Consider the following 288,358-nt stretch of genomic DNA (forward strand, 5'->3'; position numbering starts at 1 on the left):
ACCTGGAGGTTACCGGACTGTGCAAGGAGGCCATCCCGCAGGTGGCGGTAAGACCTGCGTGTGACGATTCTCAGCTTTCCACCATGGGGCTACCAAGAAGAGGGATCAAGGAGTCAGCCTATTGTAGGCTCTCATCCATTCCTGGGTGACTGAAGTTGCAGCTGGCCTTGAACTACTGATGCACTCTCTTGAGTCTTGGAGAGTCTTGGGATCCTGTCTGATTCCTTGGCATTTGTGGTAGGACAAGGTACTCTGGTCAGTCTGGGTCACTGATGGAGTAATATCTCAGCATTCACTCTCTGCCCAAGTGTTGTTTGGCTCTTAGGAGGAGACTCAGTACCTGTCAAAGTTCCCCATGGGTGGTCTTCAGGGGTCCTCAAACAGCTCAGAACTGAGCCTGCAATTTTATGGTGCTGCCAGCAGGTGGCAGGTGAGCTGTCTGTGTTGTGGATGTGGGTGTGGATGTTTCATGTTCTAATTTCATAAGGTTTGCTTATATGTGTGTGGTACCTGCTGGCAGTCTGTGTCTGCAGAACCCACAGATAATCTGTACAGCTACCGAGTGTGTGATCTGAGAGGCACCCGGTGTCAGTGTGTGAGTGTAGTGTGCTCCTCCTCATGAGGAAGTGTAGAACAGTATCTGGGCGTGGTAGAGACCTGACTCTGTTGCCCCTTAGCTCTGAGACTTTCCTCTCCCTGGGCCTTCTCTGCTACAAGAATGCCAGAACCTGCTAAAGAACACCCAAGGGCTGCCAGGAGTGATCACTGAAGAAAACAGGGTTAGAGACAACCCCTAGCCTACTAAGGCTCCAGCTGAGGACGATTGGATCTCCACTTTGCAGGGAGGTCAGGCTCTAGTCCCTCTATCTTCTCCCCTTACTTTAGGCTTACCTCTGCTTTGCCTCTGCTATGGCTCTTACTTCAGCGTGATAGAGGAATGCTCATTTCTCAGGATGTCCACTCAGTGCTCTCTGAACCCCTTTAAGAGCTGTCTCTCTCCCCAGCTAAAGGTCCCAAGAGAGTTGACACCCAGACCCCAGTCTTGCCCTCAGGAGAAAGCTGAGGCACTGTGCAGGTGATGCAGAGACCAACAGAGCATGCATGGGTTTTTTGTCTGTCTGTTGGCCCAGCAGAGAACATTTTTCCAGAGAAACACACATGGGTCCAGGATCCCAGAAGACTAGAGAGGCAGATCGACAGATTCTGTAGCTCCTAAACTAGAATCCCTTAAGAAGTTCTGAGAACAGCCCTGGGAAGCATTGCTTGATCTGTCTGTTGGGTATAGCAAGGTATTCACAGCAGAGCCGTGAAGACTGGTCCCAGGGTGGGTGGGGTGGGACAGAAACTCATGTTACCAGTGGAATTGCATTTAGCCCTGAGAGTGTGGTCGGGACTGCTTGGGATGATCAGTACCTGACATGCACCTCATAATGCAGCAAGGGTCTGAGGACGGGGTCCCACAGGTAGAAGTCTGGACAGCCTGCATTGCCAGGCTTTCCTTGGCGGGAGCACTTCCTGCTTCATGGGCAGCGTGGGGCTGTGCAATGCGCTCCAGTTCTGTATGGCACATATGGGCAGACTGGGAGGTTTTTCTAGAGATTGCTGTAGTTATCTACTGAGAGATGGTCAGACTCTGTATTGATATAGAATGTGCCCTGTAGCCTTGTAGATCTGGCTGTGGACCAGAAAACCAGGCTTGGGCTTGTCTGAGCTCAGCCCATTGAGGCCTTTACAGTTCTGTGTCTTGGTGGGATCCAAGAGTGGACTGTGAGCAGCCTCTCTTTACTACCATGGGCCCCTTATCTAAGGGCAGCCCTGCCTAAGACACAGAACCTAATGCCGTCACTCACCAGGTTGCAGGTGGAAGGTTGGTGGGGCAGGAGCTGCCATTCTTGAAGGCATCTGCTGTGAGTGCTACCTTGCCCACATCCCTCACTGCCCCTGGCCTTTGAGAAGGGGACAAACAAAACCCAGATTGTCATCAGGTTTCTTCTCTCCTCCTGTAGCACGTAAGTTCCGGTGGCTCAGCAACCCTCCAGGATCAGTGATGGAGGAACCAGGGACCCATGCCTTTGAGGGCGGGGGTGACCTCTGCAGGTCTCTGGGTCAGACAGGACTGGCTACTGAGTGATGGTTAGACAGACTGGAAGTGAACATCACAGCAGCTAAGAGGCTGCTGTGTCTCTCTGTCTGCTTTCCTTGCTGGGAGGACTGGGAGGCTAGCCCATCAGTCAGACCACAAAAGGTCCTTAGGTGACTTCTGAAGACACAAAAGCATGAAGGTTCCAAAGTTCCTAGGGGTACTTTGAGTGGATGGCCATGGAAGCCCAGGTTTCCAAGGTGTTTCTAGGCTGGGTGCTCGGAGGAATTATGCAGAGCTGAGTGCATGGGTTCTTGTAATAACTATGTCTGCGTCCATCTGCCCATCTGTCCCTGAGGGGTCTGGGGATGGGGAGTCCTTCAGCTTAAGGCAGCAGGCCAGGGCTTCTTAGCCTGGGGGCCTAGGCGCTTCTAATCTGGGGCCAACAACTTTCTGAAGTAGACCTGATGCTTGTGCGGGTCTTGAATCTTCTTACTGTTGGGGAGTCAAGGAGATTTCCTCTTTATAGAGTTCAGCATACCCCAGATCCTGTGTTCCTGGCTTGGGCACCTACGTCCTCTGTACCTGTGCAGACCCCTTAGGGATGGTTGTACCTTCACTCTGAGAACATGGAGACATGTGTTCTGTGCCATGATGGGCTGGGTTGGGCAGGATCCTGCAGGGTTCTTGCTGGGTCTGATGCCCTGAAATTGTGGGCCCCATGCTCAGGTGTTAGGAGTCTAAGGTGGCAAGGACACCATGTGGTAGATGGACTAGAAAAGCCTCCACTTTTTTCCTCCCTCTCTTTTCCTTCCAGTCTTCCCAGCACTCAGCCTTTTCCACCAGTTACCTTGTTCACACCTACCTGCTTTGCATGGGGCCAGTTCTAGGCTGGATACCCCTGTGTTTCAGCAGCTCCTGTCCCAGGCTGTGCTCCCTCCAACCTCCTGGTCCTCTCTCACTTTCTCCCTCTTGCCCACTTCTGCCCCTCAGGCCAGATTGCAGCCATTTGCATCCTAGAAAATTCCCTTGCAAAAGGACCCCAGCACCCTGAGTGGACATGCACTTCTCAGTGTCTCTTTCTGGTGTTCCCTTACTTCCCTGTGAAGACTCTTCTGGGAATTGCCCCAAGCAGCCATGAACCCCTGGTCCCTGTCCCTGTTGGGTGTGAGAGGCTGCTTATCCTTTCTCTGCAGAGGCTCTTGCGTTGTGTTCAGGCGATGCTATTTCCTGCCTGAGTCTCCTTGACTGGGTCATCAGGAGCCTTTCACTCCTGATGGTCTGCTCAATCTCATGTTCTTGAATGCATGCAGGGGCCTTCTCAGGGCCCACTAATAACCAGGGCTCTCCTGAACTCCAGATGTGGGTGCCCAGCACCCCAGACAGCCCACACCTTCCTGTCTTTTCAGGTCCAGAACTGAGACCCCACTGCTCTTGCAGCTTCCCTTCCGACCTTAGCTTCTAGGTCAAGGCCCTTGGGCACCATCTCCCTGTCTCTTACAGTCACATCCGTCTTCCAGCTGGTGCCATTGGTGTGTCCCTTGCCTACTCCACTGCCCTCTCCTCTGTTGAAGCCTCCCCTTCCTCAGTTCTAGCCTCTGTCCAGAGTGCTTCTTGGAGATGGGACCAGTCATGTTGTACTTGGGTTTAGCATTCCCTGTAACAACCCACACAGTGAGAGAGAAACTATCGGGACTTTGGAGGCTGTGAGCTGTCATGCATGGTGTACTACCCCCAAATCCAGTGGCATGGATTTCCACAGCAGGTGTTTTGATGGGGCTCTGCAGGGATGGTTGCTCTCTGCTCTGAGGCCTCTGGGGTCTCTGGTGGGAAGACTTGTGTGGCCAAGAGTGATGCAGACAGCTAGAAGCTGGAGCCGTGCTGAGACTTATTTGCTCTGCATCTGGTACCTGGACTGGGAGGACTCACAGGCTGAGCTGAGCTAGGGCTGCCCCTTTGGTTGTCTCCCCATTCGCTATTTCCCAAGGCTCAGGCTTGCTCACACTTCTAAGCAGGCTGCTTGGAACTCCAAGGCTCCAAAGCACACAGTGCTATTTCCTGCTGCTTTGTTGGTACAGCAACCAAAATTTCCCTGATTCACAGGGAAGGCTTTAGGCCCAGCAGCAAGACTGTAAGGAGCCCAGGGCATGCCGAGGCACCTGGGAACCTTGGCTGAAGTGGTGCCTGTGGGACCTGCTATGGCTTCATCACCATTTACAGGAACTCCAGTGGTGTTTGGCTGTCTGGGGGTCTTGATGGGGCTTGTTTTCTCTGCCAGTTAAATTAAACAGGCAGGAAGAAGTTTGAGTGTGACATTGAGAAATGGAGGATCCAGCAAACGGAAGCGGAGAGATCAGCAGTTGAAGAAAGGCATCTGTTAGGGTGAGGGAGCACACGCACAGCAGACACAGAGAAAGACCCTCCGCAAAGCAGAGGGGAACTCAGGCTCGGAAGCCAAACTCTAGTCTTTTTTCAAGAACTAGGAGTTTAACCTTTGAAGGGTCTCCCTTCCCTAGGTCAGGGTTATTGAAGGACGTTAACATGGTCAATTAGCCTATAATTATTGTGTAACATGTCCTGATCCACCTTGAACTCCTTGGTGGGCCATCAGCAGGGGGTCCTATTGGTGGAAGGAAAAAAGCCCTTCAGGTCTCTGTTTTCAGCTATCAGGCTGTTGTCCTTAGGTCAGGAGGGTGAGCAAGAAGCCAGCTATCTTGGAAGTTTTCCACCTTTATCACCTGGCCATCCGCCCTCTCTCCGTCTGCCTACTGAGTTGGTTAAAAATATAGCAGGACCAATCTGAGGTGGCCTCCTGTGCCATGGAACCCTGACCTCTTCTGTTGGCCTCTTGGGCTTCTGCTGGCTATTGGCTGTGCAGAACTGGGGGCTTTTGTCCTGAACTCCATAGGTATGCTGTGACTTGACTTCTTCATTGCTGGTTTATCCCAAGGATGGGTCTTAACTAGGGAGCTAGGTAAGACTGTGCTCCAACATTGCAGGCCACTGTGTGCATTGCTTCCAGATCATCTCAGTGCAGGCCCAAGAGAGGGGCTGTGTTGTTCTTGTCAGGAGGCCATCCATGTTCCTATGTAGGAAGAGTGTCCTGTGGACTGGCCTGGTCTCTGGGAGATGCTGACTCCCTCCCTCCTTCCTGCCGTCCCTCTCTTCCTCTCTCCCTCTCTCCAAGCCTGAGTACCTACCTGCCTTACAGCCTGTGTACCTGCCTAGCCACCTGACCCTCAGCCTGCAGCCTTGCTACCCTATCTTGGAGCAGCATGTCTGAAGACTCTCACTCCAGACAGCCCCTCCTCTGCCTTCTCTGGCACCCACTTTAATACGTCCTTGCTATTCATCTCCCTCCACTAGAATGTGTTAAGCATCCAGATGTAGGCGGTGGTGTGTGGTCTGTCCTAGCCATTGTGGCCCTGTGGTTATCTAGTGACCTTGAGTGGTGGCGGGAAGGTGGCTTTATTTGGTGGAACTCTTAGAAGAGCTGCTGTAGCAGAGGACCTTGCAGCCAGTGTTTCTATGCACTTCAGCCCACACCAGGACCCCGAGAGTAAGCACTCAGGGTGTTAAAATTATCACGATGAAAGGGAAATGCTCTGTTGCCTGATCCAGGTCACACAACTCTTGAGTGATGTGGCTGTGGACCCAGCCCAGGCTGCCCGACTCTAGGACAGAACTGTCCCACCTGTGGAGATCTCAGAGCTTCTTGGTTAGCCTGTCTCAGAGGAGGATCCCTCCAGAGCCAGAGTGCTAATAGCTCTCCTCGAAGCCAAGCGCCCAGCAGCCAGTCACTGAGTCTTGATGCAGTATACACTCCCATCTTTGGATGGTGCATCCTGATCTTGTGAGAGATAATATGGGCATACGCCTGAGCTGCTGCCAGTGTGCTGCTGTGCAGAGCACAGTGGACAGCTGGAGTAGGGGCCTGCTCTGTCTACTGCCAGCTGCTGTGTGTACGCCAGGCTCCCCACACCAAGCTCTCACCTCATGGAGGTCCCCAACAGTTGTCACCTGACCTGGGTGCAGGCTCCGAGCATACTAGCTGCTCTGTTGCCATGGCTACATGATAGGCCTGGGAGGGCTAAGGACTGAATGAGAAGAGAAAGACTGGAGGCCCCAGATAGAGCATCCACCACCTTTCCCTGTACTTGGCAGGCACAGACAGCCCTACACAGGATGAGGCTGATCCTGCTTGGGCTAGCTACAAACAAACAGATTTAAAAAAACCCACATAACTAAATAGAAGTTGGCTATTCCATAAACTGGAGCAGTTGCCTTTGCAGGTAGACAGTTGCCAGGCTCCTCATCAGAAGAGAAATTCCTTGACAGAAAAAAGTGTAGTAGGATTTTCCCCTTCTTTTTCTTAAAGTAAACACACGCACGCACACACACACACACACACACACACACACACACCTTGATAAAGGGATTTTATTATGTCTTATGTGAAGTGGTTCCATGGTGTCAGAGAATGAAGAGGAAGAAGTTGTGTGTGCGCTTATAATGAGTTCTAGCTTTAGAAGCAATCAGTAATTGCACAGCTTAAATACTGACTAAGTTGGGTGTTTCCCAGTGTCCCTTGCTTCTGTTCTCTGTTGCTCATGGTGGGGGCAGGCAGCTGTGCTGTCTGTATCTTCAGCACACTTACTAGGGCTGCTCTATCCTAGGTAGCTGGGATCTGGATAGAGGACTCCAGGGCTCGTAGACTCCCATCCCCCTAGGCCTGGCCTTTACTTTCACCAAAGGACTGTGGGTCAACTTCTGCCTGGAATTGGCTTCTTGCCCAGCTCCTGCAGAGGGGCGGAGAGTGATGTCTAGATCTCTGGCACATATCCCAGTGTGCCTGGGAGCTGGATCCTACCAGAAGCTGAGGTGTGCCCAGTGCCCAGTGACAGGAGAGACATTGGTCTGTGCCAGCTACCTGCCCCTGAGCACTGTCAGGGTTTACCTTTCCACTGATAGGCCCAGCACAAGGTCCCAGCCCTGCTGTACCTGCCCAGTTCTGCCACTATGGGTCTACTTCCTGCTCTGCATCCCTCCGCCCAATGATGGTTGTCAAAGAAGGGGACAAAGATGCAGATGTTACCACTCCTTCCACAGTGACTCCGGTAGAGTGTATGGGGCTGCCTGCCAGACTGGCCCATCTTTTGATGCTCACCAAGGCAGTCTTCAGAGCAAGGGTACTTACTCAGTCCCCAGCCTTTGGGCTATGACATCGACTGGCTGATATGGAGCAAATCCTTTCCCCTGAAACAGCACCAGGAGGACCTTTGATCACAAGAGAGGAAGGGGTCCTGGTCTGTGGTGGGCTTGAATTTGCCCTCTCCACACTTGTGCGGAGCTTAGGGTCTATGGAGAGGATGGCTACCTGCAGTGAACCACCTCCTCCTCCAATATCAGGTCAGGGGTTGCTTTTGTTTAAGCTGTTTATCCAAAAGGGATGCCACTTATTAGTCAGTGAGACCTACAGAGGGACCATCCTACAAATAGGGATTGGGGCCAGGGTGGGCCAGGGCTTGTGTTGTCCCAGCACCTATAGCCAACCCATATGCCAAGTGGTGCTGGGCGGGGGGGTCACTGGTGGGATCCAGGTGCTATAGAGACAGACACCTCAACAAGAACATGCAGCTGTGGCGAGCATGCCTGGAAGCCTTCCAGCCAGCCCCCACTTGTCCCATCTACTGCTGCCCCTGTCTGCTACCATTGACAAATTAGAGCTGGCCAGAGCTGAGACCCCACCACAAGCTCCTCACTACCTTCCAGCCCATGGCTGGCTTCTCCAGAGCAGCCACCCGCCCTGTGCCATATTTAAGCCTAGTAATTGAATTGCAATTGATAGTACATGCCGGTTTAAGATCATGCTAATTGCTTCATTTCCCAGAACACTCTTAAAAAGAAAATGAATTTCCCTGTAATATTTGCAGTGGGGTGAAATGACCCTTGTGGAAATCAATCCTCACTCCATGATGAGCTATGAGTGGACGGGTGTGCTGGGGCAGGGGCCACCTGCACTCCTCCTTGCCTGCCTCGGCTTGAACCTAGCCATGATCCAGATAAGGGAGCAGACACATTTCCTTGTCTAAGGTCTCACAGTGGCCAGTGTGGCACCGAGGAGAAATGCGGAGACAGGCAATGGACACAGGGGTGAGCCCCACTTTTCCCTTCCCTGAAAGGCTGGAGAGGCACAGGACCTCTGGAACCCTCCTACTCCTTAAGGAGTGGAGGTGGCAGTGTGTGCCTGGCCATCAGCACAGCCCCTGGTGTGGTCCTTGGCAGTGTGAGTGAACCCCTCATGGATATTTCAGCTACTTCAGTGGACGAAGAGTTAAGATAAAGTTTGGCAGTGTGGAGGATGGGAGAGAGCAGATGACAAGTTGGCATGAGGAGCCCAGAATCCTCCTGGCACAGGTTTCTCTTCCACACACAGTTCTCTAGCTTTAAAGAACCACTCTGTGCCTGAGTAGAAGTAGGGTTACTACCCTCAACCCACCCACCCACTACCCACTCCTCACCCACTCACACCACCCACTCACGCCCTCACTCCCCCACACCTGCTCCTACCCCTGCCTACCTGTGCACCCCTACCTGATGGCTGCTCACCCTTCCATCTCTCACACACCTTCCCATTCCCCACCTCTTGGATTTTCTTGGTGGCACCAGTGCAGGCCATATTTATACACAGGGAGAAGGCAGAACCTTCTGTCAGGCAGCCTCTAGCTATGGGGGATGGCTCTATAGGTCACATGGACATGCTGTACCATGGAGAGCCTCTGGCTTTCCTGACAAGCCACCACCAAGGTGCTAAGTACACTCTCTTTTTGTCCTAGACTGCAGCTGGGCTGTGTAGGTCCTGGGATCTCTGCATGCGTAGTGGGAGCTTGTGGTTCTGGGTGAATACCTATGGGTCCGGGTTTGAGCAAGTGGACCCTGTCCTATCCACCCCTTCTGGCTCTCGGGCACTCCTAACAGGAAAGGGACCTTTTCCTGAACTCTAGCAGCTAGATAGCTCTGGGCTTGTTTATACTACCAACCCCAGTTCCTGTAGCCTCCCTGCTCCTAACAGGGTTCCTTCCTATTTCTACAGAGTGTCATGCTGGATTTGAAGCAGATCATCAAGGATTTGGCCCCAGTGACACCAGGACAAGATGTCATTGGTGGCTACTCATTTCACTTGAGCCACCTGCCAGCCAGAGAGCTGCTTGCCAGTCCTCAGTGCCCCCTTTCTCCTGGCTGTCGAGGAAGATCCTGGGCAAGGCCTCTTCCCTGTGTTCCCCGCAGATTTCCAAAGTCTTAGCTCCAGACATTGCTCCTTTGAGCTCGCCATCAGGGCTGGGAGATGCATGGTACCAAATGGCTTGTCTGCCCCAGAGGCCTCCCAGTCCCTGTAGTGGAAGGAGCCACCTAACAGTGGTGAGGATATCCATACCAGCAGTTGAGGGCAGGAAACTGTTCTGGGGAGAGAGTTAGGCAGGGCTGACCGTTTGCAGGGTTAGGCAGCCCAGGCAGGTGGAGAAAGAGCAGCTGGCCCATGCCCCAGCATGGTGGGTATGGCTCCCCTGTGCACTAGAGGACCCCATACCTCATTTAGCTTCTCGTGCCATTCCAGAGTTCAGCAACAAGAAGCCCACATGCCCCCAGACTTCAGAAGCAGTCCTGCTGCCAAGTCCTGCTGCCAAGCACTCACTTCCACACCCAGACGCACGAGCCCCACTTCAGCCCCCAGGAGATAGAGATGCTGATGCAGAGGGTGGTACGCCGCCATCCGCTGCTATTGGAGCTCTGTGGGGCACACCATCATGGAAGCTTCGGGTGTGGAAGAGGATCCTTCAGGCTGTGAACTCTGTGCTACTGCTGCACATGACCTGAGTGACCGCAAGTGAAGAGACCTTTGTGGTGCTGTGCACACTAAACCTATGAAGAGTTCTGTCCCTGGTCTTGTCCTCACTCCCATTGGACCATGGTAGCTGAGAACGTCTCGGTTTTTCTATTCTTCAACACAAAGGCCAAGCAGGGGAGCCCCAGCCAGGTAAGTAGGCCCTTCTGCCCATCCTGCCAACTGAGAGCCTCCTGTTGGACCCCAAGTTAGATTCTGTGAGGGAGTGGGAGACACTTCTCTGAGATGGGAAGCTCAGGAGCCACTTCTTGGCCTTAAACGTAGAGCCTACTCTAGTCTTGACAGTATAGCCAGGAGCCTTCAAGTCCCCAGAGGCCTCTCATGAATTCACTTGCAGGCAGGCCCTCAGTGCTCACAAATCTTCCCTCAGCAAGAACTTAGGAGTTCCCGCTGGAGTTCACCCCCTAGTTCATCTGTTGGGGTGAGGCCTAGCCTAGGCTTCCCTGAGCCCTGGTAGATTAGCCCACTCTCAAGATCTAACAACCCTAAACTCCCCTCAACAAAATTGATGCTAGTGGTCCCTGGTGTCCTGGGCTAACCTCTCTCAGAGAATGTAACTGGCTGGTGGTCCCTGGTGCCCTGGGATAGTCTCTCTCAGGGATTGTAACTGGCTGGTGGTCCCTGGTGCCCTGGGCTAACTTCTCTCAGGGAATGTAACTGGCTGGTGGTCCCTGGTGCCCTGGGCTAACCTCTCAGAGAATGTAACTGGCTGGTGGTCCCTGGTGCCCTGGGCTAACCTCTCTCAGGGAATGTAACTGGCTGGTGGTCCCTGGTGCCCTGGGCTAACCTCTCAGAGAATGTAACTGGCTGGTGGTCCCTGGTGCCCTGAGCTCCTCATGAGAATACTCTATTTATTGTGGATGGCTTCCTGCATTAGTTGACTTCCTGAATGAGAGTTGGAGGCAAGAAACAAGGAAGTGGTTCCAGAGCCCTGTGACAGGATGGGGACATCACATTGGAAGTCCAGAACCCTGTGCCAACCATACCCCTCAAGATTAGCGTGAGCCTGAATATAGGGTAGGACCAGGCTTTACAGACTGAAGATCAAGGTTGTGAGCTGGCAAACTGCCTGGGTTCTCTGGAAGGCCTGTTCCTTATGGTGGCCAAGCAGAGCATCTGCTATGTTCATGTGTCTGGGAAGAGGAGCACATGTGGCCCAAGTGATAAATATGTCTCTCAGAGCCACAATGCAGTTTTGGGGCCAGGGTGTCTCAGGGGCCTTTGAAGCTACCTGTGCCTGGGGATGAGTCAAAGCCCTGGCCGATCAGCTGTGACACAGTCATAACCCCACACAGATCCAGGACATGTATTACTCTTGCACATCCTACGTTGCCATGGGACAGGGCAGTGTGTGTCCACTAGTGTACTCCACGGCTACGTGGGAGGCTGCTGGCTGAGAACTGGGTCTCTAGCTGTCTCATATCTGCAGAGAAGCACTTAGCTTGAATGTAGGGTATGCCATAGACAGCTGAACTTACCCATCTGCCTGTGACCTGGGCAGCCTGTGTGCAGGGCCTTTGCAGCACCACCTTCTGTCTGTTCTGAGTGGGGCTGTCTCCAGGAAATGGGCAACAGAGTTGGCGCCAAGTGTCCCTAGAATCTGCCCAGAGAGGACAAGAGTCCAAATTCAAATGTAAGGTCCAGGTGACAGTCTCAGGGGTCTTCTGTGGTCTGAAATAGAGAAAGGACCTAGTTAGAGATATGGTTCCCCTGGTGTCGTCAGGCTGCTGTGGCCTTCCTATGTACAATGTAGCACTCACACCTGCTTAGCCTCAAATATTCACCTTTCTCCAGGACAGCTGCAGGTGCAGCCACTGCTGTGGGTCTGTGGCCCATACTAACAGGGCAGTCCTAGCGGGAACATACACACAGGGCTGTGGAAGCCCCATCCTTCCGTCCAGTCTTCTACATGTCTTCCATGTGGCAGGATAGCAGAGCTGAGATCGTTCAGATAGCTCTGTCTTCCTAATGCTGCAAGCCTTTCATGCAGTTCCTCATGTTGTGGTGATCCCCAATCATAACATTATTTTTGTTGCTACTTCATAACTGTAATTTTCTTACTGTTGTGAATCACAATGTAAATATTTTGGAGACAGAGTTGCCAAAGGTGTTGTGACCCCCACCCCAGGTTGAAAACTTCTGTCCTAGAGGAAGAGGGTTGGGATTGCTCCATGGACACTCCCCATGAAGGTTCTGCCTTATGCTTCTTGTCTGATAGGAAATTCCAGAAAGGGCCACTGGGAGGCATCCTCCAGGTCTGAGGCCATTCTAGTCTCATTTCTGGCTGGAATGGAGGTGTGGTGAAGTCAATGGTTAGGGGAGGATTGACCCATCTATGTTAAGCTGCTGAATATAGGACCCATGATCTTCCCGCCTAGGGATCCAGAGATGAGGCCCTGTTTCTCTGGTGAGAGCAAGGGTTCCCTCTAGAAGGGCAGAGCATGGCTCTCCTTTCTGAGAATCTGGCTCCCTGGCTCCAGATGCCCCTGACATGGAGATGGTACTGTACCACGAGTGATACCCCATGCTTAGAGAAAACACTGCTGTTCCCTCCTGCCTCAGTCTCTGAAGCCCTGGTCAGCTCGGGAGTGTGCCTTGGTGTGCCCAGCAGGTGGAGGGTTTTGGTGTAGGTGTCTAAAGGTCTTCCAAAGGGAGCACACTTTCCAAGGGACAGCTGCCCCTTAAGGATGTCGTCTTCTTGCCTTTGTACACACCTGCTTCTGAGCTCTGTTGAGAAATGAGGCTGCATGGATGCTCACCTGCTGCATACAAGTGATTCCTCCCTCCCTCTCCCTCCTTCCCTGTGCTTAAAACCCAGAGTACCACCCAGGTATCTTGCCTTGGCTCAACTTCTGCTTCTAATGTGGTGGAGGGCCTGGCCCTGACATCTCACCCCCCTCAATGAGCTATGCTTGCCCAGTGGGACCAGGACAACTTAACACCTAATCCTGATTATGTGGAATCTTCTGGTTCCCAGAGCTTGCCCCGGCCTCATCTGGTCCTGTAGGTGTGAAATCTCTAGGCTATGTTAACAACCATGTCTTTGCCTTGCCCTAAATCCCTGGTGCCCAGCTATCCCTGTGCTGTTAAAATGAGCTGGTCTAGACCCAGATGCTGTGTGGTTAGCACATGCTGATATCAAAGAGCTCCATGTGTAGAGACCATGCTTAAGAATAGAACTTCAGGGTATGGAGTTGGGGATTAGCTTCTTCATAGGGGGAAGCAGTTGCCCTGGAGATAGGCCACACAAGTGACAGAATAAACCTTTCCTCAAGCTCTGACTCCCCAGTTTGACTTCTTGGGCTGTTACCACTGTATATAGTTAGAGGCTCTACCAAGAAATTTTCTTTCCTGGAGAGAAACGTTTAGACACCTTGTCCTGCTGCCTCCATTGACTGCCTATATCAGGGAGCTCCTTGAATCCCTGAGTGACACCCATGTCCCACCCTTGCAACTTCTGCCCCTTGGCAATTCACATGGGATTGACTTTAAACACTGACAGCAGGTCTGGAGAGCCCACTGCCTACCACCAGGCCAGCCTAGTGCCCAGGCCCTGCCAGGGCTACTTTGGTGGTATCCTTCGGGCCAGAAAGCAGTTTACACTGTGAAGGTTTCTGTCGTCTAGTTCTGCAGGGTGTTACAATGGCACCACGGCTGCTCCTTGTATGTAGAGGCGGCTGGTGGACTGTGATCTGTCCAGGAAGGAGGCTCTGTCATGCCATGTATGGGATGGATGTGCCCACAGGGTCTTTACTAAGTCAGGCCACTGGTCTGAGCCCTGAGGATGAGTAGGGACCATGTAGTGTGGTCTTGGTGCCCACATGTTCTACACCAAGTCTTTTCATGTCTGAACATCCTTCTGCCTTTTCCCTTGGTTTCTTCATTCACTAGGTCTTTGAGGCAAGCGGTAGGGTATCTTCCTGGCTGGCATAGTGAAGGCTAGTCAGTAAGGTGTGGGGACTCATTTTCCTGTGGCCCTTGCTTTCTGCTCCTCCTTGAGCTGGCCCTTGGCTTCTCCCTCACCTCAGGAAGCCTCTGGCTTGGCTCCTACCTGTGAGGCTCCTGAGGTCCTCCCACTGAATGACAGTATGTGGCTCCGGGATTGCTCTGGGCTGGGAACTGCAAACAGCCTGTACTCAGGCAGTGATAACTTCTGGTGGGAAGAGCAAACCTCAGGCTGTTGTCACTAAACAGGACTCAGAAGAGACTTGAGTGTCACCTTTCTGCCTTCTGCTGACTCCCAGTCCTGTGACCTGCCTACCTGGCATAGGATGATGGTCTCATTCCTAAGAAGAAGGGCCCAGGGCCACTGTGCCCTCACCGTCTTTGTCAACCCTTTGTTTTCATGGGTCCTGACAGTCATGACTTGTCACTCCAGGAGTCTGGGCCAGCCAGGTGGATATCAGCTCAGTAAGGTAAGTAAGGTAGGACATGCTGAGCTGGCCTGGACAGAGATGCCTGAAGACAGTGTGTGTTCTATTGGAGGCCAGGTAAGAAGACAGACTATGCCAAGGCTGAGGGAGAATCTACCCAAATAAGCTGTGTGGGGTTGTGATGAGAGAGGAAATCGTCATATGCCCATTCCTCTTGGGGTCCCAGGAGCACAGGTCTGTATTGGGGTCCCTGGGAGCACAGGTCTGTATTGGGGCCCCCAGGAGCACAGGTCTGTGTTGGGGGCCCCCAGAAGCACAAGTCTTTATTGGGGTCCATGGGAACACAGGTCTGTATTGGGGACCCTGGGAGCAAAGGTCTGTACTGGGGGTCCGGGAGCACAGGTCTGTATTGGGGGGTCCCGGGAGCACAGGTCTGTATTGGGAGGTCCCGGGAGCACAGGTCCCATATTGGAAAGGGCCTTGGGTCATCTTGGGGAGTGAGAAGGGCTTTCCTGGGAAAGGAGTGGAGGTGAAGTGAGACGTGAGACAGAAAAGGCCCCCCACCCACAGCACTGCTTCAGATCCAGGTGGGGGTATACTCTCAAGTTGGGTTTGGAGACCATAGACCCAGACTTGTGCTGGCTAAGAGTTTGTGTGGCAACAGAGACTGGGTCATGGCTGTTTGCCCCCCATTACTGTCACTAGCTGTAAGACCTAAGGCCAGATTGTCCAAGCGTGGCTTTCAACAACTGGTGAGTGCTAGGTTAGGACAGCTTATCCAGGATTTTGTCTACAGATTGTGGAAGAGATAGACATGGGGCTAGGTCTCTGGTGTTCACTTAGGACTCCTTTTGCCCATGTATTTCCCCATATCCACCTTACATGGGAATGCTAACTGACCCAGGGCTTCTCCTAGGTGCCATTTCATTTCCATTGAAAGATGGGAACAGCTCCATGCTGTAGACCAGGCAAATAGAACTCAGCATTGGAGATGTTCTGTCCACATCACATACATCAGAAAGGGGCTGTTCTCCACCCAGAGACACCAGATTCCCCCATCCTTGGGTTCTAATTTCTGCCTTCCCTCTTAAGGCTAGGAATTGAAGACCTAGGAGGATTTCCCCTAGGGTGAACAGCTGCTAACCCAAAGACACCACAAAGGGCCTGATTGAACCAGTGTTGGCTAGTGGCCTTAGTTTGGTGGAGTGGATGGTCCATCAGCGGTCGTCTCCACATCTCATTTATAGTAGACTCTGTGCTGTTCCCAACCAAGAAAAGCTTGTGCCCCAGGTCATAGAGACAAACAGGTGGTTTGGGATCCAAGTCCACAGATTTTCACATTCAGGCCCTAGGGAAATGTGACCTCTCTGCCTGTTGGGACATCCCCTGGGATTCACAAACAGTGAATCAGATGCCAGGTGTACGGATGTATGAGTGTATGAGAAAGAAGCTTGATTGAAAAATAGATGGATGGATGGATGGATGAAGGGATGGAAAGGAATGTCAAGGATAGCCTTGTGGGAGGGCACAGAGATAGCTGAACCTATGTGTGTGGAAGCTAGAAGGATAGATGGATGGATGGATGGATGGATGGATGGATAGATGGATGTGTAGGTGGATGGGTGGGTAGGTGGGTGGATGGATGGATGGATGGATGGGTGGGTGGGTGAGTGGGTGGATGGAAGGAAGATGAATGGATGGAAGCCAGCAAACTGATGATGACCAAATGGATAGACAGATGGAAGAGTGAGTGAAAGTCTACAGAAAGATAGACAGGATAGCAGATAGATCTATGGACTGGGGGGGGGGTGAGCAAAAGGCAGCTGACTAAATGGTGTGACTCTAGAGTGACGGACGATGTTGGAGCGGCTGTGGTCTGGTCCTGGTGTGATGTGGGAGCGTCATATATCAATCTGTTGATTTCATTGGTTAAGCAATAAAGAAACTGCTTGGCTGGCCCTCACAGGTTAAAACATAGGTGGGAGGAGTAAACAGAACAGAACGCTGGGAGGAAGAGGAAGTGAGCTCAGAGATGCCAGGCTCCTCTCTCCGGGGCAGACACACGCGATGAAGCTCCAACCCAGGATGGACATAGGCTAGAATCTTTCCCGGTAAGACCGGTGCTACAGTTTATTAGAGATGGGTTGATCGGGATATCAGAATTAGCCAGTAAGGGCTAAAGCTAATGGGCCAAGCAGTGTTTAAATGAATACAGTTTGTGTGTTGTTATTTTGGGGCATAAGCTAGCCAGGAGGCCGGGGTGCTGGGGATGCAGCCCCGCCACTTTTATTACTACACTGGTGTTAGAGAAAACATTTCACTGTGGACTCCTAGCTTACAAATGCCCCTAACAACTGCAGTGCCAAGGTTCTTTGCATGATGCTATCACTAGGATTTCAGTGGTAGCCAACATAGCCTAATATTTCTGTATCCTTCTGTTAGCTAACCAGAAGGATAAGCACCCTCCACACACATACTGGCAACCTATGGCTTCCTATACAGACTGTGGATAGGCATGACCCATCTGAATCCCTGGACTTTTGTAGAGTCTTCTATGTGCCCATGCCCTTTTCCTCCCTACCTACATTTCCAACTTCAGCAGCCACATGCATGGGGACCTTTGGCCCCTCTCTTGATGCCAGTACCTATGCCTACTCTGTGTTCTGGAAGGACACAGAAACAGTGCCTGAACCCTCCACCCTTGAGCAGTAGCTGTTGGACTTGCACAGGAAGTAGGCACCCTCCTGGTCAGCTGGCCGCAGCAACAGAGCACACTGATGATGGCCCAGCAAAGCCAGTGACTGGCTGATGGCATTAAGGCCCTCAACCAGACTCTTGAGCACTTGGTGGCAGGATTCTAGCCCAGGAAGCCTCATTCTCAGTCCTGTTCAATGTCCCAGCTGGTGGAGCATCAGAGAGACCTACCCAAAACTCCCGGAGTACTAACCCAGGGCTGGAGGTCTCCTCGGGGATGGCCCTCATGGTAGAAGAGGAGATGTAGGTTGGGAGAGGGGGCTTCAGTCCTGCCTCCGTACCTGGCTGGAAAGAGATCACATGACTAGTAGGAAGTGGGGACATCTGGGATCCTAGAGGTTGGAAAGTTGAGAGTTGGCAGGAGACACCTCCCAATGATACCTTTTTGTCTTGGTCTTTCTGTGGGTTATGGCACCCTAAGGGAAAGGCTCAGCACAAGCCTGAAACACCAGGTGTACTTCAGGATGACCCCAATAGACGAGGCAGAAGAACAATCATTGGGAATCTGGCCTTCCACTATTCCAGACAACTAGCACCGATAGTCTGAGCCATTGTAGGGCATTCCCCTGCAGACCTTCGTGAATGTGGAATGGCCTTCCTTAAAGCCTCCATCCCATTTTCGAGTGAGCCAGGAGTCCTGGGTTCTTGTTCTGCCAGGCCTGGAGCCTTCCCTTCAGGGTTAGCCCTGTGATTACAGATGCCTGTGTGTACTGTGCTCCCAGGCCAGCGGGCTGTGGACTGCCATTTTGTACCTGTTGACTTTTCCCGCAAAAAAAGTATTCTTATGTGAGCACAAATCAAGGACAAGCAACAGCTGTGCTGTGGACAATAAATGAGCTCTTGGAGACTGGCCTCCTACCCTGGCTAATGGCTCTGCTCCCAGCCTTCCAGTGGAACAGCAAGGCATTCTGGTCTCGAGACCTTCCTTGTTTCCCCAGACTTCATGTCTCCTGTTCCTGCTGGCAGGGCACAGGCCACCAGAGGCCGTGGTTTGCCTGGGTCCCCAGGCTGATCCCTATGGAAGAGGTCAGAAGCCATACCGGCCTGGGTGGGACAGCATGGTGGGATGATATGTTGACACAGATGGAAACTTTCTCTTGATTCCCATGTCACGTGGGTAGGCGGTGCCCATGATTTTTTGTCTAAAAAAAATCTAGACTTGATAGCTGCACATTCTGCTGCCCTTGACAGAGTGCCTGGCTCTCCTGCCTCACCCCTGCCCGGAGGTGCATGTTTCTGTTCCTTCTGTAATTACAGTTCCTTCTCAGGAAGGCCATCCTTCTGTCCTGTCCTGTGAATCCCAGAGGTTCATCTCAGAGTCACCAGCTCTGAGAAGCCTCTGGGGACAGTCTTCATTTCAGATTCTGGTTCACTGAAAATATCAGCGTGGCTGACATTTGTCTCTCCTCGAAAGAATACTTTCTAGTGTTAGGGGTTTATCTTGGTCATACTCTGGTTCCAGCTGAACCCTTGATCCTATCAATACTGCATTTGGCTCCTGCTCACAAAGCTCCCACTACAGTTACATACTAAGCTGTGGCTCCAGCCAAACAATGAGCCACAACCCTGCTCACATACTGATCAGACAGTCCCCATTCCACTCCCACGCAACACTGGTCCTGGTCACACATTGAGCCCTGACCCTGCTCACACTAAGCCCTGATTCTGGCCATACAAAAGCCTGGCCTTAGACACATGGAGCCCCCCACACTGAGCTGGTCCTGCTGTCTATGGGAGCTGTCTCTTGTGCTGTGTCCTATAGGTGACCAGACCGAAAGCCCCTTCAGTGCTCATAGTATGTTGCAGAGAATGCATTCTAAGCAAGCAAGTACATCTGTGGTAAACACTCTGCTTAGCCAGTAAAACAGCCAACTGTGTTTGACAGAAAATTCAGTTTGTCTCAAGGCTGGCATGGTGGCCTTTACGTGAAAGAAACGTGAAGCCTGAGAGTCACAGCTGACAGTGAGCCCGAGCTTCAGGTGGCTTCAGCTGCCCCATCCACTGTGGTTTTTATTGGCCCAAGATATCCGTAGGACTGTCACCATCACACGGGTGTTGTGAGTAGCCGGAGGTGGGGATGGCATGAGGAAGGCATGCCCATTCCAGAAGGATGTCTGTTTGCCGCTCAATCCAATTGGCTGGAAACTGGATGCTCACACTTAAGTGCCATAGAAGCTGGGAAATAGTTCATATTTTTAGCCCCCAGTAGAGATTTTGTTACTAAAGGGAAAGAGACATGCTGGGCTAGGTGCCCAGCAATATGCCAAGCTTGGGGAGTTGACAGAGTTGGGCCCTGCGTGGTCTAGAGGGTTGGGTATGCCTCCCTGAAGACGAGATGGTTCAGCAAGGCCGGAACAGGAATTTTGGAGAAAGTGAGTGAATTCTGCAGATGATGGGTAAGGAGGAGGCAGAGACAACCTGGAAAAAGGAGAGAGCTGGGAGATGTGTTCTGGTGCTGAGGAGCAGGGCCTTAGCAGAGGCGGGATGGCTGCGGGGTCTGCCTGCCCTCTGGGTCAGGGCTCCTGCCAGCAGCTGCTGAGAGCCTGGACAGCACAAGAAGGAACAGGCACTGACCTGGCCTCCAACTTAGGGACATTTGTGGTGAGAAGACCAAGTGGGTGCAGGGATACTGTCCTCAGACTCAGATCTGGACTGGATGCTGTGCCTCCTGGGAGTGGGCAGGGCTGGGCCAGATTGCTGGGAAGAATAGGATATATATATATATATATATATATATATATATATATATATATATACACACACACACACACACACACACACACACACACACACACACACACGGGGGGGGGCAGATGACTAGAATCACCAACCTGAGTGTTTGACGGTGTTCTTAGAGAACATGAGATGGAATATCTTAGCTGCCTGATGGAGTTTTAGCTGAGGTAAACTGAGGCCTTAAGGGAGGAGGCCAGGTAAGCAATGCCCCATAAGTTAAGAGGGTCTGCCCAGCCTGAAGCTTGTTGAAGATTTCTTGGTACTGGGCCCTGAGGAGGGTGGGGGTATGGGCAGGGCTCTAAGCACCTGCCATGTAACACAGAAGTGGTCAGCAAAAGAGGGACAGTGTAGTAGCCCGAAGACATCTAGAGGCCTGCTGGGAGGTTTCTAGAGAGTTCCCTGCAGCCTCATTTCCTTGGGAAAGTCCCGTGGATCAAGGACAGAAAGGGTCCTAACTGGGCAGCTAGAGGAGTCCGTGAGCTCTGGACATTCTGTGCAGGGCCTAGCAAGGTCTGCAGCATAGAAGATCCCCATTGCCTCAGCAAGCATCCCTCCTGACAGACCAGAGGGACAAGGTGGCATCTAAAAGTGGGAGAGCTTTGATTTCTGGGTCCCAAGGCCACCCTTGCCTCCATGCCGCCTGGTCAGGTATGTGCAGTGCATCTATAGTCCTCATCCTTCTGACCCCAGTGAGTAGACTCCTCCATCCCTTGTCCCAGCTCACCAGGGAGGAGGAACTTGGGTGACCTGCCCAGGTACATGACATTAGCAAGCTTGCAGGACTGTACAGCAAACTGCTCAACACTGAGGAAGTAGCTTCCAAGCATTTGCAGCTGGACTAGTGGGCATGCTAGACCAGACCTTGCCTCCGTTCTTTCCTCTCTCCCTGTCAAAAGTGCTGATTGGAAGGTAGATCTGCAGGGGACTCTATGAGCCCCAAGTGACCCAGGCCACTGGATGGAGATAGGAAAACCTGTCAGCAAAAGCAAATGACCATTCAACCCCAGATGTCAGCCCCTGGGGTTAATCAGACACAGTTACATTTCTGTAAGATATTTTCAAGCAGAAACGAAATCAGAACAGTGGAGCAGCAGGTGATGCGAGCAGTAGCTGGGTATGTCTAGAAAGCCATCATGGCTTTGATGAATGGGTGGGATGTGGAGGATGTGAGGCAACTTGCTATTGATATACCAGGATGCCTATTACAAAGATACCGGGATTATCTGGCTTTGTGCAGATCCAGTTATCCTGTGGCTCTGAGTCTCTGTGAAGGTGGTGTATCATAGCAGGACATGTGAAAACAAAGCTACTAGCCTTATCAGGCAGGAAGCCAATAGGAAGAAGAGGGGTAACCCTTCTTTGGGTGCATATTTCCAGATATGTAAGAATCTCCCACTTGTCCTTGTATCCCCTGAAGCACCACCCTCAGGACCAAATTTGAGTCCTTGGGGATGCTCTCCATACTCAAACCATAGCAAGTGGACCAGCTGTGTGTGACGAAGCAAGAAGCAGGCCAGTGGGAAGGTGCCTAAAGAATTTACAACAGCTAGGCCTGGTGGACCAGTACTCTAACCTCAACTACTCTGGGGTGGGGGGTGAAGTTCACAGCAGCCTAGGCTGTGGAGTGAGCCTCTGTCTCAAGAAGTAAATCAGGCTTTGGATGTGGTTCCCGTGTCAGTGCACACAGTGTTCTAGGTTGCAACCCCAGAAGGGGCAGGAGACAGAAACTGGCAGAGGGTGCGGGAGTGAGTTAGGTGAGTTAGGAACCTGGTGTCTGCCTGATAGGAGCCCCCAGAGAAGAGTGGATGGAGGAAAAACTGTGGGTATAGTTGGGGTGTCAGATGTGATCCAGAACCTCAGGCACTGGGATGCTACACCAGATAGCCCCCAATGATCCCGAGCCCCCAAAGATGAAAAGGATGAGGAACAGTGTGAGCCAGGAAGAAGCTGCCTTGTGGAAGCCCTCACAGGAGTCCTGACCGCTTTAGAGTTGCACCCCCAAAGCTTATCTCCAAGAACAAAGACAAAAACAGACAGTCCAAGGAGAAAACTGAGTACTTACCATCAAGAGGCATTTTGAAAGGACCTTCCAAAATGTGAACTTCAGCATGAACGGAAGTTTCCCAATGGAAGAGTTGGGGTGCAGAAGAGAATACCCAGGGGTCTATGTGAAGTGACCCATGTGCCAAACCGTGAAAAGTTGGTGATGGCAAGAATGCTTGTGTGCGGGGTTTCCCACAGAACCGTGGTGGAATATTAATTGCAAAGACTTAAATACTCCAAGCTCCATGGATTTGAAGAGAAATTAAATATTAACATTAACATTTATTAATAAACTTGCATGATTTAAAAAAACTCCAAGGTTCCTTCTTCAGAATTCAGAACTATAAGAGCCAGTTAAGAGGATGAAAAGAGAGGCCACTGACTTGTTTTTTTTTTTTATGCACAAATCACATCTGGCAGAGAACTTGAGTCCAAATACGTACAGAATTCTCTAGATTCAATGGTAAGCTAAACAAACAAACACACAAAACAAACAGGACCTAGGTAAAAGCCTAATTAAGCACCTCACTGAAGAAGACAGAGCACATGCAGAGCTGGTCAGCACTGCCGATCAGCAGGAGACACAGAGGCTGCAGTGACCCTTGCTGTTCTAGCTGGAACAACCACGTGGTGCACAGGGCTGTGGTGAGATGGGGGGAATGGGGCACTCCTGGGGGACAAGATGGCAAGACACTTCGTAAAGCTGGGTGTTAGTTCCACAGGAAGCTGAATGTAACACCATACAAACCAGCACTTGCACTCCTGGGCATTCATCTGAGAGACGTAAGTTCTGATGATCACATGAACTCTTGCATACGGCATCCTTGTTTGTAATCGCCTCAAATCAGAAGCAAAGCAAACGTCTTTCCGTGGATGCACATGCGGGATGGAATGTCACTCTGGAGAAAGAAGAAGCTGCATGTCTCAAAAGCCTGCCATGTCTGACTCAAAGGGGCAGTTCAATTGTCAAGGTGGGAACGGGCCAGCTGCTTTGCCGTGTTTGGGAGGTGGGGTGTTGAAGAATATGGAGGGACTGCAGGAGGATGCCTCTGGTGCTGATGGAAACACGACACACCTGCATCTTGACTATGGACACACAAATCTATATAGGAAACAAAATATCATAGAAGCACACACAGGAAAGAGTATGGGAGAAGAAGCAGGGTGAAATAAACCTTAAGACAAAGCCAGATGCTGACAGAATGTCAGAACCCAGAACAGCCAAGACAGTAGCAGTGGAATCAGTGCAGTGAAGGAAGTGCAGAATTAAAAGACAGTGAAGACTGAAAAGGAAGATAAGATAGAAGAAGAGAACAAGCCTTTGTAGTAGTAAGCTGTCTGTCAGCTCTGTCCAGGCAGCAAAATAACTGCAGATAGATTTTTAAAATCCTAACCAACAGAGACCTGAGAGGAAAGTACAACTTTGCTGTTTGTGATCGGTAGGTACAACACAACGAAAGAACAGGAAAAGTTGGGAGTGAAAAAGTGAGAACAGCTGTGCAGGCCCAGTGCCAGGCGCAAAAAAGCCTGGGTGCAATGTTGGCTTCGAGCAGGCAGACCTGAGGAGCCTGCAAACTTCGCATCCTGCCAGCACTCCAAAGGTTACAGCACTTGGAGAGTTTGGGATTTGAGATTTTTAAATCAGGGAGGCTCAGCCTGTTTGCATAGCAAATGTACAGGGTACCTCAAAGTAAGTTAATAACTTTAAGTACTTATGCAGAGAGAGAGAGAGAGAGAGAGAGAGAGAGAGAGAGAGAGTCAAATGAGTATGCGAAGTAGACAGTTGTAAATGTGGAAGAACAGTTGACCGAAAGGAACTGGGAAGAGCTACAAAGGAGGGGGCCCACCCCAGTTTTCTCTTTATTCAAGATGATGTAGGCTGTGTCCAGCAAAACTTTTTCTTGAAAAGACTGTTAAGAGGCAAATGACTAGAAAGATTGATCAGGAGACTAGAGAGCACCTTGTAAGACAATAAGTGAATCCTAAGAATAATCAATCATACCAACAAATTGGAAAACTCGGGGAGGGAAGGATGGACAAGACCCTTTAAAAATGCAGCCTTCCAGCATTGCCTCAAGGCTAAGTAGCCTCAATAGTCGTGAACCCATTAAGGAAGGTGGACCAGTAGGAAACACGTTGCCCACCATGAACCTGGGTGTTCTAAAAAGTACATGCCTGGCCTTCAAGTGAGAGCGGCCAACATTGAGGATCTGTTTTAGAGCACAGGGAAAGAGGGCCATTCTTTAATGTATAGCAGGAAGTCAAAGTCGATGACACATGAGAAATGAAAAGCATAAGCCAGTCTGTTGCATGAACCCAAGTGAGGAGTCAGTGAACCGGAGCACAGTGGTGTCAGATAGCATCCTGTGTGAACTGTGTACCAGACAGAGTCACACCATGGTGACTTTACACTGGTTAGTATTCATTTAATCAATATAAAACCTAATCCCCCACGTTAACAGGATAAGCCTGGAGAGTCCATGACGGCCATTCCAATAACAGACTGAAAAAAGAAAACTGGGGAAACAAGAAAGTCTGGATTTCCTTTACTGATAAAAATGATCTTCCAAGCAAAGAAAAACCAGCCTACAATTCACAATCCCAGAGACCCTAGACAACAAAGAGGACCCTAAGAGACATCCATGGATCTAATCTACATGGGAAGTAGAAAAAGACAAGCTCTCCTGAGCAAATTGGGAGCATGGGGATCATGGGAAAGGACAGAAGAGGAGGGGCAGAAAGGGAGGAGAGCAGAGGAAAAATATATAGCTCAATAAAAATAATAAAAAACATTAAAACAAACAAGAATGATCTTCCAGACCCAAGCAGTAGTGAACGCCACCACCAAGCTGTGGATCCCAGCTAGCTCTGTAGGGAAGAAAAGACAAAGACTGCAAAGAGTCATTATTCACAGAACCCCTGGGTGTAGCAGGAAGCATAGACATTCTTTGTACCGTGACTCATGCTAAGACCAAAATCTGAGAATAAAATATATTGCTATATGGAGTTAATAAGCTGTTTGAAATACACCATTTCTAGCAGGAACAAAAGCAATGCATAACCACATAGAAGTATGAGGAAAGGTCTCTGAAGAAAACGACAGAATGTTATTAAAGGTGTTGAGAATGTAGGCCCGTGTGTAACATGATCACAAACAGTGGAGTCAGTGCTGTTAGCTGCCAGCTCTCCCCAGGTCCACTTCTAGGCTCAACACAACCCAAACAAGATTCCAGCAGCGATTTTCTTGGAGTGTGGCAAACCTAACATTATGAGTGAGTGAAGACTTAAAACAGCGTGGTGGGCATGCTGGCAAGAAGGAGAAGGGTGGAGAAGATGTCCTCTTAACCTTAAGACCTTTGACCTGCTGGTAGGGTGAGAACTGTCATTGTCACCTTTGCGTGGCTGTGGAGAGCACTGTGTGTACTGCCTGGCCTTGCAGAGTTTAGCCAGCATGGACCTGGATGTGATGCCTGGTCTCAGGAGACTGGGACCCTGTCTTGCAGTCCTGCAGTCCTGAGCAGGCTGACAGGTAACTGGCCTTGGCTCCTGGGAGATGGGCTGAGTGGTGAGGGTTTCTGGGAGCTGTCTGGCCCAGATACAGTGGAAGTAAAGGAATGGCCATTGGAGATACCCTGTCTGACTGGTACCAGTTTTGAGTAGTTTTGTCCAGCAGAAGTGGTAGTGAGAGCAGGACCCCTCATATCTATCCTTCAAGATGGTGTGCTCTTCTGAGAGCCGAGCTGGGGCTGTGTGAGGAGGCTCTGCTGGTAAGGGGCACTGGGTACTGATCAGGGTACTGTTCAAGAAGACCATTGGTGTAGGATTGCTGAGTACTGTTTAAGGGAGCTCTGCTGGCTCCTGACAGCCGGAGTTATGATCCCTGAACTTTGACCTGCCAGTAGGGCAAGAACCGTCATGGTCACCTTGTGAAGCTACTATGGAGAATGCTACATAGTGCTTGGCCTTGTGGAGTTTAGCCGGTTCTGGCCTCCTCTCTGCCCACCCTGAGCACAGCATTCTATAGTCAATACTTTATTCAACAAGCTCAACACGCCTCATACTTTTGTTGGACACCAGTCAGGTGTGGGGCTCTAGTCCATGGCAGCAGAGGGCTGAGGAGGGAGTTTGCCATTGGCTCTGGGAACCAGGAAGGTTTCCTGGTTGAAGCAACATCCCTGAGCTGCACTTGAGTGGCAGTGGCTTGGGAAGAAGGAGCCACACATGTGTGAAAACCAGGTGTGGGAAGGCGCTGTGGAGCTTGCCGAGTACTGGTCAGGGTCTGCTGGGGGGGGGGGCTGGGGTGCTGTGGGAGGAAGTCTGGGGTGCCGTGGGGAGGGAGTCTGGGGTGTCGTGGGGAGGGAGTCTGGGGTGCTGTGGGAAGAGTTTCTGGGGTGCTGTGGGGAGGGTGTTTCGGGTTCTGTGGGAAGGGTGTCTGGGTTACTGGTTGGAAAGGCCACTAGGGCTTTGACACCATGGATCAGGCCTCTCCCTGAAAGGGCCAGGCCTTCTGCCAAGAACACTTTGGTTGGAGGGTGTGGGATGAGACCTCCTTCTTCCTGACTTCCTTTCATGGCGATCTTAGGTCCTCCCTCTTATACCTCTGAGATCCAGGAGCGGCAGCTGGTGGTATCCTAGGCAGATGGCGTGCAGACAGGGCCCTGGGAGGGTTCGGAGCTGAGTAGGAACCTATGTGGGATAGGGTGGGAGGGTGTGTGTTGGGGGCTGATGAGGCTGCCTTTTAATTTGGAGGCTGAACAGGTCAAATAAACAGCAATTGGATTTTGCTGAGGCTGGGTGGTGCGTGGTGCTGGGTGGAAAGAACGCTGGAGAATCTCATTTTGGTGATCGGATTATTATAGATTCTCTCCCAGGCTGCGGAGAAATGTAAATGTGAATTGTGTTTCCAGACGCTGTGAACGGCAGCTTGTGGGGGGGTGGGTGGGCATGGGGTCTGGAGAGGTGACCTATCTGAATTCAGCTTTCTTAGGCTGGGGCCCTTTCCTGTCTTAAAGAGGCCCCCAGAGATGCCCACCTGATCCGCCACCCTCCCTGGGAGAATGCTGAGCAGAAAAATAACCCCAGGCAAACACTTGAACCAATCATCCTGTATTTAATGATATTAGAGTTCCAGGGCAGGGGAAATAGTGCCACCCCGTCTCAGTGAGTGTCCTCTGCAGCCCCGGGCTCGCACTTCAGACTGTATGTGACAAGGCTCATGCCTCTGTGTTCTGTCCTGCCCACTTCACCCCAGAGTTCTCTCAGCCTGCCCAGGGCTCCTTCTGTGTGAGCAGACCTGGGCTTGAGGCTGGCTGTTGTGTTTCATATTCCCATGACTGGATGAGGAACCCAGCCTGAGTGGTTCTGTACCACAGACAGGGAAGTCCTGGCAAAGTTGCCCCTGAAGCTGGGGGGTCAACAGGTTTAGTGTCTGGCATGCTGAGCCTGCAGCTGTTGCACAGGACAGCCAGCCTTTGCCTAAGCTTCGTGTCTGGCTTGCAGGCTCCTGACTGGTAGGTGAGTTGGGTAGTGACACTGATGTCAATAACAATAATGCCCCAGCCTCAGCCCTGAAACCCTTCTGCTCAGTGAGATGGGTAGCCCTCCCAGTGGAGTCCTGCTTTGTCCTACCTCCTGTCTTCTGTGCTGTATGAGCAGGGTCAGAAGTGTCTTTGAGGCCTCGTAGAAGCCAATGAGAAGTGGCCAAACAGATGCCTGTCTTGTGATCAGAAAGATGGAGGATAGGCCATGCGCCCGAATCAATTTGCAGGTGCCTCCAGGGTGGAAAGGTGAAGGTAGGCTCAGATACCCTCCCCAAAGCCTGAAGAGCAGCCACTCCTGTCATTGCTGAGTGTCACTACCACCGTGTTCTGTCCCCACAGTAGGATTCAGAAGGGATGACCTTGGGGACAGAGAGGCAGAGGCTGGTTTCTGAGACGATGAACTCTCATCTGGCCCCCCTCACCTCCTGGGGAAAAGGTACCGGCTGCAGTTAGGGTGGCAGTGGGCTTGTGTGTGATCTGTGTGGTGACCTGTGTGTCATGTGCACTTGTGTGTGTTTCCATGTTCATTCACATGTGCTTGTGGGAATACTGCAGCGAAGTATCTTTATGTATGCATGGGAACATAGGTGTTGTGTGTGGTCATGGATGTTTGCAGATTCATGTGTGCATGTATATGGGCTCCTTTCACCCACAAGGTAGGATTTAAACATGCATAAACAGGACCAGACAGGAGAGCAGATGGTTTCTCTAGGAGATGGCTGGGTCCTCAATAAACGATTGAGTAACTGAAAAGATAGAAAGGGTATGCTGGGCAGAAGGGTGGACTGCCTGAGGGCTAGGCCTCCAGGCCCTGAGCCATTGCCATCCCTAGAACTCATCAGCTTAGCCTCCTCTGGGGTCCCACCCTGCAGAGGACCTCTGAAATCCCTACCTGGAGACCTAGCCTTTCCAGCAGCAGGCACTGCTCAGATCCTGAACTGAGGAATGGGATGGGTAGATTGGAGGGATGGGCTGAGAGAGTGCTGGGGGAGGAAGGCAACCAGGAAGAGGGGAGAGGGTTCCCAGAAACTCCCTAGGCTGGCAAGATACACTTCAGGGATAGCTGTCCTGATAGCCCCAGACTGGGTGGAGAGCCTTCACCCAGCCCTCACTTGATCTGTCTTCATGCCTCTTTAGCCAAAGACTACCTCAGGTGGGAAGGCTGTGGCCCGGACAGCACAGGATTGCTATCTCAGGTAAACCCTGGGGTTGGGGTTGAGCCTGGAGTGGGAACTGCTTTCTTTAAAGCGGTAATGAGTGAAACTGGGGACCCAGTCAGGGTCTCTGCATGAGGGAGGCTGGGGGATGGGTGTGCGTAGGAAGGTCCTTTTCAAGGCAGAAACAATGCACTTTTGAAGTAGTAGGGAGTCTGGCTTATTTTGGCAGCTATATTCAAATTGCATGCAAATGACTCTTTTCTTGCTAGTACCTGTGTCTCAGAGCAACTGCAAGGGCCCCAGGCAGGCGACACCTTGCTCTTCTTCAGGGAGCAGTACCAGAGGCAGACACTGTATGAGGACTCCAGACGGGACCTCGCTTCTGATTACTCAGGATGGCTCAGGGGTGAGGTATGGTACTCAGAAATCGTGGGGAGTTGGAGCAGCTGCTGATGTTTACCTAGTAAGTGAGCAGTGTCCCCAAATCACGAGACTTGGCCAGTGAGCACACTGCTTATCCCTTCTTCATCTCTGCTATGAAATAAAACACCACAGAGGCCTTGAGATACATGGAAAGCCCTGCAGACTCCTGCTGGTGCTTGTAGTGAAAATGGTAGAATGGACCTGTTGGCAGCATTTCCAGTGTGGGCCGTCATGCTTAAAATGGCAGTGAGAGATGTTATTGTCAAAATGAAAGTAGTAGTGGCTGGTGATGGTGGTGATGATGCTTGGTGATAATCGTGTTGGTTGGTGATGATTGATGTTGGTAATGGTTCGTGATGATGGTGGTGATGGTGCTGCTGATGGTTGGTGATGATTGATGTTGGTTCATGATGATCGTGGTGATGTCTGGTGACAGTAGTGATGGTTGGTAATGATGATGGTTGGCGATGATTGATGGTGGTGATGATGATGGTTGGTGATGATTGATGGTGGTGATGGTTCATGATGGTGGTAGTGATGTTTGGGATGGTTGTTTTATTGGTGGTGATGATGGTGATGGTATTGATGATGGTGATCTTGGGTTAGTAGAAGGTCCCCCATACTAAGCACTGAGCGAATAGAAAACATCAACTCTCTGTCTTTGAACTGCTCATATCTTATTCAAAAGCTTCCCAAGGTAGGAACAAGGTCCCAGCTTGTCTCATTACCCAGCAGCCACTGGGGGCCTCTCTGCAGGATCCCTCTGGCTCCCCAAACAAACTGTTCTCAGCTCTGCTTGAACCTGTTCCACCTGCAGCGTCAAGCTCCTCAGAGTTGGTCACAGGCCACTTTCCTTTTCATCTCAGCTTAGGGCTGAGCTCAGAAGATATGCTCAGGACAGGGGCTGGTTTGTCCTCCCCTGAGCTCTCTTGGGCAGGGCTGGATAATGGAGGACACGAGACACAGAGCCTCAGTGCTATGAGTGTAAGACATTGCTCCCTTGCCCCTCCTTGAATGACACAGACCTGTAAATGTGACACTGAAGCTTGGGGGCGTCTGGGACATGTCTACTTGCACAGCTGTCTAGAGGCAGAGCCAGTGTTAGAGTCCTGGTCTTGCTGATACCTGCACTTTCCCTATAGACTTTTGCAGTTTTTATAAAGTGAGGACATTCTAGAAGGCTAGCTAGAAGGGAGGAGCCAGAGAACCCCTGGAAATACTCCAGAGCTGAAACAAGGCACCCCCACCCCACCCTTAAGTCATCTGAGCATAGAGGAGGTTGGAGCCCTCTGGAAGTGTTTCCGTATGTGGGTTCAGGGTCCAGTGACAGTCTGGGTGGCTGCTTCAGGCTGCAAGTGAGGCAATGGCAGGAGGCTGTGTGTGTGTGTGTGGGGGGGGGGGTGACTCCTGCCTGGAAGCCCAGCCCACAAGGCTCTGGGGAAGCCGCCTGCAGCCTCTAGTGCCTGGAAAACCCAACAGAATTCAGCCACAAAAGCCCTGCCTGCCACATACAGATATGGATCAGTCTCATTAAAAAGCCTTACGTCAGCCAGACTCCTGCCCCGCAGGCTTCCTGGCTGGCTGGAGCCTGTAGCCCCAGGACTGTCTGCCAAGACAGCCTAAATGCAACGCCAGGAATCGGCATGGAATCGACTGTCTTCTAGAAAAGGTGCAGCTCTACCCCTCAATCTACCTTTCATCCCTAGCTTGGATCTGAAGGGGTTCGAGGCAATCAAGTGGGGCAGCTAGAGCCCATTGTCTACCTCTCTCCCTTGCCAGCCTCCTGTGCCCTGAAATCTGTGACCATAGTGATACAGTCACTATGCACAGCCATGTGCCAGGTCCTGGCAGCAGGCAGACACTGCTCCTCAATCCCCAGGAAAGTCCTGACAGTGGACTAGGGAGACCATCATTGCTGTAGCTTGGTTAGAATGGGGTAAGGATTCTGGGAAGTTACTGATGCCCATGCCATTGAGGGTGGTCACATGACTGCTACAGTGATTCTGAATGAGGCAGAGAATGGAGAGCACCAATGCCCCAGATTGCCCAAAGAGTCCAGAGAATTGGTGACACCCTTCAGCCAAGAGAGCCATGGCCAGGAATTCCCATGTTATTGCCATTTTCAGCAGATGGGTGAGCTAGGAACCTCTGTTCTCTGGGCTTAAGGCATGATCTTTACTGTCTCCATTTTTGCAATGAGTCACTGCTACTGTTTATTTTGCTGCCAGTGTCCACGTAGCCACCTCACAGGAGCTGTTACCCTGTGGTGCTGGTGGACTGGTGTCTGGCTTCAGAGCTCTTTATGCTCGATGCTGAGTCTGGTTCCTCCTGGGCCCACTGCCTACCCAGTTCCTCCTCAAATGCTATGGCCTAGTTTGCTTCTGGTTGCTGTGACAAACACTGGCCACAGCCAACTTGGGGAGGAAAGGGTTTGTTTAATCTTCAAATGTATAGTTCATCATGAAGGAAGTCAGTGCAGGAACTCAAGCTAGGAACAAGAGAAAGGACCTGAAGCAGAAACCATGGAGGAAGCTTGCTCTTCATGGCTTGCTCAGCCTCCTTTATTATACCAAGCAGGACCACCTACCCAGGAGTGGCACCTCCCATATCAATCATTAATCAGGCAAATGCATCACAGACTTGCCCACAGGCCAATCTGGTGGGTACATATTTTCTCAGTTGAGGTTCTCCTTCCCTAGATAGCTCTAGTTTGTGTCAAGTTGATAAAAAACAAAACAAAATCCATCATATGCCCAAGTGTAAGCTGTAACTGGCTGAACCCTCTTTTGTGCCAGAGGATGGATGCTATTCCAGGATGAGGCATGGGGCAAGGGGCAGGAGGAGGCAGATACTGTTCTGGGATTCACCTTCCCTGGGCATCATCTTCACCCGATGGAGATCAGGTGTGTCAACACTGAGAATCATCCAGCCTCCTGGCCTCCCACATACCTTTTGAGGTGGGCTAAAGGCATAGAAAAGGCATAAGGTACTGGCTGAGGAGTGAGTTCAGGACTACGGGGGCACAGTAGGCCAGGGAGGGGACTAGTGCTGAGTGCCCATTGTGGTCAAGTCATCACGCACAGAAGAAAAATGGTTGCAGCTCCTACTGTGTTGCCTGGGAACTTACTCTGCGCTGCTTGGAGTCCAGCTCTGCTCACCAGTTTTATGCCATCTTGACACCAGCTATGGAGGACGGAATCTCAGTTGCCTCCTAAGATCAGATTGTAGTCAAGTCTGTAGAGCATTTTATTTATTTATTTATTATGTATACAATATTTAATCTGTGTGTGTTTGCAGACCAGAAGAGGACAGCAGACCTCGTTACAGATGGTTGTGAGCCACCATGTGGTTGCCGGGAATTGAACTCATGACCTTTGGAAGAGCAGGCAATGCTCTTAACCACTGAGCCATCTCTCCAGCCCTGTAGAGTATTTTTTAAAATTAGTGATTGATGTGGGAGGGTCCAGCACATTGTGGGTGAGGTCACCCTTGGGCTGGAGATTCTGGAAGAAAGGAGGCTGAGCAAGCCTTAAGTAAGCAGCTCCTGCCTCCAGGTTCCTGCCTTGTTTGAATTCCTGTCTCGAGTTCCTTCAGTGATGGACTATGATATAGAAGCATAAGCCAAATAAACCCTTTCCTCCCCAAGTTGCTTTGGTCATGGTGTTTTAACGCAATAATATCAGTCCAAGATACCAACCATGTAATTTACTTTGGCATTTGATCATCTGTGAACTATCCTGTCCTCCCCTGGAAGACAGTCCCCTTCACCGAATTGGGGAAATGATGGCATCTGCAGACAGCTACCAGAGTGCCTACCACATCTTCTTCCCATACTACCACCTCCAGTACCTCCCCAAACTTCAGCCAGGGCAGGGCTACAAACTTAAAGGTAGCCTCAAGCTGTTCATTCATCATTTTGGTCTGACCCTCCCGTCTCCCATGTGTTGCCAGTGCATTGTGGATCCAGGCCTGCTGGATCCACATGCCTTGTGCCTGTTTACCTCATGACAGAGAATGCAAACAAACATACAGAACAAAAAAAAAAACATTCACGTCAAACAAACCACCCTGACTGCAAATGTGATCTACAGTTAAAGAAGCAAATATGGTGCCAGCCCTGCCAAGACCCCAGGGAATGCAGGGTCCTTGGAAGAGCTAGGGCTAGTTCAGGGAGCAGTGGCTAGGACCTGGATGGTGCTCCTGTAAAGTAGAATTGCTTGGCAGTGCCCAACAATGGACAGGTGTGTACCATTCCCTATTTAAATTCTACACCTCCAGGGTCGCTGTTCCCAGCATACGTGTGTAATGTAAATGAGTGTGAGCAAGACCACACTCCAAATCTTTTCTCTCTACGTGCTCATTCTCAGCATCAAGAAGAACCAAGTCTTCTTCCATGCTTGCCACTATTTGTAGCCCTAGCCAAGGGGAGTCACAGGCTCAGGGTGAGGTCCTGGTCATGTGGTTCAGGAGGCAATATCTGGTCCTGCTTAGGGAAGGTGGGGGGCTGTGGAAGGACCTCACTTCAACACCAGCATCACTTGCTTTCTATGAGACTCCTGGCAATAGCATTCTGCTGCATGAAATGTCCTAAGACCCAAGCCAGGGCACTGGGATCAGGAACGTGTGTCTCTGGTTCAGCACCGTGGACAGCTCCCTCCTCAGTCTGTTGGCCTGGGAGCCTGAGAATTTTGCTTTTCTGGTTTAGACTTCAGGTTTAAATACTTCCATCAGTCTCTCCCCGTTAAGGAAGGGCAGTCACTTTGGGTGTTTTGGGGGTGTGTATGTGTGTGTGTGGGAGGGTAGTATTCTTCTCCTAATTGGTGTTAGCCTTCAGGTATTGCTGTGCAAGTACACCAGCTTTGGGAGCTGGCCTGTCATCACCTCCTGTGCCGTGTGTGTGTGTGTGTGTGTGTGTGTGTGTGTGTGTGTGTGCCTGTCATCACCTCCTGTGCCGTGTGTGTGTGTGTGTGTGTGTGTAGTATGAAGGGTATTATGGCCTCCCTTCTAGGTCTTTAAGTTTCCAGGACTGTGTCTTAGTATCCTCTGACCCCTGCACTTGTTGCCTGCTCTAGTAACTGGTGCCCATTGTCAGGAGCACACATGCAGGTGTTGAAGGGAAAGCAAATGCAAGTGTCTGACTAGGGATGGTCGGCTTCCACGAGGCCTCACTTGGAGCCCTGTCAGCCCATGCCATTTGGTGCTTCTGAGGGGCCTACGCCAACCAGAATCATGTGGCATTTGGGGCCTGAAACCTCAGCACACCCCAGAAACCCAGACTAGTAGCTGTTCTTGAGAAAACCTTTCTAGGACAGCGCATTTGGCTGGGAAAGTGTCTTATATGCCCACATCTGCATTTTCTTCCACATACTCCTGCTGATGGGGGAAGACAGATACGGAGATGGGCATGGCCAAGCATGCCTGGCAGTCTGTGGGTTTTGTTAATTCAGATCCCCTGGCATGATGACTTTAGCACATTCCAGGAGCTGCCGTGTATCTGTGGCTGTCCACTTTGTGGTTCATGGGGAGGGATGAAAATATCTGGACACATTGGGGGTTGTCTGGGATCAGCATCCAGCATCCATTCCTTTCAGTGGTGCTTGCTTCCTTCCCCATGACAGCCCAGGTCATCTTGCTACAGTGGCCTATGATCCCAAGTTGAGTTATCATGTTGAGTTCACAGCAGGTTTTGTGTGGTTCTCCTGCAGCTCTTTACTCTGAGACCTGGACTATTACTAGCCCGCCCTGATGTACTTAGGGTCACAAGCCACTATCCTGAAGGGAGGGAGGTGAAGCCCCTTGAGAAGGACAGTGGAGCATGGTGGCTGTGGTTCAACTCGTGGCACCACAGAATCATTCCTCTGTCCCCTAGGGTCACCATCCTCTGGGCTCCTTGTACTTACTCCAGCACTCTGCCCTGGACATCTTCCTTGGGAGTCTGGGAAATCTCTGAACCATCTTCAGCTCTCCAGCTTCCATTCTGCTGAGGAACCCCGTCCCTCTTCCTTGTCACAGTCTGTGTGTTAGTTAGGCTCTTGACCTCTCTGACCACAGTGGGAGACCTCTAGGCCCTGCCCATGCCTCTGCCTTTTCTCAGTTGATCCTGCTCGGCCTCTGCTACTCTATCACATGTTTCTCTCTCCCATGGCATAGCCTGGCAGAAGGGTATCAGGTGAGGGTGTGGGCACTGTAGTGTCTGCTCGGCTAGCTTGAAGCTTCCCTTTCTCAAGAGGGTTGCCAAGCTGTTCGGAGCCTGTGCCGATGCTGGGTTCAGGGAGTCAGCCTGCCACGTACTCAGGGGAGCAGATGCTGGTGCTGTGATGATGAATGAATGGAGGAGGAAGCCAGAGCTGTGCCCAGGAGGGGGGCAGGGAGCACACTGCAGGGCACATCAGAAGTTTGGCGGCTGATTCCTCAGATGGGGAGAGGTGGGATGGCGGACAGGGAGATCCAGCAGCTGCAGTATCAGCAGTGCTGCTAGAGAGGGGGACCTCACATAATGTGACAGAGGGCTGGGCTCATCCGTAGAGCTCAGAGACTGTGCCGGGGCCCTGTGGGGAAAGCCAGGTTTTGGTACCACAGCGGAGGTGAGAAAGACACTCTTCAGGATCCTCCTGGGTAAGGACTTTGAGACCAAAGGGTAGGAAGACTGCTGATACAATGTGGGAATCCTCATCTGTTTTTTATTTTTTTTCTTTTTTGTTTGTTTTTTGGGACAAGGTTTCTCTGTAGCTTGTAGAGGTCTGACCAGGCTGACCTCGAACTCAGAGAGATCCACCTGCCTCTGCCTCCCAAGTGCTGGGATTAAAGGCATGTGCCACCACTGCCCGACTAAGGTGGGGCTCTTTTTTTTTTTTTGCTGTTGTTGTTGTATTTGCTTATTTGTTTTTGATAAAGGCTAAAGTCATCTGGGAAGAGGAACCTTAACTGAGAAAGTGCCTTTGGCATCTTGGCTTGTAGGCAAGTCTATGAGGGCATTTTTAAAAATTGATGATTGATATGTTAGGGTCTAGGTCACAGTGGGTGGCGCCACCCATAGGCAGGTGGTCCTGGGTGCTATAGGAAAGCAGGCTGAGCATGGGGAACAAGCCACTAGCAGCATTCACCTCCTATCTCCAGGTTCTGGCCTTGAGTTCTTGCCCTGACTCCATAAAGGACTATACCCTTTAAGGTGAAATAAACCCTCTTCAAGTTGTTTTTGGTAATGATCTTGTCACAGCAACAGGAAGCAAACCTGACCCTTGGGTTTTGGAATCGTGCTAAAGTCACAGCTGACACATTCAGACTCAAGGTCACTGATGGCTAAGGGTGGCAAGAATAAACCATGCCCAGCTAGGCACTGGCAGCTCATGACTGCTGCTTCTACATTCTATTCAACATCTTTGCGAGGCTATGCATAGCATATATTTAACATATGACATGGAGGGGTGCTCTGGAACCTTCTGTTAACCATCTCCTGCCCCAAGTTCTGGAGTGTCCACCACCCACAGCTGTGAGCAGCCAGCCCTACCCTGCTTCCTGCTGCCTCAATTTCATGTCTATCATATCCTCGCTTTTATGTGGTTTTAAATAGTTTTGCATCATTTTGCACAGACAATGTTGGTAAAATGTGTTTACTGCAAAACAATATATTGTTTATCCTTGCTTCATGCCACAATATTTGCGTCTTCTGAGACTGGCTTTTTCAGATCCAGCTTTGTTTCCGGGCTGCAGCCATGTGCTGCGCGCAGCTAGCTTCAGATTCTCACTAGGCTTGGCATTACATAGTGTGAGCGTTTCCTAATTTGGACACGAGTTTTGCTGCCATGAACAGCACTGCCATGGGCCTTTGGCTGGCTGCTGGTGGGGTCAGAGGTCAAGAGTCATATTTGTAGATGTGTCCTCTCCTGTGCCATGGTTCTTGAGTTCATGGGTGGCTGGATTTCATCCAGGGAGGCTGGATGTCTTCAAGGTGGTCAGAGTTACCCCCACACCACCAAGTATATGAGCTCATCACTCTGCCCGGCTCCCACTCCTCCAATATTCCATATTGTCAGACGCCTTAATTTTTGCCAATCTGCTGGGTGTAAAATAGTATCTAATTGTAGTCTTAATTTGCATTTCCCTGATTACTAACGAGGCAAGAATTTTCATGTGTTTATATTTGTGTTTCCTTTGCCGTGGAAAGTCTGTTCATGCCTTTTGCCCATCTTTACGATTGGGTTGTTGGGTTTTTATGCCTTAATGGCTGAGGGATGTCTGCACACACATGGCAGGCCCCCATCTAGGGCCAAATCTCCTCCATGAGTTGACACAGGCTGTGAGGACTGCCTTTCTTTTGCCCTGCCTTCGGGTCTGCAGTTGATCTGGGATCCTGCTTCCTTTGCGAGGTACATCCAGGGCCTGAGAGCTTCCCAGCTTCATTTCTTCAAAAGACTTATTAGTCTTGTAATATTCTGTGTCTGACACCTCCTCCTCCCCTCAGGATCCTCCTGTGAGGAGGCATCTTCCACCTGCTGCCCCACCGCAACACCCTGAGGTCCCCTTACTCTTCTGTGTCACACAAGCCACTATATGACAAATACCAAGTTCCACATTTGTAGTTTCAGTGTGACAGCCTTGGGTATGCACAGTGGAATGGTTTGATTAGGCTAATTTGCACACCCACCCCCTCAGCCGATTGTGGCTTTTATGAGGAGGACTTTGCAATGCACCCTCCAGGTTGTTATCTTGCTGTGACAAAATGTCTGGCAAAGGCAACTTCGGGGGCGAGGGGCTTATCCCACTCACTAATGCAGGGTTCAGACCATCATGGTGAGCAGGAGCCCAAGGCAGCCGGTCACATCGTGTTCACAGTCAGGAAGCCGAGAGAGTCAGTGCTGGTGCTTAGCTTGCTTTCTCCTTTTTGTTCACTCTGGTACATCAACACGTGGAGTGTGCGTCCCAATATTCAGGTTTATTTTTGTTTGCACCATCCTTTCTCAGGTAAATGTTTCTGGAAACATCCTCATGGACATGCCCAGAGATGCGTTTCCATGGTGATCCTCAGCTAGTTGAGTTGGCAATGAGCATCACATGGGGACCAACTTTGAACAGAACTCTTGGCTCTAGTCCTCCTGACCAATCAAAACATCCCCCTCCTTGGCTGACCCACCCCCATCCTCCTCGGTCCCTCCCTGGTGGCTACCAGTTTCCTCTGCTTCTGCCAGGTCAATGGCTCCAGAATCCACATGCAAGGGAGTTGGAGCAGTTGTGCACTTCCCTTTCTGACCTTGGTTTATCTTGCTGAACATGATACCTGCTGTGCATCTTTGCAGCCGTGCAGGGGGTATTCTTCATTCTGGAAGCTGAGGGTATTGTACTGTGTGGACATAGCAGGGTTTCTTCATCATGTGTTTGGTGGGCCTGCAGTTTGATTCTGGTTAGGACTGGTGGGACTGGTGGGACAGACATGGGATGCAGGTGCTATTTCCTTTGCTCTACACCTAGTGGCAGCTTTGCCGAATGCATGGTTGTTTCATTTTAAGTATTTTGAGTGAATCTGTACTTTCTATTATATCTGCACTGATTTAATTTCCACCCTACACACATGAGGACCCTTCCTCATAGACCTGCCAGCATTTGTGTTTGTCTTTTTCATAGCAGCGATTCTAACGGGGTGACATGGCACTTCATTGTCATTTTGATGTACCTTTTGTCCCGTGCTGAGGATGAAGCCCCAAGGCTGACATACGCTCCATGGTCGCTGTAGCTGAGCCATGCCACCACACCAGCCTTACCAGGCTTACACTCTACTGATGGCCACTGAACTCTTTCCAGATGCCATTGGCTGTTTGTTTTTCTTCTTTTGAAAAAGGTCTGTTGGGATCATTTTCCCCATGTGTTAATCCATTACTGGATGGCTATATTATGGGTTTTTTTTTCCTACCCCACTGCCTTTTGCTTTGCTGTTTCTTATGCTGTGTGGAACTTTTTCTCCTTTGTCTGCTGTGGTGGTTTGAACAAGCATGGCCCCCATAGGCTCATATACTTGACGCTTAGGTATTAGGGAGGGACACCACTTAGAAGGATTGGGAGCTGTGTTCTTGTTGGGATAGGTGTGTCCTTGTCAGAGGAAGGATGTCACTGGAGGAGGGATTTGGAGTTTCAAAAGCCCAGGTCAGGCCCCATAGCTCTCTCTATGTCTGTGCCTCTGAAGTCCAAACTCTGCCTGCACCAGTGTCCTGGATTATGATCCAGCCCTCCCGTGTGTTTGTTTGGTTTTGTGTTTTTGAGACAGAGATCCATATAGCCCAGGCCAGCCTTAAACTCCAGATCCTCCTGCTTCCAATTCCCAAGTGCTTGCTCAGATCAGAGATGTAAGACACTACACCCAGCTCTCTCTCTTGCCTTCATATTTTCTTTCTGTTGTTTCATGATTTTAAGTTATACTGGTAAGTCTGTAGGCCATTTTGAATTGATTTTTATATTTGTGAGAATTTCATACATGTGTATAATGTCTTGTGTTTATTCACCCTTATTCCCTTCTCTTGTCTTCTCTCACTGATGCCCTCTTCTTCCCAGGTAGTCTACCATACACACACACACACACACACACACACACACACACACACACACAGAGAGAGAGAGAGAGAGAGAGAGAGAGACAGAGAGAGACAGAGAGACAGAGAAAGAGATAACGAGACAGAGACTTGGCGGTCTCATTTTATTCTTCAGCATATGGACAGTGTTATTTTCTAGGAGAGACTAAACATCTCTTATGGCCTCTTGGTCAAAGGCCAGTGTGTGATGTATATGTGTAGGTTCCATTCTGAGGTTTCTGTTCTACACCACAGGTCTGTATGTTTGTTCTTATGCTAGCGCTATGATGATTTGATTGTTACAGATTTGTGGTATGTCTGTGTACCATGTGTGAGCAGTGCCAGCCGAGGACAGAAGAGGGTGTTGGAGTTACCAATCATAGTGAGTCACTATCTGGATGCTGGGAATCGAACCCTTGTCATCTGCAAGAGCAGGGCAGTGCTCTTAACCTCTGAGTCATCTCCCCAGTACCGCCTTTTGTGTTTTTTACATCACTGTCTAACTGAACATGGAGTGCCTCAATTTTACTAGGTAGGCCAGCAGGCCAGTTTGACCCCAGGGATCCACCTGTCTCTACTCTTGCCAGTACTGGTTACAGAGACATACAACTGTGCCTGGCATTTTTGTTTGTCTGTTTTTGTTTTACTGTAGTGCTGGGGATCTGAACTCGGGTCCTCCTGTGTGTGCAGAAGGCTTTAGCTGACAGCTGTCTCTCTAGCTTCTATTTCTCTTCTTGGGCTGGTTTTGATGAGGCATATCTCCTAGGTGAGCCCACTGTGTCTGGTTTTCCATTAGAGCACATAAGGAAGCTGTTCTCCCTGGGACTCTGCCCCCACTCCCTCACTCGGGATCCTATTTATGTGTCCAGTATCTTCTTTCTGTTCTGCTTTTCCTACACGTTGTTTTTTCCGTATTTCTAAGGACTCATCTTGGGCTTTGCTACGTTCTGTGCTTATTTTGATTTTTTTTTTTTTGGTTGGTTCCTGAAACATCCTCTCCTCTCTTTCTGTCCTTGGGTGTGCTCTGTAATTTTTGCCTCTGATTTCTAAAATTGGCTGCCAAGCACGTGGACTTTAATAACAAAGGCTCGCTTATCCCAGGCCATCACCAGACTCACCAGCTGAGGATGATCTTGAACTCCTGATCCTTTTGCCTGCCCCGCCTAAATGCTGGGTTGACAGGCATGCACTACCACCTGACTGAAGCCTTACTGTTTTCTAGCAAATAATTGTGTTCATAATTTCCCCTCCAAAAAAAGTCTGTTTTTGTTGCATCTTTCAAGTTGTGAAAATACAGTATTTTTCATTATTGCTCTGTGTTAAAATGTTATTTATCATGATTTTCTTTGATCCATTTTAATTAAGAAGTAAATTATGAAATTTCTAACCGCACCGGGAGTTTTAATTTATTCTTTTTGTTGTTGTTGTTATGTTCTAACAGGTTCGTTTTGTTCAGAGAATTTCTTTGCTGAGAAAAGGATTCTTTGAAACTGTAAGACTTGCTTTATGGCCTAGAACTTTTCATTTCTGTAAATGCTCCCTGTGTACTTGAGAGAAACCTGCATTCCTTAATTGCTTCGTGGCAAGTACCATTGGTGTGCGTTAGATCTTGTCTGTTAGCATTTTCATTCCAGTTTCCCCAATTCTGCCCTTGTTTGGTCTGCTTGGCCCTACATAAAAGGAGAGTGGGTTTGGGAATTTCTCCCTGCAACTCTGTGAATGTTTGCTTTATCTATTTTATAGCACGTCTATAGGTTGTATACAAGTTGAGCATTGGCGGGTCGCGACCACCAACAGTGTGGAGCGTCCTTCCCTGTCCCACATGGTGCCTTTGTTTTAAAACCCATGTTGCTGCTGTTAGTGGAACTGTACCCGTTTTTTTTTTTTTTCTGATTAATGTTCTCTATTCTTTCATTTTCTGTCTTATGGTGTCTCTCTGCTTTATTTATTTATTTATTTTTAAATTTATTTATTTATTAAAGATTTCTGTCTCTTCCCCGCCACCGCCTCCCACCTCCCTTCCCCTCCCCCAATCAAGTCCCCCTCCCTCCTCAGCCTGAAGAGCAATCAGGGTTCCCTGCCTTTTGATATGTCTCTTGTAAACTGCTGAATTATAAAAATCTGATGTCTGGCAAGTTCAATCCATTATTGATATACTGGGGTTGTTTTCCCTCCATTTGCTCATCTGTAACTTGTTTTCTGAAATCTGCGATATTTTTTATTACTAGAGGTGGTTGTTCTTTGTACTGTGAAACGCTAGCTGGCCTGGCCCCTTTGGACAGACTCCGGCCCTAAGACTTCCTCTTCTGGAGCACCCACTGTTGGTGGCCAACAGTAGAACTTCCCAGAGGCTCCCAAATGGGAATTTGACTCTAGCCAGTCCTTCACAGACCTGGCTCAAGTCTTCCGACTATTCTAGTGCATTCTTTGTCTGATCAGGAGGGAATCCAGTCTCACTTGGATATTTAACTTCTGGGCTCCTGAGTCCACAAAGTCTTTAAGATTTTTGTTCATTATTTCCTGCTCTCTTTTAAAATCTGCATGTGCCTTTCTGCATTCACCTTTCCTCTTGACACATCACCAGGGCTCTCCAGAAACCAAGGCCATGGATGCAGGAGCCTGAGCACGCCAGCTCATACCAGCATTATTGTTTTTGTTGTTGATTTGCTTGGTGCCCCGGGGGATCAAACCCAGGACCTTAAGCATCCTAAGCAAGTGTTCTGTTTCGAAACCACACCCCACCCCTTTTTGATAGTGACTCATCAAGCTGCCCAGGCAGGCTTCAAACATGTAATCCTCCTGCCTCGGCCTCCAGAGAGCTGCGGGGAGGCCCAGCTCTCGTGCATTACTGTCTGACATCCCAGCTGGGTCTGTCTCAACTTCATCCCAGGTAGCCTGGTGGCAACAACGTCTTAATGCTACTAATTTTGTCGCTCTGCTCAGGAGAAGATCCAAGGTGACTTGCAGCACCCAGTCAGTGAGGCTGTGGTGGAGGCTCAACGGGGCCTTAAGCCACAGGCTCTGGCTCTGCCTTAGGAACCCATAGAATCCCCACAGGCCATTAGCTCTTTTCCATGCCTTCCTTCCTCTTTTCCTTTTGTCTAGCACTCTTGGAGGAGCCTCCTCCTACCCCACTGTTGATGACAGTTGAATTTTGGATACTATGGAACTGGTAGGGTTGATTTGCAGAGGTCTGATCCTGTTTGTCCATGGCCAGTGAGCAGGGGCCTGGGAGGCCCCAGAGGAGACACTGACTGAATTTAAGTATGGGTAAACAGGTATGCTATGGGGAGATAGGATCACAGTCACCTGTGTGGGGATTGTGTGCCATAGAAGACTGGTACCTCAGGGAGACTTCATCCATCCATCCATCCATCCATCCATCCTTCCATCCATCTAACTCTGGGTCTCCAGCATGAGGAGGTCTGGAGACATACTTAGCAGCTCAGGACATTTGTCATGGGCACAAGAAAGACTGCTTTCTCATATCCTAGTGGTTCAGGATGTAGAGGGCACCTAGGAAAGACAGCACAGGGATGTTGGGTATCCAGGGTAGGCTGGCAGGTCCCCTAGGGTGAGGGTCCCACTGTGGACCAGGTGTCCTGCAGTTTCTCCAGCCCTCACCTATTTCCACCATGTCCAGACAGGCCTGTTTGCCCTCCCAACCTCTGTTCTCAGCCTCCTCTCTGAACTTGCCCTGGGACTGGGCTTTGAGCTGCCTCTTGGCTGTGGTACATTCATTGGATGAGCGCTTTAAAAGGCTCCTTTTGGATTTCTGTCTTCATTATAGAGCTTATTGTGCAAAACAGAGACTAAGTGGGAGTGATTTCCAGACCTCTTTTGCACTTCTGCAGAGAGAGCTGCTGAGGGTAACAACAGCTGTGCCACATTGCCAGTGAATAGTTCTCTCACCCACTATCCCCAGGCCTATACCCTGGAGCTAGCTTCAGCTGTTACCCGACTTGAGCTGGGTGGCAGCACACTTGGTCACAGCCTCTTTTTTGCCATCACTGGTTCATTCTGTCCCAAGCTTTGGTCATTTCCATGCTACATGGGCTATGTTCTAGGTGCCCCTCACACTACCTACTGGAAGTCATGGTCTTGGAGAGAAGAGACAAAAGAGAGCTCATTGGCTCAGATCAAAGAGGATCGGGGGGTGCCAGGAAGGCAATGAGTCTGGAGAACATGGACCCTCAGGGAGTGGTGGAAAGTTCTATGCAGGGGCAGCATTGCTCTATCTGGGTACCCCAAGGGCTTCTGCAGGATAAAGAACGGGGTGAGGATAGATTACACAGCACATGCAAAGGCCTCGGGGCAGGACTGGAGATATGCATGGGGGAAAGCAGGCAGTCTGGCTGGCAAAGGTGGGTGACAGAGTGGCCTTTGAGGATTGCAGTGGGGTGAGAACCAAGAGCCACCCAACCTGACTCTGAGGGCCTGAATTGTTTTGCATGGTGGTGTTGGTGACAGCACTAAGGCCCCGACATTCGCGGGGTGCCAACTACTTCCCAGACTTCATTCACTTGCACTTCCCCCCCTCATCTGGAGTCACAGCCACACCATAGATGAAGAAGCTGAAGCTCATAGTAGATAGAGCTCCCTGTCCCAGATCACCCCTGCCAAGGTCCCTGGGAAGGGCTGAGTTGTCACCTTGTGGCTGTCAAGTCCCGTGGTTCTGCTCTCACCTCCACTGTCCCTGTCCCCAGGCCCGAACTCCTCAATTCTCCCAGGACCAGCCACGCAACCTGTCCTCAGTGGTGCTGAGCCCTGTTCCTTGGGATACTGTTTCCAAGGCCCGTGTTCCCATTCTACAATGTTCCCACAGGACTCGCCTATCTCGGTAATTACAGTGTTGGGAATCTACTTAGAAATGGGGCATTTTGGGCATTTTTTGACGTGAATACTTAAGAAACAATTCGTCCCACACCCATTCATCCAAATGGCTCCGATTTTGAATAATTCTTTTGAAATGGAGTCTAAATTTATATAAATAGATGTTCCTGAAGTGTCATGTGATCCAAATGCATTCCCGTGTCATGTGATCTGAATACATTTGCAAGGGGAAATAGCTCTTGGGGCGGGTGCAGGGCATGGAAAACTGGGTGGGGACAGGAGCAAAGAGGTCACGTGGCTCTCAAGAGGTCACTTGCACCAGCATCCATGGGTGTTGTACTCTGGCCCCAGCTTAAGGGTGCTTTGGAGAGTCATCGTTCTTCAGGGTGTACCCCATCCTGGACTGTGAAGACCAGCTGCTGAAATCCAGATGCAGCAGGTGTCCCTACAAGCGGGACTCTTGAGTCAGGCTCACCCTCAAAATGCCTACCCTGTCTGTTCAGGTTGTAACCTCCCTCCATGCTGGTGTTCCTATGTCCTTAAGTCCTCTGCCTCTTGGGTTTCTTCATGGCTGTTTTCTGTCTCCCGTTGTGGCTGTTCTTCCACCGCCTGGGGCTCAGCTGCCTGCTGGGTGTTAGAGCTAGCACCAGGTGAGTTGGAGGTGGTCACAGAGAGGGACCTCATTTGTGAGGGCTAACTATCTCTGTTGTCTGGCTTTTGCCAGGCCTGGCTGTTTCCTGTGCACCCCAGACCTATATATTGCTGGTCAGGTGGTCCTTGATACCACAGCCCTACCTCTGTCCTTCCTCACCTCACAGGAGTCTGCTAAGGCCTTGGGGCCTGTCTCAACAATAGGCAGGGCTAGACCAACCTTTGAATAGGGGCACTGACAGGCATGGAGTCCCTCCCTACCAAGGCCCTGAGGCTCCGATTGTCCTCTCCATAAGAGCTCCCTGGCTAAACTTCATCCTCTTCTTCCATAGTCCTGGGAGGGGGTGAGCCAGAAGGGAGCAGTAGAAATCTGTTCAGAAAACATTCCAGCTGGGGACTCCAATGGCTCCACAATCCAGAGCAGGGTTGGAGTGAGGTAGGGCTTTGAAGACTGAGCAGGAACCTTCCAGAAAGGAGCAAGGCATTAAGAGGTGGGAACTGGCCTTATCAGTCTCCCAGAAAATCTTGACTGTGCCCTGCAAGGTTCTGATCATGTTCCCTAAAGCCCCAACCATGCCATCCAAGGCCCTGACCATGCCCCACAAAGCCCCAATCATGCCATCCAAGGCCCTGACCATGCCCCACAAAGCCCCAACCATGCCCCCACAAGGCCCTGGCCACGCCCCTCCAAAGCCCCAACCATGTCATCCAAGGTCTTAACCATGCCCCCACAAGGCCCTGGCCACGCCCCTCCAAAGCCCCAACCATGCCATCCAAGGTCTTAACCATGCCCCACAAGGCTCTGGCCATGCCCCTCCAAAGCCCCAACCATGCCATCCAAGGTCTTAACCATGCCCCCACAAGGCTCTGGCCATGCCCCCCAAAGCCCCAACCATGCCCCCACAAGGCTCTGGCCATGCCCCCCCAAAGCCCCAACCATGCCATCCAAGGTCCTTAATCATGCCCCCACAAGGCCCTGGCCACGCCCCCCAAAGCCCCAACCATACCCCCCAAGCCCCTGACCCATGCTCCCCCAAAGCCCCAGCTATGTCCCTGAAGACTCTGACCATGTCCCCAAGGTGCTGGTCATATCCTCTCCAAGGCTTGACTATGCTCCCCAAAGGTCCTGACAATCCCCCCAGTTCTGACAGGGGCTGAGGAGCACCTGGGGATAGGGACCATCTCCTCTTGGGAGTGATCAGAAGCAGTCCTGTGTCTCTAAGATGGTCTCAGGGCTCTGTCCAGCTGGAGATTTAACTGAATAGTGACTGCACCATGACCCCTGACCCTACAGTTGACACTAATTGTCTCTAATCAAAAGAGTAATTGAGGCTAATCGGATCCCTTCTGCCAGCACCCTCCAGCCCATCTCTCAGGCTGTCACCTAAGAGTTATTAACTTCAGGCTCTAGGGGTCCATAGCTGGAGAGACCGGACACTCAGGGGGCTAGGAGCTCCTTCCGGGGGTGGCGATGGCTGAAGGGAGTGCCTGATACCCTCTCCTATCCTCTGCCTATTTCTGTCCCCTTAAGAACCCTTGGTGCTCCCTCCTGTGCTTTCAAGTGTTGCCTCACTCAGAAACATGGCTGGTCTCTGGCTCAGTTTGGGATGCAGTGAAACTTCTTTTCCCATACCTGAGCTCCTTTGGCCCAGAGACCAGAGGTGACTCCATTCTGAACTTCCTTCTGCCTTGTCCCTTCCTAGTGCTGCTTCTTTGCTGTCCCTGCTGGTCAGTGGGCAGTCTGCAGTGTGCCGGGTCACCTGGTGCCACCGTGAGGCATGTTCTGGGCCTTGATACTGGTTTACCAGGAATGGGTATCATGTGAAGATGGTGGTTAGCTGGGTACACCATCACACCCATGGCTCCCAGCGCAGTATGGCTAAAGCTGGGGCGTGTATCTGCACAGAACCTGTGTGTTGTCTAGGGGACTTGTGCGGGGCAGCAGTGTGACCACCTGGCAGTCTCTAGGGTATGACATGGACATCTTATGCTGTGGGCTTCCCTGGCTCTCTGAGAGGTGAGCTTCTCCCTGGTACATCATCTGCCAGGTCCCACGGATTCTCCTGTCCCCTTAGAGACTTAATCGCATGAAAGCTACACCTTCAGTCCTTTGCACTGTCTCCCTAGGTGCTGCGAGATTTGGTGGCATTCCAGAGGACCTTGAATCTCACCTCCTAAAGCAAGCTTTTTTTCAGCTCTGCTGCGGTTAGGAACGTGGTTTTTGCCTTTCGATCAGGGAGCTGGAAATACCAGCCCTTCACACAGCTGTAGTCTCTAGTCTGCAGGTGTGGGTGGGTGGAGTGGGGAATAGCAGGTGGTGCCCCACCCGATCTGGTCTAGCAGTGGGGAGGTATTGGTGTGGGCATAGGTCAGCTGCCGGAGCTCAGATCCTCCTGCTGGGCAACTCCCAGTCCTGCTGTGGTGGCTACAGGGGCCTGAGAGACTGGTGCAGTGGGGTGGGGGGGGCTGTTGAGCGTACATCAAAGGCCTGCCTCTCCTCTGCCATATGTTCCAGCCCATGCATCTGGCACCCCTGGGTCCTGCTGTCACCATGGAGCCCGCCTCTTCCCTTGAAGTTGGTGGAAAAGGCTCCAGTGATTGTTTGTGCATGGGTTGGAGAGGAGGCTGTGGGGTGGGCTGGGCATGGTGGGGGATGCAGCAGGAAAGGGGGGTGTGGGTCTTCTACTCTGCAGCAGTACATTCTCAGTTCCAGCCTGAAGCCTTTCAGCTGTCCCTGTGGCTTAGGATCCCTTTCTTGCTACCTTCACCTACCCTGTAAAGTCCAAAAAGGTGGAAAAGCAGCGTGGGCATAGAAGAATGGCAGGGGACAGGTCTGCCATGAAATGATAGATTGAAGCCCTTGCTGGCTAACTTTCCAAAGAGGTGGCACATGCCAGACTAGGCAGGATATGGCATGCACACTGACCAGATGACAAAGAACATGAGTCCAGGCCAAGGCAGTGCCTGCTTGGACTTTGGAGCTGGGCACAGTGAAGTCAGGCTGCAACTGGATGTATATACTGTCTAGTCTGTGAGCACTGGTCCCTCATAGCGCAGAAGTGCATACTCTCAAGGTCACAGAGGGACAGTGATGACAAGCAGGGGTTTCCTGTTTCCCTGATATGCTAAGGTGTAACCCTTTGCAGCTAGGAGATCCATGCAGTGCCCCCTGGATGCCATTTCAGCCTAGGGGACACAGCATTGAGAAGGGCTATACACCCATCTGGGCATATCCCAGCTTTAATGTGCCATCTTTCTGTAAGGGACATGAAGCCAGGTACTGGCCCTGTTGCCGGGTGTGATGGCTCTAGCTTCAACGTGACACAGCCTGGAACCATGAAGGATGAGGGTTTCAGTGCGAAATTGTCTCGAGTGGATTGGCATGTAGGCGTGCCTGTGGGGTGATTGTCTCAAGTTACTTGGTGTAGAAAGACTTGACCCACCGTGGGCTCCTCATTTCCTTGGCAGGGGCACCTGAATTGTGTGAGTAGAAAATGGAGCTGGGTGCAAGAAAGCGAGCAAGCATGCATGCATTCATTTCCCTCTGTTCTTGACTGTGGGTATGACAGGCCGGTTCGTGTCCGGCCACTGCTACGTCCATTGTTGTGCTGGATGATAAGGTGGAATTCTAAGCTGTGGAAACCCTCTTCTCCCCCAAGTGGCTCTTTGGTTAGGGCATTTTATCACAGCAACAGCATTGAAACTAGGGTGCCAGGCTCCTGGTACAGTCTGGCTCTGTAACGCCCCCAGGTGGCAATTTGGGCTACTTCATCTCTAAGCCATCACTTCAGCTGCCAATGGGATGCAGCAGGACCCTCTTCACACCTGTGTTTAGCCAGTGTCTGAGAAAAGGTGCTGTACTGCTTATGGTGTCCAGGCCAGGGAGCCAGCACTATGCAGCCAAGATATCCCGCTGGCCATGGGCACCATCCTGGGTCCTGATATAGAGCCTGCTCCTGCAAAGAGGCTGAGATTCATGGTGCCTCCTTCACTCAAGCTGGGATCTCTTCCAGGGCTGTCGGGTCTGTCTGATGCGCTTCCTAGTCTATCCCCACTTGAAGGTAACCTACCTGGACCAGCATGCCTTCACATCATCCGGGGACATAGAGTCATAGACAGCTCTGCCACACAGCTGCTGTGATACCTGCACACGGATCCTGAGCTCCACTATCTGGCCCTGGAGCACAGGTTAGCAGAATCGTAGCTAGATTAGACTATAAGCAGGACTGACTTAGAGGCTGGCGATGAGGTGCAATGACATTGAGGCAGATCGGGGACACAGAGCTGGTCCTCGAGCTTCCTTCCAAACTCCAGGCCAGCCCCATCTTCCCTAAGGGGACCTCCCAATTCCCCTGTCTCCACAGCTGATGGATGGCTGCCCATCTCTCCCAGCTTGTGTTAGTAGTAGCTGCTTGGGGAGTCACCCCACCATGGTCTGACTGGGGAGCTGCATGCTCCATCCTGGATATAGATGAAGCATGTGTTCCTCAGGCAACTTCCAGTCCGACTGTGGTCAGTCCCCAGATCAGCCAGTCTGATCCCACCCTGATCAGTCCCCGGTACAACCTAACTATCTTTCTCCTCCTGGAGATCCTTGCCCTTGAGCCGAGAGCTCATAGGCTTATAATGACCACAGTGACACAAATGAGAATATAGGTGAAGGCTGTTTGGTGTTTGCCAGACCTCTGACTGCAGACTCTGCCTGCCTTGGCTTGATTTAAGGATCAACTGTCCCTGTGGAGCCCAAGGCACCATCTTCAGATTTAGCAAAGACCCAAGTGCTAATAAGGCTTCCAACTAAGACCCCCATCTTGAGGGAGGAAGCTGGGTGCCCCACATGCCCAACGGATTCCAGCGCAGGCAGCTTCATGGGTCTCCTGCTTCTTACCCTTTGGACTTGGATGCAGGTCCAGTCCAGAATGGTTCCTAAAAAAACACTTATGATAGCCCTGGGCGTGGTCCTTTGGGGATGCTCTGTCCAACTCTGGTCTCCAGACAGGTCATCCTCAGTATGCTGCAGCCCAAACTGTCCAGAAGTGGTGGAATGGGAGCCTGCTGTAACCCAGGCCCTCATCTCAGGACCTCTGCTCATGTGGTTGGCTGTTGATGGCTCCCAGTTCCCAAGGTACAAGACCTAGAGACAGGATTTTAACACTGAAGCCCTGGCCTAGCTCAGTCTATGCAGTACCCAGGAGTGTGTGCTAGGAGTAGGGGGGTGTGGGACCAGCCACTCCATCTACAGGCCCCTTCTCCCTGTGGGAGTTGCAAGGCCTGGCTGCAATAAATAGAAAATTACAGTATCCGGGCAGTGATCAATGAAGTATTTTTCACAAGCACAAAAAAATGTAAAGGGCTAAATTGAGGTGCATAGCAAATCATGTTTTTAATGTTTTCTGAAAGCCGTGAAGTATCGACCCCACGGCTATCGATTTCTGTTTGAGAGGCCTGCAGTAGGAATCTTGGTCTCCATATGCCTCACATGCTGTTGTGTGTACACATGCCTGTGTGTGCAGCTTTGTGCACCTGTGTGGGCTGCCTGAAGCTGGGAGAGCCATGCTCGTTTATCTGCCTGATTCCCCAGTGTAGGGGTCTGGATGTCTACTCTCCATCCTAGACCTGGGCTTGTCACAGCTTGGGCCGTGAGTTAGCCACTGCAGGCAGAATTCTGTTCATGGAATGCTTAGTAGGTGTTCCTCACCAGTCGGAAAAGGGGGGGAGGGTACTGTGCCCCACCTTTAGTGAGGAAGCCACTCTGATGGTGCTTGCTCAGGAGATGGGTGATATACAGAGGGCAGGACAGCACCCAGGGTGGTCTGTGTAGAGTGCAGGACCTTTCCATCTTAGCCTGTGGGACCCTCTGCCACGGCGCTGTCAGGGACACTGTAACTTGATTGTAAATATTCAGCTTGGAGACCACAGCTTGCAGAAGCCGGAACAATCCAGAGTTTCAGTGTGCAGCCTTCTGGATTGAGCCGTACTGCTGAGTGATTATCAGCCTGTTCTCATTGGCCAGACTGCCCCCACCTTTAGGCCTGATTTCTGTGAGCAGGCACTGACCCAGGGTGGTTACTGAGTCCCATGCTCACTTATCAGAGCTCCTGGCCCAGGGTAGATGGAATTTGTACAGTGAGGGTAGAAACAGGCAAGAGACTGGGCAGTGCTGAGCCTGGAGGGTCTATAGCCTTGTGGCCCCTGAGTACGGGAGGCTGCATTCAGCATAGGCGTCTAGCTCTGCAACTTTGTCTGCTCTGTCTGCAGCTCCCCTGCCTGTGCACTGACACAGCCTACCTGCCCGTTGCTGGCACAAGCTCTGTTTTGGAGACGAGAGCTGGATTTGTCTACCCCTTGTTCCCACATGGCCTCTGCCATGTAGATGGTGGTATAGGAGAGACTGGAAGCTTTACAGGTGCTAGGAGGTGAACGTAGGCTCTTAGTAGAGGAATTGTCCCAAGCAAAGGCGCAGAGATGCCATGGAGTGAGCTCTTGGTGGACAGAGAGGCTGTGTTCCGAAGAGGCTGTTGTGCAGAAGGCTGGGGAACCTTTCAACTGGGTTGCGGGTACCCAGCAAGGGATGAGAGTAAAGGGCAGATGAACCAGGCTTGGAGGGGGCTCTGAGCAGTGGAACTGGCAGGATCCTTCCAGGCCTGGCCTCCTCAGAGTTGTGGGGGTGTTGGTGAATCCCTGGTGGGTGAGGTCATGGAGCCTGGGGGCTACAGTTGGGAATACCTGTATTTTTTCCTCCCAGCTTTGACTGCCTTGACTTGGCCTTTGGATTGCTCCCTACACCTCTGGGAACTGTTCCAGTCTGGCCAGTGACCCATATCCTCAACCAGAAGCAGACTCCAACCCCTCTGCTGACTGCCAAGCCCTGGGCCTCAAACCTTAACCACCTCATCTTAACTTTTGCCCTCCTGTCTATTCTATTCCCTACTCTGAATCTCCGGGTAGGGCAACAGCCAATCCCACCCCCAGGTCCCATCTCCAGCCCTTGGGACAGTACCCAGCTACATAGCAGCTCTGGACTGTCTTGGGGGAACTATGCCTTTGGGGAGACCTGGAGGATGGCTTACAGTCAGCCTGTCTGATGGCCTTGAAGCCCATTGGGGAGGGTGGGAAGAAGGGTTGAACTTCCTTCTTCTTCTGTGTAAGGTCTCAGTCCCCAAGGTCACCTAACACACTTCTGCCTACCCCATGACCTTTGTACTCCCCCAGGAGATGATCAGGTAGGAAATGTAGAGATCTGGACCAGGGCACTAGCTCCAAGCTCAGGGCAGATCTCCTCTGCACTGGGTGGTGGCTCTGGGCTCACCCACAGTTGCCTAGGCGACAGGGACACTTTGCTGATCTCTATAGAATATTGGTGTCAAGATCTGTAAAATGAGATTGTTCTTTCCTCAGGACAAGGAGGTGAGGTCACGGGGACACAACTCGGAGGCCCTGGGTGGGTGGCTCTTGCCTTGTCTTCCATACCCTTCCTTCCTCTACCATCCCTTTTTACTCCCCCCCTTTTGTTTCCCTGGGCATTTTCATAGTAATGCAGAAAGAGGAGATGGAGCCCTGTCTTCAGTGTGCCCCCCCCCCATAGATGCAAGGATGCTCAGGAGACAGGAGTATCACTAGTGTTTTCTGACAGAGGAAAAAAATTTAATTTTTTTTAATTTTTATTTTTTTTAAGCTGCAGCAACAGAGACTTCAGAGGGACACAAGGAGGAATCCCTGAGGTGAAGGCTGCAAAATGAATGTTCTGAAAATTGGGATGTACTAGGCAAGATTACCCACTCCCTGACTCTCTCCCCCGTTCAAAGCAAGCAATTTTGCTTCCGGGTGCTTCTCAGTAATTGCAATAATAAATTGAATAATTAAGCTAAATCCACAGAAGAGAATTAAATATTAATTTCTAATAAGCTCTTTGGAGGGTGTTGCCAGCCAAATGAGAATGTGTTCGCTCTTCTCTTCTGCAGACCCAATGTCTTTCCTCGCCAGTGGGGAGGGGCAGGACTGAATCATGCCCATCCTTACTCCAGGACAGTGGCAGTCAGGTGCACCGGCCTGGAGCCTGGCAGACTACCAGTGTCACACAGACATAGGGCCCTAGCAACAAAAACAGGTCCCTGCCCATTAGAATACATCTCCCTGGTGGCTGAGGCTCCCAGTAGGCTGGGTGCCCGATGCTATCAGGCAACATGATGAGGGAAACAAGATGCTGATATATCTGGGGGCACTGCAGTAATCAGAGAGACACTGGCCCCCAGAGCTCTGACAAGCCAGACTTGAGTTCTGTGTGGCATCTGTGGTCCAAGGAGATCTTAAACCTTGATGGGTTAGCCCGGGCAACCATAGACGGTTTGAACCCATTCCTACAAATGCAGAATTCAGGGCAGACACTGTGACCTGAGCACTTGTAATCCCTGATCCTGGTTACACACCGATCCCTGGCTCTGCTCACACACTGAGACGGGGTCCTGGTTAGTTGCTTGTCCGTGGATTAGCCCTGACCCTTGAGAGGTCACATGAGATGTTAGAAGGCTCAGACAAAAGATGAGGAGGTACAGGGGAGTTTCTCCCTCTACAGAAGAGAGGCCCTGAGGATATAGAGAGCTAGGCACTACCCCTGCGGTAGTGGTGGAACCCCGTAATGACAGCTGCAAAGGCTGGGACAAGAGCATGAAGGGATGGCATCTGCAGACCCAGGGAACAGTGGCGCCCTCAGATGACTCTGCTGTGTCCTACACAGCATGTGCTGGACTCTGGGATGGAGCCTGGCTTGGCACCTGGCAGTCTTGAGGCTGCTGGCTATTCTCTCTGATTCAACCCTTTTATTCGGTGTGGATGCCCGGTCATGCTGGCGTGGTGGGGCAGAGATGTAGGCTCTAAGAAACGCTGGGCAGAGCCTGGCCTGTGGAGTCCCCTGCCGTGGTGTTGAGCTTCACAAAACATGACCAGTGGCATCTGAATTTCAGAGAGAGGACAAGTCATCTAGTGTGGCATGTACCAGACAGCACTCAGGGTGTCTTATAGTCAACCAATGAATCATCTTTTTTATCAAAGTTTAGTCTGTTATCTTATATTTTGGGGGTCCCACCTAATGTAGGGCTTCCTGGGAGCAATCATTTGGAGGTCCCTCTTCTTATAGTCCCCTTTTCTCTGGTATTTGAAGATCTGAAGGCGCCAGGCAAGCAGAGAAGGCAGGGCTGGCATTGCCCCAGAGACCTGTTCTAGCTGGGGCAGGAGGAGCCAGGAGACATCCTTATGCAAATGAGGGAAAGGAATAAACAGGATCCTGTTTTCTGAGCTCTGGCTTCAGCTTGCTGGGAAACCCAGGTAAGGCCCTGGCACCTCTCTGAGACCGGTCACTCAGGAGAAAATAGGACACTTGGGCTGTATGTCCCTCCTACATCGCCATTCGTTCATTCTTTCATTCATGCATTCCACTATCATATAAAAAACTGACAGTCACAGACATTGTCCCAGATGCAGAGTCATCCAAGATGAGAGACTCCATGGTTCCAAGGTTCCCACCATGCAGCACTGATAATTATCTGGGACACTGGCTCCTTGCTCACTCTTGATACCCCTGCCCAAGCATACCTGTGTTGGCACCCACAGGTCCCACCTTGCCTCTGGTGGCCAAGTCTCAGCACCATGGATAGTGCCAGTGCTGTTCCCTGGGGAGATTCCAGGCTGGGACCCTGTTTGTTCACGCTCCATCTGCCCAGCACAGGGACATCTTTGGCCACCCTGAGGCCTTCTGTATAGCAAAAACAGAGAAGAGGCATTCTGATATGGAAGGACTGAGCGCCTGGGCCCTGGTCAGCTAGGAATGCAGGTGCCAGGTCTTCCACTGCCTGCTTGCTCATCTTCCCACTTGTGCTGGCTTCTGCCCCTAGGGCAGGAGGGAAAGAATAAAGTGGGCACAGTCCTGGGAGTGACAGGGAGGACAGCACCGTATGTACCCCACACCCCCCCCACCTCTGATAACTTGTTTCTGGATCATAAGGCCCTGGAGTCCTGCAGCTCCTTAGAAACTCTTACCCAAACACCCAGGACTTGCTTTTCTGTCTACCCCAGCCTTACCCTGACCCCTTCTCCACACATCACACCAGCATGGGCCCATCTGTTCCAGTCCAAAGGTCGTGTCAGCAGCCCTTTAAATTCCATATGGCTGAGGCCCTGAAGAAGCAAGGCGTAGAGCTCTGGGGCTGGGGGACGTGGGGATGAAGCTAGAGGTTGCTCTGGGTTCAGGTCTGGCCAGGGGACAGCCCGGGGGCTGGAGGAACTGAAAGCAGCAGTGATTGGGAGTGGAAAAGGCCATGCTTAGGTCTGAAGGGTGTGGGGAAGCCTTCTTTCTCCCCTTAAGCCATTTGCCATGACGGGTAGAGGCTGTGGTGGCTCTGCACAGGACCCATGGTGGCAGTTAGTCCCACGTCCCTAGCCAGGACACAGTGCAGCCCCACGGGAAGGACTGCTGAGTCATGCAGCATCCTCTGGGGTTACAAATCCAGCTTGGTGGTGTGAGCTGGACACTGGTCATGTACCATGGAGGATATTCAGGCTCAGGAGGAGCTAGCCTGGCCTCTGTAAAACAGTTAGGGACAGGATGAGCTTCCAAGCCAGGCTTCCTTGGTATGGTGGTTTGGATAAGAATGGCCCCCAAAGGCTCATATATTTAGATGCTTAGGGAGTAGTACTACTTGAAAGAAGTAAGAGGTGTGGCCTTGTTGGAGGAAGTGTGTCACTGGGGATGGGCTTTAAGGTTTCAGAAGCCCAAGCCAGGCCCAGAGGCTGTTTCTCTTCCTTCTCCTGTGGATTCAGATGTAAACTCTCAGCTCCTTCTCCTGCACCATGTCTGCCTGCTTGCCGCAGTGCTTCCTGCCATGATGATAATGGACTAAACTCTAAAATCATTAAGCTAGCCCCAATTAAATGCTTCCCTTGCCATGGTCATGGTGTCTCTTCACAGCAGTGGAACACTAAAACATCTGGGCTGCTCCATTGTCTTGCTTGGAGGTCCCCTGAATGTGGGTCCTGAGGGAGCAGGTGATAGGCAGGTCACTGAGCACCAGGTGGGCCCAGTTGGATGTAGGAGTCAAAGAGGAGGGAAGCTTATAGAATGGCTGGGAGGAACCTGGAAGGGTGTTAGGGTCCCTGTGTTCAGGCCTGAGTATGAAGGGAGTGGTGAGGAAGAGGTCATGGCCTTTGGAGGAGACCCATATCAGGTACTCCGGCACCGCGGTACTGCCACTGGGCATCTTACCACCTGACTCCATCTTATCCCTCTCTACTGTCACAGCAGCGCATATCATGGGACTCACTGGCCATCGTGATGCTCAGGCATCCCCTCCATGGTCATCCTCATTCAGGAGTAGGGTGGGGTCTCCACGTGCAGCTGAAATCCTGGTCACCTCCTAACAGACACCTCTCCAACTGTCCTACAGTCACACGGTCACTTCTGTAATGGTCATTCTGTGTTGTTCTGTGCCAGGCCTGGCCAGGGCCCCAGAATACAAAAGCTGATCATTGTGTCCACTTTAAAAAGGTAATTGTCCCACCTGATAAGGCCAATGCTCATCATAAACCACAGTGAGTGGATCAGGCCCTGCATCCAGACCAAAGTGAGTCTCCATCAGCTCTGGTTGGGAGTTTAAAAACCCGGATACTTGCTGGGCATTGACTAGAGGCTGCAGGGTGGGTTCTGCTGAGGGCTGCTTCCCCTTGTCTCCACACAGCAGGAAGAGGCCAGAAGCTCCCTGGATATAACCCCAATGCAAGTCCCACCTCCTGACTCATCAGCTCCCTGAGGTCCTGCCATTGATGCCTTCCCTTGGGGCTTAGGGTTCATCTTGGAATTTTGGGACTGAACATCTGTTCAAAGCCCAGCAGGGGTGGGAGCAAGGTTGGCTGGTGTTAAACAGAGACCCTTAGCGAGTGTCACATTAAGGAGGAAGGAGTATTAGAGAGCATTCCAGAGTCTGAGGGGATCAGAGAAACAGACATTCCAGTCAGAGAACACCCAGGGGAGGCTTAGGGGAGAGAGGTGATGTGACCGAGCCCCACGGAGGGCTCCTGGGTTGGGTGAGGTCAGATGATGGAAGAGTCTCCTTCAGAGGGACGGATTTTTGGAGGACAATTGGAGAATGGTCCATGGAGGGGACAGCATCTAATGGGGGCTGCACAGTGGGAGGGCTGACAAGTTTGTTGTTCTGAGGAAGCCTAGATTCATCCTGGGTTGGACATAGGGAAGGGCCTAGGTATCTCTATGCTTTAGAATGGACCTGGTGGGGGATGGTGGAGGATGAGGCTGGGCTACCACCGTTAGAGCCCTTGCTCTCTTCCTCCCTCGCAAGATGGTTCCTAGACAAGGACAGTTTGTAAAGGTTGGGGATAGGTGGCCCCTCTTGACCCTTTGTTATCTTCACAATGATTATTTGGGTTCCCAACACCTCCAGGCCCTGGTATGACTCCCTACTAGCCTGAGGTACCCCTCCCTTCCCCCTGCTGGGACACAGCTATCTCCAAGCTAGCAGTATGGGGAACTGCTCCTTTGAAGGTGAGAACTGCCCACCCCAACCCCACTGTGCCAGTGCAGGCAGCCTGGCCTGGCTCAGCTCTCAGTATCCAGCCACTTCACCCTTAATCTAGACCTGCTTCCCCTGGTGTTTGGGGCTCCAGGAACCAACTATTAGGTGAGTCAGCAATTCCTTTGGAATCTGTCCTTCTCCAAAGGCCCAGGGAGGCTTCATGGCCTTAGGGTGGCCCTAGGGACTTGTTCATTGCCCTGTCTCCAGCCACCTCTGCCTACAGCCAGGCAATAGCGTTGTAGCTCCACTAGGACTTTAGTTGAGGATTTTGAGAGGATAATATTGGTTGGGGCAGACACAGTGCATTCACTGCAAAGGGAGAAAGGAAGCATGGCAAGGAGCAGATGGGGACCACTCACACTCTGGTGAAGATTGCAGGGTTGGGGGCATGGACGGCACCATGTGGTGAGAGCCTCAGGAGCCAGCAGCCAGATGGGCAGGGCAGGAGCTGAAAGAAGGGTATGGGAGGCGGGCCCCACAGTCTGTTTCTGTGCCACTGACACAGAAGAGCTGGGAAAAGGCCAATGAGAGGGATGGATAAGAGGCCACTCCTCCCAGGGCCTGTTTCTTCATCCGAGAAATGGACCCCGGCTATCATGATGCCCTTTCTTAGTGTAGAGGGCAGTAAGGCCAGGCTGCCCCTCTACCTTGGGGGCAACCTCTAGGCCCAAGGAAACAGGAGGGCTGGACTGTTTCCTAGGAACTGGGCTTTGGGACCAGACGTGGCACTATTGATATGGGGGTTGAGAGAGAGTGTGTGTGTGTGTGTGTGTGTGTGTGTGTGTGTACATAATGGTGTGACTTCTGGTATTCGTATTCTGGAGCAGAAAACTGACCTGCCCACAGTGTGGCATTTGGTCTGGGTATCATTTTTCTTTGCTCTCATACACAAAGCTCCCCTGGGGTAGGACAGTCTAAGGATGTGGCCCTACTGTTCTATGGGCCTGCTGGCTTTGATGGGTGGGTCTGTTTTGAGGGTCCAGGAGAAGTCTCAGTCTCACAGGGGAATCTCTAGGGGTTGGGTCCAGCTCTCAGACCTTACCACCCTGAGGTTACCTTGGCAATCTGCCGAAGTGGGTTAAAGAACTGAGAAAGGGCAGCAGAATCTGCTGGACCTGTTGTGTTCCCACAGCTTCTTAAGGTTCTGTGTATAGCCCTGGAGCCTGCCGCTCCTTCTAGGCTGCAGTTCTGGCCCTCAGAGCACACCCCAGACAGTCTTCATGGTGATGCTCACACTCAGGGAGAGTGGTTGTCTCATCCTTTACCTCCCATCTCCCTCCCCTCTGCTGAAAGGATCCAAAACCCCAATGAAGGCTGCTCTGCCCCAGCTCTGAGCTTTGGAATCCTGAAGCTTCATACTGCCGAGTTTCTAGGCTGCTCCTCTCCCAAAGGTCCTGAGAAACTTGATGCCATGCAGTGGGGGCCAGGTGGGCGAACAGAAGACACCCCCAATCTTGAGATGTTGGCCACCTTCCCAGCTTCGTAGCAGCAATGAACACAGGCCCCAGGGTGTCCCGTGGAGGTGTCAAGAGCAAATTGGATTTTGCACCTCTTGGCTGCAGGTGTGAGGAGCTAGCTAGGGCAGCGAGGGCGGCTGGAGGATATGGCAGCCTCTGATGCTGAGCAGTGCAGAGGTGGACAGGGCTGCGATGCCCCTTGGAGGGAGGGGCAGGGACAGCCCGGAACTGGAGCTGCAACACAAAGTGAGTGACCACCGTTGGCTTTCTCTTCTGTGGCTCTCTCTGTCCTGGGTCTCCATGTGGGGGTTGCTGGGTTGGCACTTTATTCACAGGGAGGTGCAGGGAGGGCACGGCACTCTGAAGGCAGGCATCCCTGCAGGGGTGGCTATGGGCCCTGCTGATGGAAGCAGAATGGTGTGGATCTGGTTCTGCCTCTGCCAGAGTGTTTTGGGACCTTGGAGGGCCTGGGGTCTCTCCTCATGGTAGATTATTGGGGTCCCCCAGCCTTCCTACACCTGCTGAGGCTGGCTGCCCCGAGCCCGTGCCCTGTCAGCACTTCTGGGGCGACTTGGAGGAGCAGGTTTGCCGGGTAAGAAGTTCAGATGAGGGGCAGCAGGAGGGCAGGGCAGGACAGTGCTGACAAGCACAGCTGCTGCTGCCAGGCTAAGCCCAGCACCCCTCCCACTTCAGGCCTGAGGTGTCAGGAGTGTCAGGATGACCTTCAGGCTCCACTATCTGGAGCAGCAGGAGGCCCAGAGCAATGTGGCTGTCCAGGCATGCAGGAGGGAGCCTTACCTGGGGTCCCCATCTGGTGTGGGGACAGTCCAGGCTCAGGCTGACATGAGCGATGACCACAGAGGCTCCCTGAGGAATCATCGAAGCAGGCAGAAGTTTGGCCACCACCCCAGTCTTCTTGGAGGCGGAGACCAAGTGTGGGGTGGGCTTTCCTGTGCTGTACACACCGGGTCCAGAAGTGACAGGCCAGACAAGTGTGGTGGGAACCAAGAGTGGGTTGTGTGTCTTTTGGACCTGTGGGACCAGGGGAGTGGTGGTGGGAGGGAAGAGGGGTTGTGGAGGAGGAGGGATCTGGGAGGAGACTGGAGATGGGGAGAGCATGTGTTGGAACCTAGCAGGTTTATAAGAGATGCTTCCCTAGTGGGAGTCCCCCTGCAGAGCCTAGAGGTATCTGCAGCCTCCTGCTTGCTTCCCCTCTTCTCAAGGGACCCTCCTGCCCTCCTCTTTGACTGGCCATGGATGGTGTAGTGTTGTTCAGTCCTACTCCAGCCTGCCCACTTCTCACCAAGCTTTGTTTCCTCCCGGTGAGATGGGTGGTACCAGTGAGAGTGTTGTGACAGGGGTCTGCAGAGTGTACAGCTTGGATTCTGTCACCTGGACAGGCCTGGAACCTTTTATGATGCAGCAGTCCCAAGGACTCTGCCGCGGGACCCGCTGTCAAAAAGTTTCATAACTGACAGCTAGAGACACTCCAGTGCTTCTGGTGCAAGAGTCTCGCTGGCAAGGGCCCCAGCTGAGCCACCTGGGGTAAGGACCAAAGCAGCTGTAGGACCTGTACACCCCCAAGCTGACCCCAAGGGAACCAGGCAGCCAGATTCTCCTATCCAACTTACCCACCATATGCTCCGTTCGCCTTAGTCAGCCCGCAAGGTTCCAGAAAGATCTCTGCAGCCTGTATCTGCCATGTCCTTTCGCTAGTCAGTGGGTGAGGTGAGGGCCAGGTTGAAGATCTTGGATCTTGGAGTGAATCTTCTCTGCTCAGGAAGGTCGAGGGTGGTCAAGTAGGAATCAGACCTCATGGAAGCCAGATGGATGGATAGCTTGGCTTCCTCCAGGTCTCCGTGTGGTCAGATTTCTCTTTAGAGATAGTGGCTAAGAGACCCCATCCTGCTGAGGCAGACTGCTGCTGGGATCTGAGCATCCCGGTGAGGTACTGTGCCTGGGCAGAGCCATGGCTGATGCCACTGGGAGGGACACAGGGCAGGACTGGTCATGCTGAGCCCACTTCTATCCCAAGCAGCTCCTCTGCCCACTCTTTGCTCTCACCTCAAGAACCATCTACCCTGACTCAGTTACTTTCTCTACAGCTGCCTGGTTGAGGCTGGCTGCCAAGTGGAGCCTGTGGGTAGTCACTCTGCAGGTAGCTTCTCCATATTGGGCCAGGTTTCCTCACATCCTGGTGACTGGCATTCCAGACAGGGATGCCTGCTGACTCTGCATCCTTTCTGTGGCTGGGGATCAGAAGTCACCTGATTATTTGGAAGTGGCTCTGGGACAGGGAAGGACAGGGAAACCTCTGTTTACATGCCACCTCTGGGTGGGAGAGAGGTAAGAGAGTATAGTGGGGAAATTTGATCCTTGAAGTTCTGTCCCTGCATCCCCAGTGGGGATGTGATGGGAGCTCCTTCATGAATGCAAGTCCCAGGATACTGACACTGGGTCCAGGAGGCCTGAGTTCCATTTACTCATTTCCCATGGCTAGGCCTCTCACTCTGGTAGTCAGGGTTGTCCACATGTCACTGCCTGCATGGCCATCTACCTGTTATGTTCTCTTGGGTGGCCTTCTCAGCCCTAGCTCAGCAGCACTGTGACTGTGACCTTGAGTGGAAATGATCTTCTACCACACTGTCAGTCCTGGAGATGGAGAGGGTGGGAGGTGGGAGGGAAGGGGTCTGGTGTGCTCTAGCTGGAGAGGGAGCTCCCTCCCTCTGGCCTTCTCAGAGCTCTTCTCAGCTGAGAGACTATCCCAAGACCTGTAGGCTACCATCACATCATTTATCTTCTTGGCTCTAAGTGGTTTCTTGGTTGGAAACTAAGGAAGGATCTGGAATTTTAGGCCCATAAGTTTCTATAGGTGAGAAATGGCTACCTTCTCACAACATCTCATAAAATATCCATCAGCCTTGAAAAACTGCCACATGTCTGTCTTTCCATCCATCCACTTCCTCAACCCCACCTCTGTCTGTCTGTCTGTCTGTCTGCCTGCCTATCTATCTATCTATCTATCTATCTATCTATCTTCATCTTATCGACTGTTCTTCCCACCAATCCATTTACCTATCCACCATTCTGTTGTGGAATATTTAAATATGTAAAGATGTGTTACATTTGCTTATGCTGCAGAATATTACTCTAACTGTGTAAAGGTGTGATTCATTTGCTGCATTTGTTCAATTATGCAAAGATGTGTTACTTCTGTTTATGCTGCATTTGTTCAATTATGTAAAGATGTGTTGCATTTGTTTCACCTTGCCTGCTTAAGGCATCTGATTGGTCTAATAAAAAGCTGAACAGCCAATAGCTAGGCAGGAGAAGGATAGGTGGGACTGCCTGGCAGAGAGAATAAATAGGAGGAGGAATCTAGATTCCAGAGAGGAAGAGAGGGAAGAAGGAGGAGAGAACCTGGGCCAGAAATGAGCCTAAGCCAGGCTGAGCATTCAAAACTAATAAGACTTCGAGGCCAGCCTGGTCTACAAGAGCTAGTTCCAGGACAGGAACCAAAAGCTACGGAGAAACCCTGTCTCGAAAAATCAAAAAAAAAAAAAAAAAAACTAATAAGACGTCTCCGTGTCGTGATTTGGTAGCTGGCTGGTGGCCCGAAAGAAAAAACCTGGCCTCTCTCTCTCTCTCTCTCTCTCTCTCTCTCTCTCTCTCTCTCCATCCTATTATCTATTTCTTCTTCCCTTCCCCTCCATTTTTCTATATTCTATCCTTACCCTATTCCTTCCTTTACTTCTGTATCCATTCACCCACCATACCGCCCTCTGTTTTCATCCATCCTCTCTACATATTTATATCTCCCTCCTTGCCTTCCTTCACCATCTCTTCATCCATTTCTACCCCTCTCCCTTCACCCTTTCATCCATCTCTTCCTCCATCTATCTCTCCATCCCTCCACCATCTCTCCAGACATCTTGTCCTTCCATCTCTTCCTCCCTCCTCTCACGCACATCTCCATCTATTCCTCTTCATCCATTTCTCCATCCCCCCTCTAGCTCTCTCCTTCACCTTCTGAGCCCCCTCGCACACTTGGACTTGACTCAGGAAGTAAAGCAGGAGCCATGGCGTCAAAGCTCCAGTACCGAGGAAGATACATGGGAACAGAGAAGCCGTGTCTGCTGTGAGAGGTACAGTGTAGAGGAGAGAGAGAGACCTGTCACCTGGGTCAGGTGGCCATACTTCTGACTGGGGTCTATGAAGACTTCTAGATGGAGTGCCCAGCCGATGGGCAGGAACTCGGAGCAGCCAAGAAGCAGTCAGACCCGTGCCAACTTTTAGTATGATGCTTCCAATTCTCTCTTCAGCCAACTCCGCCTGCTTCCCCCTCAAATTGCCAATTTAAATACCTAAATTGTTTACTCGCTGAAATCAATCGACAAGGGACCAGCTTGTATTTGCGATTCAATTGACTATGATACACTGTATTACAGTTACAGCTCCAATGGATTTCTTTTTAATTTATTTTTCTCTTACTGTTCTCCTCCACCAGTAATTTTGAGACTAATTGTCCTCATGCTCGCCCTCATCAGCTTTGAGAAGGATAATGGATTGCCATAGCTGGGGGATGCCATGCTCAGTAGCTGCCAGTCACTTGCCAGACCCACAGCATCAACTCCCTGCTGTCTTTCTTCCTGAGTGACCTGCTGTATGCACCTGGAGGTGCCAGGAAGCTCCCGCTATCAGTGTGGGATCTGGGGCCAAGATGAGCAGAGTAAGTGGGGAGACGGGAGACCCTGCTTGTGGCTGAGAGGAGACTTCCACTAGGAAGACCAGCTGAAGCCTCCGTCAACTCTGAGCATCTGAGTGATGTCAGTGGTGCCACTGAACAAAACCTGGGCCTCAGTTTCTCTGCCTGTGAGTTGGGGCCCCTAAAGCTGTGGCATTCTGATCTGCTTAGAGCCTGCATGGGACTGCCATTCTTGAGCCTATGTATGTGCATATATACCTCTCATGGCTTGAGAGAGGTGGTTAGAGGACAGCTTGTGGTAGTCAATTGTCTCCTTCCATCATGTGGGTCTCAGGGGTTGAACTCAGTTGGTCAGACTTGCTTGTAGGTGCCGTTACCTGTTGAACCATCTTATCAGCCCTTACCATGAGTCCCCACAGATTAAATCATTGTTATAACAACAACAACAACAACAATAATAATGATAAGATGATCACCTGAATAGTCTTTATTGATGACTAGATGCCTGTACTCACATAGAGGAAGACTGGAAGGAGTCAAGAATCCCCTTTGACAGTTTCTTAAACTGAGGCACGGGGTCATTCTTACTTGCTCAGGGTCAACTGCTGCCTGATTGATCCCAGCATTCTGATCTCCGAGTCCCAAAGGCCCCATTTCCTTCTATCCTGTCCTGATAGGAGGATTTGCTGCTTCCCAAGCCCCAAGCCTATTTATGTGGCAGCCCCAGGAATAAATACATTTCTGTGTGAAATCTATGTGGCCCTGAGAACTCCATCTCTTGCACACTGAGCATTTTTTTCTCTTCCTATTTTGGGACATAGATCCCCAGGAGGCTGAGATGCCACCTCCACTACTGGGTGTCACATTTGTGATCAGAATCAATAGTGGGGTAAGAAGGGATGGAGCCAGGTGAGGGAGCTCCAGGGGGCCCAACGCTAAGGCCTGGCTCCAGGCTTATAGAACAAAGGAATGGGGGTGCGGAAATACCCAGCCTGTAGCCCTACCTCATACGGCCACCATAGGTCCGATGGTTAGGACAGTGAGCCACAGGAACCTGGAGGGGACAAGAGAAGTCCCATCCACAGGTACAGCGAATGTGGAACAGGCTCTCAGCCATTTGTTCTCGTTTTTGACCCTCAAATATGACAGCTATCAGAGACTCCGCCCTTGCTTTCTGAACTCAAGGCCACCTGTGCCACCTTCTGCCATGACATGTACACCAACCTCCCTCCCGTGCTTGACTGGCATCCACAGACCAGTTCATACCAGGCAGGGCCATGCCTGTCTTTTTATCTCCTTTAAGGTACAGTGTGGTGTCTTGCTGGAGGGCCAGCCTGGGGAAGGGACTTCAGACTCCTCTCTTGTCAAACAGGCTAAGCATGTCCTTCTGGGCTTTGAGTAGGTGATGGAGTGACTCTTGCAGGTGCCTGAAAACCATGACTTCGTGTGTCTTTCTAAAACAGTGGTATCTGTAATGACCTGGCTGGGTCACCCATGGGCTAGAAGCACTGTCCCGGGGGGACATTGTAGTGGTGGGACTCCATGCTAACCAGGCCTGGGACACTAGGCAGAGTCAGAAAGGCTTTGGACCTAGTGATCGGCCCACTTGGACTTGCTGAGACACTCCCCCCGCCCCCGCGCGCCGTACCTCTGGGCTGCTCTGCACCTAGCACTATTCCCTTTCTCCTTCTACCCCCTACTGAAGGGGGTGAGTGGCTCCCCAGGGTCCCACAGCACAGTAAGATGCCAGGGAGCTGGAACCCAATTACACATAGGTGTTATGTATGTGGCGTCCTCCGGATGCATTGATCCCTCAGGGTGACAGATCTGTTATGAATCGGGTAATAGACCAGCTTGTAAATGAAATATATTGGATTTTCAGGCTCCTGGCTTGTATTGGCTTGAGGGGAATGGGGCAGATTTATGAACCTCGGTGGGTGGCTGGGGCTCCGGCCCTTCACCATGTGGGTCACAGTGTGGGCTTATCCCCAGACCCTGGGGTCTGAGAATGGGAAGGTGACCTAGGAGGGAGGGAGGGACACCAAGGGGGCTTGAGAAGGCATTTTGAAGAGGCCAGAGGCCAATGTGGGAAAATATGGGGTCAGGAGCAGGATGTGGCATGTTGGTGGGCCTAGGCAGTGGCAAGGGTTCACTGCCATTGGTGACTTGGGCATTCTCCAGTGAGCTTCTGTAACCCGGAATCAGTACTTTCATCATCTTATTGCAGTGAGGATAAGACAGCCGTGGAAGTTAAGCTACTTTCTTCATGTGTCTGTCACTTGTCTGTTTGCTCTGATGAAATACCTGGCCGTGGAGGGGAGGGTTTAGTGTGGTTCAAGGTTTCATTGTGCAGCTGCTTGCTGGTTGCATTCTGTCAGTCATATCAGCGCTGGCGCTCAGCTTGCTTCTTCCTTCTTATCAGTCTGGAATCCTGGTCTATGGAGTTGTCCTGCTGTGTCTCCCACCTTTAGAGTGGGTCTTCTCACCTCAATTTACCCAGCTAGAAACCCCCTTGCAGATGCCTGAAGAGGTTTGTCAAGTTGACAGTCAACATTAACCCTCATCACACCTTCATGTCAACCACCCGGGAACAGATGCGGCTGCACAACCAGACAGGCTGACTTTGCAACCTTCTTGTCCCATGATACCCAGAGTGAACCTGTTTCCTAGGAGGGCTCTGTTTCACACACATACATGCACCAGCATGGGCCAGGGCCTACAGAGACAGGGAGCAGTGTAGTCAATGGTAGGACACAGTAATGAAGCTGGGGCCTCTAACACCAGAGCTAGGGCTGGAAGGATGTATCACTTATGCATGACACTTGACAAGGGTGTTCTGTGCATGCTCAGAGCCCACCAGGCCAAGCTCAAAAGCACCCAGTAAGGGTTGGCCATAATGCGTTGGAGGAGTCTCCCTCCCAAGATGGAGAACTAACTAAAGACAGGCAGGGACTCAGTGTACAGCCTATGATCAGAGCCTAGGTTTAGTGTGTTAGTAGGGTCAGGGACCAATCTGAAACAAGGCTTGTAAGCTAGGTTTTGTATAGGATGAGAAAGAGGGGACAAGAATTTAACATATGGTCATAGTAAGGGCTCAGTGTGTGAGCAAGAGTAGGGTTCAATGTGTAAGCAGGGTCAGGGCTCAGTGTGTGAGCAGGATCAAGGCTCAGTGTGTATCTGTGATCAAGGCTCAGAGCAGAGCAGGTAGACAACATGAACCGTCCTGGCCACAGGAACTCACTGCTGTCATTTCCCACCCACAAGCAAATCTGCAGCCAAGACTCTGGAGTGAGGTGTAGAAGCTCCTCGGCCCGAGAGGACTCTTTCTGTCCTCATCTTGCTGAGGATCCCTGGCTAAGAGGCTGGAAGCATCTCTGATAAGCTGGGTAACCAGGGCAGTTTCTGTCCATCCCTCCCCATCCACCAGACTTGGAGTCTGCACAGCGCTTGGCTGTTCCTGTGGCTCATGTAGTTTCAACCATTCTCAATGTCCTGCTACATCTGTGCAAAAAATATTTTTAATATTCAGCTTGAAACATGTCATCATCACCAATAACAGCCCACGGCCTTGGAGTCACATGCTGGTTCTGGGTCACCTTTTGGTGTAGATCAAGCCAGTGCATCTCAACAGATGGAGTAGGTACCGAGGACACTGGCTATGTGTCTCTTCCACAGTGTGGCCTTTGAGGAGAGGGCTGAACCACTGCATTAATTTTTCTCATTTCTGCTAGATGAATGGCCAGAATGTCCACCAATATCCTGACCTCACCCACTGTGTATTCATTTCTCATGGCTCTTGGGTGCAGAGAGGTCCAAAATGATTATTCAGGGCTGAGGAAGGCCTGGGGGTATCTGGAGGCCTCCAAAGCCCAGGAAAGTTTATTCCTACCTTTTCAGTTTGTGGGGCTGTCTTTAGGCCTTGGCTTGTAGTGACCCCCTCATCCTGCCTCTCTTTCTAGACCCATACAAGGTCCCCCATCCCTCCCGAGAGTGCTCCAGTGATGATAGCAAGGGACCCCAAGTGCAGGGCGATGGCCATGGTCATCTCTGTCCCCTTCTGCTGGGAGGAAGCATGCTCACCGCACCCACCGAAATGCAAGGACAGCAGCAGCTACCTGCACAGGGATCCTGCTTCAATTGCTTGTCATGGGTGTCACCAGTGTCCCTTCCTCAGCAAAGATGTGCAGTTCTGCCCTACTCCCCAGACACAGGAAGTGCTTTGTAAACACTCTTAGGGCATGGCTAGAGACAAGGTACACCTGAAGGGACACTGTACTGCTTATAGCCCTCCTGTGATGGAGAATATAGATTGGTTCTTTACATCTTAAGGGACACTGTACCGCTTATATCCCTCCTGTGATGTAGAATATAGATTTGTTCTTTACAGGATCTAGAGTCACCTTGACAAGACTCTGGGTGTGTCCATGAGGGAGGTTCTAGACTACTTAACTGAGGTGGGAAGACACAACCAGTTGTCCTGGGCACCGGCCCATGGGCTAAGATCCCACACTGAGTAAAAGGGGCAAAGCAAAGCCAGTGGTGGTGGTGCACTCCTTTAATTCCAGCACTCTGGAGGCAGAGGTAGATGGATCTCTGTGAGTATGAGACCAGCCTGGTCTATAGTGTGAGTTCCAGAACAGCCAGGGCTACACAGAGAAATCCTGTCTCGAAAACAACAACAACAACAACAACAACAAAAAAAACCGAAACAACAAAAACAGGACAAAGTGAACTCAACCCTTCTCTCTCTGCTGTCTTAAGTGAAGGTGCAATGTGGCACACTTCCACCACCATGTCTTTCCTGCCATGCTGGACTGTCCCCTCAAACTGGGAGTGCAAATAAATCCTTTTTTCTCACGGTGCTTCTGTCAAGTGTTTGATTAGAACAACAAGAAAAGTAACCAACACTTCTGATACTTTTCAGTCACTCATCAAACACCTACAAAGACTGGGAGAGCACGGAGGAGGTCTGACCCCAGGGTGCTCCACTAGCAGTGAGGAAGTTTGGCTGAGATTTGTGAATTGCCTCCCAGGAGTCTGGAGGCATAAGGTGAGGGTGAACCCCAACCTCCTCCAGCTACCTTCTTGTTCTCACTCTAGGCTGGAGCTTGATTCAAAGCAGGAAAGGACAGAATGCCAGGGCAGAGGGCTAAGGGCATCAGGGAAGGGGATGGGCTCGGCAAGGGATACTGAGAGCCCCCAGGGATGGGAATCCTAGAGACCTGTGGGGACCTGGGAACCTGGATGAGGGTCTCACAAGACACTTCTGGAAGTCCTCAGGTAGGGAGTAGTTGGAAGTACCGAAGGAAGAGGGGACCCAGGGTACTTCGGGTCTCTTGTAGACATTTGGTTGTGACAGGTCCCAGCCATGCCTTCCTATACCATCTCTTGTTCCAGTCCTCAACGAATAATCATGAGACTCCTCTTTCCCATGATCAGCTGGAGCCGTGAGTCCCTACCTCACAGTCTTTAGGTCATTTCTGGGCACCTGTGCCATGCCTAAACTGACTCCTGTGCAGGGACTGAGTAGCTGGTGCACTCTGCCCCACTGGCTCTGACATTTGCCCTCAGCTCAGCATCTAAGGGACTTCCTCCAGGACCCAGTCCCTCCTGGGACTGATGTAACTCCACTTGGCTACCAGTCAAATGCAATGACAAGACAGATGGCCGAGACACTCACTCATCTCAATCTCCCAGGCCTTGCAGACAGTGCTGACCTGTTCTTTGGGGGTGGAGAGCCTGGATCTCTACCTAAAATCCTTGCCCCATATGCCCCGCCCCACTAACCCTTCCATGTATGCTGTGTAGGGGAACTCTGTCCTTGCCTCCTGCTCCAAGACTTTTGTCCTTAGTATCCAGTTTTGGCATCTGGTAGATCTATAGCAATGGCCATTGGCCATTCAGTCTTCTGGGGGCACTTGTGGTGGGATCAGGTGTGAGGGTGGGATGGGGTAGGGGAGTATGACTCTGGTGTTGGGGCAGTGCTTTGGGCATTGATGAATACCCTCTACCTCATCAGCAAGAGATCACTTGCTCTCAGTTATCATTAATGGTAGGTTTATGGTACATGATTCTCCTGGGAGGACAATGGCCACCCACTGGGGAAGGTGCAGTATGGTTGGAAGAGACTCAAGAGACCCTAGTGAGTGTCTGTGGTGCTTTGAATAAGAATGGCCCCTATAGGATCAGATATTTGAATGATTAGGAAAGTAGCACTATTTGAAAGGTTTAGGAGGTATGGCTTTGTTGGAGGAAGTAGTCACTGGGAGTGGGCTTTGAGGTTTCAAAAGCCCAAGCCAGGCCCAGTGTTACTCTCTTCTTGCTCCTGTTGATCCAGATGTAGAACTCTCAGTTCCTTCTCCAGCACCATGTCTGCCTGAGTGCCACAATGCTTCCCACCATGCTGATAATGGACACTAAACCTCTGAAGCTGTAAGCTAGCCCTAATTAAATGCTTACCTTTGTAAGAGTTGTTGTGGTCATGGTGTCTCTTCACAGCAATAGAACATTGGCTAAGACAGTGTCTTTAGACGAATGCATAGAATTGTAGATATTGGACCATTGGGATCCACCAACTATTACCTTCATAGGAGCTGACCCCAAAGGCCTCACTGCTAGGCCAAAGACTAAGTTAGCTTTGTCCTGTGAAATCCTGCCATGTGCGGTGATGGGAAACCAGGTCCTTTAGCATGTGCTCTCTGACTGTTGGGTGACAGTTGTCAGATGATCCCCTATGGTGGGAAGGGGGACAGACCTGGGCAAGGGTGGGGCCAGGGTACTGGATGTGAAACTCATGGGCATCTGCCTGTGCACAGAGACCAAACTCTTCTCCCTCTGTTGCAGGCCTGAGAACTCTGAGGACAGGGTAAGTGGAAGGGTTACCTTAGCACCACCCTCTGACCCCTGCCCTCTGACTCTTAACATCTCATATGGCTTCCTTCCCCCATCAAAAAGTTTTAAAAAACCTTAGAGAGAAGTTCCCGTCTGTATCGGGCCGTCTTTCTCTAAATAGACCGAAACATGATGATTTCATGAACAAATCCAGCCATGCATTATACATTTTGAATTCTTAAGCTAACAAAGTGACTTTGGATCTATAAAAGGTGCCAGAAATAAGTATCCCATTTATTTTTGCCTTTGGAATGGTTCTTCTGTCCCTGCCTGCCCCCCAAGGCCCCGGCTCGTTTTGGCAGGCCCAGCCCAGCATGCTGCAGAGCTAAGGCACCCTCAGAACTGCAACCCCATCCCTGCCACCATCTACTTCCACAGAGTGTCTCACTGCTGGGATGTGAGGGTGAGGCCTGAGCCTGGCACATCCCTATCTGCCTCCCACGTTGGCCATTCACAGGTGCCTCACTGATTTCCGGAAGAGGCATAAGGGCAGTGTGAAGGCATGATGGGTGTCACTCCCAGGAATCCTGCCAGGATCTGCCCAGGCTCACACCCAGGGTCCCACCAGGGTTGGGGCAGAAATGGCTTAGTTTGAACCCTATGGCCTGGGTGAATGACCATGGAGGCTGAGATCCTATGCTTTGTCCCTTCTCTCCCTTCCACTGTCCTCCTGTGGCTCAGGCTAAGTCACAGAGGCCCTCACAACAGTGGGAGAACATGAGCTTCCAAGGGGCCTCTGCTGTTGTCCCCAACATGGCAGGGAGGGCCCATTGTGAGAGAGAGTGGGAAAGGCAGGGTCTATGTTCCCCAGTGGATGATGGAAGGTTGTGCAACTCCACATCTGGCCTTTCCTCAGGAAGAGGTTATGTCAGGTCCCCACATTTGGGGTTCAAGCTGAGGGAGAGACCCTTACTCCTCCAACAAGAGACATTGTCTTGCATCTGGCTGGAGATGGGGGTGAAGACATGAGCCCAAGGGACAAATGCTGACCTGTCACCTCCAGGGCTGTGTGTCTGCATCAGGACCTTCCTGGAAGGGGACAGAGCCTGAGGAGGAGGTTGGAATGGGGGTGGTCTTAGGGGCCTCTGGATGCACCAGTCTACGCCATGTGCAGAGTTTCCTGACAGTAGCTACAAGTGAATGATTGAAGAAAGGATTGGGCGCCATAGAATCAGCACTGTGGGACACCTTGCCTGGTGAGCAGATGGATGTGTGATGCATGCAGAGGGGCTCATGGGAAATGCTTCCTGTCTGCTCCCGGTTGAGGTAGCCAGTTGACCTCTTTCTAGCCTCTTACTGGCAGCTCCTGAGAGGCACTGGGGTAGCTGCCCAATGTCAGATGCTTTCTGGGTACCCAGCCTGGCTGTCCCATCCTTAGCTCAGTTTCTCCTGCTCACATGATGTTACTTGTTTATATAGAATGCTCCTCCCCATCCATCCCAGCACTCCTTGGCATCCACCCCAGTGCTCCTCCCCATCCACCCAGTGCTCCTCTCCACCTACCCCAATGCTCCTCCCCATCTGTCCCTCCCTCAGTGCTCCTTCCCATCCACCCAGTGCTCCTTCATATCCACACCACTGCTCCTCCCCATCAACCCTAGCGCTCCTCCCCATCCCCCTAGTGCTCCTTCCCATCCTCCCCAGAATTTTGGCTACAGAGCCCTGATCAAGGCCCTGGGAGACAGAAAAGCAGATGGAAGCTGGCTGGCAGAATGCAGAGGAAAGGACCTGAGGGGACAAAAAGCCCCAATGGGCCTTAGGCAAACCCTTGAGGCAGACCAGAGGAACAAGCACAATAAATGTCCCAGCTTCTTATCCTCTTGTAATCTCTTTCATCATGGCCTAGAAGGCGAAGGAACTGTTCTAATGAGGCCCTCCCCTGTGCAGGCTAGCTACTGTGTTGCTTCTGTTCCTTGAGACACTGCTTTCCCTTGAAATATTGTGCTTTGGAAGCTTTGAGTCTCCTTCCAGAAGTTTCCCTAAGGTCCCAGGCCCAAGAGGCCTCATAAAGGCCCTGGCCTCCTGGACCTTTCCCACAGTCCCGGGCCCCTGGAGCCAGTGCTTTCTCCAGAAGAACAATAGTCTCTCTAATCCTTATCCTGATCCCACAGTTTGTTACTGCTAGGTTATCTCTGGCATGTATTTCAGAGGGAGAGTTACACTCTTGGCAGCTGAGGAAGCTGTGGGGCCAGTAGGAACCACTGTTGTATGCAGAGGCAGAGGGCTGGCTTTCATGGGACCCTTGGATCCCGCAGCCCAATGTCTCCATCTGTAAAGAAGACACACATTGACAAGGGGTCCCTTATCTAGCCTTGAGTAGTTCAGTCCCCATCCAGATATGAATGCTCAGACCTGGAGCCTGAAGGGGGCTATGGAAGTTCTTGTTCATCTATTCATTTGAACGTTTTTCCTGAGGATCATCTCTGTAGCACAACATTCTAGGCCCCAGAGATTCTCTCTCCAAAGGAGAAGAGGGAAGATGGGATGGAGTCAGTGAGGCTTGGGAAGTGCACTGAGAACACAGAAGGGTTGCAGGCAGCTAGTGGGGAAAGCTGCTAGTGGGGTGCCTTTCTGAGGACGCAGAGACCTGAAACCAGGCATGGAAAGACCTAGTGGGCCAGGAATCTGCAGGCTCAGTGAGCAGCTGTGGTAAGAATAATGACTGTGAGGTGGTGATGGTGATCATGGTGGTAATATGGTATGGTGGTAGTAGAAATTATGGTTATAGCAACAATAGCTGCTAGTGTGATGGAGATGGATATGGTCAGAATAATGGATTATGGTAAAGATGATGACAATGGGGGAATAGTAAAGTGATAATGAAGACTGATAATAGTTGCGGATGTGGCTATGGTGATATCAGTAATGGTGGTGGTTGTGATTGTTATGGTGGTTGTGACGGGGTGATAGTTGTAATGGTAATGATGATGGTGATGACAGTTGTGGTTGTGATGATTGTAGCATCTGTGATGACAGTGATAGTGCTAGTGGTCATGATGGCAACTGTGGGGATGATGGCAATAGTGGTGATGATGGGGGCATGGTGGTAATGGTGACAATGGCGGTTGTTGGTAATGTTGGTGGTAGTGATGGTGACGGCATCAATTGTGATACTGGTGGTGATGAGGTCATGGTGATGGTAGTGGCAATTGTGGTAGCAATGACAATGATGATAATGAAAGTGATGGTTGGGATGCTGATACTGAGGATCATGAGAAGTTAGTAGTGACATGCTGGTAGTGGGGTCAGCCACTTGTGAGGTGATGGTATTGATGACGATGACTATGATGGTTGGATGCTGATCCAACGGTCATAAAGGCTGTTTTCCAGCCTCAAACCCACAGTGGCTCTTTGCCAAACATTGTTCCACTTGCTGACTTCTTAGGCCTCCTACTAGATGGAAGCTGGTGTCTACCCATCTTACCAAGTAGGAGACGATGGAGAACCGAAATGGGCCATCACTTGTTACTGATTCCTGTTGGAATGAATCAATTTGGTCACAGGGAGCCTTCCCTCCAAACACCTGCCCTTGCCCAAAGCTTCTGGTGAAAAATCAGATTTTCTTGCTTGTCTGTGCTGTACCCATGATGCTCACCACCACCAACTAGCCTGGGATTTCCTCATACACTTTGCAAAGGCATGGGCACCTTGGTCAGGTTTGCACTTCATCTGACCTCGGAATTAACCCCACCAGTAATTTGCTGATAGAATGCGTGCAGTGGCTCATGTGGCCTGAGCACTGGGGATGAGCAGAGACATTTCCAAGGGGATTACTGGAATGTGCTAAACCGGAGGCTTAAAGGTTACTTGTTCCTGAGCGATCTATGAACCGTTCTATGAAAAATTGTAACAGAAATAATTGAAGTGTCAGGAAGCACCAGAAGAGAAAATAAGAAATCCAATCAACAAATTCTCTTATCACTTACTATCAACCTGGTTTTATTGGAACTTTGACAAGACACCTGTATTTAAGTGTTGTTCTAGAAAGACAGGGGAGGGAAGAAGGGGGAAGTAACAGAAGGATGGATGTCACAGCTGGGACCTCCGTGAAACAAGCTTATCTTACTTTTGTGAATTCTGTGCTGGAGGTGAGCTATTCACAGTCAGGGCCATTGCAGCATCTCACGGGGTCTCCTTTGTCAGTGTAATTGGGAGGACTCAGGCCCTGGGAGTCTTCAGAACTTAGCTGTGGTTCAGAGAGGCAAAGTCACTCCCCTGTAGTCACACAGAAAAGGAAAACAAGGGCCAATCTTGGAACATCCAGTGCTAACTCTTCAGGGACCGATTTTCAGGGTAAGAACCCGTGAAAGACTAAGGTTGGAAGGGTGGGGTCAGATGTGGGACATAGAAGAGGATGTGTCAGCCTCTCATCTATAAGAGGGCAGCCAAGCATGCATCTCTGTCTCAGAGCTTGGTGGAAGGAGATCTGGAAATTGTAGGACAGGATAGCAACATATTGAAGGGCCACCAAATGGCATTGGTGCAGGTACAACCCGCACTAGAACCCAGAATCTATGGCTGGCTTGGCCTGGTTCTAGGATTGGGTGGGCAGGGATAAGTAGCCAGTAGTGTGTGACAAATACAACTGATTCTGACAGCTCCTGAGATCTCTAAATTCTTTCGGCCAAGGGGTCTCGCCAGCAGCTTCTGTGATGTGGGTGGCCATGACTAAGGATCGTCCTTGGTAGCTACACTCTTCTGACTTTAGAACCACCGAGGGAGAACCTAAGATAGCTTGCTAATGGGACTCTGTGGCCCCAGTCCTGCCAGTTGCTGGCCATGCCTGTCTTCAGAGACTTGAGTAGCGGGATAGATAGATAGATAGATAGATAGATAGATAGATAGATAGATGACTATCACGTGACATGATTTCCTCATTTTCCTGGGAGGGATCGAAAGCCAGGGGTGATGAGATTCTGCGTCCTTACTGGGAGGTTTCTGGGGACTAGACTTTATCTGGGGTGGGGTCACAGGAGTAGGAGGAAGAGGACTGGCTTTAGACTGCCTGTGTCTCTTGTCTGTGTCTGTCCCTCTGTCTTGTTTCCGTTGACAAGTGTATTCAAGGTTCCAGTTTCAACAGTGCTGCACCTGACCAACTAGGACCAGGACTGTGTGCTCCAGGCTTTCCTGGGGGTAAGGGTGGGGGCAGAGAGTGTTCATAGTAAGGTGCTCACCTTCCCAAGGGGACTTCAGGCTTCCCTTTTGTCTCTTGCTTCCTCTCCATTACTGATGACTGAATGTCGTACACTTTGGTTTCACCTAGAATGCTGTGTCTACCTTGATTGCTAGTGGGAAGTCCCTGACTTTTTCTTTCCACAAATACTAGATAACTGTGAAAGTGAACCCAGCAAATGAGCCACTGTGCTTCCTGTGGCTAGGCTTAGCCTCCACGACCTCCAGTCAAGGCCTGGAGGACCCCCTGAGAAACCAGGGTAAATGTGAGCAGAGCCCCTCTTTTGGATGATCCAGGATTATTGAAGGTCCCCAGTGACCCGGAGTAGGGGGCTGGGAACTCAACCCTGATGCTTCCACATGAGCAAATCCTCTCTTGAGTATCTCTTGAGCCATCAAACTCCAAGGTAAAGTAGTGACTTCTTTTGAGCCCAGGACGATAAGAGCGAAGATTGGCTGCAAGTCAGGGAAGGGGCCACGTGGCTGCTGGAGGCAGGGTAGCTGCCCTTCTCATCTGCTTTGGCATAGCAGGCTACAGCGTGTCTGGCCAGGGCTGGTCCTGTCCCTGTCTTTCAGCTCCAGATCTGTGTGCTGTACAGAGCCTGTGGTTCTGCGCTGTCGTGGACTGTTGAACTGAGCTGAGTCTCAGTTTCTCTGCCCCTGAAGCAAGGCAGATAGCCGGGGCAACCGAGTAACTTGGCCCAGGTGCGGTGGGTTAGCGCAGCCGGTGCCAATTCTGTCCACTTTCTTATAAGAACCCAGTGCGTGGGGTTTGCAGCTGAGGCTTCATCTGAAGGCATGGCCAGGTCAGGGATTTGGTTTGGTCCCAAGATCACTCATGGGTCTTGGTGTGCTCAGCCTTTGTCTCCGGGGCCTGATCTCAAGGCTTCTTTTGGACAATCAAGCTGGTTTTTTGAGATGTAAAAAAGAATGAGAAAGACAAGCAGGTCCCAGGCTGGAAACACAGACTTGGAGACCTCACAGTAATTCCGTTCATCTCTAGCCTATATCAAGAAAAGGGAAAGGCAAGGGCTTATATATATACCATCTCAGAGGTGTGCACCGCTCTGGCAGCACCTGCCAGGCAGAGCAGTTTTGAGGAATACTGGGTACTGAGCGACTCCACTACAGTCTTGTGCTGCTGTGCTCAGCAGGTGTGAGCCATCCCCCACTGCCTGCAGCTTCTTGCTACATCACAGCTCAATCCATTAGCACCGCTGCCTGTGCCTTCCCAGGCTCTCTCTGGGTGTCAGGGACACACTGATGAATGAGATGGGGTTCCTGATAACCCCGAGGATCCCACAATTAAAAGAGGGTGTGGATCAGCTTGGATGGGTCAGGAGGCAGCAGAGAGGGAGTGCCCAAGCAGCAGTGGGAAGAGCTCTAGAACCTGTGTCTGCCTCCCCAGGAGGCTGGCTTCCTGGCCAAGCCCCTCCAGTGTGGCCAGACTCAATCCGCCGATTAACCTCGTGTTCAGAACCACTGAGCCATGAATCGCGTGGGCAGGCGGGCGCATGTTGCCTTTAAACGAGCCTTATGTAACGAGGCTGTTGGGAACAGCGGACTCCAGCACAAGCCCTTCTTTTAAAATAGATCGCTTGTCTTTATATAGCCGAATGAGTCTTTGAGTCTCTCTTCTGGCTCTGCTGTCTTACAGCGGTGCTGATGTAGGTCAGATATTGCTTGGTGAGAATTAATTAATCTATAATTGTATCGAAGGAAAGCGAGAAAAACAAGCAAGCGTTCTACCTATCCATGGAGCCTAGGAATAAGCATTCCAGGCAGGGTCTGGGGAGGACTGGAGGCCACTTATTCTTTGTGGTTACTGCTGTCTACCTTGCTGCCCTTGCCTCTACCCACAGTCCTTAGCCCTTTGCAGAGTGCTGGCTTCGGCGTCAGGGATCATCTTCCATCCTGCTTTTGGGGTCCCCAGAGTCACTCTGGTCCCTAACCCTGCAGCCCAACCCAGCCACAGTGCGTGGTAAACACCTGGATGTTCTAGGTGGACTGTGACCTGAGGCCTGGCTCCTCTGCTCCCACTGAGCTGTCCCCTCCTCTTGCTTTGTGCCTTACCTCTTGCCCCTGAGTCTGCTGGCCTGGTGTGCTCTCTGTGGAATCCTGCTCCCAAAGTTTCCATAGATCACACCCTGGGTCATCCCCAACCTGTGTCCCATCACTCAGGTTTCCTGGTTACAGTCACATTTTGGTCCCCAGCAGAGCTGGGAGAAATTCCCAGTTTCTATCCTCCCAGATCCTGTGGAACTGGGCTCTCTGAGAATACTCGTGGCCCCTGTGGCTTATCCTGTGCTGTTGACCACAGCTCAGTGTCGTCCTCCCTTCCCCCTGGCCCATTTGAAGGCTGAAGTCCTTCAGATCACTGTTGCCTGAGCAGGACACGGTTTGGGGAAGCTGGCCCTGGCAGTTTCCTGTGCAGAGGCTCTGTAGTTGTTGTTCTACTTATGATGTCATATCCTAAGTGTCCGTAGTGAGAGACATCATCTAAGACCCCCTTTCTCATGTCCACCCAAGGGCCATTTTTCCTGAAACATGTCAATGAGACATGAGCTGTTAGCTGCAGAGAGGGTCTAGAACCTTCTGGACTTACTTAGAATGCAGGTGGATCTGGGTGGGACATGGGAATCTCTGAAGGGGAAAGGGGAAACAGAAGTATCTGTAAACATCCCCGGCCCAAGTCAGCATTTCTGGCCTGTCACCCTCCGGTCACCACCTGGTCCACCCAGGTCTTCTCTGCTGTGGGATACTGGAGCTCCACAGCTCCCACGGGAAGCAATCAGGCCCCGTTGTGGTTATGGGGTCCCTGGAAATGGAAGGGTTGGCTTTTAGTTTGTGGATGTACAATCCATTTCTTGTGACTTGACCTAACCAGTGCCTGCCTCACCCTTTCCAGCCAAGTGGTCCCTGAGGGGCCAGCAACTAACACTTCAATGACCCTGTGAATTCCCACCACAGCTTGGAGAAAGGTTGGTCTGTCAATCACCACCCTGGGCCTGAATGAGTGGACCATAGACACCCAGAAAGGTCCTTCCCTCCTCCCTTCTTCCCTCCCTCCCTCCCACCTTTCTTTCTTCATTCCCACCTTCCTCCCTTCCCCACCTCCCTCAATCCAAGCCAGGCAAGAATAGGGTCAACCTCTCTGCAGATTCACCCTTGGGAGGCTTAGGACAGAGGTTATTTCTCCTCCACATCTCTTCATTTTGAGTTTGGCTGTGGGTGTGAAACTGTGCTTGTAGAACTGGACTCCTGTGGGTAATCTAAGCTGTCCATCTGGGTGGTATCAGGGTGTGGCTGTACACCAGCCATGGGCTGCTGGCTGAGGGTTTCAGCCCCAAGCATCACCACAAGCAAGCACCATAGACTCACACCCATGGGAGGGTGGTTCCCACAACCCATGGGGTACCACTCTGCATCCTTGCTCTGGAACCTTGGGTCTGCCAAAACCAGAGGTCTGGTTTCTCTGGGACCCTGGGAATCCTGGGCAGGACTTTCTTACCCCTGCCTAGCTAAGCTTCTCGCAGAAACCTATACCCGAAGACTGGCTTCCTCTTTCAACAAGTGGGGAAACTGAGCCTGGGGAGCCACGCTGGTTCTGTGTGCAAAGGATTGAAACTTTCCTTGGGCAGTTTTAGCTTGGGTCCTCTGACCATACTGGCTTAGGTGAGTCTCAGGTGGGCTGAGGACCATGAGAAAATCTGGGGAACAGCCAATTGGGTCTCCCCTTTTTGTGTTGTGTAGACAGACCTGTTAGACACATGTCCCACAAGGGCTGAAAAGCTGTCACCTCACCCCTCAGAGGCTTAGTTTCCCAAGTCATAAAACAGCGTCATTGGGTGGGCTAGGCAAGGTCAGGGTGAGATTTGTGGGGATGGTTGCCATTGGGATACCCCACACCCCACATCTGTGTGCCCTTTCTCCCACAGCAGGGGGGCTGGTCAGGTCCTGCTCAGTTTCCTCAACAGCCTCCCCCAGCAGGAGTCTGCATGGCTCTGGGTTTGCTCCCTCCTGGCTGTTTTGTTCCTGTTCTCTGTCATACAAATGTCAAGAAAGAATTTCAATGAGGGGAAACTGCCTCAAAGGTTGTGTTTCTGGCAGGGTTTCAGATGCTGGTGATGGGGGGGGGGGGCTGTGGAGGGCCATCCTCACCAACAGCAAGGCTAAGTGGAGATGCATGATAGTGGGGGTGCAGTGTTGGGCACATGGGAGCACCACCTCTTGCTTCCCGGTTCTCACCGTAGCTTGAGAAGGGTCCAGCAGCAGCCGCTCACACCAAGACACAGAAATGGGATCTGACTCAGAGCCCTCAGATCCTCTCCTATCCCTTGTCTGTCTTTGACCCTTCCATATCCTTGGGCCTTCCTCAGGTGATGCTCTGTGTCTTCCATCAACCCACGTATCCCCACTAATGCTGAATTATCTGCTGGCTCCCCCAGCCCCGTCTTGATCCAGCAAACTTCACCCATTTGCATTCCCAGTCTCCACTGAGAGCTCCGGTTTGCTTAGGGTCAGTGGTCCAGGAATTTACCAGCAATGCCTTCCCGGTGAGCTGAGGGGTTCAAAGCCAGGAACGGGGAAGGGGCTGGGTTTTATCCTGAGAGCCCAGACAGGCAGTGAGGAGCTTGTTCTGGCTTCTGATAGCTCTTTGGGGGACTGTGATGAGGCTTGTGCAACAGACAGTAAACAGAGGGTGACCAGAATGGATGGCAGAGGGTATCCCAGCACCAATGGAGTGGGGTCCTGGCAGGAAAGGACCGTAGACTTGGGCAGTGGTTAGGTAGGGGGTGGACATTGGGTGGAGCCAGGCAGACAAGATGAAGATGAAAAGAGTCTGTGTGGGGACCCTCAACACACACACACACACACACACACACACACACACACACACACTTCTATTTTAGCAGTCACAGACATTTGGATTTGTACTCAGGAGACCAAGTCTGAAGATCCCAGGATAGACTGGAGGTCCTGAATCTGGGAGGGATTAGTGTAGATTTGCTCCCAAGTGGTTTCTGGGCTCCTGCCCCAGGGCTCACCCTCTTGAAAACCAATGGGACTGAGAACAGTTTGGCTTGAACCAAAAGCATGTAGCACACACCTTTCCGACTGCCTTCAGCGCCACCAGGGCTGGGGAAGGGGTGGGAGAGTGGGAGAGCAAGGGGTGGCAGTCGCATGAGTGGAGCGCGTGGCGGTAATTAATCACTTTTCAATTAGCATTCAGGAGCTGCTGTCTGAGGACTCAGAGCAGGCTGGCTCTGCATTACTGTGCCAGGCTCCGGATGCAATTTTATAAACGTTGTGAGCTGAAATAGCAGCATGAAGCTGAGCAGGCATCCCAAAGAGAGAGGCACGGAGCACAACAGCAGGGGAGGTAATGAAGCTAAGTCCTGGAGCAGAGCCCTGGGATGCCCTGATGCAGGGAGGACTAGCCCAGTGGCCTGGGAGGACTCTGGCATACAGCCAGCACAGCATCCATACGTGTTCCTGGTATGGTGGATGTTAACCAGGTGGGGATGGAGATTTTCTCAGGGCAGGTGAGGATTTCCAGGGGTGTTCTGAGGAGTAGGCTCTTCTCCTTCCTGGCCCTTGCCTATTGGCCGATCACCACTGTGGGTCTCCACCTATCTCTGTATTTCACTTTAGCCCAGGGAAGGGGCTGTGCTGAGCGCTCACCGCAGAAACACTGCAGGGATGGAACATCTTGGTTAGGAGTCTGATTGTGGAGTGCTGCCTGGAGTTGCTGGCTGTTCACATCTCACTGCATCCTTACCTTGTCCCTTGGCCTCTTGGCTGGTCCAGAAATGGGGCAGAGACCTCCCTGGGAATGATGGAGATCAAGCTGGCACCCTCCTAAAGGCATCAGTTAGAGAGACAGCTCCTTGTCTGGACCCATACCTCTCCTTGTCTCAGGAGGGGTTCCACAGTTGGTAGGCGCTATGGTTAGGCGACAGTGTCATCTGGGGTCAGGGCGTGCCAAGGATCCTCTCTGACACAAGAATCTCCTTTGTCAGGCAGCGTGTAAAAGACAGAGCAGTGGATAAACACCAAGTGACTGGAACAGGCCTCTCATCTTCTAACAACTCCAGGCAGACCTCATTTCTGTGGTGATGTTCTCCCACCTCTGTTGTGCTGGCCCAGGAGACAAGGCAATCTGGAAGTAGACGCCACTTTATAGTGAGGAAGAAGCAACTGGCAAGGGTCTTCTCGTGCTCTCCAGGCCCTATTGTTGAAAACTTTGTCCTCACTGGTTAGACATTTTGTAGCTGGAAGCCAAAGCTAGTCAAAGGGGTAGGGGGGAAGGATCTTGGGAGAGGCTAGGGTTAGATAGGTCAGCAGGGTGGAAACCACAGGTAGGACCCTGGTGGTTAAATAAGACAAGGATCAGATCATAGGAGACATGTGCTTGGGAGCTCTTTGTTTCTCTGTGGGACACCTGTGCTGCCGTGGGACTTAAGGCTATCAGCAGACATGACTCCTCAACTTTGGACAGGACTATCATCGGCCCAGATGACTGTCTTTTCTCTGTAGCCCACCCAAGTCATGGCAACACTTCTTCAGTGGTGGAGGAAGGGCTGGTGCAGAGCTTGCAGAAGCCAGGACCTATAGCATGGAAGTCCTGGATCTAGGCTCAAGAATGAGCATGGTGGCAGGGTAAGGGAGAGGACAGCTGGTATGCCATTGGATCCCCAGAATCCAGTTTCCAGAGGCCCCTACAGTGACCTCCCATTTCCAAGATACATGCTATTTGTGTATTCCTATGGTAGGGCTTGGCCTTTGGGTCTAATAGCTTATCCCATTGGGCTGCCATTCCCAACATGCCAACCATGGTCATGGTCATGGTTTTCACTAGAATGGGACCCCAAGCCAGACGTCTCTTCCCCCACTTCTGTCTCCAGCTCCAGTCTGACTTTTCCACACTAATTTCTTCATTACCAGGAATTAGTTTGCAAATAGCAGAGGAAACTTCAAGGTCTGTCTAAAGGAGGCTCATCAGGCCCCATAGAAATTCAGATCAGAAGCCACAGTGTCCCTGCGGCTCAACAGGCACCCACGCTCACATGCCGCTATTAATTCTTTTATAAATAACTTGATCTTCATCAGGCGCATATTATTTATAATAACCGTTGTATTATTTAAGATGTCAGTGGCGTCATGTTAATTACAGCTGCTGGGGCTGTCGGTGGCACAGAGGTTCAAGGTGATACGGGGGACCACAGCCCTTCCTTCATTCTCCAATCCTTCCGTGCCTGGTTCTGAGCTGGCAGGCCATGGACAGCCAGCTGACATCTACAGCAGGCGGTGGCCATTATGTGAGCCCCTCTCTGGGACCAGGGGCTAGCCTGAGGGCTATGAATCCTAAGATGCTGAAAAATGAAACCAGGTCTACTCAGGTTAGGAGGGGCCTCTTGCTAAAGGTGTGTGTGTGTGTGGGGAGAGCCAGTGCTTGTGGAGGGGACGGGTCCTCAGCCTCCAAGGTGACTCATTTTTTAGTTAAGAACCAGCAGACACCTTACTAGACCTGGAAGGAGGTGGGAGGTCCTTGGGCTTCCCACAGGGCAGGGAACCCTGACTGCTCTTCAGGCTGACGAGGGAGAGGGAGTTGATTGGGGGAGGGAAATGGGAGGCGGTGGCAGGGAGGAGGCAGAAATCTTTAATAAATAAATTAATTAATTAAAAAAATAACCTAGTAGCCGGGCGATGGTGGCGCACGCCTTTAATCCCAGCACTCGGGAGGCAGAGGTAGGCGGATCTCTGTGAGTTCGAGACCAGCCTGGTCTACAGAGCTAGTTCCAGGACAGGCTCCAAAGCCACAGAGAAACCCTGTCTCGAAAAACCAAAAAAAAAAAAAAAAAAAAAAAAAAAAAAAAAAAAAAAAAAAACCTAGAATGGAGTATAAAAAAAAGGAGAAGAAGAACCAGCAGAGGCTGTGGTGGACCAAGGCTTGCACGTGGGCTCTGTGCCTCTCCTCACATGCCTGCCCCAACCCCTGGTTTCTCTGTGGCTCTCTTCTTTCATGGAAGCCCCAGTGTTGTGAGGCAGGTCATTGTGCCAATCATGACACATGGCCTGTGGCTCATAGAACACAAACTTGCTTCTCAGTTGCGGGCTGGAGCGTGAGGTCACGGCATGGACGGGTCTGTCCTTCAGAAGGCTTGCTTTCTGCTGTTCAGACAGTGTGACCCCCCTCCCCCCTGCATTCTCGTATTTATTGGTGCTTATTTTCCTATCTCCTTTCTTATAAGGTCATCGGTTATATCTTCCCTTAAACACCCTGACTGCAAACATTGTCCCTCTCTGAGGTACTGGAGTTAGGACTTTAATATAAGGTGATAAAATCCAGTCCTGTCAACTCCCCAACAAGTCAGATTGCCTAATTTATAGCCACAGAGAAGTTGTAAGGAAACACACCATCAATTCTGGTAAGTTATTAGGGAAGATTCACCCATGCCAAAATTTGGGGAAATATTGTTGGCCTTTGAGCCTCAGTTTCCCCCACTATGCCACGAGCATGTGATTAGTTCTTTTGCCAGCTTGTTCTGGAGACAGAGGAGTAACTCTGTCATCAGACCACAGACATCACTGAGTAATGTGTGCAGGTGTCCCCACTCGTCTGTCTCCCCTTAAAATTGCTTCTTCTGCTGGGACATGGGACATGCAGGACCTGCTGGGGTGCTCAGACCACTGGGGTGAAAAGTCAGGTGTGGGTAAATGACATCTGAGTGCAGACAGGGTCCTTGTTCCAGAAGGCACGGGCAGGAAGCTGTGCTGGGTTTCCTGGAGGAGGTGCCTTTAGGACAGTTAGAAACACTTCCAAAACCCAGGCTTCTCCTTGAGGCTGCTGCACAGAGCTGGAGGCCAGTCCGTGGATTCAGAGTCAGCCCCACACAGCATGACCACAGGAGGTGGGTGGACCAGCTTCACCTGCTCCACTGAGGACTCTTGCTTCGTGGTGGTGGCTCCACTGAGTAACTTCTAGAAGGGTCTGAAGTAGCAGCTGGAGGTCTGTGCCACACCAAGCCGCTCCCTCCCCTCTCTTGCCTCCAGAGAAGCCTCACCTCACTGTCTCTAAGTAATTTGCATGGATTTGCATACATTGTTGCCTGGAGCCCTGTTTGTTTCTGAGAGGCATCTTTAATCATAAATGTAGTTACCCCCTCAGTCTTTTCTCTGCTGCCTTTGTCGTGACCCAGCCTACCCCCTTGTTGGATTTTTTTTCTGATTTCTCATAATCATGCCTCTGCGGAAGGTTGGGCTTCTATTTTTATTTTTCATTTCTCGCTTAGCAGCTTTCTTCTGTGGGAAGCTGGGGGCTCCCCAGCCTTTAGCGGAGCAGACTGGGGATGGTGACACTTGGATGTCCCCATTGCTGGCAGGCGTCTGTCACCCAGTAGGCAAGATGACTGCCCTGGACTTTTCTTGGCTTCCAACTAGGAAGAGACTATGAGAGAGTCCTGGGGATGCGGGCCAGCATGTGGCCTTTTGTCTTTGGTCCGAAGGGACTGATGGGAAAGTGCAGTATTAGATACTCCAGGGGACCCAGGTGGAATGCTGTCCAGGTCCGCGACTGTCCTTGCACTACCAGCAGAGGGAAGGGACTCTGTATGTCTACTGCCACCGAGGCTCCTGATGGCTGTGCTCCTACCTGCCTCGTGGATCTGATGCCACTTTACCACCATGTAGTGGTTACTAGACACCGGTGCCAGTTGGAGCTCCTCCTTCCGGCAGTCTCCTGGCATGGCCTGGCTCTCCCAGATCTTCTGTTACACTCAGACCTGGCCTGCAGTGTTGACCATGGAACACCTAGGGAAACGACATCCATGCCCTGGGCTTCTGTGTCCTCTGAACGCCAGGCTTGGCCAGGGCTCCAGGGTATGATTAAGACACCAAGTTTTTTGCCAGGAAGTGGTGATGCATGTCTTTAATTCCTGCACTCAGGAGGTTTCAGAAACTTCTGGAAAGGACTGGAGCCTCTCAGGGTCCAGAGATAATGGTTGAGCTGAGGGAGGTGGTAAAGCCCTTCCCTTAGAGGAAGAGGGCTGGCCCCTGCTGTCCCTGGCACAGGGAGGGTGGGATTCTGGCCTGGTGGTCATGCAAAATAAACACCCTGGAAGTGAGCATGCAGACTACAGTTCTTCTTTGGGAGGTCTGTGGCTGCTAGAGTGTGGTCATCGCTCAGTGAACACACCCATAGGCACCATTATCCTGGGCTCCTGATCCTATCCCTGACTTGACACAGAGTCATGACGAGAGCTCCCAAGTTCCTGTGTGTGGACATGAGACCAGAAGTCATGCCATTTGCTCAGGGGCCACTGGTTGGCAGCTATCATGGGAGGGCTTGCATTATATTCTTCTCCATGAGACACTCCCTGCAGCCCCTCCCCCACCCGCCACCCTGCAGCCTGCCCCCCCCCCCAGTACCTTATGAATCTCTCTTCCCAAGTTGACATTTGACCACTGAGAACCTTGGCTAATAGCAAGCCTTTACTCCCATTCCCTGTTGCATGGCTCTCAGGTTACTACCTGACCTGCTGCCCTTGCGTGTCTATTTGGTTAGTTGTTGAAGGAGGCTGCTTGTTCATCCTGACTATCCAGAACCGAAATAGCAACACAGAAACTGTATTAATTAAATCACTGCTTGACCCATTAGCTCTAGATTCTTATTGGCTGACTCTTACATATTAATTTAACCCATTTCAATTAATCTGTGTATCACCACATGGCTGTGGCTTACCGACTAAAGTTTTGTCTGGCTCTGGCAGGGCTACGTGGCTTCTCTCTGACTCTGCCTTCTCTCTCCCAGCATTCAGTTTAGTTTTCCCCGCCTAAGTCTGTTCTATCATATCAGGCCAAGCCAGTTTTCTTTATTCATTATCCAGTCGTATTCACAGCATACAAAGGGGAATCCCACATCAGTTAGTATAAGGATATTCCAGGCCGAAGTTAAAGTGGGAAATTCCTCTTTTTAAATGAGGAGTAGCCAACCATTCGGCACTGCAATGTGGTGCTACATCTACACATTAATAGTCAAGAACTGTAAGATCAAATATCTACTTATCATCTATCTAGATGTATGTGGTATGCATGTGCATGTATTTGCATGTGTTTGGGAATACATATGTGTATGGGTGCAAATGCACATGTGTGCACATGCATATAGAGCTCAGAGGTTAGTACCTGGTGTCTTTCTTGGTTGCTCTCTACCTTATATATTAAGGTGTGGCAAACAGCAGCTTGTCAATCTAGTCTCCCTAGCCAGTTTGCTCCAGAGAGCCCTTGTCTCTGCTCTCCAAGTGTTGGGATTACACACAGACTGTCATATCCACCCAGTGTTGATGTGGGTGCTAGGGATCCAAACCCTGTTCCTCACATCTGTGCACTTTTACCCACTAAGCTATCAGTTTATGGTTTTGTGTTGGACTGCACAGCTAACCTCCAGAAAGTTTAAAACTTTCTGAAATGCATATCCTGAGCAGGGCATGGATGGTGCACACAAATGCTTTCACTCGGGGAGCAGAGGCAGGAGGATTAAAGGACAGCTGGGGCTACCTAGTGAGAGGGACCTTGTCTCAACAAAGCAAAGACAAAGTGAAACCCAGAGCAAATGCACAGCTTCTGTTCACCTTGGTGATGCTCCCACACGCACAGTTTGGTGTGCCCGAGTTGTGGCTCACCATTGCCACCACCATTCACATGCCCAGCAAAAGCCCTTCCCACCCCTCTCTCCTCAGCCCTCCATTCCACTCTCTGCTACTGTGGGTTTGCTGCTCTAGGGACGCCATGAAAGGAACTGCCACGGGAGAAGTCCCACCCTGAGCAAGGAATCACACAACCCTTGGTTATTTCACCAAGCATGTGGTCCTCAGGGCTTCCCCTGTGGCTGTCCTTTCCCAGGCTGAATAGCACTCTGTTCAGAATGTGACTTTCCCATGCTCCTCCTGCTCGGGCTGTTGTGAGCAGTATTGTGTACATACATAGTCGAGACGCTCCGTTGAGCCCCTGATTTCAATGATTTCAGGTGAGCAGATAGGCAGAAGTTGAATTATTGGGACCAATGGTGGTTCTGGTCAATTTTCCAAAGAGCCACCAGGCCATTTTCCATACCAACTGCACTATTTTTCATCCTGCTGGCTAAGCATCAGGTTCCATTTCTCCATGTCCTCACCAACTCTGGTCACTTTCTGGCTGTGATAGTAGCTGTCCCTGGGGGTGTGTGGGTGTTCCAACATGATCTGATTTGCTTTTCATTATTGATGGGTGACTGTCTTTTCACATGCTGGTGGCTGTTTGTACCTTCTTTTTAAAACCATTGCTCAGGCCTTTAAATTGGTTATATATCCATTCGTTAAGTCCTATGGCTGTCCCCTGGCTCTACTTTCAAAGTAAGCCAAGGTTAGATGGATGTGGAGACCCTGGACATCTGGTGACAGTGGGCATGGTGGGCATGGGAAGCAGTGGGAGCCAATGACAGTGTCAAGGATAGGATGCCATGAGCTTGGTGACAGAGGAGGTCACTTGGGTGGGACAATGAAAGTGACACCATGGGCCGGACTGTGCCCTAGTTCATTGGCCAGAGTTTTCTGGACTCCTGGCTCCACAGGGGTTTGGTTTGTGAGTAGAGGAAGGATTAAGGGCCCTGCAGCTGTCATCAGGTCTGGGGACAGGATGACAGGCAGGGAGAAAGTGTTTATTGAGGACAGGCTTTAGAAGCTGATCCTTCTGGCTCAGAGGAAATTACAAGCTAGCCTATCAAGCACAGTACCCAACCAAGTCTGCGGCCGCGTCTGACATTCATCCGCCTGCATTTTGACATTAAGAAACAATCCTGCAGTTGGGATTTGCATAAATCTCTAGAGGGGAGGGGCCAGGGAGGGGGATTGAGCACCGAGGGGAGCTCTGGAAGAGGGGGCAGCTGTTTTAAAACCGCTGCTGGTGTCAGACAGAGGATGGAAAGGTCTCCTGCTAGCTGGGACCACTGTCATTTGAGACAGCACAGCTGGCCAGGGCAAGGGTCTCTGTGAGGCAGTGGGGATTAGGGAGAGTCTCCAGAGGGTAGGAATCAGAACTGAGAGCTTGACTGTCTTATTCTCCTTGTGAAGGTGACAGATTGGTCACCCGCTGTCCTAAGCAGGAAGACTCCTGTTACACTTGAAGCTTGTAGTTTGTGGCAGACCGGCCTGTGAGTGGTGCAGACTTAATCCTGTATAGGGCTCCTGGCATGATGGTAATGGGGTGGGATCAGTGCTCCTGTTCCACCCATGGCTTTTGTCTTATCTACTGTCCTGGTTCCCAGGCTGTGACCCCTGCCCTGGCCCTAGTGTGCCCCTGAGTATGCCTCCTTTCTTGGTGGAAGTGTTCCCTTGACCTCTGTGTCTCAGAGGTCTTTCCAGGCCCCTGGTCCTTAAAGGGACCCTTGGGGTCCTTTGGACCTAACTCTGTTCTCTAGTACTAAAGGGTAGGTCCTAGTCAGCTCCTTCCTCCACCTAGGTCCTGACTTATGCTCACTGTCTTAGCTGGGGCCATTTGAGGTCCTCAGTATGGAAATCTGAAGACTCAGTAGACTTTTAAGATAGTCATGCAAAGGCCAGGGTTAGTGAGGAGGAGGAGGAGGAGGAGGAGGAGGAGGAGGAGGAGGAGGAGGAGGAGGAGGAGAAGGAGGAGAAGGAGGAAATGAGGCTGTTTCTAAGGTGGGAGATGAAGTAGGGTGGAAGAGCAGAGGGATACAGGGCAGTCAGGGCAAGACGGGGCCAAGCAGTCCAGCCTCTCTGGTTTGGACAGATGCTGAAGCAGTGAGCAGAGTTCTCCTGGAGTCTACCTCCTGGGTGCTGGCTTACCTACAGCCACCACCAACACGTATCTTTGATTTCAGAAGCCGGCCAGGCTGGGGCTCTTGGAGTGTGTATGTGTGTCGGATCAGGAGTAGATCCTGGAGGGGCAGGGTGGTTGGAAGTGCATCTCGGTCACGTGGCAGCTCTTCTAAGGCAAAGCGTGGGCAGAGCTTGACTCCTCTCACCGTGGAGGGTGTGGCCTCAGGCGAGTGGAGCAGAGCAGAGGCACTGGGGTCTCTACTCCACCAGTGTGGGAGCCCTGTCTGTTTGCATTATGCCAGCCAGGTGCCCTCTCCACTTATGCCATCCTGAGCAGCATAGAGTTGCCACTTAATAAGCCAGAGGCAGAGGCTGTTATCGATCCAAAGGCCCTGGCTGCTCACAGCACAAAAAAGTCAATTTCTCCCTTGAGCTCCAAGGATAGCTATTGAATGCCTACTAAGAGCCTGTGTTGGAGGTCCTCACCCAGTGGGTGGTGAACTGTGCTGGGAGGAGCTAGGTCATCTGCCCGTGTTCTTCATTCACTGATCCTTTAACAGGGACATGCTGAGCTGGTGGCCTATGGACATCATCTCCTTCGGGCCTCACACTTGTCTCATGGGACTTAGGGAGCTTAAGGAATTTGCTTGAGTTCAGCCAGCATGAAGGAATGAAGGACTCACCCAGATTTCCCAACCCCAGAGCCCAGCCATGCTGGTGCCCTGCCTGTCTTCTGTTGAATCAAAAGAAGGCCAGATGCAAAGACACTTGTGGGGTCAGGGGCCTTGCTTTCTCTATGGCAACAGCAGCTCTGACGTGAGTATGGATGGACCAGGCTCTGTGCATTGACTTTGTCCCTGTGGTTATGTGTGTGCCTCACACCTAGTGGCAACACCATTTTCTTGTGAGGAGCAGGGTACTTTCATGGTCATGGCCAGGAAGGGATGGAGCTGAGAGAGCTGGGTGGACCAGCTTATGTCAGGAAGTTGACTTTTAGGCCTCAGAATAGGATCATGTCTCTGTTCACAGAATGTGGTATCCCTGGGATGCTGTGCAAGGTTGGGGAGGAGCAAGAGTGGGAGAGTCCTCTTTCTCTCTTTGGCTGTCCTGTAACCCAGAGCCCATGTCCCTTGGCCACTGCCCGTACTCTGGTGCCCAAGGCTTCCCCTTCTAAGGACATCCCAGGGGGAAGACAGGTCACATCCTCTGGCAACAGTTCTAAGGGCTTTTCTACTAGTTATACCTGCTTGTACAATGTCTGGCAGGATACTGGATGGTGGCAGGTCCCTTAGGTCACTCCAGCTGGAAAGAGTAGAGATCTTTTGAGAGCAGGGATTCAGAGGGGACCTGTGTGCACAGTTCTCCTTTTGGGTGCACTTGTACCCTTAGAGATCCTGGAACACAGGCTTCTTCGGGATGAGGGTCTGATGGGTCACACATGGCTGGCCTTGGGGAGTCCTGTGGTGGGGAGGGGACATGCCTCCTCCACTACAGTTCTCCTCACACTCTTCTTCATATGACATAGAACGTCCCCTCATCATCCACCCTTCATACTTCTAGCTACTCCCTCTCTGTTCATCCCTTCTTTCTTTACTCTTCCTACACACCCATCCAGCCACAACTATCCCTTCTCCCTCAGTCCCTCCATTCTTCCTTCTACTCGTCTATCCATTCACATCATCCATCCATCCATCCGTCCATCTATCCATCCATCCATCCGTCCATCTATCTATCCATCATTCTCCAGCTATCCCTCTTTCCTTCTATCCCTCCACTCCTTCCTCTATTCATACCATTATCCATCCATTCCATCTATCTGTCTGTCCATCTGTCCCTCCCTCCCTCCATCCATCCATCCATTCCATCATCCCCTCAGCTAGCCACCCAGCCATCCTTCCTTCTTCTGTTCACTGATCCATCCACCATCTATCACTTTTACTCTCTGTGCACACTCCCCACGTTGTCCTTATTGCATGCTCATGGGTAGAACAGCCGAACATCCATGTAGTCAGAATTTCATGATTGTCAGGTAGGAGGCAGACAGAAAAGCTGAAGGATGTATTCGCTGGTCAAAGTGACCAAGGTTATCAACTTCTCTGAATCTGTACTTGAGTCTTGGAGGAGAGGACAATGAGTGGGCTTAGGGCAGAGGCTGACTTTAGGGCTTGCAGAGTGCAAAAACCTTAGGCCTATAGCTGTGGGAGTGACCTGGCAACCTGATTCTGGGTCAGTGTCAGAGAACAAAGCCTTTTCTGGGGTTCTCTGGTCCAAAGGCTGCTTTAAGTTCAGGAGGTATGTGATTCAGTCTGTTACGGAAGGGTTAGCCATCCAGCAGCAAATGCCCAGTGTCCTTGAGGCCTCTGCTCCCCTTTGGGTCCCAGTCCATCTACAGCCATGTCCCCTCTCCCTCAGTCTTCCCACAGCCCACTGGCCAATGATACTGTCACCTTCAAACTCACTGGCTTGCTCTCTCCTGGATACCTGACTTTGACCATCATCTCCTTCCAAGACATCACTGTCACCACTCTGTGTCACTGTCACTGAGCCTCTGAGCTCACAGGAGCTCACTGCTGGCTGAAGACTGAACAAGAAGCTGGCACCAGAGACTACCCGGGTGGGGTGACAGGGAGAAATCCTAAGGTTTTCAGGAGTGAGCTCTGGTGACAAGGGTGGTCTGGGGTAGCGTTTGCACGTGATTCAAGGAGACCCCGTTTATATCTCAGGCAAGCAGCAGTTAACTTTTTAGTATCAGTGCATGGTAAATATTGCACAAAGTACACCTGGACTACACAGAAGTCCCCATGCATCTGCACATCAAGTTTAGTGGTCACCCTGTGTCAATATGACAGCGAAATGAGTTAGAGGTCCCAGAGTCACTGGCAGGAGACACTGCAGCCTGGACCAGAAGATGGGGTAGATACTGGCTTCCTGACCTCAGGGAAGTTCTCACAACTGCCCATCACTGGCTTGTCTTGGTGCTGGCCATGATTTAGGAAACTGCGACCTTGCCAGGCGATGGTGGCACATGCCTTTAATCCTAGCACTCGGGAGGCAGAGGCAGGCAGATCTCTGTGAGTTCGAGACCAGCCTGGTCTACAGAGCGAGTTCCAGGACAGGCTCCAAAGCCACAGAGAAACCCTGTCTCGAAAAACCAAAAAAAAAAAAAAAAAAAAAAAAGGAAATTGCGACCTGTGTGCTAGCTGACACAGGTGTTGGAGAGTCTGGCCTGTTGCTTGGTCCCAGACCTGGACACTTCAAAGCCTTGAATCCAGGCATCATTGACGAACTTCTGGAGTCCCAATCTGCAGGTTTCATTTTTTTTAAAAAATTAGTATAAGTTAATTTAAACTGACAACCATTATGATACCCACTATTAGAAATGGGTTTAAAGTATCCAGAAAACAATCACAGAATCCAGAGTCTTTCAGCTAGGAAAAAGGTTTTCCTTCTGCAGAAGGATGAGCCAAATCAAGCAGGAAAGCACACCCTCAGGACGGCGCAGGTGATAAACAAGCACAGCTTATGAGAAAAGGCTGCAACCCCATGCACACATCTGTATTTCAAATAGTACTGACCCGGGGGAATTTCGAGTTTCTGTCAAGTGGTTTCTTTACAATTACGTTAAAAATGGGGTTTTGTCTTATTTAACTTTTGGATAGGAAAGATAAGTATTTTATTTGCATTTTCCACATCCACTGTCTATCAGGTGGGGTTCATATAGAGTTGTTGCCCTGCATTGAGGCTGCACCCATGCAAGCGTACTGGGTGCACTGCTGTTTATCTGTGATGCCAGGATCTGAAGATGGATGCACTGATTGTCTGACATGAGGTTCTTCCTGGCAAAGATGGCCCTGGTGTGGGCATCTGTGGCCAGCAACGGTGGTTCTGACTATATAGCTGTGGAGTTCTTCCTGTGAAAGGCAGGGACCCAGAGGTCTTAATGCTGCATGTAATCTCTTGTTTCTTCTGTCTTCTTCTCTGTCTTCTTCTTCTGTCTTCTTCTTCTGTCTTCTTCTTCTTCTTCTTCTCCTTCTCCTCCTCCTCCTCCTCCTCCTTTTCCTCCTCCTCCTTCTGCTTCACCTCCTTCTTATGTATATGTATGCATGTGAGTATAGTGTGTGCACACATATGCCTGGAAGTGTGTATGTGGCTTTGTGTGCACAGGCCCGAGGAGGAGAATGTCAGATGTCCTGCCATGTCTATTTCATTCTTTTGACATAAAGTCTCTCACAGAACCTGGAGGTGGGCTAGTGCCTAGCATGCCCTGGTGATTTGTTTCTCTTATAGCCAACCCCCACAGTGCTAGGGTTGCAAGAGTGTGTCTGTGTACAGCTCCACTCAGCTATTTCTTTTTTTTTTTTTAACAAGGATGATCTGAACTCAGGTCCTCATGCCCGTGCAGCAAGGACTCTTACTCATTGAGTCATCTTTCCAGGCCCAGGAAGTCAGGCACAGCGGCACACACCTGTAATCCCAGCACTTGAGAGAGCCCCACTCGACTGAATGAGAGCAAGAGGATCAGGAGCTCAAGGCTAGACTGGACAATATGAGCCCCTGTCTTGTGGAAGAAAGGTAAGGAGGGAAGAAAATAGGATTAGCCAGGTAACCTGGGAAACAGAAGCAGTAGAATCAGGAGTTCAAGGTCATTCTCAGCCAAGTATTGAGTTTGAGTCCACACTATGCTACGTGAGAATATCCACTGACCACACACATTTGAAGGAAAAGAAAAGAAAAGAGAAAAGAAGAGAGAGAGAGAGGGAGAGAGAGAGAGAGAAGGAAAAAGGACTTGAGACCAGTATGGCAGAATATTGCCACCTGATAGTAGATGACAGTGGGTGGCATTTCATAATGCCACAGTGTACTTTTGTGGGTGTCATGTGACTTTCTGGTCTTATTTAGATATTTTATAGGACATTAAAATGGCACTGTTCGCCTGCCCCCGCACTATCTGACCATGGCCCCATGAATCTTGGCTTGGGCATTCTGCTCTGCAGAATGAGGTCAAGCTGTTCTGGAGGATCTCTGAAGGTCTTTGCCACTCTCTGGCTGTGGTGGACCTGTCCTGGCCCTCAGCTGCAGGTCTTCCGGGATGGCCCTCCTGTTCTGACAGGCTGGGATGTGGGTCCACATTAGGGGTAGGGGTGTCAAGGCTGACCAAGGAAAATGTAGAGCATCAGGGGAATCTGAATTTCTGATAAAGAGCCTGCAGTTTTGTTTTGTCTTGCTTAAAAGGATGCTTCACACAGTATTTGGGACACAACTATGCTGGACAGTCAAGGGTTAATCTGACCCAAAAGACAGGCTTGGCTCTGGGTCCTCAGTCACCTTTTTGCCCTTGGTTTGTCCAGCGTGGTAAGAACCTGATTCCTGGAGAACTCTGGGTTTGGCTGCAGCTCAAGAGAAGGAATAGAGACCAAGGTCAGCTCCAACTTGGTGGCTGACCCTCAATAACCACTCTGCAGCCCAAGTCTCAGGGAGCCTCTAGCTGACTGGGATCCATGTCTATCATCACAGGCCAGCACTGGGACAAGGAAACACTGTCCATATGAGTCTCCAGAGTTCAGGGGTGTTCCTGACACCTGTCCAGGTTGGCTAGCATCACCTAGGTAAATGATGACTGTGGGCACTGTGGCTATGCCGGGTCCTGGGAGCCTTCCCACACCGCAGGGAGGTCCTGGTCTGGAAGTGGTCCTGAAGACCTTGAACTCGCAGTTGGTGTCAGAAGTGAGTCTTTCTTGGGCTTTCCCGAGCTTCCTGTGTGTTGGGGTGTGGGACTGGATTCTGATGCTTTTGTCTGGGAAACACTCTCTGGAAACAGTTCCCTGCCCTTCTCAGCTGGCCCTGTCTCCCTTACTTGGAACTGGTCCCAGCCTTGTCCCTCTCTCTCTGTCCAGCCCTGGTCCTTCATTATTCCCTAGCTGGAGTAAGGTATACAAAGTTACATCTAGACTCTGAGTTAGTGTCATGTACTTCCCTTCTAGGGTACCATAGAAGTCTGATAACCTCTGCCTCAAGTCTCCTCCCCAGGGATGGGCTTACTGCCTCCCAAGGTCACCTCTGGTTCAACTGCTCTTTCCTGTGTGTGCAGAGCACTGTCAGCCTCCCAGAGAGGGTGCTGAAGAGCAAAGCTTGATGTTGCAGGGAAAAAGAGGGACAAAGGTTCCTCTGTGCAGAGTGGCAGGAGCCCAGCACTCATGCTGACTCCATGGCCCTTGCCCTGTCGTCTGTGGCTGCCACCTGAACACACCTCAGTTCTCCGTTCTCCATAAACCGCGGGACTTATGCCAAGGCTCAGGGACTCCTGTCATGAGGTGTGATTTTGTGAGCACCGTGCACCCTTTCAGAGACAGCAGTGAGCAGTCAGTCAGGGGGCACATAGGGGACACACAGAGACTGCACTGTGGATGTGATGAGGGGCCTGGGGCTCAGCAGAGCCAGAGAGGCTAGATTGGGACAGGAAACTCCTTAAAGGAAGCCTGTGGGGTAGGCGACAATTAGGATTGCTCCGCCTTCCACAATTGCCTACCAAGATTTGGTCAGCTGTGGGAGAGGGAGGATTGCCAAGGATAGCCATTGTTAGTCCTTGACAGCAGTCCTGACCCCCCTCACACACACACCTACACATATACACTGTGATGAGAGGTCAGAACAGAGACATCCTTCAAAAACACTGCAGAGGAAAGAGGGGATACAGAGGGGACATGACCACTCAAGTTCAGCACCTCTCTGGAGGGGCTCCCAGGACTCAGCGTAACCTCGGTGCACATAGCACCATTTATCTAGGTGATGCTAGCTACCTGGACAGGTGTCAGGAATTCCCATGAACTCTCTGGGGACTCATACAGACAGTGCTTCCTTGTGCAAGGAAGACTAGACCTCTGCAAAGGACAGACAGACCCCCTCCGACTTCATAGACTGTAGTGGGGATTGAGCAAGCACCTGCTGTGAAAGAGAGGCAGAGATAGGAAGGGGGGAGCTTGTGTAGAGCAGAGGGCTCTGGAGGACTCCAGAGAACCACACCTTGATGGAGGAGCAAGATGCAGGAGGACCACCACAGGCAGCGTGCCGTCGCCAGATGCATGGACCCTTCAGCTCCACACTAAGTGGAGAGAGACCAAAAGAGAACAGTCTGAGATTGTGGTGGCCTGGGAGGAGCTACCTGGCACTTCTGACTGTGAGAGATGATCTGAATGCCCGGGGATCACACGTGAGCTGACTAAGCCCTGGGTAGACACATGGGTGCCGATTAGGAAAGCAACTGGTGGTTAATCTCGACTTGCTTTAGACACACCTAGGAAATCTGTAAAGCAGGCCTCTGGGGTGTCTGAGAGGGCATTTGCAGAGCATTTTAGATCCTGAGGACCTTGCTCCATCCATGGTTTAGACGTTGAAAGATTCAAATCTTGATGCACTATTGGGGAATGTTAAAACCGTGGAAGGTGGGGTACGCTTGGAGGAGCCACCAAGATGGTATGTTTGGAAGGTGTTACTTGATCCTGGCCCTTTCTATTACTCCTTCTCCACTTCCTGTCTTCCATGAGGAAAACAGTCTCTTCTTCCATGATGCTTTTCTTCCCACAAGCCCAGGAAGCAACAGAGCCAAGCCCTGCGTTAAACCCTCTAAAACCATGAGCCAAAGAAACTGTTCTTCCCTTCAGGTTTTTGTTTGTTTGTTTGTTTTCTGGCAGGTATTTGGTCACAGTCACTGGAAGCTAACTAAATGAAGGAATAAACTTCCCAGTGTCCTGGAAAGTTCTTCAGAAAGATTGCAGTACTTATATGAGCTGAAAAATGAAAACCGGCACAGACTTCTGGCTGGCAATCTTGTCCTCCAGTTTTGCCTTCATGAGACTGAACAGTGTACCAAGCTTTCTTTTGGGTCACCAACCAGCCCCCAAATGACACGGAGGCTTGTTATTAGTTACAAATGCTCGGCCTTAGCTTAGTCTTGTTTATTACCAGCTCTTATAACTTAACCTGTTTCTCTTTATTTATGTTTTTGCCTCAGGACTTTCTTTCTGTCCTGCTTTTCTGCTTCTCTTGTCTAACTGGCTGGTGGCTGCCTGGCTTCTGACTCTGAGCGTGTCCCTCCTTTTCTCCCTTGTTCTCTTCATTTTTCTCCTTTGCCTAGATTTCTCCTATTTATTCTCTCTGCCTGTCAGTCCCACCTATCCCTCTCCTGCCTAGCTATTGACTGTTCAGCTTTTTATTAGACCAAACAGGTACCTTAGGCAGGCAAGGTGAAATAAATGCAACACATTGTCACATAGTTAAACAAATGGAGCATAAAGAAATGTAACACAGCTAAATTAATATTCCACAGCATAAACAGATGTAACACATCTTTGCCCAGTTAAAGTAATAGTCCGCAACAGAACAGTGTGGGGAAGGAGCTGGGGGACTATGGCATTAGTAGAACTGACCATGTCTGGGTCTAACATTGAATCCACGTGACTCTAGAGTGTGAAGGGGAGCTGTATCCTTAAACCTGCATGTACCTGGAGACCTTCCTCGTGCTGTTTAACAGGGAGTGAAGTGCTGTACACACTGAAAGAGCTGGGTCATAGGTGGCTGCCCAGTTTCTAGGCTCATAGTGACATCACTGATGGGAGGAACTGGTAGGTCTAAACGGGGTCACTGTCCTGGAGAAGACCTAACTCTGTTGTTTGTGGGAGTCGCTAGTTTGTTCCCGACTGCTCAGCAGCTCAGACCTGAAGTAAGTACACAGAAACTATATTATTTAGATAACTGCTTGGCCCATTAGCTCTATCTTCTTATTGGCTAACTCTTACATATTAATTTAACCCATCTCCATTAATCTGTGTATTGCCACATGGCTGTGGCTTACTGACTGAAGTTTCAGTGTCTGTCTCCGGTGGCAGCTCCATGGCTTCTCTCTGACTCTGCATTCATTTTCCCCACCTACTTCTGTTCTGCCTTGCTCTGCTATAGGCTCAAAGTAGTTCTTTATTAATCAGTGGTAATCACAGCATACAGAGGGGAATCTCACATCATAACTTCACTCAATTTGGGTGTGTGTCTTGGGGACAAAGCCCAGTGAAAACTTTTATGATGAATCCCTGGTTTCAGGTGGTCTTGATAAGGGCAGGACGTTGCTGAAAGAGCCACTCTTAGGATGGGTATGCCAAGGAGGTTCTTCTGACAATTACGATATGAATCTTTTAAACAGAAAAAGCTAAGCCTATAAAAGAGTTGTAATTTGTCAGTGTGCCACCCTTGGGCAGTGGGTGGGGCGTGTCTGCACTTTTGTGCTATACTCTCCTCCTTGCCGCCCCTGAGAGTTGTACTTTCGACACAAAAGACCTCAAGACAAGAATATTGCTCATTCAGTTGTCCTTAATGTATTAATTCATTAGTCACCTAATGACCTCTTTCCTCCTTCCTGTTCTCTGTAGAATATAAAACAGAGCAGTTTTGTGTGTGTCCAGGAAAGGAAGGTAGAACAGACAGGGTGGGGTGAGGAGGGCTCCCAGAGTAGGAGGGAGTAGGGTGGGCTCTGGAGGAAGGCATCTCCCGGTGATATTGGTGCTGTGTGCTGGAGGCTGGGCATATGTGTGGCACCTGATCCTCCCCGATCCTACCTCAGTGGGGACAGGTGCTCTGAAGCCATAGAGTTTCCCTCTAAGCACCAAGGATGCAGCTTGCTGAGGTGATGGCTGGGTGAGAAGGGAAGAGAAGGTGCTGACAGCTGTCAAACACTGCTCCAGGCCTAGTCCTTTCTCCTCCTGTGGAGAAGAGTCAGCCACAGTGTCCAAGCACCGTCTGTGGCAGCCACCTGGACACACTCGGCTTGCAGTTTCTTAGAGATTCAGTGAAAACCTGGGCTGTATAGCCCAAGAGGAGAGAGGAGCATCGTGGACTAGGAAAGCCTTCAGTCTTCATTCACCCTCATCCTCATTCACTCACATCCATCAAAGGGTTCCTTTGGTGACTAGTTGGGTGCTGCATTCTGGGCATGAATGAATTAGGCCTGGTTGCTGCCTAGGGGTCCCAGCCTCTGTGACTGGGAATGGGTTTCATGCTGTCTTCTCCATAGCAAACTTGAGCAGTTCTGGCCCCACCATTCTAGGCACTGGGTGGAATTTCCCGAGAGTTTCAGACTCTGTCTTCTTGCCCAAGCCATGTGTACCCTAGAGCTGGGGTGTGGTGTCTGTAGTACTCCTTGCCCACAGGCAGGAACTGTGGAGACTCTCTCATATTCTGATAACCCCTTGGCTTTTATACACCTTCACTACACAGGTGTTGTGTAGCTGAAGCGTGTTTGAGAGGGTGGTTGTTGCTGGCTGGGTGTGAGGAAGGTTGCTGGCTGGCTATGGAGTTTGGATGGGTTTATCTCATAGCTTGGGCATCTTGTGAACCCAGGGAGCTATGGATGGGAAAAGCCAGGTATGGTGGCCTCCTCTTCTGTGTCCCTGCCTTCCTGCTGACTGGTCATGATCTGACTCCTGAGTCATGCATTTGCAAAATGCTCAGTCCACATGAGAGCAAGGGATCGAGGACGGTATTTGCTGTGGATGGGAGAAGCCAGACACACGGGAATTGTCACACTACTGCCAACAGGTCAGTGAAGAGTATGAAGCCCTGGGGTCAACAGGGTTAAGATCTAACCTCCATGCTCCACTGCAGCCTTGGGTGTGTGCCTCCCCGCCCCCATCCCCTGGGAGAAGTCAGGAGAACTTAGGGCTAATTTCTGCTGGAGATAGTAGAATGAAAGTCTTCAGTAGCTGATTAGGGAAGGAACTGACCTCAGTCAGATAGACTTGGGCTAGGATTTCATCTGACAAGTCCTGCCTAATGCTTCCAACTGCTTCAAAGGGCTTCAGAGGGTGGTCCATTAGGATCTTGCTCAAAGATAAGTGGGTGCAGATCCTTACAGAATGGGCTTCTGAAAACCCTTGGGAGTCCTGTGAAGTAACCACTGCCCACAGTGTCTATCTGTGCTAGGTTGAAGAGGAGAAATGTTAATATCACCTGTCAGACTAAGCTGGGCTGGATCACAGGGGCATGATTGTTGGGGTTAGATTCTCTCCATCTATCTTCCCAGGGGCCTTGAATAAGGGGACTGAGATCCATGGGGACCCAATCTATCTAGCTCTGGTGAAGAACAGTGAATCTCCATGGCCAATGCCTTTTGATAAACTTGGATAGACTGCAGGGGTTCACAGAGTACAAAAGGCATAGGAATGGAAGCAGGATCACGGCAGCCAGATAAATTGGGGAAGGGTTTCTCAGGGACATTCTGGAGGCACAAGAGATCAACAGTGAATGGCCGGTTAAAGTCCAAGTCAAGATTTTGGTTTCCAAAAGGTGAAGGGAAGAGCTAGAATAATTTGATGTGTGTGTGTGTGTGTGTGTGTGTGTGTGAGAGAGAGAGAGAGAGAGAGAGAGAGAGAGAGAGAGAGAGAGAGAAGCAGACAGACAAACAGACCAAAAGTCATAAGTTCTGGTGTCCTGTGGAGGAAGAGGGACTTCCAGGGTCCAAGGTCATTGTGATACTTGCAGTGCCTCCAGATGAGCTGTAAGGCCCTGGTTCTGGCATATCTAGCTGCATGTCTCCACAGACTTAGCAGCTCCTTCCGTTCTCTTTGAATGGTTGCCTGGACCACTGCCTCCAGAGGAAGATCTTGCAGGGACTAGTGGGAATGGAATAGGTTGATAGGTTCTATGCACACCCACCCTCCTGTCTATCCACCCACCCTCCTATCTATCCACCTACCCACCAATCTACTCACCCATCCACCCACCCACCATCTACCTACCCACCCATTCATCCAACCACCCACCCATCCATCCATCCAATCCTAGTTCACCCTCCCTCCCTTTCTTTCTTCTTTCTAGTAATACTTTTATCCACTTACTTATCTACCCACCAATCCTTTTATCCACTTTCATCCACCAAACTACCCACTCATCCCACTTCCCACCCACCTACCAACTTACTAACTCAGTATCCATCCCTGCATCTATCATCCACCAATTATTTCCTGAGTATCTATTGTATGCTAGACAACAGACCTTTCTGACCTAGACCAAGATGGAAAGATGGGGAAAGGGGACGGTTTGCCAAGATAAAAAGACAGGTCTCCACTTCTGAAAATTCCCAACTGTCTTTGTGGTATATTTCTGAGTGAGGACCCGAGGTCCTGCAAGGAAACAGGTGATCAGCCAGGAGAAGGCATTGGTGATTATGCACTTGTGGTCAGAAAATCATTGCCTACTGTTTACTCAGGATTGACTCTCTACTATACAGCTGACCTTCTACTGGCAGCCCTTTTTACCTTTCTGTCCAACTCTCAATTCATGATACTTTTTCCCAGATCTTGGCTTGCATTTCAACCTTATCATATCAGTCACAATAATAAATCAGGAATCAATTCTCTTTGGTCCAGGTTTTTAACATCCCACTAGCTGCTTGTGGGTTTTCATGCCTGAGTCTGTACCCCCATTCCATTCAAGGGAAGCTACCAGGACTTGGAAGGCTGTACTGGTCCCTGTCAGGGCTCAGTCCTGTGCAAATCATCACCATGTGGTTGACTTTCTTTAGTTCCAGTAAAGCCAACTCCTCTTAGGGTCCTGGACACTTCTCATAGGCAGACGCTGCTGTCCAATGAAACTTCTACAACCACCACAGCTCAACCCCATCCCAAGATCCTGAGCATTTGAGTCCATTCTGTTTTCCTCTGGGGCTAAGCTGAGACTCAGTTTCCAAAGAAGGTCACCAACCTAGTGAGGAAAAATGGCCGAAAGACACCTGTTAGTGGCTGTGGGTATGGATCTCAGGGTATTTGTTGGTCCCCTGAAGGGAGATGGCTGCTGAAGTGACATCAAGTCTTCTAAATGCAATGGCTACTCAGGATGCCGCCACTCTGGGACAGGCTGGAGCTGGGGACAGGCTGGTAGGGCAGGATGGCTCCTGGGCCATTTGACCCTGGCTGTCCTGCACCCCTTTAGTCTGGTTTGAGCTGAAGGGTATGTGCTCAGGGGAAGAAGGCCAGAGCCCTCTGCTGCAGCCTGTGTCCTCTCTGTGCCCCAAGGATCTATTAAACAGAAGGGGCCTTTCACCCGGGGGGATTTAAAATGCTTTTAACAGGCGATTATTCAGAGTTTTGTAATTTCTGTTCCCTAAGTGCGCCCTCCTCGTTCACCCTGACCTAAAGGGACTTATTTCCATATTCTTGATTGGAAAGCTGGCCCAACCCCCACAGGACTCAGGGACCTCAATCTGCCCTTCTGCCTCCAGGCTGGGGGTCTGGGACTCTGGATGGTTGTCCCACTTCCTGATGGCTGAGGAGGAGTTAACCAGGTTAACCCTTTCCTTACAGCACAGTTGGTACCAGAGGTCAGCAGATTTGAGACCCCAGAGGAGAAGCCCTTAGCTTTCCTGTAGGCAGAGGGAGGGGTGTGGATGACCAAGTGCTCAGCCTGGTATCTCCCCATTTTCTCAGATCAATACTCGTGGGGGTCTAGAATTGCTGTGAGTTGATAGTGTGGTATCAGTAGCCTCTCACCGGAGGGGGGGGGGCTGAAGAACTGCTGCCTCCCCCACGCCCTAGTCTCACAGGACCTGGGCCCCAGCTCCCTACAGGGATAAGTGACTGTCACCAGCCCTTTACTGGTTGTTGTCTCCCAAACAAGCCAGCATCTGCTTAAGGGCTTCCCCACCTCCCCACCCCACTGCTCTTCTGTAAAGGTGCCAGAGTGGGGCAGCAGCTAGTTAGGAGTTGGTGCAGAACCCATGGGTGCCATGAGTGTTCCAAGGCTGAAGGACACACTGTTTAACATGCCTGTCATTGGTAGGAATGTACCATCTAAGGCTTTGAACGCCGGGTTTGGAGCCTGGGCCACAAAGGTGCGTTTATATGGGAGGTCTTTGATTTAGGGACAGTTCTGGGGCTACTGTTGCAGGGTGGCCCTGGCCAAAGTTAGTCATAGGAATCAGAGGCCAGGCTTTCTAATAAGAAGACCTTATAGCTGGGGCTTTCTAAAGTCGTAGCCTGTATCTTGCAAGGATTGCAAGGCCTTGTATCACATTCATATAACCCAGAGAACCAGCAAGAGGGTAGACCAGGAGGGACAGCAACCTAGTGTCAGCCGACACAGCCCTTTGGACATTTCCCTCTTAAGGAAAGGCTGGCTGCCAGATAGGCCCCTGACCCTGGTGCTGCCTGCTGGCTCCTCCCGTTCTCCGTCAACAGGCATGGTGGGTGGCCAGCAGCACCTGGATGCCCCTCTGAGTGTCAGTGGCCATGCAACTAACCCATACTGAGCAACAGCCTACAGGTTGTGGGAGGAACCTGGGGTTCATTGTGGATTTAGGATCACTGCTGGGACTGTTAGCAAGCTGAAGGTGGTGAGGACAGTTGCTGGGCTTAGAGTAAGGGGTGGATGGCAAGGTTCCCAAAGTCACCTGGCTTGGTTAGAATAATGAGATAATTTTCAGAGAAAAGGGAGACTCACAAGTAAGTGATGTGAGCAGAGTCCTGAGCCACATTCTTCCTCTCTAGAGCCTGCATCCTGGATTGTGACCACCATGAAATACAGACACTATGGGTTACCGAGAGCTTGCCAGTTGGATTGGTTTTCGGGACCAAACACCCAACAGAAGCAATCTAAAGGGAAGGCTGTTTAGTTTTAACTCATGGCTTCAGTGGGGCCAAGACGTTATGGTGGGAAAGCATGGCAGAGCAGGGGGTGGAAAAGAGACATTATGGTGGGGAAAGCATGATGGATTGGGAGATGCAGAGGCATAACGCAGGGGCAGCATGGTGGAGCAGAGGGGGGATACTGAGAGAGGAGATTCCAGCTCTCTACTCATTCTCTGCTCCTTCTAGTTCATCAGGGTCTCCAGTCCTCAGATGGCACCTCTCAAATTCAGGGGAGACCTTCCCTCAGCTATTCCTCTCGAAACCCTTTCCAGACAAACCCAGAAATATACCAAATGCAGTCAAGTTGACCATGGAGATGAACTGTTAACATTTGCCCTACCTCTGTGCATTTGCCCCTGCAGCCACCATTTACCTGCTCAGGTCAAGGCTTAAGATGTTCCCTCTCAGCCGGGCGGTGGTGGTGCACACCTTTAATCCCAGCACTCGGGAGGCAGAGGCAGGTGGATCTCTGTGAGTTCGAGGCCAGCCTGGTCTACAAGAGCTAGTTCCAGGACAGGAACCAAAAGCTACAGAGAAACCCTGTCTCGAAAATTAAAAAAAAAAAAATGTTCCCTCTCAGGAAAGCATCCTGTCCCTCTTAGGCTTCTGGACCCCATGTCTCTCAGCCAGAGTTCTAGCCATAAGCCTGCCCAGCCCAGATGCAATATTCACAGGGTGATCTCTGATTTTAGGAGCAATCAGATAGGAAGGAACTCCATGGACTGTTCCAGTTCCCCGGGGACCCCCTTAGCAGCAAATGATGCAGGTTCCATGCACTCTTCTTACAGCTGAGTAATTTGTTCCTGGGACCTTAAGCCAGGGTCCTGCATGAATCCATGAGCATCCTTGGTCACATTATGCTGCAGGCCTGGTTGCAATACAGGGTTCATGTTCTCCAGGTGACTGGACAAAGGTGACTGGAAAGTGAGGGCTGGTGATGGGGCCAAGGAGGGGATAGAGAGGGCTGCCTGAGTCTGGAGCAACAATGTTATTCTGTTCCATTTTCACAGCCCCAGATAGACAGCCTTAGAGTATGGGAAAACTAAAAGTCCAATTGTGGGGACTCTCTTAGGGTCACTCTGTGTCTTAGCCCTTCTTGCCCTGTCCCTGAAGTCCATATAACATCCAAGTCCCAAGAACCCAAGGGCCCTTCTTCCCATGGCTGTCCTCTCTCTCAAGAGTTGAGGGGGTATTTGCCTCTGTCCCCTGAGTGCCCACATGTGACAGTAAACACTGTTTGGATCCAGAGAAAATTGGTTCTAATTAACCAGCCTCCAGATTATAGCTTGGAGAGCCAGTGAAAAGGATGGTGTTGAGAGAGAATGGGGTGCTCATTAGCATGGCAGCCAGGCCATCCCTCCCTAGACACTGCTGCTCCTCTCTTCCTCTCTGCCCCTCCTGCTGGTCACCTACTGGAAGTTTCTACAATGGATAAGGTGAGTACCTGGTCTGTGGAAGTTTATTTTTTAAATATCTCTCTTTCTCCCTCTGTCTCTCTGTCTCCCTCCCCCCATATGTGAGTGTTTGCACGTACACACACATGCATGTTCATGTGTATGAGTGCGGGTAAACCTGCCAAGGTGCTTTTCACCTGGTATAAAACAGGCTCACAGGCCCAAGAGCTTTCAGGAGTTCTCCTGCCTCTGCCTCCCAACCCCCCACCAGGAACATGGGGAATGCAGCTATGTCCTGTCTTGTCTGACTTCACACAGGCCCTGGGAATCTGAATTCAGGTCCTCATGCAACACACTTGGAGTAGCCACTGGGGACAGGCTTGATGACCTCTGAGGACAGGAAAGCTCGCAGCTGGTCATGTTTGAGGAATGGAAAGAAACAATACTAATAAAAACCACTAACACAGGAGCACCATTGCTGCAGTTATCAGCATCACCATGACTGCCACCACCACCACATCAATGTGATTTCCACCTACCATATGACTGAGCATGATAACCAATATCACCATCACCATGGTTACCACTACCAATATAACCACAGTTACATGCCACTACTATCATCCCCACTCCCATCACCATAGTTACCGCCACCACCAACATGGTCATTATTACAGCCGTCACCATGGTTACAACCACCCACATGAACATGAATATCATTGATACTGACACCATCACTGTGACTACCCTGGCACTACTACCCCATCACTATAGTTGCCCGCATCATCATCAACTAATACCAGGTGAGGTATTATACCATCCCTACCAGCCTGGTTAGTTTTTACCACCCACAAGGCTTCATCTACCATTGTCACCATCTCTATCCTTTGGCCCTTGGGTCTAGTCTTATGACTCTGTATCTATGGAGGCTGACCACTGTGTGATGCTCCCGTGAGCTGCTTCATTCTCTCTGGTGGTTTCCATCTGGGAGAGGTGCTCCTAAGAGGGGATGGGAAAAAGCGAGGTGATGTTGACCCCTGACTCCTCTGCTTGTCAGGAAACTATCTTCCCAGGCTGTCTCTCTGAGCTTTAGGAACACTTCCCAACTGTTTCCTGGCAGTGCCCATGGCCACTGTCCCTTCTGAACCTCCCTAACCTGCCTGTTCTCTACAAAAGTCCTTTATTACAGTTCTCATCATGAGACTGTTTGAGACACCTGCTTCTTCTAGGGCCTGGACAAGGTGCCCATTGCTGTGGGTTGGGCACTGTCTTGAGGTCCTCAGCATCTCATAGAGTCTGTGGGCTTCCCACGGGGTCTCCTATGGGGAACTTAGAGGTTCTTCTGCTTCAAGGCTTTCTAGTTGTTAGAAGCTGAGATAAGAGACTTGTCACCTCTGCATGGGAATAGCATTTGAGATACAAGATTTGGTGACACACTCTCTTGGATCCAGCCTGTCCTGTCCTGGGTCCATTAGGCTCCTAGATACATGGGCCAGTCCAGGTGCTGCTCTGGATTATACCAGCTGTCTGGGTTTCTGTTACTTGCAGTCCAGCACGCCCTAGGACAGCAATAGTGAAGACCAGAGGGGCAGAGTGATGCCTCTCTCTCTCTCTCTCTCTCTCTCTCTCTCTCTCTCTCTCTCTCTCTGGCTGCCTTCCCTGACTGGGCAGTGGGGGCCCAGAGAAGAAGCAAGATGGAATCAGCTGTACTTCCTTAGTCTGACTTGGCCCTAGGAGGCCTTGTGGTCCAGGCTCAGGGCCCTGTTGTATTTCTTTAGTGAGTGACACTTCCTATCTTGGGTCCTATCCACGAGGGCCCGAGGACTGACTGTGGCTGCTGGAGTCTAGCTTTCCCTGGGCACACTGAAGTCTGGTCAGGATGCCTCATCCCCAGTACAGGTACACTGTCCAGGCTCAGGCGGAAATGCTGGTATTCGCTCAGAGGCCAAACACAGGAAGCCCAAATCCAAGATGGGGCCAGAAAAGCAGGAAAAGGCTGCAGAAGCAGAGACTGTGTGATGTGAACAAGTCCCTAAGGGTACAGGGTCCCAGACACTTTGTACACTGTGGGCAGAGCTTCAAGGTTGCAGGACAGTTGATCTAAACCCGTATTACAGGATGATACCTACCACTCAGGTGAGAGCCTAGAGATAACAACTCTGGCTGGCTCTGTGCCTGTCCCAGAAGAAGAATGCCCTACCCAGTGGAAGTAGGCAGAAGGGTAATGACCAGGGCATCTGTTTATGGTCGTCAGACATTGGTTTTCAGGATACAGAATCCCACAGGGACTTTGCTGTCTTGGTGAGCATCAGAGCAAGGCCACCTCCCCACTTCCATTCCTCATCTAGAGTGGCCCGGACAGCTGAGATTTTTCTCTGTGTGATTTCCACAAGGAGTCCACTTACTGAGGCTGGGCACCAAGGGCTCATAGTGACTTGGCTTGTTTTAGTCGGGTGGTGTCATGCATAAACATGCGGAATCTTCTTGGCTATGCATGAGCGTGTCCCAGGGAATCGAAGACTAGACATGATGGGGGCTAAGCTGCTGGCTTCACACCGATTCAGAGTTTCCAATCGCTTTCACGGTCGGCCGCGGCTGTCTTCCCACGACCATGCTCAGCAAAACCCTCCCAAGTAGAGGAGGCTACCGTTCCATTTCTGAAAAGCCCAGCTGTCCCCAGGCACCAGCCCTGAGGCCTTGGTTTTGAACTTCCTACCTCAAGAGGACAGGGCAGTGTCTATGGTTGTGAGGTTGCCTCCCGTACTCGGTGACCTAAGTTCTGGTGTCCGGCTCCTTGCTGTCACACTGAATGCTGTTCACATCTCCATGTCCCTTGGGTCCTAGAGACCTAGAGGTCAGGCCTTCCTTGTCTACATGGAACATGCAAATAGACATTGTGGCCCAGGGTATGCATTGCATCTCCCAGGGAAAAGGCATTCGAGCTGAGGCTTCCTAGACTTGGGGAGCTTCTGGTGGGCGAAAGGTGGGTATCAAATCACCTCCAGGAATGATCACTTGCTCCAAGGACAGCCTCTCCCAAGTCCTCCCATGGAGGGTTTACCAGGGTCACCACCACCATTGCTGCTCCTGGGCATACAGGAAAGTGGGACCAGCTTGCTTTCTGGGGAGTAGCTGGGTTTGGGCAGTACAAATGCCCAGACATTCCAGAGTGCTGGATGCTATAGGATCTATACTAGGGGGCTAATGGGAATGATCCGAGGTGGGAACATTCGGGGCTAGCCCTGAGTGATGAGGAGGAGTGAGCCATGCAGAGTTCTGGGGAAAGACTCCCAGGCTAGAACAGCAGGTGCAAAGGCCCCAAGGTGCAGACACCCATGTGCTTATATAGGAGGCAGAGCCAACCAGGTCCAAATGATAGAAAACGCACAACACCAGGGCTTTTAGGCCCTGTTGAGCCCTAACAGTCAGCATCTGGCACTTGGTCCCAGGCTCCTGGAACTCACCATGGGATGGGATAGTGAGATGGCTGTGATCATTACTAGTTCCAGGAGAGTGCTGTGTGGGAAACATGACCTGTTAGAGGACGTGAGCAGTACCTAGCTAGACAGCAAACAGTACAGGGAGGGGTACACGGACTGCCCCCAAGACATGTAGGACCAGCTGGGGTCTATCTGTCTAAAGGCCAGCCCTGTGGTAGGCTTGGAAATCAAAAAGACCCAGTGGTTAGGGGATGGTGAAACAAAGGAGCCAGAAGCAAGGTGATGCCAGGCCCAGAAGAGCATGTGCTGGATCCTATTGGGGACCAAGTTCTGTCCTCTTCCAACGTCCCTACCCTCCACTATGTGGGCTGCTGCCTCTTCTAGAACAAGCTGATGACGGGTGACTCCCAGGTTCTGTAGCTTCCCCCTGGAGCCTCTGGGTTTGTCTGATAGTGAGCTCCCAGCTTCCAAGACTTCTGTACATACATGGATGTATACATGCGTATGTGCATCTGTTCACACATGTCCGCATGTGCTCACGTGCACTTTCTGCGCTGCCACTTTTGCAAGCCCCTTAGTCCCTCAGTGTAGCATCCTGTGCTGTTCAAGCTCCAATTACCACATGTTGTTAATTATGCAGAACTGTCAGCAGTTTGTTTTTATGGAGTCAGGAAGCCCAGCGCCTCCAGCCACAATCCTGCCCTCCTCTGTCATCTGCAGTGGAAATGCTGTGGCTGGGATGCTGGGATTTCTGCTCACCTTGGCCAGAGCTAGGCTGGTGCCAGCCTATCAGCACCTGCCAACTCAGGTGCCATCTTTAGAGCTTGTGGGAGGGCACGGGAGGCTGGCAGCCAAGGGCTCAGTACTCAGTCTAAACCTTGTGACCATCACAAACTGTGCCCAGCACGTGACTGCCTCTAGCTCAGGGACCCTTGCCTTGGTCTCTGGCACGGACTGTTCTCTCGGATGCTGCTGAGTGGGCATCTGCTTCCCTAACCCAGCTGCCATGCTTGGCAGCCACGCTCACTCTTCCTGCCCTGTTGTTGCTCCTTCCCCTTACTTCTTTTCCTTGTGGGTGATCTCTTACCCGGCTGACTGTTGGCATCGTAAATGTGGACTGGCCTGTCCGTTGTGAGACTGTGCACAGTGGCAATCCATAGGGGCTGTCCATCAAGAACTCCTACGTGTGGGTGGGATGACCACCGCGAGCAGTGAGTCATAGCTGCCTGCTGCAGAAATGCCATCTCAGAGTTTGCCGGAAGGGATACACTCAACTTAGGAACAACTTGATCGGACCAGGAACAGTCCCTCAGCCCTCGCAGCTGGCCTGGTGGGGGTCTCTGGAGAACGTCAATCTATAAAAACGAAATTTTTTGACTGCCCAGATAGGTGACAGCAAATTAGATCCCAAGCCTTTTCCTGCTAAAGAGACACTGAAAGCTAAGGGTGTCAGTGGCCAGGGGATCATTGTTGTCATGCAGGCATCTGCTTGTGCATGGTCTATAGATGTGACTTGGAGGCCCCATGAGGCTGAGTACCCCCACAGGCTGAGTACCCCATGAGGCTGAGTACCCCCATGAGGCTGAGTACCCCCAAGAGACTGAGTACCCCATGAGGCTGAGTACCCCAAGAGACTGAGTACCCCCACAGGCTGAGTACCCCATGAGGCTGGGTACCCCCAGAGTCTGAGTACCCCAGGAGACTGAATACCCCCAGAGGCTGAGTACCCCCACAGGCTGAGTACCTTCAGAGGCTGAGTACCCCATGAGGCTGAGTACCCCATGAGGCTTGGCCTGGCCCTAACCCCAGGAGGGCTTTAGGTCCAGGGAACAGACATCAGAGATTCACAGGCTCTTGGGACCCTGTTCTTCTGCAAAGCGGAGGGGTCAGCCCCGCTTTTAGATCTGATTTTTTATTTTTAAGGTATGTTTTATTTTTACAATATGTATATGTGAATGTTGGCATATGGTGTGGGTACCTTCATAGGCGAGAAGAGCACCTCAGGTTCCCAGAAGCTGCAGTTACAGGTAGCTATGAGCATCCTGACATGAATGCTAGAAGCTGCATCTGAGTCTTCTGCAAAAGCAGCAAGCGGGCTCAACCACTGAGCTGTGTCCCCAGCCTGCGGTCTGCCTTTTTAAATAGTGTCTGGTCTGGCTTCTTCCTTCCAGCACGATGTCTTTTGACTTCGTGTGCACCTAGAAGGTCTGTTTTCTTTTAAGCACCCAGTTTTATCATGTGCCACCTCTATGTTGTCTCCATCCTAGGTCAAGAGTCAATCTGCCTCCCCAGGCCTTGGCCATTGTTCCTCAAACCCCATCAATATCACCTTGCTAACTTCACACATCAAGGCTCAGGCCAGTCCTATAAGGCAGTCACGTGGTTCTAGGTTTTCTCAATGCCAAGTGCTGGAGCAGTGTCCCTTGCCCCACAAGGCATGCCATGCCCCTGCCTCATACTCATCTTTCTGTTCCTCAACCCAGCCCACCCATAAATCAGTCCCAGGTGCTCCTGCATATGGACTCACCCATGAGGAACCCAGCAGATACCCACCCACCCACAGCGGGCCTCTCAGCCTCTTTCCTTTGTGCGACCTTAGGACTCATTGTCCAAACTGGGGCACAAGCACTGTCTACAGAAGGCCATCTGTGGCAGGACTGTGGTCCCTCAGCTTAACCCATCGGAGCAAGCTGCCACTGCCCTTTGCTCTCTCCTCTCTTGACTCTGTGGCTTCAGGTTGACTGTCCCTGTGCCCACAGATACTGGTGTGTGTCCCTTTTCACCAGATGTGAGCTCTGCAGGGCTGAGGTTGCTTCTAAATCCAGTTGTCATGGCTGCTTCATCCAGCTGTCCCAGCTGCTGCATGGTGGGAGCTGCCTCCCCAAGACTGAGTGACTTATATGATATGTCAACACAGTACCTAGGAGAACACAGAAACACCAGCAACGCCACTTTAATTACTCTTCTAAGATGAGGTAATGATCGCTAATGTGTATCGGGTCCCATTAATTAACTCTCTGACTTTAATTAACTTCTTGCCTATTTCACCTGACATAATATATTATCACAAATGTCAACCTCGTGGAACATTTCCCTCTTGCAACAAAACAAGATGCGCCCCCAGAAACATTGCATTTTTTTGACAACGAACAGGTAGGAAGTCCTCTCCGGGAAGTGGACACGCTGCTGGTGGGACACAAACGTGTCTAGCTGGACTATGGAGCTTTCTAAGCATCTACTAAGAGTTCGTAATCATAATCAAATTTGTTCCTAATCACACTGCTGTGACTTCTCATTGCATCTAGACACATTGCTAATGATGAACACCGCCACAGCACACCTCACACAGCAGGGTGAGGTTTTAGAAATGAAATACTCACCCAGTAGATGTCTTTCGGGTAAGCTAAGTGTGGGAGGTGGAGGGCATAGGCTTCCTTAAACCAGGCTGGGCGTGAGAGATGGAGGGCAGGGGCTCCCGGTGGCTTCCCCGAAGATGCCCCATGTGTGTGGAGCCTAGGAGATTCCAGAGTGCTACCTGCTGCTGGTTCGGCTTACCTGAGCCCTCAGCATGGTCCTAAGAGCTCTCTCACTTTGAGCTAGAGAAGATGGTTTTCATGGCAGCAGCTAGGGACACTCAGCACCCCCAAGCCCACCACTGTGGCTCCCTTTCCATGGTTGACTTATGCCCAGAGGCACTCTAGCTGACCTTGTCACCCCTCGTCAAGTCCCCATTTCTAGCTCCGCCATCACTACAGGAGGCCCTTGTCTGCTTGTCCCTGCCTGTGGCTCCCTTCCCTCCACAATGCCCTGATTATAGAGAAGGAGATTAAGGGTTGTGCTCCCCTAGAGTGAGGATAGGAGTTCCACTCTCTTGTCTCTTTGTGTCCTGATCCTAAGGTGTATATATATCAAGTATATAAAAAGACTGAGGGCAGATTTGGACCCTGTGGGGTTGGCTGTGGTCAACACAGGAGCCCCCTGCTTAGACTGACTGAAGGCCCTTGGAATGGCAGGAGAAGTCTTCAGCAGCGGATTTCCCCTTCTTTGGGGCAGCTGGGTAGAAACAGATGAATCTTGATTGTACAGTTAGAAGTGACTTTTGGCTGAACCTCATGCCTCAGTAGGTATTCTAGGAAATGGACCCACCTGGTCCAGCATTCCTTCAGTGGAGCCCCAGCCCAGAAGCATTCAGTCACCTCTGTATGGTTTTGGGGAGTCCTGGTCATGGGGCTCCACACCCTGCTTGTGAATGCACACTTACTTAGACACACCCACACCAATGTACTCTCACATGTGAGACCCAAGCATGTATATGTGCATAAAACATACCACTATCCATGAACCCAATGTGTGCACCACACACCAGGTATCCATACTCATGAACAGATAGATACACATAGACATCTGTGCACATATAGAACCCACACCCATGCATACATACACACCACGTGCACACCTAAGAACAAACCACAAATACACACTCATTTGCATGTATATACGCATGTATACGCTACACACGTGAGTGCACATAGTAACTCATACATACATGAGTAAACATGTGGGAGTGTGGTCAGGGATGGCTGGCAGGAGTTGTGCAGGAGGACAAGAACCGCTGCTCTGTTGTTGCCTGGAGGCAGGAGTCTAGTTTCTAGGCCCAGCTTCCTTATCCGTGCTGTGCTCACCTTTCTAAACCTGTCTGTAAAGTACCCTGTGGTGCCAATAGCACATGGGTCCATGGAATCTTCCGTCCTCACGGGCTCACTCCCTCACCCACCATGGGCACAGGAGGGCATTGATGGTAAATGATCTCATCTTGGGCTATGGTCACTGGGCTGGTTTGGACGATGGCCTGGCCTGGGCTGAGCTCAGGGAGACTGGAGAGTGAGGCTTTTTCATACCATGGAGGGTATCGAGACACTGATCCTAGCACGGCACCCAGTACACACACACACACACACACACACACACCACACACACACACACACACACACACACACACACACACACTGTTAACAGGTATTCTTTGGACTTTAGGACACAGCGTTCCATTTCCAGCCCTTGTTGGTCCAGGAGAAATGTGGATGAGAGAAGAATAGGTCCATCCTGGAGCAAGCACTGTGACTATGGTCTGGGCTAGGCTGCCAGGGATGGGCAGGCTCCGGTTCTAATGTGTCTCTCTGTGTTCTAAACACATCAGCCTCTTTCACGTTTTTTTTTTGTGTGAGAGGGGCAGAGAGAAGCTGGCCTCTTTGCTGATCCGGGAACATCCTGACCCCATGGCTAGTAGAAATGCCCATGGGTTGCACTAACATTTTCACTTGAGAAGAGGGGACCAGGGGAGCCTGGAGCGACACCTGGCCTCCCTGGAGGCTTGGAAACATGAAAAGGACTGGAACCCTGTAAGTTCTTAAGTGGAGAGGCTCTGTTGTCACAAAGAATCATTTGACTGTCACTCAGTCTTTTGTCCCTCTGAGCAAATGCTTCGGCCTTTAGTCAGGCTTCCTCCTGCACAATGAGAGGATCCAACCCAGCTCTCAAAACTCCACACAGGTAAGCAACTCTCCACCACCCCCTTGGGATGCTCCTCCCTCCTGCTGTCACTCCTGGTTTAGGGTTCACAAGAACTTTCGGCCCATGAGTCCCCTTTATCACAGTCATGTTCCTGGGAAGTAGAGATAGGGAAGGACTTCAGGGCATAAAGGTAGCAAGCAAGGCCCAAGGTCGATTGGTAACAGTAGTGGGCTTGTCCTGACAGCTCTAGATTAGTGCCTGTGCCCCACCCTGCCCCAGCATCCTCCCCTCTCTGCCGCCTCCCTGTGTCTATTAAAGATGTAAGTGGGCCAGGCAGAGAGCTGTGGCGTGTTCAGCTGGTCCCAGTGGTGCAAAGGGAGACTGAGTCTGTCCCGTGGCCTCTACCTGCAGCTAAAGGTAGCTTGCTGGCCCTGGGATGATGAGGGACCGTGCCTAGTGGGGAGTGGTCATCAGTGTGTGGTTCCAGATGGACAGGGGGTTGCAGAAATAGAGTCACCCCCCCATACCTTCCTGAAGTTCTCCCTCCGCTGCTGGAGTGCCTCTCACTGGCAGGTCAATCCAATCCAGGAGCGGGGCGACTGAATCAGGAGCCTGTCAAGCTGATGGATGAGTTGAGTGGACTGGCATTTTGGCCACTGTTCAGGGTAGCGAGAGGTGGCTCATGGAATGCACGTCTGTCACCACCCTCACGTCAGTGGGCTCTGTGGACTTGTTCATTCACTTGCTGCCTCTGTGCTATTCACTTGGCACTTGCTGGGGCCAGACACGGGCTCTGTCCCTAGAGTTTGGTGTCTGGTAGGAAAATGGACAGCAGCCGGCTTGTGAGATGGGACTTACACAGGCTTTGCAAACTGGCAGGGTAGAGATGCTACCACCCATAGGTGCCTGCTTCGGGTGAGGGTTGCCAGGTCTGGGTGGGTGTCCTGAAAATGCTGAGACTCTGAGCAGAACCAAGGGCCCAGAGTCAACACTTCTTACATAAGATCTGATGCTTGGCCATGAGAATAAAGCCCCTGTGGGTGACGACCTGTCTGCCCTGGGTCCTGTCTGGGGGTGTGCGTGGCCTCCCAGACCCTCGGAAAGCCCCTAAGATAGCTACAAGGGTGGTAGGGTGGCATGGATCAGGCCTAGGGCCACCTCTGAAGACTGAACAGCCTTGCATGTGTCTGGCATCATCTGTCACTGCTTCAGCCTGTGACCTAAGTGCCACCCTATCCCATCACATGCTAAAACTGGGCTGCCCTGGCTGTGAGAGGGACTCTGGGAGGCTCTGCCCTCAAGGAAAGGGCCTGTCCCCCGCAAAGGAAGTGCAGAGAACTTACTAGACCAGCAGCTACTACGTCCCTTGTGCTAACTGCTGGAGAGAGAGGGAAACTAGTTTGCTGTCTACACTGTAGGTTGGACTCAGGGCTGAGTTTCAGAGGCCTGAGCCAGCCCAGGTTGTATAGCCCTCATCGCTACGCAGTGTAGTGCATTTATTTAAAATGTTCAAACGCTTGCCACTTGTGGCTTATGGGAGAGGGAATGAGAGGTGGAGGAGGGGAGAGGAGAGGTGTGGAGCTGGGGCAGGATATCCACAAATCATGCACCACAAAACAGCACCCACCCCCAGTAGCATTCCCACTTGTTGGGCTGGGAAATTGAGACTAGCAAGAGGCTCAGGGTCTGGTCTCCAGCCCTAGGTCTGTGTGACATGGCCCCAGCTGCTCCAAAGGCTCCTTCCTCTGTATCTCCCAGCCCCATCCCTCCAGCCCTCACCCTCCCTGCTGTGTCCTACATGATGGACCAGGGGACCTTGTGCTCAGAACAGCTGGCATATGCCAGGCCTTCTGCACGGTAAGACAGGTGCTGGCCCCGCTGCTGTATTCAACAGAGAAGCCAGGTCATCTCACCAAGAGTCAGGAAAGCTTCCTGAAGGAGGTGGCACCACAACACCTGAGCAGGCATCCAGGTGGGAGGGGATGAGAGAGGGCACAGCATAGGCAGGAAGGGGCAAGAAGGACCTGGTGACAACGGGCAGAAATTCAGATGGTAGTAGGGAGAACAGCAGGAGACTGGGCAGGTGAAGCCACTTGCGCAGGCGGGGGGTGGGGGGGAGGGCTTGGCATTCTGCATGGGAGTTAGATCTGATTGAAAGATAATGATGAGGGGCTCAGAGAGCAGGCCCTTCTCCCCCTCCTCCCCCTCCTCCCCCTCCTGTCTTGCCTCCCCTTCCCCTCCTGTCCTGCTTCTCCTCCCCCTCCTGTCCTGCCTCTCCTCCCCCTCCTGTCCTGCTCCTTTTCCCTCTTCTCCCATCTTCTTCTTGTGGTCCATTTACAAATGAGAGCTCACATAGCTCCATGTGGAGGCCGGAGGAAGACATCAGGGTTCTGCCTCTATTGTTCTCCACATTCTGTTTGGAGACAAGGCTTTCACTGCACCTGAAGCTTTCTGTTTGGCTGAACTGTCTCTCCCCTCCAATGCTGGGCTTATAGGCATGCACAGCCATGCTGGGCCTCTATTTAGGTGCTGAGGATTTGAATGCACTCTTGCATTTTTGCAGAAAGCTCTCTTCCCCACTGAGCCATCTCCTCAGCCCTGGGGTCCTTCTTCTTAACCTCTGTGAACTGCATACCAAATACAACATCTCAGATACGCCAACTAATATCCATTTAATGGATGGATGGGTGCCTGGGAGATGGTGGATGGGAAATAGATAGGTAATGAATGGGGATAAGAGCTGGGGTACAGATGGACCCATGGGTGATGGATAGGGAAGATGTGGGGATAAGCGTTTAGAAGGACTATTGATGGACTGGGTGGGAGAGAGGACGTGTGAGCAGGGTGCACGGTGGATGGGTGAGTGCTGATATTTGCTGGGTGAGTGATGCATTGTAATAGCTGAGGGAGGGAAAGGACATGGGTCTTCTTCATCTGCAGCTTCCAGAGTCAGGTGCCAGAGGGCAGGACACTTCTTACATGTTTGCACCCTTTCCTGCAGGGAGCTCTGGGTGCTGACGCTTGCCCAGCTTGCATCCTCCTCATCACTAGTCTGTGAATTGCACTTATTTAAAGTGTCCCAATGTTTATTACTTACTGGCTGTGGGGAGACAGGGGGAAGAAGTGGAAGAGGTGTGGAATTTGGGCAAGTCATGGCTGGGCTCTGGTTGGAGAACTGTCTAGTGGTAACCAGGTCTGTACCTGGCACCTGCCCCACTTGCCAGCTTTGGCCCATCCACAGGCGTGGCTCTGTCTCCTATCTCCGTGCTGATTCAGGGTTTAAACCAGATTGGCTCCTCCCTTGTGGGTCTGCTGTTGACACAAAACACCCCTGAAGTCTAGCTCAGGGACAGGTATTCAATGTTTCCAGGTCCCAGGGAGGCAGAGCAGGGACACCACCATTTTATTCAGGGAAGAAAAACAGCTGTGAGATTGGTTTTCAAGGTCCTAGGAAGAAGGACGGTATAAGGGAATTGTCTATAGATGAGGTCCCGCTGAAGAGTTGGGAGCCCTGGGATGGAGCCCTGCTTCCAGGGCCCCTGAAGCCCATGACTAGGCACACCTGCAGTTGGTAAGGTGGCTAGTCTCTGCAGCTGCATCAAAGGGAGAGAGGCTGTGGGCATCTGGAGCCCAAGGGGAAGCCTGGAACAGGCAGTACAGAGCTGGATGGCCCCAGGGTGGCCTCAGCCACATCTCCAAGGGTGATGTGGAGGGTCATCAGAACTTTACACCCTACTACTTCAGCAAGTAAAGAGATCACCTATAGGGTCCCTGCCATCTCGTGCCTTTGGGCCTCATGCCAGGAATGAGGCCCTTGACTTGGTTAAGTGACTGGCCAATAGCCCGGAGACTTCCAGGGCTTGTAAAAGGGCCGAGTGGCCTGGTGGCACCCCAACCTCCTAGAGCTCCTGACCTGCTGATATACTATATACGGTAGAGGCAGACACAAGCCAGCTGGACTCTCAGGTGCTCCCCTCATCAGGTGCTCCCCTATTGCCTCAGAAGAAGCCAATCCTGTACCAGTCTAATCTGAATCCTGGATTCCAGAACTGGGGGAAAAGTTCACCATGTTGCTACCCAGGTATGGTCCCCATCCTGGCAGCTCCAAAAGAGTAACACCCCAGCCCCCTATCAGAAGACTCCCTCAGCCCTGCTGAAGCGTGGAACCATATACCGCACTATTCTCTTCCACTTTTGTCCTGTGACCAACAGGACCATTGCCACCGTGCCATGCCCATTATCAAGGCCGTCATCGCCTTCCTGTGTCTGCTCAAGGCATCCCTGCCTGAGGGCAGTGCTGACATTCTGCGTCTTGCACAGTCTTCATGCAGCTCCAAAGTGGGGTCTGTGCCCACTGTTTCCTATCCTCACTCCGCCAAGAGACATGTGGCCCCATCTAAAGGGCCACATAGAACTCTCCTTGGCCTCCTGGCCTCCTGTCCTGTCTCCACCTGCTGTCCCTCTCCCTAGTTTGGATGGTGCTGAAAGGGCTCTCTGGCTGCATCTGTGTGGGCACTGGACACTGAAGCTGGCTCTGCAGGGAGAAGGCGGCGTCCCATTTGTCTAGTCAAGTCGTTCCCTTTGTTTGCAAAGAAGATACACGCCCAGATGTGACAGCACAATCTCTCTCTCACGATGGCTTGCATGGATTCCCCAGATAAGCTGCGGATTGCGGCTCCTGCTGTCTCTCTATCTGGCTTGAGTTTGCCATAATAGAGGGGACGATGTAGCTGGTAATGACCCGTGACAGCTGCTATACTGATATTCACAGTCTTGTGGAGAGAGAGAGAGAGAGGAAAAGAAATAAACTCTTGATAAAAGTCTGATTGAAGATTAATAGTTGTCAGCTGACAGTTCACAGTGAGCAGGCTGCAGAGCCAAGATGCTGAGCCGGTACCCAGGAGGGACCACAGAGTTCACGTGGGGCTACGGGAGAGCCCGGTACTCCAGTGGCTGTTGCGGGCACCTCGGCCAAGGTGCTCAGAGATGTCTGGCAGCGAGAAAGCAGATGGAAATTGTTTTGGGTCTGTTTATTTATTTATATGCCACCATGTTCCGGGATGGATTTTAAAAGGCTTAGAAATTGCTTTGTATAGAAGCCTGGATAATCCCTGTGCTTGTCCCAGGCGGGTGTAGCTTCTACAGCGGCTGCTTGGTGGGAGGGGCTGGGAGGCTGAGCCAGGGGTCAGACCCTCTCTATCTGTGGATAACCAGGAACCTGCATTCACTGAGTTTCGGTGACTAGCTTCATGTTGGGTGGTACCTGGGAGGCAGAGCCAGGACTGAAAGTCATTTGTTCATTCATTCATCCTTTCATTTGCTTATTTAATCATGTAGAGTCTGTTTGCCAGAAGAAAATAAGACTAGTTCGAACCTGGGAGAAGTTACCTTAAACACAGGTAGTGTAGATTGTATCCAGTAGCTTATGATCAGCCTCACCCAGCTACCCTGAAGGCTGAGGACTGAGGGCACACAGGAAGCTGTGCTTGGAAGAGATGAAGACATGAACCACGGTGGTAGGTGCCTCTGGGCCACAGAAGATGGATCACGTCTATTTAGCTTATAGAAATGCCTCGGGGTGGAAAGTGAGATGACCTTGGCGAGGGGTGGGGTCTGCAGGGGTAGCACCTGGTGGGGCCTACGGTGAGCCCTGTGCGCTGGCAGTGTGGGCACCGCTGGGGGCCTGTGAGTCCTATTATATGTAACAGGACTGTGTAAACAGCAGAGTCAGTCGGTGTGTAGGGGTTCCCTGTGGCTGCTCTGACAAATGATCACACAGCTAGCCGTTTACAGGAACTTCGGCTAGCATCACCCTGGAGGCTGGAAGTCTGAACTCAAGGTGTCAATGGTCCAACCTCCCGCCTCTACTCCCTCCTGGTCGTGGTCCTGAGGGATGCTCTATATTCAGGGTTCTCAGCTACAGTCTTTAATTACATTCACAAAGACTTCTCCAGGCAGGCTGCTTTTAGAGAATCCAGACTTGAGGGTATTGCTCCCGCCTGTATAAGCTGCAAAGCAACTAGATCAATGAAAATAGGGTCAGTAAATATGCATGGAGAATACGGGTGCACAGGCAAAGATGAAGCTGGCCCTTTAAATAAGGACAGTCAGCTGGGTGTGGTGGCACAAACCTTTAATCCCAACACACAGAGGCAGAGAGTAGCGTATCTCTGTGAGTTTGAGGCCAGCCTGGTCTATGTAGTGAGTTCCAGGTGAGTCAAGGCTACATAGTGAGACCCTGTCTCAAAACAAAACAAACAAATAAATAAGAACAGTCTACAAAACAGAGCTTTTTATGTCCTTAACCGTCTTCCTAGTGGGGCTTGGGGGTGCATGAGGGAGTGGCATATTCCCAGAAGGGGCTCATGCCAATCACAGAGTGGAGACTAGCCAACTACAGCAAGAGATCCAAGGTCAGTTTGCAGGTTCCTGTGTGGAGACTTTTCTACAGTAGTGGGAGGCTTCTGTGCCTAGGTCCCTACCTTGAACCTTGAAGGTTTTCTCCTCTCTCTCTCTCTCTCTCTCTCTCTCTCTCTCTTTCTCTCTCTCTCTCTCTATGCATACAAAAGTGATTATGACCCCAAAGACACAAGTTCGAATTTTCAGTTTAGTGAAAGACATTCCCAGGGAGAGATGAAGCTCCCTCTGCAGTCGGATAGGAATCTGGGGCTCAGAGAGGCTAAGCGAGGCCCCTAAGTGTGCCCATGGGCACCAGGCACCTGGGAGGCTGTAGCCGCTGCCTCTGACTGCAGGCAGGGCTTGCTGTGTCCCTCTGTCTCTTGCATCTTCAGACACCTTGCTGCTTCTTGCTGCTGTTCCTTTGTTCTGTTTTATGTATCTTCATAAGCTGCCTTAAATCCTTTTTGAACAAGGCAGGACATAAATAGATAAATAAATAAAACCCCCATGCTGCAAATTTCAAAGCATCTTTCCCAGAGCCCTGCTCATTCCAGGAGAGAGTCATTCATAACCACTGACAACTCCCCGTCCAGGCCTGGGTGCTTCTGGGCTCAGAAAAATGAGCTTGTTTGGGAGCTGGCTTCATTGACATTTACGATGCGACTTCCAGGTCCTCCCACAATGCCTCCAGAAGGCAGGCAGCTTCAGCTCTGCCCCTGTCCTACAGAGCATCCGTGGACCAGAGTGAGGAAGGGCAGCATGGCCTTTGCCTCAGGCTCTGCCCAAGGGAAGTTGCAAGGGCTAGGAAGGCAGCCAGCCCCAGGCGAGGCTCACACATGCAGGTAAAAGGACCCAGGTGTGCCCAGCGCAGCACAGCCAGTGATTCTTGAGGACCTGCTGTGTCACAGTACGCAGAGAGCTTTTGTCTTAGCTGTGTATCGCTGGAAAGCAATCACCTGCGTCACCTGATGAAAAGGATTCAGCGCTGTGTATGTGCTTGGCACCACACACACGCTCTGTGCTGTACTCTGAGCTAACAGGATTCCCAAGGCAGAGAAGGCATTAGCGCTGTTCACCATTGACTGGGCAGCGGAGAAGACACACTGTAGAGTAGAGGCTGGACTCAAAGGTGAGAAGTTTGTCTCCCCATCAAATAGACTAGGATATGTATGTGTGTGTGTGGTCTGTGTGCAGCTGTGCAGATGTGTGTGTGTCTGTACATTTGCACGCATGTAGTCTGTGTATGTGTGTGATCTGTATGTAAGCATACATGCCTGTAATGTACACATGCACACATGTGTTCTCTGTGTGTATACATGGGTGTGCATGTGTGTTATGGTATGGTACTTATGCATATGTATGCACATATGGTATCCACACTGTGCATTGGTGTGCATAGGTGTGGTACATACACATGTGGATACAAGTGTACATTCTATATGATGTGTGTGTGTGACAAAAAGGTTTGTGTGTGGGCAGGTTGTATATGTACTGTGTGTATATGCATGTAAGCAGCGAGTGATATGCATTGAGATACATAAGCACATGTGTGGGTTTTATATGAGCTGGATGCACATGTGTTCATGTGTGTGCCTATGCTCCTGTAAATGCACATGTGCTTTTGACTCGTCATCAGAGCTGGATCCTTTTGGCCCTTAACCAGATGAGGTTGGCGCTTCAGACATAAACCAATCACCGGCTCTGAGTGTGACTGTGTGAATGAGTGTGTGACCTGAGGGCAACACACATGAGATATAGTTGCAGTTCTACTGTGATTATGGATGATCTGCCTCTCTTTCCTGGCTCACACAGGCCTAGTGGGCTGTATATCAGAGGCAGGAGAATCCTCAAATAAATTGTGTGTCCAGGGCCATTGTGATGAATGTGGCCCCCTCCTCACCAGTCCTGATGTCAGAATTAGGACATCTCTATCGTGGATGAGTGCTAGCGATGAGGGTATGGGTACAGTAGGCTTGGCCACTGTATTTCATGGGTAACTTCACAATTTATTTCAGAGAGCACCCATGCTTCAGCATCAAGGGCTTCTGTCTCGTATCTCAGAGCCACGTGGAGGCCATGTCATGGCCTGAGCTCGGGTGTTGAAGGCGTAGGATTCTTGAGCACATAAGGCACAGGACTGAATGAGAGCCACTGGTGGAGGAACTGGGGAGATGGATGGGTGTTGGTGAATGTGGGGTTGTGGCCAGTCAGCTGCCCATAGGCTTGACCTTGATGAAGAGATTCTTGGCATGCAGACAGAATGGGCTTGGCCCATTCTGGTTTTTGCCAATGTCTCTGTCCCTCTGTTTCCTTGCCTACAACATGGCATCATAGCAATGGTTCTCATCTTGTCCACCTTAGGATACTGCAGCAATCATAAACCACATAGAAGTGACGTGATTGATAGAAGTCATTGTCTCTCTCCAGTGTCATTGTATGCAGAACAAGGGTGACAACTTTAAACCCCCACACACTCATCCTAATCTTAGAGGAAATTAATGGACTACTAGGCAGGTAGCTGACTTAGGTTCTAGGTAGACATAGGAAGTCCCATGGCCTTGCCTCTCACCGTAAGTGAAAGGTTCAGGCCAGTAGCCTAGCATAGTTTTGCCATCTGGGGTTCATTATACAGGAGCAGTTTGCATTCTTTAGTTGAATAAAAAACCCCGGGAACTTCAGCAGGCCTCCGGTCCAGCCTCATCGTGAGCTTCTCCTCTGCTGCCATGCTCAGGCCACAGCCAGCTTGTTCCCTGTAAACTTGTGGTGTTCTCAAGCATAATAACCATGTAAGAATGCTGCCTGCGTGGGTCACCTAGGGGAGAGAGCTACTGTTGGCCTTCTTCTACCCTCTGCACCAGCAGATGGGACTGGCAAACCTGATGAACTTGTGGGTGGCGTTACCCTGAGACTCGGGTAGAAGAGAAGGATGTGGTGGAGCAGGCTGGTGCTGGACCAGGCGTGGCCACTGCTGCTTTGCGCAGCTTTGGGCTCACTGAGCCTTGGTTCCCTTGGATGTCAGTGTGGCACTGAGTCGTATTGCCTTGATAACACCATGTATATCTAAGTACCTAAGACGCAACCTCCTGTCGTCAATAGAGTCTGCAGATGCAACTAGTCCAGAGAGGCAGCACACACCCTCATCCAGTCTCTGATGCTCTGCTTAGGCGGAAACATGGACTCAGAACCCCCGGGGATGTGGAGAGGTCATACGAAGATGCTGCAGAGGTGAAGCTGCGATTCTGTCAACTAAGGGACTCCAGGGTGGCCTGGTGGCCCCAGAAACCAGGAGAGAGGAGGAGGGACTCGCCTCAGCATCTCCTGAAGGAGATGTCCACCCCTTAGTCTGGAGGTCTGCTTCCAGGTAGGGGTGAGAAGCAGCCTCCACAGTGGAGGTGGTTCTGTTACACAGCCCAGGGCAAGCAGTCTTCTGGGGTCTCCAGGAGAGGGGCAAGACAAAGCAAGCAGTGAACCTCCAGGTCCAATGCTACAAACCCCAATCCAAGCACAGGAGGCTTGTAGCAGAGGGCTCCAGAAGTCATTCTACCCTGGTTGCTGCAGAGTACCTGTCATTCTACAGGACCTGTCACTCTGGAGGTAGGGACACCACCCTGATTTCCCTTCCTGAGGGCCATTTTCCAGGAGACCAAGAGAGGGTATTGCCCCCCCACTCCTTCTAATGTGTCTCTCAGGCATTTGACCGTGGCATTTGGCCATGGTTGATCATTCAATCACGCACAAGTTTGCTCTGGGTTAGATTTAATACAGGCGCAGGTAGAAAAGAGAGCTGCTGGGCTCTCACAATCTAGTGGGGTCGTGGAAATGAAAGCGAGTGACCTTATATAAAGTGCCAAGTGCACGACATGAAATACACATGAGGTTGGAGGGAGGAGGGGGGCAGAGGGGTTGAGCAGTAGGCAGCTTCCTGGGGGAGGGGACACTGAGCCTCCAGGACAGGAAGGTATGCCTTGAGAACCAACCTCTCATGAAGAGGGCGGCATAGTTGGGATTCAGGGGTTCTGTATGCAGAGCCCCTGCCCTAAGAACAGGCAGCAGAGATGGAGACAAGTGGCAGGGACAGAGGCAGAGGGCAGGGATTGGTGCATATGACGGGGTGGGGGTGGGGGCGTTGCTCTTGCTGCTTCATCTAGTTAGCTAGCAGTGCCCAGCATCAGAACCAGCAGGAGCTGCAATGCTGGTGGTCGCCAAGCCTGCCCAGATAGTCTCTCATAGGGTGACTTTCTGATCGCCACCCTAGTGTAACCTCCAAGCCTGGGAGGATGAGAAGCTTTGGGGCATTTTAAACATTGGTCACAGGGGCTGGGTGTAGCCTCATTTACATTTTAGGGAGAAACAACAGGGATGTTATAGAGGGTACAGGAGGCAAGAAGAAGGTGGGGGCTCCCCCAGGAGGATGACACCACCGTCATGGAGAGAGGAGAATGGGGGGACTCCTATTCTGGATATTGTCTAAGCTGTTCTCACACCCGTATATGCCAAGCCCATGAGATGAGATGGATGTCTGACAGTGTTTGTTGGGTAAGTGAATGTTGTGTGTTCTCCCTCCTCCTCCTCCTCCTTTCCCTTCTCCACCCCCTCCTCCCCCTCCTCCTTTTGAAATAGGCTCTCACTGTGTACCCCAGGCAAGCCTTACACTTGAGATCCTCCTGCCTCAGTCTCCTGAGTGCTGAGATTACAGGTACTCCCATGTCCAACTGGCTAGGACCTCTCTCTGGCTCGACAGGACACCTCAGCTCCTGTGTTTGCTGTCCCTTACTCCACTGTCATTCTGACCCTCCTACCTCTGTCTTCTGAAGACCCTGGTTGTCTCAGCCAGTCTCTCACCATTGTCTTTGGTTAACTCAGCTTGCTTCTTACAGGATTTGGTCTCTATTTTGGATTCTAGTGGCACTTTCTTCTATGACAGTAAAACTAATACAAATGCCCCTTGGGGGCCGACATGGGTCCCAACTTAAAACCGTTTGGGGATACAGACACCAGTGTTGGAACCTAGGTCAGCACTAGAGGTGGTCAACTGTCCATTACTAATGGGCAAGGCTTGTCCCTTCGCCATCCGTGGACCAGGACCTGGTAGGGGTATGAGTCACAGCCCTAGCCTTGGCACGTTCTGACACTGGCTGTGCCCCACTGCTTCCCAAAGCCTAAAATGGGATGGATGAAGAACTTCTTGACTTTTCATGATTGGATATATGTTTTTAATTTTTCCGTAGTATCACATGTCCTGTAATGCAACTTACTTCCTACCTTGACCTTGGAGAAGTGAGCACAGCCCAGCAGGCCTAGAAGTAAGCAAACTAGGAACAGGACTTATGCACCAGAGCTGAAACCCCTGGGCGACGTCTGGTCCCATTTTTGACTTTAAACTTTGTTACCTCCTGCAAGGGCTCAAGTGTGCTTGGCTGGGAGAAGAAGCTGGGGAAGGGGCTCTAGAGAAGGGAACCTGCTGACAGGATGTCCTGGTATTGTATGGGGAGCCTAGAAACATCCCTAATATCTAAGCATCCCTACCCCAGAAGCCTGAACCCCCTGGGTGGAACAAAGACACATTGAAAGAAGAAACTCAGGGGGAGCAGGTGGGAGTTCTTGCCAGGAGCAGACATGATTCTCAAGTGCTGGGGTGACATTAGCAGGTTTGGGAAAACCGCCTTGGGGGATTCTTTTTCAATCCCCTAAGCAGAAGGTAACATTTACTTATCGAATTCAGGTTAAATTACCATATTAATTATTCAACAGACTTAATGCCATCACACCAGAACCTGGGTACCGGATCCAGGGGGAACCAGAAACAAAATCAATGGGTCCAAAGACATTGGCTACTAATGAATAATTGACTCTCCAACCTTGAAATCTAATGGTAACAGCTTGTAAGATATCCAGAGGGCACAACAGAGAGATAGATAGATGTGCAGATGGGGAGATAAAAAGAGAAAAAAAAAGACATAGACGGACTGATGGACAGACAGATGGACAGACATACAGACATATACACATGTAGATGAGTGGATAGGCAGACAGGCAGATAGGGTCTGGGTGATTCCAGTTATGTTTGTTTGCTGGAACCCCCTGTTTTATGGCCATCGTCCCGTGCCCAGAGTCACTGCACTGATCCTATTTAAAATGGCTACAATTTCACACGTCTTTCAGTGTGACCTGCACAAGGGCCGGCCCCAGTGTGCCCAGCACAGGTTTTAAGTCGCCTATTTATATCCAAATCAATTCTAAGTGGGTTGCAAGCCTGGCTTAATCGAATCTGTCGTCCTTCATACACAAAGATGAGACACCTGACCCCTGTCCTTGGAGGAGGCTCGGTCTCCCCAAGGAGTCCAATGCCTTCTGGTCCTGGTCAAGGAGCTAAAGGGAGCATAGTGGAACTCAGAGCAGCTGAGGAAGCTTGCAGAGTCCTCCACCCTTCCCTGGCATGCTTATGAATTGACCACAGTGTCAAGGGCCAGTCTGCCCTGAGTGTCCCATCGCCTGCCTGCTGTCCCGTGGTCCTTACCATTGGCAGCCAGACCTCCTTTTTTTTTTTTTTTTTTTTTTTTTTTTTTTTTTGGTTTTTCGAGACAGGGTTTCTCTGTGGCTTTGGAGCCTGTCCTGGAACTAGCTCTGTAGACCAGGCTGGTCTCGAACTCACAGAGATCCGCCTGCCTCTGTCTCCCGAGTCCTCGGATTAAAGGCGTGCGCCACCATCGCCTGGCCAGACCTCCTTTATGAAGAGTGAGATCCCAACAGCCCTGGGAGTGAGGAACACCGCCATGGTGCAAGCTGAATGATCAACACTGGCTTATCTGAGAGAGAGTTTATCTCCCAGAGGTCAGACAGCCCTGGCCTACAGTGACCAGCTGAGGGCCTCTTAGGGTCTCTGAGCTCTGGGGTCTCAGAAGCCCCAGGAAGTCCACCTGCACATCTCTTCCTCTGGTTCTCCAGTTTTCTGAGTAATTAGGCAGGAGTTTGCCAAAGGGGGGAAACCCCCTTCTTTCCTATCAGGCCTAGATAGATAGATCGTTTCTCAGCTCAGAGATAAAGCTTGCTTCCATATTGCTTTCCACTCCGCTGCCGTGAGATGAGGCAGTGACCTGTGACCTCCTGCCCTTGTGGTCACAGAGGGTTCTGCAGGCCCCTTCTGTTCCCTGTAGATTCTTACAACTCTCTTGTGGTGGGGACCTGGCCTTAACCACTTTATGTTCTTTCTCTTCTCTTGCCTCCCTCCTGCCCTCTTTTGACCCTCTGAACTTGTGTCAGGCCTAGAACTGGTCTCTGGGGTACAAGGTGTGAGGATTGGTGAAACCCTGACCTAGGACCTAGGACAGCTTGGTGTTGTGGTGCTCAGACCCATGCCAGGCTGTGGAAAGGGGCCTGAAAGCTTCCTGTCTTGGTCTCCACTCTTTCCACATATCCCCTACTCACTTCATTTTTAGGGAATCTTGAGGTATCATTCTCTGTCCTAATGGGCGTAGAGAACTGGAAAGACAACATTTGCAACTTCTGGAAGAGTCGGGTGGGTATGTACTTGGGATCCAGAGTCCTGAGTTCAAAGCCCATGTCTTTCAGGACTCTGCATGGCTTCTTGGAAGGCCTTTCTTACTTCTTACCTGTAAAGTGAGGGTTGTTAGCAGCCAACTATTGCCTGGGCTTCAGAGAGCTGTGCGGGTCAACTAATGTCAGTAGTGATAATGATGAAAGCTACAGGTGGCAATTACCATAGCAACAGGGCTCCACGAAGCTGATGAATGCTAGTCCTGCTTCTCACCGATGGTGTGTGACTCAGGTGAACTTCGGCATCTATAGGGCACATTAGACCTGCTGTGTCCTGTGACAGCTTGAGACTGGCCCCTGGACAGCAGGAGGTGATGGGCAGATCTGGAGATCTCTGCCCATCTGAAGATCTGGACTGAACTTCCTTCCCTGGGCCCACTCTGCCTGAGCAGAGGCTTACTGGGTCTGCAGGCTTGAAAGCTGCGTCTTCACTTCCTCCTGTTTGGCGGCTTCCAGATGTCCTGGTCCATCTCTGTAGGGTACCATGATGGAACCACCTAGCCAGGACAGAGTGTAGGCTATGCACTTGGAAGGGGTACAGAGTGAGATGGGAGAGATACTGGCCAGAAGTTGGGGATATAGCCTGGGAGCTTGAATCTACAGTATGGGAGAACGCACCCTATCCCACCTTAGGGCTTGAATGGGTAGCTGTGATTCTAGTTTTGGGGACCCAGTAGCTTGCAGAAAGAGTATATCTGGAGTACCATCCATCTCCCAGGTCAGGATCTGAATCAACTACAGTCAGCAGGAGACCACTGCTTAGCATGGCTGACCCTCTACAGCCTTTCTTATACTATGGCCCCTGCAGGGGTTCCAGGGACTACAAAGCATGACAGAATTCACCTTGCCCTGGCTGCAGGGTAGCAGAGAAAGCAGTGAGCAGCAGAGGGTGCTGGGAGTGTGTTGAGTCGTGAGAAGAAGCAGGAAGCTGTTAGATAGGGAACCTGTACCGTGTGGACCCAAGAAGAATGTTACAGTGTCCCCCACCTGCTTGGGACACATTGACTCCTAGAAATGACACCATGGGGACTATCTGAGGAGCACTGACCCCAGTCTCTTGACTCAGGACAGGTTTATACATGCAAGGCCATCTGCAAAGTTTTCTCTCTCCTCAGCATCAGCCCTGGTAGCCAGCCAGAAATCCTGTGCAGCCCAGCCCCCGACGAGCTGCCCTCCCTCCTGGGTAGGCACTGAGTCACACCACTGACCTTTTGTTGCAGGTGTGGGCAGGTGAGGAGCTCTGAATAGCTGATGTGGAGCAAGGCAGGAGCCCCTCTTGGTCAGGCCTCAGGCAGCAGCTGTGTCTGGCCAACCCCCAACCCAGGGTTGGAAATAGACAAGGGTCTGGGAGAGTAGAACCCCAGGAGGGAGACGCCTGGATCCTGGATGAAGCACTTCCAGAAAGCTGCAGCTGGCCTTGCTTTGAACTGATCAGTAGAGGGAAGCTAGTCCACCATGCTGAACTGTGGAGCGCTGGGGTAGACCGCAAGGCATGCCAGCGCAGTCTGCCTTGGTTGTCCTGCGATCCAAGATCCCCCGCCGTCCTCCACATTGGGCAGTGGTTAGAATGAGGAGTGCTGGCCTTGGCTTGCTGTACCAGCACCGCTCACTTCCTGTGTGCTGTGGTACTCTGTGGCTCTACCATAACCACACTGAATGGCGTTATATCCATTGTTATAGCCAAGGAAACCAAGTCACAGACAAGGCTCAGTAACTACCTAAGGTGACAGCCAACTAGCACCAGAGGCTGTGGTGAAGCTGAGGCCAGCTCTGCCTACCTCAGAATGTGTCCCCAGCCTTTGCTGGCATCCTGTCTGTAGTTGTTTCTCTAATATGCACCCATAAGCTGGCCTATGCAGTTGTACTGGGTGGGGTTGTTAGCAAATGGAGCAGAGCCAAGTGACCTTACATGGGATTCTGGGGAGACAGTGACATAGAGAGCCGTAGAATGTAGACTGTGCTGCCAGTCCCTAGAGGGCAACAGGACACCATGTGAACAGCTGAGGAGCTGGAATGGGGTACGTCCTTGGGACGGGTACATAACCCGAGGAGCTGGCAAGGTGTGGAACAGCTAGGTACAGATTGGCAGTCTTGGGGTCAGGAAAGCAGCCCTTGCAGAAGGGACCAACCTCAGTGAGACCACCTCACTGATATAACACACTCTTCCAAGGTACCCTCCTCCTGGGTGTCCTCCTGCACCCTGGCCCTCTGAGCACCGAGCTCAGCCCCCTGGGTAGGGGCCAGGACGATGAGGTCAGGAGCAAGAAGAAATGGCATGATGGAGGCCAGCTGTGTGTCCCGGTCCAGGGATGCAGCTAGATCCCTCAGACCCCATCTCACCTTGGACATAGGCAGAGAACAATGTGGCTAAGGCAGGCCTTGGAGAGGCAAGGTCTGCAGTCAGCTCAGCCATTGGCTGCCTGGGAATGGATCAAGGTCATTCTGCACCTTAGTTCACCCATTGCAGGCCCCTTTTTTCCTGGGAGTTGTGCTGGGGGCCCATGTGACGATGTCTGTAGTCACAGCACATTACACAGCACAAAGGGACTCTCTCCAGCTGCTGGCCCCTTTCCCTCCTCCCTGCCCCTGTGTTTCTGAACACCTGGGCCAGTTGGGCTTTGGTCCGGGGCAGTGGCTTAAGGACAATCAATGGCTCCAGTAATTGCTACTTCCCAGCCAGGGCAGTGATGAATGGAGCCAGCACCATGCGGTTCTGGGATCAATATCGTAATATCTTCATATACAGGAGGATGAGGGAAGCATGCAGGTTCTTGCAAACCTTCCTGGGAGTCTGTGGAGCTGGAGGTTTGGCTGCAGGGCTGCTGGGTGTGGTGAACTCAGCTGAGCCAGGCTAAGGATCGAAGGAGGTGGTTCTCAAGGGCCTTGGGATCCTGGGGATGGAGGGGTGGGGCCTGAGGGCATGAGAAGACCTACACATGAAGCCGCAGGGCACAGCACACCCTTAGAAAGCTACGGAGGATCTCCGCTGCTCCCCGCCTCTAGCTGCTCTTTGACTTTTCAGGTCTGGTGAGGCAGTGACCTATTTGCCACCTCGCAGAGAAAGAAACAAATGGCCCCATTTCCTGGCTCTCCCTGTGAGCAATGTGCCCTTCTTTAAGAAGCATCACTGGCTCCTCCTGCTTGCTATGTGCGGTGCTTCTTTATTTGCATCCATCACCTGTAAGGAGACACAGGTACTTACAGTCTGCAGATACCAGGGACTGCTACCGGACTGCCGGCCAATCAGTGGTATGCTGTTGTTACCCACGTTGGGCTAAGGACAGGGTGCTAGGGTGGAGGAGCCCTGGAAACCTGTGGAGCAGAACAGGCTGCCATCTACCTGCTAGTCTGACACCATTTGGTGAGGGTATGACCTGCAACCCAGAATCGTTCCCCACCTGAAAAGAGTGGTCAATGTTACAGACTTGAGGAGAAAAGGGCATGCGATCATCCCCATTCATCCTCTGTGAGAGGCCATGGACTTGGTGACTGTCTATAAAACTTTTGACAATGTGTGCGAAAATAAGGAAGCTTATAATGCTCCTGGCCTCTCTGGATACGTTGACAAAGGGAGAGAGTGAGCTCCGTGATAAAATTAACCAACTCCTAGCATCTCAGGGTATGGTGAAGGCCAGCCTGTTCCAGATGTGCATGAACAGTCTAAAGGTGACTAAGTGTGCCCCAGAAGAGACTCTTTTCTCCAGCAGCCGCTGGGCTCAGGTTGCAGAAGATCAGACAGAGGCCCTTGTTATAAAGTTGGCTGAACTACAGTGAGAATTCAAGTCACAGCACAAAGGTGTTTGTTGGTGGCTAAAGTAAGGGCATTAATTTTAAGGAATTGGAGCCAGCGACGTGGGATGGGCATGTGTGGGAGGACCCTATTGAAACCGAGGGCTTTGAACCCTCAGATTCTCAAGGGTTTATCTCACCTGAGGAAGGAGTCTCTCCACCATCAGCAGAGGAAACACTCCCACCTCCCACCCCCTGAAATATTGCCTTTTCTGCTTTTTTTTGACTGAGGAAATTAATCCTTTATTGTCTGCTAAACCAGCAGTGACTTTCTCTGAAGGAGATGCCAGGCAAGACAATACTGGTGTCCTTCAGGGCCCACCAACAGCTTTCTTAGACTTATATAACCAGACTCAAGGCAAAGCAGGCTCTCAGAGGGGAAGCACAAAGTGTAGTCAGGAGGAGATGCACTACACTGCTGAATAGCTTAATGAGTTTGATAATAGTTCATTCAATCAGAAACCTGGAGACTATGTGTGGGGAATGGGTTTTAAGGGCGTGGGATAATGGTGGAAGGCACTAAAAACTGGATTAGGCTGAGTTTATTGATATGGGCCCACTGAGGGAAGAGGCTGGGTTTAATGTGGAAGCTTGCACAATTAAAAATGGTTTCAAAAGTTTATCTGAATGGCTGGCTGAAGCATTTGTCAAAAGATGGCTCGCTGAGAAGGAGTTGGAGATGCCTGCTATCCCTTGCCTCAGTGTTGACGAAGGGATTTTAAGGCTCAGGGAAATTGCAATGCTGGAGTGGGTACCCTGTGTAAAATCTCATCCCCCACAATGGGAAGGCCCAGAAGACACGCCCTTCACTAATTCTATAAGTCACAAAAAGGTGAGGGGGTGTCTTAGGGTTTCTATTGCTGCTACAAAATACTAGGACCAAAAAAGCAAGTTGAGGAGAAAAGGGTTTATTTCAGCTTACAGTTCCATGTTGCTGTTCATCATCGAAGAAAGCCAGGGCGGGAACCTGAAGGCAGGAATTGGTGCGGAGGCCATGAAGGGTGCGGCTTACTGGCTCGCTCCCGGTGGCTTGTTCGGCCTGCTTTCTTATAGAACCCAGAACCATCAGCCCAGGGGTAGTACCACCCACGATGGGATATACCCTCTCCTATCAGCCAGTAATTAAGAAAATGCCTTGCAACTGGATTTTGTGGAGGCATTTTCTCAGTTGAACTTCCCTTCTTTTCAGAGAACTCTAGCCGGTATCAAGTTGACATAAGACCAACCAGCAGAGAGGGACATCAGCCCATTTGAAAGGCTTTGTTGTAGCTCTTTTCATTGAGCCAGACCTTAGGGTTGGAGTCACTGCTGCTCAGTTGGATGAATTAAATGCAATGAGTTTAATTGGGCCCCAAAGTAGTAGGGCCAGGTGGCAGCACTGAATCGCCAAAGGCTTGGTGATTGCAGTTATTGTAATGGGCAGCACAGACGAAGTAATGCCCATAATGGCCTGACCCATAATGGGCGGCACAGGCAAAATGATTTTTATGGTGGCATGACTCATATGGACCTTTGGTACTGGCTAATCAATCATGGTGTTTCCAGGCATGAAATAGATAAGAAGCCTACTGCTTTTTTTCTTTCTTTTTTTTTTTTTTTGGTCTGTATAAGTGGGAAAATTCTCAAGCAAATGAAAGAAAGGCTACATTGGACAATTGCAAAAGGGAATCTCTGCCCATGAACCAATTTCCAGACTTGAGCCCATTTATAGACCCAGAACCCCTTAAATGAAGGGATGACCAGGTTCCCCTAAGAAAGAACCTTGATAAAATACCTAAAAATTTTACTATTAGCCTTTCTCCACTCCTTCCACACAAGGACCCTACTACCTTTTTACAAGAATAACTGACACTGGAGTAAAGAAAACAATCAGACTTTCCGGGATCTGTTGGATACTGGTTCTGAACTGATGTTGATTCCAGGAGACCCCAAGAAACACTGTGTCCCTCCAGTTAAAGTAGGGGCTTACTGAGGCCGGGTGATTAATGGAGTTTTGGCTGAAGCCTGATTCACAGTAGGTACAGTGGTCCTCAAATTCATCCTGTAGTTATTCCTACAATTCCAGAATGTATAATTTGGATAGATATACTTAGAAGTTGGAAGAATTCTCATGTTGGTTCCCTGGCCTGTGGAGTGAGGGCTATTATACTTGAACAGGTTAAATGAAAGCCTTTTCAGTTGTCTCTGCAAGGGAAAATAGTGAATCAAAAACAGATTGCATCCCTGGAGAAACTGCAGAAATTAGTGCCACTACTGAGGACTCAAAAGATGCAGGGGTGGTGGTCCCCATCCCATCCCCCATTTAACTCTCCAGGGCAGAAGACCGATGGATCATGGTGCATGACAATTGACTATTAAGAACCCAATCAGTGACTCCAGGTGCAGCTGCTATGCTAGGTGTGGTGTCCTCACGTAAGCAGATGAACACATCTCATGGTGCTGGTATACAGCTGTTGACCTAGCAAATGTCTCTTTCTTGGTACCTGTCCCCAAGGACCACCAGAGGCTTTGCTTTCAGGTGGCAAGGTCAGCAGTCCTTTACAGTTTTACCTCAAAGATTCAAAGTGGGCAGAACTTCAGGCAGTACACAGAGTCATACATTTTGTTTGGAAGGAGAAATGGCCAGGTGTGTAATTATTCACTGATTCATGGGCTGTTGTCAGTGGGTTTGCTGGATGATCAGGGACTTAGAAAGAGCACTATTGGAAAATTGGTGAGAAAGTCATTTGGGGAAGACGTACGGAAATGGGAGAAGGATGTGAAGATACTTGTGTCCCGTGTGAATGCTCATCCAAAGGTGACGTCAGCAGAAGAGGACTTCAGTAATCAAGTAGATAGGATAACCTGTTCTGTGGACGGTCAGCCTCTTTCCCCAGCCATCCCTGTCATCGCCCTGAATGAAGTGCCATGGTGGCAGAGATGGGGGTTATGCATGGGCATGATAACATGGACTGCCACTCACCAAAACTGACCAGGCTACAGCTACTGCTGAGTACCAGATCTGCCAACAGGAGAGACTAACATTGAACCCCAGGTATAGCACCATTCCCTGGAGTGACCAGCCAGTGACCTGGTAGCAGGTTGGCCACATTGGACCACTTCCTCTGTGGGAAGGACAATGCTCTGTCCTTACTGGAATAGATCCTTATTACTGGTTATGGACTTACCTTTCCTGCATGTAATCCTTCTGCCCAAACCACCATCTGTGAACTTATAGAATGCCTTATCCGCTGTCATGGTATTCCAAATTGTATTGCATCAGACCAAGGAAGTCATTTCACAGCCAGAGAAGTGTGACAATGGGCCCATGATCATGGAGTCCACTGGTCTTACCATGTTTCCACCTTTCTGAAACAGCTGGCCTGATAGAAAGATGGAATAGCATTTTGAAAACACAGTTACAGTGTCAGTTAGGTGGCAGGAGCCTGGAGGGCTGGGGCTGGGATCTCCAGGAGGTGGTCTATGCTTTGAATTAGCCAGGACCCATGGATCCAGTAATTAAGGGGTATAAAAGGGAATAGTTCCACTCACTATCACCCATAGTGCCCACCGGGAAAATTTTGTGGTTGCCTCAACCATAAGTTCTGCTGGCCTAGAAGTTTTGGTTCCAGAGAGGGGAGTGCTCCTACCAGGAACCACGACAAGCATTTCATTGATCTGGAAGTTCAGACTTTCCTCTGGCCACTTTGGGCTTCCGATGTTCTTAAGCCGATAGGCAAAGAAAGGAATAACAGCATTAGGAGGGGTGATTGATCCAGGTTACCAAGGGGAAACTGAATTGCTTCTCCATGATGGAGGTAAGAAAGACTTTGTGTGGAGTGCAGGAGATCCTTTAGGGTGCCTCTTGCTGCTACCGTGTCCTGTGATTAAAGACTTGGGGTAATACAGCAAGCTTCTCCAGGCAGGATGACAAATGGTATAGACTCTTCAAGAATGAAGGTGTGGGCCACTCTTCTAGAAACACCTGCTGTGGTTCTTTTTTTTTTTTTCTGAGACAGGGTTTCTCTTTGGCTTTGAAACCTGTCCTGGAACTAGTTCTCACAGACCAGGCTGGCCTTGAACTCACAGAGATCGCCTGCCTCTGCCTCCCAAGTGCTGGGATTAAAGGCGTGTGCCACCACTGCCCGGCCCTGCTGTGATTCTTGCTGAGGGGGAGGAAGTCCAGAATGGGTAGTAGAGAGTAGCAGGTCAAGTGATTAGTGGCAGAAACCGAGATTATAATTAACACAAATGTGTCTATTTAGTCAAAAATGTATTTATACAGAGTTTTATGTTTCCTTTCCTCCATTTCTTTATCATGTAATGTAACATCAATTAAGAGAACATCGGAGGTTATCATGTTTCAGTTTGAAATACTAAAAGAATGTCCCTCAAGGGACCTTGCCGCCTACTCTAAATTTATAGTGTGTTGGGGTTTGTGTGAGGGATAGTTATATCATGTTCGGTGTAATTATAACCTGGTAAAACATGTGATATGTTTAAACATGTAATTATATATGGGATAGTTATATCATGTGAGGTATAATTATGACCTGGTTATTGTTTTCATGAGGAAATTGAGCGTGACATAAGGAGATATGACTGTGTGTCACATTGAGAGGGGTGGACTTGTGATGGCTGTTTTGATTGTCAACCTACTGCATCTGGAATTAACTAAATCCCAAGTGGCTGGGCACACCTGTGAGATATTCTTCTCTTAATTAAATCATTTAAAGTGGGAAAGACTTTAACCTGGATCTTTTGTGGCAGGAGGATCCACCTTTAATCTGGGCCATACCTTTGCTGTCGGCCTACAGAAAGGGTGTGAAAGAAGGAAGCTTGCTCTCCTTGCGTGCTTGCTCTTGCAGACAAGTCCATTTCTTCCCCGGCATTAGAGGTTGATCTTCAGGTTCCGGTGTATACCAAAGACCAGCTGAGACGGTCAGCCTCATGGACTGAATGACTATTAGATTCTTGGACCTTCTGCTGGCAGACAGCTATTGTTGAACTAGCTGGTCCACATGTAGCCCGTAAACCAGTCTAAAAAATCTCTCTCTCTCTCTCTCTCTCTCTCTCTCTCTCTCTCTCTCTCTCACACACACACACACACACACACACACAGAGGGGAGGGAGGGAGAGAGAGAGAGAGAGAGAGAGAGAGAGAGAGAGAGAGAGCTAGCTGTGTGTTAGTGTCGCGGGTGCAGTGCTGCCCCAAGCTCATCCAATTCTTCAGGACAGTGGCTGGAGAAGGGAGAGACCCATGATAATGGGGGGAATAGGCTGGGGAAATTGCATTATTTTATGGAAGAATTCAAGATCCTCCTGCAAGGTACCCCAGACACAGATACTCCACAGGGAACACAAGCTCAGGGTGCCAAGGTCCCTCAGGGACTGGGTAAGAGCCATCATCTCCCTGGATTCCAAAGCCAGACCCTCCAGCAGGCTTCTGGAGTTCTGGTCCCAGTCACAGGGAGAGAAGTTTCTAAGTCCTAAGAGGTTCAGAGGAACAATGGCCAGCCTCGGCTCCCAGACTGGGGCTGGGCAACCAGATCTTCAGCCCACTGTGGCTCCCAAGACCAGGTCCTGTGTTGACCTGATGGAGGGAACCCTTCTCTTCCTCAGGCTGTCATTGGTCTATGAAGTCACTGTTTTTGGCCGGACCATCTACATAGAGGCTTAGACAGCACCCTGGACTGAGGCCCAAAGCACACTGGCTGAGCAGGTCGGGGGAGGGACCAGATTCCTCCAGGTTTCCAGGCCTCATGTTAGTGCTACGCATTGCACAGGCAAAGAAAAGGAAGCGAGAAAGAACCCAGAAAGGGGGCTAGTAGAGTGTCACTCATAACTTGGTCCCTCTGATCCAGGTCCTTCCTCTACTAGACCCCCTAGTCCTCTCCTTTGCCCTTGCCTGGGTCCCACTCCTCCCAAAGCAGAGTCCTCCAAGGAGCAGCAGCAAAGGTCCCCTCAAAAGTCAGATCTGGCCTGCAGCAGCTCCCTGGCATCAGGCCACCTGATGCCACAGTGGTGAGGCTGGAGTTACTGAGCAGCCTCGAGGAATCAGACATTCTAGTTGGGCCCAAATGCATGCTGAATGATCCTAACTATAGCACAGACACATCAGCCAGCCTCTTCAGGCCCCAAGGGCTGCAAACAGCTCCAACAGTGTCCATATTTAGGTTTTCATTTACTTTGTTTGGTTTTCTTAAGACTCACCTTTGTGTGAGCAATGTCTTAAGTCTCTGGCTCCTGCATCATCATGTGCTGACCACAGGGACTTCGTGCATTAAGATGACCCAGTTCCATTCTTAAAGGCCCCTGACCCCTGGATTAGATCCTGAGCATTTTCTTTGCTTTCTTTGCTAGAGGCTGAAGGGCAAGGGTGGCTCAGTCTCCAACAGACCTATGGTTGGTCTGATCCTGAATTTGGCACCTTTGCCAGGAAGCAGATCCATCCCTGAAGCGCTTGACCCAAGTCTGGCCCAGGACACAGTGCTTCGGGTCTCAGCAGAGCATGGACCAGGGGTCAATGGGTGCCCCTCGGGCACTTCTCAGAGCTCATGCTTAGACATCCTCCCTGCCGCTACTGCAGTCAAGACCCTCCTGTGCAGAATTTCAGTCTGTTGACTGCAGCAGCGGCCAAAGCCTTCCTTAGTTTTAGATGCACAGCTGGTCTGTAGGTCCTGGCTTCTTGGCTCTGGGCTCTGGTCCCATGCTCAGGGGTGTTCTGTATCCACTTCGACACAGGCCATGGTCTGCCAGCTGCTAACGGTATGGCACCCTGAGGCATGGACCAAGCCCTGCCTCTGTGTACAGCATCTCTTCCCACCAACCAGGTGGGACAGAGGACAGGCATCACTTGCCATTAGCTTGTCTGTGATCCGAGAGAGGAAGTCACACATGCGCACACACACACACACACACACACACACACACACACACACACACCAGGACTCAGAACTGTCAGGATACATCAGACAACTGGATGCTGTTCTGTCTCCACTGTTAGCTCTGCCAGCTGTGGGAAAGAACAGATGTTCTCCAGTTGAGATCCTGACCAGTGAGTGACAGGTACCCAGTAGGGCCTGTGCTTAAAACTGCCAGACCAGAGTGGTCGTTCTTGATCTGCTGTGGTGTTTTGGGTCTCCAGACTGATGGCATGATGGGAGTGTTCCTGCCTGGCTGCTGGCCACCTCTGTCTCACATAGGGAGACCCACCTCGAGTCCAGATTTGCACGAGTTAGACTTTAGAGCCATGGTTCTGGGTTCAGGGACTGTTCCTGGGGTCACTCCTTTCCATCCTCTTCTAGAAGCCTAGTGAATTCTTAAGGGCATAGGTGCAGGGCATCAGAGAACCCGGAGAGAACTGTCAAGGAGGACGGTAGACAGAGGAGTCAGTGGCCTCTGAGGGGGCTGACCTCTGAGCACAATACCACTTGGAAGGCTGAGGATGTGGTGGGGGTATCTGAGGAATTGTGACAAAGGCCCCTTGTGAAATGGGGATACAAGGGGCATCTGGCAGACCTCAGTTCTCATGGACTCGTGACCTTCCTGATTTTGTACTCATGATGCCTATCAAATAGACCCAGATTCAGCAAAAGTTTGGCTTCCCAGGCCTGTGCCTGTGAGATCCTGCCCAGGGCCAGAAGATGAACTTAAGGCCTGATGGTTGACTACAGCAGCTAGGTCAGTCATAGGCCACGATTCTGTGTCATGCAGTGACCACACACATGCTAAGCTCTGCCTCAGAGGGGCAGTGTATTCACACTCTGGCCCTCAGTGTCAGAGCCTCTCAGCCTGTCTACTCTACCGTGTATACACATGTCAGATCTGGGAGCCAGAGATGAGCTTTGGTGGCCTGGAGAATACAAAACATGCAGGCCTGGGTAGATTGAGGCCAAGCCCGCATGTGTGCGTGATGTCTTTGCCTGGCGTTTGGGATGAAGGAACAGCTGGTGTCCTGGACTGGAGGCCTCTGGAGGCTCTCTGCCCCCCTCCCCCGCCCAGCACTGGTGTGTGTTTCATCCATTGGGACACACTGTCTCCAGGTGCTCTGCCTGCTCCCCATAATCAGGCATCTTCCTCAGACTTATACATGTGGGTCCAGATATTCCCGGGCTATGGTCCACAGAATTCAGGTCCAGAAACCCCATTGCTTAATACCTAGATAGCATCCACCTTCACGGAGGATGCCCAGGGAAGCTCCCATCCTAGCCCACCCAGACTCCCATCCGTGATCATCCACGCCTGTGCCCTGCTCCAGCCCCTCAGGGACACATCTGAGGAGGTGGGTGCTTCTCAGTGTTTCTGGAGTTTCCTGCCCTGCTGAAGGCAGAGCTGCTGAGCTGCAAACAGGGCAAGAGGTCTCTCCAGTATGTTTAGGCCTGGTAGCGGGGTATGGAATCTTCTGCCTTCCTCCTCTGTCACCAACAGCCAGGAGAACACCGGGAAGTCTAAAAGGAGATATGCTGGGCAGCTAGAATCTTTCTTGTTTAGTCTGTGAGGTTTCACTGCCCTGATGGGAGCCTCGCTAGGACACAGACATGCAGATGGGGGAACTGAACTGTTTCTGGAAAGGATGCTGGAGCAGTTCCCATCCTGGCTCTGTTGCTGGCCGCCAGGGTCTATAGCAGGTGTGCCCCTTCCCCCAGCCCGGGGAAGTTGTACTATGTCATGGTGCTGCTTGGTCCTGGAACCCCGCCTGGCACTGAGTCAGCGTGTGTCACGTGCCAGAGAGTGTTGTGCCTACTTGCATGGTCTTCCCGGAAGGGGTCTTGTGGCCCATTTGTTAATCTAATTTCTGAGTGCCCCTGTAATTAGGGCGGGCCTGTTGAAAATTGCTCAGAACAGAAGACCAGCATTCCAAAATCGAGTGGGGGAATTCCCATGGAAGCAGCTTGGTTCTCACAAACGGCAGCCTGTTGTTTAGATTTGTTTGGGAAACCTCTCTGGTTCCACCTGCAAGTCTGGGAAGGCCTCCCCATCTGCCCTCCCCCCAGTCTTATCCCAGGGCGCTGCTGAGGATTGCTCCCTGTGCTGCTAGCCAGCTACTTTATGCTTTGTTCAGAAGTCCCTGCCCCAGGGCCTGGAGGGACAGGGTTGGCTCAGCCGATTTCTTGTTTGAGGACCACATTGGGAGGGGATGGGCAAGCACCAAGTCACAAGACCTGCGACTCCAGCTGTTGCCTCTGGGCAAAGCCAGGTGACAGAGTCCCCGGCATCCTAGGTGGAAGGGAGTCAATACTGTCTAGGTCCCTTCAAGATCTAAGTTCTGAAAAGCTGCCAGTAGTGGCAAGCTCACCATTCCAAGGAGGCCTTCCCTTCAAGGGCGTAGATTCCACGAAGGGCTTCCTTTGTGGGGCATCTCCTTCCTGGGGCCTCAGTCACCATGTTCTATTGATTTGGGGATTGTAGGCTGTGAGAGATAGACAGCCCTTGTCCCAGAGGTGAGGTATCCTTGGATGTTCTGGCAGGTGAGTTGTACTCAATGCTCATGGGCCCCTGAATATTAGTACAAGGCTTATCCATTTCATTTTCATCTGTGTGTTAAATGAGGCCACGACATTCTGGCCATGGCAGGGAGACATGTGACCCTTGATGGCTCCTGTACACAGGAACTGGAAGCTCCAGAGTCCCCTCCCTTCCAATGTTCACCAGCCCCACTATGTGCAGCCCCACTCTGTACCAAGTTCTTGATACAGCCCCCTTGGTTCTCTCAGGGCTGAGCAGCAGTCTTGAGAAGGAGGACTCGCTCTTTCCCCAACCTGGGAGAAGCACCTACTTGTCCGTCAGCATAGCTGCCTGGATAGGGGGGCTATGGTTTTCCTCCAGCACAAATTGTCACACAAGCATCCAAACACCGATGCTTGCAGAACTCAGCTGACTCCTCCCGCTACTGAATAAAGGCCATCCAGTTACCAGGGCTCTGAGGGGAGGAACTGAGGCTTGGGTGGGTTAAGCTACCTGCCTAAAGTCACACAGCTGACTCAAGCCAGACTCAACCCCAAGTCAGCCAGGCACCGGCCACCTGCCATCTGTCTGCCCTGCCTCTCCCAGACCCAAGAGGGGCATAGGGGCATGCCAACAACAGTCTCTCTCTCTCTCTTTTTTTTTTAAATATTGGGGCCACTCAGTGTTTGAAAGAGAGGATATTACCTGTTCCTTGACACAGAACACACTGACATTTCTGCAGCAACACATAAGAAAATCAATTTTGCTTAGGTCTGTTGAGGGCACCAGCAACCTTGTGCCAGGCCAGGCCAGAGTTTTGTGCCTACGTGAGTGGAGCTGTAGACATGATCTGCATGGGGCTTAGCCTACCCTTTAGGGGGATGAAGGGCATGTCAGAGGCTATGAGTCTCAGGGTGACTGGTGGATTGTCTGTGGTCACAGGACTCAAGCCTGTTCTGTCTGTATCCCTGTGACATTCAGAATCCTTACCAAATGGACTTTAACCACTGAGTAAAGGTGAAAGTGTTTAGGAAGTGCTTGATTCATTGAAGCCAAGGCATCTGGGCCCTGGTGGGGCTGCGGCATAGGGTTGTGACTAGGGTTATCTCTGACTACTCCGGCTGCGGCACAGGACTGTGACTGGATTCATCTCTGACTACCCACCTACTCCATGAAAGAGACACAGTCTTTAGCAGTGCCAGGTCATGGCTCTGTGTCCGTGTACAGGCATGTGGGCGTGTAGTGTGAGCGGCATGTGGATGCACACATGTGTGGCTTGCAAGTGTGTGGGAGGGGGTGGGGGTTATGCAGGTATGTAAGTGTGCAGACGTGTATGGGTATGTAGTACATGGGTGTGCAGATGTGTTTGGGCTGTGCATATTTGGACTGCACAGGTGTGCACAGTCTGAGGGTGTTCAGGAATGCCATGTGCAGGTGTGAGGGTTTGCAGGAGTGGAAGTGTGTCCCAGCTCTGCTGTACCACACTCTGCTGTGCATCAGTTTCTTTATCTGAGAATCAACAGTGCCCCATGGCTGTGGAGTGTCAGGTGAGTGATAACTGTCATATCTCCATCTGCCATGGGCAGGGATGGGCCGGTGACCTGGGCCTGGGCAGCCAGGGGTTCTGGTTAACCTGCGTTCTGTCTCCTAGGAGCTTGTTCTGTCTCCAAGGAAGACATCTTCCCTGGGACCCATCACTTACCCCTTGCCCTGTGACTGAGACAGGTGGGTCTTGGGAGTCTGAAGCTAGCTCATTGGTCCCCTGCCTGGGCCAATGATGGCTGCAGTGGTCCGTCGAGTCATACATCTCTGGGAAAGGTTTCGCATAGATGAAGCTGGACAATTATTCCTGTTTCATTAAGTGCCACTTAATTATTAAAAAATTAACAAGCCTTTTCAACTGTGTGAGACACATCTGATTACAGAGACACTTGAAGTCAATAAATATCTTTAGAGAGCCAATTACTGCCTAATCAAGGGCCTGCACTGATGACAGGCAGCCGCTTCTCATGGACGAGATGCCAGGGTCGTCCTGGTGGCAGCCAGGAACGTGGGCCGTCCGTGGGTGTTGGTGACTAGCCCCTCCATGGGATGTGGGACACCCTTGGGGGAACCTCCCCTGTCTTGACTTTATCACCCCTGGGAAACCTTCGCTGATCAGAGGACTCTGTCTATTCTGACTTCTGCCCTGTGGGCAGCCACATTCCTGGTTTGACCTTTACTGGCCTCTGCTGCCTCTGTCCCTCCAGTGGGAACATGTCCGTTACGTAACTGAGATACCTGGGACCAAGCCGTGTCTCCAGATTCTCTGGCCAGACCGTGTCCTTCTGCCTCCCTCTTTGGAACGGTGTCACCTAGGAGAACCCAGGAGGTATAGAGATTGAGCACCCTGCCCACCACTGGGTACTGACTGGTCACCTGCACGATGACAATATAAGGTTAGGGGCCTGGCAAACCCGGGCCTGTGTGGCAGGAGACTCAGCATGGGAGCCCACTGGCTCTGAGGCCTATTCCTGCTCCTCACTCAGAAGAGGACGGAGGACATCAGGAGCCTCCCATTTCTTTCCTTGAAGGATGGCGGGTCTGGGCAGGCTAGGGTAGTACTGTGTATATGACAATGTAGGCTGAAGCCAGAGGCGAGTTGATGGGATAATTAAAACACTGATCAGTGGAGGCCTGCCGAGTCCCCTTCTCCCCTCTGTAAAGGCAGGGCCTATGGAGGTGCAAATAGCACTCTCAGGGGGTCAGGGGGAGCCTGACGGGTTCTAATGAGTTACTACAGCACCAGCATGGGACAGGGACAGCACATTCCTGTCACTCCAGCAGGCTCTCTAGTGTGTGGTCACAACCTTGGCAGATGGATCTCCTTGACCCCTTACTGGGCTGTGACCTCCCTCTCTGTATGCTGCCTCTGGACTCTCCACACTAGACATGTGTTGGTGTGTCCCATAGTGACTGGTGCCGCACGCTCATCTGTCTTCTGTGAGCGTTTGGTGGCTGACTTTCTCTCAACCCCAAGCCCATCGGGCTGGCAGATCAGTGGAGCATCCCTGGCCTTGCTCACTGGACCCTCGACTAGGCCGTAGAGTGGCCTCTGCCCTGACATCTCACCTTTCCACCCACCTAGTGCCAACTATCCTGCCTGCCCTGCTCTGGCAATGATCCTCAGTGACTCCCCAGCCTACACCATAGGCACCGTGCTCCTCCCCATGGCATAGGGGGCATGCTGGTTCTGAACCGTGTGGCCCCCATGATTCACCAGCTTGAAGCCTATTCCTCTCCTCTCTTGCACCCCCATACCAGCAGCACCAAACAACTCCAGTTCATATGCAAATGAACAGACCATAGCGGGTATTACTCCCATGGGCCTTTGCACTGCTAGTCCATTTTTTGACCATCTTTATGCAAAGGGCAAGCTCTTAGTCACTCTTGAAAACCCTGGCTGCTGCATTATCAGCCGTGGTGAAGGTGTCCTGGGGATTCTCTAGAGTGCTAACTCCTGCCCTGCATGTTCACCCCATCACTAACTCTGCACCTAGTGACCTGCATGTGTTCCTTCTCCACCAGGGGAAGAGGTCTAGATGGCAGAGCCTTTTGGTTCCTTTGTCCTGATACTTGTTCAACACACACGTGTCCTAGTGGGGCAGCTGGTTTGGATTCACTGGACATGGAAGTGAAGTCCAGGCAGCACCCGTGAAGCAGGACCAGGCTGGTATCTTTAAGAGCACAGAACAGTGTGTTTTGAAACTTTGGTAAGTCCCATAGGCTCAGATGTGGGGCAGCCCTTCTGCCTGTTTGTCCTGCTCCCCATGTAGAGTATCTGCATGTGACAGTTCAGTGGCTTGCATCGTACTCACTCTGCCTGTTAGGAGTCAAAGGCACAGAGGGTCACGTAGCTGTGGGCGGAGGAACTGGTTCTTTTTTTTTTAATTGATATTCATTATTTTATTTATTTATTTATTAAGGATTTCTGCCTCCTCCCCGCAACCGCTTCCCCTTTCCCTCCCCCTCCCCCGATCAAGTCCCCCTCCCTCATCTGCTCAAAGAGCAATCAGGGTTCCCTGACCTGTGGGAAGCCCAAGGACCGCCCACCTCTATCCAGGTCTCCTAAGGTGAGCAATGGGGATGTTCTATCGGGAACTCACCAAGGCCAGCTGGCCTAGGTCTGAAAAAGCATGGGATAAATCCGGACTAGCTGAACATAGCGGACAATGAGGAATACTGAGAACTCAAGAACAATCGCAGTGGGTTTTTGCTCCTACTGCACGTACTGGCTTTGGGGGAGCCTAGGCAGGAACTGGTTCTTAGAAGCCCAGTTAATCCTTGTGTCACAGGGCTCCCAACAATGAGGCTCTTGCTGCAGTTCTGATAGTGTCCAGCAGGTGTCCTGCTTTACACTGCAGGGGTGGAATCCCAGCTATTCAGCTCAGTATTGAGTTAGTAGAGGAATAGAAAGTGCAAAGGCCCTGGGGTAGGGAAACCTGCCCTGGAAAAGTGAGCCCAGGGTCACCCTAAGAGAGAAGTTGAGGATGTGTCAGACGATATGGGGCCTCAGGGTGGGTATGGCAAAGATGTGGGAGGCTAATGGAAGTGATGGGCCTGGTGTTGTCCTCTCCTTGGTCAAAGGGCAGGAAGAGGCCTGTCCTCTCCCCTCCTCCAGGAAGTCCCCCAACCTCCCCCACTTTTTCTAAGAGGAAGAGACCACTAGTTTTTCATGATGGCCTCTGGCAGCTGCCAGCAGTTCGTTCTTCTATCCCAGGCTCAGAATGAAGCTGGTGGGTGCGAATCCAACCCCTGCCTACTGCTGGGTGACTGTGCCTAGGGGCACACCCTCTCTGAGCCTTCCTGACTGCAGGAAGGAGGAGAGAAGGTTTAAGGTTCTGCTCACTTTTCTCTTCATGGAGAAGGCAAGGCCACCAGGAAGCTGGAGGAGGGTGGACCTGATTCCAGAGTCTGGGTAGACCTGGTCACCGTTGTCTGGGTAGAGGCGTGGTTTGCAGTGTTTGCTGTGAATCTGCCTGTTAGTGGATTTTGAGCCTTTGAGGTCTAAAGTCTTACTAGAAAGTTTCAAGGTTCCTGTGACCCTATCCAAAGCAGCAATACTTGCCAGGAGAGGATGCACCAGCAGACGTCTTGCTAAACCGGCAGCTAGAGATCCCCAGAGATCCTCCTGCCTCTGCTCCTGCAGCACAGGGGCTATGGGCACACATATGTGCGAGGGATTCAAACTCAGTGTCTCGTGCTCGCTTCGCAAGTGTCTCCTCCCATTGGGCAGTGTCCTCAATTCCGGACACATTGAGGGTTCGAGTTCTTTGTCTTATGTGAGTATGTGCCACATGTGTGCAGAAGTCAGAGAACAACCCTGTGCAGTCTGCCCTCTCTGACCTTCACGTGGGCTACAGAGACTGAACCCAGGTTCCCAGGCAGGCATGGCAAGGGCTTTACTGGTCAAGCCACCATTTTATTTTATTTTTTAAAAGAAATATTAATTTGGGCCCCAGGCTGCTGCTGCACATCATGTCCATGGCCTGTGCTGCCTCTGAGGGCCACGATGGTGCCCGTGGTTCATGCTGCATCTGAGGGCTGTGTGGATGTCCGTGGTCCATACTGCTGTCAGAGACCACGCTGAGGTCTGTGGTTTGTGCTGACCCAGGAGGCCATGTAGATGTCTGTGGTCCGCCCTGTCACAGAAACCACGTAGAGGTTATGACTGTGAAGGGCAAGGGAGCTTCTTTTGCAGTGGTGTTGATGATTGCAGACTCATAGTTGAGAATGAGAGACACAGACGGCTTCTGTGATGCTCCCCACCCACCCCACTCCCCCCCCAAAAAAAAAAACAGCCTAGACAGGAAGGCATTGAAGAGAACTCTTAACAACTGTGGTAGGGATCCTGAAGTGAAGCTCTTCGCAACTGATGGCTTCTGGAAGGGGTGGGATCGGAGAAGGGTACAGTGTTTTCTAAGGGACTGGTGACTGAAAGTTTGACCACATTCCAGTGAGTATATGGGAAGCACAAACTGGAGTTGTTTTATCTCGCTTTGCTTTGTTCTGTTTTAGGTTTTCTGTTTCCTCTTTTTCTCTGGAGGAGTCACAGGGGTGGGAGTGGATCTGGGAAGACTGGGAAGTGAGCGTGAGCCGAGCACATTATGTGAGACTCCCAAATACTGGAGAAAAGCAATACGTTGGAAAGAAAATCAGAAAGAGCACAAAAAGGAAGAAAAACCTAAGGATTGCCCTAAGATTAACAGAGTATGATAGTCTGGTTCTATCTGCAGCCATGCCGAGCCCCTCCACAGGTGCCAATGGCTTCTAGCGTAGCTGCTGACAAGGGGCCTAAGGAGGGGATGTAAGGAGGGAAGGCTTTAGTTGGCTCACAGTTTGAGGGTGCAGTCCAGCACGCACAGCTATGGTGAGGAGTGCAGCTCTCCCCGTGGCGGCTGGAGTGTGAAGCAGCTGGTCCCCCTGGCAGCCACAGTTGGGGAGCAGAGGAGTGGGCGCTGGTGCTTAACTCTCAACTCACTTTCTTCTTTTTCTTCATCCTGTGACCCCAGCCCATGCGATGGTGCTGCCCACATTTAAGACAGCCCTCCCTCTTCAGTTAAACCTCCCTGGAAATGCCCTATAGACACACCCATTGGGGCCTTTTTATGGTGATTCTAAATCCAGCCATACTGATAATCTGGAGTCGCTGTTACAGGCAGCCCAGGGTGGTCTGGTGGTAGACTTGCCACTGCTGGGGTTTGCCTTTACATGAGCCATTGCTCCCTATTTCCTCTTGGTTATCTTATGGAGCAGGGGTCAGCAAACCTCCGGCAGCAGGCTGTTTTTGTAAATAAAGCTTTATTGGCACAAGGCCATGCCAATTTGTTGACAAGTTCAATATGGCGGCTTTCACGCAGGGCTGAGAGTGGAGTGGGTGCTGGTAGCATACCATCTGGCCTGCGAAACTCAAAATACCCGCTCTGTCGCAGCAAGAAAGCGCTTGCTGACCTCTATTCTAGATCCACTGGAGCTAGGGGGAAATGCATGTTGTTCTACCTGCACTCATTTTGTCCAGTGCTGTGGAACTGCAAGCCTGTCCACAGAGCTGCATGTGTGTCTCAGCGTCCGTCAGCACGAAGCTTCCCTCAGGTTGGTTTGTCTGAGAGTCTGTTTCTCGCAAGCTCTTCATTTTCGTTAGTAAAACTTTCTCTGATGAGCCAGCCTTGACACAGCGTCGCCCCACTCCCACCTCCAAGCATTAACGATGATCAGCTCTGGGCCGGTCTGTGTTTCATTTATACGCCTCCACTCCATCCCCCAATTCATATATTAAGTATGCCTGTCTACAGAAGCTAACGGCCACATAAAAGCCCAAAACAGCCCGCAACATCCCCAGTGAAAAGTGGCCGCTATTCCTCGCAGCCTTACAAACAGCCAGGTGGGACCAACCTTCCCCAGCTGCTGCCTGAGGGCTCACTCCACCGGTGAAGGATGTTCTGAAGGACTTGGTCCATGGTTTTCCTTTTTCAGCTCTTCACAGAGCCATTCTGCTGACCTCTTGCCCATGTGGCTCCCATGGGAAGTCTGCTGTGTTCTAGTCTTTGTTCTTTGATAGGTAAGTGTTTTTCCTCTGGCCATTTTCAACATTTCCCTTTTCTTTTCTGATGCTGCGGATTTTAGGTGAGCAGAAGTTGGAGTATTTGAAGCGTGAGAGGGCCAGATGGGCTAGCTTATCTAGCTTCTGCAACGTTTGAAAAACAAGGCATGGTGTTAACTTTTTCCTTATTTCTCCTGCTCCATTCTTCAGTCTCTTTCTCCTATGGGCTTCTGATCATGCATGCGGTAGAGCCTCAGTGCAGCCCAAAGCTCCTACATGCTCTGTCATGTCTCACCCTCTTCTTCACTCCCATGTTTTCTCCATGCTTTATTTTGGGGGAGGCTTAGCCAATACATTTCTAGGCTCATTGACTTTTTCTGTTGATAGAGTCCCGGCCACAGAGCCAATACAAGTTTCACAACGAGATTCTGATTTTCTTTCAGGGAAGACTTTCTTGGGCTTATTTTGGGATAGTTTTGGATTTGGAGAGAGATTCCAGAGGGGAGTGTCTGCATGGCCTCCCCCCAGCTTTGCCTCTGTCAGATGTTGGCAGACGGGCCCTCTAAATGCCTGGTGATGAATGCCATGCTGTGAGCACTCTCTGCTGGACCTCAGCTCCGGTGGCTGATGCAGAAGGACATCCACGGATGATGTGTGAAACAGGCCAGAGGCAATTAACACAAAACCATCCCTACACACAGGCCAGGCAGGACTCTGGCATCCCATCCCATCTCACCATATCAGGCGAGCATGATGGCTGCCACGCTTTGGAAATTCCTGATAATATCGCATAGCCATGAATGCTGTAGAATCTAGAAGCTCCACATGCTGTTTCCATGTGTGTCCTCTTTCTATTCACAACTATGACCAGGGCCCTAAGCGGCCCTTGGCTGTCATTTCTCCCTGGCATCTCTACCCAGCTGCCTTAAGAGGGGAACAGATTCAAGTACTGCGCCCTGAAAGCACTGTGGATGCCACTGAAAGAATCACACAATTAATAGATATTTGGGGAGAGATCCTTTGAGTCCACGCAAGTATCTTTCATCCCCTGAGTCTGTCTGCTAACTTCACTGTTATCAGCTGACCTTACAGGAAGCTGTGCAATGTTTTCCTTCTGTGTTTATACTTTGGAGTTCTTTGTGATTTATTCCTTCTCTATGTCCTTATTTATCCAGTGTTTTACCCGTGTCAGTATAGACTCAGGGACAGTCATTTTGTGCACTGGGTTTTAATCCTCTGCTAGGGTCATTATGTATCTTGCTGCTCAAATTGTTCCAGTGTTGGCAGCCTCCAGCCCTTTCAGACTGATTGCATTTGGCAGCCGCTTGGCATGGCTCGCTGTCATCTATCTTGCATCTAGCCATCCCCTATCATCATTGATTTATCCACGTATTATCTATCTGTCGGCCTATCTGCAATCTATCATGTATGTATCTGCCAGTCTATCATCTATCTATCTATCTATCTATCTATCTATCTATCTATCTATCATCAATCCAGCCATATCTGTCTGTCTTCTATGTATGTACTTATCTATCCTCTGTTTAGCTCCCACCTCTCACTATATAACTGTCAGTAATGGTTAGTTAGAGGTAATCTAGAATCACTGGGAGATAGGCCCCTGGGCCTGCCTAAGGGGATTATCTCGATTATGTTCATCGAGGTGGGAAGCTCTCCCACTGTGGAGGGCATCGTCTCCTGTCTGGGACCCTAGACTGCATAAATGGGGAAAGGGAGCTGAGCCGTGGCATCCATTTATCCACTCTCTGCTTCCTGGTTGTGGGAACCATGAGACCAGCTGCCTCGGCCTCCTGCCACCTTGACTTCCCACCATGATAAACTGGACCTTGGGAAGGTGAGCTAAAATCAGCCCTTCTCCCTTAAGTGGCTCTGTCAGAGTATTTTTATCACAGCAGCATGAAAAGAAATTAGGTTAGGACACCCATCATCTATTATCTATCTGTCTGTCAGTCTGTCTATCATCTATCTGTCTGTCTGTCTGTCTACCTATCTTTTATCTATCTATCTATCTATCTATCTATCTATCTACCTATCTTTTATCTATCTGTCTGTCTATCTATCTATCCATCTATCTATCATCTATCTCTTATCTCTCATCTACCTGTCAGTCCATTATGATGGATCTATCATCTATCACCTTCTTACCATCTGTCCTTAGTGATAATTATCAATTCAACAGGACCTAGACTCACCCAGGACATGGGCCTCTGGGTGCCCGTGAGGAGACTTTCTTGGTTATATTAGTGAAGATGGGAAGACCCAGCTTATTTATTAGTGAGAGCATTTCCTGGCCAGGGATCCTGGACTGTGTAGGGGAGCTGGGCAGCAGCATGCATTTATTGCTCTTTTTTTTTGGCTGTGGATACTACATGAACAGCTGCCTTCAGCTCCTGTTGCCATAGTCAGTACCCTTGAACTGTGAGCTGTGGTTAGTCTTTTCTCCCCTAGGTTGCTTCTGCTAGAATATTTTATTATCATAACGTAAGTGTAAGGAAGACAACATCCATCTAGTATGTATGTATGCATGTTTATCTCTCTATCATCTATATATTTATTTATTATCTATCTGTCTCTATATCCATCCAACTAGAACTTCAGGTTCATTATATAGCCCTTCTGCTCCAACCCAAGCATCATCCACTTCTTCTGGGTTGTGGGGTGGCTGGCAATAAGGTTTAGAAGCCAAGATCTGCGCATTGTGTGAGTTTGTTGTCCTGCAGTATCCCTGCTTCTGGGGCCTCTCAAGGTAGTGCTAGGAATTCTGTGCATATATAGTAATCTTCACACGGGCACATTTCTTCCTTCAGTCCTGTGTGAAACTCTGTGTGAATGACAACAAAGTGGCTGCCACACTCTGCCCCTGAGTATGGGTGCCCCATAGGTTGGTGCTCCTTTCTCTCTTGTTGGTAGGTCATCACTAGCTGCACTACCTCCTGCTCTCTGCACTCCTCTCTCTCTCTCTCTCTCTCTCTCTCTCTCTCTCTCTCTCTCCACCTTTCTCTCTCCACCTTTCTCTCTCCACTGCACAACTTTATTTGAGCACCAGTGCTGATCCCCATGAGATGCAATGCACCTGCCGATTAGCCGTGTTGTGGCTGTTTCTTCCATCTTGAGCCTCACTGGAATGCCACTCACTCTTTTTCCCAGTGACACTGGCCGGCTTTTTCCATCTGCTCTGTCAGAAGGCCATGCCATATGCTTGTAACTCCGTTAGATTCACCTGTCACATGAGGTGTTCCATCCTGGGGCTCTTGACACCCTGACTGTTGTTTTCAAAGATAGGGTGGAGTTTCCTCTCTGCGATGGACCTTTCTTCAGGTTACTAGGAACCGTCGTGTATGCACCCTCACTGCGTGACCTCAGCAATACCAGCCCAGCCTTCCATTGCTTAGCTAGCAGCACAGTGAATCCTCTTCTGCCCACCAGGCCCAGGCAGAAATGAGATCACATGGCAAAGCTTTTGGGGTCCGACCTCTTCCCCTCAGCTGCAGACCCACAGACACTTCCAGTCCTTCTGTCTTCAAGCAGAGGGCAGCGTCTCTCTTTGCTACACCAGTCATTGAGACTGTTTTGTGGTTTTCCTTCTGGTTTTATTTTATTTTTTTACTTTTTTTTCATTTCTTTCCTTTTTGTTTAAATTTATTTATTTATTAAGGATTTCTGCCTCCTCCCCGCCACCGCCTCCCATTTCCCTCCCCCTCCCCCGATCAAGTCTCCCTCCCTCATCAGCTCGAAGAGCAAATCAGGAGCAGAAGGAGAGGGAGCACGAGCAAGGAACTCAGGACCGCGAGGGGTGCACCCACACACTGAGACAATGGGGATGTTCTATCGGGAGCTCACCAAGGCCAGCTGGCCTGGGTCTGAAAAAGCATGGGATAAAACCGGACTTGCTGAACATAGCGGACAATGAGGACTACTGAGAACTCAAGAACAATGGCAATGGGTTTTTGATCCTACTGCACGTACTGGCTTTGGGGGAGCCTAGGCAGTTTGGATGCTCACCTTATTTTTTTACTTTAACCATTGTGACAGGTGTGTGGTGTTTTGTGTTTTTACTTTTCATTTCCATAACCGTTAGGGGTGCCCAGTATCTTCTCTACTGCTGCCTTGCCATCTGCCTGTCTTCTTTCCATCACATTTCTTGTTACTGTGACTCGATGCCTGAGAGAAGCAACTTAAGAGAGAAAGGTTTTATCTTGGCTCACAGTTTCAGAGGACTCAGCCCTGAAGGCAGGAGCAACTCTGCCTATGGGGGGGGGCAGAGCATGAAGGTGGGAGCAGCTCAGCTTATCATAGTGGGGAAGGTATGTGGGCAGGAACAGCTCTGCCTATCACAGTGGGGAAGGCATGAACACAGGAGCAACTCCACCTATGACGGTGGGGAAGGCATGAGGGCAGGAGCAGTTTGGTCCTTGTTAGTTGGTGTGTGAGGCAGCTGGTCACATCCTGGTGGCAGACAGGAAGCAGAGAGGGGAACAGAAGCAGGGATGGATGTTAGCCCTCAAATGCCATGCTCCAGTGACCTTCCTTTACTAGATCAACTCCATCAGCTGGGGACCCAGATGCCCAGTCTGGGAGTCTGCTGGGGACATTTCAGATTCAAACCAAAGAAGCTCCTGTTCACATTTTTGTACATTTTCCACACTGGATGTTGCTTTCTTCCCGTTGTGCTCTGTGAATTCATTATGAACTCCTAGACTAGTCTCCTACTGGATACATGATGGTTTCTCAGTGTTGTTTTGGTTTGTGGGCTGTCATTTAGTTCTCTTACAAATGTCTTTTGGAGAGGAGCTTATTACTTAGCAGTTTACCAACCATTTCAAACCCATACTTTTCTCTGGGGAGTCTAAGGTTTGTTGTGTGTGGTGAGGCAGTGCCCAGCTGGTTGGGATCAGTACCACTTGTGCTCAGGCTGAACCCAGGACCCCTTCCCCTCGGATACTCTCAAGAGGGTCTTCCTCTGGTCATTGTAGGTCTCCTGACCGGCACATGCTGTTTGCTGCAGGTGCCTGTGTACCTGGGGTTCTACTTGTCCTGAGCTGTGCAGCCCGTGATCCCTCCCAGGTTCCTTCTCCCCAGCTCAGGGGTTTACCTGGCCCCGTGCCTTCACCCTTTCTCCCACATCTCAGTCTGCAAGCTTGCTGTAGGCAGTGGGCTGAGCCCCTTGCAGAGTGCCCCTTTGACACTTCATCTTCCAGGGATCAGGGGTGTAAATTCTTGGCTGTCCAGGGTCCCAATAACCACATTTTTGCCTGTTTGGTGCTGTTTTAGGCAGAAAGATAAGATGGTAGTCATTGCTGTATCCTGGCCAGTTCTGTGCACAGGTCATTGTGGTATTTGTACTTTAAAAACATTGCACACATTTAATCATCTCGACAACCCATTTTCAGTTGCAAACTCTTTGGTGAGGAGAGTGCATACTTGCCTGGGTTCAGAGGGTCTGCAGAGTTCCTACCTTGACGGACTGGGGCTGGACAGGGTCTTGACTTTGTGGCTTCCAGGGTCAGTGATTTTTTTTTTCCTAGTCAACCACACTGGCCATGTACACAAGGAGAAAGGTAATAAGAAGAGGGAGGGGCATCTTCATGACTGTGAGTGGTACTTCCAGAGGGCAGGTAGAGGGAAGCAACAAGCCAAGAGAGTTGCTGTTGCACCTGAGGACAGCTGACTCCAGCCTTTTGACCTTTCTGCCTGGACTAAAGATCAGCATCATCACAGCCTCCACTGTGACGGCCGAGGCATCCAACTTCTTGGAATGAGCTCCGCCTCTCCAGTGTGCATGCAGCCATTGTTGGACTACCCAGCCCTCATCAAGAAAGCCTGTCCAATAAGCCCTTTGTAACATAACCATACACTCTTAGTTCTGTTCTAGAGACATCCTCCTAATGCCCACACAAACTCATAATTCTTGGGGTCAAAGACTGTTGGTTAGAAAGTATCTGTGGGTCTAGAAGGTATCACCTTATCACCTAGTTCCTCCCTCCCTCCACCATGGAATGGCTAGGTAAACTGAGTCCTAGATAATGACTGGCTAGACTGGGAAAGAACTCTGCTTCTCCAGTCATACCCACAGCCATGAGAGGAGTCTCCCTTCATACTTCCTTAATTTTTACTGCCATGCTCTCAGCGTGTGCAGTTTGAAGCTATTAATATATAATTAAACATGGCTCTTTCCCTTTATCTTCAGGGCACGTGTTTACTTTAGACTCAAAATGTCAAACAGAAAGGGAATGTTTGATCTGTAGAGATACTCTGAGCTCTAAGCCATGGGGCTGATGAGTCCATTAGGCATAAAACAGGGTGCTGAGACTTGAAATGCTTCTGTGTTATGTGGACGATCACAGGACTGCATCCAGGCTGGGTGTCCCTAGGTCTTGGATTCGTTATGACTTTAATCCTGAAGAATCATCAAGGATCTTCAATGGCTGTGATCCTGGTGTCTCCCCATCTGCTCCACCTGGTGTCTCCTTTTCTGTGTCTCAGCATAGTCATACCAGACACCCTGAGTGTGACTTTCCTTGGAAAAAGCTGGCGTGGAAAGAGACAAAGCTTGGGACTCTTACAACCTTGCCAAGAGGCCATGATTCAGCATAGTTCCCTGTGTAAATTGGTCTCATCACCTTCACAGATCATGGGCACCGAATTCCATGGGACACTGTCTGCCACAAGCCAAATCCAACACTGGCCAGGGGCTTGTCACCCCTGCCAGAACCAGGTGCGGTAGAGAAAGAGTGACCAGATGGAACAATGACCCAATTTATCATGTCCTGAAGTGGTCATGGCTGGGTGTTGGCATCTTCCTCCTCACACTATCCTTATGGGTCCTGCTTCTCTGGGCATCTCTGACCAAGTCACCCATCCAACACTGCTGCTTAGCAACATCATCTTAGCCAGGGTGTGTGTTTATCTATGAGGAAGGCTGGGAATATAGTCATTGCTTTTTATTTTTCACTTATTTATCTCTCATATATTACATCTGGACCACAGTTTCTCCTTTGTCCCCCAGTAACCCTTTTCCTCTAGATCCATTCCTCCTCAGTTTCCCTTCAGAAAAGAGCAGGCCTCCCAGGGATATCAACTGAACATGGCATAACAAGACCGAGCAAAACTGGATGAGGCAACCCAGTAAGAGGAAAAGGGGCCCATGAGCGGGCAAAAAAGACAGAGACAGCTCCTGCTCCCACTGCTACAAATCTCAAAGGACACCAAGCTACACAACCATAACATGTGCAGAAGACCTAGGTTAGATCCATATAGGCTCACAGATTGACACTTCAGTCTCGGTAAGCCACCATGAGTCCTGGTTAGTTGCCTCTGTGGGCCTCCCTTGTTTTTGTGGTGTCCTTGACTCCTCTGGTTCCTATAATCCTTCTTCCCCCTTCTCTTTGGGATCCCCTGAACTCTGCCTAATGTTTAGCTATGAATCTCTGCATCTACTCCTATCAGTTACTGATGAAGCCCCTCCAATGATGATTATGCTAGGCTCTGATCTATGAGTATAACAGATATCATTAGGAATCATTTCATTGACATTTTTTTTTTTTGCCAGCCTATCCTAGGTCTCTGATCTCTCTCCAGTCTCTGGTTTTTGACCCTCCAGGCAGTGTCAGGAGTGGTCTCCCTCTTTTGGGCCAGTCATTGTTTGGCCATTCCTACAAGTTCTGTGCCACATTTACCCCAGTACATTGTGCAGGCAGGACAAATTGTAGGTTGAAGGTTTTGTGGCTGGGTTGGTGTCCCAGTTCTTCCATTGGAAGTCTTGCTTAGTTACGGAAGATGGCTGGTCCCAGCTCCATATTCTCCATTGCTAGGAGTCTTTGCTAGGGTAACCATTATAGATTTCAGGGAGTTTCCATTGTGCTAGGTTTCTACCTTGCTCCTGAAATGCCCTTCCCCCAGTTCCAGCCATCTCTCCTAGTACTCTCCTTCCATCCCCCCACAACCAGATCCATCCTGTTTCCATCTCCACTGCCCCAGTCCACTCACAAAATCTATCCTATTTTTCCTTCCCAGGGAGATCCCTGCATCCCCATCTTGAGCCCTCCTTATTACTTAGCCTCTCTGGGTCTGTGGATTGTAGCACGATTATCCTTCATGTTAGACCTAATATCTACTAATAAATACATGTTTTTCTTTTTGTGTCCGGGTTACCTCTCTCAGGATGATTTTTTTTGGCTCCATTCATTTGCCTGAAAAGTTCATGATGTCATTTTTAACAGCTGATTAATACATTACTGTGTAAATGTACCACATTTTCTTTATCCATCCTTTGGTTAGGAGCATTTAGCTTGTTTACAGTTTCTGGCTATTTTGAATAAAGATGCTATGAACATAGTTGAGAAAGTGTGCTTGTGGCAGGATAGAGTACCCTTTGGATATATGCCCAGGAGTGGTATAACTGGGTCTTGAGGTAGATCAGGTGTAACAATTCCCAATTTTCTGAGAAACTGCCATATTGATTTCCACAATGGCTGTACAAGTTTGCACTCCCACCAGCAATGGAGGAGTGTTTGCCTTGCTCTGCATCCTCTACAGCACGATCTGGCACTTGTGTTTTTGATCTTAGCAGTTCTCACAGGAGTAAGATGGAATCTCAGAGTCATTTTGATTTGCATTTCCCTGATGACTAAGGATGTTAAGCATTTCTTGAAGTGTATCTTAGCTATTTGAGATCCCTCTGTTGAGAATTCTCTGTTTAGATCTGCACCCCAGTTTTTTTAAATTAGATTATTTGGTTTGTTTATGTCTAGATTCTTGAATTCTTCATATATTTTGGATATTAACCTCTGTCAGTTATGTAGTTGGTAAATATATTTTCCCATTCTGTAGACTGCCATTTTGTCATATTGATGGCGTCCTTTGCCTTAGAATCTTTTCAGTTTCATGAGGTTACATTTATTAATTGTTGATCTTAGTGCCTGAGCTATCAGTGTTCTGTTCAGGAAGTTGTCTCCTGTGCCAATTCGTTCAAGACCATTTCCCTCTTCCTCTTCTATCAGGTTCAATCTATCTGGATTTATGTTGAGGTCTTTGATCCACTTGGACTTGAGTTTTGTGCAGGGTGATAGATATGGATCTATTTGCATTCTTCTTGATGCCAACATCAAGTTAGACCAGCACCATTTGTTGAAGATACTTTCTTTTTTCCATTGTATTTTTATGACTTCTTTATAAAAAAAAAATCTGGTGTCCATAGTATATGGATTTATGTCTGGGTCTTTTATTCAACTCCATTGACTAACCTGTGTATTTTTATGCCAACACTATGTGTGTTTTTTTTTTTAACACAAATGTAGTTGCCCTTGCATTAGGGGCATAGAGGTTAAGAATTGAAACATCACCTTGGTGGATTTTTCCTTTAATGAGTAGGAAGTGTTCTTCCTCATCTCTTTTACTTAATTTTAGTTTGAAGTCTATTTTGTTAGATAGTAGAATAACTACACCAGCATGCTTCTTGGGTCTATTTGAAAATCTTTTTCCAACCCTTTACTCTGAGGTAATGTCTATCTTTGATTTGGGGGTGTGTTTCTTGAATGCAGGAGAAAAATGGACCCTGTTTTCCCATACATTCTGTTAGCCTGTATCTTTTTATTGGGGAATTGAATCTGTTGATGTTGAGAGATATTAATGACCTATGATTGTTAGTTCTTTTTACTTGGTTGTTGTTGGTTGTGGTGATATGTGTTTGTGTATGTGTATATGTGCTTCCTTTTTTTGGTTTTGTTGGTATGAGATTTATTTCCTGTGTTTTTGTGAATGTAGCTAACTTCCTTGGATTTGAGTTTTCCTTCTAGTACCTTCTGTAGGGCTGGATTTGTGGATAGATATTGTTTAAATTTGAATTTGTCGTGGAATATCTTGTTTTCTCCTTTTATGATGGTTGAAAGTTTTGCTGGGTATGGTAGTCAGGACTTGAATCTGTGGTCCCTTAGAGTCTGTAGGACATCTGTCCAGGCCCTTCTGGCTTTTAAATCTCCATTGAGATGTTGGGTGTTATTTTAATAGGTCTGCCTTTATATGTTAGTTGGCTTTCCCCCTTGGGGCTTTTAATATTATTTCTTTGTTCTGTATTTTAGTGTTTTGATTATTATGTGGTGAGGGGACTTTCTTTTCTGGTCTATCTTTTTGATGTTCTGTAAGTTTCTTGTACCTTTATAGACATGCCCTTCTTTAGCTAAGGAATATTTTCTTCTATGATTTTGTTAAAAATATTTTCTGGGCCTTTGTCCTGGAATTCTTTTCTTTTTTTTCCATTCTTATTATTTTTAGATTTTGTGTTTTCAAAATGCCCCAACTTTCCTGGATATTTTATGTCCGGAGTTTTTTTTATATTCAGCATTTTCTTTGACTGATGTGTTTATGTCTTCTATTGGTCTTCAGTGCCTGAGATTATCTCTTCTATCTCTTGTATTCTGTTTGTTTTTCTTTATTTCTATCTCTTGTATTCCTCCTGTGCTTTCCTGATTTTCTTTGTGGGGATTTATTCACTTCCTCCAATTGTTCGTGTTTTCCTGAATTTCTTTAAGGGATTTATTCATTTCCTCTTTAAGGACCTCTATCATCATAAAGATGGTTTCAGGTCATTTTATTGTGCTTCTTCTTGTTGAATATTCAGGGCGTGCTATGTAGTAGGTTAGCTAGGCTGTGGTGGTGACACATCACTCGGGCTGTTGCTGATTGTTCTCTTACACTAGTGTCTAGGCATCAGGGTTTGGGGTGATTATAGGTGTAGCTGCTGATTACTAAGTTTGTCTTTGTTGAATGGGTATTCTTTGGTTACTGTTTTCTCTTTGGTCTTCTTGTCTTTCTGGCTTGGATTTTTGGCAGCTGGTGTGACTTCTGGTCCAGCATGAAGTCTTCATCTGAGTTGGAGACTGGAGTTCTGGGTGCTAGTGTGGCCTTTGATCCAGCAGTGAATCTCTGCCTGAGTTAGCCTGTCTGTTCTTCTGGCTGGTGTGACCTGCACCTTTTCTAATTAGCATAGCTTGCACCTGAGCATCTGATGACAACCTAAGGTGGGAGCAGGGATGTGGGCATTGGGGTGGGAAAGGTTGTAGTGCATTGGGTCTTTGGGCTGCAAACTGAGGGTGTGCAAGGGTTCTGAAGGCAGACGGTTCTCTTACCTGTTCTGCACCTGGGCAGTAAATCTTTCAAAACTCAGTACACCACTATTCAACCAGCTGCAAAAGTAGGGGCACAGTCCTGTTTGGTTGATGTCTACCAAAACATAGACAACCAAAATCTACATAGAAATCAAGCCAGGAATGGGGTCCCCATGGGAAAGGGAACAGTCTACAATGCTACTTCAAACTTGCTTTATACAGAACTATAAGAGAAGCCCCCAGGCATCTGTCTTCATCCCTGCTTCCAGATCCATTTGTTCTGGGGAAGCATCCTTCTCACTGACCTCGAACTCAGTTTAATAAAGGATGGAGACCATGTCTGATGCCGTGCACCATTTCCATGTAACATTTAGTGATGGTTAATATTGACTGACAGCTTGACAGCATCTAGAATCACCGAAGAGACAACGCCCTGGGCATGTTCTATTAGGAACCGATGTAGAAAGATCCGTCTTAGGAGTTGGCAGCACCAAGCCATGGGCTAGGGTCCTGAACTTCATAAAATAGTAGATGTTGCTGGGCACCAACATTCCTGTCTCTCCACATCCTGACTGCGGCAGCAGTGTGACCAGCTGCCCCACACTTCTGCTGCAGTGCCTTCCCTGCAGTGACTGTGCTCTGGAACTTGAGCCAGCACAAGCCCTTCCTTCCTTAAGGGGCTTTTGCTGGGGTCTTTTATCATAACAGCAAGGAAAGTTGCCGATATTATTTCACAAATGCACAGTGGATTTTCTCGCACCCAAGCAGTGGCGTGGTGTGTTCTAGTGTTTCCCTCCCCCCCCCCCCCCCCCACGGGAGAAAGATTCAGCTTTGTTCATCAGTTCAGCCCCTCTAGCCTGTTCTAAGCCACAGAAATCAAGTTGCGTTGGTTGGGGTGTGTGAGCACGATGCCTCTGACAAGATGCCTTCTGCTCCTGGTCCTCTTTGTCTTCTTACTTCTTGCTAGTGAGGAGCACTAGGGTCGTGTCTTGGCGAGCCCATTGTAAGGTGAAAAACTTACATCTAAGCCTCCCCCTCTGTGCCTGTCAGTGCAGGGACAGAGCACACCCCTGAGTCTCTCTCCTGGCTCCTCCTCACTACCTGCCTGACATGGAGGGGTGGTGCCTGCTGCACACATGCAGCTTCCTTTCTATGTGTAGTGATTCTAAGTCTCATTCCTCCCTAGTCAAGGCTCTTGTGTGTATTCCAGCCACATGGCCCCATGGACACCAGTGTGTCCTGGTGTAATTTGGGATCATCTTTCCAGGCATTTGCTTTTCAGGGAGAATAAGCACTCACTCACGGCTTACCCTCATCACACTGGTGGGACCCTGTGTCCTCACTAACTGATGTCACTGTCCCTGTAGGTTCCGCTCAGATCATAAGTGTTAAAGGCCTGATGATGGTTTAATTTCATTTCCTGGCGGACAGAACCAACTTGACTCATTCACTGTGAGATGCCATTTGCATTTCTTCAGCTGGGGATGCTATTATCTCTGCTTCTCATCTCCGCTTCAAGGTCCCTAGCCCGTGTGCTGGTCTGTAGGAGTCCACTCTGCTCTGTTCTGCAGACCTTCCGTGCTCTGTGCACTGTTGTGTCTACACCAGGTCAAACACTCTCTTTCCTCTGTGGGGCTTTCGTGTAGATGTTTTAATTTTGACAGAGTGAGTGCCTCTTCTTTGAAGGACTTTCTAAAGCTTGTGTCGCTGACTTATCCTTCCTTATCTCAAGTTTATAAAGACAAGTGTGTCAACCACTTTCTTCTGAAAGTTTTATTCTTGACATCTGGGAATGAAGCTTATGTCTGTGCATTTCAATAAGGAAAGGTCTCATTTTATTTAATTGTGGGAAGCTTTTGCCAGGGCTCCATTGGAGGGGTGTCTAGAATGTCCCATGCACTGCCATACTTCCTATGTGCAAATGGAACAATTTCTGAGCCAGTCTTACCCACTAGGGTCATCTGAACACCAGGGGCTCATGGGCTGGTTATTGTTGTCCCTTCAGTGTCAGCCTCTGCCAGGACACACCCTCTCCACTTCTGCGACCCCTCACTTTTCTCACTTCTGATTAGCTAGCAGCTCTAGCTAGCATGAGCGCTTGGAATTTTCTGGGAATCACTGGCATGCTAGGATCTCAAGTCTTCCTTGCATGGACCTAGCACCCGTAGTCCTCCCTGGTGATCACTAGCATCCTGGTCTCTTCTGCCTCCCTTTCTTGCTTTTGGGGATGCTGGACCAACAACAATCACTACAGCTGAGCACCAACATTGGAAACAGTGACTCTGTTTTTGGGGTTATCCACAAACTGCATGGGCAAAATGTGCAGGAGACAGCCTCTGCCTCAGCCTGCCAAGACCTGGGCTGTTTTCTGGGATTTTGAAAAACCTCCCAGGTAGGAATATTCTCACAGTGGAATCTACAAGAACAGCAGAGCCCCACTCCCCTGTGAAAGCTTGCCTTTTCTTTACTTTTAATGTAATGAAGCTTTTGTTAGGAAATTAGTACATGCCTTTATGTGAAATTCAGGGAAGGCAAGAAGTGTGCCACCCTGCTCTCCAGAGGTGGCTCTGTTTATAGATCATTGCGTGTTGTTCTGCGCGTCTTTTCAAACCCGCTTTACTGAGGTGCGACTGAATTCAGGGGCCGTGCATGTTTAATATGCTCAACTTGATGAGTTTGCAGGTGAGTGCACATTCTAGGAAATCATTGCTACAGCAGATCCGCAAACCCCATCACCCCCAAGGCTTCTTCTGCTATTCTTCTTTTTATTGCCATTTCAGAAATGATAAGAACTCTTAATCTGATGTATCTATCCTCTTAGTAAAATTCAAAGCAGACATTATAGTCTAGTATAGTCAGCTGTATGCACTGTGTTGTACCTTGATCTCTAGGACCTTTTAAACTGCATAAAGAAAACTGTGCCTTTTTGGCCAACCCTCTTCCCTCCCCCCTGCCAGTCCCCAGTGACTGCTAGCTACTTTCTGCTTCTCGGAGTCGACTCTTACAAATTTATCACAGCAGTGAGACTGGCCGTATTTGCCTTCCCAGACCCGGCTTGCCCTACTTTGTATACCATCCTCCAGGCTCATTCATACCCGAGCAAACAAGAGGACTGCACCCTGCTCATGACTGCACGGGTCATGGTATCTGAAGTCCATACCTTCCTTTGGTTCAGCCCCTTGCTGATGGGCCCCCGCCTGATCTGCCTTACCGTCAGTAGCGCAGCTGTGGAGACCAGAAGTAACCTTTTCTCCTGATGGTAATTTCATTTCCTTTGGATGTACACCCCGTGTTGGGTTGTCGGGTGACTTGGTGATTCTGAGCTCTGTTCTCCACTATGGCTGCACTCCCTTCCACCTCCACCAATGGTGTATCAAACGTCGCCGTCTCCATGTGCTGTTGAAGCTTTTGGAAACTCGCTGTTGTGACAGGTGTGCAGGTATCTCCCTGATGCTTAGCGACGTGCGCTGCTTTCATTGCTGTGGTACCCTTCTGCCCTTTGTGGGAAATTGTCTATTTAGGTTGCACACTCATCTACAAATCGAGTTATTAGCTCTGGCTTGGAGGAGACCTTTGCATAGCTTGTTGGTTTTCTGGCCTTTATCCTTTCATCATAAATCTGGTAGGGCCTACGTGCCTTTCCTCCCAGTGCACCATTTCCTGGCCACATGGAGTGGTTTCATTTGCTGTGATCTTGCCTGTATTGTTTAGCTTTTGCCTGTGCTTTTTGAGGTCATATCCAGTAAGTGACAACCCAGAGCCTTGCCACAGAGTTCCTCATCCTGCAGGAGCTTAGATTTCAGTGTCTGTAACAGGCATTCAATTTTCTCACTGACACGCAGCTCTGGCTGGAAGGACCGAGTGGCAGAGACCTGGGGTGGGGGAGCAGCATAGAACGGGTGTCTGGGAGGTGGGACTGTGTGCACCCCAGCTTCCTGAGAGGTTTATGTCACACAGGATCCCCACCGTGGCAGCCGCAGGAACTGAGTTTCAGTAAGGAGCTCCAAGTGTGCTGAGATGATCTGCTTGGTTCTGAGCAGGTTAGACTCGGCCACTTTCTTTTCTACCAAAATGACAAAATCCAGTTCCCAGCAGCCTCCACGTCCAGGAAGGAGAGAATCAGGCCAAGCTCACATCCCCTAGCATGTGCTTACAGAGTGTGCACATAGCCAGTGCTCAGTCTGTGCTTTCTCATGTGACTGGGGCACTGTTGCCAGTCTTAGCCCTCTTCTTCCATGCACTCGGTCTTGTGGACAACCTAGCTGATGGCTGGTCCCTTCACTCGGTCTTGTGGACTCTAGCTGATGGCTGGTCCCTTCGCTCCGTCTTGTGGACTCTAGCTGATGGCTGGTCCCTTCACTCGGTCTTGTGGACACCCTACTTGGTGGCTGGTCCCTTCACTCCGTCTTGTGGAATCTGGCTGATGGCTGGTCCCTTCACTCGGTCTTGTGGACACCCTAGCTGATGGCTGGTCCCTTCACTCCGTCTTGTGGACACCCTAGCTGATGGCTGGTCCCTTCACTCCGTCTTGTGGACACCCTACTTGGTGGCTGGTCCCTTCACTCCGTCTTGTGGAATCTGGCTGATGGCTGGTCCCTTCACTCGGTCTTGTGGACACCCTAGCTGATGGCTGGTCCCTTCACTTGGTCTTGTGAACACCCTAGCTGATGGCTGGTCCCTTCACTTGGTCTTGTGGACACCCTATTTGGTGGCTGGTCCCTTCACTCGGTCTTGTGGACACCCTATCTGGTGGCTGGTCTCTTTCTCCTCCTCTTTCTTCTTAGACCATTTAAAATACATTTGTAAACTTCTTTCAAATCATTCCAACCTTCACAGCATGGTGAACTCACAGAGAATGTCAAGAAGACTAGAGAACCTTCCAAGTACAGGCAGGAATGCGGTGCTTCTATGATCATTTTGTTTTAGGAACATAACAATATTTTTATGGTTGTTATTTAAAATTTGGTTCCTACATTTCTTGTTGATTATTATATCATATGAAAATATTGATCTTATACTGCTCATATAAGTACTCTGAAGAATCACACATATTCCAGGATACGTGAGTTATAATGTATTTAACACTTCTGTTGAAAAAATAAATTATATCTGTCATTTCTGGCATAAATATTGTTTCTCTGAACTCTGTATTCCCACTAACTCTAAGGAACCATTATTTTCAGGAGAGATTGCTATAAATAGAATTAATGAGTCTGATAATGTGCTGTGCATTTTAAAATCCCTTTTGATTCCTCATGTGCAATTTTTAAAATTCCATATTGTGGCAAAAGAGAAACAATACAAGACTTACCACCTGCATTAGCTACCACTTTCTTTCCTGTGATCAACTGTCTGACAAGAAGCAGAGTATAGGAGAAAGAACTCATTTTGGCTTACGGTCTAAAGTGTTACAGTTTATTACAGTGGGGGAAGGTGTGGTTGTAGTTGGCTTTCTGCGGGGGGGGGGGGGGGGAAGACTGCTGTTAACAGCTTGGTAGTCCAGGAATGTGAGACCTGACAGAGGGTTGGACAGACTATAAACCTGAAATCCCACCCCCTACTGACCTGTTTCCTTGAGTTAGTGCTCACCTCTCACAGGTTCCACAGCCTTCCCAAATGGTGCCCCTAGCTGGGCACTGAGTGTAAGTCACGTAAGCCTGTGAGGTACATTTTACATCTAATCCTTAATACTGCCTTAGCCATCTGAGTGGCTATATACTTTAGCGACTTCAAACACATTAACATGTTTGAACCAGCATTGCCCTCATCCATCCTCACAGCTCTCCTCTGTCTCCATTAGATGTTAGCTGCCCTTCCCCTGCCTCAGATCTTATCACCATGTTCATGTTTCCAAGAGAGTGAGCTCACTTACTCATTCTCTCATCCTTAAATCTCTTGTAATACCAATTGTTAAGACTTCCAGGAGAGATGGGAAGTCATGTGTGGGATGAACAGTGGTATGCGTAGGGGTGCTGCCCCAGCCTGGATGGGGGCTAGGAGGTTACCCAGTGCAGCTGGTGGGAAGCTTAAAGATTCCCCACCTCCCTCCCTCTCTCTCTCTCTTTCTCTCTCTCTCTCTCTCTCTCTCTCTCTCTCCCCCCTCTTTCCCCCCTCCTCTGTGTGTGTGTGTGTCATAAGAGTTATGGGGTAGGGTGGTCTCTGGGGAAGGGAGGGTAGCCATGAGGGAAGAGTATTCATCTGGGAATCAGTCAAGAAGAGCCTGTACAGCAGCCAGGAAGGGAGCTACATGCTGAAGGGCTGGAGGACTGGGTAACCGATGAAGGTCTTAGCAATGCTGCTTCAGGGGTCAGTGTGTTGTTAAACACTGGGTGTTTGCACATCAAGTTTCTATGAATTCAGTGTAGCAGAACAACGTGTGTCCATTCTTCAGCCACTGGGTGTCTCACCTCAATTTGCTTTGTTGCAATGCTGTGTGCTTTGGCTCACACACAGATATGCACTTGTTTCCCACAGTTCCCGGAGCTGGGAGGTGGAGATTGAGTGGCTACAGGAGTGAGCTTTGGTGATGTCTGTTCATGACAGTTGTCTTTCCTCTGGGTCTTCACACAGTCAGAAGTGGATGAGATCCTCAGAGCTTCCGTACCATGTGGGCATCCCTCCCATTGCGAGCATTGCACCCTGTGGCTAGTCCCTCGTGAAATCATACTCCTAACACCATCACATTGGAGCCAGCTTTTCAAATGGATGTGGGGAGACATTGTCTTCATCCATTGCTGAATGACCGGGTCCTCTGCTGGGACTCACAAGGCTTTCCTCAGCTGGAGACTTCACTGGGGGAACCTATTCAATTGTTGGTAAATTCTTCTGCGATTCAGGAGACCACTTCCTAAGTATAACCCCAGTAGCGCAGACACTGAGAGAAAAAATTAATAAATTGGACCTCCTGAAACTGAAAAGCTTCTGTAAAGCAAAGGACACGATCAACAAGACAAAACAACAGCCTACAGAATGGGAAAAGATCTTCACCAACCCCACATCAGACAGAGATCTGATCTCTAAAATATACAAAGAATTCAAAAATAGGTCACCAAAAGAACAAATAATTTAATAAAAAAATGGAGTACAGACCTAAACAGAGAACTCTTAACAGGAATCTAAATTGGCTGAAAGACACTTAAGGAAATGTTCAACATCCTTAGTCATCAGAGGAATGCAAATCAAAACAACTCTGAGATTCCATCTTATACCTGTAAGAATGGCCAAGATCAAAACACTGATGATAACTTATGCTGGAGAGGTTGTGGGGAAAAGGGAACACTCCTGCATTGCTGGTAGGAGTGTAAGCTGGTACAGCCCCTTTGGATATCAGTGTGGCGATTTCTCAGAAAATTAGGAAGCAACCTACCTCAAGACCCAGCAATACCACTTTTGGGTATATATCCAAAGGATGCTCAACCGTGCCACAAGGACATGTGCTTAACTATGTTCATAGCAGCATTGTTTGTCATAGCCAGAACCTGGAAACATGCTAAATGCCCCTCGACTGAAGAATGGATAAAGAAAATGTGGTACATTTACACAATAGAGTACTATACAGCAGAAAAAAACAACATCTTGAAATTTCAGGCAAATGGATGGAGCTAGAAAACATCATTTTGAGTGATGTAATCCAGACCCAGAAAGAAAATTATCATATGTACTCACTCATAAGTGGCTTTTAATCATAAAGCAAAGAAAACCAGTCTACAAATCACAATCCCGGAGAACCTAGACAATAATGAGGACTCTAAGAGAAACATACCTTGATCTAATCTACATGGAAGTAGAAAAAGACAAGATCTCCTGAGTAAATTGGGAGCATGGGGACCTTGGGAGAGGGTTGAAGGGGAGGGGAGAGGCAGGGAGGGAAGCAAAGAAAAAATGTAGAGCTCAAAAAACATCATATATATATATATATATATATATATATATATATATGAAGAAAAGCTATTCATGGAAAATAATGATATTGTATTATACCTCTCCTGAGTAAGTTTATAAAACCCACTTTGTCTGTTAATCAAAATAAATCTAACTTAAAATACGAAATGTAGCATGTAAACATTCATGCTTTGTATATTAAAATGATAACAAAATGACAGTAAAAAAATTGTCTGTGATTATCAGGCCAGCCAGTGGGACCAGACAGTGTAGCTCTCAGAGGCTACTAACTAGAGCTGTGCATAGCATGTTACCAGGTACATCCCCATGTGTCCTTTCAAACCACTCACCCCACGAGAGGAGTAGTGCTTCTCAACCTGTAGGCTTGCAATCCCTTTGACAAACTTCTATCTCCAAAAATATTCTCAACAGTTCAAAACTGTTCCTAAGAGCAGTAAAATCACAGTTATGGGGTAGCAGTGAGATCATTTTATGGTTGTGGGGGTCACCACAGCATGAGGAACTGCACTGAAGTGTCCCAGGATTAGGACAGTTGAGAACCACTGGTTCAGAGTGAGCTTGTTTTCAGTGTAAGGTCTTATTTCTACAGTGTGACATGCGCTGTGCTGTGCTCTGTGGGCACGTGGGGATTTTTTTTGTTGTTGTTGTTGGACATAATGTTACGTGGGTGACATCTCCTGTGCTATATTTTGTGATCATATGTAGACTCTTTTGATGTATTGACACAGGTCATGCCCCCACCCCCATATTATTTTGGTTAAAAACAGGTGAATTTGCTTGAGGGAAGATGGAGAAGGCTTGCCTGACTATATAGTACTGATATCATATACAGAATGAAGTGAAGGGCACAATGAAAGTGGAGTGGACAGGGCAGGGTGGAAGGGACCTTGACGCCTTGGTCACACTGATGGCTCCACTGGGTTTCCTCAGTCTCATGTATCCCAAACTTAGAAACACATAACCCACAAACCAAGAACAGCAATGGAACAGACAGAGCAAACCCAGAGAAGTGCCCATCTTCAGCCATACCACAAGGGAAAGGCAGCCTTGTGGGTTGGAACCACTAAGTAACAGTGGTTATACACTCCTGTCGAATACTAAGAAATCCTATAAGCCCCTCTTTGGCATATCACACTGAGCAAGGAGCCTGAGCTCAGACAGGCACCATGAAGCCTATGACACCTTGGTGGGTGGGGTCACAACAGTCAAGTGGGGAGAGGGACTGACTTACTCCTGTGGCTGGCAGTGAGTCCCAAAGTGTCAAGCCTGGAATTACAGAACAACGTGGAAATGATGAGGTGCCTCTCCCCAATGTGGTGGTGTCATAGGGGGGTCTCATAGAGGGATCAGAGTGTTTACCAGCACCCAGTGGTTAGGCCTTCCCCGCAGTGATCCCAGGAGATCTAGTGAGATCCAGCAGTAACAGGAGCTCTACTTCTCAGGTGTTGATAAGAGACTGTGTGTGTGTGTGTGTGTGTGTGTGTGTGTGTGTACTGAAAACAACAAAATAAAAAGTGATACCTCACCCAAATGAACTACAAAGAAGTCAATAGGATGTAGGACTACCAGGTAAAGTAAACTCCGTTTAAAATAGATTTGGCCAGGGTGGAGATGGACTTTGTGGTCTGATAAAAGGTGCAACCGCTCAGTCGCTGCGATTCTTAACTTATGCGCACCAAACAACACAAGATCATGTGTGAAATGAAGCAAAGCCTGATGGGGCTAACAGACAAATCAACGGAGCCTTCACAGTCACTGAAGAGTTTAATATCCCTTCTCAACAATCGGTAGAACAACCAGGTGTGAAATTAACAAGGTTGGCGACCTCATCAGCGTCATCAGCAGGTGGGTCGAATCACGCTTCGCAGAACGCGCCACCAGACCAGGCAAAAGGCGAACTCAGTTCAAGCGCTGCAAACGCTGTCTTACATCGACCGTGCTCTCAGCTCATAGCAAACCACGGCAACCTTAAATGGCTCTAAATTGCAGAGGAGCTTGTCTGCTACAATGGAGTTGACCTAGAAGTCATCTTTGGGAAGATGACTGGGAACTCTCTAAACTGTGAGAAACTCAACACACTTCTACGTTTGGTCGAGGAGGAAATGCTAAAGAACTTTAAAAACCAAATAACAGAGTTAAATGAAAATACAGTGTTCTGAAATGTATATTCCAGCTAAATACCTAGGAATGAAAAGCAAAATGCACCAGAAGCAAGCAAAAGGAGGACGAGACAAAGACAAAACCCCAAAATGTGCCATTTGAAATAGGAAAACAGGGAAGAGAGGGCTGGATCTTTGGAAAGATTAACAAGATTGACAAAACTATAAAAGAATAGCAGAAGATTTAAAGAAAACACACATCTCCAGAATCACAAATGGAGCAAGACACACTGCAAACATCAGAAGGAGGGAGGGGGACCATCAGGAACAACTCCACCCCAGACACTGACAACTTATGTGAAAGGGGCTGACGCCTTGAGAAATACAAATGGCCAGAACTCATCCTTTCTGAAACAGATTGTTTGAGTAGCCTTATGACTATTAGAGAAATTGAATTCATAAGTTAAAAAACTTCCCCCAAAGAAATATACAGACTCCGACGGCTTCAGTGGAGAATTCTACCAAATGCTTAAAGTAGAATTAATGCCAATAGTACATAATCTCCTCCAGAAAACAGCACAGGTGGGAATACTCGCTAGTTCATTTTATGGAGCTATTATTACCAAAAACCAGAGATATAACACAAAAAATAAAACTATAGGCTGATATTTCTCATGAATGCAGATGTGAAATTCCTTAATGAAATATAATCTAACAGAATTCTGCAACATATAAAAAGAATTATTATAAAACCATGACCTAGGGGGTTTTAATGTAGGGATGTGAGGCCAATTTAATGTTTTAAAAAACAAGCAATAAAAACATCACATTAATATGTTAAGGAAGAAAAGGCTAAATAATATCAATAGATGCAACAGAATCATTCCCAAAATCCCGTCTTCAAGCCCGATTTTAAAAACCTCTTGGCTAAGTAGGGGCAAAGGAAAACCTTTTAAACTTGAGGAAAAAATCTTTAACAAGTTCCATTACCATCAAGTCAGCAGTAAAAATGAAATACTTTCTTCTCAATCTAACTAAGCAGGAATTTCTATTTTTGTAACTTTTATTCCACATGGTACTGGAGACTTCACCCAGTGCAATAAGGCAAGAAAACAGAAATATAGATTAGAAAAGAAAAAGACAAAACCACCCATAACGGGTTGTACCTCCCACATCATTGTGTGCCTGCAGGCCAGTCTGCTGGAGACGTCTTCTTGGTTGAGGTTCTTTCTTCCCAGATGACTCTAGCTTTCGTCAAGTTGACAGAAGACTAACCAGTGCACTCCTCCTGTTGAGACTGCTGCAGACACACCCTGTCTCTCCTTTGTCTTTTTTTTTTCTGGGTAGACAGTTGGACACATAGAGATATCGTTTCGTGTTGTCAGATGGTGGCTGGATACTCCAGATTTGGGTGAAGAAGTCCTTGTCCAAGTGGGGCCAGGCAAGACTTTATGCCTGCTTGCTCCACACCTACTTCAGGTGTCATCAGGAGTATGAGAATAAACCCAGGCCTGAGATGCTGCCTGGCTTCTTGCAGGCCCAGCTTACTTCTGTGGTGATCAGGGCCCAGTCTCCTGCAGCTGTCTCCAGTGTCCTTGTGCTCTGGAATCCTCCCTGCTTGTCAGGCTACCTCTCGTGTAGTGGCCTCGCCTGTGACCTTTCCATGGTCTTCCCCAGACCCTCCTGGTCAGAGTCCCAAGCAGTGACTTGCTCTGGCCTTACCTGGGTATGGTTTGTTCAATCGTAACCTAGAGTCTTGACCCTTAGGAGTCTCTTCTCAGACCATTACCACCCTGGACCAGTGGGGGAAGTAGAAAGTCATCATCCAGGGCTCATGGTTCTCGGAATCAGGCATGTGGGGCAGGATGTCGTGATGAGAACATGAAGTAGAAATTGTTCAGGTAGGGCAGGGATCCCCAAAGCAGCAGTTCTGAGAATGTCCTTCTAGAGGCCGGGACACCAGAAGAGAATGTCCTGGTTCCTCACTGTCTCCCACCCCTTCCTGGTAGTTATATATGAGAATGAAACCGAACGGAGAGGAGGCACCTGATCACCCCATGACTGGACCATCTGAGTTAGACAGTCCACCCTTATCTCCGTATCTCACCCAGTTTCTGCCATTAGTCCTTCAAGGCTAGCAGCTGGGTGACAGGCTGTTGTAGAGAGAATCTACAACAAATTTCTTTCTAGATCTTATCCTCTGGGGCCTGAGGACTTTATCTTTCTAGTTTGTAAAACAAGAACCCAGAAGCCACAGTCGCAGTGGAAGAGCATGTGACTGAGCCGTGCTCCAGCTCCTGAGTTTACGCTCACCTGAGACGAGAGGAAAAGCCCCCATCTAACTCAAACATGATTCTCTTTTCATGTCACCTGCCTCTCTCTAGTGCAGCTGCCCAGGTCACCTGCCTCTCTCTAGTGCAGCTGGTGAAGGTGAAAGAAGATGTGCAACCCCCTGTCCTCCCAGAACGCAGCTACTTCCTGTGTTCAGCTTTAGAGGGTGGGTAGGTTTTCCCTGGGTCCCTTTCACCACATCTCTGTCCTGTAAGAAAGGCTGGAAAACACTGATCACCTGGGCCGTCCCTCTGCCTGGGACCTGGTAGATCCCACTGGGTCTCATCTTGTGTCAGGTGGAGTAAGTCTGATCTTGTGCCTCAGCTCTTGGCCTTTTCTCTTTGCTTTGAAGTAGGGATGTTCTAGCCTTGGGGCTGTTTCGGGTGCAGGGCTGCACATTCCCACCCTGCTGCCCAGCATACTACGCTCTCAGACATCCATCCTGTGCTACCTGGAAGTGCCTGTCCCTGTGTAAGTGGCTGAGGGGCACAAGACATAAACAGAGAGAGAGAGAGTGATGATCATCTCTGGGGTTTGCACAGAAAGCATCAGAGAGGTATTTGAGTTGTTAGCAGAGTGAGCAGAGCTGGAGGGAGAGGGGTCAGGGGCAACTTCTGAACCTTCCAGGAGCTTGTGGCTCTCAGGACAGCTGCTTTGAGTCTTCAGAAGAACACAATTGCTAGACACAAGCTGCCCAAGGATATACATATCAGTAGGGCCTTTGGGACCCCTGAGTCACACACTCCACACTGAGTGTCCCTGCCTCCAGACCCTCTCCCATAGCTGCAGCTGGTGTGCACCATCCACCAGTGTGACTGGCCCATGTGACCAGCCTAACTGTCCACGCCTCTGGCTGATCCAGATTTGTAACTATGGTCTGAGGATTGCCTAGAAGGTCCCAGCTGTACTTCTGGAAAGAAAAGCAGTCATGATGTTTCCTATGAGCCTCTTATGGGCATTCATAGCCAACCATTGGAAGCCCCATCACCCTTCAGAGGCCATTAACATTTTCTGGAGGGGTACTGAGGACAAGTGGCTGATGTCTGATCTTAGTAAGTATAGGGTAGCTAGGATGTGAGTTAGGCACTAATTTCAGAGCTTGGACGTGCACACCCAACAGGGAGCTTGTGGCCTCAAGATGGCATGGACCCTAACAACTGTCCCTTGGGATGATCTGGGTCATCAATCATGCAGAGTTTAACCATCACTTCCCCATAGGGAATGGACAACAGCATGGTCCAGGTGCATAGCATACTGGCTTTATGGTAGGATGGGTTTGATGGTGTGAGTGGCCATCGTCTGTGTCCTGTGACAAAACACTCTTTTTACTTTTAATAAGTGTTTTTCCCAAGTTCTCCCTTTGCCCTTGTGTCTGCCCACTTCCTCTGCCCCATTCCTCCTGCTTCCTGGGGGTCTGTCGTTCATAGGAATGAAGTCGTCTTTCCAGAATTCAGGTTGAAGCAGTGTTTCTAATAAGCAAATTTAGTTGACAGATTTCACCCATTTCCAATTATTTCAACCACTGTCATCTTAGGATTGAACCCTGCCACCTTCCCACTTTCAGGCTCTGAAGGGGAATGCACCAGATGGGGGGAATGCGAATAAAGTCATCCCACACTAACTCCGAATAGGGTATAATAAGGGGTTCTTTATTAAAAAGGAACTCAGATCACAATAGGGAACAGGAACAGACTCCAACATCCAGGTGTGGCAAGTGGGGAGTAGCAGAGAGAGCAGCGCGGACCAGCACCTTTTTGGTACCCAAGGCCACGCCCAACTTGGTCCAGCCTCTCAAAGGCCATTGGCTGAAGGAGGTTCCCCATCAAAGGTCCCCCTGCTCACTGCTATTCTCCCATCCCTACAGATGAATCACTGTCCCAATGAAGATGTGCCCCCCCCCCCCGCAAAGCTCATGCTGTGTACTGCAGGCTTCTCACTGTGCAGGTCTCTCTGCTCTGGCAGGGTGTGAACCCTGCTGTAATGGGGGAGCTCTACTGTTTCCTACTTCCCCAGCCAGGCTGGAATTTTCTAGAACTTCCCTTCTGGTTTGTTGTGCATTCATTTCTTAGTCTTTTTTAAATCTGTATACAAATTCTTTTGTTTTATTGAAAAAGATACTAATGAAAATGTCCCAGATTCCCCAACAGCCCTGAGGCAGCTGGTTCAGCACCCTGTGTCACAGTGGCTGAGCGCCTGGCTGTGAGGGATGATTCTACTGGGTGTTCAGTTCTTTTCCTCTGCCAATCTGAAGCATACTGACCTGCCACATGCACACCCCACTGTTCTATTCTCGTCCTTTTTTTTTTTTTTTTTTTTTTTTGGTTTTTCGAGACAGGGTTTCTCTGTGGTTTTGGAGCCTGTCCTGGAACTAGCTCTTGTAGACCAGGCTGGTCTCGAACTCACAGAGATCCGCCTGCCTCTGCCTCCCGAGTGCTGGGATTAAAGACGTGCGCCACCATCGCCCGGCACTATTCTCGTCCCTTTATTATTGATCTTTGGCTTCTGCTCTCTGCACAGGTATGTTGGGCTTAGATTTTTCTTAAATTTCACTTGGCTTTGTCCAGGAAGGATGTATTATTGCCTATCCTTGGCATTGTACATGGCTTTCTGGATGAGAAGCAACTTGAGGGACAAACGGGTAATCGTGGCTCCCAGATTGAATGTGCAGCCCATCATGTCAGGGAGGTCACAGCAACCACAGTGCTACGACACTGGTCACCTCGGGTCCAGTCAGGAAGCAGAGAGCAAGGAATGTTGGCACTCAGCTGGTCTTCTTCTTTGTATTCAGTCTGAGACTTCAGCCCTTGGAATGGTGCTACCGACGTTTACCTAATTGTGATACTCCATCACGGATGCCCCCAAAGGCTTTTCCCTGAGGTGATTTTAGATCCTGTGAAGTTGACACTAGTAACCATCACAAATCCACCCCTTGTCAACTCGACTTGACATCCAAGCACATTACATTTAAGCTGTAACCTTCCACCCTTGTCCCTATAGGCTCACTGTCACCCTATATGTAAAGTCATTCAGTTCAACTTTAAAGTTTCCAGGCTCTAATAGCCCTAGTGCTATTCCGAAGTCTAAAGTGCAGTGCAGTACCCTGAGTCCCTCTCACATTGGACAAGTGCTTGGCTGTCAGGGGCGATGTCACTGGGTGTCATGAGACAATGCAATCTCCTAACTGTGACCCCCATTTAAAAATAAGCATACTTTTAACATACATACAACAGCACAGAGTAAATGCTCTCATCCAAAAAAGGAGAAACGGGGGAATAACAAGGAAAGATCAGATCAAAGCAAGACTGAACACCAACACAGCAAACACCAAATCCTACAGCTCCATTGTCTTGGCATCTGGAACTCTGACAGAATCAGCTGGGCTCAAATAGGCTTGGGTAGTCTTACCTCTTGTGTTCTGTTGCCCACAGCACCCTCAGCCTCTCTCACTGGTGCATGCAGCTTTCCTCAGTAGAGGATCTTCAACATCCAGGGAGCTCCCCTGCAGCTTAAGCTTACCTTTTGTAGATTCTCACAGCAGCCTCTCAGGGCCTCATTTCGGGGACGCGGATCCTGCTGCACATTGGTGGGCCTCGGAGGCTCTCTGAAACCTCAAAGCAAGACTCCCGCCCCCTCAATCTTATGTCTTACATGCCTCTAAGATCATCACCATGTCGAACGATGCTGCCAGCTCAGGATGGAGCCCGGCTTCCTTGAACCACACTTGCCATTAGACTTTTTACTCGTTGGAGCATTTGATGGACGGCATCTTATTTACCCCCAGACAGTTTTCCTGCTCTTCCAGTGCTGAGATTCATGTGAGGAGTGGTCCTTCTCTTTGACAGTCATAGAACACACCTTGGCTACGACTTCAAGCTTGTTTTAGCTCTTTTCCTTAACAAACAAATAAAACATTTCAAACCTTTCTGTCTCCCTTGTTGCTCATTTTCCCTGCAGACCCAAAGAGTGATAAGTGGTAGGACTGCCACAGTCGGAACGCTCTCAGGCTTGGAGGTGCACCTTACTCCATCAGTTTTAAATCCAGTCTCACTCATCCAGGACACAGGCTCCTTTGCCAGATGAAATACAGGTGGCTTCTAACCCAGTTCCCATTAGTGTCCTTGTTTCCCTCTGGAACCTCATGAGCCAGGGCTCCACAGTTTGCATTTCTCTATGCCTTCTGGTCTTCCAAACTCCCATCCCAAATTGAATAGCTCAGTAGACTTTGTTTATAGCATTTGAGAGCTTTTCTAGCCCAGTGCTTCAGACTCTTCCACGTTTCTCCTGCAAACTGTTCCGAAGGCCACACGGGCAGGCTTATCTCAGAGATGTCCCTGTTTCTCAGCATCAATTTCTGCCTCACTGCTGTGACAAATCAAATGTAATTTTAGGAAAGAAGTGTTTGTTTTGTCCCACAGCTTGAGCGCACAGTCCATCATGGTGGCAGAAGCAGGAGGCAGCTGGTCACATGGCAACGTGACATCACAGCCAGGAAGCAGAGCGAGATGCGTGCTGATATTCAGCTGGCTTTCTCTGTTTTACTTCTGATGGTGCCACCCACACTTACGGTGGGTCTTCCCACCCCAGCTAGTTTCTCACAGACTAGTGACCTGTCTCCTAGGTGCTTCTAGGCTCTGTCTAGTTGATATTAACCATCACACCCACCCATCTGAAGTCACTGGTTCTTTAATACTAGATGTTTCTCAGGTGTGGTCCCACCCTCTCTGGTCCCTGTCTCTGCCCCCCCCCCATCTCACCCCTCAGCTCTTTAAGTGCCCCCTCTTTCTCTGTCATTTCCCACTGTGGTCTGGCCATTGTTCACCTGTTCTCCATGTGGTCTCTGCACTGCACCCCATTGCTCATGTTCCCCCATTCTTAAACTTCTAATCCGAAGTTTGTTTCCAGAACTTCTGTAGATTTTTGTTCTTGCTTTATGCTACCTGTTTCTCCGATGACTTACATACTGTTAAGGCTTGTATCCGACGTGCCCCTCAACAGGGCTGTGGGGAGTGTAAAAGCCTTGATTCCCAGAGCCCATTGTTCAGGGGAAGAGATTAGACCTGGAGGCTCTGGCTCTGGATTAATTCTTTGGTGGAATCTTAATTTAATGGCATGACTGGGGGGTTGTAATTAGTTTTTTTTTTTAACTCTTTGTTCTTTGGAAGGCCTGCCACCCAGCTCCCAAATAATCACATGGAGATTTATTCTTTCTTATGAATGCCCAGCCTTAGCCGGGCTTATTTCTAGCCGGGTTTTCTTAAATTATCCCATCTACCTTTTGCCTATGGGCTTTTGCCTTTCTCTACTTCTGTATATCTTTTCTTTCCTTCTCGTTCTGTGTCTGACTGTGTGATTGGGTGGCTGCCCCTCAGCATCCTTCTCTCCTTTTCTCACTACTTTCTCTCTTCCCTAGATTTCTCCTTCTATTTATTCTCTCTGTCTGGCAGCCCTGCCTATCCCTCTCTGCCTAGCTGTTGGACATTCAGCTCTTTATTAGACCAATCAGGTGTTTTAGGCAGCTTTACAGAGTTAAGCAAATGCCACATAAAAGAATGCAACACATCTTTGCATCATTAAACAAATATTCCACAGAATAAACAAATATAACACACCTTCAACTAATATTCCACAACAGGGGGTGTTAAATCTTCTAGATATGGGGCCAGGTTATAGAAACTAGGTCACTGAAGATGCGCAGTGGAAATATATCTTGTTCCTAGCTCCCTTGAGCCTGTCTTCTCTGGTTTCTGGCCACCACAAAATGAACAAAGAGCCATTGTCTACCATGTCCTCATGTCATGGTGTTCACCACTCGCTGCCCAGAGACATCTGAGAGCTGACTGTGGTAAAATTGCTGAACCATGAGCCCAAATCACATCCTGCCCCTTCGTTTTTCCCAAGTGTTACAAAGTCTGGCCCATGTCCTCGCCACACCCCTGTGAGGTATGCTCTGCCCATTCTGGGAATGGATGTACACCTTATATTATCATCTCTGTGTTTTAAGTCAGGCCTGGAGGGATTAATGGCCATTGCTTACAAATCCATTTTACTTTAAGCCTGGTATCCTTGACCTTTGACACCCGATGCAGCTGCAGGTGCCTTTCCAGGCAATTATATATAAAAATGATTTTGTGGAAATGTAGCTATGGCAAGTCTAGAAACCAAATTTCTGATGTAGTTACGGCACAGACATGGCCCAGTATAATCACACCTGTTTTGTGATCTTTCCAGAAATCTGCACTGTCTCCCAGCTGCAAAGCCACCTGAGCCAAGCCTGTCTGCTGCTTATCCCTGCTCACGAGAAAGAAACCCTATGGCAGCTGCGCTCATGAAAGTGAAAGCAGTGCGTTCTCCCTACTGGATGGAGGTGAGGAGCCCAGAGGCCAATGCTCCAATGCAGGTGATGAGAGCTGTCCCAAGTCTGCACCACCCTCTCTAAAGCGAGCTGACCTGGCCAGGATCTCACTAAACAATGAGAAGTCTACCTTACCTGTCAGATCACCCCTGATAACTGACTAGGTTCCCCCTCCTTCACAGTCCCACAGGGACTTCCAAGCACACTGGTTTTCCTCAATGGGAAGCCTGTTGGAACCACATATCTAGAATACTTACATGCAATGCTCTCACTAGTCCCTCACCTCCGTCCACCATCCACTCCTGCTCCTGGGCTGGGAACCCCTCTCCTGTATCTGGATGCAACTGAGCATGGTCACTTTTTCTCACACAGAGATGAGCCAGGCTGAGAATGGCCGGGCCCAAATCTGTCACTAGGGAGGTTTCAGCCCAGGAAGTACCAGATGATAGCCCAGGTAGCCTCCACACTCCCCTGTACAGTATGGGGTATGACTCAACCCCAGGGTCACAGGGAGGAGCTCAGAGTACTCTAGACCAGGTTGCCCTCCATCATCATTGGTGGAGGCCGAGGGCTAACAGATTCATTGAAAGCTTGCCATGTCCCTGACAGGACTGACTCACGATGTGTCCCAGTGAATAAGCAGTCCTGACCCTTGTGACTACATCTATCCCTGGCTGAGGACACCTGGCTTAGTCGTCACCAGCAGGAGAACTACATGCCTGTCTCATGGGGCTGCTGGGGCCTAAAGTTGTATTCAGGGCCCATTGGCTGCAGGGGCTGCGGACTCCTTGAGAGAGAAAGTGATTTGTACCTACCAGGAAAACTTGAGCATGCAAGTGACATGCTAATCACAAACAGCTGGTGTCTATTTGTCAAGGCAGCTCACAGAAGAATCTCCCTTGGTGAGCTGGCCTCTGTTCGGGAAAGCTTCCCAGAAGGCTGGCACAGACATCCGGCTCAGGGGCTCTAGAAAATGACCATATATCAATTGATCAGCTCCTGACAAAGACTCCCAGGGAACCGAGGAGGTGGCGGGGCTGAAGGGTGGCTGCTACCACCTGCTGGCCTCCCACGCTCCCCACGGACTCGTGAAGCCTCCAGGGTATGTGGAAACAACACAGTGAGAGACAACCGCTCTGAAGCTCCGGGAAGCTAAACGATACTAAGCAGGTCCAGTGATGTCCCCATTATCCAGAAAGAGCAGAGGGGCACTGGCCTGGTGACTCTAGCCACTACAGAAGGAATGACTTAAAGAAAGCCAAGTAAATCCTGCTCCCTGGGTCCCAAGGAGCTGCTGTCACCTACTGCTCAGAGCTACTCCCTGGGCTTTTGTGAGAGTGGATGCTATATTTGGAAGGTGCCGTGAACTGAGTGGTGTCCTCCACAGTCCCATGGTAAATCCCTAAGTCTCTGGCTGGTTTTGGAGGTTAGTTATTAGGCAGTAAGGTCGTGATGGTATGAAAGAGAGGAAGAACCCCGATTGACCCCAAGAGCTTCAGATCAGGCTCTTGAACCAAGTGCATGGTGGGAAGGAACAAGCAAAGACCCCTTGGCTTGACCCTGGTCAGTCATCTGCGGGTGCTGACTGCACTCTGCCTATTCTGATGGAGAAGTGAGGGACAAATGGTCTAAGCCTTGCCCCTAAGCATCTGCCTAGGGTGGATGCATGACATCACTGGGTTCTGTGGGGGGTGCATTGCCCTGTCGTTCTGTGAACAAGTCAGAGGGGTGTGCACATTGGTGAGACTCAGTGGGCCTATTGTCATATGCAAACCCTGACTGTCCCAGCCAAACCTCCCATTGAAATTTTTTTTCTGTAGGAAATGCAGAGGCTGAAGCTGTCTTGATCCGGTTCTTCCTTTCAGGTTACATTGATAAACAGCATTCGAGAGAAAGCCCAGGGAGGAAAGCCAGGATGAGAAATGTCACTCACCAGTAGGAATTTCATGGTTTGTTTCAAATCCACAGGCCTGGGAGTAGCTGATGGATTTTGAGGTCCCCTTGCTATGTTCATTTCTCACCAAAATGAGGGTCACATTCAGATCTAAGAGATGCAAATCTCTCTTTTTTACTCTCTTGCTCTCCCCCCATTTCTGCTCTCCCAGATCAAAGCAGAGTTTATAGCTGTGAATCTGCCTTCACATTGAGAGGTCCAAATGCAACGTGCATACTGGGCATATGTCCCCTGGTGTGCATACGTGCACATACACACACACACACACACGCATTCACAAACACATGCACACATACACATGCATGCTTCAGTACAGCCCTGTGGACACAAAATGAGCACACATATATCCACCCAAACACATACACACAAGCATGATCCCTTGTATAAGCACATGTACTGCATGGCCATGAGGAAAGGTATACACATGAGAGCATGTTCCATGCACATATGAACACACCAGCTCATATAGGCATCCAGACTATGCTTGCGGCTGCAGAGATGCACAGAGCCTGTGCACGCATAAGCTTGCACTCACAAGGGCAGACAAAGCATGCCCTCAGCAGAGAGTCCCCAGTGGTTAAAAGTCAGACATTAAAAGCATTAATAAAAGACGCTGCCAGAAGTTCAGTTGCAACATTGATTTCCTGGTTGTCAGAGCTGAGTAAATAAACCCCAAGTGGCATTTAATACCCTGTCTTCTCACAAAAGAGCAGCTCTGGGGAATGGCCAAACCAGTAAACACTGACGGACTTTGTTGAAGTGGGCCGACTGTGGTGGGCTTCGACACCAGGACCCTTCCTCCTCCAACAGCCTCAGGGTCTCTCATCCCCATCTGTTTACCTTATGCAGTCTGTAGCTAGGAACCAAGGCCAAAGTCATAGGGGCAGCTCAACTGTCTGAGTCCCCTTGAAACCACACAGGTATTCTGGGTCTTTCCATGCGTGACTGGAAATTTTTCCTCCTGGGTCACCTAAATCTAAGACGAACTGAGCTGCCCCTGAATTTGCCTTCTGTATCCATCACCTCTGAGGTGGGCTGAATTGCATCCTTTGAAATGCCTAGGTTGAGGTCCTAACCTCTGTGCTAAAGAGTGGCTGCATTTGGGGACAAGATCTTTAAAGAGGTAACTGAGTTAAAGTGAGGTCACTGGGGAAAACTAATCCTACTGGCGTCCGTACAAGGAAAGATCAAGACATAGACACATGGAGGAACAGCCATGTGAGACATGAGGAGAATCATGTATCTACACGACCATGAGACTGACTTGGATAGAGTCATCCCTGCTCCATCTCCGTCCCAGGCTTCAGGCTCTGGTCCAGAACTTCAGTCCTTGGCCTTAATCCTCCTGGCCTGCATCATGGTGTCATGGTGACCTTGGGGAATGTCATACCTAAAAAGCCTCATGGTATCTCCAACTTGCCTTATTGCCTTACATGGCTTACTAAACACTGGCACTAGGATAGCTGTAAGTTGCCTTGGCCCTGACCTTGATACTATGTGACCCTGGTCTGGCAGCAACCTTAAGTGCTGGCCCCGTGCCCAGCCCCAGCCTGCTGTGCATGGCCATGCCATAGATGCTCTATATTTATTCTTGTTTGTACCATTTTCCATACATAATTTGACTCTTGAATGCTTCCAAGCATTAAATACTTGATTCCCCAGCTTTTGGGGGGTGTGGTTTTAAAGGGGATTATTTGGAAGCCTGGACTCTACTTTCATCACAGCTATGGGATAAGCTGGGCTTGTGCTTCAGCACATACTTCTGGCTACAGGTCCAAAGCAATAGACCTAATTGTCCACAAAATGGCGTCACATAAGCCTTCCCTGCCTGACTATCTCGGTGTTGGGTGCAGGGGTGGGAAGGTGATTGGTTCATTTTGGTGTCAGTTCACACTGCATGTCATGGTGGCTTCCATCATCATGGTGTCCAGTGGGGATTGGTGGCCAAGGCCTTTCTCAGCTGGATACTACTAAAAAAAAGCTTTAGTTTTTGAAAGGCATTTTTGCTGGGTATAGATTTTTAAGTTGGCAGGATTTTCTTGGGTCTTTTTTGTTTGTTTGTTTTGGTTCTTGGAAGGAGGAAGCTCCCCTCATACTGCCCACTGTCTTTCTGTCTTTGCTACATTGTTTCTATTGAGAAATCAGCAAATCATTCTTGCCTTTATTCCTCCAGATAAAACATATCCCTTTTTAAAAAGTTACTTTTGTAAAATTCTGGAAGTATCTCCATCCCTGACTTCAAGCTCTACTATAGAGCTATAGTAATAAAAACAGCATGGTATTAGCATAAAAATGACAGGTGGATCAATGGAATCGAACTGAAGACCCTGTCGCAAAACCACATCCTTAGGAACACCTGATTTTTGACAAAGAAGTCAAAATTATACAATGGATAAAAGAGGGTATCTTCAACAAATGGTGCTGGCACAACTGGATGTTTGCATGTAGAAGAATGCAAATAGATCCATATCACAAAAACTCATCTCACTATAAATCCAGTTACACTGAACCTGATAGAAGAAAGTGGGAAGTAGCCTTGTACACATTGGCACAGGGGACTACTTCCTGAATATAACACCAGTAGCACAGACACTGAGATCGACAATTAGTAAATGGGACCTCCTAAAATGAGACACTTCTGTAAGGCAAAGGACCCTGTCAAGACAAAACAAAGCCTGAAAAATGGGAAAAGATCTTCACCAACCATACATCTGACAGAGGGCTGATCTCCAAAATGTATAAAGAATTCAAGAAACTAGACATCAAGATAAGAAGTAATCCAATTAAAAAATGGGGTACAGATTTAAACAGAATTCTCAACAGAAGAATTTCAAATAGATGAGAAACACTTAAAGAATTGTTCAACATCCTTAGCTATCAGGGAAATGATAGCTCAAAACAACCCAGAGATACCATCTTACACATGTCAGAATGGCTAAGATAAAAAACACTAACGACAGCCTATGTTGGAGAGGATGTGGAGTAAGGGGAACACTCCTTCACTGCTGGTGAGAGTGCAAACTTGTACAGCCACTTTGGAAATCAATATGGTAGTTTCTCAGAAAATTGCAAATCAATCTACCTTAAGACCCAGCTATAGCAATCTTGGGTATATACCCAAAGGATGCTCAATCATACCATAGGAATGCTTGCTCAACTATGGTCATAGCAGCATTATTCATAATAGCCAGAACCTAGAAACCACCCCTCAACCAAAGAATGGATACATTTACACAATGGAGTATTACTTGGCAGTAAAAAGCAATGACATCATGAAATTTGCAGGTCAGTGGATGGAACTAGAAAAAAAAATCACCCTGAGTGAAGTAACCCAGACCCCAGAAAGACAAACATGGTATGTACTCACTCATAAGTGGATATTAGATGTAAAGCAAAGGATAACCAGACTACAACCCATAGCCCCAGAGAAACATGTAACAAAGAGGCCTCTATGAGGAATGCATGGATTTCCCTGGGAAGGGGAAATAGATGAGATCTCTTGGGTAAACTGGGGGTAGAGGAAGGGGAGGGGTGGGAGGATGAAAACATGAGGGATCAGGATGGTCAAGTTTGGGGTGGGATGGAGGGGGATAGTAATGAAAGAGATCTCTTTATAGAGGGGACCATTATGGAGTTAGGGAGAACCCTGATGCCAGGGAAACTCCCAGGAATCCACAAGGATGACCCCAGCTAAGTCTACTTACAATAGTAGAGAAGGTGCCAGAACTGGCCTTCCTCTGTTATCTAATTGGTTGTCACCACAGAGGCTTCATCTAGTAACTGATGGAAGCAGATCCATAACCAAGCACTGGGCTGAGCTCTGGGAGTTCAGTTGAAGAGAGGAAGGAGGGATTATATGAGCAAGGGTGGTGAAGATCATGACAGGGAAACCCACAGACAGCTGACCTGAACTTGTGAGAGCTATGCACCAGCAGCTAGGGAGTCAGCATGGGACTGACCTAGGCCCTCTGCATGTGGGTGTAGTCTATTGTGGGACCCCTAGCAGTGGGACCAGGACCTGTCCCTGACTCATGGGCTGGCTCTTTGGAACCTATTCCCTGTGGTGGGATGCCTTGCCCAGCCTTGATGCAAGAGGGAGGAACTTGGTCCTGCCTCAACTTGGTTTGCCATGCTTTGCTGACTCCCATGGGAATCAACATGAGAGATTCTGAATGGAGATGGAGGAGGAGTGCGAGGGGGGGGGGGGGAGCAAGTAGAAGGGAGGGGAGGGGACTAGAGGAGAGGCAGGAGGGAAACTGTGGTTGATATATAAAATAAATGAAAAAATATAATTTAAATAAAAGAACAGAAAAAAATTAAAGTCCCTTTGTCTTTGTCACTGGCGTTGAGTGATTTGACTGTATGTTGGTATGATTTTATTCCTGTTCGAGTTGGGGTTTTTTTATGGATTTTTATTGAGCTCTATGTTTTTAAGTTTTTTATATCTGTAGGACTACATTTCCGTTTGGAAACTTGGGAAAGTTCTCAGTGTTTAGATATATCTATTAGGCAGCTTCTCACTTCCTTTCAATAATAGTCTACTAAATTTTAAAATTACATATTTTTTTTGCCGTGCAGCTCCTTTTGTGTAGCTTCCCTTACCATGCCATTGGGCTCTCCTGTCTTCTGTGGCATAGAATCTGCCACCCAGTCCTGCCCACCCTGATTATCATCTCAGACTTCAGAGTTTCTCATTCTAGAACTTTTATCAAGGTTTCCTTTTTACTTTCCGCGTCTCTTTTCAGGATGTTTTTGTTTCCCTGAACTTTGGCTGTATGAAATGCAGTTCTGATGAGTGGTTTAATGCCCACTAATCCTATCACCCCTGTCAGTTCCTAGTCTGCTTTGCCTCCACTTTGTGGCTCACATCTCCCTGCTTCTTTCCACGGCTGGTCATTTCTTATTGGATTCTAGACATTGTGACTTTTATCCTGCTGCGTGGTGGGTGGTTTTGCATTCCAAGAAATCGTCTTGAGGTTTGTTTTGGGAAAGCCTTGCTGTTTTAAGTCCTGCTTTGGAGAGTGGACAGGTGTGGCTAGAACAGTGTTCAGCTGAGGTGACCGGAGGCAAGCCCAGGCAGTGAATTCACCCCTGAGGACAGGAGGCTGTGCTGGCAGCGCCGTGGACCAGCCCTGCTTCCGGCCCTGGGTGAGTTCTGGTTACTGCTTCCTCTGATCTGCTTGGATGTTGTCCTGGCTTTGAGCATCTTTCTCACGTGACTTCAGGAACCTGTCGCAGACCAAAGACATCACCGCAGGTCTCAGGCCTCAGAGTTCGCTGCACCTGTCTCCTGCCTGGTGGTCTAGACTCTGAATAGTGCTCTTTCTCTCCTGAACGCTCAGATCCATGTCTTCAATTCAGAGGGTTCACAGACATCTGCTTTTAAAAGCTCCTTCTGTCAGCACCTGACAACTACATCAGAACAACAGCTTGTGTGAGTTTAGGGCTCATCTTCTTTCCCATCTTTCTCAAGCACTGTTTTTCCTTACCTGTTATTAATGCCCCTCAAACCATTGTTTTATGTGTTTTGCTTATTTTTAGTTGCCTTCCCTCATATTTCACTTGAAAGACTGAATAGACCCCAGAGTGGACAGATAGGGTAGGGACTATTTCATAGCCCTGGAAACAGGTTTCCTGTTCCTGACCACAAAATTTCCAATATTCATAGTAGTATGTGTGGGCATGCATATATATGCATACGTGTGTGTGTGTGTGTGTGTGTGTGTGTGTGTGTGCGCGCTTCAATGACATGTTGAACTTCAGAAGAAGAGTGAACAATTTGGACTGTTGAAAGATATCCTCTTTTGGCTGATGTAGCAGATTGTCTTCCATGGCTCCCATGGCTTGCTCCTCACCTGGTTCTTGGCTTCCCTGCTGAAGCCTCACAGTGTTGGACCTCTTGTTTTCTGAAATTCTACCCTGGCCCCAAGGAACTTCATGTCCCATTGGGAGTCTGGCAGGAGAAATGAGGGTGCCATGGATCTACCACTTGCCATGAGTGTGTCACCTCTCTAAGGCTCACCAAGGGCACGTGTCAGCAATGCCCCCACCCTGGGCTTCTACAGGGAGGGGAGACTGCCTCCTGTATAGCACTGTGGGTATCTACTACTGGTGAGCTTCATCCTAGTCACAGAGAATGGCCTCCCAGGAAGAGAACTGGATGTCCAGGTATCTGAGTAGGCTTGCAGCCATGAGGCCACCTAACATGGCTCTGATCTCTATCTCTCCCTGATTCCACACTTTTTGGGCTTTGCCTACTGTCTGCCTGCTGCACGGGGCACCTTTGACCACTGAGGTCTCCACTATCAGTGGTAGATCAAGAGTAGCCCTCCGTTGACCACAATCCTTACTCTCATGCAGACTTCCTGGTGTCTCATCAGGAGGCAGAGAATGATCATGAATGTCCATGGGGTCTCTGGCTGCCACCTGTCCTCCAGAGTCTCTGCTTTACCTTCTCCAGTCAATCCCTGCCTCAGGCTCAGCAGACCCTCTCTGGTGGACCTGCATACACAGCCGTGCTCAGTAAGAACCTATAGAGACTTTGTCCCAGCCCATTCAGCTCCTGCTGCCCAGGTCCCTGCTGCCATATGCCTGCTACCTTTTAACTCCGAGGCCAGGAACTGCAAGCTATGCTGGGACCTGAAGGCTGTACTGGGACCCTCAGATTATGCTGGGACCTGCACACTGTGCTAGAACCCTCAAATTATTCTTCAGGCTGTGCTGGGACCTGCAGGCTGTATTGTACCCTCAGATTATTCTGGGACCTGCACACTGTGCCATAATCCTCAGTTTATTCTGGGTCCTGCAGGCTATGCTTGGACCTGCAGACTTCCTTGCTTGTAGAAAGTAGACTCTATGCTTTGAGCCAGTGGCCGCTCACTCTGTATTCTTCTTGGGGCTTCACTCCGACACAACCTGGTGCTCCACACCAGAAAGAGATGCTGGAACCCTAGCCAGAACTGCATGCCTGGAACAGCAGAAGGAGCCTATGACAGAAGTCTCCAGGTAGCCCAGGTGATCAGCTCCATCACTCTGGCTGGCCTGTGTAGTGGGGAAGCATACAGGGCCAGGGACCAGGGCAGGCAGCACGTCTCTGGATCCAGGTGAGATGCAGGTGTTGAGAAACCCTTCTCTCTCCCCAGCCTCTACCCAGGGTTCTGGGTATGTTTTCCTTCTTCCAGAGATTTATTTTATCTTTAATTAACACATAATAATTGTAGCAATTTCAGAGATGTGATGTGATGTTTTGATGTGTGTGTACCTTGTGCAATGATCAGATCAGGATGATTAACACGTCCATCATTTCTAAAGCCTGTCATTTCTTTGTAGGGAGACGATAACATCTGTTCTCCTGGCTATTTTGGGACTTACCTTAACACTAATTGCGGCCTCTATTTTGCATGTGCCATAAGGCAGAACACAGCACACCTTCCTGCCTAACCCCGTGCCCACTGACCAGCCTCCCCTCCTCACCTCCCAGGCTCCTCCCCGGCATGTGATCACCATTCTGCCACCAACTTCTAGGAGACAAGCATGTCTGGTGTCCACACGTGAGTGAGACTGTGTGTTGCTAGTTTTTCTGTGTCTGTCTTATCTCATTGACCATAATGCCCTTCACTCCATCTGCATTCTCCAATGCGACAGGATTTCGCTGCTTTTTTTTTTCTTAAGATGGCTGAACAACTATCCATTGTGCGCACACATAACATTTTCTTTGTCCATTCATCCACTGATGGACACTTAGCTAGCAATTTCACTCCTGAGTGTTTATGTAATCAGGGCATCAGAGAGACGTCTGGACTTCCATGTTGATTGCCGCAACCACTCAAACAGCTAAGATGGGATTTTTCTGTTTTAAGATCCGGTCTGCCGAGCTTCTGGAGAGATGAGGATTCAATATCAATGAGGGAGAGCAAAGAATTAAGGGCTGGCTGAGAACCAAGAAGGTCGATGCTGTCCGTGGAGGCAGCCCAAGGCTGGACCAGGAAGCACATCAACGATGGCCTTTTGGACACTGGGTTGATTGAGTTTGTCTGGAAATTGCTGGCAGCTGAGAAGCTCCTCGTGGCCTCTGACAGGAGACTTAGGATAGCTCCCCTATTAGTCTGTGGGTGCACATGTTCATGTGAGTTTAAGGACCAGAAATAATGGTTCAGTGCCGAGGGCCTCTAAAGTTGACCGGTTAGGAATAGCCTGGCTTCTTTGACCAGTGTCTTTCTTCTCACAGAGTGGGGACAATCATGCCTGCCCCCGATGATATAAGGCCCAAATCATGCTGTGCATAAGCCGATATATCTTTGCAACTCATTCTTCACTTGTCAGTGACCAGGCTACGATGTTAAATATGGGTGGTGGTTCAGGAGGCGCATGGCTGAGAGTTATTGGCAAACTGTGACAGTTCTCAGACCATCTGATTGGCTCTGAGCCTGACCCCTACAGGGGCTTCCCTGACTCTCAGGAGAGACATTGGCAGGAAGCAGCCCTAGCCATGCTCCACAGACCATATCCTGCCCTGCTATCTCCAGGGTTGCCTGGGATGAAGCAGCCCAGTCTCCATCCACTTTCAGCTTCTTTGTCTAGACAGCTGCTTCTAACTTCATCTTTTTCAGTGGAGTGCAAGTCCTGTCCTTCGAGGCCCTGTGTCTGTAAGTGGCAGACCTTCCCTGTCTCCTCTCTAGTCCTAGGTTCCCAGAATCCCATCCTCTAGCTGTCTGCAAGTCCCCTGAAGGGTGAAAAGGCATTCCCAACTCTAGTTCTCACTTCTAAGAGGTAACGTGAGCCAGGGTCTCTCCACATCCATGTACAGCAGCTTCAGAGCTTCCACAGAGTACCCAACCAGCTCACCAGGCCCCTGTTAACCCTTCGCTGAGTAAGCTGTGCCAGGTAGGAGAATGAACAATGTGGACATGGGAGGTGGTACTACCTCAGCCCAGCCCAGCGGGTCTGGCACCACTACCTTCATGGGTGGAAGACACACACACACACACACACACACACACACACACACGTGCCTGCCTGGCTGCTCCGGCTACTTGTGTGTGTCAGCATGTGTGACAGGCTGTGTTGGTGATGGGTGAGTCCTTGCTCTTGGTTAGACAGGAGACTTGCTGGGCAGAGGTGAGTGTATCATAGCTCTATGTGCTGGTCCCCCTCCCACAAGTTCTCCATGAAGACAGGCAAGAGGGGTATTGGGGTTCCTGGGGGCCCAAAAGAGAGATGAAAATAGACATTTAGGGTCTGCCTGACCCCTTCCCACTGGAGAAAGCCTCTTTCCAGCAGTCATTCGGTCCCTGAAGGGGCCCACTCTGATGGCACCAGCCTAGGAGCAGTAGTGAGTGTCCACTGTGTCCTTGTCCATCCAGAGACCCAACTTCCATCCTGTTTTCTGGGGCTGATCCTGGCCACACACTTGGCCACATTAATTGAGCTCCTACTATGTTCTCCAAGAAGCTGCAGGAACATTTAGAAATGGTTCATAGGGTTGGCAGCAAGTAATTCTGTCTTGCCGGCTGTGGTGAGTTGAATGAGAATGACCCCCAAGGGCTCATGAATTTGAATGCTTGGTTCCTGTTGGTCGGATTGCTTTGGAAAGGATTAGGAGCTGTGGCCCTGTCGAAGGAAGTGTGTCACTGGGGGCGGGCTTTGGGGTTTTAAAAGCTAACGCCAGGCCCAGTCTCACTCTCTCTACCTCTAGCTTGCTGTTTAGGATGTCATGTCTTAGTTATGACTTCAGTGCCTGTCTGCTGCCACGATCCCCAACATGATGGTCTTGGACTAACTCTCTGAAACTGTATCAAGTTCCCAATGAAACGTTTTCTTTTATAAGTTGCTTTGGTCATGGTGTCTCTTCACAGCAATAGGAAAGTCACTAAGGTGCAGCTCAATATCTTGACTTGATTGAGAGCAAATCTAACTCTAGAAGCTAGGGTATAGATGAGTGTCTGGTGGGGGCATTGTGATTTCAGGTAAACAGACAATTGATCACAGTTGGGGGAGACTCTGAAGCTGGAAGCTGGAGTCTGTGTAGGAGGAGGAAATGGGAGAGGAACCCCAAGAAAGAACAGGATCCTGAGAAGGACTGTGTATTTGCTTTGTCCTCAGATGGCTCACCCTATCTTCTGTTATATTTTTATTGTATGGAGGCTCAGGATGCCTGGTCAGCACCCCAGTGGCCTGAAGGATCCCTGTCATCTGATTGCTAACTGTGTGCTCGCTCACCTTATGCCCCATGTTGATGCTAGTTTTAACGCTCTCTTCACCTGGACCTTTATGGGAGCCATCCTGCATCTTTAATAACCCCATGCCATGGCTTAGATGTCCCTTTCTCAAGGAACTTCCTCCCAAGAGGTCTGATGTGGGTGTCTGTCACAGTCATTCCTCTTTCTTCAGCACACAGACCCCTCTGGATCATTCTCAGCTACTTCCTCAAAGAGCACCTCCATTCCCTGAACTATGAGTGCTGGGGAGTAAAGAAGGCACTTGACGCTGACCAGCAATTGGCAGGACAGGGACTGTCCCCCTGGACACTGACTCAACTCAGCTCTGATGGACTTCCCCTGGACTGGTCCTCCAGCTCTGGAGAGCTCCTGTGGCATATATGCCTAAGCCATTCTGCTCCCCTCTGTCTCCATAGTAGGGCACTGCCTCTTTGAGGCTCTCTTGGGTACAAACCCAGATCCCATCTAGTCCTGTCTCCCTGAGAGGTACAGGATAACACTGTGGGTCAAGGGGAATGGAGATGCCTGGAGACCATAAAACGAGGAGTAATCCTGGTTCATGTGACAGAGGTGGGCAGATGGTGGAGAAGGCAGGCTTCAAAGCATGACGCATCTAAAGCATGATGGCTATGGAATCTTGTGTAGCAGTAACCCTGCCTCACATGCTTCATAGACATGTACAGTGTGGTGCATACCCACAAGCTCACCTGCACACTCATGTACATAGAGCCAAATGCACACAGGTACATGCACCTACATGCATTTGTGCAATGACACACTCGTACACATATGTGAACAGATACCCACACACATACATCCACATTTCATGATGGTCCAGGCCATGGTGGGTATCTAAAATGGCATGGCCACTTCACTCCCTACCCTGGAAGCCACCTGTGAGAACCTTGGTGTGCGACTATTAATGGATACTCTAGCTGAGGTTCTGCCAGCAGGCGCCAGCTCAGGTCACAGTGGTAGCTGGCATTAGCATTCTCTTCTGCTTAATTCAAGCCCAAACTGGTGCCAGAGGCCCCCTTTCCCACCTTACAGGATGAGGGGGTTACAGTGGCATGCTCAGAGAAAACCCTGAGCAAGGAATCTGGGCCACTTGGAGAGTCCCCCTCCGCTCTGCAAAACAATGTGTATGACTTGATCCCAGCTGCTATGATGAACACATCATTGGTCCCTCATGGCCTCTGCTCCCGAGAAGGACAGGTGCAAGGCCAAACCTGTGTGAAGCTCATGGCTAAATGCTTTCTTGGTTTGATCAAAGCCACATCCTACTCCTGCCTCCCATTTGAGTGATGGTGGTTTAATGGTCACCTTGGCCTTGAACCCTCACCAGGAAGGACATTAATCAGTTCATAAAGCCTATGTGGAAGGAAAAGGCTGAACCTTGCTGCGTGGCCTGAGCTGGAAGGGCATGTCTGCACAGATGGTCAGACACTGGAACAGAACAAGGTGCTGGGTTCCGGGTCTGCAAAGGGCTAGCACGGTATGAGGTGGACCCTTCCTCCTAGATACCTTTTCAGCAGGACAGCATGAGATGAGTGTCTACATGGCTGTAGCCACTTCTGCCCCTGGAGTCTTACCATAGCTCTGCTCTGTGCCCAGGAGCTTCCAAGTCTTGTGCACACTTGGCCGTTGAGGGTACATTCATTAGGAACAGGCCCGGGCCAACTTCCAGACAAAGAGAGGCGCTACTATCTTTAGCAGCAGCAGGGGTGTGAAGCAATGGCCAGGACTCTGGACTTGTTCCTAAGGTGCCCCCCAGTTTGGGGGCTCATCAGATAATTGGGGAGATGGGGTTCTGGGCTGTACCTGTAAGATGCAGATCTTGAATCAGAGGCAGCAGGGCTGGAGCAGGAAGGAACAGCCTATGGAGGGATGCCCCTCAGTCAGAGAATTTGCATCTCAAAGAAATAAATGAAGCCCAGCTGGCAGTGGAGGCTGGCACCAGAGCTGTTGGTCCCAGAGGAGTGGCAGAAAGCAACAGACACAAATTTCAGACACTGGGCAGGGAGTGCTGTGGCATAGAAATGTTTGGCTGGGTGTCTGCAGCTCATGGACATGTGTTTAGGCTGCCCCAGCTCATAAACAAGCCCACCCCACAGTGCACCTGTCCACCCCCTCCCCAGGTGCACAACTGGACCTCTCCCTGGATGCATCTTCAGCAGGACAGAGGGAGGTGATTGTCCAGATGGCTCTAGCCACCTCTACCCTTGGAATCTTGCTGTGGTTCTGCACTGTGAGAAGCTTGGTCTGGTGCCCAGGACCTTCCTCATCTTCTGCACACTTGGCCACAGGGGTATATATGCCTGTGTAAAGTTGGCTGATCAGCCAGTGGCTCCTCTTACCACTCCAAAGTGCCCATGGGAGCATGCGTCAACCAGTCCCCCCTGAACAAGGTCATGTGTTAGGAGCAGTGTAGGGACTATGAAGACCTCTGCTTCCAGAGAGGGGCAGACAAAGAACAAATGGCCATCGTGGAGGATGTCACGAGGTGTGCTGGGTTGCTAAGGGCTCTGGAGGCTAGAGCAGAGTGGATGTGGAGGTGCAAGGTTCAGAGGCAGGCAGATTACAGTCTGCAAAGGGATGGTCAGGTCAGCATCTAAATACAATGATGTCTCAAGTTTTCTTTGGTCTCAACCCTGGGGCAGTCTTGGTTCTTGGGTTGCTGAGAGAGAAGAATTCAGATAGGACACAGAAGTAGAAAGCAAGCAGTGAAGGGGTTAATTAGAGCAAGCAAGGTTGTTTCCAGGTTCTGGCTATTACAAATAATGCTGCTATGAACATAGTTGAACAAATAAATTTGTAGTATGATTGAGTATCTTTTGGGTATATGCCCAAGAGTGGCAGGTTGATTTCCAATTTTCTGAGAAACCACCATACTGATTTCCAAAGTGGTTGTACAACTCTGCATTTCCACCAGCAATGCATGAGTGTTCCCCTTACTCCAATCCTCTCCAGCACAAACTATCATTGGTGTTTTTTATCTTAGCCATTTTGGCAGGTGTAAGATGGAATTTCAGGGCTGTCTTGATTTGCATTTCACTGATGGCTAAGGATGTTGAACATTTCCTTAAGTATCTTTTGGACCTTTGAGGATCTTCTATTGAGAATTCTCTGTTTAGTTCAGTACCCCATTTTTCAATTGGGTTATTTAGAATTTTGATGTCTAATTTCTTGAGTTCTTTTTTAAAAAATATTTATTTATTTATGTATTATGTATACAATATTCTGTCTGTCTGTATGCCTGCAGGCCAGCAGAGGGCACCAGACCCCATTACAGATGGTTGTGAGCCACCATGTGGTTGCCGGGAATTGAATTCAGCCCTCTTGAGTTCTTTATATATATTGGAGATCAGTCCTCTGTCTGATGTGAGGTTGGTGAAGAACTTTTCCCATTCAGTAGGCTGCCTTTTTGTCTTATTGACTGTGTCCTTTGCTTTACAGAAACTTCTCTGTTTCAGGAGGTCTCATTTATTTATTGTTGCTCTCCGTGTCTATGCTACTGAGGTTGTATTTAGGAAGTGGTCTTCTATGCCCATGCATTGAAGACTACTTCCCACTTTCTCTTCTATCAGGTTTAGTGTGTTCAGGTTTATACTGAGGTCTTTAATCCATTTGGACTTGAGTTTTGTGCATGGGGATAGATATAGATCTATTTTCACTCTTCTACATGTTGACATTCAGTTAGTTATGCCAGCATCATTTGTTGAAGATACTTTATTTTTTCCGTTGCATAAGTTTAGCTTCTTTATCAAAAATCAGGTGTTCATAGGTGTGTGGATTAATATCCGGGTCTTTGATTCAATTCCATTGGTCAACCTCTCTGTTTTGATGCCAGTACCAAGCTGTTTTCATTACTGTAGCTCTGTAATAGAACTTGATGTCAGGGACGGTGCTGTCTAAGGAGGTTCCTTTATTGTACAGTTTTTTTTGGCTATCCTGAGTTTTGTTTTTCCATATGAAGTTGATTATTGTTCTTTCAAGGTCTGTGAAGAATTATGTTGGGATTTTGATTGGGATTCTATTGAATCTATAGATTGCTTTTGGTAGGATTGCCGTTTTTACTATGTTGATCCTAGCTATCCAAGAGCATGGGGGATCTTTCCATTTTCTGTCTGGTATCTTCAATTTCTTTTTTTAAAGACTTAAAGTTTTTGTTGAATAGGTCTTTCACTTCTTTGATTAGTGTTACCCCAAGCTATTTCATGTTATTTGTGGCTATTGTGAAGGCTGATGTTTCTGATTTCCCTCTCTGCTTCTTTATCATTTGTATATAGGAGGGTTATTCATTTTTTTTTGAGTTGATCTTGTATCCTGCCACATCTCTGAAGGTATTTATCAGCTGTAGGAGTTCTCTGGTAGAGTTTTTTTTGGTCACTTATGTACACTATCATATCATCTGCAAATAACAAAAGTTTGACTTCTTTCCAATTTGAATCCTCTTAATCTCTTCTTGTTGTCTTTTTGCTATAGCCAAAACTTCAAGAACTATGTTGAAGAGATATGGAGAGAGTAGACAGCCTTGTCTTGTTCCTGATTTTAGTGGAATCGTTTGAGTTTCTCTCCATTTAATTTTATGTTGGCTGTCAGCTTGCTGTATATTGCTTTTATTATATTTAGGTAAATTCCTTGTATCCCTGATATCTCCAAGACCCTTATCTTGAAGAGGTTTTGGATTTTGTCAAATGCTTTTTCAGCTTCCAATGAAATGATCATATGGGTTGTTTTTTCTTTCAGTTTATTTATGTGATGGATTACATTGATAGATTTTTGTATGTTGAACCAGCCCTGCGTTTCTGGGATAAAATCGACTTGCTCATGGTGGATTTTTTTTATGTGTTCTTGGATTTGTTTTGCCAGTATTTTATTGAGTATTTTTGCATCCATGTTCATGAGTGAGATTGGTCTGTAATTCTCTTTCTTGGTTGGGTCTTTGTGTGGTTTTGGTATCAGGGTAACTGTAGCCTCATAAAAAGAGTTTGGCAATGTGGAACACTTTGAGGAGTATAGGTATTAGCTCTTCTTGGAAGTTCTTGTAGAATTTTTCACTGAAACCATCCGGCCCTGGGCTTTTTTTTTTTTTCCTAGTTGGGAAGTTTTTGAAGACAGCTTCTATTTCCTTGAAATATATAGGTTTATTTAAATTGCTCCCCTGGTCTTGATTTAATTTTGGTATATGGTATCTATCTAGAAATTTGTCCACTTCCTTTATGTTTTCCTGTAGAGTACAGGTTTTTGTAGTATGACCTAATGATTCTCTGAATTTCCTCAGTGTCTGTTGTTATGCCCCCCTATCATTTCTGATTTTGTTAATTTGGATGTTCTCTCTCTGCCTTTTGATTAGTTTGGATAAAGGTTTGTCTATCTTGTTGATTTTCTCAAAGAATCAGCTTTGTTTCATTGATTCTTTGTATTGTTTTCTTTGTTCCTATTTTGTTGATTTCAGCCCTCAGTTTGATTATTTCCAGTCTTCTCCTCCTGAGTGAGTCTGCTTCTTTTTGTTCTAGATCTTTCAGGTGTGCTGTTAAGTCACTAATGTGAGCTTTCTCCATTTTCTCCATGGGTACTTAGTGCTATGAACTTTCCTCTTAGCACTGCTTTCAGTGTCCCATAGGTTTGGATACTTTGTGCCTTCATTTTCATTGAATTCTAGGAAGTCTTGAATTTCTTTCTTTATTTCTTCCTTGACCCAGGGGTGGTTCAGTAGTTCACTGTTCAATTTCCATGAGTTTGTAGGTTTTCTGAGAGTAGTATTGTTGTTAAATTCTAACTTTAATCCATGGTGATCTGATAAGACACAGAGAGTTACTCCAATTTTTAGTATCTGTGGAGGTTCGCTTTGTTATCAAGTATGTGATCAATTTTAGGGAAGGTTCCATGAGGTGCTGAGAAGAAGGTATATTCTTTTGTATTTGGGTGGAATGTTCTATAGATGTTTGTTAAGCCCATTTGATTCATGACATCTATTAGTTTTCTTATTTCTCTGTTAACTTTCTCTCTGGTTGACCTGTCCATTGGCGAGAGTGGAGTGTTGAAGTCTCCTACTATGAGTTTTTAGGGTTTGGTGTGCGATTTAAGTTTTAGTAAAGTTTCTTTTACACATGTAGGTGCTCTTGTATTAGGGGCATAGATATTCAGGATTGAGACTATATCTTGATGGATTGTTCCTGTTGTGAGTATAAAGTGTCCTTCTCTATCTCTTCTGATTGATTTTAGTTTGAAATCTATTTTGTTAGATTTTAGGATAGCCACACCCACTTGTTTCTTAGGTCCATTTGATTGGAATACCTTTTCCCAACCCTTTACTCTAAGGTAGTGTCTGTCTTTGAGGTTGAGGTGTGTTTCTTGTAAATAGCAGAAGGCTAAATCCTTTTTTCGTATCCATTCTCTTAGCCTGTGTCTTTTTATAGGTGAATTGAGTCAAATTGATATTAAGAGACATTAATGTTGCTTTTTAGGTTGTTGGATGAATTCTTACATTGGTGCCTACCCATCTCTTCCTTCAAATGAAGCTGGCAATGTCTTTGTGCCTTGGTCTAATTCTTGCAGTGGCTGGCTGAGTGTTTGGGAATTTATCATGGTCTGCTCTGTACTGTCAATGTCTGTGTCTCAGGAAGCCTCTGAGTTCTTCATAAGACTGCTCTCTTGGTCTTTTCTCCTGGTTCTCTCCCTTGGTCCTCTCTCAGTGCTGTAGCAAGCTCTTGATCCCCTCAGTATTGGAGCAAGCTCTTAGTCTCCTCAGTACTGTAGCTAGCTCTTAAATCCCCTCAGTATTGGAGCAAGCCGTATTTCAGAGTTCCACCAAGGTTCAGGAGGATTGGTGAGTTTGGAGGCGAGGTCTCAGAAGCCCATTTTACCTAGAATTCAACTTGTTATAATTAGAATGTGCATAGGGGTTCAAGTACATTGAAGTTTTGTGTGTGTGTGCATATATTTTTTCTTTTTTTATTGATTTTTATTGAGCTCTACATTTTTTCTCTGCTCCCCTCCTGTGAACTAGGGGAAAGGGCAAGAGGTGCATGTTCCCCTTGAGAGAAAGTCTTGAAGTTTCTTTAATCTGGTCTAGTGAGCATGGAATACTACCATCCATTGTTCCTGTGTCTTGTTTTGGGGGCCTTGAGCTGGCTCATATGGAGTTGGCCACTGTCACTAGCTGTATGATCTTGACCACCAGTCACCCAGCACCATTGCCTTTATTGCAGACCTCGAGCTGGCCCACCTGCTGCTCATTATGCGTCATCTTTAGGAACCCATTGATCAGTCTCTCCTGCAGCCAGCCTCCTGCCTAAGCTTAACCCAAGGACCTTACACATCAAAGCCAGCAAAAAGAGTACCAATACAAGGAAGCCTGTGTTGCATCCCCTGTCTCCAGTTCTGGGTTAGTGACAGGCCATGGAGCAGCCACAGTTGAGAGTGAATGTCTCAAGGCAGAACCTAGCAAGGGCTATCCTGTAGTCTGTCTCTGGCAGATACGTTTCTGAAGAGAATCCGAGGTCAAGGTGATGGTGAGTTAGTTTATTTAAGTAACTGACCCCAAAGGCATGGAACTCCAGTCTGAGACCCCAACCTGGGACTGGCAACAGTCAAGCAGAGGGAGGCAGAACTCGGCCGTATTAGGAGGTGCCCCTAATCTGGTCATTGGGGCACTATTGGGAGCTGTGTACATAGGCCTCAGCATGTGTACTTGGGAGACATAGAGTGGTCTGGCTATACCCTCATAGAAGGAAGCTTGCTGGACCTCTGCATGGTCAGGATGCCACATGTCCTGGTGCCGCAAGGACCAATGACCTTTCTGGGCCGTGGCTTTAGCCCTTGGGATGAAAGGGTGAACAGAGAGGCAAGGAGGGAATGATTGTGAGATTCTTTTGACCAGGAGTGCTAGAACAGGTCAAGGGCTTTATCACTGCCCAGAACCCAGCCGTACCCAGTGCTCTTTCAGGCTGGTGCCTCTTGGTTTTGCATGTCCAGGGATGGGCTACCAGTGCAGAGGAGGAACCGTTAGCCTGGACTGGATTTGTGGGTTCAGAATCCCCTGTGCTATCAGCCCTCTTCAAGTGTCTCCAAGCACACTGCAGAGAGCATGCTGGGTGCTGTGAGTAAGTACCTACTCCAGGGGTGGAGTGGGCTAGCATGACTGGCCTCAGGTCTTTGAGGTAAGCATTTTCTAAATGGCTCAGGCAGAAGCAGTGTTGATATTACATTAGCTCTGGAGTTGGGACAGCATAAGGGTGAGGGCAGGGGAAGTTGGGGGGACTCGGGCTGAACCCCAAGTTCATTCAAAACCTAGGGAAGGCTAATTCATTCCTCTAGTCATAGGTTGCTAATCCATTATATGAATAGGGCCAGAGGGAGTTATGGGCTGAATTTTTGTGACTCCACAGTTCGAATGTTGAAGTGGCTGTGTTCTGAGAAGGGGCCTCTAAGGAAGCAAAGAGGTTAAATGAGGTTCTGGGGCAGGGGCTGATCTGATAGATGAGCGTCCTTAAGAAGATCTCCTTGGTAACACTCTTCACATAACCCATTCAGGTAAGAGGACGATCTCTCAAGAACACAGGGAGCAGGCTCTGCCGGGAGCTTCAGAAGAGATGCAGCCTGCAGTCCACTCGACACCCAACCAGCCAGGAGAAGGAAGTCTGTCTTAAGCTGCCGCCTGTGGGACTGTGCTAACACAGCCAAGTTGGCTGCTTCAGAGAAGAGACTGAGAAGGGGCCCCTTCTACCTGAGTGTATGTGTCGGAATGGGAGGTGAGGGTCATCTTGAGTGTGCGTGACCACCTGGTATGGATGCTATCAGAATCTCAGGAAATTCTTGCTACCTAGAGTGAGCCCCTGCATAGGGAAAAGGACCATGGCGTCAACAAGCTGCACATCAACCAGAAGAGGCTGCGAGGTTGGTTGAAAAGGAAGCGATGCAGAGAGAGGATGCTTACACATGCTCTGAGCAAACTACTGGTCAAGCTTTCACCAGGGTCCTCCTCTATGGTTAGAGGCCAGAGGGAGTAGGGGTAAAGGAGGTCAGACTTAGGGTGTGTGCCGGCGATGCCAAGCAAGAAGTAAGATGCAGTAGGGCTTCAGGGCATGCTTGGGATCCTGAAGTCCCCGGTTGGCAGGATGTGAGCTGTGCAACTGAGTGAGTTGCGAGCAAGCAAGTGTGCGTATGCCTGCACAGTGAGAGGGAGCTGTCAGCTGTCCAGAGAGCTGGCAAAGCTGGACCTGGGGGCTGGGAGCCTCAGCCAGTTGCCATTTATGCCTTGGCAATTGGAGACACCCTCCGTGCCAAAGACCTACAGCAAAGGGGGAAGAAGCGAGAGCCTTAGCTACCTCCCAGGAGCCTGGCAAACCAGCACCCCTGACCTACAGCAGCTGGGGCAGCTCTTCTGAAGTGTGTACCCTCCTTGTTTGTGTGGGAACATGGGAGGCTTTAAGGGCAGGGATAGAAGGCAGCAAATGCCATCTGGGAGGGACAGGGTATTGGAATTTGAGAGGATGCACACGGGCCAGGTGAGGAAAGAACTCGTGTTTTGTTCCTGGGCAGCTCGGAGCATGGGGCGCAGAGTGTGTGGGATAGCCCTGGTGCATCCCGAGTGGCTCAAGTAGCTCCAGCAACAGAAGTCCAACTCCATCCCTGCACTAGACTTAGAGTTTCTGAAAGATCATTCTGGGCCCAGTTGTGCCCCCATCCTCTTAGCCATGCAGGACTTCCTTATCCATATCCTGCCTAGCCCTGGTCCTTACTTTACAGGCCGACAACATCTGCCCAGGGCACAGGACTCACTTGCAGTTGGCACCCCAGAGACTCCTTTGTAACTAGTCTGTTAGGAAGCCACGGCCAAACATTGCGCTTCCTTCAGTAACTCATATGCTTGTTCACTCACTAACCCTGTGAGAAGCATCATGCCTGGTCCTCGTCTGGCCCTGAGCTACAGGGGTACAATCCTTGATGTTATTCCTGTCATCGGGACTGACCTATTGGAACAGACAAAAGCAAGCGTGTCAGAGAGTCTGCTCTATGGGCCAAGGAGGCAAGGCCAGCACCCAGGGAAGTCCAGGAGAGATGCATTGTAGCAGGTAGTTCTTGGTTCTTGCTCCCTGGAGTGAGCAAGAGAAGAGAGGCAGGAAGGCAAGGCAGGGGTCTAGAGGAGGAGCTGGGCTGGAGGGAGGCTGCAGAGGAGCAGCTGTGGGACCTCGGGGCACAGATGTTTGAGTCAAGGTGAGTTGGACCAGGGAGGACACTGAGCCTTGAGGGCACTCTAAGACTCCAAAGCCGGGGCAGGACATCTGGCCCCTAGCACTTACCCAATGCTCAGCTTCTCTCCTTTCCTCTGCTAGGTTCCTTCCAGGCAGAGGCTGGTTTTCTTTGTTTGTTTTCTGTATTTGTTGAGAAGAGAGACAATGAAATTATTTGGCCAAAGTTGTGATTTAGTAAACTATGTTCTCATAAGGATTGCCCTGGGTATGTGTGTGGACCCTAGATACCATTACAGAGTCCTCAAGAGAGGGAGGAGGCAGGCAGTGTCCAGAGAGATATGGGGAGCAGGCATACAGAGGGGAGGCCAAGGAGACAGAAGCAGAGCAGAGGCATGGAAGGGGGGGTCAGAGGAGGAAAGGGAGGGGAGACATGGAGGGGAGTAGCTTAGAGAAGAGGCACAGAGGAGAACCACATGGAGAGATCTGTTGAGGAGAGAGATAAGAAAGAGATGGAGAGCAGAGGCTGAGCAAGGCAGGTGGAGGAGGTGGAGAGGTTGATGGAGGAGTAGAGTAGAGAGATGCAGCCACAGCCCAAGGCATGCCAGTAGCATGAGCAGGAGACATGGCTATGCCCTCCACCTTCTGCAGAGGGAGCAAGGCTGGGCGAACACCTGGAGTCCTGCTTCTGGCTCCAAAAGTGTGAGCATACATCCTGAGGTTTTAGCCATCACTTCATGCTTATTTGTGCCAGCAGCCATGGGAAGCTAGTGCTGCCTTGGAGAGGAAAGGTCGGGGGAAGAAACTGGGAGCCCAAGAGCTGGCTTAGGACCTGCCCTAGATTCCTGATGGCAAAGGAGGGCGACATGGGGGCTCAAGTGCCAGGCAGTGCAAGCAGACCTTGACTGGGGATGGAAAGTCAGAATAGCTTCAGGGATCCCACAATACAAAGGAACTCATAGTTCCACAGGCCCCCTGGTCCAACCTGGCACCCTGGTGGTCCTGGATCCTAAGTTGAATATTCAGGAACTTGATAAGACCCTGCGGATTTTGGAGCAGGGACCGAATGTGGCAGAAATCTGAGATTGCAATGGTATAAGCCAGAGGAAAGCACTAACACTCAATTAGCATGCAGACAAGGAAGCTGGTGCAGGGTCTGCTGTCACATGGTGCCATCTGCTGAGGACCTCAGCCTGCTCCCTTAGCTGGAGACAGTGGTTATGATGTTGTTGGTAGTGTTTGTGATGATGGTGACGGTGCTGCTGATGGTGACGGTGTTGATGATGGTGTTGGAGATGATGATGCTGATAGTTCCAATACCCTGTCTTGCTCAATACTTGGCGCTAGATACTTAGCCCATCAGACCAGCTTCCTCAAACCTTTAACTAGGAAACAGTTTCTTTCCTAGGGAGACACACAGTTCCTCCCTTTAGATTGGCTCACCAGTCTCTCTGGAGTATACATTTGTTTCACTGAAACTTCTGCTTAAACTGTTTGTGACTCTGGTTAAATTCTTTTCTTGACAGATAACCATCAAGGTGAACACTTTACCTGGTGGTGTCTCTACTTTCAGATTTTTTTCTCCTCCAATGACTCCAAATCCAAGCACTTACCTTGTCTTGTGATTTAGCTTTAACCCCCTTGTGTTCCCGTCTGGGTGGTTTCCAGCCCTCATGGCACCCCCCCCCCCCCTTAGCCTGTGGCTCATGTAGTTAGTCTCTCTTTTAGTTTGTAAATTGCACAGGCCAGCAAGCTCTGATAAAGGAAGCCCATGGAAGTACGACGTGGCTCTACAGGCCTGAAGTTGCAGGTATGCAAAGAGACGATTCTGCTCCACCCTGGGAAAGGTCTGTAGGTCCTGGGGCAATCAGAGCCCCTTCTGCTGTCTTCTGCTTCAGACAACCTTTGACCCTCATGAGCCTTACAGATGTTAGCCCTTCCCTCCCTGGTGTGGGAATAACCAGTGATCACAGGCAAGCCCTCACTGTGGACAGTGAGGACAAAAGTTGTCTCTAAGCCCTGCTCTCCTTTCCTTCTTACAGAGGAGAAAACTGAGACACAGAGATGCCAGGCAACTGATCTGATCCTATGACAGCAGAAGGTGGAACTGGCTCTCCTACATCCCTGAGACTATTGTGTTGCATACCCAGTTCCCACGTATGCACTGGCCATGTTGGCTGAGCCTGGGGCAGCAGGGTGGACATGGGCTCCTACCCTTGACCATATGACTTCTCAGGAGCACACACTTCTATTTGCAGACTGAATCACACACTTTCTCCTTTGTTTGCTCAGATCCTGGACCTCGCTCATGCTAGGAAAGTGGTCCCCTGCTGAGTTGCATACCCCCCAGCCCACGTGGCTTCATTTGAAGCTCTCAGATTTCTCCCATGATTCCATCCTTCATCTGGGAGCAAGCTCAGTGGTAAAACCAAACACTACCCTACCTTCTTCAGTGAGATGCTGGATGGACCAATGTCAAAGTTCGTCTGTGTCATGATAAAGAACAAGGTTGAAATTTCTGTCTTCTGTCTTACTTATTGCTACCGTGTAACTCCTGGGATGGATCAAGGGGCTATACTTTTTCACTGGGGTATTCTCAGAAGGAACAGAATGGAGGGGGGAAAGAGGACAGAGGTGAGGGTACTGACACTTGATGTCTCACAAGGCCATCTTCCAGGGTAGTGTGGCAGTTGACAGTTATGACCTAAACCCTCTCCTTGCTATGCTATGTGTTTTTCCAAAACCCTGAGACAAGAGCAGGTAGCCAGTGTGGGTGCGTGGAGGGCAGAATTGGAGTTAGTTCAGGAGGATATGAGGTGACTCCTCTCGCAGGGAAAATGCTGAGGGGCTGGCGAATCTACAGCCGGCGGGATGCCTTAAGACAGCATCCTCCAGGAGACGGAGAACAGACATGTGTCTAGCTACAAACCGTGGCTCAGCTCTTTTTCCACTGGCCTCAGTGCATACTTCATGGGTGTGGAGGTAACACAGGCATCAGGAAAGCTTGAAAGAAGAATCGGGGATCCAGGAAGCCCTCGGCTGGCTGCACCATCTAGGGTCATTGTGGTGCATGATCTAAGCCTTGCAAGTGGTCTGGACTGATAGCAGAGTCAGGCTGGCAGGTGCAGGGGACACAAGGTAGGGACCTGTATTGGGAACATCATGAAAGATGTCATGGCAGAAAAGAGGCTGGAAGTGGAGCTCTTCAGTAAGAGGGGCACTGGGGGTGGACAGGAGGTGGAAATGGCGCAGGACAGGTGACGCTGACCCCAGGCTATGTGAAGGGTGCAGGCAGGTTTGAAGTTGGTGTCCACAGTGCGCCTGAGATGTGGGTTTGGAGGGTGGAGAGGATAATGAATTGGGCCTTGGCATGAGCTGGGATGGGAACAATTAATCCAGGGAGAGGGAGGGCCTAGCTTGCTGGCTGTACCTGGCAGCTTGCTGAAAAGCTTCTCTAATCGGCTTAGAGATTTATGCAAATCCTGGTGTGGGGCGCTTTGATTGGCTTGTGGGAATTGTCCAGCCACCGGTCCTAATTTTCTCCCAGCACCCTGGCTCTGAGCATGGCTCCCTGATGAGATCCCTCAGCCAGGACATGATTTTAAACACAATTAGGACAAGAGCCAAAGGAGATTTCCACAGAACAAAGTGCCTAGGGCTGGGCCACCCTGCACCAGCCGCAAGGTGTGTGGGCTGCTCTAGAGGTTACACTGGGAAGTGGGAAAGTGACAGCCTAAGTCTATGGCGCAGACACAGGCAGCCCTGACATCAAGCACACAGGGACCTCTGACCTTGCTCCAGACCTTACTCAGGATCCTCACATAGCCTGAAAGCTGACCCTCCTAAGAACCTGGGCCCTGATCCTGGGCAAACAGTAACGGGGCCTTTCAAATACGAACTGCTCATGTCCTAAGCTCGGGCTGGCCCTGGTCACACACTGAGCCCTGCCTCTGCTTACATGCTGAGTCCTGGTCTTGGTCACACATTGACCTCGAGCCTAGTCATATTCAGCCCTCATCCAGGTCACACACCGAGCCCTGACTCTGCTCACTCATGCCCTGGTACACTGGACACAGGTGAACTACCAACCATTACAAGCTGAGCCCGGTCCCATGAGCAGGGGTGGAGCTGAAACAGACTCCTGTGTCTGGGCCTGACACATGCTCCAGGCTGAGCCCATGCCTTGTCTCAGGTAGAGTCACAACCCCTAAACAAGAACAGATTCTGGATGCCCAAACCCTCTGCAATCTTCTGGTTTGGTGACAGGAACCAATAGTGAGCTTATTTTCTCACCGCTGTATAAGTGGGTGAGCCTGAGAGCCCCAGATGTGGCAGCCATGCATTGCACATTCTGTGGGTTTTCTATCTTCCCAGTTAGGCAATGGGGCAGAGGGCAGGCCCTCGTCTACTGTCTACCAAGCGTCCTGGTCTTTCTTTCATTGCCGACCTGGGAGGCTTATGACCAATAGAAGCCGATTGCTCATAGAATGTGAGGCTGGCAGCCAAGGTCTGGAGGCCATAGATGCTGTGTCTGGCCAGGGCTGTTTCCTGGGTAGTGAACCGTGACATCTCCTACTGTGTCTTCACATTGTGAACAGCGAGGAATGTCTTGGATTTCTTAAGAAGATTTCTCATTTCCCTCAGGAGGGCCCTATCCCTGGGCTCTAGTCACCAGAGGGTCCATCCCTCTGTGAGAATTTGGGGTCACACACACATCCAAAGGACAGCACTAGCCACCTCCAAAGGTACCTTTTTGTCAACGGATGATGTGGAAAAATTCCAGACCGTAAATGAGCACTGGTAGAACAACACTGGAGAAGACTGCAGGAAGTGCCGTCTCTGGCCCTTGGTAAAGCATATAGCGGGGAAGTGTGGGGGCGGGGGGGGGCTCTATCCATCAGCTACCCCTGGCCGGTGTTACATAGAGATGAGGAGGGAGAATGGGCTCATCTGTGGCTTCCCGGTGGAGCCAAGATGGAAGTCGTCAAGGTGAGACACTTATTATACCTCAGGATGACTAATTGGTTACAAGAAGAAAGTACTAAAAATGTTTATTTTTTCCTTCCTTCCTTCCTTCCTTCCTTTCCTTCAAAAATTCCAGGAGGTATATGCTCTACAGTGTACACTGTGGCGTTAGTACAGGGTTCCCTGCAACCAATGGGCTCTGGGTTGGAATTCCTGGAGCAGGGGGAAAGGGAGGGCTCATTTTACTGATTGGCAGTGAAATCCATGGCTACAGGGCACTGACTCAACCTTCTGCAGTCTCTGGGGGCAGTGGGGACTTTGTCTGGGCTGTTTCATCAGAAACCAGGACTAGGTATCAGTGGTCCTTCATCTTTCAGATCCCTAAGGGCTACCAAAAGGAGAAGAGGTGACCTGCAGTGCTTCCTGTCTGGAAAAGCACTGCAGGCTGAAGGTGACATCCAACAGAGACTGGGAGAGGTGGCAGTGGCACCTGGGAGTGTGAGCCAAGCATGGTGGTAGCATTCGTATCAGGCAGACGTGTGACACGAGCTCCCAGCAGTCACCCCCACCTGTACACCTGGATTTGTCCCATCTGAGTCGTGACCCCTGATATGGACAAGCTGTTGTCTCAGCGCACACCAGATCCCTTGTCGCAGAGGACGGCTTGGTGAAGCAGTGAGGAGACAGGTGGGCCAGCGCAAACTGCAGGCTCATTCTTGTTAGAGAACAAGAGCGGTATATGCACCAGGTGCACAGGGTATGACGGGGTCCAGGTTCCCACACTTGCCTCTGACCTTAATGCTCACCCAGTTGGCTATCAAAATGATGGGAGGGCTTTGTTCAGCATCTCGGGCATCTGATTCAGGTCATGCGGGCACCTTCTTGCTCACTGACCTGATCACTGCCTCTAACCAGAGCACAGGCACTGGGCCCTCAGCTTGGAACTAAGCCACAAACTGACAGGACCCAGGCATTCACTGCATGGCCCCTTTGAAACCTGTAACAACCCAGGAGCAGGTGTCCTTGGCGTGCTTCCGTCACCTACAGGCCTAGGTGCTGGTTCCTCACTGTGTTTCTCTGGGCACTGGAATGAGATTTCTAGGCTTGACTGGGATCTGTGTATGCATATGTGCATGCATGTTTGAAGCCTGGGTTTTTCTCATATGTGCTAAATTCCATATGAATTTTCTCATATGAACAAATTCCTTTAGACAACAGGATGCTGGGTGTGGAGTAAAGGGCACAGAAACAGATCTCTGAGGCCCAGGGACACCCTGAGACTTATTGTATGGTTTGAGGGCCTCCTGTCCCTAAACTCCTCTTTCTCTGTTCCCCCAGGACCAGCAGGAGGATGTCGACAAACAAACCCCTTAAAGGTGGATGCTCCCAGAAGCCACATCAGCATCCAGTCCCCGTGCAGCCTTGCTGCCACCCGCTTGGTCCTCAGGTGGCTCTGAGCAGAAGGGAGCCAGTCTGACCTTCAGCGCCAGATGGTGCAGTCTCTAAAGGGGTCAGTCACAAGGAGGCCAAGGGCAGGAGCACCAGAGAGGAAACCAGGGCCACGAGCTTCAGTTCCAACCCTGGCCCTAGCCTTCCTGGCTGTGTGAGCCAAGTAAGCAAATTAACCTCTCTGAGCCTATTTCCTCAGCTGCAAATTGGGGATAATAGTAGGAACCTGTCCCAGAATAAGGATTACATGCAATAATTCATTTGGCCGAGGGCCTAGCTCCACAATGAAAACCACTGTTATCCTGAAGATGCCTGAAAGGTGGGCAGTGTCTCATCCAAGCCCCTCAGCCTGGTAGGGCCTGGCTGGTTGTCACACAGTCCCTCCACAGTCTGAGGCACACTGGGGCATGGACAGGCGAGTTTGCCCCATTCCCATTGCCACATCTCAGTTAGCAGGCCTTCAGGTTTGGTGGGGTTTTTTTTGTTTGTTTGTTTTGTTTTTTGTTTTTTTGCCACAACTGTTCAAAACAAGCAAAAAAACAAAACAAAACTTTGTGACCTTGCTGAGGAGGATGGTGCTCACAACACAATCACCCTAGTCTCTCTGAGCAACACACACGGAGGTACAGGTGCCTGGCTACCGGGTACAGCATGGCCGAGCAGCCTGGCGGTTTTTATGCCTCTCCCTGATGATGCCTGCTGGGTCATCTTCTAGGAAGATCCTGGAGTTCCTGGGCCAGCTGTGTGCCCCAAAGGTGGGGGGTGACTGTGTGCCCCAAAGGTGGGGGGGGGACTGTGTCCCCTGCTGCTTTGTTCAGAGGCTGGCACTGCCTTGATGGTGCTCATGCCTAGCCTTAGGCACAGATGCTTAGGCAGTGGGAAAGTGCAGAGGCCTTTGTTTCTAGCCTGAGGGAGTCTGCACACTGGCCCCGGAGAGCAGCCCCAGGCATAGGCTTTGTGCTTTGGCCTTCATAACTGGGGGAGAGGAAGGCCCTAAGGCAGCTCATGACCCAGTAACCTGGAGCCCTGCAGACAATCAGTCCTGACAGCCAGCTGAGGCCTACAGAGCCCTCAGGGCTCTGGGGTGGGACACCAGCCACCAGCCCCCTTCCCACAGACCTTCCCTAGGGCGGGTTTCCCAAATCCAGTTCTGTCACAAAAGAGGCCCAGCCCTGCCACTCCCAGGGTACTAACAGGTACTGGCTGTGTTCCAGGCTCCCAGTAGCTGGCCCATTTGCAATGGGGGTGAGGGGGGACAGGACAGGAGGCGTCAGCTTCCAGGAAATGGAGGGCAGTCCTAGGGCCCAGAGCCCAGGAAAAACAGAAGCTGCTGGGATGGGACTGCATGCAGGCTGCAGAGCCATGGGTGACAGTGGGGTGTTCTCAGAACCTGGTTAGTCCCCAGGCTGGCAAGGGCTACTGGCTCCTCCCAATGGAAGTGAAGTCGTCCTAGGAAATCCCTGTTCTTCCTTTGGGCCGGTCTTCACCAGAGGAAGTGCTGCAGGCTCCTGGCTAAAGTAGGAAATCCTCTAGGCTAAGATTTAGGGAGAGAAGGTGTGGGAGGGGCCTTCCAAGTATGGCCAGTCTTCACCAGGTTCTCAACTAGCCAGTGCTGCTGCAGAGGACCCTGCTGGAATCTAGACAGTAGAAATAGGCCTTCTTGAGACAGAACTCCAGGTGAAGAAATGGCCTCTTCGGCCACTTTTGGCCTTGGTTTGCAGCAGAGTTGGGTCCAGGTTTCTGGGTGTTGTCCCAGGTACAAGCTGCATCTGGCTATGAGAGGACTGTCCCAAATTTAGGAAGGAGCGGGAGAATTGGAGCTGCCTAGTTAGTTAGAGGCAGTATGAATGTTTAAGGCCATGGTCATGAGATTCCCTTGGAGCATAGTCAGGAGGCCTGCCTGCAGCTCCCAAATGCCTTGCCCCAGCTGAAGATTCTAAGCCCCAGCTTGCCATCTATGAGGAGCCTAGGGTGGCCAGGGGCAGATGGACCAATCCAGAATCTCATGAAGGATTAGCCTGGGTATGAAGTCAGGTGTGTCTCCCTCCCAATCCCTATTATCCCCCCACCCCAGTGAGCCCATGGAAACATCTAGGAGAACAAACGATCAGGAGAAATTCATAGCATGACCTCCTGCGGGAACTTTATCCAACGGTAGGCGTGATCTGTGAGAATAGCAGTTTGGCAAAAGGCAGAATGGCATTGTCCAGACGGTCTGTCTTCTTGGACCGCTTTGTAATACGGGGACCTGAAGTCATAGTCCCAGGAAAGGCAAGGATGATAAGCATTCCAGTCCTGTGGTTTAAACTAACCCTGAGATAGTAGCACTGGCATTGTGCCCCGTGTCCTGCATCTGGGGACAGATAAACAACCACACCAGGCCTTAAGAAGGATACTCAGAGGTAAGGGGCTTCAGGATACGGCTTGGTAAGTGCTGGACCCGCTACTACGGCAGGTGCATGGTTACACAGCTCATTCGATGGTGGGAGACTCTGGCTGCTCTGCTGTGTTTCCATGTGTTCTATGGTCTTTGCTAACCACCATGGAGATGTCAGGGCTGGATGGATACAAGCTGTCCTTGCAGAGCACAGCATTAGGAGCAGACAGCGAAAAGGTAGCAGGGCTGCTGGCCCTGATGCTGGTGACCCCATAACTAGAACTGGTCACTTCTTGTCCTGGAGGAACTTAGAAGCCTGCACCCGCTTAAGAAGTGAAGAAAGGAATAGCCGCTGTGGCACCTAGCTGGTGACAGAAAAGATCAGGCCCCAGTCAGGTGCCCAGCCCTGAGAAAGTGTCTGCTTTTCCCACAGACCAACCAGACAGAGAACCTGAGTCGCTGGGAGACAAGAGTCCCCGGCGGGCGGGGGCGGAGACTGCAGACCTTTTGGCCTAACTGACTGCCTGACAGCAGCCTTTGTGCCATAAGAGCAAACCCAGCTCCTCTCCACCCCTGGGAACAGCTAAGGAAGCTGCAACCTGAGCTCCATCTGAGTCTCTGCAGTGCCGCAGGAATGCCCCGGTCCTTCACCGTTTCCCAGTTGGGAAGATCACCATGGTCTCATGATGCCTAGGTGTCTGGTAGACAATGCATGCAGACCCTGGATTATTCACCCTTGGTCCTGTTTGAGCCTTTTCCTGCCCTTTTGAGACTCTGTGCATGGGGCCCCCACATAGCATCCTTTAGTTGTGTTATGTGTGAACTATCACACAGATATAAGCACAGAGAGTCCATGGGCCATGAACCAGGTAGTTCAAGCCCAGTTCTCCTTCCCTCAGTCTCTTCCACCTTCTCTGACCAGGTGTATTTATTTCATGAACCCAAGCCACCCTCGATGAAGCCATTTCAACAGCCAGGTTGTCCATATCCTACTATGGGCATCTTTACTTTCCAAGACTCAGACAAGAGAAGCTGAAGAGTCAAAGGTGTTGTGCAAGACTGGGAGAGGCCCCACTGCAAGTGTGCTTGGGTGCCGGGCATGCCCAGTGCTCTGGCCCATCTAGAGTTACATGACCAGAAGAGTCAGGATGGGAAACAGGAAAAGCCAAGTGCTGTGTGACCTCCTGCTGAGCAGGCTGACACAGGCGCAGGGATTCTGAGGTGATAGATGGGCCCAGTGGGTGCTGTGGAGAGTCGCTGGGCTCAAAGGAGCCAGGGGCCTGGGCCAGCATCGCTGAACGGATCTCCAGTCTTGCCAGCTGGGTGGCTGCCATGCCAACCTGGCCCGTTGTCTCTCACAGATGGTCTCTGTGTACAGAGGATGGAGAGACAGCAGGTGATTCGTGTGAGCTGGGTGACAGGGCCCAGCGGCCCTTACAGAGACTGTCCCACAATCTCTGGCACCTTAAGGCAGAGAGGTGAGTCTGTTCCTGGGACCTCAAGGCCCACTCTGCCCATATGTACTATAGGAGAGTGTCTCAGGGTGTCTCTGCTGCTGCCACCAGACTATTCCAAGCCCTTTGTCTCTAACATGCCACCTACTCTGGAAGACTTCACACTGCAGCACATGCCAGCAGCGGCCTGGAAGGAGTGAGTCTTTCTGAATGCATGCAGGCTTGAGCAGAGCTCAGAGCAGTGATTGGGTTGAGTAGCAAGTACTCCCTCCCCCGTTCATGTTTACCTAGATCCTCCAACTGTGACCTCATGTGGAGAGAGGATCTTGGCAAATGGGATGAGTTAAGCTGGGCTTACAGTGGATTTGGATGAGTCCTAAAATTAACCAATGTCTGGTGTCTTTATAAAGAGGGTAGAACACAGGGAGACCTTAACAGAGGCCTTGGACAGAGCCTGCATCAAACCTCCAGAGGAAGCTACACCAGCCATAGTTCCATCCCCAACACAGACTCCTGGTCTGCCAGAGGAACACACGTCGGCTACATTAGGTTACTGAGTTGTGGGAATTTGTCTGGCCCTTGGAACCTAGCTCAGAGCTAAGGAAGCTCCAAGACACTCCACAGGGAAGCTGGCCCACTTTGTCCATCCGAACTGGCTGAGGTGGGCTGAATGATGACAAAACAAACCTCTAAAACTTAAAGCCTCAGGAAATGAGTCTCATATCTTTGGGAGTCAAAAGGGTCCTTCATTCACCACAGTATTTGGGGACCACTGCTGGCTCCATGGCCACACCTCTAATATTCTAATTGTTCTAGCTGAAGGAGGAGTTTATTCTCTATGTTCTGTCCTTGCAAGTTAGCATACCCCTCTGTACCCAGTACACACACCTCCGCACAGCACACGCTGCCCATCACCCGCTACATGGTTCTACTCAACCAAGAGAGGTGAGAAGGTCAGGTATCTTCTAAAGGCAAGGGATCGAGCAACCAAGCACTAATGTCTACTTCAGTCCTAAGAACAAACTACCTCCCTAACCCCAGGACCTTGAAATCTCCAGTCCCTGACATATTGTGTCCAGTACTTTGCTGTGCACAGCTGTGAGAATACATGATGTTAGAACCAGATAACTTGATTTTGAGTCCCAGTTCTGCCACAAAGTGTGCTTCAGCCCATGAGCACTGGGTAAAGGCACTAAAGATTAGAAAGATGGGAAGGTAGAATATATATGAGTGTATAAGTGTGTGGATAGATGATGGATGGATGGATGGGTGGGTGGATGAGTAGCTGGGCAGATGGGAATATGGGTGGAAGGTGGTCAACATAGAATCAAATGGATGGATATAGATACATGGGTGGGTGAAGGATAAACAGTTAAATGTGTGAGTGTATAAACGGGTGGATGATGGATAGGGGATGAGTAAACGGAGGATGGATGGATGAGTGGGTGTTGGTAGAGACTGCTCTTTAGTTTCCCAGCTGCCCAGACTCCAGAAATAATCACACAGAATTCTATATTGTTTGCAATACTGTTTGGCCAATAGCTTAAGCATATTGCTAGCTAGCTCTTATATCTTTCCTTAAAACCCATTTCTATTAACCTGTGTATCGCCAGGTGGTTGCGACTTGCTAGCAAGGTTCCAGTGCATCTGTCTGCAGTGGCGCTCCATGGCTTCTCACTGACTCCACCTTCTTTCTCCCAGCATTCAGTTTAGTCTTCCCACCTAGCTCTACTCTGTCCTATCACAGACCAAAGCAGTTTCTTTATTCATTAACCAATAAAAAAAAAACATATACAGAAGGACTTCCCACATGAGTGGGTAGATGTGTGCATAGATGGACAGATGGCTGAGGGATGGAGGATATATGGATGGATGGTAGACAGAGGATAGTGAGAAGGGTAAAAGATGGACATGTGGATGGTTGAGTAGTTGGTTGAATGTGTAAATGATAGATAGATTGATTCATTAATTGCTTGCTGTGTGCCAGATGTTTCTGTGAATTAGCTAATTGAATTCTGTGTCATTATGTTCTATCATGCAGTCTGTAATTTACTATCAAGGAAGTTGGTCTCAGATATCCACCTGAGGTATTCCTAAGGTCAGACTACAAGAGAAAAGTGATAGAGATGGGTCTCTGTGTAGGTAGATTGGAGGGTTGGCAACCAGGCTCCCCAGGTCTGCCTCTCAGCTCCATCACTAGGGAGCTGTAAAGTCTTAATGAGTCAATTTGATCTTTCAACTTTCAGTTTACAGTTACTCCCATATGAGGAAAATCATATGTTCCTCAGAAGAATTTTGTGAGTATTAAATGATGATTTTTATGATTCCATTTTTCCATAGGACATTTGGTGGGAAAAGAAAGCAGGAGAAGAGGAAATTGGTGAGTGGTAGGAGACTGAGACACACCCCATGTGGGTCACAGATATGCTCTGTAATCGTGGGGCCAACATGCACTGTGTTTACAGACATCAGGCAAGGATAGGGGACTGTCCCAGAAAACCTGGAGTAGCGAGCGAGGACCAACAAGCCCAAAACCTTATCTATGGCTACCCATGTGGCACCCCGAAAAAGACAAGTTCTCCCAGGAAACCGCTGTCCCCCACCCACTGCAGAGAGCTTTCTAGAGACTTTCCACTCCTGAAGTAAAAGGAAACCGCTGTCCCCCACCCACTGCAGAGAGCTCTTTCTAGAGACTTTCCACTCCTGAAGTAAAAGGGAGACTAGGCACTGGAGACCCACGCTGCTGCACAAGGAAGCAGCTTTGCAACACCCGGAGGCTCTGAAGCAGTGTCTTGCATTGACTACTGTGGTCCTGCTGGGGGTAGGGGGCTTTGTTTGACTGAAGCCTGCTTCTTCAGATTCCATTCTTTTTCGACAAAGAGGAAGTATCGCAGAGGGCCCAAAGCCTCAGCGACTAGCCTCCAACTCATTTCGCAGTCCAATTATCTAAATTATTGCTTTGCCCCAGCACAAAAGGAGGAGGCGCGATTTAAAAGTCGCTGGGAGATAAGTGCTCAGTTGCCTCCCCTGTCAACAATGCATAATAATTTTGATCAGCTCTCATCGTGTTGTGATAGCAGCCACAATGGCTACGACCAGGTCTCCAGGGACTTTTATTTTTAGCTCCAAAATCACAAAGGAGGAACCAGGAGGAGACTTTACATAAGGCGGACTGGGCTATTGAATGCTGCCCCTGCAAGGCCAACCAAAAATTGGGTTTGGCTTCCAGAGACCAGAGAGCTAACCGGGAGTGAGAGTGGGAGGTTCCCAGGGCTGAAGTCGTGGGCAGCCTGGAAGGGGCCTCACACCGTCTTGTGCGGAATAAGGATCGCTCCTGGACATGGTCAGGAAGGGAGAAGGGGGCTTGTGGCTACTGTCCCGGGACATTTATTTCCAGCTGAGCAGCCCAAGCCTGAGATAGAGAGAGAGAGAGAGAGAGAGAGAGAGAGAGAGAGAGAGAGAAAAGGAAAGCTGAGGTGAGAGGGCCTCTGAGAGGAGGCAGCCACTGGCGTGAGCCCTGGTAAAACTTTGATGATCACAGATAAAGTGGGCAAGGGGGAAGAGTGTTCCGGGTGAGTGTAACTGTGAATGTTAAGGCCTGCATAAGCCAACAGAATGGAGGAGTGGGGCCTGGCCCGGAAGGGAGAGGAGAGGAATGAAGGTGTCAGTCTGTATGTAGGAAGAGGTTATTCAGCTGCTGATGGTAGCAAGGGGCTGTGGGGAGCATGTGAGCCTGCGAAGGATCAGCTGGTGCTGATGTTGGATCAAGGACATCATTTCCAAGGTGGTGTGCCGGCCTGTGGCTGAGGAGCAGTAGAGGATAGAAGAGTTGATTGACCTTCCTCTCTATTGGCTGGGGCCCCTTAGAGGGAGAATGGCCCTCAGTCTCAGCTAGAGCAGGCTGCCCTGAAAGAGTACCGGGAAACTCACAAAATGGCATGCAGCCTGAGGCCAGGTCTCAGTCTGGAGTGGTCCCTGATGCTCCTGACAAGATGCAGTGTGATCCTGATGTGGCTTGCCTGGGCTGCTCCCCGTCCTGAGTGGTGATGTTTTTTTTCTATCTTGGTGTCCCAGGGTACTGACTTGGGTGGGGCCCAAGCTTGTGGCATGGTTACAGGGGTGGGGAGCTGGGAAGTTGCCCTGACTTTCTGACTGTTTTGTGGAGGGACACAGAAAGGGGCCACATACTGGCAGCTGGAGATTCTGACAGAGGTGGGCCACATCTTTGCAAGCTCTCTCTCTCTCTCTCTCTCTCTCTCTCTCTCTCTCTCTTTCTCTCTCTTTCTCTCTCGTACATATGTGTGCCTGCACTTTCGTGCATCATTCCTCATGTGCTGCCACCTTGTTTTTGGAAGCAGGGTCTCTCACTGACCTGGAGTTCATTGAGTAGACTAGGGTGGCTAGCCAGGGAACCCCAGGGATCTGCCTGCCCCCTCCACCTCCCCAGCACTGGTATTTATTGTATGTAAGGGCGCCATTTTGGATGTTTAGCCAGACTATATGGTTGAGTTCACTTTCCCACTTTTCCAGCTGCCACTTTCCGAGGCAGGGCTTTCGTCTGACTTTTTTAATCCCAGGGGTATGCTACCAAACTTGGGGGTCACAACCGGAGCCCCAAGTCAGGTCTGGCCACCCTTCCTCAATAAACCCACTAAAAGAGTTGAATTAAATGCAGAAAGCAGAAAATGGAGATGTATTCAGTATGCCCTCATTGGGAAGAGGGACAAAGAAATTCAGGGAACACTCCAAGTCTGTCTTTGGTATTCTTAAATGAGATTCATGCTTAAATGGAAGGCCCCAAATTGCCTCACACACCCCACCCCACCCCCATTGACCCACTATTGACCAACCTTGCCTAAGCTACAGTCTCACCCTGTAAGGTGGTTTGACAAGTTGTTAGAACCGCGTTGAACCCCCCCCCCCCCCCGTGGTGCCCTTTTCTTCTCCCAGGGTGGATTCCTGGGGCAAATGCCCATTTCTTTGAGGCCCATTGTTTTAATAGTCCTCAAACGTTCAGTCAGACTGAGAGACTCAGGAGTCTCTTTAAAACATCTTCATTTCTGCCAGGCCAGTTGTAATGGCTTTGCAAGTCCTGTCACCTCCGCTGACAAATGTGCCTCATAGGGCAAATTAGGCCTAATGTTGCATATAAGAGAGGATGAACACAGAGGTGGCTCCTGGCTGAGTCTTGATGGGAGTCCAATGCCAGTGGGAAAAGCTCGCCTCCCTTGAGAGAGTGGTCCAGGCAAGAACCAATGAAGGACAGGCTGAGGGCCTTGGCCATGACCTGGTGGTACCTTGGCACCTTTCATGGCCCTTGCTCCTGAAGGACTCGGGGCTGAGGAACATGTGATGCAGATCTTCTGGACAGAGACTGCCACCATGCAGTTCAGATGGTACCTGAGCTTCAAGGGCATCGAGAGGCCTAGGGACAGCTTCCTGCTCTCACACTATGTATCTCGACTTACTCACCAGGCACAGGGATGAGGCCATGATTGCAGCCCACTGAGGTAGACAATGTCTCTGTGACTTGTTTAGTGTGGGGACTGGGACATGTCTACATCATTCCTGTCTCTTTTGTGCATGCGGATAGGAGAGTTGTTCTTGGCCGCAGGCATTCCTAGCTTACAGGGAGTACAGTGGAGCAGATTGCACAACTGACTCTACCCCCAACCTACACCTTCAAGAGGAGCCCAATGCCAACAATAGCACTTGGGCTCATAGCTGAGAGGCCAGCACTGACAGGCCAGCATCTTTATTCCCGATGCTCTGCAGGCCGTAGTGCTGTGACCTTGACTTGTATTGCTGGGTCTCAGGGATCTTGCAAGAAGAGGTGAATGACAGAATCCTCCTAATGGCCTCAGGTGTTTTTGTGGGTGATCTGCCTCCATAATCACCCAGTGTTGGGGGAAGGGCAGGCAAAATTCATGAGCTAGACTAATAAGGGGTAGGAGCCTTGTATATATGGTCAGACCTCAAAGTGCCAATCAGGAGGTAGTTAGCATGTGGACTCAGAAGGACTCAGCCTCCAACTCTACTGAGTCCCCAGCCTCTCCTCTTTGTCAGAAAGGAGTATCTGTCCTTCCACAAGGTCTACTCCAAAGGCGCCATGAGATACCAGGGAAAAGAGACGTTGAAAGTGATCAAGGAAGTCCCTGATATCATTGCTATCATCCTAATCTCTAAAAAGTCCAGGGGGTAAATTTTAGGGACCACTGAGGCCTATAGCCCATGATGAATATAACTGGGATGTGGATACTTACATGGTGAACCCCATTTAAAAGTAAATGATAGTAGTGACCCCATTAGAAGTAGATGACAAATTGGAGCTGGCTACAGCACAGCAAAAGCCCAAGTGTACATCAGCCTGCTATCTGGGCCCTCAACTGCACATACAGGCCGGTGCTCACAACCACAAGATCCTGGCCCTCCTGGGTGTCCAGAACTGAGGCCTGAGATGCTTGGTCACTGGACGTGATACAGGTAGAACAGCATCCTGTGTCACCTCAGAGATGGAGCACTAAATCTATTGTGAACAGCTGGACTGCAGAGGAAGTCCAGGCTTTGCAGTCTTAGGGTTGTGTCTGTGACTTAGCTGTGTGCCTAAGCATGTGTGCTTTCCCACCAGGTCTGTGTAACTGTGAGTATCATGACAGAGGTCCACTAAACACAGGATGCAGCTCATTAAACCAAGGGCATGGGTCATGCCCAAACATTCCATGACTTGAGGTCCCTCCAACATTTGCCGTGGCCACCAAAGTGTGTCTTGACCTCAGCGCTGCCCCCATGAGAACAAATGTGGTCATCACCAGGAAAGCAGATGCCTACCACACGTTATCGTCTGAGGGACTGAGAAGAAGACCAGTCAACCTGCTTCATGTGGTTCCCAAAGGCAGGAACAGGACCAGTGCCATGGATTATGGGGTCACAGCTGCTCAAGGGAGCAAACCCTATAGCATCAAAGATGGCAGACTTGTAAACAAGCCCCAAAACCCTGAAATTTGGTTCAGTGAGGTCCAAAGAACTACCCCTCCTCCATCTCTAGAGATGACCTACACTAGGGGAGGCGGGTAGACCAGCTGCCCCCAAGTCCTACTCAGCTTCAAGGCTCCCAGCTGAGCCAAGAGCTGAGTGGGGAGCTGCCCTAGGCGTCCTTTGTCCTGTTCCTGGCTGGTAATTGACATAGTGAATGGTCGCTAATGAAGAACAGAGTGGGACTTCCTGGGAGGTGACGAGACAGCCAGAAAGACAACTGCTAATTACCAGAACCAGCTGGTGGCCCTGGGAGACCATGCTGACAGAAAAGATGATGGTTGAGAGGGGACCAGGCAGGAAGGCGCTTCAGGAAGACTGCTTATTCTAAGGCCTTCTGCACCCAGGCACTGGCTCCATGGAGTGATGGGTGAAGAGGTCAAGACTACCATCCCTGCTCTTTTTCCTGGTCAAGCTTTGTGGGGGAGGGGCTATTTGATCACTAAAGTAATTCTAGTGTCCTTCAACTGCCCTTGGCTGTTAGGCTGAGCAAGCTTTCTCTCCCTCCCAGACTCCAGCACTGAGTTCCCTTCCTGTTGCTCATCCCTGACCGTGATGCTGTCTACACCGTTGGCATCTTGCTTCAGTAGCTCCTGGATCAAGCAATGGGTAGCAGCCCAGTCCCTCACTGGTCCTGGGTAAATGAAGCAAGATACCAGGAGCTTGCTGGTGGTCCCCACCTACAGTGCGATGAAGGGAATGGGACGGTGATCGCGTTGAAGAGAGAGCTCTCAGTGAGATAGATCAGCAGCGTGGTCAGTCATTGGGCATTCCCAACACCTGGCAAAGGGCAGGCTGTCTCGCTGCCAGCCACTGGAGTGTCTGGAGTGTCTGGTAGCTGCCTTCTTTGGAGTCCTGTCTCCTAACTCTTCCTTAATTCTTCCTTCTTCTAGTCTGGAGCGGTCTCTGTCTGCTTGGAGTAGGTCTCAGTTTCTCGCACACCTGGGGCCCCTGAGCCTCACCTGCCCTCTGTCAGATCCACTGACTCCTCATGGGTCCCTCTCCCTAACCTCTGGGCCATACTCTGGTTCTTAGTCCTTGAGGGCCAAGGGCTCTGCTGGGATGGGATTCTGATCGTATGCACCTGCCCTAACTAACTGCATCTGCCCTGAGAGGCCAGGCTCCTCCTTCCCCTCTTCTGTCTGCCCTCCCCTTCATTTGGGCCCTGCCACCGACAGGTGTGTGCTACTCTAGGGCAGGGAAGACTTCAGTGGCCAGACTGACTCCCCTGAATCTCAACTATCCCTTTCCCTTAGAGGTGCCAAAATCCTCAGCTGAGATGGTAGCAGGAGAGCCCTGAACCCACCTCCCTTCTTCCTGAATTGTCTGCCAGAGTCATAGAAACTGCCAGGTGGCGGCTTCAATGGTTGGCAATGCTGGAAGCCTTGAGGCTACAGCCCATGTATGGGCAGCTGGATTCTCCTGCAGGTGCCAAGGGAGATAGTTCTGGCACTCCCTGGCATCTTGGCCATCTTGTCCTGTCTTCATACAGACTTCTTGCCTGTGTCTCTGTTTTGTTTTGTGCTTTTTGTTTTTCGAGACAGGGTTTCTCTGTAGCTTTGGACCCTATCCTGGAGCTCACTCTGTAGACTAGGCTGGCCTCGAACTCACAGAGATCTGCCTGACTCTGCTTCCCAAGTACTGAGATTAAAGGCACGTGCCACACCGCCTGGCTTCTGTCTCTCTTTTCTATAGGACACTAACCATTGTGTTAAGGACTCCTTAACCCAGTGTGGCATTACTTTGGCTAATCTCACAGCCTCTCTCCCACACAAATTGTGTTCTGACATTCTGGACATGGATGCTGAAGGACGCATGCAGACTAGTATACCCTGATCGCCCCGCTTCACCTCTCTGATTCTCAAAAGAGGCAAGGAACATTCTTACAGCTTCTCCCCCTTTCCCATAGATTTTGCCCTGTGACATGTACCAAGGCCCTGTGAACTGAGCCACTTTCTCCCAGAGCCCCATGGCTAGGTAGATGCTCAGCTTACAGAGGAAGCAATGCTCTGTCCCCCAGAGGCTAAGCTTCTGTGACAAAGGAACTTCTCCCTCCCTGCAGAGAGGAGAATGGTACAGAATCAAGGCCCCCAAAGCCAGCATGTTGTGTGTGCCCGCTACTTTTCCCCATGAGCATGAGCAGGCCTCTGATCCCAGAGAGACATCACCCACACGTGTCTGCACACACGCACACACACGCACACACTGTGCTCTGTGTAGCCCTGCACCACGCTTTCCTGCTTTGCCTCAGAGGAAGCTGAAGACCGAGGCAAGGCAATGAGATGGGGAATCGTGCTTCTCGGGCAATTACCCACACCTCGTATAGTCTAATGAGCCGTTGAGGGGCCCCGGATGGAACATTTAGGGGGGTTATTGAATGTTTCCTCACAGTTTACCCAGTTGCAGGAATTAATTGATTTATGGACTGGAAGAACATGTGTGTCTCTGAGCAAGGGCGGGTGCCTTTCTAAATGCGGCTTTCTCTCTGTGTGAACTTGCGGCAGCCTGGTTATAGGCCTGGGCTCCCTGGCCTTGGCATCTGGGCTCCACAGTTGCCTGCACTTGGTGATGAGAAGCCACTGAAAGTGTGATTGCACACCAAAGGGCAGGTCTGCAGCTATGAGTGATCTTGGGACCTGGATTTCCCTTGCCTTTCTCAAAATTCAGTTAATCCCATCCACCCAGAGTTGTGCTATATGCCGCACTCTGGTTTTTTTTTTTTTTTTTTTTTTTTGGTTTTTTGAGACAGGGTTTCTCTGTGGTTTTGGAGCCTGTCCTGGAACTAGCTCTTGTAGACCAGGCTGGTCTCGAACTCACAGAGATCCGCCTGCCTCTGCCTCCCGAGTGCTGGGATTAAAGGCGTGCGCCACCACGGCCCGGCCCGCACTCTGTTTTTAACTAAACTTACCAGTTTTCTTTCATTGCTTGAAAACTACCACAAAATAATATTGTGGAATTGTAAGTTTGATAAATGATCGGTGCTTGCTTTTTCTTTTCTTTCTGTTTTTTCTCCTTCCACCATACAGGTCCCAAGGATGGAATTTAGGCCTTCAGTCCTCAGAGCGAGTCCTTTATCAACTGAACTGTGGCTGTCCATAAACTGGTGATTCTCCTGCCCTCATTGACCAATGGCTCCCATTACACCTGGCTGCTATATTTTCTCAATACACATTAGAATAGTCCTGCAACTGGTCACTGATGTTACCTCCTTGATTTTAGAGATTTTAGAGATGAGAGCAATGGGGTACAGGGAGAGAAGCCGCTCGCGGAAGTCACATCTGTGACCTCGGAGTGAAACACAGGCAGGTGGCAGGTTCACTCTGGGTGGTGGAAAGCCAGGCCAGCCAAGTGTCCCCTTTGTCTCCATCTTATCATCCTCTCTAGAAGTATCTTTGGTTCTACCCCAGCCTGAAGCCAAAGTAGCCAGGGAGAAACAACTGCCTTCTTGGGTCAGCCACTCTGGTTCGTGCACTCCAGTGTGAGAGTGTACGTGAAATCACATCTGGGAAGGCTGTGGCATAGAGATGGGACCCAAGGATGATTGGCTGGGATGAAGAGACTCCACCCTACCCTGACTGCTTCTTAAATTCCTACAGGCCCCATCTGTGTCAGGTTGGCTCTGGGAACTGCCTGCAGTGTGCACACCATTCCAGCCTGTTAAGACATTGAAGCTCCACCCTGTCTTAGGCGGAGCAGGGGCAGTAGACAGAGAGGTCCTCCACTCCTTCATCTTGTGTCTCCTACACAGTGGTGAACAGAAGCCCCGGGGTGTTTTCATACTGTCAGGATACCAGGCCCTTCATCCTGGAGTCCCGTCATGGTGGACAGGTTTGACTCTCGACAACGACAGGGCAGCTAGGGTGGGAATGGCTCTGGCAACACACTGCCAGCAGTCTCCTCAGCCCCGCTTGGCTACACATTGCTGTCCACCATCTCCAAGCTTGGTTCCTCTCCTAGGTGTCACCACTAGAAAATGTGAGTCGGTCCTTCTATGTGCCAGGCTCCCAAGAGGCAGTGCTGTCTTGGCGACCTTGACACTGCACTCCGGGGAGCCCCATCTGCTGCTGGAGTTAGCTCTGAACACTACCCTTCCCCTGGCTTGTGCCTGGTGGCCTTTCCTGAATCTCCTTAGCACGATGGCCGGCAGCCTGAGCAGCCACAGCTACAATGCAATTCTTGTCACTTGGTTTCCACTCTGGCTAGTTCCGTGGTCCCTGCTTTTAGCTGGCAGATTAGAGAAAGAGAGATTTGCATAGCAATAAAAAAGTAATTAAAATCACCAACACATGAAAAGCCCATTATAAGATTCCCTGGGAAAGACGCCTCCCCTGGTCAGGAAAGATACAGTGAGCGGGTGGGGGTGGTGAACCAATTAACCAAGCCTGTTAGCTGTCCATTATCAGCACTGGGTGCTGCACATGTAAATATTAATTGCGGCAGGGCCAACTTGCTAACAGCCAACTGAACTCATAAATATCCTGAGCACAATTAATGGTGACGAAGTGCGTGTGTCTCGGTGGTGGCGCTTGGTGAAGCACCCGGGAATGACTCTGAGCAGGAAGCTGCCTGCTGCCGCCACAAATCTGTCCCCCTGTTCATCCGTTTCAGACGTAACCATGCTTCTCTCAAGTATCTGATTGCACTCCGAGGCCTGAATTATGATGTTTCAGTTTATACGGCCACTTAGAAAGAACGCCTAGGCATCCGTGTGCCTCTGTTATGCGCACACTTGCAGACCGGCGCCCCCATCAAATCGCTCATGAGTTGCCGATTGAATTACAGCTGATGCTTACAGACAGCGGGAGACCTTTGGAGGGGTGGGCATTCGGAGAAGTCACTTCAAGGAATGGCACCCACCAGGCATAACACTGAGGGGAACTCAGAAAGGGGGGTCCCCGGCTTCTTGCGGACATCGTAATTCCAGGAATCTCCTAGAGGTGTACGTACCGTCTCCAATTCCCCTGTTATCTGTCTACCCTGGAAAGCAAATGGAGAGATGGGCTTCAACCTCAGTGGAGGTCCCAGTCAGAGGGCTAAGGCAGGTTATAGAGAAGATCTTCTTTGCTTTTACCCCAAATCTGCCCTCGAGGGCAATTGGTTGACCTCTCCCACCCAAATGCCTTGAGTTTCATAGACCTTGAACTCAGAGTCCTAGAACTTCCCAGAATCTAGGCTGTGCTAAGAGAACACGATCTTGAAAGGGCCCCAAGGCAGAAGCCTATGACTCTGGCGGCTGTCACACGATTCCTTCACGATTCCTTAGTAGTTTGCCAGGTGACACAGCAGTTATGGAGAGCAGAATGCACTCTATCAACTGGAGGCAAGAAACACAGACTGACCTGCAGGCCCTGACGTCCAGAGCAGAGCAATAAGGGGGCGTGGCCTGTGTCCTCATTCTCCCCATCCCTTCTGCGCTCCGTCCACACAATATGGACATTTTAGAACAGAGAGCAAGACTGGGGGCCTCTACCCCCTGGAGCTTTTATGTGTGAAAAGCAGATGGGGAAGAGTGGATCGAGTGATGGCGTGTATCAACGACAAAAGGAACCATTGCAGAAGGTGGGCAGGTGAGGTTCCTGCTGATATGACTTTTGAATTGAGAGCTGAAGACTGAGAGGTCTGGAAGGCATTGGGGAAGAGTCATCTCTGCCATCAGAGGGCAGCAAGGGAGAAGAAAGCCTTGGGTCAGGAGTGGGTGTAATGCTGAGAGATTGTGCGGCGGGGGGTTGGGGGTGGGGGGAGTCCTAGGACTTTCTAGGAAGTTCTAAGGGCTAAGGCTACATTTTTAGAGAGGTGGAGGCCTTCGCAGAGTGTGAGCAGAGAAGGGGCACCAGCCAGTTTTCCAGCACTGGCCTGCAACTGAATAAGGAGATAAAGGGAGGGATGTACAGAGGGGGGAGGAAGGGAGGGAAGAAGGGAGGGAGGGAGGGACGGAGGGAGGGAGGAAAGGAGGGAGGGAGGGAGGGAGGGAGGAAAGGGAGAGGGAGAGAAATGGAGACAGGAGGAAGGAGAAAGAGGAAGGAGGAAGAGGGGTGAAGAGCAGCAAGCTAGAGAAAGTGAGAGGGTGTTAAGGAAACAGAGGGAGTTAGAGAGATAGGCAGAAATGGAGGGTAGAGACAAAGATAACAGGAGACAGACAGAGGAGGGGTACCAGGGAAGGATGGAGAAAAGAAAAAGAGAAAAAGAGAGAGGCAAAGACACAGAGAAGGAGACAGAGACACATGGAGAAAGGGAGAGAAAGGAAGGTGTTGAGATAGAGTTGGAGGTAGAAAGGGATAGGGAGCAGAGAGGCAAGGTGGTGTGAGCAGAGAGGACTATGGGAAGGTGAGATAGCAGCAGTGGACCTAAGGAGCCAGCAGGAAGAGGTGAGAGGTGGGCAGGCACCTTAGTCTATTCTGAAAGCTTTTCTCTTGAGTTGGACAGAGCTGGTGTGATACCAAGGGGCCAGAGTATCTCCAAGGCTTCCAACACAAGAAACCATTGAGAAGATGCATCCTTCAGTGGGCTGGAGATGAGGTGGGGAGGAGTAGCTGTCTGGGAAGGCAGGGAACTGGACCGGGTTGTCAGGCTTGTCACATCTTTTAGACCTCTGGATGGAGTGTGGGTCCAATACTTAGATATATGAATCGGAAGTTTAGGGGAAAAAAATTCAGACCTGGAAACTTATCCCATGAAGGAAGTGAGTTAAGCGAAAAAGCTGACCAAGTGACGATTCCCAGTGACTTGCAGAGGTATGGCAAGGTGAGGGGAACCAAGAGTGAAAGGTGCCCTGGGAGCAGATTGTGTGGTGATTGGAATGAAAACACTTCCAGAAGAGTGGCACAGGGAGTGGCAGGATTAGGAGGTGTGGCCTTGTTGGAACAGGTGTGGCTTTGTTGGAGGAAGTGCATCACTAGAGGGTGGGCTTTGAGGTCTCAGAAGCTCAAGGCAGTCACTTCCTGCTGCCTGAGGATCAAGATTTAGAACTCTCAGCTCCTTCTTTCTTCCCACCTCTTCAGCAGCAATAAAAGCCTAACTAAGATAGGTGGGGAGGGCGGGTCATCTTGCCAAATACTGACAACAGATGGAATCAAATGAGGCACGAGGAATTACTATCAGTCCTGGTCACAGGGAGTCACTGACAAGCACTGTCTGGTAGAATGGAGGGAACTCCCAGGTAACATAGAGAAAGGAGGCAGAAGCAAGAAGGGTGTCTGCTCAGGCCATGTGATGACCAGGAGGGTAGTAACAGGCGCATGGGGTCATATTTTGTGCGCATGTGCACATACATGTACATATGTATGCAAGCAAATATACAACATGTGTGTGCAGAAGATGACTATATGCATCTCTGTGTGCTTGGCTGTGTGTTTCTATGAACATAATGTAAGCACATACATGTGAAAGCCAGAGATCAGCCTAAGCTGTTATTTCTAAGTAGCCATCTGTTAAAGATCAAATTCAGGTCCTCATGCTTATGTAGCAAACAGTTTACTGACTGAGTCATCCTCTGGGTCACAGATGATCATATGCATTTCACAGACATGGACACACACTGCCATATGCATATATGTACATGACACGTGTGTAAAAGATCTTTGCAACAGAAAGTTGTAAGTCAAGAGAATGGAGAAACAACACACACATATGCACACTATACATGTGTGAAAGATATTTACAACAGACAGTTATATCTCAGGAGAGTGAAATGTCACAATATAGGATGTCAAGTGGCCCCAAGAATGGAATAATGTGAGGTTCTAGCTTCTTTGGACCCAGGACCTTCAGCGGTAGCCTGTGTTGCAAGTGATCTTATCCATGGTTCTGAATTCAACTTTCAGTTAAGATTACCCTGGGAGCTCAGAGAAGGTGCTCAACATGCAATTTATGGCTACATCCGCCTGCATGTTTAATTGCTATTTTATCACCCAGTAAATCACAAACATTACATAACTGGTTGGATTCCATCTGTGCAGCAGGGCGGAGACCAGAAGGGAAGGGCTGGGGAGAAGGAAAGATGTTGGTTGTGTACACTGAACCTGTCATATGCAGGTACACTGAAGGCCAGCTTTCGATCCTCTTGTAGAGCTTGCTGGTCACCCTACAAGATGGATCCCACAGTTGCTTCTACTCCGCGTGGCTCAGGGAAGTCAGAGTGCAGAATTATTAACAGTCATGTCATGATCTGACACAGCAGTTGGCCCACTCTGCTCACACTTAGCCTTGTGCACTTGCAAGGCCTCAGTCACCACCCACAGGACATCCCATTTCCTGTCTTCATCCTACATTCCTTACGATGGTTTCCAAGAAATCCATGGCATCAAGATGAGGACAGAGGCCAACAGCCTGGTTGAAGGTGTGTGGGGGAAAGCTTGTGTTGTGAGTGGATCACTACCTGGAAGGAGGTTTAGTTAATCTTAGATACTCCGCGAAGTTGTGTTTTCATCTAGTACAAGTGTGTTCAAGCCACAGCGCTCATCCCACACTCCGAACAGTACTGACAGCTGCACCTGCCGAGATCCCTTCTCTGGGACAGCACTGCATAGCCTGCGGTAGCCAGGAGAAGGTTCTCAAAATAGACAGGACAGTGGCTCTGAAGATGTGCTGCTAGACCTGTAGCCATGGTGACCGAGTCAATTGAGCCCTAGATCTGCCTTTGGGGTCTACCCCACTTGCATACCTCTCACGGCCTCCAGTCTCTTCCTCCTTTTTCTTCAAAGGTGATGAAGGCTGTCCTTCCCCATTTGCCTTCTCCACTTTCATTAGTGGCTCCAAACTTGCTGAGACAGAAAGCTCCAGATGGGTCTCCCATGCAGGAGCTTTGTCACCAAGGCCACACTCAGTGGCCCTTTCCTCCAGATCTGTGTACCCTGGTCCACAGTCCATTTTTGTTTGTTTGTTTAGAGACAGGGTCTCACCGTGTAGATCTGGCTTTTCTGTCCTGAACTCACTGTGTTAAGCAGGCTGGCCTCAAACTCACAGAGATATGCCTGCCTCTCCTTCCTAAATTCCCAAGTTCTGTGACTGAGGAGGTGTACCACAACACCCAGCTGGTCCACAGTCCCATTGTCACCTTGGGAGCTCCCTGAAAGATGGAGGTTCTTATGATATCTACATTTTGAGGTGTTATTTAAGGTTGATTTAGTGTGACATGCCTAAAAGTCATTTTCTCTTAGATTATAGTCAGAGTTAATCTTCTACGTAGAAAGATAATCTATCTATCTATTATTTGCCTATCTATTTGATCATCTATTTGTCTATCCTCTACCCATTATCTATCAAATATGCCTAACATGCCCATTTTTCTTGTACCTATCATATCTATCACTTATCCACCTAACATCTATCATCTATATGCCTCTCACATATTGTATCTAACATATATACCTGCATATCTATAACCTATGATCTATCTGATCATCTATTTACCTATCATCCATCATCTTTCACTTTTGATATCTATTACATCTATAATCTGTATATTTATAATATACCCATATTTCATCTACCTAATCATCTATTTATCATTGGCTTATATCTATCTATCATCTATTTTTATCTATTATCTATCTACTCATCTATCTATCCTCCAATTATCTGTCTACTTAGATGGTTTCTATCTATCCATCTATCTTTTACCCATCCACCATGTATCCACTTGTTAACATCGTCTTCCTCTGTCTATTTATCTATCTACCTACCTACCTACCTGGTATCTCTCTCACCCAGACGTACATAGAAGAGACTGTCTTGGGTCAGAAGAACCACAGTTCAAGTCCTTTGGTACAGATGTGTACCCATGCTATTTCCTGGCTCTGAATTTGCTTAACTTTGCAAAGTGGGAGGAGGGCGGGCTTCAGTTTGTCTTGGAGTCAAACCCTGTCTCCTCACTCAGTGGCAGAGAGAGTCATTAATCCCTGGACCCCTCTCGTCTTTGAGCTTTTTATTTGGGTGACGAGGACAGCTGTCACAGTTTTACAAGGCTGCTAAGAGAAGTTAGGGAGGCCTGCCTTTGCCATTCCTGATCTCTGATCTCAGAGTGCCTCAGTGTCCCATGGAAAGCAGTAGTGGGTCCTGGGTGACATCTATCACACCTCTAGGTGCTTATTCAAGTTCCCGCTAAATGGTGACCCCAGCTTTCCCAGGCAGGGCCGTGTCAGTATGGCTGTCTCGAGTGACTTTTCTAAGCCTTCGCCAAGCAGCTGACTTCTCTCTGACGTGCCGTGATTCTCAGAGGCATGTCCCCTTGCCCTCCTGGGCCCTGGCATCCTAGTTAGAAGGATCAGCTGATGCCCTTCTCTTACAATTAACTCCACGTGTCAGACTGCAAATTGACAAAACTGTCAGACAAGCAACAACAGAAAAAAAAAAGGTTTTAATTAGTTCTTCATGAAGATCAGGAAACATGGTAAGAGAAAAATGCCTGAATCTGCACGAGGTTCTTTGAACTATAATTAGAACGTGGGATTTAAAAGCCGTGCGGGCCCATTAGCTCTGTGCTTACTGTTCAGAAACAGGATGGAAGGGGAGTATGGAGGAAGCTGGTGATGGTCATGTCAGCTTAAAGACACGTGTTCTTTCAGTTAAATGCCTAAGATTTCCTTTTTCATCTGTGCTCCTGAGAGTCCTTGAAGCTGGTGTCAAACCTAGAATGTAGATACAGTATCCGCTCATGAGGTGCCACATCTAAGCCAGGCCCTGGATTCCTGGGCAACAGAACCTGGCGAGGATGGGAGAGTGAGTGCAGAGTATATTGGGGTGGCTTGGGGAGCTAAGCAGAAGCAACCTGGCCCCTCCCATCTCAGGCAGAACCAACCTGGCCCCTCCCATCTCAGACAGCAGCAGTGTGGCCCCTCCCATCTCAGGCAGAACCAACCTGGACCCTCCCATCTCAGGCAGAGTCAACCTGGCCCCTCCCATCTCAGACAGCAGCAGTGTGGCCCCTCCCATCTCAAGGCAGAACCAACCTTACTCCCTCCCATCTCAGACAGCAGCAACCTGGCCCCTGACATCTCAAGGCAGAACTGACATGGCCCCTCCCATCTCAGGCAGAGTCAACCTGGACCCTCCTATCTCAGACAGCAACAACTTGGCTCCTTCCATCTCAAACAGAACCGACCTGGCCCCTCCCATCTCATGGCAGAATCAGCCTGGCATTGCAACCCATCTCTCTGATCCACCCAGAACCGGGAAGGGGGCCCTGCCTCTTAGTTAGGAGGTCCCTCCTCAGGAAATGGAAGAGGGTAGTTCAAAGCTGGGCTGCCAGCATCTTTGAATTTTCTTGGCAGGGAATCCTGTTTAGACACTGGGGAAGGGAAACAACGAGGAAGCCCCAGCTCCCCCGAATTAAGATGCCTCAAGTCTCATCCACCTGAAGCCACCTGAGGTCCCCCCTTATCTCACAGTCTTCCCACAGCTTGCCACCTACAGGATTTCCTTCCCCGAGCTCTAATTAGAATAATTACCAACACAGAGATAGCACGTTTTGTGTGCTTTCTAAGTCTTAACTAGGGGAATTCTCACATCATTAGGTGCATTTCATAGACGAAGAAGCAGAGAACAGAATGTTGAGTAACTTCCAAGGTCAGGCAGCTGCAGGCGTTGGGGCTCAGATTCTCTTCTAGGCAGCTGGATCCAGAGCCCCCCTTCTCAGCTGAGACCCAGCCTCACTACTGGCTTTTGAGTTTCTCTCTCTTAGAGCCTGAGTTGTAGACCAGATGGTGACTTTGCAGGATCAGTTGTGCTGTTTGTTCACACTCAAGCAACACTGTTGTTGATTTATGGCCATGTTGCTGCTCTTGCTGGATTTGAACTCAGAACTCTGTGGGGTATCCATGTGGCACGGTTCGAATCCTGTTGTTGGCTAGTTCACATAATATTTACATCTTATTTAAACAGAATAAACATTCTAAAAGATGTCAAAGTCATAAGTGAACAAACAGGCTGATAGACATCACAGCCCAAACCAAGCAGGATAGGAAATGAATGACAGCAGGTCCTGAGCCCTCCATGCCTCCTGCCGGCTGGATGCTCTCTTGCGCCTCCTTCCTTCCCCAACTACTGCAGAAGGAGCTGCTTTTTTGTGACTGCATTGTGTACCATGTGAACACATGGAGGTTCATGTCTCTATCTGTGGCATTGTTGACAGGCAGTGTAATTGGCTCTAATTTTCTGGCTGTTACAAATACAACAGCTATAGACTTTTGTGACCATATCTCTTGGTAGAAAAGAGATGTCAGCTTGAAGGATCAAGTCCTGAAATACCATGCTCTCAACTGAGTTCTGAGTTCAAGTCCAGGACTTTCATCTGCTCAGTCCTAACCTGGGAGAACACGGCTAGACTTCCTTGACTATTGCAGTTCCCTCTTGCAGCCCCAGGGCAGGGTTGCTAGAAGTCAAATAGATGATGTGTGTTGGGGTTTCTATTGTGGTCACAAAACACCATGACCACAAACAACTTGGGGAGTAGAGGGTTTATTTCAGCTCACAGCTTTCAGGTCACACCCCATTGCTGAGGGAAATGAGGGCAGGAACTCAAGTAGGGCGGAAACCTGGAGGCAGGAGCCGATGTAGAGGCCATAGAAGGAGGCTTGCCCTCATGGTTTGCCTAGCCAGCTTTCCTATACACGGTCCAGGACTACCTGCTCACAGTGGCACAGTACATAACAGATCATTAATCCAGACAATACTCCCACAGACTTGCCTACAGACCAGTCTTTTTAATTTTTTATTTATTTATTTATTAAAGATTTCTGTCTCTTCCCTGCCACCGCCTCCCATATCCCTTCCCCTCCTCCAATCAACTCCCCCTCTTGGCTGTTTGGATGTTCACCTTACCAGACCTGGAAGGAGGTGGGAGGTCCTTGGACTCCCCACAGGGCAGGGAACCCGGTCTGCTCTACAGACCAGTCTTATGGAGGTATTTCCTCGGTTGAGATTCCCTCTTCCCAGCTATGTCTAGGTTTGCAGCAAGTTGACGACACACTAACGGGAACTAGTAATGCAACCAATGTCCTTAAGTCGCCTGATGCCACACACGTGCCCCATTGAGAAGACCGTCTTTCTCCTCTGGTGTTACAGCCATGCACATCTATGCCATTCCTCCTGGGGATGTGGCTCAGGGATGCTGCACTTGCTCATGTTTGAGGCCGTGGGGTTTGGTCTCCACTACGGAATAAGTAAAATACTTTTGCAGGGGCTGGAGAGCTAGTTCAGGGAGCAAGCAAAGTGCTCGCTGTGTGATCCTGAGTTTGAGCAAAAGCTTGGAAAAATTTGCCAGATGTGGTGGTGTGAGCCTGTAATCCTAGCACCGAGATTGGGGAGGCAGGAGGACCTCCGGAGCTTGCTGGCTAGCCAGCCAGGTCTGATCTGAGAGCTCCAGGTCCCAGCAACAGATGGATTCAAAAACCAAGCTGGACAGGTAGCAGAGAACAACACCAAGGTCTTTATGTACATACTCATGTGCACACGTGCACACACACACACACACACACGCATTCAAACATTAGTTAACCATTCTGGATAAAACACTGTTCTGTAATCTTAATGGGTGTGTTTCTAATAAGTAACGGGCCCAGCACTCTGTTGACTGTTTTGTTGTTGCTCCTGTGACAAGCCATTTGCTGTCATTTAAAAAAGATGGGTAGCCTGGTTTCTCCATTAATGTATGGACATTTTATTTAAAATACAAGCCTTTTGACCAACATAAAGGATAGATTCTAACAGAATACAATGTATGACTCTCTTCCTCCCTAACAATGCCTTCAAGGTCACAAAGAAAAGGCCTACTACCTTCTCAAGGATTCACTGTCTAGCCTTCCCCATTTAGGATTAAAATCTGGAACTGGAGACCCAGCATGGTTTGTAAACCACTGTCAGGCGGTGTGAAGGAGGGAACATTTATTTTTCCCCATCTGGGAATTTGCTATAAGCTGCTGTGGTCTTTGGAAAGGCCTGTCTTTCTCCATTTCAAATAGAATGAGAGAGTCCTTTATGGGAAGGGCCACTGGGCAAGCCCAGCTCCTTCCAGCCCGAGAAAGGCTGTTTCCTAGGGAGACCTTGGCTGTTTGTTTATTGAAGGGATCTGTGAGTGGGTTTTTTTTTTTTCTGTCAAAGTTATTGGAATCGAGTTCACAATATTTCCTGGATATCCCTCAGTGTCCGGATACCCAGTCCTGACGTCATTTTCCTGGCCCTTGGTATTTACAGTTCGCTGCTGCTTTTTTCCTCATTGATCTGGTTATGGGCAGAAATGGTTTCAAAACTATCAGCTGTGACTTCATTGATCGCTTCGCTGTTTTTCTGCTCTCTGGGTCAGATTCCTCTCTCTTTGTTTCCTGATTTCTGCTTGACTTCAGCTGAATTCTTTTGCCTTCACGTGCTTCTTTAAGGGCTCTAAGTTGACACTTTTCTTGGTAGCCTCGGTCTTTCCGCATCCCTCTGCCTTCTGGTCGGCATTGCCTTGCACACCAGATATGCTCCACTTTCCTTCCTAGTCTCCCCAGCACATGTTTACATCTCTCTCTGGCTTTCTTCATTGGTGTCTGAGCTATTCATCAATATGTCCTTAGCATTTAAAACATTTGGGGCCTTTCTGGGGTCCATGTTGTTACTGATTTCTGGTTTGAGTTGCTCGCAGTTAATGAACGTACTGTGTATCCTATCCTTGACCATTCTTCTCCATTGGCACAGCTAGAATAAAATACCCGAGTCTGGATAATACCTAAGGAGTCCGTCTTTCCCAGTCATGGAGGTTGTGAGGTCCATGTCAGTAGAGACTAAATCTTCCTAAGGTGAGAGACTCTAGCCTCAAGTAGTGGAAGGTGGTAGGCCATTGGGCAGAGCATAGCTTAAGACCTTCTCTATGAAGACATAAGACCATTCACAGGGCAGTGGTCCTCACAGGCTATACCAGTGTTTCTCAACCTGTGGGCCATGACCCCTTTGAGTCGAACGACCCTTTCACAGGGGTCAAATATCAGATACCCTGCATATCAGATATAAACATTATGATTCATAATAGTAATAAAATTGCAGTTATGAAGTAGCAACAGAAATACTATTATGTTTGGGGGGGTCACCACAACACAAGGAACTGTATTAAAGGGTCACAGCATTAGGAAGGTTGAAAAACCACTGGTCTATACCCTCTCAAGGCCCCACCTCTCCATGCTGTCCTTTGAGCCTGAAGTTTTCAGACAGATATGTTCAAGTCATCACAGGTGACCATGTCAAGGTAAGGTTTCAGTGACCCATAAAGTGGTCTATTGTGTGACTGCTCCATATGCAGGCCAAAAGAATGTGCTAGGTAAATGGTATGTGTCAAGCATGTCTCTTTTCTGTCCTTGCCTGTGGGCCACTATTATACAGGCCCTATATTGTATGGCGGCCAGACTTTCAGGCCAGCTTGTATCTGACCACACAGGAGGTGGTCACCTAGCCGTCCAGACAGGATGTCACCATCCTAAACATAAGATCAGGATATGCTGATATTGTCCTGCTCCTTTCTTTGTAATTACAGAGATCACTTGGGAAGAGGTGCTAATCCAGGCTATGTGACAGAGCAGCCATAGTTGCGGACATGACTTTAGTCCCACTACCCCAGAAACAGAATGCTAATGAACTTCCCCCTCAGTTGACCTTTTGATATAAAAGCTGTTTGGATAATAAATGCAGATGCTCTTCAGGATTTGAATGAACCCTGGGACTCCCTCCTGACACTGCCTTGTAAATTGTGTCTCAATTATTCCCACGCCTCCACACTGGTCCGAGAGACAATTTATGTTGGGACTGGACCCGGACACTTGCCATCCCTCTATTTGTCCTGAGAGCAGTGGGTGGAGAGGAAGAGCATTTAAGACAGGTCTATCCTTTTGTTCTCTTCACACACTGTGGTTTCTGTTAGGTGCAGAGACATCTGGGATTGTCAACTTTATTCCTTTTAAAACCATCTTTAAGTACCTGGTGCCATTCTCTGCTCTGGAGGCCACTTTGTATGATACTGATATAGCAATGGCCTCTTCTTGGTAGAGTGTGAGTCTGGGATGCTGTCCCCTAATGTTCCTTGGAGGCAGTGCATAGTGGAAGAGAGACCACCCAACATGTGCCACGGCATGTACTCACATGCACACATACACACAAGTGCACACGCACACACACACACACAAATGCACAGGCACACATAAATGCACACACTCGCAAATGCACATGCACATACACACAAACACACACACATACATACAAATGCACATACACACAAACGCACACATACACACAAATGCACATGCACATACACACAAACACACAAATGCACATGCACGTACACACAAACACACACACACATGCACATACACACAAACACACAAATGCACATGCACATACACACAAACACACACAAATGCACATGCACATACACACAAACACACACACACATACACACAAATGCACATGCACGTACACACACACACATGCAATGCATGCACACAAACATCCACACCTACATGTAGGCATAAAATTACTAAATAAAATAAATATTAATTATCAGTAACACTCGATTTAATGGTATTTTTCATTTTGGTTTCTATCTATCCTGCTAATATATTTGTCTGTTGTTCATTCTCTCTTTCCTGCCTTTGGGGATGTGGTGGTTTCCAGTTCGGGAATTACTTCAGGTACTCCCACGTCTGTGTCTGATTGCTTTGCTTGATCAGCCCTTACTTCTCTGCCTCGGTACGAACATAGCCACACCATCTAGTGTCTTTGCATGCTCTTGCTAACATCAGTGTCAGTGTTGTGTCCTGGTCTCGGAGCTTTTCTGCCCCATCCCTTTGGTCAGGCCTTCCTGTTTCTTTGCATGAGTGTGAGTCTTGGTTGGTATAAAGTGACTTTGGTTTATGGGATGGTGGAGATTTTTGATTTTCTACGGACATCCTTGAGCTGTGTTATGGGGCTCACCCGTGATTACTTGCACACAGTGAACCCTTCCACATCTTCCCTGAAGTCTGGAGAGTCAAGGCCACCATTGAATCTAGAGAAAGCTAAGTGTTGCTACAGGGCAAGGTGAGGCCTTCTGAACCCTTCAGACTTTGAGGTTTGAAGTCTCCCTGTGGAGAAAGGAAGCCCTTGTGACTCCTGCTTGCTGGATCCTGAGTGGGTCAAGCTGTGGTCCTTAGGGCCATCCTTTCTCTAGTCCTCATCACACCCAGCCGCAGTCCTTTTAGTCCACACGTGTCAGAACCCCTGTGACAGTGTAGACCCGGGAGCCAGGCTTCTCTGGTCATGCCTGAGGAGGATTATCTTCATTGTGCTAACTGAGATGAGTCTCCCACTGGAGGTGGCACTATTCCGAGGCTGAAATCCAGGAGTACATAAAAGGAGACATGTATTCATCACGCCGCTTCATGCTTGTGAACGTGATGTTAGCAGCTGCTTCAGGCTCCTGCCTCGACCTTCCTGCCATGCCGGACTGAGCATTGAACTGTGAGCAGAAATAAATTTGCTCCATCGCTATGCTTCAAACATACTAATGGTAATAGTAATACTACTACTAATAATACCCAAACAATCCATACTGCATTGCTGTTCATACTTCAAAGTATCAGGTTATTTTTTTAAATACCATATTGTGGAATAGAACACATACAGAAAATCAAATAAAACAAATGTATGGGCAATGTGTTTTTTTTTTCTCCAGCAAACACGAATTCAAGAAAGAGAGCTTGCTCCCACAGGAACGAGCCCCGCTGCAGCCACCCCATTCACTCTCCTGTAAGCATCAGCCTGACTCTCATGGGGATGAGTATCTAAAAGCCTGGTTTTATCATTCAAATGTGAATTCCTGGACATTACAGCTTAGCCCCCAAATGATTTTTTTGAAAATCTGACATGTCTTTTCAGCTTTCTGCACCCTGTAAATTCGCCTCTTATTTCTTTCCTCTCACAGCCATTATCTGCAGGAGAGCCTGGCGCCTGGCCGCACAGCCTCCCTCCAGGCTGGATGTTGCCGATAGTATTCTCTACACCCGCCTCTGTCCTTTCTGCCTTCCTGCACATTGGCGTCTGAGCCAGGGACTGGGTCAGGCCAAGGCTTAGGCCCTCTGTAAAGTCGTTATTTGGTGTCTGGCCAGAAGATGAGTGTATCTCATTTTGCCTTGCAAATAGCCCCAGTCCGTCAATGCCTGCAGCCTCTCCTTCCCTCAGAGCCGCAAAGGACGCCTTTCCGTTCTGTACTTCTCTTTCTGCCTTTGATTTCTCAACTGGCTTTTCAAGAATTTAAGGAGAAAGTCACTGCTCGTCCACCTTTTGGCTCACCAAGCAGCACCTCTCATTTCTCCTTTGGTGGAAAGGATTTTATCTCTCTTCCCGTATGGGGATGTAAGATAGTGGCTTCTATTCTCATATTTGTGAAAACATTTTTACTCGACCCTCGGTGTTAAAGGCATCGTGTCTGGGTACAGATGTCTGGGGTGAGACGTAAAGATGGCTCATCTCATCGTCCTCCGGCCTCATAGTTCCTGGAGTCAAACCGGTTGTCTTCCGTGGGAGACAACACTCACTCCCGCCTCTACCTCTGATGTCTGGTGGCTTCACTGCCCTTCCTTTGTGCTTTCCCATCCCCCTTCATTTCACTGAGTTTCTCTTAGTTTTCAAGTTTTACCTGTTATTAGTGTGTGACCACAGGTTAAAGGACAAGTTCTCCCTTCTATCATGCGTCATGCGATGACACTCAGGTCTTCAGGCTCCTCTGCTCTCCAAGTCACCTCACTGGGCCCACTTCGTCGAATTCCTCGGGTTAAAAGATTGATGTTTTAGATACCGTTGAGAAGTTTCTGCTACCATGTGTTAAAGATGGATGATCCGCATTCTCTCCTTTGTCTTGTTCAAGTGTGTGTGTGTGTGTGTGTGTGCGCGCGCGCACGCGTGCGTTAGACAGCTCCCTGTTGCCCTGTGGGTCATTGACATCCCTCAGTCTTGATTCACAGTACACTTGAGCTCAGATTCTAGTCCTCTGGCGTTCCACCCTGACTATGCCTCGCCCATCCCCCCTACACCACTGTTTCATTTTAAAGCTTGGCAGCCTGAGTTGGTTTTCCCACTTGTTTCCAGAAATCCCCTGAATTGTCCCAGGTTTCCCACTTCACGCCTTACACACACGTGTTTCCCCCTTGATACGCAGCATCACCATCCATACGTCAAAGTTATTTTCACCTATCCAATATCTACGCCCTACATGGCTTTGTTTCTACCTTTGATTTCTTCTTCTGATTCTGCCTCTCTCTGGTACCATGTGAGTGCTGGATTGTTGGGTCTCTGGTTTTTAACACCTTCTCTGGAGGGTACTAAATTTTCTTTTAAAGGGGATTAAAGGATTATTTTGATTGCCAACTAGACTGGCTTGACTCATGGGTAGAAGATCCATAAAGCACACCCCTGCCTGTGCCTATGATTGGGTTTCCAGAGATGAACTGAGGTAGGGAAACACCTGCCTGGCTGTGGGTGGCTGGGAGCCCAGACAGAATGAAAGGAAACAAGAACTAGATGATGCCATTGTTTTCTCTCTGCTTCCTTGCCACGGTGAGAACAGCTCTGCTCTCTCAAAAGCTCCTCACCATGAAGTGCTCAGCCTCACCGCATTCCAAAGACAATGGAGCCAGGCAGCCAGGGGACCGAGACCTCTGGAAGTATGAGCTAAAAGAAACTTTTCCTTTGAAGTTGTTCCATCAGGCATTTTGTCACAGTGATGAAAAGTCTGGTGCATCCTGATCCTGCAGTTAGAGTCAGCTTTAGAATGCAGTTCTCTCTCTCTCTCTCTCTCTCTCTCTCTCTCTCTCTTTCTCTCTTCTTTCTCTTTCTTTTGTTGTTGTTTTAAAAGCAGGGTTTCCCTTTGGAGCCTTGATCATCCTGGAACTCACTCTGTAGGCCACAGGTTGGCCCTCAACTCAGAGATCTGCCTACTTCTACCTCCTAAATGCTGGGATTAAAGGTGTGCACCACCACGCCCAGCCCTAGGGTATAGTGCTTAAATCCTAACTGCTTCCATTAGGGCTTCTGCTGACTACTCATGGTGTTTATTTAGGTCCTGGGAAGTAGTGAAACCCGAGCTTACAAACTCTTTTTGCCGCAGTCAGGCCGTCAGCTGCTGACTTCTCTGCTCAGTCCCTTTGACCTTTGGTATTTTGCAAGCCTGTGTAGGCCTCTCTCTCTCTCTCTCTCTCTCTCTCTCTCTCTCTCTCTCTCTCTCTCTCTCTGTGTGTGTGTGTGTGTGTGTGTGTGTGTTTATCTAGCAACACAAAGCCTACCATGTGACCTCTCACACTGCAGGGAATTTTAGTCACCTCCAGCCTCCTGAAGTCCTGAACACAGCTCTTAACTCCACAGCCCCCACCAGCCTGCTGCCACCTAGTTCACACCTGCTGTGGGCTGTGACTGGGGATTCCCCTGGGAGAAAGGCCAGACAAATGCAGAGTTTGCCCAAATTAAATCCCTGATCTCTGGGGCGGCATTGCCTCCAGCTTCTGCCTGCTTTAGTCACTCGCCGGTGCTTTCCAACAGCCATTTAAATCCTTCCCCAGGGTTTATAATTGCTTTTGGCAAGAAGGTTAGTCTAATATAAGCCACTTCCCATTCTGGGAGCTGGGAGCTTCTCATGTATTTCTGTTTTACATGTGTGTGCAGCCTGCCAGTTCTCGGCACCGTTACCCACACTCACCCTTCCCCTCACTTCTCCTCTCCCAGTGAGTCACCATGCTTCCCTGACAAAAGCAAAAGGCAGCACAGCCCTCCCTGGGTGGCCTCGTCACCTGCTCTGCAGGCACTGACCTACTGCGCAGCTCTGCGTGGCTTCTAGGATCTTTCCCGCTTAGGAGTGGCCATGCATCTTCTGTGAGGCTGGATCTGCAGCCTTGGGGTCTCCTATTCCCAATGCCTTCCTCCATGGGGTGCTGTAATCCTGCTAGAGGAAGACCTCCCCTGAAGTTTTGGTCTCTGTGTTCCGAGTGGTCTTTTTTCTAATTCCGTAGTCTTCTGTTATCAGGTCATTGTTCTATTAAAGTTCCTCTGTGAGTGGCTGTGATATCCTGCCCGGGTCCCTGGTACTCACAAGATTCTTCTCTTCAAGTCATTATGTTTCTCAGCAGATGGGCTTTACTGGCTGTCTGATAAAATTCTCAATTTAGTCATGCATTTTCTTGAATGCGTTAATAAAAGTGATTTTAAAAATCTGTGTCTGCAAACTTCGAAATCTAGATTCTGTGCAGGCCTGTTTCCATTGTCTTGTTTTTCTTTCCAAGTCATTTCACGCCTGATATGTTTTGATCGACTGTTGAACATTGCGCACGAACGGCTCTTCATGAGGTCGCCTTCTCTAGGCATCTGTAATCTCCGGCCCACAGGGTGGAGTGGAAGATGTTGGTCCCGGCAGGAGCTGAGGTGTTTTGAAGCTGGTTCTGGATGCCAACTAGGTTAGTCTACAACACCTCGTCTTCAATCTGGTCCCCAGAGCTCTAATACATCTTTCAGGGGGGAAGTTTCCTGGGCCCTTATCTCCCCCTCCCCCAGGTATCCTCTTCTGGGTTCTGCAAACCTCTTGCCAAAGCTCCTTATTGCTTCCCTGCTCTGTGCAGCTGCTTTCTGTTTGGTTTCTAAACCTCTGTCTTTGTGAGGCTAGGGCAATGACAGAGACATCAGAGGGAGCCCACGTTTCTTTTTGATTTTAGCATGAGTGGTATGGCTTCTTGCCTGGGCTCGAGGCATGCCTTGATTCCCCTTTACGCTCCCTGTGCTTGGGCAACCATGCTGGTATCCTCAGGCAGAACCTTCTCTGGCATTCCCCAGCCCTCGGGCTGTCAGCTGTGTTGGGTTGGGCTATTACATAGTGCCCTAGCTGCAGTGGGCATCTGTTTCAAGCAATTAGCTTTCCCATAAGCAGGCTGAGTGCTCCTGTCCTCTGAATTTTCAATTTCACACAACCTAATTTGGTCCTGAGCACACTCTGGGGGTCTGGCAAACATGATTTTTATGCTTTTTTTTTTTTAAGCCGAACTGAAGCAATTACTTGGATTATTTCTGTAAAGTCATCTTTGGTCATAATTTGTCCAGGCTGCTTGTACAAAGTCCAGTCAAAATGAGGAACAATTTGGTGGTGCTTTGGAGTACAGACAACACAAACATTTGGATTTCTTAAATAAATATTAGTTGAGTTCTACCATAGCCAATGTTGTTACTCATATGAGCTCAGTTCCACGTGGTCTCGTTTTTTTCCAGGGCCTCCCTAAGTCTCTCCCCGCACACCCACCCTGGTGTGACCACCACAGCCTCCCTAAGTCTCTCCCACCCCACCCCCCACCCTGGTGTGACCACCACAACCTCCCTAAGTCTCCCCCGCCCCCTGTGTGATTACCACAGCTTCCTTAAGTCCCCATTCCATACCCTGGAGTTACCACCACAGCTTCCCTAAGTCTCTCCCCACCACACACACACAACCTGGTGTGACCACCACAGCCTCCCTAAGTCTCCCCCCCCCCACCCCGGTGTGACCACCACAGTCTCTTCAAGTCCCACTACTCCTGTGCTACAGGGCCTAAGGGGCAGATTCGGCTCAACCATGCTTTCCAATTATAATCTCACCTTCAAAGGAAAGAGAGCATGATCTCAAGTGTACTTCATATGACTCGTTAGACCTATCCTTCTGGATATTTCTTGCTCCTTCAGAGGCAAGGTAGACCCAGATTGGAGTTCTAATTCTAAGATGACAGTCTAGTAAAAGTGTCTGACTTTCTCCATTTCCTGGCTAGGAGAATGTAGTCCCTGTTTCCAAGCTTGTTCAGGAAGAGTCGAAGAGACAGATGGAATGGCGTGTGTAAGCCTGCCTTGTGTGTGTGTGTGTGTGTGTGTGTGTGTGTGTGTGTGTGTATTCTGCGTTTTTCCCTGGCCTCCATCGAAAGCCCTGCCCTTCCCTTCTCTGACCCTATAGCTCCTTAGAGTCCTGAGCCTGGTTCAGCTGGGCAGAGTGGGAGTTCATCCAGGTTCTGTGGACGACAACGGAGTTTCTTTCCTCCCATGCTTGTTCCGGCTGCATCCTGCATGCACCTGCTCTGTGCTAGAACTTGGGGGGGGGGGGGGGATACAGAATCAAGGAGCACCCGCTGAGACCTCCTGCAGGGGGTGAATGGTTGCCATGGAAACACGAAGGCAGGTGCTCTGAGAGTGGGACTGCTAGACTGTGGGGAGAGACTCTGCCCCATCCAGGTGGAGAGCGGCAGCCGTGGTCCCCTCTGGGTGCAGGTGGAGAAGGAGCAGTGGATGGATGCTGAGTAGAGAAAGATAGAACTGACTTTTCCCAAAGAGGGACAGCATGCGACGAGACAGAGGCTGGGTGTTCAGGAGTCGTGGCTGTCAGAGCTACACCATCCTTGGCAATCCCAACACCTTCACTTGTCCAGATAGTTGATTTTGATAAGAATCAATAGGAGACAAGTCTACCTTGAAGTCTGTGAGAACATGAGGTGCCAACCCTGTTACCAGCCAGATGTGTCCCACCCTATGGAGGCATGGGGCTTTCCTGTCTTCTATGTGCTGTGATCTTGAGCTTAAGGATTTACTTTTGACCTTGTTTCTTCCCTGAGAAGATATGGGGGCAGGCGATTATCCCACATACTAGACAGAACTGTTAAGGGCACCTTCTGAATTATTATTAGCCTTGTTCATTTAGTTAATAGCAGCTCTGTGAAGCCCTAACTTCCTGTCTGTCCTCTGTACCACCAAATTTGTGCAAAGCTACTGCCTGCCTGGTTCCCTGTCAGGTGACTTTTCCTAAAGAGCCAGGCACGGGCAGGCTGAAGAAAGAATTCTGTCCAAGTTCAACCTGGAGAGCTGAGGAGTTTATTGTGGTTACTCACAGGAGTATGAGTGACCCAAAGACAACCACACCAGCAGGTAAGTTCACAGGGCAACATACTGGCAGATATACCACTGAAGACTCCCACGCATGGCACAGAGGACTTCAGCACCAAAAATGGTCCTCCTGCAGCTTGCAGGCAGCCACACTACCCAAGAGTCCCGTCAAGCACCTGTTTACCTCCTGTACTAGGCATGGGGTGCCCAGGCACACCTTGGTAATACAGATGTTGGGAGAGTTGAACAAAGGTGGAGATCGGAACATAGGGAACGCAGTGGGTGGGGACTCAGGATGCTCCCTGTGGGCCTTGAGAGAGGGCTCCTCCCTACACTTCTCCTTCAGTTCTGCTTTCTTCTTTGCATGTCTGACCTTGGATTCCCATTGGAAACCCCAGCTGGCTCCACCCGGTGTGCTCAGCACAGACGTCCTCTTCTCAGGGCCATGCCCACCTCACCTTGTTTTCATTCTCTGCCCTTTCCCATCTGAAGTCCCTACCAGGAGCTTTGTTTAGGGACACATAGCCTGGGAATTCCCTAGATAGACTTGCTGTTGAAGCAGGCTCGGGGTCCAGGACACAGCTCTAGCTGCTGCCTCAGCACGGGCCTGTGGAGACTGTACGCCGGTGGGAGAGGCTAGGCCTTCGTTTTGCTGCTAGACATGGAAGAGTACTTTAGAAGGCAAGTTGGTTACCATCTGGAATTTCCAGGGCCCTAGTCCAGGCCTTCCATGCCTAGGCCAACCGTCTGCAACAGCCTAGGCTTCACTGCCAAGGGCATCTTAGGAGCCCAGATGGAGTCATTCCCTCCTGGGAAATTCCACAGGGAGAAACCTGCTGCCTTGGCTTGAGCTGAAGCCCTTTCTCTGTGATCTGGACATCAACTTGGGCTGACATTTGTAACCAAGCTGGAGGAGCTGGTTCCTTCTGTCCTGTTATTTCTTATAGAAACACAGACACAGTGGGCTTCCTTGCATCCCATGTCCCCAAATCACATACAAGCACACACATGTGTGTACACATATACACATGGCCCCTGCATGTCTATATCTTGTTTTCACCTGCCCCAGTCTGGTGTCACTAAGCCAGAAGGAGGGAGCCAGGCACATGGGTAGCCCTTGAAGTCACCTTATTAATCCACGCCACCCGGAGAAGCAGCGGAAAGTCTAAGGAAGAGTAGAAAAGACAAGGCTAAGTAAGATTCCTTTGCATGGGGGATGGAATATCTGTTTTAAGACTCTGCTCCTCTCTAAGGGTGTTACATACCATGTCCCCTACCAAGGAACCTGGGGAATGTTCTAGCTGATGTAGACTTCGTCCACTTGGCCACCTTCAACTGACAAAAGGTGTCAGAGCAGTGTGTGTGTGTGCCGGGCGGGGGGGGGGGTCCTCAGCCACTCACTGCTTGGCTTAAGCTCTTTTCCTGCTCTATTGGTCACCAGGGAGCCTTCCCTGGCCAGTCCACTGGCCCAGAGGAAATGGGACCCTGGAATCAGTTTTTCGTTCTAGAAGTCTCACCAGCCAGGCTCACAGCTCCACAGCCCCACCGACGGCCATGTTGTTTGCCGTTGCGAAGCGCTGGGCCTGCAGGTTTTGTTATGCACCATTAGCACAGTAAGTGCTGACTAGTGCAACCATGTCAGGCCCAGGCAACCATTGTGCTAAGGTGTCAGCTTCTCCCCCAGATCAGCCAGGCTCGACATTATCTGATCAAACTCACAGTCAGCATTTTTAGAACTGGAAAAATAGATTCCAATTTATGCATAGAAAAATAAAGCCTACGAATAGCTTAGAACATTTTGAAAAAGATGTGCAAAAAAATTGGGGGAGAGGGATGGAGAAAACTCACTCACTGGACTTCAAAAGGGAATGGGGGGCCACAAGCGCTAGGGACTGTGGGTCTGTCAAGGAAGGCGGCAAGGCAGGGAGAGAAGAGGGCGTGGAGAAATGGCCACGACATGGCAGAAAGGGTAAGCCATTTGTTAAATAGGTGTGGGAGACGTTGGCAAGTGTGGAGCAATAGAAAACATTTTATCCCTCACTTCATGATAGCTAAACTCCAGATGAACCTTACATCAGCCAGAGAGATAACCCTACCCCTTTCACGTACAGCTCTCCTCAGAAACCCTCACGGGCTAACCCCAGCTCCAGTCTTCATTCCCACTGGCCTGACCCTAGCTTTCCCTCAGTCTGGCACCATCTGTGTCTGGGTTTCCAGAGGGGTGTCTTAACACCCGAACAGCAGGTTGAACCCAGTGCCAGAAGTTGAGCACCTCAGATGTGCAGCCATCAGCTCAGTACCCGACATATCACTGAGTGTGTGTTGATGGAAACTCAACATGATGCCCAGCCTGATCAGTGACATGTGACACATTGTACATGAGTTTCTCAGGCACAGATCCTGCCCTTCTGCTTCTCCAGCTGGTGTGGCTTCGGGCTCTGAGCAGCTGTTTTGACTAGGCTGTGAGGCTGGCATCTCACCTCATCTTCCTACCAAGAGCCATCCAGGGTCAGAAACTGCCATTTTGCTCCCCTTGAAGCCAGCCCTGGCCCTCCAGCCCTGGCCCTCCACAGGCACTCTACTCGACTTTTGCCCTGGTCCTGCCCAAGGCCTGGGTACAACATCTCAGCCTCTGAGCTCAAACTGAAATTTCCGAGAAGCTATCTTAGTTAGGGGTTTTATTACTGTGATGAGATACCATGACCATGACAACTCTTATAAAGAAAACATTTCACTGGGATGGCTTACTTACAGTTTCAGAGGTTCAGTTCATTATCATGACAGGGAGCATGGCAACACACAGGCAGATGTGGTGGTGACTGAGAGTCCTACGCCTTGCAGGCAACAGGAAGTCAACTGAGACATTGGTGGTATCCTGAGCACAGGAAACCTCAAAGCCCACCCCCACAGTGATGCACTTCCTCCAACAAGGCCACTCCAAGAAAACCATGCCTCCTAAGAGTGCCACTCCTTATGACATTATGGGTGTCGATTACACTCAGACTACCACAGAGAGCATTGGTCTTAAGGACATAAGCTCAGAACTGCTCACCACACATGGAGGGTGGAGTCTGAGAGGGAATGGAATCAATCTGAGCTCCTAGATCTAACTCTACTGAAGCCAAGGTGTGCCTGTCTTCACAGCTAGTCTTTGACTCGAAACCTTTTTTTCCCTCCTCTCTCTCTCTCTCTCTCTCTCTCTCTCTCTCTCTCTCTCTCGTGTGTGTGTGTGTGTGTGTGTGTGTGTGTGTGTGTGTGAGATGCATGTTAATTTGCCCCCTATTACACTAGACAGCCCCGAGCAAACAGCTGGGCAATGCCTGGTTGTCTACAGTATCTTCTATGGGAGGCCTTAGGCCTCTAAGTATTTCCTGACCACTTTGTGATTCTCTTGGACAGCACCCAGTGGTTCCCCCCTCACTATTGATAAAGCAGGGGCAGGTAGGGGGCATTTGGCACAAGGCTTGCTTCATAGAAGGGCTTTTGAAAAGCAAGATCCCTGGGGAGGCTTCAGTTTGGCCCCTGGAGGAATCCCTACAGTGGCCATGGGGGTGACGGGGTGGGGGGCTCAAGATAACCTCTAAGCCTGCAGTACCTGTGTAAATGGGAACAACTTGACATGGTGGCCTTTTTTGTCTTCCTGTGCACAGATGAAGCCCCAGTGGCCAGAATATGTCAAAAATTGGATGGCTGGCAGTCACGGCAGACCGTGAGGGTCCCTGCTCAGAGCTGGCATTTTCCAAAATGCTGATGTAGCTGAAAGGGTGCATGTGTGGCTGGCGGCAGCAAGATACTCACAGCAGGACAGATGGTTCTGGCCAGGCCTGGGCTCTTGCTGGCTGCCCCAGGCTCCCTTGTGCCATCTGCTTTGAGGATCTCTTCGTGCCGCCGAAGGCAGGGTCAGGCCTGGTGTAGTACAGCGCAGGAGTGAGGCAGATGAGCGTAGCACTAATCATTGTCAGCTTATCTCGACGAGCAATGTGTTGAGCAGCTCAAGGGAGCAGACTCCACTTTCCCTAACAAAACATTGTTCCCCAGAGGGTAAACGACATAAGGAGAAACAGGGGGCAAAGGCTGCGCTCCAGAACTTTACAAACCTGAACAGCCTTTCATTAATTTTTGGCGTTTCTAAGCTTGCATCACCCAGGGCAACTGCTGGAAGGGGTGTTCTGTTTATGGGGTGAAGAATGGGGAAACAGCTAGGAGAGGTCTTGAGCTGGGCTCGGGAGACCCCAGCTTGGGTGCAACTTGGGTATCAAGGTTAAGAGAATAGGGACAGCTGGAAGACCCTGGGCCAGGGGGGAGGGGAAAGTCTCTAAGGATCAAGGATGTGCACACACGTGTGTGTATGTTTATGTATGTGTGTATGTGTATATGTATGTGTGTGTGTATGTGTGTATGTGTTTATGTGTGTATGTATGTGTATATGTATATGTGTGTATGTGTGTGTGCATGTGTATGTATGTGTGTGTGTATATCGGCAAGCTTCACCCTCACTCCATGCCCCAGGCCTATCATTAGCTCAGGGCATGGAGGGATGGGAAAGCAGGAAGGGAAAAAGTACAAAAGAGAAGAAAAATGAGAGATGGAGGGACCTGAAAGGTGTTCCCAGTGCCAAGTACACCAGGCCCTTGCCTGGCATCCCGTAAGCTCAGCCCATCTCATGCCAATAAGCAGGCTGCCCACACCACACCCAGGGACTCACATTCTCAGCCTCCTGCTTTAGTGTCGGAGACACACCTCAGTGTCTTTCCTCTGGTTGTTTGCTCAGGGCCTCAGCCCGTGCCTGACACTCACATAAGGTTTCAGTTCAACCACCAATGCTGCTTCCAAAATGTCAGGACATTTTTCAGGGGCCCAGACCCAATGTGTAGGACCCCAGAGGAGGCTTTAGTGCCTACCTAGGGTCCTGGATGCTATCTGTCCTCCTCTGTACTTACTACCCCAGCTTCCTGCTGCTCAGTTTGGGTCTGGTTACAGGAATGGGAGTAGGGGGAAACAGAAGTACCCCAACTTCTGCTCCTGCCACATCCCTTTTGTCTCACCCTGTTAGTTTGGTCACCTGACTCTTCCAGGATGACTTCTCTGGTGGTCCTTGTGGCGGTTTAAATAAAAAATGACCCCCATAGGCCCATAGGTAGCGGCACTATTAGGAGGTGTGGTGTTGTTGGAGTAGGTGTGCGTTGTTGGGGGAAATGTGTCGCTGACTCTTCCTGCTGCCTGTGCATCCGGATGTAGGACTCTCAGCTACCTCCCCAGCATCACATCTGCCTGCATGCCACATCCTGCCATTCTGACAATGGACTCAACCCCTGAACTGTAAGCCAGCCCCAATTAAATGTTTGCCCTTATAAGAGTTGCCGTGGTCACGGTGTCTCTTCACAGCGATAGAAACCCCAACTAGGGCAGTCCTCGGAGCCCATTTCACCAACGCTGCCCCCTCTCCAAAGCCCTAGCCCAGGACCTGCTCCTGCTCCTGCTCCATCAGTGTCCTGTGGATGGTCAGGGTGCCCACTGTTAGTCCGCAGCAGGGGTGCAGAGTCAGACACAGCTCCACACTGCCATCCACAGCTGCTGGTGTTCTTTCCCCAGGTGTTCCCTCAGGTGAAGGCAGGATGATTCTTTGCCACAGAAAAGGATAGGGCAGGCCTGCACGATGCAGAGCTGGAGTTTGCTGAGATGTTTTCAGCATAGATTTCAGCATGGGGTCGGAGAAAGAGTGGAAGGCACGTGCCCTAGAGCACAAGGAGTCCCAAAGGGAGTCCCAGGTGTCTTTACAAGAGTCCCGTGAACAATCCTGGTGACTTCTAAATTTCACCTCAAAGGTGCTTGTCAAATGAGATCACAGGGAGGTCTCTAAGGGGCAGTGGGTAGAATTACAGAGCAGATAAAGTAAATTCTAGAGGTGAAGTTAGTGTTGTTTGGGTTTTTTTTTTCTGTAAATAAAAGTCTTGTTTGTGAGACTTCCATAAATTTTTACATTTGCATCTGGGGAAAGAAGACTGTCTATGCAGGTAACATACCCTTAAGCCTTAAGCTCGGTTCATTGTTGTTGACACTCCACTATGGAAATACCTTTATGTAAAAGAAATATTATCTCCACATTGGCAACTTTCATGGTGAATATTAATTGTGTTGGAATCTGTGACTTTCAACTGGTGAGGAACTTCAGCCAGATTCTGGGATGAAGGCTCCTTTTGCACTACATCTCAGCATAGACTCAGTTTCCCCATAACTCGTGAACAAGCTGGAGGAGATTGCTTGCCAGCTTGCTACAGTGTGTGGTTACACCATCTTCTTGCCAGGTAGAAGCAGCCTGAGGGGTTGAACTGGCTTATAGCCATCACACGCCCTAGTGTGTCTTTGGAAAATGAGACTGCGCGGGAGTGATGGGGGCCTGGAGTCTGGCAGGTCTGTGTGCAGGCCGACCCTGGCTGCTGCAGGGCCTTTTAAAATTTGCTTCCCCTGTGACACCTTGGTAGCGAGTGACAGCTCTAATTGGATCTGATGACACAGTTGTCAACTGTCAATGAAGAGAGAACATTGACTGTGTGGCTTATGACATCCACGTGGAATGTGACAGCCATCAGGAGGGTGCAGGAGGCAAGTACCATGGGTGAGGTTGAGGAGTAGGGGCCTCATCCCAAGGAGCCTCTGTGGGCTCTGGGGAGGCAGGAGGGGACACTCAAGACTATCCTTGGAGCCCTTGGTTCCCTTCTCCTCCTAGACCTGTTGTCATTTGTCATTAGGAAGCCACAGAAGAGTGTGGTGGGAGAGGTTAGACTATAGACTAAGGAGAGGAAGAAACCCAGGCTGTCACAGCGAGCGCTCTGTGAAACACAATCTGTGCCCTGAAACACAAGTTACCATAACCTGATGGTCCTCTGGGGCACAGTTAGAGAGAGGCCAGGAAAATCCTTTGGTATGTGTGTCCTCCCATGACAATACTGTGACGCTCTTGACCAGATCTTCATGACAAAGGGGCCTATCCATTTACCCAGGCATGGGTGCCGCCAAGGGCTGAACGATGCCCCATTCAGATGGAGAAACTCCTAACTACAGTACCTGGGAACTGACTGTGGAGACAGGCCTTCACCAAGAACATTCAGAGGTCAAGAGGGTGGCCTCGATCCTGTGGGACAGAGATCCAGAAGCATAAAGGATTGAGTGTTTAAGGAAACAGAGCAAAAATGGGTGGGCACAGCCAAAGGTAGAAGCCTCAGGAGGAACTTGCTCCACCAAGCTTCCTCTTGGACTTGAGCCGCCAGACTGCTGAGATTCAAAGGTCTTCTGTATAACCTTTCAATGTGGTATCTTGTCATGTTGTAGTCAGACAGCACATGAAAGAAAAATGTCCTATTCAAAAATCCCAGGTCAGGCCAGTACAGCCTTGGGTGAGTAAAACCTCATTCATTTCCCTGCCGCGTGGAAGGTTCTGTGAGCTCAGAGCTTCCCGATGGATGTAAGATGTTGTCATAAGGCTGAAGAGAAGTCAGGACCTATGGGTAAGGGACAACATCCAAAAGGGCACTGTCCTTTCATTGGACCATGTGGTGTATGATGTGCGTGTGTGTGCATTCTTGTGCATACATACCTGAGGGTATAGAATTCACACACACACATACACATACATACACACACACACACACACGTATACACACACGCATACATACAGGCTCACACATCTTGTTGAGGCAACCGAGCTGAGTGAGGCCAACCCTCTCCAGGAAGCTCCCTGCCCAGCAGTGATAAAGACATGAGCAGGGCCCGGCAAGATGCTATTATGCAGCTATTAAAATGGATGAGGCCCAGCGTGGTGCGCTGACCCGAACGATGGCCTCCGCAGATTATTACGTGAGCCAAGAGTCTCTGGGGACAGAGGCCATGGGATTCCATTCTGGTTAAAAAAGGAAAGCTGCACACTTACACGTCTAAATATACATACATACATACATACATCTATATATTTGCACTGCTCTGTGTTTGTATGAGATTAAAGAAAACAAGCCAACGGGATAGGTACTGTGTCGTCTCTGCAGCGACCTTGATGGAGCAGGGTGGGAGAGTGGGGGCTTGCTTCTTTTCTATGCACAATCCTATGTTCCTGGGGATTCTGAGTGAGGTGGCTTTTGCCATAGAAAAAAACACACAAAGAGGAGCTGAAAGGACTGTAAGGAATGGTGGGGAGGAGCCATGCTAGGACAACTCAGGCCTGGGGTGAGGAAGCAGCCCCCAGGATGGGCTCTGGGGCTTCAGAAGATACTGTCCGGCTGGTGTCTGAGGTGATGAGAGGCATCTCAGGTTTTGTGGAGGTTAGAGACTGGAGGAGGGAGGGAAGAGGCCCGGGGTGGGGGGTGGTGCTCAGACCTGAACTGACAGGGCTACCTGGAAGGATTGCCATGGGGTTCTGTGCGTATAGGAGTCCGGCACAGGACATACGGATGCAGAAGGTGATGGGACTCCAGGAAGCATCCTCTAAGCCCAGGCTTACAGTGTGATGACCAGGCTGCCAGAAAGACAGGTAAGGGCTCCAGATACAGAGACTTCAGACTCTGCCCAGTAGCTAGGGGCTCTATTACTGGAACGTCCCTCCTTAAGATGAGCCATGTCCATCTACTCTGACCCTGCTACCTGGTCCTCTCTGCGGTCTCTGAGTGTACTAAAGGAATGACTCCTGCTAGTGGCTACCCAACTATCCAGTTGCCTGTGTCTCCCAAAGTACCTACTGTTTTCCATCAGCCATTGTCCTGCTTGGGTAGTGTCTCCTACCTCTTCCTCAACATGCCCTTCCTCCTCCTGACCAGGCTCGACTGGGTCTAGAGATGCTGGCTTCCTAATGGAGCCTTCCTAGCTGTAACTACCCTTTCAGATTGCCCTAGCACATTCCAGTAAAGTTGTGGTCTGGCTTTGTCTGGCCCAGCAGTCGCGGCAGGGCAGGGGACAGTGCTGGCCTGCTATTCCTCTACCTCAGAAAAGGACACCCTAAACCTAAAGGCCACTGCATGTTCTGAAGCCAGTAAACAGCAGCCTCTTTAATATCATGGCAAAGATCACTAAAGTCACATGGACCCTTGTCTAAGTCACCAAGAGCCTTCACAGATACTTGACAAGCCACAAGGCCAACTGGGCAGTGGGCTGGTTGCACTATTCAAATCTGACCTGTCTCTATGAACAGCAAGACCTGGGCATAAGCAAAATCCTCTGTCTTGCTCTGGGCCTCAGTTTCCCTATCTGCAAGAGCAAAGTGGTCAGAAGGACAATGTGTGGGGTCCACCAGAGGCAAGTCCCTTACAGTCCGTGTCTCAGCCCCAGTACAGTGATCAAGGTTCAGTGGCTTCTTGTTGGCAGAACTGCCCTACATGATAAGATGAGAAACAGTAGTCCTGAGCAGGAGAGGCCATGGCTCTCTAACAGTGCCACTAGACATGGATATGTGGCCCTGGAGGGGGTGTAATTGCCCTGATGGTGTTCCCTTGCCCCGAAAGTCTCTTGTGATCTTGATTTAGGATACAAGCCTAGAATACAGGGGCCCCTAAATCCACGGATGTACTCGCAGAACACTGAGCATGGAAACTTGGGAAGAAATCTCAGGAGTTAGAGACCTGGAAGAGGTGTGTGTAACCCTAGTTGAGAATTGCAGTGACTTGTGCGCCTGCTCCTACATCCATGCATAGAGAAGCCTGTAGACACACTTGTTCCTGGAAAGCTGTGCTTTCTCTTGGGCTCTGTCAATGTTTCTTGACCCTTATCATCCCTCGTCTTTCCCTCCCTCCCTCCCTCCACCATCCCTCAGTCTCTTTAGAAAAATCTCTTCCGCAAATTGCTCCTTTATCTGAAGTATTCCTACCGGGTTTCTAAAGCCAGTTGATGGAAGAGAGCTATTACATATGCAATCGCCTGCATTTATTTACATATCAGCAGCGAAAGGGGGGCCGATTTTTCTTCTGGGTGACACAGCTGTGCTTGTAAAAAGGGCGTCTATTAAAAAGGCCGTCGCTGGGTACAAGCTGCAGAGTCTAATTGGCTTCTTGGGGACATTTTTTTATTATTATTATTTGCTGGGGGAACTGTTCATTTGAGCAAACGATATTAAACGACTATTGTCTCAGTCTTTAAGGAATTACCAGCTGAAAAACAACGCAGCCATGTCAGCCGTCGCGTAACAAAGGCTGGCCACGCGCGGGCCTGTCGTCGTTGATCGATAATAAGCTGGTTTCAGCGGTGACGCCTCGAACTCTACTTCTGCAGAACCTACAATTAACTGGCACGGGGTTTCCTTCCCCCTTTCCGACTGCTACAAGAAACAGTGGGATCGAGAGGGAAAGAGGGCTCTCAGGAATGCTTGTTGAATTGTGTAAAGGAGAAAGGCCACAGAAGGTGGCTAGAGGGTCTCATGGTGACATTGCAGCCATGCCGGACTCTGCCCTTTAAGGGAGTCTCCGGAGCCTTCCCAGTCCTGGCAAATGACAAAGCGAGACTGAGGGTGAGGCCCATACAGCCGAGCACTTAAAATTCTGTCGCGTACCAAAATTACTCCTGCTTCGGGTTTTTGTGCGTGTCGAGTGGGGATGACAGTAATTCCCACCTCGTAGGCTGCTGCGAGTGTCAGAGGAACGAATGAGCATGATGGCCCGGGACAGACTCTGGGACCACGTACTTTCTATTGTTACTCGTGGCCTCTCTTTTAGAGGCTGCAGGAATGTGTGTTACCACAGGAGACACGAGGCTAAGCCGAGAGTCTCAGTGGTATGATTTTACCCCGGGGCACTGGTAGGGCTTCGGGATACTTAGCTGTCACATCTAGATGGGAACAAAGACTTCAGTGTATAGGTGGAGGTCAGTATTGTTGCTGGACACGGTGAGTGCGTTTGTCTATAGGATGGTCCTCCCGCAGTGAACAGGTCAGTTGTGACCAGGTTGTGCAACCTGGATGGGAGACAGCAGATGAGAACGGATGGAAGGAAGGTGTTTGGGGTCTGAAGAGAACGGGAATGTGGAGTTTTGGAGCCCATGTCCCTTCTCTGTAGCCACCCCCCCCCCAGGGTCACATGTGTAAAGACCCATGATTACACGTAGTTCCCTAGACCACCCCCCAGTTGGCAATGTCTGAGAACCTTGCACGTCAGGGTTTGGAGAGATTTAAGACACAGGGTCTATGCTGAATGCCCTCCATGTTGACCGTTGTTGATCTGCCCTGTGGGGCTCCAGCTGAGCCCCTACAGTGGACTTCTTTTGAGGTAGCAGCCTCTGTCAGGTAGGAGACGCTAACCAGGACCACTTGAATGGAGAAGCCTAGGCCAAGACAAGGACTCAGAGAGAAGTTTGGAGTTACTGGGTTACACCAAACCTCCACAGCCTCAGAGTGGAGTGCGTCCCCGTCCTTTCTTTAGAAAGGTGCACCTTCAGTAAGTCGGCAGCTCCCACCAGCCCGGCGCCTCTGACATGCATGATTAATCTTAAGAGCTATCGCACCATCCTGCTTTATTTAAGCAAACCAGTGCAGCTCACCTGGGCTGGGAGGCAAGTGGAATGACTGATGAGCCGAGAAGATTCACCAGACTCCGGGCATCTGTCTCATCATCGCGGGAGAACTCAGCCACAGCGACCGTGTACTCAGGCCCGTGGAACTGTCCTGTGTGGTGCCCACACCAGGGTTGTGAGGTCAGGTAAGCTTCCTGTGGAGGTGAAATCAGAGCACAGGCCTGGGAGTCAGAGCTCCTGGAGGCAGATCCGGGGGCTGGGCCTCCACAGAGCCCATGTTCTCAGAACAGCTTCCTGTGAACGGGGAGCCCATGACGCTTCCCTGCCCACTCTGGCCTCCGTGGTATCTTCTCTAAGGCTGTCAGTGGAGCTCTAATTAGGCTCAATGCTGACACATACAGAGTTTTCTTGTGGCTTCCCCACCACCAACTCAACTCCTGCGTGCAGCTCACGAAAAGCCCTGAGGTGGTTTTCATCACGCTCCTGAGCCGCCTCTGGGGAGAAAAATCTGACAAGTGGCATGCATTGAAGAGAAGCAGGTTTGGGGCCTTGAGGACGCACAAACACCCTGGAAAGAGGTGGGAGTGGAAGGAAGCCAGCCATCCGCCCTCAAAGGAGCCCACTGCTCACCTGCCGTCACCTGCACCTCCCTCCCACCCCATCAGCTCAGGTCAGAGCCCCTGCCTTGAGAAACTTCCAGAACCATGCATACAGGTACACAGAAGTTGGCTGAGAAAATTCGGAAGCTCCAGGGAGCACGGTCCCGGAGTGAGCATCTCAGAATGGAAACACAAGGTTTCATCAGACCCATACACCCTTGTGCAGATTCTAACCGCGAGGTTTAAAATAACCACTGCTCTGATATCTATTGGACCCGCAATCTGCAGGCTTCCAAATAAAGGAAGTGCCAGACCCTCATGTGGAGTCTGGAATGTGGCCAAGGTGGTGGCCCCTGGTGACAAGCTTTCTATACCCGCTAGATGATCCCCGGGGTTCCTGGGAGAATAGTGACCTCATGTCTGCTCTGTGCGCATGATGGGCGAGGCCTCTTTCTTGCCCCCCGCTGGTGTGCAGTGAACACAGGCAGGCTGTGAACAGTGTGTGGATGGGACAGGGGAGGCTGGTGTCGCTCAGTACTGACATGTTCCCATCACTGGTGGGATCCTGTGTGATAACCTTGGCCAGGGGGTTAAGGCATGTGGTAGATTTTTGGCTAAGCTGGCTCCAGCACTTGCTCCTCCCCATGCTTCCCATGCCCATTTTGCCCTGTGATAATTAAGCCACTCCCCTCCCACCACTGGGAGGTGGGGGTTGTTTCTGTATTGGATCCAGGTTGACCCTGACCCACAGAATTCAGCAGAGTGACGGGTCCTGAGGCGTTGTGACTTTGCTCTGGCCTCTGGAAACTCATCTCCGAGGTGGCCTGCATGAGACCCCATGAGGCTGAGAAGGCTCAGCCAACAACCAGTGCCAAGAGCCCCCACAGGAGGAAGGCCTGATGGTACCGGTAACTGCATCCAGGGGAGCCTGGAAGGCTATCCCTGGTTCATAGGGCATGTGTTAGACCAGTGTGTAGCAGTATATCTCTGAGACACACTGTCTCCATCTTGCCTGCTTTGGGCTAGTATCTAGCTCAGACTTTCCTCTTTTTTTTAAGGTTATCCCCAGCTTGGCCCAGAGAGCCCAAAGAGGCCATTACCACTCATCCTAACTTGAGTCAGGGGAGGGGAGAGAAAGAGAGAGAGAGGGAGAAAGAGAAAGAGAGAGAGAGAACAACATTCCTGTGGCTTTCACCGCAGCAGCCAGCTGATCTGAATGGAGACTCTAGACTCTAGGACAGGGAGTGGGCACAGCCTAGGAGTGAGTGCTTTGAGTCCACATAGTTGACCTTGCTTCTGCCCTCAGACTACAAGGGCCTTGAGACTCCTCACTGGCCCTGTCTTGTTGCTTAGAAACCAAATTCTGTTCATTCCCAGGGGTAGAGCCCCAGCTAGGCATACTCTTTGGACCCTTCTGTGAAGGGCCCTCTGCTGGCCAGTTGCCCGGGGGACCTGGGCAGGTGGTCAGGCAAGGGCAGATCCGAATTCTAACACTTCTCTCTCTTCCTGCTTGGAGATGGAACTCCTGCCAATGGGATATTGGGTCAGCAAGGGAATGGTGTGAACACTGAAAGAGAAAGAGCTGCAGCCACGGTGAGGGTTTAGACAGTTACCTAGCCAGTCAGGTCATTCCTTTTTACTCTGCGCTTGGAAACAAGCAGCATTTAACGGCCTTTCAAGTGCAGGACATTGTACCATGGGGCCACAGCAAGGTCCCTAGGCTCTGTCCTGATATTCAACACAGCGATGAGAGAGCAGATTTATAGGAGTGTCCCATACCAGGTGGCCTTCCACATGCTATGCTGTGCTGTCCCCGCCCTCCGGCCTCTGAACATAGCCACACTATATAAGATGGTGACAGGTGGGAGCCCCTGAGCTTTAACATTTTGCCCACGGTCACTTGGAGGCATCCGGGAAGCCTACAATGTGCTAAGTGCCACTTGCAGACCCTGCTCTACTTTAGGCGGTGGCAGGAAGCAGTCTGCAGCTCTGGCTCCCTTCCAGGCTTCCTGGGAACTGCCGGGGCGACCCGAGGGAGCCATTTCCTCCCGCAAGAGCCCCTTGCCTTCTGTGGAGTGCACATTGAGCCCCGCTCTGCCTTCCCGCAGGGTCCCCCAGAGCATCAAACGAGGTTAGGCAGGTGGAAGCCAATGCGACTGCAGAGCCCTGCACACACGGTGCAGCATAAATCATCATTTAGAGCAGGAAGCCGCATCCCGGCTGGGGTTAGGAGGGGAGGCAGTGCAGGGGAGATGCACAAAGCAAGAGGAGAAAGAGAAGACTGCACCAAACTCGGGCAGGTGCTCACATTTATGCAAAAACATGCAGAGGTGGGTATTTATACAGAGAAATTAAATAATGGTTTTAAATAAATTAATTAAGCATCTTGAAGTTTCTATAGGAGGAAGACATTTGGGCAAGTCCCGAGTCAGAAGCCCATGTGCTAGAATAAAAAAAAAAAAAAAAAAAGAAAGGTTTAACAATACTCTGACATTCAGCTCTGTACCTTAGGGCAATAGGTGCTGGTATCCATAAAAATCTGAGCGGAAGAATGCAGCTTTAGCCCACTGGCTCATTACAATACTGTTTTTGTTATTTTGTTCCTATTTCGCTGCGTTATATTTAATAAAGAGTCATGCTTTATGACTCTAGAGTGTCCACTTATCTGAGTCACCCTGAGTCTTAAATTATATCTTCAGGCATCTTGACACATTTCCCTGAGGAATGCCCAGATGACAGAAAGAGGCCACCATGGGCTCTACCCACATGAGCCCCGGCTCCTTCCCAGGGGCAGGCTCTCCCCATTCAGGCATCTGCCCTGAGGTGGTGCTGCTGCAGGGAGCTCCTGGGGTTCCCTCCTGATCTCTTTGCTTACTGCTGATCCTTGAATTAGTTCAGGAGGGGCCAATGGCCACCTCTGCTATCTCTCTGCCTGGTGCACAGGCAAGGAAAGAGCCTGTGTGTATTCACATTCGGCCTTCATCCTGACCTTTAAAACGTGTAAATGTTCCTATCCTTGCAATGGCAAATGGAAGCGGCGCTTTCCAGAAGGGAGGAACAGTCCTCCGCTTGCACAGGGCCATTCGTATAGCCCCCACTGGGAAGGGGCTGCTATGGCTGTGTCCCCCTGCTGATCCAGCTCCCAGATGTGGCTCGCTGGGATCTTAAATCTGGCACGGAAGCAAAGAGCTCTAATTGTTCCCCGGGGAATCCGGGCTTCCCTCCCCACCTCCATCCTGTTCAGGGCAGAAGAAAAACACAATAAACCTTAGCGAAACATCATCAATCCATCAGCCTTGCCCGTGAAGCCACGAGAGGAGCTTGGTGCCTGGAAGTTATTAAGTGTGGAATGACGAGTTCAAATTAATTGGTTCAACTGTGACCTCTGGTCCCCGGGAAAGGTTGAGAGTGCTGACGACACAGGGTAGGAAAATCAATCCATCCGGGCAGACACAGTAACGGATGGATAGTAGAGGGCCAGCTGGGTGGGCTGTGAGTGGCACTTTTCTGCCTGGCTCCTGTCCTCCAGGAAGTCTGTGCTGCTACCAACAGGGAGGAAGGTGGGAGGTCATCATCCCAGGACAAGGGAGCCACAGGAGGCAGGTGGGAGCTATGGGAGGCAAGTTGGAACCACAGGGCACAGGTGGGGGCCCTAGGGAACAAGTCAGAGCTACAGGGTGTCAAATGGAAGCCACGCGAGGCAGGTGGGAGCCCCAGAGAACAGGTGGAAGCCCCTAGAGAACAGGTGGGAGACATGGGAGACAAAGCGAGAGTCTCAGAGGACGGGCGGGCAGGATCCACTGTCAGGGTGACTCACAGCTAACACAAGTGCTCTGTTGAGGCAAACACGGTGCCGAGCTTGAGGCTCCTTCTCATCCACACAGAGCTACCATTGTGCCTCAGGTCCTACATACACAGCCTGGTCCTCATTCTTTCCCTCAGCAGAAGCACCATGGGTATAAGCCTCCAATCTGCCCACTGTGAGCCTTATAAGCGTGTTTAGCCTATTGCCGGTCCCATTCTTTCCTGCTTCTCTCTGGTTAGTTCCCTGACGTGCTGGTGTACCCCAGTGTCATCTCAGCTCCCTCTGGCCTTCACCCTCCGTCTCTGGACACTCAGGAACATGCTCATGGCTCCAGCCCCCATCCATTTGTTTAGTCTTCAGGCTAGATCACATGTTGACCCACTCCATCATCCCTAGGCTTATTTGAAGTTGCCCTTCATTCATTCTCCCATGGAGACCTTTCCGAAAGCACAAGCTGGACATCCCTTGGATAGCTGCACACCTGGCTCTGACATTGTCTGGCATTTCTTACCGTGGATGAGAAATCAGAGACCTGTGTTATTTTTGTGCCTCGGTAGTATAATTCTTCTCCCTGACAGAGCGCTGGAGGGTGACATATTCCTTCTTGGAATCTCAGAAATAGAGCAGTAACTGGCAGGCCCCTGGCACTCCTCTGATGGCACCCGGGAAGGACAGGTCCTTTGACCTTCCCGCTCTGTTCTCTTTCTGACCGGTAATGTTACTTCAGCCGTGTTCTTCATAATTGTTCCAGGCTGCCAGGCATCTTCAGAAGCATTTCCATACAGCGAGCTTCGATTTCTGTTCTCTGTCCACGCTAGCAAAAAACTCATTCCACTTAAGATTTGAGATTTTATAATTTTCCCTTAAGGTGGGAGGGTGCAGCTCAAGGTTATTGCTGACTTGGTTTCCTGACATTTCCCACTTTCCCTTTCATGCCCGTGTGCATTTAACCTTTGCCTGCAGCCTCTGCTTCTCTCCTGTCAACTATCTTTTTTATCTCGTCTTACTTTCTAAGTGTTTCTGTACCCACTTTAGAGAATGGGTGATGGTGTGCCTGAGCTAAGGATGCTAGCTTTCTAGAAACTTCTGGTTTGCATGTAATCCTTTTCCAGTGTTCGGGGAAGTACTGCTCACTGATCAATGAAACAGTTTTAAATGTATCATATGCCCAGAGCATGCGTAGTGACACACCCACGTACCCATTGTGACCTGGTGTCCATGGCATCTCTAGGGGACTAAAGAGCATGAGCATTTTTTGAGCCTCAGGCTCACAGAATTCTCTCCCCTGTGACCCTGGTGTAAGTCATCATTGCTGTGCCCTTTACTCTCTCTGCATATAACTTAGGATGCTGTTGATTCTTGCCTGGTTTCCAGCTTCCTAGGAGTGGAAGCTGCTATGTATGTCCTTTTGGGGAGTTCCTTAGTCCCTTGCCATTATGTTGAAGAGGTCAGGACACGTTGCTACAGCCAAGTTACTACAAATCTAACTTGAATTCACCATCAGGGGTCTGATGGATTTGGGGGTGGCAGGGGCACTCTGGAATCTGTATGCAACTTCACAGGTCCACTCACAGGTTGTTCTTGTCAAATGAGGCCATGAAGTCAGTCTGCTGGCCCTTGTAGATTCTGATAGTCTTCTCATTACTCCTCACACTGCGGTACAGTCCTAGACCCCAGGCAACTCTCACTGGACAGCCCTGTCCTATAACCATGGCCTTCATGATTGTCCGTGACCAACACTCTCATTCTATTAAAAACGTCTTTCTGGAGGTTGTTTTATCTTTAATTTATGTGTATGGGTATTTTGCCTGCATGTATGTATGTCTGTGCACTACCTGTATGCATTATCTGCAGAAGCCAGAAGAGGGCATTGAACCCCAAGACAAGTTATGGATGCTTGAGACCGCAGTGTGGGTGCTGGGAATTAAACCTTGGTCTCCTGGAAGAGAAGGCAATGCCCTTAACCTCTGAGTCATCAACGAAGTTCCCCCCACTTTCATTTTAATGAATGTTTTTCAAAACCCAACTTTGACCTTCTCTCTTATCTATTAGTCTCCCATTTCATTAATTTTTCTTCTCTTTATTACTAATTTTGCAACTCTATTATTCTGTGCTGGGTTTAATTTGCAAAGTTTTCCCTCCTAACTTCCAAAGATTGATGTTTTCCTCATGAGCTATGGTCTGTCTTTTATCCTCATGACGGAGTCAAGGTCATCTATTTTTTCCAGTCTATTGCTTTGGCTACAGCAAGCTGGGAGCATGCTTGTTTTCAGCCAGTTCTCACTATTCTCCTATTGTCATTATGGTTTTATATTTGACTCCTGGTGAAGGTTTGTCCCCCTGAGGGCCATGAACCTGCTTTGTTGGGGTCTTGAGACTCTGTCATTCCCTTAAATTGAATCATTGCCTTGATGTTTTCCAGAGCACACACTGAGTATGAATTCAGGCTCCAGGACTACTTCAGGACTGGCTCCTGACATAATTCTCTCTGCTGGTGCTGGGGTCTGAGTCAGCTCATTTATCTTGCACCGTGCCAGGGCAGGGTGTGGTTTGGTACCTGGCTCATACGATGTGGAACACATGGCCCAGTACAGGAATGCCTTGTTCTGGGAAGAGCCTAGCAGATACCACCCACTTCTGTTCCTAGAGACCTTAAGAACTGAGTTCAAGGTCATCTAGTTGGAAGTCCAAAACTGTTGGTTGTCCTTGGTTCCAAAGATTCTTCTAGCTGTTGGGATGGTAGATGCTGTTGAAAAAGATTTTGTGTGTGTGTGAGAGAGCTGCTACCCCCCACCCAGCCAAGTGTGAGACCTCAACTAACCATAGGGTCATGGTTTTTAGATAAAGGGGTTACCAATTCTCATCTCTGAGCATCACATCACATAGTCACTTTGTGTCCTGTTGACTCAGCCTCCTTGTAGAGGGATCTCTTTTCTGCTGCTTCTAAGAGTTGAGATGGCTCAGCAGTTCAGAGCACTTGCTGCCCTTCCAAAGGACCCAGGTTTAGTTCCCAGCAACTCCAGGTGGCGAATATCCCACCTTTAACACAATCTCGAGGGACATCCACCATCTCTGACCTCCATGGGCGCCTGTACTCACTCCCACACATACACACATAATTTAAAAATAAAACACTTTTTAAATGTTTGCTTCCTTTGATATTTTCCATATCTGTATATAACAAGCCCAGATCATCCCCACGTAAGAAACAAACCCAGAGCCTTGGCTTCAGCTTTCTCCCCTGTGAGCTGTAGTCTTGTTCCTACACAGCCAAGCCCCTGGACTACACTGTCTTCTCTCCCTGACCATCTACCTAGAGTGCTTCACAGTTAAGCTTCATTTTGCCCACAACCATGGAAACTCCTGGGGTGATGGGATACCGGGTAACTTCCTGCCAGCTCCCACAAACTCCTTACAGCCTTGCCCTCCCTTCTGGGCAGCACTTGCCCCTTTAAGCATCTTCAAGAGACAGTGCTGTGCACTTTATCACCTCAGATGCTCCCAGCTCCTCTGCCAGGCTACAGTCCTTTGCTGGCCTCCAGAGCTGCCACTCTTCAAGCCTTGTTTGCACCGCTCCACCCCACCTGAGCTGGTGCCTTCAATTCTCCACAAGCTCCTCTTCCCTGTGAAGAACCACACACCATGCTTACCGGGCCGTCACTTTACTCTCAGCCCCCCATGATGCTCAGCATTGCTCTGTTTAGACAGCCTGCCCAGCCACAGCTTCCTGCTCATGCCTAATGGAAAGCCCTGGGTTCTTCAGGCACAAACTACATCTCCACAGGCAACTGTCATCACAACACTTCAGGATCATTTTTTTTTCTGGGATTCCAGATGCCAGGGCAGAGCTACCCCAGGGTGGGATACCCAGGCCTGGAAAATGAAGATGACACCTGGCTCATCTCCCCCATCCCCACCCTTCCCTGAACACCTGCCAGGAGCTTCCCGGTTCTTAGAAGGGGCAAGTTTTCTGTCCACCTGCACATCCTGCCTTACTCTGTGTTTTCCCAACTTCCTCCCTTGTTACAGGATCCTTGGCCACAGCACCACCTTGATAAATGAGATCCACATATGTGCTCTCTCTATCTCCCCCGCCCCCTGCAAAGTGGAGTCTAGGTTCTTTCCTTTGCCATGGCAGAACGGTCGTTGTGGTTTGTAGTAGGTGTTTAATAGTTACCTCACGGGTGCTATGACCCAGTGAGGCTGAGAAGCAGCAGCAACTGCTATTTTTTTTTTTTTTTTTTTTTCAACTTTTTTTTTTTTTTTATTTATTTATTTATTAAGAATTTCTGCCTCGTCCCCACAACCGCTTCCCATTTCCCTCCCCCTCCCCCGATCAAGTCCCCCCCCCCCCCTCATCTGCTCGAAGAGCAATCAGGGTTCCCTGACCTGTGGGAAGCCCAAGGACTGCCCACCTCTATCCAGGTCTCCTAAGGTGAGCATTCAAACTGCCTAGGCTCCCACAAAGCCAGTACGTGCAGTAGGATCAAAAACCCACTGCAATTGTTCTTGAGTTCTCAGTATTCCTCATTGTCCGCTATGTTCAGCTAGTCTGGATTTATCCCATGCTTTTTCAGACCTAGGCCAGCTGGCCTTGGTGAGATCCCAATAGAACATCCCCATTGTCTTAGTGTGTGGGTGCACCCCTCGTGGTCCTGAGTTCCTTGCTCGTGCTCCGTCTCCTTCTGCTCCTGATTTGGACCTTGAGATTTCTGTCCGGTGCTCCCGTGTGGGTCTCTGTCTCTGTCTCCTTTCATCGCCTGATGAAGGTTAATATTCCTGAGGATGCCTATGTGTTTGTCTTTGGATTCACCTTATTTAGCTTCTCTAGGAACATGAATTATAGGCTCAATGTCCTTTATTTATGGCTAGAAACCAAATATGAGTGAGTACATCCCATGTTCCTCTTTTTGGGTCTGGCTTACCTCACTCAGGATAGTGTTTTCTATTTCCATCCATTTGTATGCAAAATTCAAGAAGTCCTTGTTTTTTACTGCTGAGTAATACTCTAATATGTATATATTCCATACTTTCTTCATCCATTCTTCCGTTGAAGGGCATCTAGGTTGTTTCCAGGTTCTGGCTATTACAAACAATGCTGCCATGAACATAGTTGAGCATATACTTTTGTTGTATGATAGGGCCTCTCTTGGGTATATTCCCAAGAGTGGTATTGCTGGATCCAGGGGTAGGTTGATCCCGAATTTCCTGAGAAACCGAAACACTGCTTTCCAGAGTGGTTGCACAAGTTTGCATTCCCACCAGCAATGGGTGAGTGTACCCCTTTCTCCACAACCTCTCCAGCAAAGGCTATCATTGGTGTTTTTGATTTTAGCCATTCTGACAGGTGTAAGGTGGTATCTTAAAGTTGTCTTGATTTGCATTTCCCTGATCGCTAAGGAAGTTGAGCATGACCTTAAGTGTCTTTTGGCCATTTGAAGTTCTTCTGTTGAGAATTCTCTGTTCAGATCAGTGCCCCATTTTATAATTGGGTTGATTAGCCTTTTACGGTCTAGTTTCTTGAGTTCTTTATATATTTTGGAGATCAAACCTTTGTCAGTTGCAGGGTTGGTGAAGATCTTCTCCCAGTCAGTGGGTTGTCTTTTTGTCTTAGTGACAGTGTCCTTTGCTTTACAGAAGCTTCTCAGCCTCAGGAAGTCCCATTTATTCAATGATGCCCTTAGTGTCTGTGCTGCTGGGGTTATACATAGGAAGTGGTCTCCTGTGCCCATGTGCTGTAGAGTACTTCCCACTTTCTCTTCTATCAGGTTCAGTGTGTTCGGACTGATATTGAGGTCTTTAATCCATTTGGATTTGAGTTTTGTGCATGGTGATAGATATGGATCTATTTTCATTCTTCTACAGATTGACATCCAGTTTTGCCAGCACCATTTGTTGAAGATGCTCTCTTTTTTCCATTGTATACTTTTAGCTCCTTTATCGAAGATCAGGTGTTCATAGGTTTGTGGGTTAATGTCAGGGTCTTCTATTCGATTCCATTGGTCGACTTCTCTGTTTTTATGCCAATACCAAGCTGTTTTCAATACTGTAGCTCTGTAATAGAGTTTGAAGTCAGGGATGGTAATGCCTCCAGACAATCCTTTATTGTATAAGATTGTTTTGGCTATCCTGGGTTTTTTGTTTTTCCATATAAAGTTGATTATTGTCTTCTCCAGATCTGTGAAGAATTTTGATGGGATTTTGATGGGGATTGCATTGAATCTATAGATTGCTTTTGGTAGAATTGCCATTTTTACTATGTTGGTCCTCCCAATCCAAGAGCAAGGGAGGTCTTTCCATTTTCTGGTGTCTTCTTCAATTTCTTTCTTCAAAGACTTATAGTTCTTGTCAAGTAGATCTTTCACTTCCTTGGTCAGGGTTACCCCAAGGTATTTTATGCTATTTGTGGCTATCGTGAAAGGTGATGCTTCTCTGATTTCCCTCTCTGTTTCCTTATCCTTGGTGTATAGGAAGGCAACTGATTTTTTGGAGTTGATCTTGTATCCTGCCACGTTACTAAAGCTGTTTATCAGCTGTAGGAGTTCTTTGGTAGAATTTTTGGGGTCGCTTATGTACACTATCATATCATCTGCAAATAACGAAAGCTTAACTTCTTCCTTTCCAATACGAATCCCCTTGATCTCCTTATGTTGTCTTATTGCTATTGCTAGAATTTCAAGCACTATATTGAAGAGGTATGGCGAGAGTGGACATCCTTGTCGTGTTCCTGATTTTAGTGGGATGGCTTTGAGTTTTTCTCCGTTCAATTTAATGTTAGCTGTTGGCTTGCTGTAAATAGCTTTTATTATATTTAGGTAGGACCCTTGTATCCCTATTCTCTCCAAGACCTTTATCATAAAGGGGTGTTGAATTTTGTCGAATGCTTTTTCCGCATCTAGTGAAATGATCATATGGTTTTTTTCTTTCAGTTTATTTATATGGTGGATTACATTGATAGATTTGCGTATGTTGAACCAGCCCTGCATCTCTGGGATGAAGCCTACTTGATCATAATGGATAATTTTTCTTATGTGTTCTTGGATTCGGTTTGCCATTATTTTATTGAAGATTTTTGCGTCGATGTTCATGAGTGAGATCGGTCTGTAATTCTCTTTCTTGGTTGGGTCTTTTTGTGGTTTTGGTATCAGGGTAACTGTAGCTTCATAAAAGGAATTTGGCAATGACTCTTCTGATTCTATATTGTGAAATACCTTAAGGAGTATAGGTATTAATTCTTCTTGGAAGTTCTGGTAGAATTCTGCATTGAAACCATCTGGTCCTGGGCTTTTTTTCGAAGGGAGATTTTTGATAACCATTTCTAATTCTTCGCGAGAAACCGGTCTATTTAGATCATTCACCTGGTCTTGGTTTAGCTTTGGTATATGATACTTATTTAAAAAAATGTCCATTTCTTTTGTATTTTCCAGTTTTGTGGCATACAGGCTTTTGTAGTAAGATCTAATGATTCTCTGAATTTCCTCTGTGTCTGTGGTTATGTCCCCCTTTTCATTTCTGATCTTATTTATTTGCGTGTTCTCTCTCTGTCGTTTAATTAGTTTGGATAGGGGTTTGTCGATCTTGTTGATTTTCTCCAAGAACCAGCTTTTTGTTTCATTGATTCTTTGGACTGTTTTCTGTGTTTCTATTTTGTTGATTTCAGCCCTCAGTTTTATTATTTCCAGTCTTCTACTTCTCCTGGGCGCGTCTGCTTCTTTTTTTTCTAGAGCTTTCAGGTGTGTTTTTAAGTCCCCAATGTATGCATTCTCCGTTTTCTTTAAGTGGGCACTTAGTGCTATGAACTTTCCTCTTAGCACTGCTTTCATTGTGTCCCATAGGTTTGAGTATGTTGTCCCTTTATTTTCATTAAATTCAAGGAAGACTTTAATTTCTTTCTTGATTTCTTCCTTGACCCAGGCGTGGTTCAGTAGTTGACTGTTCAGTTTCCATGAGTTTGTCGGTTTTTTGGGGGCAGCGTGGTTGTTGCCTTCTAACTTTAATCCGTGATGATCTGATAAGACACAGGTGGACACTGAGATTTTTTTGTATCTGTGGAGGTTTCCTTTGTTTCCGAGTATGTGGTCAATTTTTGAGAAGGTTCCATGAGCTGCAGAGAAGAAGGTATATTCTTTCCTATTTGGGTGGAATGTTCTATAGATGTCTGTTAAGTCCATTTGCTTCATTACCTCCAATAATTCTCTTAATTCTCTATTAGGTTTCTGTCTGATTGACCTGTCCCTTGGAGAGAGAGGTGTGTTGAAGTCTCCTACTACTAGTGTGTGTGGTTTGATGTCTGCCTTGAGTTCTAGTAATATTTCTTTTACATAAGTAGGTGCTTTTATATTGGGGGCGTATATATTCAGGATTGAGACGTCCTCCTGATGAATTGTTCCTGTTATGGGTATAAAGTGACCGTCTCGGTCTCTTCTGATTGATTTTAGTTTGAAGTCAGTTTTGTTAGAAATTAGTATGGCCACACCTGCTTTTTTCTTAGGACCATTTGCTTGAAACACCTTTTCCCAACCCTTTACCCTGGCCTCCATTTCAGCTGACTTGTTGCAGAAGGGAACACTCTACTTTCTTCCTCTTCTCCTCACTCCCTGCCTTTGGCCTCAGCAAAGTCTCTGCACTTGATGCCCCTCCCCCATGCCCCACTAAACAGAGCCTAAAGCAAAAGGTCCTGCAATAAGACTCTCCTGGATGAGATGCTGGAGGGCAGTGTGACCTTGAGGAACTGGGCTGGCTATCAATTTCGGCATCAGGGATGCCTCTGGCTCAAGCCCTTGGACACGGACAAGACCCTTGCCATCCTGGACTTTAGAAGAGATGTCAAGATGTGGTCTGCTGAGGCCTGCCCTCTTTTATTGTCTCTGTTCCTAAAGCTGTGGACCTTGACAGTGTCTCCTGCCTGTCAGTCTTGAGCTTCTCGTCCCTGTGGCTTTCATGGCCCCGTGCTGATGTCATTTCACTGGTCAGTCAGCACCGAGCCAAGGCCCTGCAGGCTTCTTCCTCCTTACTGATGGCTGCCTCATTCCAGTGTCCCCTCTGTTTTTCCTCCCAGGCATCCCACACTGATGGGTCCTTCTACCTGACCTATTTGTATACTGGCTCCTGCTAGCATGGCGGGGAGCCAGGGCGAACAAGTCTGGCCTTCTTTGTCCCTACCCTAGTATGCAGCTTAGTGTGTCCACACTGGGTGCCTTTTCTTGGTAGCACAGCCCCATTTCTACCTTCCCGGCACTCCTTCTGCCTCCTGAAGCACTCCTGCCCCTCTGCCTGCCCCTCCATGCTGATGTCTCTCAAGGATACAGGGAAGCCTTCGTCCCTCCACCATCTCTCCTTGGGAATCTCCCTGGTACCTGTAGTGCTAATGGTTGTATTTATGTTAATGACTCTCCAATTTATCTCTACTGTGCTTCTCCGCATACCAGGTTCCACCAGGAAACAGATGGCGCGTTCACACGGGATGCATGGCAGGGACTGTTTACAAGCATACGGCTCTTTTAGGAAAGCCAACAGAATTAGCACCATAGGGAGCCAAGCACACCCCAGAACTGGAGGTGCAAAGAAAGGAAAGGGTGCAGAATGCTCGGGAGCAATGAAATTTGAGTCAATGTGAGGTGTCTGGCCCAACATGGCAAGCAGGGGTTGGGGTACCAACACCCCAGTTCACACTTCTCCCAACTCCAAGGTTCCCAGAAGTCAAGCTCACCAGAAAGGGAGTAGGCTAGCCTCTTGGTCCCTAGCAGGAGGTAGAGTCTGGATCTCAGATCAGACAAGGCAGGGATGGAGCAGAAACCATCCGCCAGGATCATGGTCTTCCCATGTCTCCTTCCATCACTTGTGTGGTCTTGGACTAAGTGGCTTGACTGCTCTTTGCCTCCATCTCCTTATAAACAGGTCTGAGTGTAGGGTCTATGGGAGAATTACATGGGTAGCTTATGTGGCTCACCTTGAAAAGTGCCTGGTGCACAATTTAATTTAATAAACAACAGGTGACGACTTGATCTCTCTGTCAGTTAACTCTGGGGCATCTTAAACGTGGCTTGTTTAAAACCAATCGCAGTGTTTTTACTCCAATCCCCCAACAACGTCAGTGTCTGATACCCACTGGCCTTCCTGGCCAACATTGCTCCCTCACCCAGGCCCAGCCTAGTGTCAGTCCCGGTGAGGCTACTCTCTGCACAGATCTTGCTTCTTGTTTGTGGCCCTCCGAATCACAGTTACAGCTTTTACAAGAGGGCTCTAAATGTGAGGAACATCCTCCCGCCACATCCTTGCAGGCTTCGCTACTCTATATGGGGTCATTTGCCCAGGCCTGAACAAGCGTGGGACCCAGAGAAAGGGTCACTGACATCACTGACTTCTTGTATTTGTTCCTGGGACCAGTGCACATCTGCTTGAGCATAGAGCTCAGTCCCACCAAGCCACCAAGCCTGATGCAGGAGGAGGAGTGTGACATTCGTGCCAATTCTATGTAGGACAACACAGACTTTTATTTTATTTTGTTTTGTGCATGTGTATATTTCACCTGCGTGCACATCTGGGCACCACAAACACACAGTACCTACAGAGACCACAAAAGGGCGTCAAATTCTCTGAGGAGAGTGACAACTGTGAGTTACCATGTGGGTGCTAGGAATCAAACCATAGTCGTTTGGAAGAACAGCCAGTGCTCTTAACTGCTGAGCCATCTCTCCAGCCTCCAGAACACAGATTTTTTTTTTTGAGAGACAGAAATAAAGGGAGATGCTTTAGTTATTAAATATCAAGCAAAGCAACCTAAAACAGGAAGGGTTTATATTTGCTCATAGTTCAAGGATATAGTCCATCCTATCATGGTAGCAGGAACATGAGGCAAGTGGCCCTGTTGCACCCATGGTCAGGAACCAGAGTAAGATGAGCACTCAGATAGCTCTCTCCTTCATGTTCAACTCCAGGCAACAGCTCATGGAATGGTATCACTCATCATGAAGATGCTTGCCCATGCTTCAGCCTAACCCAGACAGTTCCTCACAGGTATATCGAGAGGCTGTCTCCTGTGTGATGCTTGATCCTATCAAGCTGACAACATTAGCCACCCCCGATTGTGAGTGATAGGAAAACTAGACAGTCACAAGGCTGGGGCAGCTGCAGTGCACTGTGCAGAGCACACCTGTGTCTGTCCCCACTGTCAGCTAGGCCCGGAGCCCTAAACTGTGATGTCTGGAGGATGTGCCGTCTAGCGAGAGTCATAAGCCAAGGGACAGCAGCAGACAGCAAAGGAAGTCACCAGTTTGTGATAAAATAGCTACTCTTTACTGTCCCCTGGCCCCTTCCTCATCCTGCTCCACCCCCTCTAACCCGTGCTCCCTTTGTCTTCTAGTGACTGTCTTTATAGTTTAAGTGGCACTGCCATGCAAATATTATAATCTGTGTTTGCATCTCAAGTAACTGACAGACGAGTGTCACTTCACCTCGCCAACCAACTGGTTCCCCTAAACTGTCCCCAACATTGATCTTCTTATGTTTCCTCAGGTTCAGAGGCATGCACTGACTCCTGCTTCATCAAACGATGACAGTGACCCCCAGTTCTAGTCTACAGATAATTTTCTGCTAAGATGAACAGTCACATCTGTCCTGAAAGCCACATGCTGACGTCTTCATCCTCAGGTGACATCTCCAAAAGGCAGGACTTTGGGGAGTGCAGGGGTGACTAGACCTGCCCTGGAGGATGGAGCCTCATGGTGGGACCAGTGCCCTTCTAAGATGAGGCCTGCGTGACAGCCATTCTGGTGTCCTCAGTGTGAGGGCTTTTTCCCTGGAGGTGGGGGTGGCCCTCACCAGACACAGAGTCTGCCTGGCTCTGGGACTCAGCTTCGGGAACTGGGAGTGAGCACTAGCCGCTTTGATGGCTCCAGTCTCTGCTGTTCTGTTCTGGCAGCCAGATCGGTGAGTGGCCCTCCCTGTGAGCCCTGGCCATCGCTCTCGAGATACAGGAGCCCGCCTGGATGTCCGAGACAGGATCTTCCTCAGCCAGTGTCTATGCACTGCTACCCTGTCCCTTTGTCCTTTTGTGTCCCGCAGGGCGAGCACAGAGGTGGGTGACAGCATTCCGCTCTTCATTTCCAAGAACTGGTGGGAAATGAATAAGCAGGCTTCAGAGCTGACGAGGCGACTGTCCCCGGCAGGTTCATCTGTAATTAAAAATTGCCCAATTTGAATTTTGCCCATTGCAGCTGCCTCCTCCCTGAAACTTTTACAAAGCTCGGTGTGCTAATGAGGATGCTGGCTAATTACTTGCAAGATGATTAAGAAATCACACTGGGACAATTGATGGCTCTCTGCAGGGGGCTGTCAGGCATTGCCCAGGCCTCCCATCCTGTGCGGATCCTTTCAACAGCTTGGTACTGAAACTGCACAAGAAGCCCCAAGGTCGGGATGGAGGAGTCTCCCTGACAGCAAGGGCAGTGACGCCCTGTGGGTCTATTTATCTCCCCATCCTATAGAAACCTCAGATCCCCTGAAGCATCCCTGGTCTCTTAGCCTGTAAGATGACCTCTGCTTATCTCTTTTCTAGCAAGTTCCCTAGCTGGGCCAGAGCCCTGCCAGTCAGCTCCCCATCTGCCAGGTTCCAGGTGGGGATGATGGCTGGATGGGTATTCTGATTCTAGCTGGCCAATGAAGCAGAGGGCAGGTGAGGGGTGACAGAGAAGCAGGTTCAAATACAGGGACAGGGCCCTGTGGGTAGGAGGCTCTGGGCAGGAGGTAGGTTCAGCCCACAGGGGTGAGAGAAAGAGAAAGGAACTATGGGAGCTGTCTGTCCAGATGTGCTAGTTCAACACTGGGTGAGGACGACTGCGTTTAAGTTGCTTATGGTGGGATGGGAAGACAAAGGATGGCCCCTGGGGGGACAGCAGGCAGATTCAGACTAAAGATGGTGACTTTACACGTGGTCCTGAGAGTTTGCTTGGGTTAGTCTGGGTTCCAGTGAAGGAACTCAAAGTCCTTTCCTGTCATCTGCTGGGTGCTCCAGACCTCTGACCAAGAGAGGTGCTTGTGCCCAATCTCAGCAGCCATCTGGGCACACTACCTTCTGGACAACCACTGGACAACCATGGACTTGCCATTTGGGAGGATGGGCAAAGGCTTGACCCTGACCTTGCTCAGTCAGCCATGAATGGAGGGGTCAGAGGTCCTTTTTTCCAGGGAAAACACCCAACAGATGGATATGAAGCCACAAGATGTTCTCAGGAGGGTCCATAGAAGCCAGGAAGATGCTGAGCTCAGGGAAGGCAAGGCATCTTTATAGGAAAATTAAAAGCATGCAGATGTGCATGCATGTGCACACGTGTATTAGCACCCCCTCCAAACCCCGTACGTAGACACACACACACACACACACACACACACACACACACACACACACAGTCCTGCTTAATCATGATCTCCAGACAAGGCCTGGCATTAGAGAATTTAAAAATAGGCCTGTTTGAAGCCATCACTGGGCTGGGCCTTTCTTTGATTTTGCTTCTAATTATGAAAGCTCTCAGGGGGAGGCCTCCAGCTGTCCGGCTCGCCCTCTCTGCTCTTTGGAAGTCTGTAGCTGTCACCAGCCTCCCACTCATGTCTGCCATTTCCGAGGCCCTGGAAACAGAGGTGGGGCGACTCCCCCTCTTGCTGCAGACCCTCTGAAATCACAGAGAGGAGAGATGGCATCTCCCATGTGTCCTCCTGTCTGAGAACTCAAGCAGCTATCCTTTTTGCTCTCTGCAGAGGCCTCGTCAGTATCCAGGATCCAGGAGAATATGGCACAGTCCCATGATGCCCTTGGGAGCTTGGCAACCCGTGAGAAATCCTGCTATCTCAGTATTCCACCTCTGTTAGCTTCTTTTTCTTATTGCTGCAACTAAATACCGAACAAGAAGCAATGAAAGGGAGGGACATTTGTTTCGGCTCACGGTTCAGGGGATACAGTCCATCATGATGGGAAGGATGTGGATCTCACCTATGGCTGCAAGGGGCAGGATGGGGAGAGGGGGAAGCCGCCTATGTTACATCTTGGTGGAACAGGAAATGGAATTTGGCATTCAGTAGCTCTCTCCTTTCCTCTTGTTGATTCAGTCTGAGTCACGGCCCATGGGATGGTGTCACCATCTTCAAGGTGAGTGTTCCCCATTCAGTTACTCCCCTCCCGAATGTCTTCATAGACACATCCAGAAATACGCCACATTCGTGCCCTGAGCATTTCTTAATCCAATCAAGCAGAGAGTGGGAATTAGCCACCTCAACACCTTTTCAGTTTGCCAAGTGTCTGAGGCCTGTCACCAGCCTTGTTTCTAATCACCTTCAGCCCGCTCCACAGATGGGACCCAGGAGGCACGCTGAGATATCACTGGATTGTTAGTGACCCCAAGCTTCTAGCGCTAGCATGGGGTTCCTCCCCACCCTCTGGTAAGTTACATCAAAAGAGATCCCAACCCCCCCAACTCCTACTCAGAGCCTTGGTGGCTGTGGAGAAGGTATTGGAAGAGCCACATGTTGGGGCATATTTTAGGGTGCCCTTTAACTTCTGTAGTCACGACTTTCAATTTTTTTTGGGGGGGGGGGGACAACTGTAGATTCACAGGATATGGTACCGAGGTCCACTGTCCCTTTTTCCAGACCTCTGGCAGTCACACCAGACACCACTCTGTGCTGTTCAATAGAGGCAAGAACTCACTGTTGTGACCGGGAGTCTGATGTTGTAACAAGAAGTGTTGAGTTCTCTGATACCTGAGGGCACATAACCTCCAGTGTCACAGAGACAGTCACTTCACCCCCACGGAGACCCTCCTTGTGACCATGAACTTGCTCTGGCAACTGCTTCTTTTCCATCACTGATTTTGCTATGTCAAGAGTGTTCTGAGATCCAACTGAGTTGTCCTGTGCATTGATGTTTCGCTCTTGAGTATTTCTGGGTAATGCTCCTGGGTGTTCTTCTCTCGGTCAGTGCTTCTGGGCGGTCCTCCTGAGCAGTCCTCCTGAATAATGCCCGGGTTGTATTCCACAGTGTTGGAAGGTCCTTTGGATTGCCTGTGGTTCTGGCTGCTGGAAGCTGAACCACTATGGACGTTCTTGAGCACAGGTGGAGAGATGCTTTCATTTTTTTCTGGGAGGGATGCCCAAGTGTGGAGTTGTTGGGCCATATGGTAAATATTTAATTGGATTTTTTTTTTAAAAAAAAGAAACTGCCTGACTGTCCTCTGAAATGCCTTTACTATTTTACCTTCCCACCAGAAATTCACAGACGCTCTGCTTTCTCCGTGCCTCCACCCGCTTCTTACCTTGTTTACACCACAATTTTAGCCCTTCTATTTGCTGCCTCATGGTTTGCCATGTGCTCCATGGGCCTTCCTATGCCCAGGAGTCACCAGCACCTTCCCAGAGCTTCCGTGTGCACTTGTCCTCCTCGGAGAATGGCCCCCAGTCCTCTCCCACTTTCAAACTTAACTTTTGTTTTCATAGTAATTAAAATTTGATAAATTTTCATATATTTTAAATTTAAGCCCTTTATTACGTGTGTGGGTTTCAGATATTTTCCCAGCCCATGGGCTATATTTTTATCTCTTAACAGACACTTTTATACAATAAAACCTTTTAATTTTGCTAAGATCCAATTTATCTTCTTTTTTCTTTTATGGGTCTTGCTTTTGATGTCAGATCTAAGAACTGTTCATCAAGATTTTCTCCTGTGCTATGTTTCTAAAAACTTTATAGCTACATTTAAATCTGCAGTCCGTCCTGAGTTGATTTTTATATAAAGTTTAATCTCCAGACTGGCTTTCTTATCCTCTCTCTTTTCTCTTTCTGCCCTCGTCCTCCATCTTCCTCCTTCTCCTCCTCCTCTGTTTAAGCTACTGTAAATTGCTTGCCTTGCCTTATGAACTTTAAAATAATCTTAACTATATCCACACAAACATCACACTAGAATCTCAGCTGGAATCCATTTAAGTCTGTGAGCCAATTTGGAAAAATAAACAATATCATCATTTTGCTGAGACTTGCGTTCTAAGAACATGGTACATATCTCTGTGTGCATCTGGCTTCTATGATAACTTTCATTGGTAGTATAAGTATATATATATTTTTCAGACTGTAAAATAGTGTATTTTGTTATAGCTATACAGTTCATTTTGGGGATTGATTAAAAATGGTATCTGAGATTTTGGTTGGTTTCTCAATATTCTTTGCAAGTATTTAGAATCCATCTTTGAGTTCTGGCCTTGTGTCCTGAAACCTTGATCCACACACTCTCTGTTTCTAGGATGTATGTGTCTGTTTTGTAGACTCCCGAATGCTTTCATGCAGATTATGTTCCTAGCTGGTAGTTGGTTTCCCATCTTCCTTTGTAACTGTCTGTCTCTTACTTCCTTTTCCAGCCTTAATCCATGCTCTAGACCCTCTCTCAGCTGAACTACTGCAGTGGACGGAGGTGTCCTTAGCTGGCATCAGGGCAGTGACACCCATTTACATTCTTTCACCATTATTTACAATTCCAGCTGATTTTTCTTTGGAACATCAGCCCGCAAATAATGATGCAGAGACTGATGGTTAATTATGAACACTTGGCCTATAGCTTAAGCTCTTATAACTTAAATTAACCCATTTATAGTAATCTACATTCTGCCACATGGCATTACCTCTCTTCCATCTTGTAGCTCCTGTTTCCACTCCATCTGGTTGGCCACTCCACCTCTCCTTTTTCCAGAGTCCTCTCTGTTCCCCGACGCCCGCCTAACCTCTTCCTGCCTAGCTCTTGGCCATTCTGCTCTTTAGTAAACCATTTCAAGCCATAAGTTCATGCTGGAGCATGAAGTGAGACACGGAGGCTGTGCTGTCAGAGAAGACATGATGGCTGATGAGAAGGTAAATGTATGATCCTTCTGGGTCTGCAAATGAAGAAGATGTCTGAATGTGACTCAGGGAAGAAGAGAGGAAAATAGGCAAAATTTCAGTGGTGCAACACATCGGCAATGGCTCTGAGACTCTGCAAACGCCTGGTGATGGATAGGGCACAGGACACACAGGGAACAGGATGGAGCCCACAGGACCCAGTGCAGAGAAAGGCAGGACAAGGAGTATGGGATGCTTGGGCAGGAAGTCTAGGACCAGATTCTGTCACTGCTGGATGCTGTCAGAGCTTCCGTCTGTGTCCAGCAGCAGTTAGCTGAAGATGAATAAGGCAGAGGCGAGAGATGAGAACAGCAGAAGCCATTGTCACTGACAGCAGCAATGACAGCCATGAAGGCAGAAAGGAGTTAAAACTCATCGGGATTATTGGTGGCCTGGACTTCAGAGTGACAGACAACTAAGTTTAGTCCCTATTCCCAAGAAACAGCATTTATGAGCTCAAGAGATTGTAACAGGGGTGTTCATTGCTCCATTTCTTTGGTATCAGATGCCTCACAGGTATGGCTTGGAGGGTGTTCCCCACCACTGCCACCTCAGGCTGCTTTGATCAGAGCTCCTTAGTGACCACCAGCATTGACATTGGCATTTCAGTAGTGCGGGCTCTGTGGCCAACTGCCCATGTTGCCCTCAGCCCCATTCTCTAAATGACTTTAGTTTTGTGGGGTCTTCAGGGTCTTTCCATGTCTTCTTGCTTGTCTCACTCTGACCTGCATGACCTTCCCGCTTGTCCTTCTGCAGGATCTTGTCTCAGATTCATAGGCCCAGAAAAAAACAAACAAACAAACAAAACAAAACAAAAAAAAAACACTTGGGTCTTCCATTTGGAGGTGGCAGAATGGGCCACTGTGCTCCAGTTCCAAATGACAACTTCTCTTTTCCAGACACTGTTGATGGCTTCTCAGGGCTGCTGCTCACTTGCAGGCCACACCCACTACAATTTTAGCTTCTTTGTGTGCTCCCATCCACCTTGTTCTACAGCTTTTCCAGGGAAGCTGTGGTTTCACCAAAGGGGACCTTACAGACTCTAGAGCACAGCTCTGTAGAACCTAAATCTATCTGGCATGGGGTGTCGCAGGAACACAGGGAAAATTGAATCAGTTGTGAACTGTGACTAGGCCTTAGCCTGTCAGAGGTATAGAGCTGATGACCCTCCTTGGCTACTGGCTGCTGGAGCCTGAGGTGTACAAAGGTGACAGGCACTAGGGTTTCTAGAATTGTGGGCAAGAGGAACCCACAGGGTATATATCTAGAGGGCATTAGCTCTGATGCCTGCCTGGCGTCAGGAGGCTAGAAGCAGATGTGAACCCCCGGATGAGTGAAAGGGGGGACACTAAGTGGGTTCAGGAACTCAGCAGTGATGATATTCCTTCTACTGTAGTAATTGGAGCGGCGGGGCTGCGTCCCCAGCACCCGGGCCGCCTGGCTAGCTTATGCCCCGAAACAACAACACACAAATTGTATTCACTTAAATACTGCTTGGCCCATTATATCTAGCCTCTTCTCGGCTAACTCTCGCACCTGGACTAGCCCATTTCTAATAATCTGTGTAGCATCAGTCTTACAGGGAAAGAATCTAGCCTACGTCCATCCTGGGTCAGAGCTTCATCGCGTGTGCCTCAGAGAGCAGAGCTCTCATGTCCGCCCAGGAGAGGGGAGCATGGCATCTCTCTGAGCTCACTTCCTCTTCCTCCCAGCATTCTGTTCTGTTTACTCCTCCCACCTATGTTTTAACCTATCAGGGCCAAGCAGTTTCTTTATTGCTTAACCAATGAAATCAACAGATTGATATATGACACTCCCACATCATTCTACCTCTGCTGTTCCTCCAGCAGAATAAGTTAATGACAGTGACTTGCCAAGTCCCAGCCCTGACCCCACAGAGTGGGGTATAGGGGCTGAGACAGGGGACTGTATCCACAGGAAGGGTATACAGCATCTTTTAGAAAAGAACCCAGAAAATAAAAAGAACCCAGAATTGATTAAAAACATATGCCTAAATCATCTACCACAAACACCTACCCACCCAAATAGATGTTATGTCTATTCTTGTTTTTTGAATTTTTAAAAATTATTTGTTTTTATTGTATGTGCACAGGTGTCTGCCTGAATGTGTATATATGTGGAGGTGTTAAAACTACTGGAATTTAAGTTACAGACAGTTGTGAGCTGCCGTGTGGGTGCTGGGTATTGAACCCAGGTCCTCTGGAAGACTAGCCAGTACTTTCAACCACAAGGCCATGAGTCCAGCCCCATTATGTCCGTTTTTGCTTCAGAGTTTTGCAATATAAACAAATGAACAGTAATCTTCCCCCCCCACCACCATTCTTCAGAGTTTTGTAATATAAACAAATGAACAGTAATCATCCCCCCTCCCACCGCCAAGTTGAAGTTGCCTCTGTTTTCCTGGAGGTCAGAAAAGTTACTCTCTTACCTGTGGAGACTGGCTTTCTGGAGCTTGCCTTTTATTGCCATGATGTGTGTTTTGGTGACCAGCATGGGTACTGGCCTTGGGGATTTCAACCACTGTCCCCAATGGTTAATTTAAATTAATGCTTGTGATGAAACAATAACTTGGTGCCCTTGTGCTGTGTGCCTTCCACAGCCCACTGTCTTCACCTGGAGGTGCTTTTGTAACTGGCCCATGGCATTCATACCACCCTGAGCCACCAGCATCTCAAACTTGTTCCAGGCCATGTACAAAGACTTGTAGATTTCTAGCATTTGCGATTCTAAATGCTGAAATCAACACCCTCCTGCAGTGAGTCTTTCACCATCCATGTTAGACTCTAATCAGACCCTGTAGCCCTCTAGATCCAAGCTTTATAAACTGTAGGCCGTGAATGCCTGGGGTGCATAACTGAACGTGGGGTCACGAGAATATCACAATAGCTCAGGGGTTCTGCCTGTGTGACACCCGAAGATTAATCCAAAGTCCATGTATAATGAATATGAGGTGTTTGTGGAAGAGATAGGCTGTGCCATGTCTCAGGACCTTGCTGCAGGTTTGGTTCTGGGTGCATGCTGTGAGCCCTCTGCACTGTGTATGCCGCCGTGCCATGTATCACTCCAGACAACACCACGCAACGCCTCGGCTCAGATGCACAGATGCGGACTCTGTTATGACTGCAGCGTTTTTACTCTGCAAACTATCCTGCTCACACAGAAGTGTAACAACTACGGAAAACAAAGACTTCCGATATTTTCGTACTGTCATTCCTCAGAATATAAGTATCAAATTAGTGTTTCTTTGGACTGTGTTGGGTTATAATGTCTGATTTTTTAAAAATTGCTGTTTGATCTGCAAACCTACTATTTTGTAAGCCAATTAAAGCTATGAGTATTTTTTTAAAAGAGAGTTGGGAGGGGTATATTCTGCATGGCAGGATGCTGCTGTTCCTAGAAGCCCTGGTTGTTAAACAGAAACCTACCTGCTAGATGTGATTGGTCAGGCAGGCCTCTGAAGTCCCCAAACAATCCAGATGAATACCCCTCCTCTTGATTGTTTTCAGGAGATAAAGACTCTATTGCTGAAGACACCACACACTTTGATTGCAGGATATAGAGAAACCAAGCTGGAACTGAGCAGGAAGCTTCCTCCCTACTGGCTAACTTTTGTTTTGCCAGATGGTGTTATGGAGGTTATCAGGGAGAAGAAGAGCCGTGTTCTTACCCAGCCATGAGCCCAGTGAACTATTTACAATGGCAGTAGTGGCACAAGTGTTATGGGGCCACCATCCCATCATGTTGCTGAGTGTTCCTCAATGCGGTTCAGTTTCCAATAGCATGACCCTACACAAGAGCATACTGTTATATAGATGTTTTCATAGGCAAACACCTGCTCCAGCTTCTTGCCCTATTGGCCTACTAGCTTTCCTTTTAAGAAATTGTAGTGATTCCAGGTGTGTCTTAGACACAAGCTCTCTATCAGGCACGCAGTGCTGTCCAGACGTTTTCTCCCAAATGTAATGAAATCACTTATGTTCTCTTAGTTGCATCTCTCATCCAGCAAGAGCATTGGTTTTGGTAGAATTCTGATCACCCAGGTTTTATTTAGACTTGCAGTTACATCACCGTGAACTTCAGCCAGAAGGAGAGCCAGAAAACCACTTCTGAAAGGATCACGAAGCCAATGTGTTTGTCTTCACAGGCCATTTCACCTGTTTCAGTGGCGCAGTCTTGAGTTTTGGTCTGTTTTCTTGAGGAATGGTGTGTGTGTGTGTGTGTGTGTGTGTGTGTGTGTGTGTGTGTGTGTGCGCAGATTCTTAAAACAACAACAACAACAAAAACAGCTCATTTATAAGTTGGCTGGATTTGGATCATGGACCACAGTCTATTCCTAGTGCTTCTCAAGGTCACAAAAATGTTTTCATATGCTTCCTTCGATCAGCTTTAGACTCTCCCATTTCCCTCCTAGGACCATGTTCCACTCAGTTCATTTCTGTGTATCACAGGGATCGGGCATCAAGATGCAAGTTTGCACACAATGTCCATTGTTTCAGCACCACTTGTTGGGAAGCGGGTCCCTCCTTCATCATAGAAGCACCTGCTATGACATCTTAATTGAAGTCCCTTGTCTAGATTTGTGTGTCTCTGCTACAGACCCTCTTCTGCTCCATTGCTCGATGCTTTTAGAGCCTGTTTAGATATTGCAAGCAGGTTTAGGAAAAACCCATGACACAGTCACTGATCCCCAGCCCCACCACCCCATCGCCACCCACAGTTGCAATAAGCAAAAGTGTTCAGGGTTTATCTTAATGGCTGTTTGACATTTTGACACACATATCTATACATGTTCCCCTCGATAAATACCACTCTAGACAACTTTATACATAGCTCTCTGTGTGAACCTGAGAGGTCTTTAGGGTGCTGGCATACGGTGAACATGACTGTCCGTTGTCAAGCTGCCAGCACCTGTTTATTGGAATGTTCCTACTACTGGTGCATAGAGGCGAGAGGCTAGACATGACAGACGGGTATGCTTAGGAAGAATCAGCCTGCATCACTTACATTATTGAGGATGTCCTACCTGAGCATCCATGTAGGTAAATTTCCACCCAACCTGACATAGATGATGGTGTGGATGTGGTTTGACCTTGTGGTGGTTTGAAAGAAAATGGCTCCACAGGGACGGGCACTGATAGTAGATGTGGCCTTGTTGGAGGAAGTGTGTCACTGTGAGGGTGGGCTTTGAGGTCTCTTTCGATCAAGATACACTCACTGTGACACACAGTTGCTTCTGCTAATTGCAGATCAAGATGTAGAACTCTCACCCCCATGTCTGCCTGTATTCCACCATCCATAACAATAATGAACTAAACTTCTGGAATTTTTTTTCCTTTATAAGAGTTTCTGTGGTCATGGTGTCTTTTAGCAGCAATAGAAACCCTAACTAAGACATACCTCAAGAAGTTCATGTGCTGGAAGCTTGGTGGGAGACTTAAGAGGTGGGACCTTCTGGATGGGGTTATATAGTGTTATCTACACCACTATCAATGAGTGAGTACCATCCTGCAATAGTGTGTCATGTCTCAGGGACTGGTTAATTCCTGTAAAATTGGGTTACTATAAAGCGAGGCCCTGACACATGGCCTTTTCTGAAGGCATCCAATTAGTTTTCCTCTTCTTCACCATGCTGTGGCGAGCCAGGTGGCCCTCACCAAGTACCAATATCATGCTTCTTGGACCTTCCAGCTATCCAGATCATGAGCCAAATAACATCTTCTTTATCAAGTACTCAGTGGGCAGTGTTCGATAGCCAACACAAACTAGATCAAGACTCATGTGTAAAAAGATATATTCTTCACCTTCCCTTCAGAGGTCAGACTGGACCTCACTTGGTTCAGAACTTCATAAGGAAGACTTACTGTCCAGGGAGTCGTATCACTGATGGGTACGGCTCTCAGGGTCGGGGAAGTAACAATGCATCAGACTATGTGGTCCCCACTTCTTGAGGTCAGTGGCACCAGTCAGACTAGCTCCCAACTTAACATTCATAATGGCTGGGCAGACACTATCTGTGGTATTGAGACAGTGGCTGCTTCTGGCTGTGGGGAGGATGCATGATGGCTGCCACCAGCTCTTGGTGTCCTGGCACACTTCAGTTTTCTGCCAGTGGTGGTGTGAAGTGGTACGTGCTGCTAACCTCACACTGATCTGGTGGCTGCCCACTCTACATTCCCTGCCATCGGATAGACATGTAGGAACCTTCTTTGGTGGCTTGAAACCCATATCCTTTGCCCATTTTTTGACCATACCATCTAGTTTTTCTCATTGGTTGCTAGCACTAGTGTACCGTGGTCTCTCACCTACATGTGGCTTGTTCCCTGCAGTCACATTTTTTGAGCTTATGGGCCTTCCACGCAGAGAGTGGTTGGTGGTGAAGGTTCTATTTGTTGCTTTTACTTGATTTCTGGTTAGATATTGTTCTTTGTCTAATAAATCATTTTCTATTTTTAGGTTCATGAAGATATCCTATAATCCTGAGAAGTTTTAGAGCTTCTTTTAAATCCTCGGTTTTCTTGTCTTTAGTCATGTGGAATTCATTACACTGAACACAGTAAAAGAGAAAATCTAATTACTTTTTTCTAGTGGAAGTCCCCATATGAAGTCATCCATCTCCTCCTCACGGACTCCCAGTGCCACCCCTGTAATCCATCAGGTGCCCGCTCACGTCATCCTGGTGCAGGCTGCTCTGTGTGTTGTTTTGTGCCATCGATCGGTCTGTAATTCCTGCATCAGTGCAGCTCAGGGTGTTTACTCTGTCTCGGTAATGCCTCCTGACTCCTGTGCGCATGCCTTCTCCTGAAACCTACTCCCTCAAAACCGTCCTATTCGTTTGCCTCTCCACAGACATTCTGGACTAGATTTGTCAATTGTGACCAGCAAGACTGTTGAGATTTTGATTGAGGTACCGTCAGGTTTGTTAATTAGTTTGGGAGCGGGTGTCACATTTGTGATTTAGTGTCTACTCATCCATGAAATGTCTTCCATTTATTCAGATATTTGTATCCATTAATACATTTTATATTTTCCCTTTCCTTCCTCCCTGCTTCATTCTTTACATGTTGGGATTGAACCCAGAGTCTTGCCCATGGTAGACACGTGTTTTTTTGTGGCATTTGTTGCTATGATGAAACACTCTGAAAATAAAAAGCAACTTAGGGAAGGAGAGGGGTTATTTGGCTTCTATTTCCAGGTCACAATCCATCACTGAGGGAGGTCAAGGCGAGAACTCAGTGTAGGAGCTTGAAGTGGAATCCATGGAAGAATGTTGCTTGCTGCCTTGCTTCCAATCTCTTGACCACCTAGCTTTTTTTACATCCTGAGCCCGTTTGCCTAGGAATGGTGCTACCCACATGGGACCTCCTGCATCAATTGTCAGCCAGGACAGTCTTTCACAGATATGACCTCAGGCTAATCTGGTTTGGGGAATCTGTCAGTTGAGACCTCCTCCGATGATTCTGGGCTGTATTAAGTTGATAACAGATCTAAGTAGGGTGGGAAGCATACATTCACTGAGCCGTTTCCTCAGTCCTCTTTTTCGTGATGTTATGAGATAGTTACTCTTCATTGTTAAATGAAGACACAATTGGAATCACTGTGGGACAAGAGTCTCAAAGAGAGCCTGTCTAGATTAGGTTGACCTGCGGGCCTGTCTGGAGGGGTGATCTCAATTAGTCGGAAGACCTCTCCACTGTGGGTGGCACCATTCTCTGGGCAACGGATCCTGGATTCTGTAAGGGTGGAGAAGGCTAGCTAAGTAATGGGCATGTATGTATTAGTTCGTTGCTTTCTGCTCTTGACCGTGGATACAGTGGGATTCATTTTTTCAGGTTCCTTCCCTGCCATGACCTGGAACTGGGAGCTGGAAACTCCCTTTCCTCTAAGCTGCTGACCTCAGGTATTGTATTACAGCAACAGGAAATGGAATTAAGACAGGCAGGGTTTCACTGAGTAACCCAGGCAAACCTTGAACCTGCAGTCATTTTTCCCCAGCCTCCCCAGTAGCGGGACTTACGGGCTGCAACACCAGACTCAGTTAGCAAATTTCTTCATAAAAATTCACATCCTTTCTCACTACATCTATTTCTCTGCAGTATGTAATCGGTGTTGCCTACGAGAGCGGGAGGTTTTTCTTCTATTACGCTTCTTATTTGCTCCTTGATGGTGCATGGGAACAGCATTGATTTTTTTTTTTAAGCGATAGGTCTATCATCGGCTCCATTTTTCTGTGTTGGTCACTGTACCAGGAAAGCTGCCAGATCCTCTCCTCAGCTCGAATAGCCTGCCACATGTTCCAGGGTTTTCTAAGTAGACAATCACAGGATTTGCAAAGAGTCACACGAAGCCCTCTCCCCCGGCCCCCACCGTCTGTGCTTCCTTTGCTTACTGCACACAGCAGCCTCCACCGAGGAGCCCCGGTAGAGCGCCTCACCGCCTTCAGCCTTCTCCTCACTCGAGTGGGACTTCTCAGCCCAGCGTTCTAGAACAGTCTCGCCTGGCATTGATACTGCTCGAATCTCTGTACTATAATTAGCAGTCTCTGCTTTTGTTTTAACCTTTCCATCTACACACAGATGAATTTCACTTAGATTCACATTTTGTAATCTGTTTTTAGCACTTATGCGCTTATTGAAATTCATTGCTATTATACTGAACTTACATTTTTCATTTTTCTTTTCCTTTCCCCCTTTCCTTTGCATTCCCTGTATTAGATATCATTACAAACGCCCTGGGTACGTGGCTCAAATAAACTTTATCCCCCGTGGCTTGGGCAGCTGAGGTCGAGGCTCAACAGATCTGGCTTGGGGTGAGGTTGTCTTGCCAGTCTGCAGATGGCCACTTCCTTGTGCCTTCGTGGGGTGGGGATCATGGAGAATACATGTTCCGACCTGCCTTTGCTTGTGAGTGTACCACTGAATTGAGAAGGCTTCATCCTTACGACCTCGTCTCTTGCCATAGACCCCCCTCCAACTCCCATCTTATGGAGATAAAGCTTCTTCCATGTTAATGTGGAGAACATGCTTCCAGAACCCCCCCCTCCTCTCCTGGCTCCTGTTCTACTGACACCTTGCAGCAGGTTTTGAGCAAGAGAGTTATATTGCAAGCCTGTTAGTGGTGAGTTAAAATTACAGCTTGCAAAGTTACAGTGTGCATAGTATCTCAAGAAGAAGGGAATTGTTTAGAATTCCCATTTTTTTTCTGACCAAGATAAGGCGCCACCATCCACCCCTCTTTCACAACCTCCCCTCCCATCATTAGTTACTGTCTCTCTGGTTAGCAATATGGTTAGGATTAAAGCCATGGATTTGACTGCTGGATCCAGCCCATTCCTTAGCTTTTTTTCCTGAGAGTCTAGCCTCATGGCAGAGGTACTGGCTGGAGCAATGTTTATTGCCACAACTCTATGGTGTTTCAAGGTCCCTGACACCACCAAAAAGTATACAGTCAGCTTTTCATCAACACCATTTCATGGCAGGGCCTCTTAAAAGAGCTGCAAGGTTTTGCAACTAAAGCTGAGTCAGGAAGCTTCTCTTAAAGGAGAGTGCTTGCCTGTAACAAGCAGAGCCCACCCAAGAAAGTGCTGCTGACAAGAAACCATGATTAACTCTATTCTTTTCTATCTAGAATAACTTCCCAAGCTCTCTCAGGCTTTATGTGGATGCAGTTGTCCACATGTTGAGTGCCATTTGTTGACTGGGGTTTATTTCCAACCAGGTCCTACAGCTGTTTAATCCAAGATAAATACACACAGAGGTCTACATTACTTATAAACTGATTGGTCTCTTAGTTCAGGCTTCTTATTAAGTCTTACCACTTATATTAGCTCATAATTCTTGTCTGTGTTAGTCATGTAGCTTAGTACCTTTTTTGGTGAGGCAGCCACATCTTTCATGCTCTGTGTCTGGCTGGGTGATGACTGCAGACTGACTCTCTTCCCAGAATTCTCCTGTTCTCATTGCCCCACCTCTACTTCCTGCCTGGGTACTGGCCAATCAGCATTTACTTAAAATACAAGTGACAGGGTACAGACCATTGTCCCACAGCATCTTCCTAGTTCATCTTCCAATCCTTCAGGCCTCTACCTCACTTGTGCATATCTCTCTCATTTTAAAAATATTGATTTGTGTGTGTGTCTGTGTACATGATGTGTGCTGGGGGACATGCATGTGGATGTCAAGGGTAAACTTTATGGGGTGAGAGCTCTCCTTCCACTTTTATGTGGGCTGTAGGGGTCAAACTGTCACGGCAAGCACAGCTACTCACGGAGCCATCTTCCCAGCCCTATGTGCACCCCTTTAAAGTGATTGTAGGTTGTAAGCTTTTTCACTTCCTTATGATCAGTGAGGTCTGAAGTTCCAATCAGCATGGTGTGCATTTCCCCATCAAGCTTTGGCCACTGCTCCACACTCTTGCATTCTTTGCACACCTTCATTCTTCCTTTGTGCATTCATTGCCTGCCAACCAGATGTTCTGACACAGCCATTCCTTCATCCATTGTGACTGATGGGTCTAAATTCCAGAAAACATTAATTTAATTCTTTCTTCTCTAAGGAGGGTTTTCACTGCAGCAGGAGCCATAGTTGTGGCAATAGTGGGTATGGTGGCGGCAGTGGTAGGGGTGGTGTGCAGTAGTGACCTTGGGGTTGCAATAATGATAGTGACAGTAATGGGAGTGACAACAGCTGCAGTGGTGGCAGGACCAGGGCCATGCAACAGCCATAATCACACAGCAAAGCCAGCAGAAGCAATCATGGTAATAGCAGTGGCAGAGCCAGGGAAGTTGGTGGTGACAGTGCAAGAGCTAGGGTAGGGAGAGTGGTGATCACAGGGGCTTCACCAATGGCAGTAGTAGAATGTATGTCCATAGTGATGGCAGTCTCAGCTCATGTAGAATGACTAGGTCCAAAGGCTGCAATGCAGTGTGTGATCTATAAGTCTGCCCTTATCTGCCTCTGTCCAATGCATTGCCTGTTCAGTTCTCTCAGTGGCCTCTCCTTGTAACAATGACAGTCTGAACTCAGAGTGGCTAAGTAAGCTTGGTCACATAGACAGAATCCTAGCCCAGGGATAAAGGGCCTTGACTCTGGTGCCTGTGGGTATCCCAGGAGGAGCAGAGCAGGCTGGCATCCTGTGCTAACCTCAGGGTGGTTTGAACTCTCAACCAAGAAAAGCAGCAGCTGGTATAGAACTTTGAGAGCTCAGGAGGGAGTCATCGGAGGAGACTCCCTGGTGCTGAGCTCTGGACAGTAATCACCTACCTAAAGAGAGGGGAGCCTAGGTACCCAGCAGGATTCATCACTCCTCAGGCAGTGGAGGAGTGGCATCTTCAGATGGACCATCACCAGCTGGCATACAGCTGGAGTGCACAGTGAGAGCTATGGCCGAGACCTCAGAACAGGGAGGAGGGAAGCTTCCACGGACATAGGGAAGCTGCCACAATGGACCAGGCCTTTAGCCTCAGGCAGAACGCTTTCAGGTACATGAGACCTTTATGTTAGCTAGTGACCAGGGAGGCTTTGCGGATGTCAGATGTCGGGACCATTGAAAGTCCTCAGACAAAGACTTCAGGTTCGGGAGGCCCATTTACAACTCACTCAAGCATCTTTACATCTGAACTGGCTCCTTCTGCACTAGTGTGTCTCCTGAGGTCCCAGAAGGTCACTTGTGTGTTTCGGTTGCTTCCCGATTCATACAGAGGGGAGATAAAGCAACACCAGCGGCCACAGCTCTTGCCATGTGAATGAAAGACTTAATTTAAACAGTGATGTGGCTGTGATTTAATTTCAGCCGCCAGATTAACGCGTTCCCCCTAATTTCAACCTTGGATGCATCGCATTCATCGGCTCTGGTGCTGGTGGGTCTGTCGATGCCCTTCAATCGCATGGCTCATAATGATGTTTATCCCTAAGTAGGTTAGGGACTGCGGAAAGCCGGCCCGCACCCTTCCTTCAGTCCAGCGACTACCGGGCAAGACTATACCTCCTGACAGGATGCTGCATGACCTTCTGTTTCTCCCACAGGGTTCCACTCAGGATTGGCTCTAAGTTCTTTGTAAACCTCTGGTCTGACTACTTTGGTAGTGTGTGCAAAGACGGGCCAGACTTGTTCTGGTTACTGGAACACCATTAAATAAATGGGGGAGACCACAGGCCTATGCAGATAAGTGACATACCTCAGTATAAGTTAAAGGCCCGCCACTTGAAGACACAAACCCAAGTCCCCCATAAAAGGCTAAGGGCATCCTAGGGAAGAAGCGGGGAGTCCCAGGCTAGTATACATGTGCTATGTGGCTTCTGGGGAGGCTACGTCATGTCTCTGTGCCTTTAAACTAAAGTTCAAAGCCATGACTTGTAAGGAGGGGGTTTCAGGACGATGTAATGAGGCCATCATGCTCTGCAAGGTCCTATTCTAACTGCTTAACGATGCACGGCTCCATAATGAAGAGAGAGTCTACCAGACCCAATAGAATCTGAAATTAAAGAAAAATGGAATGTATTAAAAAATGTATTGTAGCTCTAATGGAAGATATCAGCCCAACAGCCCCGAACTCCACATGTCACTTCAGACTGCAGCACGCATGCTCGGTGCTGACAGCTTTGCCCTGGTCTGGCCAGTGGGCTCTAAATGCCAAGAGGACAAGAATCAAAAAGGTCAGGGTGCCAGCCATTTATAGATCACCAGGCTCAATTGCCTAGCTTCTGCCCCTCATCTTGCATCAATCTGGACTGCTATACATGTGCATCCCATGTGCAGCCCCTGCCCTGAGAACTATTCCCTGGCTTGCCTCTGCTGTGT

The 288,358-nt window shown here is 49.6% G+C and overlaps 1 long non-coding RNA gene across 2 annotated transcripts; it reads left to right on the forward strand.

The window, feature by feature from the left end:
- The first annotated feature begins 9,708 nt into the window (after positions 1-9,708).
- Positions 9,709-203,894, forward strand: LOC121461297. Of its 2 annotated transcripts, none has more exons than XR_005976174.1 (4): positions 9,709-10,115; positions 179,111-179,246; positions 199,944-200,161; positions 203,644-203,894. It is a non-coding gene; the product is annotated as an uncharacterized LOC121461297 (long non-coding RNA). The 2 variants fall into 2 exon arrangements; XR_005976175.1 differs by having other exon boundaries at positions 199,944-200,142.
- The last annotated feature ends 84,464 nt before the right edge of the window (positions 203,895-288,358 follow it).

Source organism: Microtus oregoni, unplaced genomic scaffold (assembly GCF_018167655.1).
Source record: "Microtus oregoni isolate MIOR12 unplaced genomic scaffold, Mior012 000022F_ref0000154, whole genome shotgun sequence".
NCBI classification, from domain to species: domain Eukaryota; kingdom Metazoa; phylum Chordata; class Mammalia; order Rodentia; family Cricetidae; genus Microtus; species Microtus oregoni.